Source organism: Dipodomys spectabilis, unplaced genomic scaffold (genome assembly GCF_019054845.1).
Source record: "Dipodomys spectabilis isolate Male_0828 unplaced genomic scaffold, ASM1905484v1 ptg000439l, whole genome shotgun sequence".
NCBI lineage: Eukaryota > Metazoa > Chordata > Mammalia > Rodentia > Heteromyidae > Dipodomys > Dipodomys spectabilis.
In genome coordinates this window covers 39,480-318,689 of record NW_024871116.1, presented here as the reverse complement: position 1 = coordinate 318,689, position 279,210 = coordinate 39,480, and the positions used below count along the sequence as shown (strand labels likewise).

Sequence of the window (279,210 nt, the reverse complement as noted above, 5' to 3'; positions counted from 1 at the left end):
CAGGGAGAGGATGTCATGCACAAGGTCACCGCCTGCACACCTCACACTGCAGCACCTGAGTGTGTGTGTGTGTAAATGAGTGTAAATGACAGTCCTGGAATTGAGCAGCGCGTAACCTTTGCCGCCTCACGTGGCAGATGTGGGGGGGTGGAAATGAACCCCGAAACTGCAGACCAACCTTCAGAGGAAGAGAGACAGAGTTCGGCCAGCATCTCCTTCCCTGACGCCCCTGCTCAGCCCTTCATCCCCCCCACCGCTCCCCTTTAAAGCAGGCTTGCCAAGTGGTAAAGCTAATTTGGGGCCAACTGCCTTGGAAATTAATGCAAAATATGTGGAATGGAGCCTCGTTTTTTTGAGGGCTTCAGGAAGGGAAATTTGCCTAATTTATGGCATAAATAAAAAAAAGAATGAGGTACTGAGACCAATTTGCATGCGTGTACTAAAACTAGGCTCACAAACAAAGTTTTTGTTTGTTTTTAATTTCTGTAGAGTTTTTTTTGTGGTTCTTGGGTTGCTGTTGTTACTGTTATTGTTATTGCAAGGAAACTACCGCCCTGTCTTGTCAATCCTTGAGTGTTAGCTGGAAGAGGCCACTTACACCCCCCCCCCACGCCCAACCCCCTCCCACCCCCATCGCCTGGATTTCCTAGGCTGTGAAATGAGACTGAGTGCCTGGTGAGGAGTCAGGAGTTTAAAAAACTCAGAGAAGAGAGGCTGGTATCCAAGTATAACCATGGTCATCAATCACCATCATGATGATGTTGATGATAATGATGATCATCATCATCAAGCAATGAATCTGGTCCAAGCCCTCACTGATCCAGGGAACTTTCAAGAACGCAACTGCCCTGTGTGAATAACCCTTAGGGCAGGGCCAGCAGGTGCTCAGGGCCCAGACACAATCATACAATTCCTGACTGTCAGGCCCAGGGCACATGGGCACACCGGGCCTTGCCCAAGCACCCCGCCAGCCCCCCCCCACACAGGCACATGTGCTGGGAAAGCTGTCCCCACTGCCCCACTGGGCAAGTTCCCCGAGGCAAAGATGATATGCAACTTTCCTCCATCCTGCTCTAGCTCCCAGAGGCTGGTGGCTCCAGTGTGTGGCAGGACAGAGCTGCGGGATGGCTTGTCATTATCGGAGATACAGAGCCCAGGGCACCCTGGACTGCATGGAGCCGGCAAGATGATTGAATGAATGGACCGGGAAAAAGAGCTTGGCCTGCCTGGCCGGGTATACACTGTGGAAGAGGAGTCGCGGTTTATGATCCCCCGTCCCCTCCACTAGATAAAAGGTTTTGTGGGAATTTGAAGAGAAGCGTCGGGTTTACGACAATCGCACCTGCACTTGGCTCTCAATTGGAGGTATTTTATTATCTCCCTTAATAAAATCGAGGCGCAGAAGGCAGCGGCCCAGGTGGGCACATCCATCACTCACTGCCCAGGCCTTTATGAGCTCCATTCGGCCTGCTCAGCACACATGGATCCCAGGCCCAGGTGGCTGTGGCCTGGGCCTGTAGGAGGCCTTCCAGGGGCAGGGTCCCCCCACTCCGTGGGAGCGGGGTGGGGGGCTCCTGAGTTCCAGAATGTGTAGACCCCTGGGAAGGCTGGGAAGGGGAGAGACTCCTCGACTTCACTCACATTCTGCCGTGGCTTTGTTCAGGAAACATTGGTTATTAGCCGAATCTTCAAAAGTGTCTGTCTGGGATAGCTGTTTTTGATTATAGTTGAGAAAACTGGCCCTGGGGAAGAGTGGTTCATGCCTGTAATCCCAGTTAAATGAGTGGGTGGGGAGCGTGGGGCGTGGGTAGGAGGATCATGATCCGAGGCAGGTCCTGGGTAAAAATGCAATTCTCTCTCTGAAAAATAGCCAGTGCCAAAGGGGCTGGAGATATGGCTCAATTGACATTGAGACCACCTAGACAGCAGGAGGCCTTGAGTTCAAATCTTAGTACTTCCAGGAGGAGGAAGAAGAAGAGAATAAAGAGAGAGAGAGAGGAAGGAAGAAAGGGAGGGAGAGAGGGAGAGTGAGAGGGAAAGGAGGGAAGAAGATAAAGCAGGAAAAGAAAGGAAAGACAAAAGAAAAGAAAGCGAAACCCATCTGGTGTCTCATACCTGTAATCCTCGCTACTCAGGAGGCTGAGATCTGAGGATCACAATTCGAGGCCATCGTGGTCCATGCCTGTAATTTCAGCTATACAGGAGGAGAAGGAGGGAGGGTCATGGTCTGAGACCAACCCGGGCAAAAGCTCAAGACTCTATCTGAAAACAAGCAGAGAGAGAAAGGGAGAGGGAGAAAAGGAGGGAGGGGGGGCTCTAAGAATGTCCAGAACTTAGAAGAACAGGAGCAGAGAGCCCCTGGTCACCCCTCCTCACACTGTTCTCTGAGTTACCTTCTCTGACCCACTATGGAAGTTTGCGTGGACCCGCAGGAATCCCACCTGCCTGAGAGGCTAAGACCTGAACCCCAGAGCTGATGTATCTGGGGAAAACATGCTGTGTGGCCAGGGCCTCCAGCCGTTCCTCTCTGGGGCTCAGTGTCTCCATCTCTAAGTAGGGTGGCCTGAGCCACACGAAAAGCTCCCAAGGGCCAAGCAGGCCAGAGTGTACCCTGCCTTGGTCTGCAGGTCGTGTGTGGTGACCCTTTTCCGCAAAGCCATTGTGATGGCATGTACACACCAAGCCCTTGCTGAGCCCGGTGCTCAGGCTACATGGGTTCTGGTCTCCTCTGGGACTTGGGGAGGCTGAGCGATTGGCTGAAGGTCTCACGGGCAAAGACAAGTCCGAGTCTGGTCCAGGGTACGAATGAGAGAGGAAGATTCTCCTCCCTCCTTCCCTTCCTCCCTCCACCTCCCTCCCAGAGGGAGCCCAGCATTCCTAGTTCCTCTCTTCCCTGAAAATCTAGTTAAGTCCTTTAATGAGCCAAATAAATGCGCCCTGTCAAGTGTGTGATTGATCGGACCCGGATCCCACACTCTTGTTTGCGGTGCGGGGAGACGCCAGGCCCAGCCCAGCCCACGGCCGCCATGGCCACCATCGGCCACCGGCTCCATCACCCCTGGGTCCGCAGGAAGCTGCCACGCCTGGGGTGGAAGTTCTGATGCTCAGATTTAACTCTTTGTGGCCAGGGATCAGGGTCTGGGGACGCGCCGCCATTCCTGCTGGTCCCCTCCACCTGCAGTGGCCGGAGCCTGGTACTCCAGGCATGCTAAGAAGTCCACAGAAGGGCTGGGAAAGTGGCAAAGTAGAGTGCTTGCCTCACATGCATGAGGCCCTGAGTTCGATGCCTCAGCACCACATGAGCTGAAAAAGCCGGAAGTGGCGCTGTGGCTCAAGTGGTAGAGCGCTAGCCTTGAGCTGAAGAGCTGAGGGACAGTGCCCAGGCCCAGAGTTCAGGCCCCACGACAGACAGACAGGCATGACAGACAGACAGACACACACACACACACACACACACACACACACAAAGTCCACAGGATTCTTTGCCTTTTGCCTACTCAGCCTCTGACCTCTAACCTCTGACCTCTCAGCTATATTTAAAACACCCAGTTCATCTTCGATCTGCCCTCCCACCTGCACAAGCACTTTTTTTTTTTAATCGGTTGTGGGACTTGAACTCCCTGAGTTTTTTCTACCAGGCCTAGCGCTCTTCTAGCACCACTTCCAGTTTTCTGGTGGTTAATTGGAGATAAGAGTCTCATAGACTTTCCTTCTCTAGGCTGGCTTTGAACCACAGTCCTTCAGATCTCAGCCTCCTGGGTAGCTAGGATTACAAAAGTGAAGCACTGGCATGCCCAGGCACTTTGAAAGCCTTTCTTTGTTCCTCCTCTTACTGTCGGAAGCACAGAAGAGCAGCAGAGAGGAAAAGAATATAACTTTAGGATTAAATTCATCTTGCTTCCCTATCCTAACCCTGATCAGATCATAAACGAATCATTTTATATATAGGATTGTATATAGTACATGTAAGATATAATAAGATAATCATATATATTCACTGACTCCTTTGTATACAGGCTTGACTTTACTGGATAAATTAAATAACATTTATAATATCGTTTAACAGGTAGAAATTAGATACACACTGAGCCCGTTCTGGCGAAAGACTATTTTTTTTAATTTTACCAATGCATGAGCACCTGAACCAATATGGAGGGCCTGTCATGTTGATTTAAGATCCGATGCCTAAAGGGAAGAACCCACGATCCATACCGAGAGAAGCGTTGAAAAACATATCCAGCCCCCGTCCCTCCCCTGCCTCTGCCTCCAAAGCTTGCAGAAGAGTGTTGAGTGAATATTGCTGTGTAAGCAAATGGACCCCAGAGCTCAGTGGTGTGGGCCTGCGAGCATCTATACAGCCTGTCAAATGAGTCCGTGGTAAGACCGGGTTCAGTGTGGTGGTCTTCCTGCTTCCCTTGGGGCTCAGTAGAGGCACGGGCGTCCGGAGGCTGAGTGGGGGCAGGAGAAAGGCTGTGGGGCTCATCCCTGCGTGGCAGCTTGGGTGCTGGCCACCTGAGCACCAAGGGCTCCTCTGGGATGGGGTCCCTCAGTGGGCTGGGGATTTTATAATCATTCCTATTCACAGGGTTCCTCTCTCTGCCTTTGTAATGTTCATGCGTGTGCTAGGGAGAGGTGGTCCATCTGCTTGTTTTTTGAACAAATTTCTGGGCCTAAAATATTACCCACTGGCCACTGCTGAGATCCCCAACGTATAGGTTGAAGTAGATGTTTAGTGCTTTCCAAAGGGCTCTGTCATCCCTCTCCTCAAAATAGCCCCAGGGATGTCCCAGGAGGAGCTTCTTAGGGTTTGTGCTAAGAATAAAATGACCGAGTGTAAATACCTCAGAGACCTTCGTCCTCGGTGGAGTTTACAAAGGGACTTGGGACAAAGTACATCATGAGACAGCGCTGACTTCAACCACACTGACCACCGCCTCAAACAGTAAGGGAATGGGCAGGGAGTCCCCGGGGTGCTGTGATGGAACCCTCCACCACGCCTATCACGTGCAGGATGCCTGACAGAGGCCTGAGCCCGCCTCCCTGAGGAGCAAACTCTTCATGAGAAGAGGAGGCGTGGCCACCAATCAGGTTCCTTCCTCTTCTGTGCCTGTTTATCTCTAAATGCACAGAGAGAATGAGACGCTCTCCTAGGACCCTCTGTCGATGGGCTCAAGGGATGTAAATAAATTTAAATGTCTTCCTGAAAAATTGAAAGTGAGAGGATCCAGGGATCGTCTCCTACTCACAGTGATATGGAGTCCCTTCATTCTTCCACCTGTCCATCCATCTACCCATCCACACATTCTTCCACCATTCCAAGTAGCCATCCATCCACTCATCCATCTACCCACCCATCCACCCACCAATCTATCTGTCCATTCATCCATCTACCCATCCATCCATCCACTAGCCATCTACCCACTTATCCATCCATCCACCCATCTATCCATCCATCCACCCACCCATTCATCCATCCATCCATCCACTCATCCACCCATCCATCCACTATCCATCTACCCACTTATCCATTCATCTACCCATCCACCCCCCCATCCATCCATCCATCCATCCATCCATCCATTACCCATCCACCCATCCATCCCCACTCATCCATCCATCCACTATCCATCTACCCACTGATCCATCCATTTACCCATCCACCCACCCATCCATCCATCCATCCATTCACCCATCCATCTACCCATCCACCTATCCATCCACCCACCATCCATTCACCCACCCACCATCCATCCACCATCTGCTATCCATTCACCCATCCATCCACTCACCTATTTATCCAACTTTACTTCCACCTAGCCATTAAACAACTATCTCTCTTTTCTTAATGTTTGATATTTTCTTTAAGTAATTGTACAAAAAAAAACCTTCTTTCTATTCATCTACCTAGTAATAAGCCCATCTAACCATCTGTCCACCCATCCTTCCTTGTCTTCATCTAGCCCTATCATGGAAGACCATTTTAAGACCTGACTTGGACCTCAACAGGCTTGTTTGGGGATCTCCTCATCTCTAACCACACACAAACCAAAGGCATTGCTAGTGCAGCATTCTAAAAGAAATGCTAAAGTTAGGGTTTTGAACTTACATTGTTGGTTACCTGTAACTTTCTTGATTTATATTTATCTTTAGTTTCTCAAAAGGCATCAAACGTACGCAGGAATTCCTACAAAATGCAACCCTAGCCCGTCAACTCTTTTCAAACATAATGAAACTTTTATGAACACTAAATTTAAGAAGTACTGAGGTTGACATACAACGGAACATTCCAGCAGGATTTAACGTCCGCCTTTATTAATTTTGCTTTTATAGTTTTCTTTTTACCGTGTTGGAGCCCATATATCGTTTTCGGCTCTTAGATACTGTCACGGGCTCTCTCAAAGCCGTAAACCCCGAGGCCTAATGGGGAGGCCGGCTCCCTTCTGCCTCCTGGGGCTCCTCGTGATGGGGGAGGGAGAGAGGAAAGCTGAAGAGCGCTGGCCACCCTGAGACTACAGGACAATCTCGGAGCGAACCCCACTGGAAACACGAGCTGCCCGCTCTCATATGCCACCCTGTTAGGCATTCGTGGCCCCCAATAGAAACGAAAGCGCAGCTCAGAGGAGGGAGCAAGTTCGAGGCATTCGCAAAAGCACCCGCCATAAATCGTCAGGGCTGCCTGCCCTGGTGGGGAGCGTTTTGATTACTTTTGGAAATGTGAAATGGCAGATTTATATCCCGTGGTCACATTGGGAACTTCTTTTTATTTTCATTTTTCCAGATAAAAAGACGTTTCGAGAGATGCTGAGAGGTTTAAGATAATGAAGGAAAATTGCTCTCACAACAGCAGGGAATTGTGGACAGGTTTGTGTTGTCTTTGAATGTGGAAACATGAGAGAATTCCCAAGAGAGGGAAGAAAAAAAAAATCAGTATGTCATCAAAACAACAACAACAACAACAACAAAAAAACCTCATTGGAATTGTAGCCCTGGATGAAAATTCTAGTCTGTCTCCCTTATTTAGCCAGGAGGGAAGGCCGGGCACAATGGCGCACACCCATAATCTCAGCTAGTTGGGAAGTAAGGATAGGAGGATCATGATCCAGGCTGGTCCAGGCAAAAACTCAAGACCTTAGCTCAAACATATCTAAAGCAGAACGAGACATGGCTGGGGACATGACCCAAGTAGTAGAACCCCTGCTTAACAAGCATAGGGATCTGCGTTGAAACCCCAAAGCACCAAAGATAATTAACTCATTGATTGAAAAAAAATAGGAAGGACATAGGACTCAGAGAAGGAAGAAACAAACCCAAGATTACAGAGCAAGTCTATGTCAAGGTCAAGACCAAGGTCAAGGTCAACCACTGAGCCTGGCCCGGTGCTTTTGTTTCTATCCTGTTTTGCCATGTTGTTCTAAAATAGCAGAACTGAGTGAAGGAAGAATGTAGTTTAAAATGGTAATAATAATAATTTGCTTCTCTGTACACATACCTTTTCCAGCATTTGGGAGACGTGTGGAGAAAGTTAATTATCCCTCCCCGGTCCATCACACTCAGGAAGCCTGTGCAGACAGCTTGTGCAAAATCTTTTCTTCTCTTTGTCACAAGTTTGAAAAGCAATTTTCCCATTGATGTTCCTGCGTCTCTCTTGGATTTAGAAGTTCCTATGGCATTTGGTTCTGCTAGGTGGCTGTTTGGGTCCATTTTTCTTTGGCATAATTACCATGCTGGGTTCAGGGGGTGCTGTGCCTACGCTGTTTCCTGTTGGGTAACTCCAAGATGCAAATGCTGCTGCTGGCCCCTGGGGTCAAGCAATTCATAAGGACAAAAATCCCTACTCCAAGTTGACTCAGAGGCTGGGGAAGAGGGGAGGGAGAGGCCGAGTGTGTGAGCAGACGATTCTAACTAAAGCTGGTGCACCCTTTAATATACCTAAGCCTCGCCCAAGATCCCAGAGGCACAGACTGGGAATCAAAGGCAACTTCCTGGAGGAGGTGATGTCTCAGTTGCATCCCCCAAAGGAAGAGTGGACAAAGAAAGATGAATGAGAAAAAGACATCACCAAGTGCCAAGGCACTGGGGCAAGAATGTTGAGGATGGAGATGCCCTTCTGCCTGAAGCTTGCCAGGCTCCCGCTCTTCCAGAGTTCAGGGGTGGGGAAATGAAGATCAGGTTGAGCCCGGGATGTTGTGTGGAGTGCAGCCTGGTTCGTTTCATGATCCTTCTCAACCTTTCCAAAACCAGTGGTATTGTCGAGGCTGCGAATGATGCCGAGGAGGTAGTAGCATATAAAATAATAGGCATGGTCATTATACTCTTGGACTCAACCTATTGGTGAGGACAGTAAGCGTGCACATGTGTACAATCACATAGGAGCAGGGAGCTACGGAGACATCAGTCCTCTGAGAGGGCTTCTATGAGAAGGTGACCTTTAAAACTCAAACCTAGTAGATAAACAGAGGCTCACGGGCCAAGAATGAAGAAAGCAGCACGTGCAAAGGCCCCAAGGCCTTGTCACGAGAGAAACGAGGCCACTGTGGCTGGAAGGGTGTGAACGAGAACCAATGTGGCCAGAAAGGGGGTACAGAAGTCATGGAGCTCCCAAACATACAGGCCTTTATGTTTAGTGCTGGGAAGCGAGCTAGGTTCAGGGGAAAGAGAGCCCCGTGCAGAGAGGTCCCTTACAGAGGAGGGAGCGGCAGAGCTGGTCAATTATTCAGGTTGGCTAAACCAAAGGGCAGAGGATCAGCATCTTCCTGGGAAGACAAGGCCCGGCCTGGACCAGAGAGGAGGCCGTGGAGACTGGAAGTGACGAGGCCCAGACCCATCTTGGAGTTCAGGTCAGCAGATTTCCTTAGGGATAAAAGACACTGCATCGAGGACCAAGGTCCCCCCGTGTGCGTGGCGATCCGCTGGCTGCGGTGGGGAGGACTTCATTCATGAAGCAAGTTCAGCTTGGAGAGCTTGCAGCATGGACCCTGTGGGGGCAAACCACCAGCAGCGGGTGGCCAGGGGAGGCGCTGCCCACGAGGAGGATGGACTTCATGTAGACACCCACACACATTCAGATACATTCCCTTCAACACTCAGAATGGTCTTGTTGACTTGTCATTTTCTCATTTCTTTCTTTTCTTCCTGACCACACCCCCTTGAGATTAGAAAATGCAGGAGGGAGGGACATTGACTGTCTCATTCACCATGGCCCTGGGGCATGATGGATGGTCATAAATCCCTGAAGAAATCATGAAGATATTGATGTTTTAAAAAGTTAACATCAAATCAAATTGTACATTAGTTGGAATATATGGCCTTAAGGACCTACTAAAGAATGTGCCACCAAACTTTGAGTGATAGTTGAAACATTCTTGTCTAAAAGAAAGAAACAAAAAAATCAATGTTGACCTAAAACACGTTTAACAACTGTCTTGATTTTTTTTAATACTTTCTTTTTCTTTTTTTCTTTCTTTAAAGAGGTCTGACCTTCCCTACTTACTGAGAAGTATTGACTTCATGGTACACATTCTAAAGCATTTCTGATTTGAATATTTTTGTACATTTTTATCAATTATTAAACCTTCTAGTGTGAAAAACAAAGAAATCATGAAGACAGATAGGCAGGTAGATAGATTGATAGAAGATAGATATAGTAGAGTGAGTGCATGATAGATAATAGATGGATGAATAGATAATGGATATCTAGAAAGATAGAGGGTGGATGGATAGCTAGATAGAAGATGGATGGATAGATAGATACATAGCTAGATAGGTATAGTTAGGTGGGTGGGTGAATAAATACATCATAGATGGATGAATAAATAATAGATGGATAGTTAGAAAAATAGATGATGGATGGATGGATGGATAGATAGATAAGTAGATACATAGATACATAAGTATAGTTGGGTGGGTAGGTGGCTAGCTAGATGATAGATGGATGAATAAATAATGACTGGATAGCTAGAAAGCTAGATGATGGATGGATATCTAGAAGCTTGAAAGATACAGAGATAGAAAGCTAGATGATGGATGAATCAATAGATGGGTGGATAGATGGCTGGGTGGATAGATGAATGGATAGATAATAGGAGGACAGACAGGATAGAAGGTAGAATAGATGACAGATAGATAGATAGATAGACAGACAGACAGACAGATAGATAGATGCACGCATGTGGAGAGCTTTTGAGCTCTCCTGCTCTCCCCTGGGCTGGGAAAGCCAAGGCTGGCCTTGTGCTCCGACTTTCACCCTCCACCCTGCTCTTAAGAGGAGGGGGCTGGAATTCTGGGGAGGGTAGAACTAGGAGGGTCCTGTTGTGGGGCTGGGGGTACATGAACAGTCTGTGTGGTGAGGGTATGGAAATGGGGCCTTCCTGGAAGATTCCCTGGCAATGTGGACAGAGGGTGGGGAGGGGTAATCACCCCTCAAGGCCCAGCCGGCTGGGCTGTTGCTAAGCAACTGCCCGGGGGTGGGTTGTGTAATAGGCGAGAGGAACACCGAGTCCCTCCCAGGAGCGGGGGCTCTCTGGTGGTGGAGGCGCTCTGCCTCGATGTGGCCCTGGCCTGCTGGGCTTGAGTGACACCCGGTGAGGGTGATCTGGCCAGCGTTCAAGTGCCCTGAGCACCAAGAATGCACCGCCCACGGGGGAAGAAGTGAGCGGGGCGCGTGTGGGCGCGTTCCCTCCACGCGCAAGAGGCTGCAGGGACACGCTGGCCCGGCCCTTCTCCCTGCCATGGATTGAGTGACATCTCCCAACTTCACAGTCAAGTGTGGACAAAGGGGAGAAGCTTCTGGGCCGCCTAGGCTTCCTTCCATTAGCTTCTGCCATCTTTCCCATTTCCTCATCCTTCCTAGCGATCACCACCATGCTTTGAACCAGGGACCCAATGACTCATCCAACAATCAAAGAGAGGGAGAGAGGCGGGGCCTCAGGGCGTCCGGGGTGAATCACAGGCTTTGAGATCTGACACCACCCGCTCTCATCTTGTCTCCCACTGGTGACTTCACACTCTGAACCGCTGAACCTCTGTTTCCCCTCCCGTGAGTCGGGGTGGGAGAGGGGGGAAGCGTCCATCACATCACCTCCTTACCTGATCCTCTAGATTCCAGAACACTTCTCTCACTTGCACACAATTCCATTGAATGTGTGTGGAGGGCATTACCCCACACCCGATACCCTCCGAGGGCTTTGGGTTCATTCTTCTCGGTGATCCTGGTAGGTGAACACAATCACCTCCGCTTCATCAAAGAAGCACATGGAGACACAGCAGCTGAGCAACTTGCGCCACACCACCCAGCAACTAGGAGGCTCAGTTCTATCTCCAAAATGCTATTCTTAGATCATGTGATGCACAGTCCACCAGGCACGCTGGAGATGAGGGCTCAAGCATGCTGGTTTCACTTACTCACCTGGGCCTAGAATCTTACCTAGTAAAGCCAGAACCATCTTTAAGCCTGCAGCTAGTGGCTCACGCCTATAATCCCAGCTTCCCGGGAGGCTGAGATCTGAGGATGGCAGTTCAAAGCCAGCCTGGGTAGGAAAGTTTGTGAGATTCTTATCTCTTATCTCTAACTAACCACCAGAAAATGGGGAGTGGTGCTGTGGTTCAAATGGTAGAGCACCGCCTTGAGCACAAAAGCTCAGGGACAGTGCCCAGGCCCTGAGTTAAAGTCCTAGAACAGACACACACAAAAAAAAAGAAAGAAAAAAAGTAAAGAAGGAAGGAAGGAAGTAAAGAAGGAAGGAAGGAAGGAAGGGAAGGAGGGAGGGAGGGAGGGAGGGAAGGAGGGAAGGAAGGAAGGAAGGAAGGAAGGAAGGAAGGAAGGAAGGAAGGAAGGAAGGAAGGAAGGAAGGAAGGGAAGGAAGGAAGGAAGGAGAGGAAAAAGAACTAGAGCAGCAAGAATTCAGGCTTGAGCATTGCAGTAATCAATCTGAGCTCAACTGAACAGAAAAACAAGATGATAACAACTTCATGAAAAGCTCTAAAGTGAAACAGCACTATGTAAGAATTACGATGAAAGAAACAACAGCAGCCTAGCGTGTACTTTTTTTAAATATGCCATTTCTATTAAAGGGTAATTAGTGACGATTAATGATCCATCCCATGCCAGTTGGGTAATACAGTGGAGAATGTTCTATATCACTGGAGGGCTGGCCAGTCTTCCATCTGCCCCTCCGCCCACATGATCATTACACTCTCCCTCTTCTCTGCCCCAACCTCATCAGGAAAAAAAAAAAGGAAGATGTAACGTTGATGGATGGTTTACTGAGAGGAGAAAATCGGGGTTGACTCCATCCCTTCCTGTCCCTCTGGCCGAGGATTCTTTCTGGTAGGGGCTTTCAGGGAGAGTTTGGGGCTGAGGCTTCAGGGTGTGTGTGTGTGTGTGTGTGTGTGTGTGTGTGTGTGTGTGTGTGTGTGTGTGTGTGTGTGTGTGTACAAGCACACATGCCCAGCATGAATGCTTACCCATCCATCAATCTCAACGCTTGGGTGCAGTGGGAAGGCAACCGGTCCTCCTCCTCCTCCTCCTCCTCTTCCTCCTCCTCCTCCTCCTCTTCTTCCTCCTCCTCCTTCTCCTCCTCCTCCTCCTCCTCCTCCTCCTCCTCCTCCTCCTCAGTGTCTGCTGAAGAATGAGCCATTGTGAATTTATGGAGACCCAGAGGACCTCTGTTCTTTAATGAGGGAGGTTGTAGAAAGTCATCTAGCCATTGTGGTGCTTTTTCTGTTTTGTTTCGTTTTTGTCGGTCATGGGGTTTGAACTCAAGAGGTCCTGGGTGCTGTCCCTGAGCTTTGTTTTGTTGTTGTTTTCGGTAGGTCGCAGGGCTTGAACTCAGGGCCTGGGCACTGTCCCTTAGCTCTTCAGTTCAAGGCCAGCGCTCTACCACTTGAGCCACAGGGCCACTTCCAGTTTTCTGGTGGTTTATTGGAGATAAGAGTTTCACAGACTTTCCTGACCAGGTTGGCTTTGAACCATAATCCTCAGATCTCAGCCTCCTGCGTAGCTAGGATGACAGGCCTGAGCCACTGGTGCCCAGTTGTCCCTGAGCTTTTTTCCCTCAAGGTTAGCACTCTACCATGTAGAGCCTCACCACAGCGCCACTTCCAGCTTTTTGCTGGTTAAAATGGAAGACAAGAATTTCACAGACTTTTTTTTGCCCTGGGCTGTTTTCGAATCACCATCCTCAGGGCTCAGCCTCCTAAGTAGCTGGGATTACAGGCATGAGCCATGAACCCCTGGCCAACTTCTTTAAGACAGCCCCATGTTTGGGGCTGTCAGCTGGGCATGCAGTCTCCCGAGCATGCCCTGTAGACACTTGCTGAAGGAGTCAATGGAGCTGGGGGGGTCTCATTTTGTCCATTGACACCCCCATGCTGTGCACTGTGCCTTCTTAGCCCTCCATCTGCCTGGAATCCTACAGATCTGGCATGGGGAGACCATTCTGCACCCCAAGTTCCAAACCTGTCCTTTCCCTCAGAGCAGCAACAAAGACACTTTGACTATTGCTTGCGTGTCTGCCTCCCACTAGTCTCTAAGTGCCCCAGGCCAGGCCCAGGGGTTCAAGTTCTTGACAAGCCATAGACCTAGGCCATGTCTGCCCGAGCTCCACAGTGGATGAGTACAGCCGCCTGCAGACTCCTGTCACAAGCCTTTAGGACCAGTGTCGCCGTGTCAGGCAGGGATGTGGAGTGTACGGCCTCCTGACCTCGCCCTCGAGCCCACCTAAGTCCCACACCGACTGGCTGCAGACAGGGCGCTAGCCTTGGGTGTGACAGGAAGGAAATGGGGAGGAGGGGGGGAGGGGGGAGGCCATGGGGGTGGGGTGACTGGACCGGGAGCCGCAGTGCCCCACAGAGCTAACTGCACCGTCACAGACCGCCCCAGGAGGGGTGGCTGGGGCGAATCTGCAGAGGTCTGGACCACATGGAGATGAAAAATCACAGAAAGACAGAGATAGAGAGACGGGGGGGAGGGGGCATCATGAAGCATCGCTAGAATAGCTCAGCTTCTGTTTCTAGCCATGTGCTCTGCACCTTTGCTGTCAGTATGGCTTTGAAGGGAAAAGAACGTTGTAATTCCAAAATGTCCCAAATCTCCGCACAACTTTGTTCTAAAACTCCTACAGTAACCCTAGCACCAGCCCACCCGCTGTGGCACTGGGCAAGCGCCCTTCCCTTCCTTCTCTCCCTCCCTTCCTCCCTCCTTCCCTTCCTTCCCTCCTTCCCTTCCTCACTCACTCCTTCCTTCTCTCTTTCCCTCCTTTCTTCCTTCCTTCCTTCTTTCCTCTCTTCCTATCTTTGTTGCAGTACCAGGATTTGAACTCAGGGCTCCACTTGCTCGGCAGGCATTCCACCCCTGAGCCTCATGTTCTTAGTTGGGAAAGCACTTCTCAGCTGCTCCTCCCTCTTCCCCCTGCACAGTTGAAGGAATGATTGCACACTTACCGCGTGTCAGGGACTGAGTCACAGCACAGTCAGCACACACCGGTACTGTACTTGGCACTACCCAGGTGATGGGACAGGCAGGTGCTGATGACCTAGGCGAGAATAACAGAGGTTGCCCTGGGTGCCGACCTCTGTCCAAATCGCTGAGCACGCATTAGCTCCGCCAAGGGTGACATCAAGTTACAAAGGAGGTGTTGTGAACATCTCCCCTTTTCCAGAGGGGAAAACCGAGGCTCAGAGAGATCAAGGACTTCTCCTGAGATCACACAGAGGCGGGAGGGGGCAGACCCTGGCTCCAGAGCTGAAGTTTTTGACAGCCAGGCTCTTTGTTCTGGGAAGTTTTCAATCCAGTTTCTTTTTTTTTTTTTTTTTGGGTCCGGTTGTGGGGCCTGAACTCTGGGCCTGGGCGCTGTCCCTCAGCTCTTCAGCTCAAGGCTAGCACTCTACCATTTGAGCCACAGCTCCACTTTCCAGCTTTTTTCTTTTTTGCTCATATGGTGCTGAGGAATCGAACCCAGGGCCTCAGGCTTGCAAGGCAAGCGCTCTACCACTGAGCCACCTTCCCAGCCCTCAATCCAGTTTCTTGCCAGGCTTGGGGCAGGAAACAGCTTCGTGGAGGGGGAGGTAGGGAGAAGCTGGCGTGCAGCCCTCGAGCTGCAGCATGGGTGGAGACAGAAGGACAAGAAACAAAGCCCCCAGAAGGTTGGAATTCAAGTTTGCCAAGGGCAGGAGCACGCATATTCTCATGGGCTGCACTTTCCGAGCACCGGAGAAAGAGCATCCGCGCTTGTTAGCAGACTGCATGTGCCCCCCTCCCCCTCCCTCTTCCTCCACCCTTCCCTTCCTCCCTCTCTCCTTTTGGCTCTCTCCTTTCCTCCTTCCCTCCCTCTCTCTGTCTCTCTCTGTGTTTCTGCAGGTGCCTCGTTCTGTGTTTCTCTCTCTGGCTCTATTTGTCTGTCTGTCTGTGTCTGTCTCTGTGTCTCTCTCTGTCTCTGTCTCTCTGTCTCTCCCTCCCTCTCTCTCCCCTACTGTGACAAATACCATCCAGTGACCTGCTAGACTGGCAAGTGCACAGACCCCTCCATGCTGCCAGGATGTGTCTGAACCCCTCATCACCCCTTCCCACAGATGGAATTGGCCAAGAAATCAATGTCAGCTACAAAGCCCACTCCCTCATCTTGGTGCCTCTTGTGGCCTCTCCTTCCAGCCCTTCATCCGGTGTGGCTGTAGCTCTTTGCCACATTTCTTCCATGAAAAGCCAGACAGCATCTTCCCTCTGTCTCCTCTCTTCCCCTTTATTTCCAGCACCTCACAGGGTGCAGGTGGTCTCTGGGCCATCTGTGAACAGGGCTGTGCCAGGTTGGCTGACTTCCTGTCCTGAAAGGGATTCGAACTTTTTCTCTGAGCTGCTTCATGATTCAGCCTGGTCCGGCTTCCTAACCCCACTCTACCCGCACCTCTTCTTCCCTTAAACCTCAGTTTCCTGTCTGGGTCTCCTGAGTACCCACTAGAGAAATAAAATAATGGTTTTTCTGTTCTCCATCTTTGCAGCCTCGTCCCTTATCCCAGAACAATGTGCTTTAAGCTCAGCACAGAAAATGGAGACCGACCCTGGACCCTGTGCCGTAGCATCGTCTCTGGGCTAATCTTTGACAACGTTCAGAGGCCGCAGTGATTTATTTTGAAAAGCCCCCAGGGGGGACACTTGATCCCTAGAGGAGAGGGCTGAAATCCACAGGGATTTGTTCTGAACCTTCATGCTTTTCTGAGCGCATCTAAAATTGTGTTGATAGCAAAAAAAAAAAAAAAACCTGTAAAAACTCAATTTTTAGCTTTGCTAGAGGTTGACCCTGGCGGGGCCTCACCCTTGTTAAAGGGACTCCTGGGGGCAGAGATGGTCCCCAGGGGACCCCTCTGTCTTATTTCTGCCAAGTTCTCAAGAAGGGAGGAAAAAGGGAAAGCCCTCCACCAACATCCTCTCTCACTCTGACACCAAACATGCTGGAGCAGGATAAGACAGAATGACTACAGACCTACATTCTTAGCTAGTCATCACCTTTGAAAGATGCTTTTAATCTCCGGACTCCCAATCCCTTTATCAATGAGATGGAATACATCTCTCCCCAGGCACCGATCTAGATTACATGCAGTGATTCAGAAAAGGAAGCCTGCACATAGTAGGTCCTCAGTAAAATACTACTCGCATTGCATATTAGCATCCCGTGCAGTTACTGATAGAGGTGGATTGAAGTCTTCCTTGGGTCTGAGTTTTTCTGTTATTTCTCTCTGTTTCTCTTTCCTCATTCTCCCTTTCCAACCCGCTTTCAAATTATCAGAAATTTGGGGTGGGTGAGCAAGGATTCACAACAAAGATCCTTAATTCTCCAGAACTGGCTCCACTTGACATCGATTTCCAAAACTACAGCCATTGCCCTTTGCCCCTTGACTCCTTCGATTCTTGTTCCTCCTCCTGCTACAGGCCTTGTGGGTGTGAGGTCACGATGCAGTCTAAGCCATTAGAAAATGACATCATCTTATGCAATAGTCATATGCATTGAAAGGAAATTGAGAGAAAAGTTAATTACTTCTACTTACTAAAATAATGACTGCTTCTAATGTGTTTGCGTGTGCGTGCGTGCGTGCTTGTGTGTGTGTGTGTGTGTGTGTGTGTGTGTGTGTGTGTAAAGAATGGAAATTCCATTTCCTTCAACCTCAGAACTTCTAGATTTCTTTTTGCTCAGTCTCAGGATTTGGACTCAGGGCCTCATGCTGGCTAGGCAAGAATCTTCTATCTGAGCCATGTCCCCAGTTCCTTTTGCCCTAGTTATTTTTCAGCAAGTGCTATGGCTGGGGTAGGGTATGCGTGACTTGCCCAAGCATTTGTGCGTTAGGAGTTAGATCTCTTTCTTGTAGCAACGTTGAAGGACACCATTAAGAGCTGTAGCCTACAAAGCCAGGTGCCAGTGACTCATGCCTACAATTCTAGCTCCAAAGGAGGCTGAGATCTGGAGGATCACAGTTCAAAGCCAACCCAGGCAGAAAAGCCATGGGGTCTCCCAATTAACCGGCCAGATGCCAAACTAGAGAGGCAGGGCTCCAAGAAGCATGGCAGAGTGCTAAGCATGAGCAAGAAAGCCAAGCAAAAGCATGAGGCCCTGAGTTCAAGCTCTAGTACCAGAACTACAACAACAACAACAACAAAGAGAGAGTTGGAGCCCCATAGCAAGTTGTGGACAGGCCCTCTCCAAACTTGGGCGTCTAATTCCACATGGCTTCCCCATGCCTCACTCCCTCCTCAACTTCCTTCTCCACTACGCGATGCAGGCAGGGCCTGCACAGCCAATGCCGAGCCATTCCAAACTCGGCCTTCCAAACTGGGATATAATTACACATCAGGATGCCGGTTATAGTAACAGAAAACACACTAGTACAGCTGCCATCTGTGGAAGGGCCGAGACCATCTGTCATCATCAGACGGTTTTTTTTTTCCCCCACATTCTTGGACATTTTCTAGTCTTTGATCTATGGAGGAAAATGTTCTTAGAACCCGAGTCTGGTTTGACGGGGATTTCTTTTTTCTTCCTGAGGTAGTAGAGCTTGAACTCCGGGCCTTGCACTTGTTAGACAAGTACTCTTGCCACTGCCGTCATGTCCCAGGCCTTTTGCCTTAATAGTCTGCTATTTCAGATAGGGTCTCATGCTTTTGCCTCTGGCTGTGATTTGCTATCCTCAGAGGGTGATTCTCCTATCTCCTCCATTTCTCTCATAGCTGGAATTAGGTATTGGTCACCAGGCCAATCTAACTTTTTTTTTAAAACCAGGATGGCCTGAAGCCATGGTTCTTCTCCCTCTGTTACCAAAGCAACTGGCAGTACAGATGTGCACCATGGTGTATAATGCATTTTTTAAAAACAACATTGTACGCCAAGCACAATAAGGTGGGCAGGGCACATGTGTATATGTGTGTGCGTGTATGCATGTGTTTCTACAACCTTTGGTGTTGGTTTTTATTTCTCTTTTCTCTTTATGGTGCTGGGAATTGACTCCGGAATTTGCTTGTGCATGCTAAGCACATCTTCTGTCTCTGAGCTACATCTCAATTCCTGTCTCTGTAAGATAAAAGTAAAACTGCCAGGTACTGGTGGCTCACGCCTGTAACCCTAGCTATTCAGAAGGCTGAGATCTGAAGATGGTCCCAGGCAGGAAGGTCTGTGAGACTCTGATCTCCAAGTAACTGCCAAAAAGCCAGCAGTGGAGCTGTGTGGTTCAAGTGGAAGAATATTAGCCTTGAGCAAAAAAGCCAGTACCCAGGCCCTGAGTTCAAGCCCCAGTACTAGGGTTGTGTGCATGTGCACACGCATGCACACACTCAGACAATAACATCATTTTGACTAAAAATGTTGATGACTGCAACCAGTCTGATCCAGGCATGACTGGGTAGATTTGAACTCTTCTTCTTCTTCTTCTTCTTTTTTTTTTTTTTTTTTTTTTTGTCGGTTGTGGGGCTTGAACTCTGGGCCTGGGCACTGTCCCTCAGCTCTTCAGCTCAAGGCTAGCACCCTACCACTTGAGCCATAGCACCACTTCTGGCTTTTTCTGCTTATGTGGTTCTGAGGAATCAAACCCAGGGCCTCATGCATACAAAGCAAGCACTCTATCACTGAGCCATCTTCTCAGTCCCAGATTTGAACTCTTAAACGTTCGTTCCTTGCTATCATCCCTTGGTTAGTGGAATCCAAGCCCCCTCCGTGTGGAGAAGTCATCTTCCATCCATAGTTGAGACTCTAAAGTCAGATCGTGAGGCACAAAACACATCTCAAGGAGCCACACTGCAAAACCACGTACATCCATTTTCCATTTGGTCTTGACGTAGGTAAACCTTTCTTCACCTGGAGAAAGACTTGATGCATGGGGGTGAGTAATGGTGCATGTGCTAGTGAATAAATAAATCTCAGTCTTTGATGGCCTGGAGCAGAAAACCTCAGTGCTTGCTCACAGCATGTCTGCTGCAGACATTTCAACTCAACAGAGGTCTTTCTCCTGGTCTTCCCAAACACTCTGTCCTGAGGCTTCACCATTTTTGGCTTTGGGAGTTTTTCATTAACCCTCAGTGACCATTGGAAGATGAGGGAGGAGAGAACATGGGGGAGCTGAGTAGGGCATTGTAGTGCCAACCATGTGTGTCCTTGATCCAGAGGACTCTCAGAGCCTAGCTGCAAGGGAGGCTGGGACATGACAGAAATCTCAGAGCCTAGCTGCAAGGGAGGCTGGGACATGACAGAAATCTCAGAGCCTAGCTGCAAGGGAGGCTGGGACATGACAGAAATCTCAGAGCCTAGCTGGGCGCTGGTGGCTCACGCCTGTAATCCTAGCTACTCAGGAAGCTGAGATCTGAGGATCGCGGTTCAAAGCCAGCCCGGGCAGGAGAGACTGTGAGACTCCTATCTCCAATAAACCACCAGAAAACCGGAAGTGGCGCTGTAGCTCAAGTGGTAGAGCGCTCGCCTTGAGCTGAAGAGCTGAGGGACAGCGCCCAGGCTCAGAGTTCATGCCCCACCACCGACCAAAAAAAAAAAAAGAAAAGAAAAGAAATCTCAGAGCCTGGCTGCAAGGGAGGCTGGGACATGGCAGAGAACTCTCAGAGCCTGGCTGCAAACGAGGCTGGGGTATACAGTCAGTCTGAGCTTATGCCCAGCAGAAAAGGAAACACAGAAGCCCCTAGGGTCCTATGTTGTCATCTGAAGTTACTCAATTGAGCAACAAGTCACACACTTTGAGCAATGTGGGGGAACACAGAGCTGGCACTCACCACTCATGGCTCACTGGCTCCAGGTCAGCAATCATCTTGTACAATGTTAAGCCAAACCATCCAGAATCTTCTCCTTTCTTCTCCTGAGCTAGGTTGATAGTGGGTGACCCACTATTTAAAACTGTTCCATGTGCAGGTTTCCACCTTTCCCATGGTTGTGTACCTACACAACCATTCTGATTTCCACTTCAGCAAGGTACCCAGTGAACTCCCAGACCCACTCCACACCATGTCATACGACAGGTTTTGGGGCTAATGGGTTCTCCCTGCCATGTGCTAATGTAAGTGTTCAGAGCATGTTTAAGACTAAGCTATAATGCCCAATGGGTTACATCTAATTACATGCATTTTCAACTAACAGTGAGGTTTGTTGGGATGTCATTCCATCATAAAACAGAAAATCTGTGAGCTTCAATAGGCACCCAAAATCTGGGGCTAGTGGCTCATACTTGTCATCCTAGTAATTCGTGAGACTGAGATCTGAGGATCACAGTTTGCAGCCAGCCTGGGCAGAAAAGTCCACAAGACTCTTACCTCTAATTAACCAGTAGAAAAACAAAAACAAAAAACTAGTCTGGAGACATGGTTCAAGTGATAGAGAGCTACCCATGAGTGAAAAAGCCAAGCAAGGGCTGGGAAGGTGGCTCAGTGGTAGAGCACTTGCCTTGCATGCTCAAGGCCCTGGGTTCGATTCCTCAGCACCACATAAGCAAAAAGAAAAAAGCCGGAAGTGGCGCTGTGGCTCAAGAGGTAGAGCACTAACCTTGAGCTGAAGAGCTGAGGAACAGCGCCCAGGCCCAGAGTTCAGGCCCCACGACTGGACCAAAAAAAAAAAAAAAAAGAAAAAGCCAAGCAAGGGCTCAAGGCCTCAAGTTCAAGCACCAGTGCATGCACACACACACACACACACACACACACACACACACATCCAAATTAACTCAATTTGGTAGATTTAGCATTTTCTGCCCAGCACAGTGTCTGCCGGATGACAGATACTCAGTAGATGGCTGTGAATAAAAGAATGGGGGGAGGGGGAAGAGAGGGAGGAGGAAGAGGAGGAAGAAGGAAAGGAAAGGAAGAGGAGAGGGGGAAAGGGAGGCAGGAGAATGAGGAGGGAACACGAAACGATCAACGAGAGGAGAAATGTGTCCGGTAAAGCTTCGAACACCACACACATATTTTAGCCACAGGTATAACTTATCTGTGAACCAAGGTGAGAAATTGGAAAACTACTCAATAAACATAACCCCTACCTGTCCCTCCCTGTTCCCTCCCCCTTTCCTTCAGTCCTCCTCCCTTCCCGTGTCCATCCAATGCACAAGTTATATCTTCCCACTCTCTGTTAGAAGAAAGACAAAGCACCAAAAGCAAAGAGAAAACTTCTTAGAGAATTCATCAAAGTCTTCATGAAGCCTCCTCTTCCCTGGGAGGGAAGGCTGGCACACACACACACACACACACACACACACACACACACACACACACACACACACACACAGAGCTCATTTTCTTGAGTGGGCACCGACAAAGGACAGAACATGAGGGTTGGAGTTTTTTCTCACTCCCTAAGAGAACATAGAGCTCCTTTCAGAATTCATTGGGACATTTTGGAACACAAACAACAGCGGAAGGCGATCGTGCAGTGGTAATTTACTGTAATTCTGATGCCGGTGACATGCCAACGTGGCCTCGCCCGCGTTCCCTGGTGACAGCTTCCTTTGTGCTCAGACTGAGAGAGTGGGCCTGGGTTCCTACGCCTGCCTGCCCAGTGCTCTGTGCGCAGGCACTTGCTCTTCCCCGCCTTCATTCTCAGGACCGTGGCGACCCAAAGACTCTCAGGGAGAAGAAACAAGTTGGATATTGCTCCAAATTTTCCATCAGAAGTGTCTTAGCACCCACAGACTTTGGTATCCGTAGGTATCTTGGAGCTAGTCCCTCAGTAACACCTCTACAGAGGTATTTACACCTATTCTGGGAGGTAAAGAGGTGGATGAAGTGTTGAGTTACCAGGAGACAGGCCGGGCTTTGTTCTGCTTAGTGGCCCCTAGTCATCCCCAGCTACACTCAGTGTTCTCACATACCAGGGGGCAAGTGCTAGCTGCCACAGGGAAAATCCTGGATGCAAGGCCTGGTAATGTCACTAAGTCTCTGGCATTCTCCTGAGACTGCTCCTTGACTGGCCAACTTGAGTAGCACCGCCATCCCCGTCAGATATTTTGGATAATGGAATGAATGTATGAGAAAAGAAAGAAGAAAGGAAGTGGGGAGGGAGAGGAGGAGGAGGGATGTCTGGATTTTCACACAGTAAACACTGGGAAGAAATTTCAGTGGATGGTGAATGGATGGATAGATGGATAGGTAGATGGATGAGTGGATGGATGATGGATGAATTGGTGGATGGATGGGTGTGAATAGATGGATGGATGAGCAGATGGAGGATGGATGAAATGGTGGAAGGATGGGTGGTGGATAGATGGGTGGAGGGATGATGGATGAGCATATGGGTAGGTGGGTGGATGGATGGATGGAGGGAGAGAGGGATGGTTACATGGATGGGTGGGTGGGTGAATGGATGGTTACATGGATGGGTGGATGGGTGTGAAGGTGGATGGGTAGGTGGATGGTTAGATGGATGAGTGGATGGGTAGGTGGGTATATGGATGGATGGATAGATGGATGGATGGATGGATGGATGGATGGATGGATGGATGGATGGATGGATGGATGGATGGGGTGGATGGGTGGATGGATGGATAGATGGAAGGGTGGATGGATGGATGGATGGATGGATGGATGGATGGATGGATGGATGGATGGATGGATGGATGGATGGATGGATGGATGGGTAGGTGGGTATATGGATAGATGGATGGGTAGATGGATGGGAGGATGGATGGATGGGGAGGTGGGTGGGTGGATGGATGGACGGATGGGTAGGTGGGTAGATGGATGGATGTATAAATCGGTGGATGGATGGGTGGTGGGTGGATGGATAGATGGATTGGTGGATGAGTGGGTGGTTAATGGATTGATGGATGGTTGGATGGATAGGTGGGTGGATGGATGGATGGATGGATGGGGATGGATGGGTGGATGGTGGATGGATGAATGGATTCATGGGAGATGGATGCATGGATAAATGGATGAAAGAAGGAAGAGGAAGGAGAAAGGAAGGGAGGGAAAGGGGGAGAAAAAGGGTGTGGATACAGGAATAAAGAGTAGAGGGAAGGAGAAAAGAGGGCAGGATGGAAGCAAGCGAGCAGCCTATGGGACGCAAGGGTTTTTGAGCTTGAATAACCCTCGTCTCCAGTCCTATCTCAGACATCTACAGCTCACCTGACGCCTTGCTCATCAGATTTTCCTGCAGCCTTTGAGGCCCAATTAGAGCTGACCTCTGAGGTCAGTTCCAGACTGCAGGGCCCGGTCTCTCCCCGGCCTTGCTGTTTCCTGCTGTGTAATTGCCACTTAGCATCGTGTTGTACACTCGCCCTGCGGAACGTTCCTGTCACACAGCGTGTTTGTCTCTCGGGCGTGGAGGATGGGCTGGGAGAAGGTGGAGGCCATTTCCACCCTGGGAGCCCCTGCGGTTCTACGTAGGACATGGAGTCATGGTGGCTGCTTTTCCAGGGGCGTTAGAAAAAAGAGCTTGCAGAAAGTGTGTGACGAAGGGGCTGGGAAAGTGGCTTAGCGGTAGAGTGCTTGCCTAGCATGCTTGAAGACCTGGGTTCGATTCCTCAGTGCCGCATACATGGAAAAAGCTGGAGTGGAGCTGTGGCTCAAGTGGTAGGGTGCTAGCCTTGAGCAAAAGAAGCTCAGGGACAGTGCCCTGAGTTCAAGCCCCAGGAATGGGCGTGCAAAGAGACTCATGCCTTGCCCGGCCAGCTACCACCGTGCCAAGGACTGCCACCTGCACCAGGGGGAGGTCCCAGAGACTGGGCACCTCGGCTCCTCCCAGCATGCTTTGCAAGCAGGCTGCACACTGCCAGTGTGAGCTCCTGCCCCAGTCCTGGAAGCTTCCCTTCCCCCGATCTAGGTCAGGGGAGATTCGACTCGCTACTGGCTTCATTCAGGCCACTGTTCCAGAAACATCCTGCAGGAAAGCAGGGCAGAGCAGCCTGGGGATACAGCTGTGTCCTCTTCAAGTCCCCAAGGGCTTCTCCAGGGCCTCGGGAGAGAGGACGTGGAGGCCAGAGGGTGGGCCCAGGGATGCCTCCCTCAGGATCATCCTGGGTAGCAGTGACCAGGGACATGTTGAGAGGAACAGCAGCTGAGATCCAAGCCAGGCCAAGACACAGGCCCTGGGCATGAGGAGCACAGGACGGGTCTCACCAGCCCCTCAGAGGCCCCTCCTGCGAGCCGAGTTGGAGCACCTTGCCCCTCTCGGCTGTAATAAACTTACAGCCCAACATTTGGGGTGGGGAGGAGTTCTACTTTCTCATCTTTGATCTTCTGGAGGACTAAGGCTCAGAGATGGCAAGCCTCTTAAACAGAGTCACACAGCAAGGCAGCTACAGGTCTGAGACCCAAACCAAAGGCCTCACTGTCCTGCTGGGCCTGACCCCGAGACACCACCCACCTAGTGGCTCTGGGAGGAGAACAGAGGGAGGCGGCCAGTGTTTTATCAGGCCCCGATTGCTGAGCACTTTGCACTGGGCCTGCTGGCCATCCTAAGGGTTAGCGGCTACCCTGCCCGAGACTCTGGAAGAGGACTCTGGGAGTCAGAGGGAAGAACTGGTGGCAGCGACCACAAGGGACCGGGGAGGTGTGGCAAGCTGACAGGAACGCTTTCCTCCGTGTTGCAAATGATTTTGAAATGCTTTAATATGTATACATATACATATTTATATTCTATTTATAAATAGATTATGCATTTATATTTATAAATATACATGGTTAATATAAAAGGACTATGAATAATATAAATAAATTTATAAATATATATCTATTTATTATAGATATATATATTTGTATTCCTGTGAACAGCCTAGAGCATCAGCTAGAGCTCAAGAGAGAAAGTCGTCCATGAGCCCATGATTTATTGAGGAGAGAGTTTTACCCCCAGAGCGACTGGGAGGTCACACCTGTGATCTTCCTCCGCTACCTCCAGCTGTGCCTGCCCTCATTTCTGCCCTGCCAGGCTGGGGACCAGGCCCTTCCCAGCCAAGACAGGCCCCAGGAGTCAGTGTCCCGAGCCTGTGTGTCCCGGTGTGATGGTTTCCAGCCACCTTCGCCCCTAGCGGGTGGCATCGGAGCCATTTATTGACATCGGGGCTCTTCCTGTGGGTCGTCTGCCTTCCATTGACAGAATGGGTTTGTTCTGCTGCTGCTGGACGGAGGGCACCGAGGAGAAGAGGCAAGGGGTTGTATGGGGATGAGATCTGCTGCTCTTGGTTCTCATTCGGAAGCCGATGATATTTCAAATTCTCTCTCTCTCCCCTCCTCTCTGTGTCTCTCTCCTGTCAGATGAAAACTATGTACTGAGGGTTTGTTAGATAAGCCACTAAGCTCCTATGCATTAAACACAATTTATTTCAATGGTTGTGGAGTAGATTTCGTTTCTCACTGAAGGCATTGGCTGTGCCTCTTTGCTTCTTCTGGGACAGAAAGAGGTGTATCTCTTAAGAGTTAAGGGTCCAGGGTTTTGTAGTTGTTGTTGTTTTGAATTTGTCTTTCTTTCTTTCTTTCTTCCTTCCTTCCTTCCTTCCTTCCTTTCTTTCTTCCTTTCTTTCTTTCTTTCTTTCATCAGTCCTGGGGCTTGAACTCAGTGCTGGGTGCTGTCTCTGAGCTTTTTTGCTCAAGGCTAGCACTCTACCACTTTGAGCCACAGGGTGGTTAACTGGAGATAAGAGTCTCACTGGGACTTTGCTGCCCCGGCTGGCTTTGAATGGCAATCCTCAGATCTCGTAGCTAGGATGACAGGCATGAGCCCCTGGTGCCTGGCTCAAGGGTCCAGGTTTATGCCCAGCCAGAATCTGAACCCTGGCTTTGCTGGTCATTGGTTGTGTGACCTTGGCAAAGTCTCCTCTCCCCTCTGGGCTGTCTCCTCATCTGTCACTTGAGGATAATGCCAGGAAAAGGATTGCTGTGTGGTTTAACTCCAACACGTGGTGTAGTGTCAATACGTGGGATTCTGAATGATTATCAACAATAATCATTATTACCAGCAGCAGTGTCATTCCTTCCCCCAGAACCGAGAGAAGGTAAGAGAAGGAGAAATGTGGGGAACTTTAGGTATTTTTAAGTCAACCCTGGGAGCTATCTGGATCTAATCGTTCATAACCCGCTAAATCAGACTTGTCATTTCTGCTTTGGAGAGGAAATAGCTTCAATATTGAAATTAATTACTAATAAAGCAGGCATTATAAGTATTAATAAAGCCAGCATCAAGGGACCTGTGGTGGATTCAGTGCCTTATTGTCATGGAGTAAAAACAAAAACAAAGAGTCTCCAGGAAAAGAAAAAGAAAAAAAGCTAAATTAATGCACCATCCTGGATCCAATTGAAAAGGAAATACCTTATAAGGCTGACTGCTGTTGACAGTGAGTCTGAGAGGGGGAGGGGGGCACTAGAAATGGTACGAGAACCATAGAGGCAGAAACTGGGGCAGAGGGGGAAATTAGGAGACTTCACCGAGCCTGGATCCCTGGGAAGTTTCCCAGAGGATGAGACACGCAGAGTTTTTATCACCACTGCTGCTGGGAGAAGAAGGTCCCCATGGCAGTGGAGGGGGACAGGGGTCCAAGTCCTCAGCACGACAGCAGCATTAAGTTAGGGGATGGAGGATAGGACCTAGGACAGGGGTCACGGCAATGGTGCAGGAAGGAGAAAGATGCAGAGTGCTCTCGTCCTTGCTCCGCTGCGATCGAAAGCCACAGGTTGAGTAGTCTACAGAGAACAGGGATTGCTGCACTACAGGAGTTCTGGAGGTTAGGAAGGTCAAGGTTCTGGTCCCACAGGAGGTGCTGGACTTCCAGGGAGAGCTGGACGGCACTTGCATTATAACCAAGTGTCTCCCTCAACCTACTGTGCGTTTTTCCATGAGTGCAGAGCTCTAATGCTCCATCCCTCAAGTATCATTCGCATAGGACGGGGGTCCCAACACAGGAAACTTGGGGTGACACATTCACACTGTCGTGCAGGGTGTGCTTTGGTAATAAAGTTAGAAAAGAGAGCTTTAGTCCATCAGGGATTCCCCCACCCCAACACCTCCCAGAGAAATGGAACCAATAAACAGACAGATAGATGGAACCAATAAATAGATAGATTGATGGATATACGAGGAAATTGACTCACAGGATCACACCATGGTCCAGGAAGGCAGGGTCTGAGGAGGGTTGTAACTTGCTCTTTTACAACCCACTCTCATAGAACTAACTGAGTCCTGGGAGACCCACCTTAGTCTCTTCCAAGGGTGATGCTTCCAGTGATCTCATTCCCTTCTTCTAGGCTCCACCCTTTAAAGGTCCTACTACCTCTCACCATCACCATACTGAGGACCAGGCTTACACCATGTGAGCCCTTGGGATGGAGGTGGGGGAGTCCAACTGAATTCCCGGTATAGCAGCTGCTATTGGCTTGGATGAGGAGAGCCAAGGAGAAATGAGATCATTAATGTGCTTCCCAGTATTACATCTGAAGCGGCCAGGTAGATGTTGATTGCCTGCATCCGTCAGCCACGGCTCTGATGCTGCTGCTTAACAAACAACCCCCCCTCCCCCAGCATCTGGAACTTAGAGCTACACAGAGAGTTTGTGCTCATCTGCAGCATGGGACTAGGTTCAAATTGGGAGACCTGTTCTAAATACATCATCAGCTATTGTCACAGAAAGTTCTGTTTGACTTGGATACGGTGGGGGGTGGGGCGAGGGAGAGGGTGTTAAAAAAAAAAAAAAGAAGAGAAGAAAAAAAAAGCCAGAAAAGTCACTGAAACAAACCATTCTGAACAAAGCAGAGAAGAATCGAGGGCTGGAGAAACGTGTGAGGATGTGATTCTGAAGCAACTTGGAAAAGATTTGTCCCAGCCATTCTACAACCTAGGGCATTGAGAGAGAAGATCAACTTCAATTTCTCCCCGGCTCAGGCAATTTCAGCTTTCTGATGAGCTTTCTCTAGCTTGCAGGGACTTTACCGGACAGATAGCTTGTCACGCCAAACACAGGACGGGCTTGTCACTGCTCAGGAAGCCACGTCCGCCGGAGAGATTGGTTCGCCTCCCCTAATCGATGCCATTCACACAGCCCTGAGAATCATGACCACTGCCCAGCCAGTTCCTGCTCCTCCGTCAAGACTGTCCAACAGCAGGATCAGCCGGCCTGTCAGGAGCCATTAGCCTCAAAGGCTGGTTGATTTCGAGACAGAGAATAAAGGTTATTTCCAAGGACACGCTGAACACATAGGAGAGAAAACCGACAATGGCCCAGATCCAGAAAGAAGAATGAAGTGATGGAAGGAGAATGGCATGCTACAAGCTAATGTCCTTAGCTGTGCATGGGAGAGAGAGAAAGAGAGAGATTCCGAGTATGTTTGGAGGGGAACTGTTGTAATCCCGATTTTCAATTCCTTTTCTCCATCGCCGGTACCAACGCTGCTCCGCTGTCATCCGCTCAACCGCAAAGGTCTATTGCTTGCAGAAGAAAGACCAAAATGACTCAAACGACCCGCTGTTCCCAGCGTGGCCCCGTGGCCTGCCACCTGTCACCGCCACACAAGCTGTTCCGCCACCCAGGAGCCCACATCCCGCCAACTCCCGCCAGGTTCACTTCCTCAGCCATCAGACGGCAGGCCTCCGCGCTGTAGAGCCCTCCTGTGCCCCCACCCCCATTACATTTATATTCCAACCTTAAATGCGCTCCAAGAATTAAATTCTATGCGCTCACAGCCCTGCTCTCAGCTGGTAATTGTACCTTCATCTTTCCTGTGATTATATGGTGGCAATCTGTCTGCCTGTGAACTCTTCAAGTTGGAGCTGTGGGTTGGTCTGCTGAATGAACATCATGTCCCCACCCCCCACCCTTTCTACCTTCCACTGCTGCGGCCACAAACGTTCTTGCACCTAAGAATGTCTATGCTGCAGCCTGTCCAATGAGATGGCGTTATGATGGCATCTCTCTCCAATGAGGTAGCCCCGTGATGGTATCTGGCCAATGAGATGTCCCCATGGTGGTGTCTGGCCAATGAGGTGGCCCCATGGTGGTGTCTGGACAGTTAGGAGGCCCCGTGGTGGTGTCTGGCCAATGAGGTGGCCCCGTGGTGGTATCTGACCAGTTAGGAGGCCCCGTGGTGGTGTCTGGCCAATGAGGTGGCCCCGTGGTGGTGTCTGGCCAATGAGGTGGCCCCGTGGTGGTGTCTGACCAGTTAGGAGGCCCCGTGGTGGTGTCTGGCCAATGAGGTGGCCCCGTGGTGGTGTCTGGCCAATGAGGTGGCCCCGTGGTGGTGTCTGGCCAATGAGGTGGCCCTGTGGTGGTGTCTGGCCAATGAGGTGGCCCCGTGGTGGTGTCTGACCAGTTAGGAGGCCCCGTGGTGGTGTCTGGCCAATGAGGTGGCCCCGTGGTGGTGTCTGGCCAATGAGGTGGCCCCGTGGTGGTGTCTGGCCAATGAGGTGGCCCCGTGGTGGTGTCTGGCCAATGAGGTGGCCCCGTGGTGGTGTTTGGCCAAGGAGATGGACATGTGATACTATAAGCTTTCATGGCCCCTACCATGTGGGGGTGTAGCAGTGGTCAGATGCACATACTGTGAGAAACGTGTGAGCAAATGGACTTGGGGGGAGAAATAAACTAGGAAATGAATGTGGGCATCCCTGGGGAAATTACTGTGCACTGAACAAGAAGCATGAAGGGCCAGGCAGTCCCGGTGCCTTCTCTCAGCCTGCCATAGGATAGCAGAGGTGATGGCAGATTTGAAGGGAAGGGCAGCCACTTTGAGCTAAGTGTTCTCCGGTCACAGTCCTTTAACAATCCCAAAACCTGCAGAGTCAAAGACCATCCATCCCAACCAGGCTCAGAGACACAAAGCCGCTTCCTCAGGGTCTGCACAGCTGGGAAGCTGCGAGCCACACACACACACACACACACACACACACACACACACACACACACACACACCACACACACACCACACACACACCACACAGCAGGTCAAAGCACAGCTCCTGCATACCTATGCTCATCTGTTCTCTTTTCCAGTGAAGCTCAAAGTTTGTGGTGGCTACAAGGACCTGGGGGAGGGGGAGGAGGAGGAGTTGTCCAATGACTCTGTCCACTGATGGCTTCCTGGGTGTATGCATGTCCAAATATCAAATCTACTCTATATGAGACCTTGATTGCGTGCCAATGACGATTCAATAAAGCAATCGAATGAGCTGTCAGACAGCCCAGTCACCAGATGCCAGTTAGATCAGGCTCTCAGATCCCTCCAATGGCCAGCGGGGATTTGGGTCAATAGGTGTGGGATGGAGACCCCGTCAAGTGAGGGGTGGAGCCTGTGTCAGGCACCCCTCCACACACACACCCCGCAAATCCTCTATCTCCACAAATTGCTCTGTAAGTGGGAAAGTGAGGCTGAGCCACGGCCCTAGCATCAGGGTCCCCAAAACACTGCCAGCCCCCAACCTCCGGAGTCAAGAAGGCATCATAGGAGAACCGCTGCTCCATAAACCCCAGCGTAAACCGCTTCCTCCGTCCATTTCCCACATGGCTGGGATGAAAGACCGGCACCGTTGCGCCCAGCTTTTTATTGGTTGAGATGGGGTTTCCTTGCGCTTTGGTTTCCCCAGGCCGGCCCGTAACTGTGATCCTCCTCATTTCAGCTTCCCAAGTAGCTGGGATTACAGGTGCGAGTCACCACACCCATCTTCACACAGGAAGCTTCCACTTCTTTTCTTTTCCGTGGAAAGCAAGGATCCCAGGGTCTTAAGCATGCGAGGAGACAGGGAAACTACGTCCCACGCCACACAGACACGTCAACCGCTGGAATTGCACCCCAGCCACCACCGTGTCCCCAGCGGCACCCCACTGGGGAAAGCAGCGGGGTGGGGAGGGAATCTCACTTCAGAACAGAAATGCAAATCTTCCATTCAACACACCCACAGACCATTTTGGCTGGGTAATAGATTTAAACAAGGTTTGCTCTCCCAGCATTCGTCCCTAATCTGCGCTTGTTCGAGTTGCAGAAAAAAGCAGTGTCCTTCAACCACGCTGAGAATACAAATGAGACATTGTCTGAGCCCCGCTGTCTGAGAGCCCTCTGCTGTGTCTGCTGTGCCCTGCCCCGAGCTGCCTCTCCCCTCCGCCACTGGGCCTTGCATGTGGCACGGGGTGCGGGGCTGGGGGGGGGGGGAGGGCAGAACAGGGAAACAGAGTCCCTGAAGGAGCTTCCTCCAAGCCCCTTCTCTTCTCCTTCACCTCAAGAAAGAGATCATAGCCAGGGATGAGGGACAACTGTGTATCCGCAGCCCTCCAGGCCTTCTTCCAATGCCACCACAACATTGTCCCGTTGATGCATGCAAAGTGGAGGCTCAGAGATATCAAGCGCTGGAACCAAGGTCACACAGTGGTTTTCCAGTCCCTCATTCTCCGAGTGGGGGGGGGGGGGGCGGTGAACTGTCAGATCAGACAGTGCCATGGGACCTTGGAGGGCACAGCTACTGACCGGCATGCCCTGGGCAACAGCCCCTCTTTGTTCACTGGTAACCCAGAGAGCAAGAAGGTACATGGTGGCTCACCTCAGGCTGAGGGACAGTGTGGGGTGGGCGTGGGGGTGCTCTGTGCAAATGCTCTGGGGTTGGGGGGACGGCTGTGAGGAGAACAGGAAGGCCGGGGATTGACTGCTGCTGTCCAGTGCCTCCTCCCTTCCCTCCTCTCTCCTGTCTCTCTTTCTCCAGCCCTCTGATCTCCTCTTGGCCTCTCTTCCTCCTCTTTTCTCCCTTTCCCTCTTCTTCTCTCCTTTTACTTCACCTTCTTTTCATCTCCCTCCTCCTCTTCTGTCATTACCCCTTCCCTCCTCCCTCTCTTCCCCCTCCAACACATAACAGTGGAGTCTGGGAATGTGGCTCTGTGGCAGAGTGCTTGCCTTGCATGCATAAAGCCCTGGGTTCGATTCCTCAGTACCACATACACAGAAAAAGCTGGAAGTGATGCTGTGGCTCAAATGGTAGAGTGCTAGCCTTGTGGTTCAAGTGGTAGAGTGTTAGCCTTGAGCAAAAAAAGCAGCTCAGGGACAGTGCCCAGGCCCAGAGTTCAAGCACTGGGACTGGAGAAAAACAAAATAAAAGATAACAATAGAACCTAGGGGCAAAGCACACCCATTTCCTGCTGGATTCAAACCCAGCTCTGCCCTTATTGACTGAACAGTCTGATGCAGCTGACATCACTTCTCTGGGCCTCTGGGCCTCTGGAAGTGAAAGCCGGGCGCTTGTGGCTCACGCCTGTCATCCTAGCTACTCAGGAGGCTGAGATCTGAGGATCGCAGTTCAAAGCCAGCCCGGGCAGGAAAGTCCATGAGACTCTTATCTCCAATAAAGCACTAGAAAACCCGAAGTGGCGCTGTGGCTCAAGCGGTAGAGCGCTCGCCTTGAGCTGAAGAGCGCAGGGACAGCGCCCAGGCTCAGAGTTTGAGTCTCACGACTGACCAAAAACCAAAAAAAAAAAAGGAAGTGAATGGGCTCACACTTTGCACCGCGGCGGAGTCTGAACGCCTTTTGTGCGGCTTTCCGTGATTCCTCGTCTCCTGGTCCGGGGAGTTGGGCAGAGGCTCCCCTGTCACTGGGCCTGGCAGTCCCCAGGGGCAGGCGGTGACACCAGGCTGTGAGCATTTCTTTGCCACCCCTCCCCCTTTGGGCGCTTGGTCTCTTTAACCATCCCATCCGAGGCTCTGCCTAACGATCGATCGATCGATCAATCGGTGCTTTCTGTTTGTGGGTGTGTGCTGTCCTTGCAGGACCTGTAGTGTCACCGTGGCTCTTTCTCCTTCTCTGGGCCTCAGAGAAGGCACAGAGCGGAGCGGCAAGAAGAAGCGAGCGGTAGTTGAAGGTGTCTGTCTGGACATGATCATATTCTTGAAAGGTGGGAAGGGAAGGGCTGGAGAGTCTGGGTTGGAACCCCCTTTCCAAGAACGAGAAGCCCCTTCCCTTTGGAACTAAGCAGCCTGCTGGGGGCGGGGAAACGCCAAGTCCCTTCCGCAGGGACCCGGATGGGGCTGGAGTACAGAGTGTGGGAGCACCACTCACCCCAAGGCCGCAGCGCTTTCCCCGCGCCCCTGCGTGTCTGGGGTGGGGACACTGGGGCTGAACAGAGCCAGGACTGGGACCAGCCAGGCCCGTGGGAGTCCCCCCAAAAAAGAAACCCACGTTCCCCTCCCCCAAGCTGGGCTCTGGGCCCGGAGGGAACGGGTGGAGAGCAGCAGCCCTGGCCAGGGACATGTTCCATTTCAAAGTCACAGTGTGCTTCCCTCCATGCAGCTGCCAGGAAAAAATAGAGTGGGTTGGAATTAGCACATCCTCTTCTCTTCCTTTTTAATTCGTCGCTCTCCGATCATCGGGGAGCTTTGGCTCCCTGGCTCCCCCACAGTGGCTACCTTCTTCTTCTTCCTCCTCCTCCTCCTCCTCCTCTGCTGTTGGAGGGCCTGGCAGGGCCAAGGTTGGGGGAGGGGGTCTTCATCCTGGCATCTCAGCCAGGGGCTCCTGAGCCCCCAGTTCCACTTGCCGCCTTAACTCATAACAGGCCTATTTCTAGTGTCCATGTTCCCCTCAGCACATAGGACACAGCCCCTGTCCTCAGGGTGGAAGGAGACAGTCCTGTGTACAAATAGTAACCAGACAATGCAACCAGGGCCGCAGGCAGAGGTGGGGCAGATGGAGCCTGGGAGGGGGCATCAGGGAAGGCTGCCTGGAAGTGGTGATGCTTACCATGGGTCTTGAAGGATGAGTAGGAGTTCAACAGGGTAACCATCCATCCTGATGTTTGATAGTAAGAAATATCTGGTAACTGTGAATTCCTCATTCTGTGTCCCCACCCCCACCCCGATGGCCCAACTTGGTGTGGTCCCCATCGTCCCCTCCTCCCGCCTCCTGGCTGTGCAGAAGCCTGCACCATAATGGTCCCCAAACTCACTAGCTTCTGTTGCTTCTAGAACCTTCTCCCAGACTCTTCTCTGCTCCCCTCTTCATCCCCTGCCTCGTGAAAACTCTTCCAGAAATTGCCTCCCTCCTTCCAGGCAGGCTGCTTGCCAAGGACAATGTCTGGGATCTTTTTAGTGGGTCCTGCACTTCCCTGAGCTGCCTCAGTTTCCCCTGTGTGAAACAAAGACAACCAAATCTCTCTGTCACAGTAAAGGCCTCTCCCCACCCCCGTTCCCCGCCCCATGAACCTTCACTTCCGCTTCCTGCTTCCGTAGGGGCAGGAGCAGGTTGAGTAAAGGCTCACACAAGAAGCAGCACATAGTGTGACTACTTGACCAGCAGAGCTGGGAGGTCAATGGGTTAAGACCCTGGCAGAGCCTTGTACCTGGATCTCTGGGCCCAGGCCCGTGGACGCTGACGAAGTGGGGTTTGTTTGACCCAGAAGAGCACCTGTGTGCTATTCCCCACGCCCAGTTTTGAGGGTACACCTTGCCACCGCTGGGGCTCCTTCCTCGCCCAACCTGGAAGCTGAAGAGCAGTCAGGGCTCTTCATCTCCTGGCATCAGGCCTGCAGCCTAGAAGTATTCTTGATGGAGGAACTGCTGGGCCCAGCTGGGAGCGTTGTATGTCAAGGTCATGTCCTAGACAGCGTTCAGCCTGCCCGGGCATGCTGCTGCTGCTGCTTTATAAAACACCTACTGTCCTCCCAGACACTCAGGAGGCTGAGATCTGAGGATCACGGTTCAAAGCCAGCCCAGGCAGGAAAGTGTGTGAGACTCTTCTGTCCAATCAATTGCCAAAAAAAAAAAAAAAAAAGCTGGGAAGTGGAGCCGTGGCTCAAGGGGTAGAGCTCTAGCCTTGAGCAAAAATGGTCAGGGACAGCACCCAGTCCCCGGTGCAAGGCCTGGAATCAGGGAAAAATCCTACTGTGTGCAGCGAAGGGGAGAAATCCTTGGGAGGGAACACCGAGGCTGGGTGGGAGGTAAGATACGGGCCCCCGGGCCATGTGGGGAGGATTGGGGAGATATGTTCACAAAGGCACTCTGTGACAATGTGGCACACAGCCTGCCACCCCTTCATGTACATCAAAACTGTGCATTAGCACCTGGGAAGCACCTGGCATGGCTCAACGGTGCCAAGTAGGGGAAAGACAGCGTTCCGGCCTCGCTCCCACGTGGCAGCCCCCGAGGTGGGATGGGGGGGTGGGGGGTTCTGCGAGCTGACAATGGCCAAGCACCATGGCGCGCTTCGCACAAGACCCTGAATCCTCACTGTCGCTTGACAGAGCCGGGTGCCTGTTTTTACCTGAGGTTGATGGGGATGGCCGGGGAGGGCGGTCAGGTGGGGAGTCTCATGACAGGGGCTCGTGAGGTTTGGAAAGAAACCTAGAATCGATCACCCAGGCTGGTGATCCTGCTCTCTGCAGGTGGGGAGGGAGGCCCGCTGCAAATGGGGCTCCCTCCACCAGCTAGGGGTACAGTAGGATGGCCCCATGGCAGCATCAGATTACCCAGACCCAGAGCAGACTTTAGTGTTAGTCACACACAGTAGGTGGTCAGCCCGCTTTAGTATTTACACACAGTAGGTGGTCGGCCTGCCTTAGTATTTGTACATAGTAGGTAGACAGCTCACCTTAGTGTCTGCACATAGTAGGTGGCCAACACACCTCAGTGTCTGCACATAGTAGGGGGCCAACACACCTCAGTGTCTGCATGTACATAGCAAGCACATAGTGTTAGCACGTAGTGGGTAACCAGAACATCCTAGTGTTTGCACACAGTAGGTGGTCAGCCTGCCTTAGTATTTTAGCATAGTAAGTGGTTGGCCACACCTCAAGGTTCATGCACAGTAGGTGGTCAGCCTCTCATAGCATTAGCACAGTAGGTGGTCAGCATGCCTTCCAGTCTGCACACAGTAGGTAGCCATCACACTTTAGTGTTTGCACACAGTAGGTGGTCAAGAGGAAGCTGCTGGTTGAATGACTGGCTCCTTTCCCAGGAGGCTTCTGCCCCTCCCACTTCATGTCATTCAGTGTCAGTCACAAAATGTTACCCCTGGAACCCGTCAAGGGGGAACGAACAGCCTCTGACTGCCAGGCCCTGCCCTAGCCTCTCGTATTCATGGAGTGCAGATCCGAAGTGGTCGCTCTCCTGCTGCTCCTCCATTCTAATGAGAGACACGACTGATAGAGCTCTTGAAAAAATCAGAAAGCCAGGGAGCGTATGAAAAAGCATCAGAGAGTCAGTCGCTGGTGGCTCACGCCTGTAAGCCCTGCTACTCAGGAGGCCGAGGCCTGAGGATCAAGGTTCAAAGCCAGCCTGGGCAGAAAAGCCGGAAGTGGAGGCTGTGGCTCACACGGTAGAGTGCTAGTGTTGAACACAAAAGCTCAGGGATGGCCCCCAGGCTCCGAATTCAAGCCATAGGGCCGATGCGTACGTGTGTGTGTATGTGTGTATGCACACACACACTTATATACACACAATAATAATAATAACAATAAGGTATCCAACACAATGGGAGAAACGTAAAGCATGTGAACGCAGAGGGAGGGGCGGCAGGGCAGCAGGGACAGCTCCTGAAGCCAATGGCCCTGACCTCCATGTCCGCACACCCTGACCCCAGGCAGACAGCGGAGGCCACCTGTGGCAGGTGTCCCCGCCCCTCGTGACAGCGGAGTGAGCTACGTGGACAGGTTAGCACAAAGGCTCCCGGCAGGGGCCGCTTGTAAGATGTGTAAGCCAGGCGCAGTGCTGTGGGGGGGAAGAGGAGGGGGAGTGGCTGAAAGTCCAAGCAAAATGTGAGATCGTGTGACAGTCCTGGGGGACAGACAGAAAAGACACATCCTGCCTCGGCCCCAGCCAGGATCCAAGACCTCCTGTGGGCTCTGCCGGCAGCCACCCCGGTGTTGGTGGAGTCTCCTGTGGCTTCTCCTTCCACCCCACAAGGGACCCAGCACTGGCCGAGGGCAGAAGGAGGGGACAATGCGTCACCTTGCATGGGGCTGGGTTCCATCTTGGAAAGTCAGTAGGCGAGCAGCCGTGCCACCAAACCCCCGCCATTGTAAACCCGGCATTGACATGCACGGTTGTCTCTTTCAATCCACAGCAATTAAGCAGTGTGTTTTGTTCATTAGCAGGAAATTGACACAGATGCAATCCGGCTTTGTAAATTACCTCGCCTCTGCCTCTCACTGCACCTGTTGGGGAAGGCGGCGGGAGGAAAGAAATAAAGTTAGTAATAACCATTTGCTGCTATTTGAGAAAAAAAAAAAGTGTCTAGGACTCCCTTAAAAATAGCTTCCAGGCTCTCTGGGCTCCCCAGCCAGTGGGGGACAGGAATGGGGGGGAGAGACAGCCCTTCCCTAGGTCACGAGTTCCAAGTCATGTGTCTCCAGGTGCCAGGGAGTCCAGAGGACCAGACCTGCTTCATCAAAAGCCAGCTGCCACACGTGATGGACACATGTGCTCATGGAAACCCCCCTCCGTCCCCAGCTCGTGACCCCTTGAGGAGACACAAGTGTGTCACAGGAGTCCCCAGAAGTCAGACATGGGTACTTAGAAAAATCCTCCCTCCCTACCCCCAGGAGACCCGCTGTCCAAGCTGGTCCCTGGGACCAGCCATATGCCTTGTACCCCCACACCTGTCTCAGAAAGCCATGCCCCCGCTGCCCAGCATAGCGGATCGATGTATACAGTAGGTGCTCAGCAAGCAGCTCAATGTTGCTACCCAGGGGCTCACTCCCAGGGCCCTCCTGTTTTTATTGTGGAAGTGGCAGGGGGCTCCGGCCCCCTCTGGCTGGGGGACTGTAGGCAAACTTGTACCCTTCTCTGCCTTATGTGGGAAATCGGATAATGTCAGGGTTTGACTTGAGTCTTTCTGTTGATTGGGCTAACCACCCTGGGACTGGACGCTGGGAGCCTGGATTGAGGAGCGTGGCTACAGCCCTGGTGTTGGAGGAGGGGGGCTGGCTGGCGGGGCTCCGCTTTGATGGAATATGGAACTTATCTGGGTACCTGGGAAAGACAAGAGCAGCCCCAGAACTTGGGTCCTCCTTTGGTGACGATTGACAAAATGAATCTTTTCACTCACCCAGAAAGATGACCTGGAGGCAAGACAGTCCGGGGCTCGCCCTGGTCATCCTTGCTCTTTGGGTTGTTGAGATCTGGAAGGCTGACATTCAGAGCCAGGTGGGGCAGAGAAGTCTACCAGGCTCCATCTGTAATGAACCAGCAAAAAGTTGGGCTGAAGGCATGGCTCAGATGGTGGAATGCCAAGCTTTGAGTGAGAAAGTTGAGCAAGAGCATGAGGCCCCAAACTACACAAGGAAGAAGGAAGGAAGGAAGGAAGGAAGGAAGGGAGGAAGGAAGGAAGGAAGGAAGGAAGGAAGGAAGGAAGGAAGGAAGGAAGGAAGGAAGGAAGGAAGGAAGGAAGGGAGGGAGGGAGGGAGGAAGGAAGGAAGGAAGGAAGGGAGGGAGGGAGGGAGGGAGGAAGGGAGGGAGGGAGGGAGGGAGGGAGGGAGGGAGGAAGGAAGAGAGGGAAGGAAGGAAGAGAGGGAAGGAAGGAAGAGAGGGAAGGTAGGAAGAGAGGAAAGTAAGAGAGGGAAAGAAGAGAGGGGGAGGAGAGGGAGGAAGGGGGAGGAAGGGGGATGAGGGAGGGGGAGAGAGGGAGGGAGGAAGAGTAGGTATTGTGGACTCTCCTCTGTTGGGAGTCACATGGTCTGGGGTCCCCATCCTGGAGCTAAACTAGGTGTTAGCATACCCAGGCTGCCTTCCCAAGGAACCCCACATAGACTGGTAGGATTTTAATTCTCCTGTGCGGCTGTGTTAAGGGAGGAGAAGGAGCAAAATACCAGCAGCTCGGGGCTCACGCGTGCGGCAGCTTCAGGAAGAGGAAAGGCAGGGAAGGTATTGAGGGGGGAGATGACATGATTTGAACCGGGCGAGAGACCAGCCTGTGTACGATGGATCTGAAGAAAGCCAGGGGCAAGGAGGCGCCCCTGCCTTTGTGAAGCTCTGGTCCTCATGCCCCCATGTGTGGTGGGGGGGGGGGGGCGTGGAGGGAGAGAGGAGGGAGACCGGGACTGCAGGTCTGGGAAGTGATGAGGGTTGCCATGGAAACCGTGGCCAGCCCAGGGAGCCAAGGTAGCTATGCAAATTCTCCAGGCACTGTTCCAGGGGGACCTTGAAGGCCACAGCCCAGGCAGCTCAGAGCCTGATTCCCAAAGATCTGGATACAGTAGGATTGGAGGAGACAGGGGGGGGAGGTACGGGAGGGAGGGAGGGAGAGTTTAGACAAAGCCGTGTTGTTCTGGAACGGAGGGGGATGGGGGTAGGTTTCCAGGCTGCTCAGGAAACCCTCTGCTCTCTTTCTCTGGTATCTTTCTTCCTCCTCCAAGCCCCCCTTCTTCCCCCACCCCCGTCATGGCAGGCTTCCAGAGGAGGGGGGCTTGGGGTACCTGAAAACTGGGCTGGCACGATGATGCCTCTATCCAACTAGGCAGCTCAAAATACCAGTGGAAGGTGTTGGTCCTCTCCCTTCCCCCCCCCCCCTCCTCCCTGCCTGGTTATTCAATAAATGCCACCTGGCGGTCAGGACACCTGGACTCTCCCCCTCTACCCCCCCATTGGAAGACCAGTTACAGCACTGGAGATCTCACCCCACCCTCATCCCCACCATGATGGGCAGTTGTGAATGGGCCTTTCCTGTGCCCTCCCCCCACCCGCCCCCCCTCAGCCATCCCCTGGCATAATCTGCTTAGCTGAGAACACTAACCTATCAGACCCTCTCCCTCCCCTCCCTGAGACACAGTCCTAGGAAGTTAATGGGAATTAAAAGCCGCAGGACACGAGTATCAAGACTTGGTGCGGGTTAATCCTCCAACGTGTCCACTTCCTGGCTGATCCTCACCTCACTAATTAGTCTGGATCAACTCCCTCCCGGATTGCCTGAGCACATTCACTTCTGCGCGCCGCCGCCGTGCAGATCCCAAATGCGATGGTGATTCCCCTCGGTGCCTCCGCCCCCTCCCCCAGCCTGGACGCTTGTAAGACACCGGCCCTCCTCCCTTCCGAGGGAGATCATTCATCCCGAGAGGCACCCCAGCTACTCCAGGGGTGGAAGTTGGGAGGATGGAAGTCTGAGGCCATCCCTGGCCAAGTATCATAAGAACCCTGTCTCAAAAACAGAGAAAAGGCAGAAAAGGGGACCAGGGCACAGCTTGAGTAGTAAAGCCCATGCCTAGCAAGCAGGAGACCCTGAATTTGGTCTCTAGAAAGGCTGGAGGAGAATGCTTTCACTAGAGTTGGCTTAGCTCACAACCAACGGCTCTCCTGACCCCGCTCCACCCCAGCCTCCCCTGGCATGGAAGGAGAGGAGGGAGGGAGGGAGGAGAAGAGAAAGAGGAAGGGAGAGAGGGAAGGAGGGAAGGATGGGGCAGAGGGAAGGAAGGAGGGATGGAGAGGTAGGATGGCGGGGGAGTTGATTGACCTCTGACCTCACACCCCCCAGCCATCTGTTGAAGACTCTGCTATGATGGCCATTATTGATTTACTGCGATTATTATTACTATTATTAGAAACCCTGCTCCCTAAAGGGAGAAGCAGCCTCCTCTCTCTCTCTCAGTGGCAAAGTTCAATTGTTTCCCTGCTCTGGGCTCAGAATCTCTCTGTCCTTTTACTCTTCAATGCTCATAGGAAATAAAAATAATAATTAATCCTCATAATCATAATATTTCTAAGGTACAAGAGCACCAGACAGCAATTCTAACCTCTTCCTTAACAATGCATTCTACTACTTTCCTCCTGGACTTCTGTCCTTTACTGAATTAAATGAGGCAATGTTTTCTGAGTTCCAGGCACCATGTCTGCAAAGGTTTCTTACCTAGAGGTGACCTTGTAATGGAGGAGTGACCCCAAATTCACATTCATATCTGCCTGGGACCTCGGAGTATAGCCACATTGAATTGTGGTACATGAGGGAAGGTCCAAAACCCAGTGATGGATGTCCTCATAAAAAGGCCTGTGCAAATGCCCTGTGGTGGGTATGGTGGGGGGGGAGGGAGGAAGGAAAAGGGCTCCCCCATGTGGGTGGAGGGACAGAGCCACCAGGCAAGGGCACCAGGATGGCTGGGAGCCACAGGAAGCTGGCCCATAGGGGGAAAGATGTCTGTCTTGCAGACTTCAGGAGGCCTTGCTCAGCGGAGGCCTTGACTTCCAGCCTCAAGAATTGCAAGAGGATAGATAACTGGAATTTCAAATTACCCCAGCTGAGGGTAACTTGGGGTGACAGCCCTGGGACCTGTGATCCTCCCTCCCCAGACCTGGGTTTCTTGTAGGATATGGACGATCCAGCAGGAACCTTGAAGGAGCCTGGGAAGACAAGTTAGGCGACCCCCAGGATGCTGTTGGGTCAGGCAGGACCCAGATGGACTTGAGTTTCTCCCACTGCTGTGGCTGCCTATGCTGACACCTCTGGGGAGTCTGGGCAGTCCACGGCCTCCCATCAGCGAGCCCAGAGCTCCGGCCGAGCCTCCATCACTGCCCCAAAGCTGGACAGAGCTCACGAGGAGGGTCAGGAGACAGGGAGACAGACAGAATGTGAACACCAGGATCCCAGGCGCTAATGACCCCCGCTGCTGCAGCACCTACTGGGTACCAGGCACTTGGTTCAACCAGCCAGAGGCCAGGAGCGTCCTCCAGCATCCACCACGCTGCACCACCTCCCTAAGCCACAGCGCCCTCACCTGGAAAGGAGGAGGAAGACGAATGTCCCGCACATAAGCAGGAAGGACCTGAGGCCTTTAGTAATTATGTTTTTCATCACAGAGAGACTGAGACACAGGGAGGTCAAGTAGCAGGCCCCAGGTTGCACAGCTGTGAGGCCCTCGATCCAAACCTGGGACCTGGGGCTCTGACTTGGACTCACATGCCCCAGAGTCCTCTCCGCAGGCAGCAGCCTCTGGCCTCCTGCTTCCATCAGGGAAAGGGGACAGCAGGGTGGGGGCCGCGTTTCCATCTCTAGCAAGTAGGTGGATGTTATATAAGACACTGACAACTGGGAAAGGAATCTGGTTTTGAGGCCAAGAATTCCACAGGGCAGGAGAATCTTAACTGCGGGCTCATCCTCAGCAGCACCGGGGCTGGAGAGGCTGACCAGATAGGTTTCCGGGGACCAGAGACCTCACCAAGGCTGTGTGCATTTCCCAAGAAGCCCTTGCAGCCAGGAAAACATGACCCCTCCCTCCCAGAGTGGGGCATGAAATTTCATTCCTGTGTGTGTATAAAGCTCAGGTTTTTTTATAAGGTGTGTTAATAGAAATATATCACAACTGCAATATTTAAACCTTAATTGAAAAACTAATCTTAAAAGAGCTCTTGAGATGGATTATCATGAAAAAAGAGATAAACGTTGATAAATCCAGACTTATGGTATCATTCATTTGAAGTTACCTTTTTTTTCCCCAGTCATGAGACTTGAACTCAGGACCTGGACGCTATCGCTCAGCTTCTTCACCCAAGGCTGGCACTCTACCACCTTGAAGCCACAGGGCCACTTTCAGTTTTCTGGTGGTTAATTGGACATGAGTCTCACGAGCTTTCCTGCCCAGGCTGGTTTTGAACAGCAATCCTCAGAGCTCAGCACCCCCAAGAATAGCTGGGATTACAGGTGTAAGCCACCAGTGGCTGGCTTCATTTTTTTTTAACTTTTTGCTGGTCCTGGGATTTGATCTCTGGACCTAGGCACTGAGATTTTTTATTGATTGATTACATAAATTTCACAAATTTCATAGTCTTGTGAGATAGTGATAAAGTCACAAACACATTCCAACCTTCATGGGGCAAATTGTCATTATCTTGGTTCTATAAAGTTTGTGAATTCTATGAGCTTTGACAATACAGCTATTTCTTTCCTTTTGCTTGGAGTTACCTGTTCCCTCTATCCCTCTCATTCCCTTCCTCCCGTCACTGCCCTTGAGTTGCTTAGTTCATTTTGATCAGTGTCCAGTGCAGCTTATGGGTCCCGCTGTATGTTTTCCCATTTCCCTCTGTTTCTTTGTCCTCCTCCTAGTTTCCCTCAGATGTGCACATATATACCATATATGAGGTCAGCAGCATGGGTCATTTAGTAATCATAGGCACTGAGCCTTTTTAAGGCTAGCACTCTACCACTTGAGACGCAGCTCTACCTCTGGCTTTTTTTTAGGAGTGAGGGGTGCTTAATTTGAGATATAAGAGTCTCATGGACTTTGCTGCCCAGGCTGGCTTCGAACCACAATCCTAAGATCTCAGCTTCTTGAGTATAGCTAGGATTACTGGTGCCCAGCCAAAGTTTTTAGTGTTTTTAAATTCCATACCACTGGCCACAAAGAGAATGCAGGGTTAAATAACGGGCCCAGGAGGCCAGGCAAAGGGAATCTCGAGGGAATTCTTTGTCTTCTGTAGAGGTCACAGAAAAGCAACCACAAGGACTACATTAGCTTCAAATGCTCACACCAATCACACCCGGTGCCAGCAAGGTTATCATCGCATTGTTGTGCTGGGTAATGTTGTCATCTGAAGAATCCCTAGGACAGCAACATCTAGCCCTGGTCAGCTAGAGTGACGGGGTGGGGGGGGGGGAGAAGAAATCTCCATTCCTTCAGAGCAGAGGGTCCCACTGCAGGGGATCTGAACTTAGAAATGGACTCCATGGTGGCAGAAGCTAGGGGAGTGAAGATGTCCATTCGCTAAAGGGTCAGCACTGAGCAGGGAGCAAAGAAGCCTGCTTTCTTGGTCATCCATCCCCTGCTCTCTCTCTCTCTCTCTCTCTCATACACACACACACACACACACACACACACACACACACACGATGGAAAATGCATGAGCACAGATAAAAATGCAAGAAATAAACAGGCAGAGGCACTGGGGAAAATGAGATGAGACCCTGATGAGAAGCGAAGGCAGGTGATGGAGGATGGCTAAGGGAGGCCCAGGAGATGCACACAGGGCAGAACAACCCTCCAAAGGGATGAGCTGACCAGACAACAAAGGGCAGAGGACAGAGGCCCTGGAATGAGAAGGCAGGCAAGGAATGAAAAAAAATGAGTTTCTCTCTTCCTGCATTTCCTGGGGCCAAAATGGCCCAAGAGCTCTTTGCATGAGCAGAACACAAACAAGCGCAGGCAGCCTGCGTCGGCGTGGCTCAGTCTGGGACTCAGGGTGAGCTCCTCTGGTGGACGGTGAGGTTGGAATTGGCCTGGAGAGATCACCTGGAAGGAAGAGCTGGGTGCCTCTGTTTCTCCCCAGAGAGGGTAGACGGGGTCTCGGTGACTCTCCTGGGAATGGCTGTCACTGGTCCAAGAGTCAGGTCCCAGGGCCTGCCCAAGAGCATCACCCAGCCTCTTATCTCATCGGACACAAAGAACTGGCATCTTGGTCCACCTTGACGCTGCTATAAAGAAACACCACATGAACAAGAGTGCATTCAGCTCATGACTCAGGGAGACGGAGACGGAAGTCCGAGACGGAAGTCCAAGACGGAAGGGCAGGAATCTGCCCGCTACCTCATCCACAACGGAAAGCCAAAGGCTGGCAGGATGCTTGTGAGGTAGCAGCCAGCCCAGCCCTGCCCCTGGCAGAGCACACTCCTGCAGTACCAGCCATCCTGTCAATCAGAAAGGCAGGGCCCTTGTGACCCAGCCCCATGGAACAGACTCCTCCTCCCAGCCACGTGGCCTTGGGGACTGGATCTCCAACACCCAAACTTCAGGGCACCTGCTCCAACCACAGCACCAACTAAACCAGGCACCCCTGGGGTCCCCCCCAGCTATGGGGGGTTCACAAGTCCCCCTCCCCCAAGGGGGTTCTGACACTCTAGCATCCACGGGCACTGTCATCCATTGGAACAAGGACTTTGGGGGTGCTGTGGGGACTTCTGAGGTGGCACTGGACATGGGGTGTATGCTGAGATCCAGGGCTGAGAAGGGGACTCCCCAGAGAGCAGAGAAGAGGGCCCTCGGCATGCCTGCCCTCCACCCCCGCCCCCGGCACTACAGCAGGAAAGCAGATCCTGCCCTCTGTCCCTGCCAGCAGCATCTGCTGCTCAGGATTCTGGAGGAAGAAAGCAGGAGCAGGAGAGGACACAGGCATTTCATTGCAGCCGGCATTCAGAGCCTTAGAGAAACCTGGAGAAGTTTATCACAGCTAAGATCTTGATACCATCTGTATTTAAAAAAAAGAAAAAACAAGAATCCTATCAGACTGCTAGAAGAAGATTAGCTTTCCTTCTTTCGGAGTATAAATGGCTTAGACCAACTCTGGCCTGCTTTATCTCCCGCCCCTGCCAGCCAGCTGCCCTTTCTTCCCATCAAGATGGCATGCTAGGGCTCCTGGAATGAGCCTGTCGTTTCCGACTCGCTCGTGCTAAGAAAGTCTTTTGTCGGATTCTGCTCTGCCCAACCTGGGTGGAGAGCTGCTGCCCAGAGGTGTGGGGTACGGGGTACAGGATGCAGAAGGAAGGCACGGCTTCTGCCTTTGAAATCCACACAGGTTCCTGCCATTCCGGCCACAGGTGCTACCTCAGTGTGGCAGCATGCCAGGTACTGGTGGTGTGGAAAGAAAGGTTCAGCCAGGCTCACCTGCCGCCTGGCAGCAGTGCCAACAGCAACAGATCAGCACGGAGCCCTTCACCCAGTGACCAAGAACCCAGAATCCAGCCCCAAGGACCCAAAGGGGCTTCCTGGAAGAGGCAATGCCCGAGTGGCCAGGAGGAATCACCCATGAACCAGGCGTGCAAGAGGAAGGTAGAAGAACCAGCAGGAACCTAACACGGCTGATACGGCATCTTTGGCGACCATTTTAAAGGCACAGTGGGAAGACCGTTGTGAGAAAAACCTCATTTCCACCTCTATAAGCTTCTGAGGGCACGGTGGTTTTCTTCTGCGTTTCAGCAAGGAGACTCAAAGATATTGTCATCTAAAACTGAGGACAAACTAAGGACAGGAAAGTCCTCTACTGAGATTTTATTTTATTTTATTTTTAACTCAGGGACTTGGCTTGCCAGGCAAGCTTGCTACCACTTGACCCACGCCCCCCAGAGAGGCCCCTCCCTCTTCAGTGATATCAGGTACCAAGTGAGGTCCTGCTCTTTTATGACATCACATGCAAGGGGCGGAGCCCACAAGCCCCACCCCTTGCAGGCACCTGCTTGGGCCTGGCCTCCTGGAGAGGGACTCAGAGCAGAGGAAGCAGATGCTGCCAGAGTGGTTTTCCTTATCCCAGCTTGCATTCCGGTCAAGCGGCCTTGAGTTGTCTTCACACAAGCTCTTCCGGCTTCCAGGAGACTAGAAAAGTCCTTCCCGTCGACCAGTGCGAGTACAGCCTCACTTGTGCCAATTCTGAGCTTTGGAAGAAAATGAAAGTCTCCACCAAATTAGGCAAGCAGTACCCAGTCTTCTCCAGAGGGAAATTATTTAAATAGCATCCAAATCAATTTCCGTGCCATTAAATATTCTAGTCTGTGTTTTAATTGAGATGATTACATAGTCCCCCAAAGAAGAGAAGAGCTATTTGAAGAATTGTGCCTTCTCTGTCTCTCTTTCTCTGTCTCCCCTCTCCCTACCCCCAATACCCCTGGAATAGACAAAGAAAACCCTTGGTAGGGAGGCAGGCCACCATCATTAGCTTGCTTCCTTTCCCACTCATCTTCGGAGCTAACCTGGTTTACTATTTTTCTTTCAGCAATAAAAATAGGGCTCTGAGAGGCACCCAGGGAGCTGGGAACTCTGAGTTCTTCAAATAGAATAAACCAGATCACTGTCTCTTCCCCTTAAGGACAAAGGCTGCAGTTGGATGCACAAGGTGGATGCCATCTTTTGTGACCCAGTCCCCAGTAGGTGTATTTGGCTAAGGGACAGAGAGCACGGCTCAGGCTACCAAGTCCTTGCTCAGTAAATGCTTCGGGCATCTTTCCATGCTCTTGCTGCAGCCTCCTGAAGGAGCTTCCAGACTGGCAGAAAAGGTATACCTGAAAGGAAGTCATTAAACTGCAGCATGGATGAGAGGATAGAAGCCAGGGCCCCAGGGAGCGTCCCCGGGCTCTGTGGCATCTCCAGCTAGAATCTGTGGCATGTCGTGGTTTCTGTCTGGCTTTCCTTCTAGGCTCAGAGCAAATACCAGGTCAGCTCTGCTGCTTCTGTGCCTAGAAGAATGGCAGGCACAGAGTGTGGCTAGATCAAAACTAAACAGAAGGCCAGGCACAGGTGCCTCACAACTGTAACCCTCAATAGTCAAGTGGCTGAGATCTTAAGGATTGTAGTTCAAAGCTTGCTCAGGCAGAACAGTCTAGGACCCTTTTATCTCCAAAAAGCAGGCATAAGCAAACAAGCTAAGAAAACTCAAGGCCCTGGAGTAGCCTCAGGAGATGGAGAAAAAGGAAGATCCTAAGTTTGAGCCTAACCCAGATTATATAACAAGTTCTAGGTCAGGATCGGCTGCATAGCAAAAGCTTATCATTACAAAACAGATTTTTAAGAACTAAAAGAAAAAAGCAATGGATGAATGGATGGTAGATGGATGGATAGGAGGGTGGATGGATGGATGGATGGTGGATGGGTGGTAGGTGGATGGATGGATGGATGATGGATAGGTGGGTGGATGGGTGGATGGATGGATAGTAGATGGATGGATGGTGGATGTATAGAAGGCAGATGAATGGATGGTGGATGGATGGATGGTAGATAGATGGATGGTGAATAGATGGATGGTGGATGGACGGATGGATAGATGATGGATAGGTGGGTGGATGGGTGGATGGATGGATGGTAGATGGATGGATGGTGGATGGATAGAAGGTAGATGGATGGATGGTGGATGGATGGATTATGGATGGATAGATAGATGGATGGATGGTAGATAGATGGTGGATGGGATGGATGGATGGATGGATGGATGGTGGATGGATGGATTATGGATAGATGGATAGATGGTGGCTGGCTGGATGGATGGATGGTAGATGGATGGTGGATGGATGGATGGATGGATGGATGCTAGATGGATGGATGGTAGATGGATGGTGGATGGATGGATGGATGGATAGATGGATGGTGGATGGGTGGTGGATGGATGGATGGATGATGGATAGGTGGGTGGATGGGTAGATGGATGGATGGTAGATGGATGGATGATGGATGGATAGAAGGTAGATGATGGATGGTGGATGGATGGATGGATGGATGGATGGATGGATGGTGGATGAATGGATGGATGGATAGGTGGGTGGATGGGTGGATGGATGGATGCAAGGCAAGGTGTACCAGAGCCCTAGGGAGGGTGCATGTCTCTCCCTGAAAGGATGTAGAGGTTCTGCACCCCAGGTGCCTTCACAGCTCAGACAGAGGAAATGACAGAGCCCTGCTACATGGCCAGGAAAAGCTCTGACCAGCAGAGGGAACTGTTTATACCAAGTCACCAGACATTGTTAAATCCAGAGCTAACAATTATTGAGCACTTCTGGTGCTCCAGGCTAGTGCCTGGCTCTGCTCACTGAATTCTCATGTCCACACCCCAGAGGAGCAGCCCAAAGCCAGGGAGGATGACCCTCTAAACTCCCACAGGGAGAAGATGAAAACAAGCAGTTTTCAGTGGAGGGGAGAGGGAAAAGGGTGAGGATTTGGTGCCTCTGGCCTGGCTAGGGAAATCCATAGGGATTTCCTACTAGCCCTCCTCCCAAGGCAGGGTGTTGGGAAAGCAGCAAGTATTTGACAGGCGGTTGGCAGTGTAGCAGAATGCCCTTCCCTTGGAGAACTTTCAAGTCCGTGTTTGCCAAATGGGAATTCTGGGGACAGTGGGAGGAGAATCCACATACAAATGACCTAAATGCATTTCCTTTGAGCTGCAAGACTTATCAGAACCTTGACCAGGAAGGCAAGCATTTGCAATTGCCTGAAGAAAGAAAAGGATCTGCTGACTTACTTTTCTGTGTGACGTTATTTTCCCAACCCCTACAGAATGGTATATTTTGGGATTGGAGGATGTAAGGCATGGGAGGGCATCATTGGAGGATTTCTCCACCTGTCAGCAGGTGGGCAGGGCAGGTGGCTGCAGAGTTAAAGGCAGGAACAGAGCTGGTCTGCTGACAAGACACCCCCACTCTCTTCCCGGACAGGATGAGCACAGAGGCTGGCCGTCGGTGGGACTGGCCTGCATCTGGTTCATTGGCATCAGAGACACACTTCTCCTCACAGCAGGTCCAGCGGGGGAGAAACTAAATCCATCCACACTGCATTATCCAAACAAAGCCATTCTGCTTCTGCAGGGAACAATGGGCCGGCTCTTCACGGCAATTTAATGGCTGTGGCATATCGCCCAGGCCATCAATTAAATTCCAATCCAATTTCCTTTCTAAGACTACTCTGCCTTTGGGAGTTCCTTTCTAATGGGGAGCCGAGCCGGCTGATGAGAGACGGGAAGAGGGCTTTGTCCAAAACACGGGAGGACATTGCTGGCGCCAGGGCCGGCCTCTCAGATCTTGTCCTCCTTTGCCAAAGAGGTCACGGGTAAGAACAGAATCGGACTGCACCACATAGCAGGTCAGCTTAAAAAAAAAAAAAACAGAGGCATTTGCTTCTTTTTCTACCCTTGTGTGACCAAGGTGGGAAATGGAGTCCCGGCAAAGCCAGGTCAGTGCTAGCCAAGGTCACGTAACTACTAATCGGGCCTCCTAAACTGTCTCCATTTTCTTTTTATCTGCTGTATTTGACTCTGCCCTCCTATGTTGGTGAAAGGAATCCACTACTACCTTAATCGGAGTTCATGGAGATTGGGGTTACAACAAGCCTGGAGGCACTGAGGGAGTCTGAGCAGGAAGGACCTGGGTATGTGAATGGCACTGGGGACTGTTCGTTTCTTGCTACGTGTGGTAGGCTAGGACAGGGTGACTCGGGCATTCCCAGATATTCAGTGGCATTCTTGGCTCCTCCCCTTCCATGCCAGCAGATCCCCCTAACCCCAGGAGTCAGAGTCCAAAAATGTGTCCAGGCTAACGCTGTTAAATGTCCTTAGGGGAGGGAAGGGTCGAGTCACCCCCCAGCTGCAAACCCCTGAGCTACAAGAACTGTGGGGAGGCGGCAGGACCAGAGGGGACCCTTGGCGGCTTTCAGCCTCAGTGTGCACGTCTGCAAGAATGGGAGAGCAGGTTTGCTATGGCAGAGGTTTTTGCTCTGGTGCCAAACCCAGGGAATGGATGGTTGGGGTCCTCTGGGAAAGAGCTGGGGTTATTCCATCACTCAAGGCTGCTGGACGCCTGGCTGGGGTACGATGAGATGTCGCGTTCAGACGACGAGTGTGCAAGGCCTCAACAGCACAGAGGAAGTGGAGGCGGCAGCGAGGAGGCTCGCGCTCGGAGCAGTCGGGGTTGAGGCCCCAGCTTCACCCGGCCCCCACCTCCTGGGGGGGGGGGGGTCGCCGTCTGTGACTCAGTTTCCTCATCTGCAGGATGCGGTTCCCAGGACAGGGGATGGGATGCGCCGTTCGGACACCACGCACCCCGGTTCCGCCATGCTTGGAGGGTGGGGGGCTGATGCCTGTCTGTCCCCACCGCCACCCCGCAGCTCCAGGGTGGCTGCGATGAACCCGGGCACGTCCTGCCCGCCCCAGCGCCACTGTCCGGGGGGCGCAGCCACGCCAGCCAGGCCCAGATGGGCCGCGGGCACCGGGGGCCTCTGTGCGGCCGGGCGAGCGGGCGCCGTGGGGGGGGGGCCCGCTCCCAGCATGCACCGGGGTGGAGCACTCCTGCTCACTCCCAGGGTGCAGCCGGGGCAGGACACGCTTGCCGGCTCCCAGCATCCACCGGGGCAGGGCACGTCTGCCGGCTCCCGGCATGCACCGGGACGGCCCCATGGCGGCCGGACGCTCGGAAGGGGGCGCGCAGAGTCCGGTTCGCCTCCGTCAGGTGGAAAGGAAGATGGCCGTCGTGGCTCCTCAGGAAAGTCCTTTAGGTTCCCAGGAAGCGCGGCCGCCGCTGCCGCTGCAGAGAGCCGGCGCGGACCTCCGCCGAGGACGAGGTAGGCCCCGAGCCCGCCTGCGGCCCGGCCCGCCGAGGACGAGGTAGGCCCCGAGCCCGCCTGCGGCCCGGCCCGCCGAGGACGAGGTAGGCCCCGAGCCCGCCTGCGGCCCGGCCCGCCGAGGACGAGGTAGGCCCCGAGCCCGCCTGCGGCCCGGCCCGCCAAGGGCGGCCATCGCCCCGGCCCGCCTGCGGCCATCGCCCCGGCCGCGCCCCGAGCTCGCCCCTCCGCGTTGAGGGGACCCTAGGAACCCGACAGGCGGGAGGCGGAGACACACCCACCCTCCCCCCCCCCCCCAGTGACTTGGAGCCGGGTCTCCCCACATCCGGGCATTTTCCATCTGTGAGCACCTCCCTGGGTGAGCGTTCTAGAACATTCTCTACCGTGAGTCATCACGGCGCGGTCACCATGAGGAGAAATGGTCCGCTTTTACTTCTTCTGCCTTCCAAAACCCACGCGCGCGCGCGCACACCGTCTGGATTCCTTCCCGTGTTTGATAGTTGTCTCCCGAGAACGTTGGTAATTGAATCTCGATAGATTTCCCGCCCTGGGCACTGTCTCTGAGCTTTCTCATGTATCTGTATCTGACGCGCCGGGTTTTATGCACACAGACAAGTGGCCTTGTATCCTCGCCTCCTCCGCTCTCCCTCCCCACCCCTTCAGCAGGTCAACACAGTCACCCCTGAAACAGGAATGGCGCAGGGACTGAATGGGGGTTGGGGAGAAGAGGCAGGAAGGGAAGGGGTGTTTAAAATGCAAATGGATTGGCTTTGATGTCAGTCCGGTTAATCAGATGGCTAGACCCAAGGCAGCACCAACAGCAGTCTGCTTTAGTCACAGGGAGGTTGGACTCTCCACCCCTCCTGTGCCCTTCATGAGAAGTAGCTGGACAGAAAAGAACCTTCCAAGCCTTCTGAGCCCAGTGTGAATCACAAAGAACTCTCCTGGGGGGAGGGGAGGGAGCAGCTAGCACAGAAGGCAATTATCAGAGAAATACTCTGGTAGCCAAAACCCTGAAACGGCCTTTTCTTGCCTGTCCAAGCCTGCCCACATACCACCTGCTGTGTGTCCCCCACCCCAGTTCTGCGCCCAGGGAGGAGGGGCCTGGGCTGTCACTTCACTATGCTGCTTTGTACCCAAATCTCCCCCACCCATGTAACCATGACATGTCCAGCAGCACTAGAAAAATGAAGATATCTAGCAAATTGGCCAGCTGGGCCTCTTGTTTGTCCTCTTGAAGTGACAGTGGACTGTGTAATATGTATGCATGGGCTGTGTCCCTGCTTTTTGCCTGTAAGCTGAATCCTGTGTTCTAGGATGAAGTTTGGCGACTTTAGGGCTGCTTAGTAAGCATGGAGTGTCCCTGGCCTGAAATGCTTGTGACTAGAATTGTTTCAGATTTCAGGTTTTGTGCTCCTTGCATGTACATGATGAGATATTTTGGTGATTAGACCCAAGTCAAAGCACAACATTAACTGGTGTTCAATATACACCATATGCATACAGCCTGGAGGTCATGTTGTATAGTATTTTTTAAAAATAATTCTGCACATGAAGCAAAGTTTCATGGAATAGAATTTTCTATTTTTTAGGGAGTTTTGTTGGTTTTTGTTTGTTTTGTTCCAGTACTGAGTCTTGAACTCAAGGCCTGAATGCTTTCAGTTGGCTTTCCTACTCAAGGTTCATGTTCTACCACTTGAGCCACAGCTCCACTTCTGGCTTTGTGTGCGTGCGCGCGCGTGCGCGTGTGTGTGTGTGTGTGTGTGTGTGTGTGTGTGTGTGTGTGTGTGTGTGTCAGTCGTAGGGCTTGAACTGAGTCTGGGCGCTGTCCCTCAGCTCTTCAGCTCAAGGCAAGCACTCTACCACTTGAGCCACAATGCCACTTCTGGTTTTCTGGTGGTTTGTTGGAGATGAGTCTCACCAGCTTTCCTTGCCCAGGCTTGAACAATGATGCTCAGGTCTCAGCCTCCTGCATAGCTAGGATTACAGGCATGAGCCACCATGCCTGGCTCACTTCTGGCTTTTTTTTATTAGAGATAAGAGTCTCATTGACTTCCCTACCTGGACTGGCTTTGAACTGCAGTCCTAGATCTCAGACTCCAGAGTAGCTAGGATTACAGGTATGAGCCACTGGTGCCCAGCTTCAGAATTTCTACTTGGAGCATCATACCTGTGCTCAAAATTTTTCAGACATTTTTGATTTTTCAGATTAGAAGTTTTCAACCTACAGTGCAAAGTCTTGTGTGAGCTCATAATATATCACTTAAAGAAGGGACTTTGTCTAACACGGGGAGTCATATGCCACACTGCAGGCATGTTTGTGACCCTAGGCTGCAAGTCCATGATATGGTTTAGGTTCTAAGCAGACAACATTGAACAGAGCAGACTGGTCCTGTGCTCAGGAAACTGACTCCCAGTAGGGAGGGCAGGAGGGAAGGCGGCAGTTAACAGTGTGACTCAGGCTTTGACTATTTCAGTAGTGTTGTTGCTGTGTGGTTCTGTAGTCCTCTGCAGAGTCCCCTGCAGACAGACAGGGTGGTGGTTCTCTGATCTCTGCTGCTACACACAGCACGTGGCGTTGTACACACATGACGCCCTCTGGGGGGTGTCAGTGACTGTGCACGTCTCTGCTTTGGGCCACAACCAGGCAGCACATTGGTGTACCAATCAGAGCACCCACCGTGTTCTCGGGACTCACAGCCACATGCATCTACCACACAGCCTCAGCCCAGCCTGCAACACAAACTCTGGCTGGTGCGAGAAGACCCTCAAAGGGCCCTAGAATGGACTCTTCTGGCTTCTTGGGAGCAGAGGTGTGTGAGACAGGTGGGAGTTTAGCCCCACCCCCATGACACAGCTTCTAGGCAGGAGAAGCTGCGAGAGAAACCAGAGAAGACCTGGAGCACACTGTGCCTGCAGCCCGCTTGCCAGGGGTCACACAGAGCGAAGTGAAGCATCACCACAAGCTGAATGATGGCCTTGCTGGTGCAGTTGATACTCACCCCATGAGATGGTGGTAGGGTCCCTCGGTGGAGAATTACTGGAAGGTGGTTTTTCTATGTCAATCTAAACTTGGAATGGGCAAATCTTTTGACTGGGTATCACAACCAAATAGATGAGTCTCCCAGAGAAATTACCTGGGCATGTTCACCGAAGGCTTGTTAACATTGTGCTGTTTGGAGGTCAAAGGTAACAGCACAAACATTCACAGATGACAGGTTCAGTAACGTAAATGTTAATATTTTATATAATGGAGCACATGTTCCCAAAGGGAAAGATACTTGTGATGGATTCTAAATGAGATGGTGGTGGTAGAAGATAAATGTGCTGGAATACTATATAGCTGCAAAAATAAATCAATGCTGACATTTATCAACATAGATGAAAAAGTGCTAAGAAAAAAAAGTCCAAAGGAAAAAAGGGGGGAAGCAGTTTGCAGGAAAATCCATAAGGTATGACAGTATTCATATAAAGTGTAGAAACATGCCACCAAGGGTCACATGTAATTCCGACAGCTTGATACTTGGGATAGATGGAAAAGCACAGTAAACAACACAACAGGCCGGGCATCGGTGGCTCACACCTGTAATCCTAGCTACTCAGGAGTTTGAGATCTGAGGATCATGGTTCAAAGCCAGCCCAGGCTGTGACACTTTTATCTCCAATAAACCACTAAGAAAACCAGAAGTAGTGCTGTGGCTCAAGAGGTAGAGCGCTCACCTTGAGCTGAAGAGCTGAGGGATAGTGCCCAGGCCCAGAGTTCAAGCCCCATGACCAACCAAAAAACTAAAAATAAAGAAATAACGCAACAGTAGTAAAACAACAAAGCGCATGTCAAATGAGAAGGCAAAGCACTGAAGCCAGGTATTAGATACTTGTGGAACGCGGGGAGGATCAGAGGTCCTGGCTCTACTGCTGACACAGTATTCCTAGGCAGAAGATAGGCGCACATGTGGGAAATTTTGCCACCTTAGGGGTTTTTTTTCTTCTTTTTGGATGACTGGAATGGTTTAAGATGCATGTCTTTGTAAGTGACAGAGCTGTCTCTGTCGTGTGATGGTTTGGTGACTGTTTGGAGAGACGGAACATGACAGCAGTGCTCTGAGTCACTGATGACTGCCATGTGCTCTGCGGCTCACGGGCGAGCACCGGCACGCTCTGAGCACTCTGAGCCGTACGGAAGGCTGCTGCAACCCCATCACATGGAGGAGAACGTTGAGGGCCTGGGAAGGGGATGGAATGTGTAGCCTGTCCCAGGCAGTGAGCATCGGGCTGGGCCTAGAGCAGAAACAGTCCCACAGCCCTCGCCACCATTCCATCTTCTAAGCTCAGTGCGCTTGAGTGCTTTCATTGCAGTGCATTTTACTTAGAGATGAAACTAGACCCCATTATGGCAGGAGGCCCCTCTGAAGGAGGCGACGGTTATGCTTTCAATTCCTATGTTTTGAGTGTCTTTGTAATTTCAGAAAGTTAATCAAAGATGAGGGGAAAGGGGACATGCACAGGAAGGGTCGAAACTCCCTAACTCTGCCCCGCTTTGCTGTGTAACCTTGCACCCATCACTTCCCCTCTCGGAGTCCTCCCTTCCTTCCTTTCACACCTACAAAGTGAGGAATTAAAATGGCACATCCCAGGAGCATTGGATCGTGGGGAGGCTGAGGTGAGAGCATGGGGGGAAATGCCCCCTGGGGAAGATGATTTGCCATCTGTGGACCACTGCTGCAGCCCCCTCAGCAGATGGCACCCACTCTCCTGATCCCACCCTTCATCCCAGAGTCTTCACAAGGTCCACAGGAGTAAGCACCAGCAACCTGACCTTACCCCCAGAGCCCTTGTTCCCACAAGACTGGAGAGGCAGGTGAGCAGGGCCATCACTGGCCATAACAAGCCAGAGCTGTGTCCATCTGTTTAATATCCCACACTGACTTCCTGGGGCTTGAACTCAGGGCCTGGACACTGTCCCTGAGCTTCTTTTGCTCAAGGCTAGCACACTACCACTTGAGCCACAGCGTAACTTCCAGCTTTTTCTGTTTACGTGATACTGGGAACCCAGGGCTTCATGAATGCTAGGCAAGCATTCTACCACTAAGCCACATTCCCAGCCCCGATCGGTGATTGTGAATGAGTGGATGAATGGCTGGCTGGATGGACTGACAGATTGACGGATGGATAGGTGGATGGATGAATTGATTGATATCAATAGATCAATGGATCTAGGGATTGATGGGCTGACAGGTTGATAGATGAATGGATGGATGAATCAATCTAGAGAGCAGTGGAGCTATGGATGGATAGATGGAATGATAATCTCATATGGGTGGGACTCCCACACTGAAAATTTCCCCTCACAAAACCAAGCTTCCTTTCCCATAAAATAATATTCACGCCAGGACTGTCTCCATTGTCTAGTGACACAAGTAAACCACCCTGACTGACACCAGGAAAGAGATGGCTCCATTTTGTTTCCTGTGTTAACCATGGGTCCTTAGCTGTGGGTGATTTTGTCAACTACTGCAAGACCTTTGGCCATGCCTGCAGTCACATCCAGTTACCATAATCAGGGAGTAGATGGAAATTTCCCACCCTCACCTAGCAGGTAGAAGCCAGTGAGGCCCTTGGCTTCCTACAGCACCCATTTTTGGCCCCAGCAAGAATAATCCAATTCAGACGTCGAAGGCATAGAATTCTCCTGCAGCCTGCAGGGTGGGCCAGAAGTGCCTGTTTTCACAAGGTGGGTTCTGGTGTGGGTGTCAAGTCCCCGGTGACCTTGTTTGGTTCCTGCTGTTCTCTGCAACCTTGGGCAGTCCTTCACCCTCTGAGACCGGACATCTCTTCTCTGGTAGTTTGTAACTGCAGTGTTGGGGGATCTTTGAGTCCTTGAGATACCGCTGTGTGCTTCTGGGGTTTATGGAGTCCAATCAGCCAACCAAGGCAGGCTTGAAAAGTCATTCCTGCAAAGTCAGAGAGGACCAGAAATAACTGCTTGATTGGAGGTTCCATAATGAGAGCCGTGGTAGTGATGGATTCGCCCAAAATACATCCATTGAGTCACCCAGCACTCAGCTTCCCAAAATTCACCACTGCTCTACAGAGAGGGGGTCAGCCCAGCCACAGAAAAGCCAGCACACAGACTTGCCCAGGCCCACACAGCCAGGGAAAGCAAAGTGCAGGACTGGAACCTAGACCCAACTCTGGAGTTCCCCATGCTCCACACCTTAGTCTGGGAAGCGAATGACCCCTCATCCTCCTACCACGTTTCCCCATCCCCCATGATGGCCTCTCCAGGTTACTGGCGGAGGTCCTGGCTGGAAATGAATGTCACACAATAGAGATTTGTTGACGCCACCAGCAAACTGTTGCAGTTGGCACAGATTAAACCTCTGCTAGCAACTCCAGGAAAGTAATAAGCCTTCCCAATGGCCGGCTCCTCAAATAAATTTAAATGACAGTGCTCGCTGCCCCGAGACTATGGCTGAGTAAGCATCCCTTTGCAGGAAATGGACAAGGACACCCAGCAGTCCAGGGTCTCTGGCCCCACGGTGGCTGTTTTCTGTGCTTGGAGCTGTCAGCAGGGTTGCTCTGACCACCCCCAGCCTCCCACAGAGGGGCCGTGATGACAAGAGCAGGGGTCAGCCATAGTGGTAGCTGGCCAGTGTCAGAGGCTCAGCATGAGGGACACGGCAGTTTGATCGCTCACACACTGCGTGACCACTGCCCTGAGTTGAGGCACAGAAGCCCCGCTTGGTGCAGATGAAACTGAGGCTCAGGAGGGAAAGCTCTTGGCCAGCGTTGGGAGAAATGGGTCTGAAAAATTACACGAAGCTGATCTCAAGCACAATCTAGGATGACAACTGCCCATCACCCATATTTTAAAGTAACTAAATGGTCTCTGACGCACCCCAGTTAAACCTAGTATTCTTTCTCTCTGACATGCATCAAAACCTTATCATACAAGAGAAATCATATTTGAACCAATGTGGTAGTGCACACCCATAATCCCAGCACTTAAGCTAAGAAAATAAATTGAGAGATTAAGACTTAGCCTGGGCTACATAGGAAGGCCTGTCTTTTAAAAGAAAAAAGAAGAAGGGAAGGAGGGAGGGAGGGAGGGAGCATACTTTGGCAGTACTGAGGTTTAAACTCAGGGCAGACTTTTTACATTTCACTCACCTCTGGCCAGGAAAAATACTTAAAATACAGATCTGTCAGCCAGGGCTATGTCGCACTATCCATCCTTTCTTGTGATGCCGACCAGGGCCGTGAGCCACAGCTCCAGTAGACCACACATCACAGAGGTTGGCAAGTGATGTTTGTGGTTGCTAGGTTACAGCTCGGTGGGCGTGGCCTATCTGATGCATTTTCAGTGTTCCAGTTTTTTTATTTTATATTTGTATTATCTTTAAGTAGCTATACAAAGCAGTTGCTATTCAACAAAGCCGTTTATGAATACAATGAGTTCTCATGCCTCTCTCCCAACCCACCCCTTTTGTCATCTTTCTTCATTTTGTAGCATATGAATTGAATTTTTGCTACACTCTCTGCCACCCTTCTCTGTTCGTCTACCCGCCTACCCTTAACCCCTACCCTACCTCTTATATCAAGTGACGTTCGTGTAGATTTTGTTGTTGTCTTGTTTTTTAACTTACTTTGTTACAGAGGTGACGTATAGAGGGATTACAGTTACATAAGTCAGGTAATGAGTACATTTCCTTTCGTACACTGTCTTCTTTCCCTCACTGTCTCCCTGTCCCTTCCTCCATCTGTACTTCTGAGTTGTACAGTTCACTTAGCACTCCATGTTTTTAAGTTGGGGTGGGTTTATCACCACATAATCCCCAAGTAACTCCAGGATTATCTGTAACTGGTTTTACTTTGCAAGCAAAACTGAGTCAGAAGGAATCCACAGAGCATTCAAGCCCTCCCCCCACCCGAGCCTGGCCGCAGCCCACACCTCCCCAGCCTTGACTCCGCTTTCCTCCACCCATACACCCTGCTCCCCTGAAAACCCTCATCTGTTCCAACTTCACCCAGGCCCCCTGGTCCCCGCTGCTTTCATGTCTCACCCTGAATCTACCTGGAGGCAATCATTGATCAAAATAGTTGTCTCATCTAAGCACTGGTGTCTCATGCCTGTAATCCTAGCTACTTAGGGGTCTGAGACCTGAGGATGGTGGTTTGAAGTCACCCTGGGCAAGAAAAACCGTGAGACTCCTATCTCCAATTAACCACCCAAAAACCTGACCTTTACCATAAAGCTGTAGCTTAAGTGGCACAGCAGCCATTAGGGACAGGGTCTAGGCTCTGAGTTCAAGCTCCAGAACCAACACACACACACACACAATTGTCTCCCACAAAGTTTGTTTTGTTTTACAGTGCTGGGGACCAGGGCTCTACCACGGAGCCAGTCTCTGCTCTAGTTTTCTCATTGAAAAAGTATCTATGACATCCAGAACCCTGAGCCAGAGCATAGAGCTTGACAAAGACAGCATAGCCTGGTCTGGGTCCTACAGCACAAGGCTTATCTGAGCCTTATGCTGTGGACAGCCTTCCCGACATGCCTGGCAGACTGCGGGGAGCCTGCTGCAGCCCTGCCACCACACAAGCTTCTCCTTCTGCATGTTTATCACACCAAATAACAAGTGTCCGCTTCCTGCCCTCCCCGCTCCTGGCCCTTATACAGCTGACTGAGCTCCAGGGTTCTCCAGTCCTCTAAAGCTGAGCGGCTCTCCCTGACATGGCTAGCCCTCACATTTAGGAGAAAGGAAGGGTGGAAAGGCAGGACTTAAAGGCAAGCCTGGTCCTCCCTCAGCTGGGCCATCATTGGAGTCTGACTGAAGGTAGACCTCCTACCCTTCAGCCCCACCTTAACTGCCATCTTTTCTCTTCTTCCCCAGGTGCTGGCCCTGAGGGAGTCACTGGTCTTTCTGACCCCTACCTCCTGCCCCCAGGAGCACTGGAAAGTGGCAGTTTGAGCCAAGAGAGTGGGGAAGCAGGATTGACCATGGCTGCTTCAAATCCTGCCCAGTCAGGGGAAGAACTGGAAGAGTTAGAGGTGGAAGGGGCCACAGCGGCCTCCGTGCACCACGAGGACCCTGAAACGGAGGCAGGCACGGAGGGCACCCTTGCTCCCAGGAAGAACCCGCCTTCTCTGAAGCAGGGGAACTCGGCCAGGAAGCAGCTGAGGCCTAAGGCCACATCCACAGTGGCCATGCCAAGGGCAGGGTCGCCCCCAGCGGTGGCTGCCAGCCTGGGGCCCCTCTCCCCCTCCACCGAGAAGCCCCACCCACCTGGGGACCCGGAGCCTGCAGTGGGCTCTGAGCTGACGTCCAAGCTGCCCCTGTGGCCGGGCAGGAAGGAAGATGCCATCCCCACAACGCCCGCCCCACTACAGATTGCCCCCTTCACCTCCCAGCCGCACGTAGCTCACACACTCCCACAGAGGCCCAGCCCGGCAGAGCCCCAGGAGACCCCTGAGGCACCCCCAGAAGATGTCAGCCCCCTGGCCCTGGGGGACAAGGACGAGAACAAGCTGACAGGGTCAGCCTCGGAGGAGAGCCAGGAGACCACCACGTCCACCATCATCACCACCACGGTCATCACCACCGAGCAGGCCCCAGGTACGAGGCCCACTGCTCCAGCACGGGGCACGGGAAGCCCGATCCCACCCCCTCTTCCACACCTGAGGCCAGCAGACACTGAGGTCCAGGCTCACAGGTCCACCTGTGTGGACCCGCTGGGCAAGCCCCTGCCCCTGAGCCCCGCAAGCCTCATGTCGGCTGCACAATCCGCCCGCTGTGTATGGGCCACTTACCTGTGAATGCAGACATCCAGGGAGTGTGCCGAGCATGGTGGTGCATGCCTGCAATCCAGCTGCTCAGGAAGTAGAGGCTGGGAGGACTGCAGTTCCAGGCCAACCAAGACAAAAGCTTACTGAGACCTCATCCCAGCATATAAGTGGAGAGTGGCGTTTCACACCAGGGGTTCCCGCCTACATGGGAAGCATGGGTTTAGGAAGATCTTGGTCCAGACTTGCCTTGGCAACACTTCAAGACCCTATCTGACAAATGGCCTAAGCAAGAAGAGCAGGGGTTGGGACTCGGTGGTGGAGTGTCTGCTTAGCAAGTGTGAGGTCCTGAGTTCACACCTCAGCACTAAACGAATGAGTGCGTGAATCCAGCAGCACCTGTGGCTGTTCTTAGCTGCAACACTTCTCCAGGCCCATTCACTCCCGAACACGCATGCATGCGTGCGTGTACACGTGTGCACACACACAGCCCCACAGGGTCTCCCATGTGAGCCTCCTTGCGTCCTAACGAGCCTGTCTCCACAGCTGTCTGCAGCGTGAGCTTCTCAGGCCCCGAGGGCTACATCGACTCCAGCGACCACCCGCCACTGCCCTCCAGCAACTTCCTCGAGTGCACGTACAACGTGACGGTCTATACTGGCTACGGGGTGGAGCTGCAGGTGAGGGGCCAGGCATCCACCTGTCCGCCTCCTCGGCGGGAACCCTCCCTCAGCCGTGCTGGCCACATCCCCGACCCATCCACGGCTCTGCCTCCTCTACCCAGGGCTATTTTGGGGTTTGAGTGGATGAGCAGGAATTCCCAACTCAGTGTTCCTTTGACATCCATTGGAATACATGGAGGATATATTGGAGGGAATTTTACTCTTTTCTTTCATTTCCAGAAGGAAGATACCTTAATACCCTGTGTATCACACACACACACACACACACACACACACACACACACACACACGCACACTGCGCCTGTCTGGCTTCCCTGTGACCCGACTACAGAGGCAGACGCACAGCCTTGGACGATGGGCCTCCATCTCTGTTGCCTCCACTGCAAACACGCAGGTCAATGTCCTTGAGTAGAAACACTTAGGAAGGAGGATGAGGCAAGCTGCTGACAGCTCCTCAGGAGAGAGAGACCCAAAAACCAGCCTTTGATTCCAGCTGCAAGATCCAACCACCAAATAACCAGCAAAAATCTGGGGTGGAGGTGTGGTTTCAACAGCAGAGTACCCGCTGAGCTGGTACAAGGCCCCGATTTTAAAAGCCAGGTAGCAGCAACACAGTTAATTTTTTTTAAAGGTGAGCCCTAGAAGCAAGCAGACCTGGGCAGCCTTTCGTTAGGGATGTATTGAGCCCTGGCTACACTCCCAGCTGTGGTCTGGGGGGGACCCCCTACCTCCCCCACCAGCTCCACAGCTGTCAGACTCTGGCCTGAGACAGCTTGGAGGATGGAAGATACCCCCCACCCCAGACACCTGCAGCCCCTCTGCCCTACATCAGGGCCTCTAGGCCTGAGGGTCTTACTGGCCTGGGGCTAGTGCAGGGACCAAGGAGGGGGCTGTTTAGGGGTGCATACTGGAGTCCCCACAGCCTCAAACACAGCCCTACACCCTCTGTCCTTCCTGCCCTGCCCATCCTAGGTGAAGAGCGTGAACCTGTCTGAGGGGGAGCTGTTGTCCATCCGCGGGGTGGACGGCCCCGCCCTCACCGTCCTGGCTAACCAGACGCTCCTGGTGGAGGGCCAGGTGGTCCGCAGCCCCACCAACACCATCTCCGTGTACTTCCGCACCTTCCAGGACGACGGCCTGGGCACCTTCCAGCTGCACTACCAGGGTAGGGCCGGGCCGGGTGGCCAGGTGGGCCCGTCCACCTCGGTTTCCCCTTCTGGCTTAACTGTTCTTATCCTCGTGCTGACAGGAACCCCACTATGATGTTGGTCAAAATCAACAGACCCTCCCCCTCCCCCGGCCCTCTTCTCAGAGGCATCCCACCCCCGCAGCCACACAGGGCCAGACCCACGGACTGTCCATGGCCACAACACGGCTGCAAGCTAGGGCATTACAGTCTAGAAGCTCCCTTCTCTGTGCATGAAAGCACAGTGCCTCCAACTTCCAGTAATGACTGGTGTTTACCGATAATTACTGAATACCCCAAGTCACACATTCTGGTGAGCAGTCGCCTCTGTGCTCTCAGGGGCAAAGCCCGGGGTTCTGTGGCCATGCTAGTTGGTTGCCAGCAGTTGCAATGGAAGGAGATGGCCGAGGCGAGGGGGGGGGGGGGCAAGGGGGGAGGTTAGTGGGACTGGGGAAGCTCCTGTGTCCGTTCAAGGTCTCAGCCCCTGAGCCACATCCTGGCTCCCCAGGGATCCGCAGACCTTTCCTCTGTAGTTTTTCTGACTCTTCTTCCTGAGTCTCCTCTCTTTTGCTTTCTTTTCCCTTCCTCCTTCCCCACTCCCCCCTTTTTATAGTAGTACTGTGGTTCCAACTCAGAACTTCCTGCTTGCTACGCAGAGCTTGGTTGATGAGCCCCATCTCCAGCTCTTTGTGCTTTAGTTATTTTTCAGACAGGATCTCCTGTAACTTCGTGCCCAAACTAGCCTTTTGAACTATGACTCTCCTACCTTTACCTCCTGACTGGCTGGGATCACAGAAATGTACCACCATGCCTGGTTTCCTCCATTGAGATGAGGTCTCTCTCACGAGCTTTTTGCTCCATCTGGCTTTGGATCATGATCCTTCTGCTCTATCTGTTGAATAGCTAGAATTATAGGCATGAGTCTCTGCCTGGCCCAGACAGGTTTCTTTTTTAATGTTTCCCTACCTTTTAAGTATCTTCCAAAGAGCTGACCCAAGGCCCTGTGTATGTACTATTTAAACAAATTCACTGACAGTGCAGCTGGCACATCTCCAGGATGATCTTGCCCCCAGAGAGAAAGAGAATGCTGCTCTGTGTCTATGTGGAGTGAGGCTCTGAGGTGGTCTGGGAACTCTTTTCACACAGTACCTCTGTCCCCTGGCTTAGGAAGGACACCCTGAGAAAAGGCCAATCTGGCAGCACCAGCACCAGCAGTCACAAAAAATACTGTCCTCACCTGTTCTCAGCACAAAGTGGCTGCCAAGGTGCGTGTTGCACACCTGCCCTCCCTCCCACATGCAGGGTGACTGTCTGCCTTTGTCTTTGCCGCAGCCTTCATGCTGAGCTGCAGTTTTCCCCGCCGGCCCGACGCGGGGGATGTGACGGTGATGGACCTGCACGCGGGTGGGCTAGCCCACTTCCACTGCCACCTGGGCTATGAGCTACAGGGCGCCAAGACACTGACCTGCATGAATGCCTCTAAACCCCACTGGAGCAGCCCGGAGCCTGTCTGCTCAGGTACGCACCCACCTCTGCTGGGCCCGCACACAGCCTGACTCTTGGTCCTGATGAGGACCGCTGTGTCCTCACCGGCACACGTTACTTACCTGGCATTCCAGTGTCAACTTGGATTTCGCTGGGAGCCCCACCATGTCGGGCATCTTGCTTCTTGTGGTTGGCTCTTAAGAGCGCTTTATATATGCTGGATACTAGGCCTTCATCATGTGCAAGATGTGCAAATAGTTCCTCCTCCTCCTCCAGCATTCTTTTCACTTCTGGTGGTGAGCTGTGATGGGAGGGAGGCATGAACTCCGATGACAGCCGGCTTAACCTCTTGCTGCTCTGGTGGCTTGGGCTTCAGCTGTGCAGCCACCATTGCTGGCAGTGCAGCGGGTATGCGCTGAGCACCCTGGAGGAGGGTGGGAATCCATGGCCCCACTCCACACATGAGGTGCTCACGGAGGTGATGTCACTAACCCACAGCCAGCAGAGAGGAGCTGGCATCACATGCCCTCTGGGGGACAGAAATGGCCTGGGAGCTGCAGGTGGCCTGGGCGACACTGTAAGACCCTGAGAGCATGTGGCTCAGGGTCACGCAGGGGCTTCTGGGATTCCAACCTGGGGAGGGGAAGGAAGAGGCCAGGAGAGGACCAAGAAGGTGAGGCTAGGGCAGGGGAGGGGCAGAAGCCGCCTGCGCACAGGTCCAGGGGTGGAGAGAGGCTGGGGAGCTTGAGGGAGCCACAGAGAACCAGTCTGGGGCTAGGGAGGAGGGCTCAAGTTGGCAGAGCACCTGAGGTAAGTGCAGCGCCTCGAGTTCAAATCCCAGTGCCACCACATAAAAAGAATACCATCTGGCTGACGCACAGCAAGGTGGCAGCACAGGAGGCCGCCCCGATCCTCCAGACGGGCTGCGCTGAGCAGGCGGCCGTGTCTGCAAAGAGCGGGGTGTAGAGCAGCCCCCCAGCCTCCTGGGCCAGCAGCTCATCAGAGGGGGACAGAGCTGAGCCATGGAAGCAGGATGACAGCTGCCATGTCGAGTGAGCAGGAGAGGAGGGACTGGCACGGTACAGGTGAAGCCAGGTGCTCCGAGAGGAGACAGGAAGTAGCATTGGGAGGCTCCTGAGCTGCATCTACCCCCTTCACTCTCAACGTGCCCCCCACAACGCAAGGTAACTAAAAATGTACATGCCAAGCCAGGTGTTGTGGCCCACACCTGTAATCCTAGCTACTCAGGAGGCTGAGATCTGGGGATCATGTTCAAGGACAACTGGAACCGAAAAGTCCGTGTGCCTCTATCGCCAAAAGAACCAGCAAAAAGCCAGGTTAGAGGTGTGACTCAGATGGTAGAGCACCAACTGAGTGATGCTGAAGGTCCTGAGTTCCAATCCAGGAAGGAAGGAAAGAAGGAAAAGGGGAAGAACAAATGTGTACCACAGGGCCCTAGGCAAAATGTGCTGGGTCTGCATATGTGTCTGAACACAGCCTTGGGCAGCACATACTCCACACGGGACATGGCCGTGCCTCCAGCTCCCCACACCACACCCACTGCTGGGCAGCAAAATCCTGTGTGGAATCACAGGGTCCTGTCAGGGTCTGCAGGAAGCTCCACGGTGAAGCACTCACCTAGCACAGCCCAGCCCACTACCAAAACATCCCGAGCTGGCCAGGCAAGTAGAGATGGCCTGTGTTAACTGAGGACCTACTGTGTGCCCTGCTGTAAGCTGCGTGTAGAGACGACGTGGGAGTGCCATGCCTTCCTGCCTTCCACCCCAGCGTGGAGTCCACTGGATTCCAGAAAACAAATGAGAGCGGATGGCAGCAAACAAGGTTGGATTGTTCCAGGACGAGCCCTGGGGGCCCTTCAGAATTTGTCTTTCTGTCTCTTTTAAACAAAGGGAAGAAATCCAATCCACGGGGCAGTGGGTCTCTCCTCCTCCCCGGTTTATTTTTTTCTCTGTGTGTGAATTAGAAAGGGATTAAGCCTCCGTTACGCTAAGAGAGATGGATGGAGTCTGGACTGGCAAATTGGAGCCAAACACAGCCATCAGCTGGCTTAACGAAGCCACAAAGGGAACCGATGAGCGTTGCCCAGAGAGGACAGACGGCCGCTGCACCCACGCGGGGCAGAGTCCTCCAGCTCCACTCCTCAGCCAGAGGGCGAAAGGCACTGGCTGCACCCTGAGCACCGGCCCTGCCAGGCAGGGCACCACACCCTTCTACCCCCTCCCCGCCCCATGATGCACCAGTTGCCAAGGAGGGAGGAGCTGTTCACCACTCTCCAGGGGTAAACGCAAGACAGCGTCCATGGCCGGCCCTAGATTCATAGCTTGAAGGGGACAATGAGGCTGGCTGACCAGAGAGGACAGTCTCCCCAGAAGGGGTGACCAGTGGTCTGGGGGTCCCCAGCATCCCTGTCATGGTCCAGGAGGACCTGCAGCACTTCCTGGCTCAGGCAGAGCACATAGCGAGCCTCCGTGGATGGCTCTTTCCTGGACAAGCACACTCCATCATTAAGTCACTCGATGAGCTCCAGACGTGGTGTGGGACCAGAGGAACGTGTTCTCATTCGATGAACATTTATGAAGGGTCCAGGCACTGCACGCATCTTCAGAGGCAATGGAATATGATGTGGTGATGATGATGGTGGGGATGATAATGGTGGTGATAACGTGTTGATGGTGGTGGCGGCGATGAGACTCAGAATGGAGCAATACATAAATGCATTCTCTTTGTAATTTTTTTTGGGTCCGGTCATGGGGCTTGAACGCTGGGCCTGGCGCTGTCCCTCAGCTCTTCAGCTCAAGGCGAGCGCTCTACCACTTGAGCCACAGCACTACTTCTGGCTTTTTTCTTTTTGCTTATGTGGTGCTGAGGAATCGAACCCAGGGCCTCAGGCATGCAAGGCAAGCGCTCTACCACTGAGCCACCTTCCCAGCCCCTCTCCTTGTAATTTTTGACAAGAGCCAGGAAAAAAGGTTGAGGCGGAAGGGTCTTGGTTCACATGGGCCCAGCCAAAAGCAGGCTGGAGTCATGGCTCAGCAGCAGAGCACTTTTGCTTCAGTGTAGACTTTTCCCTGCTCATGACCTTCATCTGTCCTTCACCTCCTTCCTCCCCGACTCTCCCTGAGAGACGCCTGCTGCCCACCACCTCTGTTCAGGCTGGGAAAATCCACCCCAGCTTTGCCTAGCCACACCTTTGCAACAGACCAGACTCCTGAGATGAAGCAGCAGCACGGGAATAGGAGACTGGACAAGGCACAAATCACTTTTTAATGTTCTTTATTAGATTTTCTTCTGTGATCCAAGCCATACAAGGTTGTAGCAAAATAAAGAAGAAGAAAGTTCCAGAGCTATGATGTGTCGACAATGAGCACAAATCACTTTTACAGCCCCCGTCTGGGCCGGTCTTTTTTAATGGCGGCATGAATGAGTATGTGGGCTGTTTTGCCCTCTGCTGCTCCGGCTCTGGCGATGGGGAGCTGTCCCTCGAACCCCGGGTGTTCGCTGGGAACCCGGTTCTCAGTGACTTGCTGGGCCCGGTGGCACCTTGTCTCAGCAGACTCTGATGCCTGGATCATCTTTCAGCCGCGACGCCCTCCTCCACAGAGCTGTGTGGGCAGCTCCAGAGCTTTCTGTGGGGCTCTCTGGGTTGGCGCTGGAGCCTGTTTTGCAAGCGTTTTGCCAGCTTGTCTCTGCAGAAGGCCATCAGCATCACATTCTGGCCGCAGCCTGCAGGGAGCGAGGCCATGGCCACGCTTTGTGGCGGTGGCCGTGATTTCATGGCCACCGAGTCCCCGTGTAAAAGCACGAACCCACTTGCTTTTCTTTTATCTTTCTTCTTTGATGAACTTCATTTGGGTACTCCCTGATAGCCATTTTATTTTTTTTCCCTTCTCATTATTGTTTGTTTTTGTCCACTCAACCCATTCCCTGCCCCTTTTTTGCTTTCACTGTTTTCTTGTAGGATAGGGGCTTGGGCATTTCCCTGCCTAGACTCTGGACCCTGCTCCTCCTACCTCCTGAGTAGCTGGGATTACAGGCATGCACAACCACACGGGCCCGTGGTGGTCATTTGATGATCAAAAGCCAAGGCAAGCAAGGCCAGGGTCATGGAACCCCCTCAACCGCAGTCAGGCCTACCACCATGCACAGAGCAGCGGGGTGTCCTGTGACCCCCCCCAAACTCTTCCCTCCCTCTCATCCCAGGTGCTGGGGTTCCCCTGGCTGAGGGGCGGAGTGGGGTCCACAGAAGAGCTGTCTCTCTGCTCTCCTCCCTCTCCCTCTCTCTCCTCACTGCCCACCGCTCTCTTTTCCACGCAGCCCCCTGTGGAGGAGCCGTGCGCAATGCCACCATCGGCCGCGTCCTCTCGCCCAGTGCCCAGGGGCACAATGGGACCCAGCTGTGCGTGTGGACCGTGGAGGCGCCCCAGGGCCAGAAGCTGCACCTGCACTTGGAGAAGCTCGCGCTGCACGGGAGGGACAGGTGACGCCCTTCTGGCAGTGAGAAGGTGGCTGGGGGTGGTGGCGTCTGGATGCAGCTGCCACTCGGGCTCCTGGAGCCCCAAAAACAGAGCTGGGGGTGGAGACGAGGCAGGCGGAGGGGCCGCGCTGGCCACACGGGAGGCCACGGGACCCAGCCTCCCCCCCCCCCCCCCCCCCCCGCCCACTGCACATGCATCCAGCACTGACCGAGCCCAACCATGAACTGACTCCAAGAAGAAGAGACAGACAGCAGGGGGCGTCAGGACCCCACCCACTGCTGCTGACGCCTCACAGCGGGCGCAGGGCTGGGCTGCCTCATGGAAAGGCTGGGCGGCTGGGCCGTGTCTGCATCTCCAGAGAACCACTTCTTCCACTCAAGAAGTGGGTCATTCCACAGAGGCCAGCCCCCATTTAGAGGCCCAGGCCTGCCCGGGAGGCTCCCAGCACCACTCCTCAGCAGCCTCAGAGTAACCCAGGGCAGGGGGTCAGGCCAGACAGCTCACGCCTGTGGTCCCAGCTACTCCGGAGTCTGAGATCTGAGGATCACAGTTTGAAACCAGGCTGGACAGAAAAGTCCAAGTGACTCTTATCTCTAGTGAACCACCAAAAAGCTGGAAGTGGCACTGTGGCTCAAGTGGTGGAGCACCAGCCTTGAATGAAAGAGCTCAGGGACAGCACCCAGGCCCTGGGATTAAATCCTCGGTGTACATACACACACAAGCGTGCACACACACACACACACACCCCATAACACAGTATTGAGTTGGGCAGGGCGGGAACTGAGACCTCCACCCTGTCCCCTCCAGGATGGCCGTGTACAGCGGGCTGAGCAACGCGTCTGCGCTCCTGTACGACTCCCTGCGTGCTCAGAGCGTGCCCTTCGAGGGCCTGCTGAGTGAGCAGAATGCCGTCCGCATCGAGTTCTCATCCCCCCAGGGCCCGGGTGCCTCTGCCTTCAACATCCGCTTCGAGGGTGAGTGGCCCAGGGGAACCCAGCCCCTGGGGGAGCCCTGGGAGGGGGGCTGGGGCTGCTAGGGACAAGAGACCCATGTCCAGGTTTGCAGATCCTGCTTTGGGGGAAGCAGGGAGCAGGGTTGACCGTCATGGGCAGAGATGAACCGGTTACACTCAGTGCTGTGCGCATGCGCCACCCTGAAACACCAGAGCTGCTCTACCCTTTGGGTTTAAGATGAGAAGACTGAGGCCTGGGGAACTTGAGGGGCTGGCCCATGGCCACCGCCGTGAGCCCTAGACTGCTAGGATCCACCAAATGTCTCCAGTTCCTCAGCCGCCTCCCCTCCAACACCCTGGCTCCTTTAATAAGCCTTGTCTGGGTGTTTGGAGGCCCAGGGGCTTTCTGGGCTGGTGTTCCCTTGGGCAGGAGACCCTGGCCACGGACTCACTCTCATGGTCCACGGCTGAAGCCTGGAGGGCTGGCTACACCTGGGATGTAGGAAGGAATGGAACACAACAGCTTTTCAGTTGGGCAGGGTAGTGCACGCCTATAATCCCAGCACCCCGGAAGCCAGGGCAGGAGGATCACAAATTTGAAGCCAGACTGGGCTACCTAGGGAGACCCTATCTCAAAAAATAACTAGAAGTAAAAACCACCTGAACACTTGGGTTCTGCAGGACCGTAGGCCAACTTTACCAGTGAAAACGCCCGAGCGCCCGCACTCCCGTGGCCGTGGAGGTGTGTCCGCAGGGATGTGGGAGGATGGGAGCCGGGCTCCTGTGGGGCCCGCTTTTCCTTGGGACTGAGCAGCCTCTGTCCCCCTCTGTGTCCACGCCCAGCCTTTGAGAAGGGCCACTGCTACGAGCCGTACATCCAGAACGGAAACTTCTCCACCTCCGACCCCACCTACAACGTGGGCGCCGTGGTGGAGTTCACCTGCGACCCCGGCCACTCGCTGGAGCAGGGCCCCGCTGTCATCGAGTGCGTGAACGTGCGGGACCCGTACTGGAACGACACAGAGCCCCTGTGCAGAGGTGAGCGCCCCGCCTCCGCCTCCACCCGCAGGGGAGATGGGGCAGCAGAGGCCCGGGCATGGGGAAATGACAGCTGGGAGCCTCCAAAAGTTGTCCCTGCAGCACGGGGTCCACAGTGCTCACAGCAGCCCCGCGCACCATCTTCATGGGACATGGCCCGGCCCACGGACACCATCCGATCTCACGCTGGTGCCCTCCCGGGAGTTTGCACAGCTTGCCCACGCAGCCCCCTGCGAGCAGGGCTTCCGTTCTCTCCGCTCTGCAGACCTGCGCCCGCCCCGCAGTCCCCGCTGGGCCCAGCTGGGGCCCCCTCGCTCCCACAGGCTCGCTTTTCCACCCAGTCCCGGGTTCAAGGCTCCGAGCCCTGCTTCCTCACCCGCAGCTGCCACAGGACGGTGGGTGGTAGGCGTGAAACGGTGATGGATTGATCCAGGAATTAAAGGCGCTGCTTTAGCAGAGTGGAATTTATTGGTGCGTTGGCCTGGGCCACATTGAGAATTTTCCAAAGCAGTGAACGCTGAGTGGATGGGAAAAGCACCGGCATGGCCTCAGCCTGGCTCCGCTCCCCTCACCTGAGTTCCAGGCATGGCATACGGTGGCAGGGGTCGGGGGGAGACCCACCAAGGCCTTGGAGAAACCAGGGCTCGGCCAAGCCCGTCACACCCCAGCCACTGTCCCGCCAAGACAAAGCTGGGCCCCGAGAAACCTCCCCTTGTCCACTCCACCCAAGTGTGGGTCCATGGGATTACCAGGGCTCCCCAAGCTCCACCCTTGGGGCCCTTGGAACCCAACTTCCATCAGTCCTTAGCCAAACAGGGAAGTCAGGCTGAGAATGGTGCCTCACTCCTACAACCTCAGCCAGAGACAGGATCATGGGGTGAGACAGGAAAAACTACTGGTGAGACCTCAACTCAACTAGTAAGCTAGGTACAGCAATGTGTACCTGTAATCTCAGCCACTTGGGAGGCAGAGATTGTGAGGCTTGAAGTATGAAGACAGCTCAGGCCAATGGTAAGACTCCATTTCTACCTATAGTTGAGATGCGGTAGTACCCCTGCCTTCCTCCCAAGCCCTGTCTGTCTGTCTGTCTGTCTCACAGCCATGTGTGGTGGGGAGCTCACAGCAGTGGCTGGAGTCGTGCTGTCCCCAAACTGGCCAGAGCCCTACGCGGAGGGCGAGGACTGCGTGTGGAGGATCCACGTGGGGGAGGAGAAGCGCATCTTCCTCGACGTGCAGTTGTGAGTGTGCAGCCCCACTCCCGCCGGGCACACCCAGCTTGCTTCCTCGGCCCCTGTTAACCAAGCACCTACTAGGGGCAAACCCCTATTAAGTAAGCACCTACTGTGTGCCAGGGACTACGTGCCTCTAAAGAAGCAGAATTTGCAAAGGCCCCATGGCAGGGCAGGGAGGAGACGGCATGGAGCACACTCTCCCTGTCCATCTCCCCTGGCTCATGCTCTCCAGCAGTCTGCCCGGAGTTCTTCTCATTCTCACTTGTATTGTTATTACAAAGGAACAGAGGGTTAGGATGGCATAAGCTAGGTAGAGTGCGTGTTTTTGGGCAGTGTCATCCATTCCCTTGTTCTTGCCCGGATTTTCCCTCCCGTCGCCGTCACAAGTTGTATAGTTCATTTCCACATCGTGTCAAACAGGTGTGGCCCAAGTTCTTTTTTTGGGGGCGGGGGGGGGGCAGTCATGGGGCCTGAACTCTGGGCCTTGGCGCTGTCCCTCAGCTCTTCAGCTCAAGGCTAGCCTAGCGCTCTACCACTTGAGCTTCAGTCCCACTTCCGGCTTTTTCTGCTTATGTGGTGCTGAGGAATCGAACCCAGGGCCTCATGCATGCAAGGCAAGCGCTCTACCACTGAGCCACCTTCCCAGCCCCCCGAGTTCTTTTCTTTTTCAGAGGCCAGCATAGCGCCTGCCATGTAGGTAGTAGGTGCTCCGGAAACGATTCTTGAATGAAAATTGGTGTGATGAGCAGACATCATCACACTGGGTCCATTTCCTGCCCTCTGTGGAGGTGACCATTAGATGTTTCACACACAAAAAAAAAAAAAAAAACACACACACACACACACACACACAACTGACCCAAACGTGAATAGTGCCTCAGGGAAGAAAGCAGGATGCATGCTGGGACTTCCCTGATGGAGACAAACCAGGCAAAGGTGGAGGGAAGTGTGTTTCCACCACAGGAGCAGCATGTGCTAAGGCCCGGAGGCAGGAAGGATGACCTTTCTTCTCTGTGATACTGAAAATATATTGAGCATGTTCTAGCCTGGGGGAAAAAGTTAGCAAGACCCCCATCTCAACCAATAACTTGAGTGTGGTGGTGTATACCTGTAATCCCAGCTACACAAGAGGCCATGCATAGAATTACAGTCTGAGCCCAGCCCTGGACACAAAGGAGAGGCCCTGTCTGAGGGCTGGAAGATGGTGGCTCACGCCTGTAATCTAGCCACTCCGGAGACTGAGATCTAGCGGACCAAAGTTCAAAAGTCAGCCCAAGCAGAAAAGCCTGTGAGACTTCATCTCCAAGTGACCACGAAACAGCTGAAGGTGGAGGCGTGGTTCAAGTGGTAAAGCGCCAGCTAAGCAAGCCCAAGGGTTCCAGCCACCTCAGATATAAGGCAGAGTTGACGTCATACTTTCTGAGCTGGGAAAAGGCGGCACAGAGGGTTGGGTGACCTCAGGGGTCCAGAGCCCTGTGCCTTGGCTGACTGCACCGGGCCCCACCTTGCTGCAGGAAAGAAAAGCAATGCAGCAGCTTCCTCGCCGTTTCTTGTCCCATGCTGGGATGGTACCTCCAGCTCCCAAGTGGCAGACCTGGCCTGCCTTCTCCCTCACCCGGGCTGTGTGCCTGGGGCCGCACTGCCCTCTGCTGGCGGCATGGAAAATTGCTCCGTGAAAGTGGGGAGACCTGTACCTATAAATCTGTGTCGCCGGATGGCAGACCCAGGGAGAGCCATGAGGATGGCTGCTCTCATCCCCTCGGGAGAGGTAAACAGGTCCACTGACTGGAAACCCAAAGCCACACGGGTCTCCTATAAACCCAAGCCGTCTGGCCAGCAGGGCCATCTGCAGCCCCTCCAGCAGCCCTCCGCTGTCTCTCCCCCGCTCTGCACCTTCCCAGCCTCGTGAGACCCCCTCACCAGAGCCAAGCCGCCCAGGCGATCACACCTGTCAGGAAGCCGCCCAGACGATCACACCTGTCAGGAAGCCGCCCAGACCATCACACCTGTCAGGAAGCCGCCCAGACCATCACACCTGTCAGGAAGCCGCCCAGACCATCACACCTGTCAAGCCGATGCTGCAGCGCATTCTGTTGCGTGTGATCGATGGCCGCAACAAACCAAGAATTCTGGCCAAGCAAGGGGAAACGTGAAGAGGCGTGGGGAGACACGTATCAAGGGGAAAGCAACGGGGCTGGAAACCGCAGGCTTTACCTGCGGTCCGACATGAGCCCCGGGTCCTTGGCAGGCCTGCGGGGACTGTGGTCTCGCCCCACAGGTGCCACCGCATTGTGTAGAATGGCAGCTCAAAGCTCAGGCTGTGGGAGGGAGCAGGGGCTTGTACCCCACCTGGTTCCCGTGTGGCTTTGGACCTCCCCTGTGAAATGGAGATGACTGAAGGGCCTTTAAATGCTTGATCCGCAGTCCACAGTGCTGTCAGCTGGGTCTGCTGTGCTAAGGTCCTGGGGCAGGGAGGGGTAGAACAAGGAGGTAGGAAGTGACCATGGCGGGGGGGGGGGGGGGTACAGGAGGGGGGGCATGGGACCTCCCCTGGACAAGGCCAAGTTGGGGAAGGGAGAATGCTGGGGAACTTGTCAGCTGGCGTGACTCGTCAGGTGTACAGGAATGACAGAAGTTCCCAGACTCAGATCCAAGAGTCTGAACCGGCATTATTCAGTGCCAGTGGGCAGCGACAGCAAGTCTAGCAAGTTCCTCGAGCACATTCTCCCAGCCCAGCCCTGATGGAGAAGTCTTGATCCTGAGAGGTTGGATGAGTGCTAGGCAGGTGAGGGAGAGACACATATACATACATGGATCGCGTGGTCGGGAGGCAGGCAGGTGGATGATAACTGACAGATAGGTAGATAGATTCACCTTGTCTAAATATCCAAGTAATAATTCATGGTGAAATGAGAACGTATCAACATGGCACTCAAATACGTGAACAGATTCACTCAGCATCAAACAAGAATGACACACCAGCCTGCAGCCTGGGCCACATCCTCTTCACAGAGCACCGGACGTCAAGACCGCGTCTCCACCTGTGCCACGCAGCGGGGACGGGGCCAGAGGTGGGCACACAGCATTCTTGAGTGTGTGTGCCAAAGCTAACCCTTCCACAAATCTGTGTGCCCAGTTTATGGGAAGGAGCTACATAGCCCAGTCACAGTTGCGATCTGTGCTACACACACACACACACACACACACACAGGAAAGCACCCACTGAGCATGCATGGCTCGTTTGAGGCCCTGTGGTGACTTACCCCCCACCTCCCCCCCCCAGCCTGAACCTGAGCCACAGCGACGTCCTCACGGTGTACGACGGCGACGAGGTCACCCCGCATATCCTGGGACAGAACCTGGGCAGCAGCGGCCCGCAGAGGCTCTACTCCTCCACGCCTGACCTCACCATCCACTTCCACTCCGACCCCGCCGGCCTCATCTTTGGGAAGGGCCAGGGCTTCATCATAAACTATGTGGGTAGGTGTTGGCTGGAGATTGGAAACCTCAGTTCCCTCCAGAAGCCACTGGAAGGTTCAGGAGGGCCCATGGAGGCCTCCAATGCATGGGTTTAGTTCATGCCTGCAGGAGCTGGGTGCTTGGGTTTGGGTTTGATTCTAGGCTGTGACTCATGGCTGTGGGGTTGAGGGCGAGTCACTGAACCGCCCTGGGCCCTGTTCAGTTATAAAGTGGGAATACTGGGGCTGGGAAGGTGGCTCGGTGGTAGAGTGCTTGCCTCGCATGCATGAAGCACCACATACACACAAAAAGCCAGAAGTGGCGCTGTGGCCCAAGTGGTAGAGTGTAGCCTCGAGCACAGAGAGGCTCAGGGACAGCATACAGGCCCTGAGTTCAAGCCCCAGGACCGGCTCCGCAAGGTGGGTGCCAGGATTGAGTACAGTGTGTGTGTGTGTGTGTGTGTGTGTGTGTGTGTGTGTGTGTGTGTGTGTGTGTGTGTGTGTGTGTGTGTGTGTGTGCGTGCGCACGCGCGTGCACAAGCACGCGCATGCGCTAGTGCAGGGGTCCTGGGTTTGAACTCACGGCCTGGGTGCTATCCCTGAGCTCTTTTGCTCAAGGCCAGCTCTCCACCCTTTGATCCACACGCCACTTTCAGCTTTTGGGGGTTCATTGTGGTCATCCTCACCGATCTCAGCCCCCCCCCCCCGCGGGAAGTGCATTGATGTCCCGTGTGCTGCGTACACGGTCCATGGGATTGGCTGACCAAGCAGCCCTCCCGTCCCCTGCCCCGTCCGCCGCTGCGGCCTCTACCCGGAGCCTGGCTGATGGGTTTTTGTTTTGTTTTTTTCTCAAAGCTCTAAAATTAGACATCCCAGTCCCGCACAGGCCCCGCAGCTGCGGGAAGCCTGGCCCGGCTCGCTGCCAAGGCAGCGGCTCCCGGAGCCCAGCGTGGCCCGCACACGGTCTGCATTGTGCAGAACCTTCCAGACCAGCTTTGGTCTCCGAGCGGCTCCACGCCCCACGCGCATGGGTGGACGCGGGGGGATTTCAGGGAGGGCCCGGGGTGACGGCAGCCCCACCGCCCGTGGGGGTGGAGAGGGCCAGGCCGCCGTCTCAGGCGCTGTCCCCCCTCTCCACAGAGGTGTCCCGGAACGACTCGTGCTCCGACCTGCCCGAGATCCAGAACGGCTGGAAGACCACGTCCCACGCGGAGCTGGTGCGCGGCGCGCGCGTCACCTACCAGTGCGACCCGGGCTACGACATCGTGGGCGGCGACACCCTGGCCTGCCAGTGGGACCTCAGCTGGAGCGGCGACCCCCCGTTCTGCGAGAAGAGTGAGCGCCGGCCGTGGGGGGGGGGCCGTCCCGGGTGGGCATCCCCCACGGTGGGACCCCTCCTCCCCCGCCCACCCATGATGGAGCCCGCAACCTCATTCGCAGCTTTCGGGGCACCTCAGGCTCTCAGGCCTTCAGGACCCTGGAAGATCATGGGATGTGAGGGGAAGGGCGGCAGCCGCCTGGAAACTGTCTCGTCTACGGGCACTTGAAAGCCCCCCTTTGAGTGCCAGGGGGAGACCACAAGGCCCTGGGTTCGAGCCCCAGGATCAGCACAGACAGTATTTTCTGTGAAGCCATCCATTGACACAAACTGTTCACACCTGCTTTTTTTTTTTTTTTTCTTTTTGCAAATCAGGTTTTGTCCGGTTGTTTCCTTTGGTTTTTGTTTTTTGGTGCTGAGGATTGACCCCATGGTGACCTTGCAGTGGCTGGGCAAGGCCTTGGCCGCTGAGGCTACCTCCCAGCCCAAATGCCAGGTTTTAACGCAGGGGCCCACACTCAACTCGGCTGACTTGGCTGGCACACTACCGCTTGAGCCACGCGTTCAGTTCCAGCATGTGGCTGGTTAATGGGAGAGAAGCGTCTTACAGACTTTGCTACCCCCGGCTATCTTCGAACGTTGATCCTCAGATCTCAGCCTCCGGAGTAGCTAGGGCTACAGGCATAAGCCACACACGCGGACCTGATGTATCTGTTTTTAATTCAGAGAGATGAATATCTTTGGGAATCACAAATGCTTTTTGATTGGCTTGTTTCTCTTTTCTCCGTGTGGCTGTTTTCACGTGAGCAGTAATGGGTGCTTTGCATGCTCAGCCTGCACAGGAGATGACTGTCGCCGCCCCTCGTGGGCGGCAGCTCGGGGGGGAGGCTCTTCCCCGGCTGAGCCTTCCACACTATTTCCTTCTCGCTGTTACAAACACTGGGGTGACTCACCCCCTAACACAGGCCTTTAGGAAACCCCCCCCCAAAAAAAGACTAAACTAAATGGAGGTCTCTTTCCTCCTGCTCTCTTCCAAATGGGTAAGTTAGGAAGCTTTCTAGATCATTCCGTGCCGATCTGACACCCTCGCGGTTTGGTTCTGTCTCCCCAGTCATGTACTGCACAGACCCCGGAGAGGTGGAGCACTCCACCCGCCTGATCTCCGACCCTGTGCTGTTGGTGGGTGCCACCATCCAGTACGCCTGCAATCCCGGCTTCGTGCTAGAGGGGAGCTCCCTGCTCACCTGCTACAGCCGCGAAACGGGGACCCCCATCTGGACGTCTCGGCTACCCCGATGTGTCTGTGAGTCATTCACTTGGGTTGAGCAAGGGTGTTCAGATCTGGCTTTGAGGGGGATCTTACCATCACCCCTTCTCCCCCATGGCTGACTCAGGCTGATCCTCTTATACTACAGTATTGAATGCCTTCGGCATCATACTAAGTCCTCTACTTAATTTCTCTCTCCTCATCCCTAAGGAGCCCTGGGAGCTTGGAGTTATTGGTGGGGGTGGGGGAGAAAGAGATAAAACCTGAGCATGGTGGTACACATCTGTAATCCCAGCTCTCAGGACCACTGGGGCAGCATCTAGAGAATTCTAGGACAGCCTGCGTGACACAAGGAAACTCTCAAAAGAACAGAAAAAAAAAAAGCAAAGAAAAAGAAACCTCCCCAAGAGAGACAGCCGGTGATCACCTCCACTCCTCACACAAGCTGCTGAGCATGGAGTGTGGATCTGAACCCAGAGCTTTTGTTGTGTCTGAGGGGTGTTGATGGGCAGCCAGCACTCACACCCGCAGCCTAAAGCAAGCGTGGAGCCTGAAAAGGAAAGCAGGCACCGTGACACACACCTGAGGCCCCGGCTAGTGAAGAGATTGAGGCCGGAGGAGCCCTTGATTCCAGGAGTTCAAAGCCAGCTCAGGCAACATAGCGAGGCCCCATCTCAAAAGAGAGAGGAGCGAGAGGAATCCAGACACAGAGGCTCAGGTCCTGAGTCAAATCACACTCTCACAGCCCTGACAGGAGGATGCAGGCACCGCAGATGGAGGCCGGCGGGGGCCATCTGACCAGCCTCTGCCAGAAGCCAGGTGAAGCCAAGGCTCCCCAAGAGGGAGACACCCTCAAGACTTAGGGTGAGCCCTAAGTTGGGGAACCCCCCGGGCACAGTGGGCCCTGTGTCTCACGCCTGTTAGCATGGGGCTGGCCTCCAGGCCTTGAGATTCCATAGAGATCAAACCCTGCTTCATCCACTCCGCCGCAGAGACCTGCAGATGAGAAGCCGAGGAGAACGCTTGTTGCCAAACCCCAATCGTGGAGATTGCATTTTTTAAAGAGAAAAGAAACGCTTTTTGCTCACAAGGGACCATCTTGAAAGACCCCTCCGGGCTGCACCAACTCCAAGAATTTCTGAGGTTTCTGAGCCACCTTTCCACAGGGCACTGTGCCCAGCATCTCAGCGACTGGCGTCTGAATGCCAGTGGAGCCGTGGGCAAGCGGGAGACGTGGGGCTCCAGGAAGCCCGGAGCACAGCAGGGGGCGGCGAGGCCACATCCTCGTCACAGAGCACCGGACGTCAAAGGCTGTTTCCACCTGTGCCACGCAGCGGGGACGGGGCCAGAGGAGGTGGCACACAGCATTCTTGAGTGTGTGTGTGCCAAAGCCAACCCTTCCACAAATCTGTGTGCCCAGTTTATGGGAAGGAGCTACATAGCCCAGTCACAGTTGCGATCTGTGCTACACACACACACACACACACACACACACACACACACACAGGAAAGCACCCACTGAGCATGCGTGGCCAAGGTGAGGAAGGGAGAATTCTGGCAGAGCTGGCACTTGGCTCCCACCCAGCAGCTACAGCCCACCCAGCCAGCACTTGTCCCCATTCTGACGGTGTATAAAAATGTGGGTTTCCCAGCGATTATTTGCTGAACAGGAATGGCAGACGCTTGCCCAGCCCCCTCCAGTATGCCAAGCCCTTCCCCGGCATCAGCACCCTTCACCCACACAGCTCTGCATGCGTGGTACCTGTGTCCAGTGGTAAAGAAAGCCCAGAGAGGATGAGTGGCTTTCCTGAGGCCACACAGCAGTAAAAGGGAGAACTCAGGTTCTCACAGAAGCCTGATGAAACCCCAAAGCATCTTTCTACTCATCCCCTCACAGCCCCGCCTGTGGGTAGAGCTTCTGCTTCACAGCCACCAGAACCTTCCACCCACCAGCCAGCGAGGCAGACAGGAAATCACAGCTCCAGGCAGCTGCCAAAAACCACACACTTTGACTCCCAGTCCATCCACCCCAGGCCATCTCAGGACAGACACGCCCTGTGCACAGACAGGAAGTCTGGGCCCTGCCTGTCGCCACCCCTTGCTGTGCTGGGCAGTCTTGAGCAAGCAGCTGGCTCACTCTGGGCCTCGGAGACGCCCGCAGTGCAAAGGAATAATCCCCTCTGACAAGTAGGGTGTGCCAGTCAGCCTTCTGCTACTGCGTCGCCCTGACCTGTGGCTAGACGCTCAGGGCGTTCTCGGGGGCTCCAGTCCACGCATGGTTGTCCATGGCTTTGGGCCAGTGCGTCATGGCAGTGGCAGGTGCTGCAGAAAAGCCACTGGCCTGGTCACAAGCAGCAAAGGGGAGGAAAGAAAGGACGGCTGCCCCCCCCCCAAGTCCTTCTGAGGCCACACCCCCACCGTCAGGCTGCGCCCCGCCCCTCTGATGGACCTCCTGAGGCCCCGCCCCTTAAAGGCTCCACCGCCTACTGGCACCTCCTTAAGGAACAACCTCAACACTTGGGCGCTTGAGAGAACATTCCAGATCCACACTCTAGCCCAGGGGGTCGGGAGCAACTCACTCATTGAATAAGTGCTCCCCCATGTTGGCCATTGAACCAGAAACACACACACCCCTGTTTGCTGGCTGACTTTTGCTAAGTTGCCTAACACTGAATGGGAAAGCTCGCTGCGTGTGGGAAAAGTACGTGGCAGCGTTTCTCTGTAACTGTTCTGGGATTGGACTCAGAGCCTTCCACTCGGGCATGCATCCCACCCGAACCACACCCCAGAGCTGTTAGCTTTAGTGATTTTTCAAATAGGGTCTTTTTTTTTTTTTGTCCAGGGCTCTTACATAACTGGGACTATAGGCATGCACCACTGTGCTCAGCCCCCTTTTTTTAACTCTTATTCTCCATTTCTGTATACTGCAACACTGATTGCACAGACCAGGGTCTCTATGCACAGGGACTTACCTCACCTTTAAATGAAATGAAGCTTACAGCAGTGAAGATGGCCGGCTCCAGTGGATCACAACTATAATCATAGTTACTCAAGAGGCTGAGATCCAGAGGGTCAGGATTCAAAACCAGACACCAAGAGACTTTATCTCCAAACGAAGCAGCGTGGTCCTTTCCATCCAGGTCTGAGCACCTGTTGCTCACTTTCTATCACCAGGGCTGGCTAGCACCAGCAGAGATATACAGTCTGCCCAGGAATGAGCTGTGGTCAGGTTACATGGAGGCAGGGACCAAACACGGTGCCAGCACACGGAAGGGCCTGGGAAATGCCGTCCTATTGCTCCATCTCCTTAATTGATAGAACACAGCTCCCAGGAACGGTTACCACTGCCCCCTGCTGGTTATTTCCCTATACTGCAGGTGCCACTGTGGATTTTGCCTCCCAGCAGGCACCATCGGACCAAGAGCCTCCTCAGGCCCAGGGAGGAGGAGGGGAAGAGAGAGGGAGGACTTCTCCTCTGTGACCCCCCCCCCCCCCCAGCTATCTGCAGGGTGGCTGCAATCACCTGATGATTGCTATGTCCCCACTACACTGAGTTCTGGGGGAATCGAAAACATGTTTTACCAGGCACTGGTAGCTCATGCCTGGAATCCTAGCTACTCAGGAGGCTGAGATCTGAGGATCGTAGTTCAAAACCAGGGAAGTTGGTGAGACTCTAATCTCCAATGAACCAACAGAAAACCGGAAGTGGCGCTGTAGCTCAAGTGATAGAGCACTTGCCTTGAGTTGAAGAGCTCAGAGACAGTGTCCTGGCCCAGAATTGACCAAGGGAGGGAAAAAAAGGCTGAGATCTGGAGGGTTGAAGTTCAAGGCCAGCCCAGGCAGAAAAGTTCACTGGGCTGTCTTGAGGCATGGTTCAAGTGGTATAGAGTGCCAGCCATGAGCAAGCGAACTAAGCAAGTGTAAAGCCCTGAGAGAGTGGGGGGAGAAGGAAAGAAGAAAGAAGGGACAAGTCAAAAGATTTATTAAAATAATGAACAGCAGGATAGTTGTCTTAGGAATATGGCAGCATTGACAGCAGTTATAAAAACAGCATTTATTGCTGGGCACTGGTGGTTCATGCCTGTAACTATTCATGAGGCTGAGATCTGAGGATCACAGTTCAAAGCCAGCCCGGGGAAGGAAAGCCTGTGAAACTCTTATCTCCAGTAAATCACCAGAAAACCGAAGTGGCCTGTGGCTCAAGTGGTAGAGTGCTCGTCTTGAGCTGAAGAGCTGAGGGACAGTGCCCAAGCCCAGAGTTAAAGCCCCACAACTGACAAAAACAAAAACAAAAAACAGCATTTATTGAGTGTTCACTGTATGCTGCTTTCCTTCGGTGCATGAACCACTTGATCTTCACAGTGGCTCAGAAAATGCCCATTTTACAGATGGGAAAACTGAGGCTTGGGGAGGCTACCTGGTGCTCACAGATGCAACCTGGGTCCCTGGGCCCTTGCCCCCTATTACCCTCCTTTGATTGAATTAACCCCGTGTTGTTCCAGAAGTATTTATGGAATGCCTGCTGTGCATCTGGGAGTTCGGGGCACAGCGATGCACTCACCTGGGCAGAAGGTCAGCAGTTTCCGCTGGAATCGTTCAGAAGAATCATTAGAACATGACCAAGTGCTGAGCCTGTGATTGACACCCGCTTACAAAACACCTTGGGAGCAGCGCTTTAGGATGCATGCCTGTAATCCCAGGAGTAGGCAAGGAGGGTCACAGGTTCAAGGCCTGTCTGGACCACATACTCCTAGAGAAAGAGCCCCCGGTTAGGTGTGTGCCTCCCGCATCCTGTCTCGTGGGCAGGGGTTACATCTGTTTAGACACCACTGACATAGGGGCTGGCGCATAATAGTTGCTCAATGAGTATTTGTAGGCTGAATAAAGATGCAAGTGTATACTCTGAAAGATGCTAGCTTTTAAACTGGCTGAGGTGGAAGATGCTCACGGCCTGAGCGTTTCCATTCTGGGAGGGAGGGGGAAGCAGTGACACCTGTGCAGCATGCAGGACGAAGTTCCCAGCACATTGGACACACTTGTGGGCAGATCCTAGGTATGGAGGGGATGGATGGATAGATAGATAGATAGATAGATAGATAGATAGATAGATAGATAGATAGATAGATAGATAGATAGATGTATTTCCCAGGACCAAGGATTGAACTTAGGGCCTCACACTTGATCAGCTTGCTTGTTCAGCTTGGTGCTCTACCACTAAAGCCATGCTTCCAGCTCTACTTTTTGCTAGTTAACTGGAAACAAAGACTTCCTGACTTTTCTGTCCAGGCTGGCTTCAAACCACAGTCCTGCCGATCTCAGCCTCCCTGAGGTGCTAGGATTACAGGTGTGAGCCACAGTACCTGTCAGCACTGAGAGCAAGGAACAGGTCTCACTCGGCCACAGGTCAGCGAGTCCCAGGAGGCGGCATGGCCAGGAGCAGCTCAGCACTGCCCACCATGCTCTGCTCCGGAGAACTTGGCGAGCCCAGAGGGAGGAGCCACAGGCCCTCCAGAGGGAAGCGCGGTCAGCAGGAGGCCGGGAGGGGCGGGAGGCAGTGGAGGCGGCCGCCAGGGCAGCCGAACCTGGACTGCAGTACCGAGGCCTCTGCACAGAGGGGTCCCCACCGGCGCAGCAGGAGCATGCAGTGACTCTGGGAGGCGGGCGTCCCCTGTGGTCACCACAGCGCCCACACAATCTCCTGAACCTGCCTAGGATCCCATGTGGAGCTGGAAGTCACCCGAAACACTGGTGGGAGCGCAGGATGGGAAGCCATACTGCCCCGCCTCAAACCGGAAGGACCAGCAGGTCAAGCAATGTGCAGCACACAACCGTGGGTGGAGAGCCCCAAAAAGCTGAAATTGGGGTAAGCAAGTGGATAGAAAACAATGTGTTTGGTGCACACAGCGGAATACCATGCAGCCCCCAAAAAGGAAGGGAATTCAAACACGTTTCACCCTCGCTGGAGCTTGTGTACGTTCTGCTTGGCGATGTTCGCCAGCCAATGAAGGACAGAGGTGTCTGAATCCATGGAAGCGGACAGGGGAGGAGAAGAAGAAATAGAGTTGTGCAGTGACTGTGGAGGTCCAGATTTTCCAGCTGGGAAGAGACCTGAGTGCAACTGCTCAGCTGTGCACATGTGGAGCAATAAGCTTCCAACGGCCAGGAGGCTAGTTTACATTTGGAGGGTTTTGTCACAAGGTAGAAGGGTTTTTTGTTTGTTTGTTGTTTCTTTTGTTGTTGTTGTTGTTATGGGGCTTGAACTCAGGGCCTGGGTGCTGTCCCTGAGCTGTTTTGCTAAAGGCTATTACTCTAATACGAGCCACAGCTCCACTTCCAGTTTTCTGGAGATCTATTGGAGAGAAGAATCTCATGGACTTTCCTTCCCCAGGTTAGCTTTGAACTGCCAGCCTCAGATCGCAGACTCCTGAGTAGCTAAGATGACAGGCGTGAGCCACCGCCACTGGTGCCCTGCTGAAAGGTTTTTTTAACCTGTTAGCATGTGCAGTCTGGGACCAGGTGGGTGCGATCAAGAGACTGGCCGCTAGATGGCAGTGTGAGCTCCCAGGTGCGTCCCAGCCCAGGGCTGCCCTCTATCCCAATAGGGCCTCCAGGAAAGAAAATGCGTTCTGTGCTGGAAGGAAAGGCTGATGGCAGCTGGCACCAAGGAGGGCTTCCAGGAGGAGGGGAATGGGAGAGGGAGAGGAGGACGAGGAGGAGGAAGTATTGGGTATTGAAGACAATACCTGGATGAGTAATGTAAACTGAGATGTAAGCTGAGAAGTGAGATTTCTAGTTCTTGATTTCACACCGTTAACTGAGCCCCTGGGGCCCACAGTGCTCCGGATTCCTATGAATTCCTGTTAGTATTCCCAAATGGACGATCTAAGAGGCTGTCACGCTTGCTAGCCGGTAAGCGGGGACACCTAGATCTGCAAAGACGCCCAGCCCCCTTCATTCCACCTTCCGTCGGGGAGAAAAGAGGCACAGATGGTGGGCATGAGTCCAGGTGGGAGGAGGGCATGCAGTTGGGGCGGGGGGAGCTGGACCCCATGATCCCCCCCCCCCCCCCCCGAGCTCACCAGGCTGCCTGTGGCTTGCGTTCCAGCGGAGGAGTCGCTGGCGTGCGACAACCCGGGGCTGCCTGAGAACGGGTACCAGATCCTGTACAAGCGGCTGTACCTGCCCGGCGAGTTCCTCACCTTCATGTGCTACGAGGGCTTCGAGCTCACCGGCGAGGTGACCATCCGCTGCATCCTGGGGCAGCCGTCCCACTGGAACGGACCCCTGCCCGTCTGCAAAGGTAAAGAGCCCGCGGGGGGCCCCGAGGGGCCGCCCCGGACCCGCTGGCTCCGGGAAGGTGGCCACCATGCTGCTGGAGACCGGAGCCCGTGTTCTGTGGCCTTCTGTGCTCACCGCTTAGAGCTCACTGTCCTTGCGGGCGAGGGTCTGTGCAGGGTTGACAGCCCAGATCTCTTCCTCTTTGGGTAAAGCCAGGGGGCCCCACCCACACGGCCTCCTCTCATCCTGATGTTCCCCAAAGGCTCGACCTCCAGACACCACCACATACGAATGTGGGCTGGGAGTAACTCAGTCAAGGCCCTGATTGCTCTCCACTGCCCCCCCTCCCCACTGTCGCGGTGGGGCAGCCTCACAAGGCCCAGCTGTCCTTGTTGGTGCATTTCGGGCTCAGCTTCCTCGAGAACTTTGAGGCCTGGGCAGGGGGAACCCACAACCATCATCTTCAATTGCCCGGGGTCAATGACAACAATCTAACATGCAGCGCAAACTCTCATCTGTAGATTTGGAGTGAAAACGAAATGAAGCTGTCCACAGTGGCTCACACTGGTAATCCCAGCTATTTGGGAGCCTGAGATCAAGGGGATTGCAGTTCAAGGGCAGCCCAGGGCAAAAAGTTTTCTTGACCCCCCCTCCCCTATCTCAATCAGTAAGCCAAGATAGCATAAATCCAAGCCCTCGGGCCCAAGCCAACTCAGTTGTTTTTTTTTAAATCAGCATCTATCTCAAAAATGAACAGGGCAAAACAGGCTTAGCGGTGGTGGGCGGAGCTCAGCAGTAGAGCACAGCTGTGTGGTAGGACAAGGCTCAGAGCCGGTGGGCATGGTTCTGTGGGGGTGTGGCTTTGTGGGGAGTGGCCAATGGGTGTGGTTTCATAAGGGTGTGGCTCCAGTGGTGGGTGTGGTTCTGTGTGGGGCGTGGTTCCGTGGTGTAACACCTGCCCAGCAGGCCTGACTTCAAACCCCAATACCTCAAAACTTGTGAAATTAGTTTTATGTAAATGTGGATTCAAAGCAGGAAAAGTTTCCCCTTGAGCTGGGTTTTGGCTGAGAGTCTTGAGCCTGCCCAGTGGTCAGTGCTCAGACCTGCATGAAGCCATAGAAGGCCGTAACCACAAGGTTAGCAGAAAAGAGGTGAGAGGCCCATCTCTGGCTTGTAAAGGCAGTGGGATGTCAGGGGTCGCTGCACCTCTGGAGGTCAGCTTGACCCCTGGACAGAGGCTCTGACAACTGTCTAATGGCATGGGCAGGGTGGGTGCTGGGTGCCAATGACCCTTGGCCAATACCTGGCAGATGGTCAGTGCTCAGGACCCATTGGTCTTGCAGCTCTGTTCCCTCTGCGTGGGGGCTTAGGAAGTCAGACTGTCCTGAAAAGTTATCTGGGATAAGTGACACCTGCCCAAAGCTGGTCACCATGCCTCATGCCTGTAATCCCAGCTACTGAGGAGGCTTGAAATCTGCAGAATCACAGTTCAAAGCCAGCCTAGGCAACAAAATGCCAGGCTGCAGGCATGTTCAAACGATAGAGCACCATCTTGAGATTCTGAGTTCAGGCTTCAATGCCAGCACCTGCACACACACACACACACACACACACACACACACACACACAGCCTCAATGCTGCAGAGCAAGGCAGCAGACATTTTCAGTGTGGCTTTGTGCAAATGGTGAACCTCCTTCACACTGACCAGTGCTTCTGTTTCTCTTTCAGTGAATCAAGATAGCTTTGAACATGCTTTAGAAGGTGAGTCCCATTCCATAATACGTTTAAAGCAATATGTTGAATTAGCAAAAATAAACAATGCCAAGGGTTTCAATATCTTTATCCAGATGGTGAAAATCATCATAAATTCTGCCTTCACACTAACCAAAAATAATTGCAAGACAAAACTGCAAGGAAACATAGTGGCCAGGTTTGCAGGCTGGAGCCCTACAGAGAATGGATGTTCTGTGGGGGTTTTTTTTTGGGGGGGGGGAGTTGTTTTTGTTTGTTTGTCTTCTTTTAGTCATGGGGCCTGAACTCTGGGCCTGGGCGCTGTCCCTCAGCTCTTCAGCTCAAGGCTAGCGCTCTACCACTTGAGCCACAGCACCACTTCCAGCTTATTCTGCTTATGCGGTGCTGAGGAATCGAACCCAAGGCCTCATGCATGCAAGGCAAGCACTCTACCACTGAGCCACCTTCCCAGCCCCAAGAATGGACCTTCTGAGGGTGCTAGTGTGGAGAGAGGAGGAGCTGGGAGCTCTGTTCAGCCACAGGGGAGCTATTCTTGGAAACTAAACCCAGGGCCAGGCCAGGTATGGTGGCTCACGCCTGTAATTCCAGCTACTCAGGAAGCAGAGGTTGGGAAGATCAAGGTACCGGGCCCACTGGGCAAAAATTAACAAGACCTCATCTCAACCACTCATCTGTGATGTGCTCATCTGTAATCCTGTTACATGGGTGCTATAGATAGGAAGAGTGTGGTCCAACGTTGGCCCTGGGCAAACATGCAAGACCCTACCTGAAAAATAACTGAATCAAAGAGGGCTGGGGGTGTGGCTCTGGGGGTAGAGCACCTGCCCAGCCAGCGAAAGCCCCGAGTTCAAACCCTGTACTCTCAACTAAAGGCAGAACCTCGCGCCACCTCCCCCTTTCTGCTGAGAGAAATGCCAGCCCTGGGCATACAATGCTTGGCCTTCCCCCCTCCTCTCCCCCCTCCTCCCCCCTCCTTTCCCCTCCTCCCCCCTCCTTTCCCCTCCTCCCCCCTCCTTCCCCCCTCCTCCCCCCTCCTGCTCTTCCCCTTCTCCTTTCCCCCCTCCTCTTCTCCTTCCTCTCTTCCCCCTCCTCCTCCCCCTCCTCCTCCCCCTCCTCCTGCTCCCCCCCTCCCCCTGCTCCTCTCCTCCCCCTCCTCCTGTTCTTCCTCCTCCTCCTCCCCCTCCTCCCTCCCCCCTCCTCCTCTCCTTCCTCCTCCCCCTCCTCCTGCTCCCCCCTCCCCCTGCCCCCCCTCCCCCTCCTCCCCTCCTCCCCCTCCTGCTCCCCCCCTCCCGCTCTTCCTCCTCCTCCCCCTCCTCCTGCTCCCCCTCCCCCTGCCCCCCCTCCCCCTCCTCCCCTCCTCCCCCTCCTGCTCCCCCACTCCCGCTCTTCCTCCTCCTCCCCCTCCTCCTGCTCCCCCCTCCCCCTGCCCCCCCTCCCCCTCCTCCCCCTCCTCCCCCCCTGCTCCCCCCCTCCCGCTCTTCCTCCTCCTCCCCCTCCTCCTGCTCCCCCTCCCCCTCCTCCCCCCTCCCCCTCCTCCCCCTCCTCCCCCCCTGCTCCCCCCCTCCCGCTCTTCCTCCTCCTCCCCTGCGGGGGGTTCTCCGGTTGGGGTGGCCGGCCGGTGACTGTCCAGAGCGCCGGCCCTGGGCCCTGACTGTGTGCGGGCGGGCGGGGCGGGGCGGGGCGCACAGGCCTGGCCTTGGCCCGGGAGAACGGCCGGCCGTTGCGGGATTCCCATAGCAGAAGGTTCTAGAGCGGGGTCCTCCGGGAGGGCGGGGAGCCCGGCGGACACGCGGGGGGTCAGCACCGCGGACAGCGCGGCGCCGGGGAGCCCGAGGCCGGGAGCCTCTCCCGCCGCTCCGGCAGAGGCCGCGCCGGGGCGGGGCGGCCCAGCCCGGAGGCGGATCCGGGCGGGCGGGGGTCGCGGTCCCCGGCCCCGCACGGGCACTCAGGGGTCGCTGTGTTCAGTAGCAGAAGCCGCAGCAGAGTCGTCGCTGGAAGGCGGGAACATGGCGCTGGCCATCTTCATCCCCGTGCTGGTCATCTCCCTGCTGCTGGGCGGGGCCTACGTCTACGTCACACGGTAGGAGCGCCCCGCGCTACGTCACACGGCGGGGTCTCCCCCACTTACCTGTCACGGTAGCCCCGCCCCCTGCATGCCCTCAACGGTAGCTCCGCCCGCCGCATTCCCTCACATGGTAGCTCCGCCCCCTGCATTCCCTCAACGGTAGCTCCGCCCGCCGCATTCCCTCACATGGTAGCTCCGCCCCCTGCATTCCCTCAACGGTAGCTCCGCCCGCCGCATTCCCTCACATGGTAGCTCCGCCCCCTGCATGCCGTCAACGGTAGCTCCGCCCACCGCATTCCCTCACATGGTAGCTCCGCCCCCTGCATTCCCTCAACGGTAGCTCCGCCCGCCGCATTCCCTCACATGGTAGCTCCGCCCCCTGCATTCCCTCAACGGTAGCTCTGCCTCCTGCCTTCCATCACATGGTAGCTCCGCTCTCTGCTTTCCATCACATGGTAGCTCCGCCCCCTGCTTTCCATCACATGGTAGCTCCGCCCCCCGCATTCCCTCAATGGTAACTCCGCCCTCTGCATTCCATCACATGGTAGCTCCGCTCTCTGCTTTCCATCACATGGTAGCTCCGCCCCCTGCATGCCCTCAAGGGTAGCTCCGCCCTCTGCATTCCATCACATGGTAGCTCCGCCCCCTGCATGCCCTCACACTAGCCCCCCTTCAGCCTGTCTCCATGCCTCAGGTGAAGGATCCTTCACATCTATCCCAGGGGACCACGCCGGAGGCAGGCAGGCACAGGAGAAAGATGATTACAAGGTTTATTAGAGGAGCCATATTTCCCCCGGAGAGGGAGCACATGGCACCCGTCCCTGTCCAGGTAGCAGGGGAGTCTGGGGGCAGGAAGTGAGGTAGGTGGGAGCTCAGGTGGGTCTGGGCGGAGAAGGAGGGCCCAGCTGTAGGACAGGAACTCTAGGGCCAGGAGGAGCTCGGGTCTGCATGGAGCTGATCACCAAAGGCGGGATCATACTAGCATCAGGCACCAGTAACAGCATTGGTCCTGGTTGAGGAGGCCCGCTCCGTCCCCCCCCCCACCTCCCTCTGGAGGCCCAGCACCGCTGGCAGGAGGGTGGGCACTGGTGCCCCAGGGGAAAGGAGTTCGGGTTCTGGGGGTGCAAACGTTAGACGCCACACTCACCCACTGAACAAATTCTGATTTCTCCGGCCCAGGCTGGCACTCAGACCTCACATTGTGAAACCCTGTGGGCACGGTCACCATCGTGGCCAGGCTCGCCCACGGCCTCCCATGGGTCCTGGGGTCTTCTGGGCTCTGGAAACCATCACCATAAAAGGGAGGCATGCCCTCGGGGGCCAGCTTGGTGGGTCACCAGCGAAGTAAGGAAAGCCTGCAGTCCAGGGAGGTGATCAGTGCAGGGAGAGGAAGGAAAAGGGGAAGGAAGAAAAGTCTGGAATAGCAGTGGTGGCTACCATGGCTAAGCAGAGTAAGAAGAGGAGTCCCCAGAGGGAGACGGCCATTGAGCAGTCTTGGAGATGATCTGAGTGACTGCAGATGGGTGAGAGAGCAGGGAAAGACTCGTGCAAAGGGCCTGAGGCCAGGGCTCCGATGCATTGCCCAGAGCTGTGCTGGAAGGAAGTGAGAGCAGGAAGACAAGTGGAAGAAACTACAAGACCCTGAACGCACAGTGACAGGCCAGCCCCAGAGGAGCCAGCGCTGACCTGGTGGCCCAGAGGAGTTCTCTAAGTTAGCAGCCTAGCATGCAATGGACATGCAATAAATACTCTGCAGTGACGGGAGACTGGAATCACCTGACAAGTAGAAACAAATCAGTCTGCCTTCCCCCAAGCGGGGGGGGGGGGGGGGGGGGTCTCGCCCTCCCCTCTTGAAGTCTCACCAGCCCATCCCCTCATCCCTCTTCCTGCCCGTCAGGTGCCGCTACTACTCCAGCCTCCGCCTGCCGCTCATGTATGCACACCCCTACAGCCAGATCACCGTGGAAACCGAGTTCGACAACCCCATCTATGAGACTGGGGTGAGTGGCATTGCATCCCCTCTCAGGGCATGGGGAGGGCAGGGATTCCATCTCACCCACCCACCCCCATGCCCCCACCATGCTGGCTGCTGGAGAAGGAGCCAGCGGTGACCCTAGCTCTATGCCACAAGCCATGCCAGGCACTGGTGCTCAAACCTGTAATCCTAGCAACTCAACTCCAGTTAACCAGCCATTTTCTTACAAGCAGGTTGGGGCGGAGCGGAATTGCTGTGCAGCAGGCAGGGCCCCGGGCAGGGACGCGGGGTGCAGCCCTGCCATGCAGAGCTGGACAGGTTGCCGTCTCTCCCTTACAGGAAACCAGGGAGTATGAGGTTTCTATCTAACGGGGGCTGTGCCCAAGCCGGACGCCCACCCGTGACAGCTCTCTGGAGACATCCACACCGGACCCGTGCCACCAGATCAACACCCAGAGCGTCTGCCGCCTTTGCTTTAGACTCTTGCGAAGAGCCACCATTTTCTTCACTGTATTTATTCTATTTAACACTGAAATGGGGTTGTCGTTGGGAGACGGTCAGGAGACAGACGACAGACTTACACGAAAAACAGAGGCTGCGAAACACCAACCACCAGCCGGCAGAGGGCGGCCGGCCGGAGCGCGCACCGCTTCAGCCTCTCAGCCCGTCCCTGACTCCGTGCAAACCTCCGGCCGCCCCAGGCTCCCGCAGACGCTTCGCTGGGCTGGAATGCAGCCAGGGCTTGGTTTTGCTCCAGAATAAACACTGCGCCCTCCTCTCCAATGTTACCAGCTTCTAGCGGGCCTCGCCCCCCTTTCCCCCGCCCCTGCCCTGCACCATGGCCCCCATGACACACCAGCATGGTCCCAGCCCGCCCGGCCTCCGCACGGCTGCAAGATGGAGACGGTGGGAGGCAAGGGGAAAAGAGCTGGGAATATGGGGGCCTTTCTGTGTGCGTGCGTGCCAGTCTTGGGGCCTGAACTCAGGGCTGCGCACTGTCCCCTGAGCTCTTTTGCTGAAGGTTAGTGCTTTACGACTTGAGCTGCAGCACCACTTCCAACTTGGAGTAGGTCATTGGAGATAAGTCTCACAGATTTTCCTGCCCCGGCTGGCTTTGAACTACGATCCTCAGATCTGAGCCTCCTGAGTCACTGAGATGACAGGTTGAGCCACCGAGGCGGCGGTGGAGGAAGATGTGGGAGGGAGCAGGGTTTAAAATGTTCTTTGTGGCCCTCCGAAGATGAGCCCGCAGAGAAGGCCAGCAGCCGGCCCTGCCCCAGGCCAGGACAGCGGATCTGTGCACAAGAGGGTGTCCAGCGTTGGGGGGGGGGATGGCTGGCTCTGAACCCCAGGCTCTGTTTCTTTGCCTGGGGTGTGTGACTTTTGAACCCGGGGGGATTTCCTGCTCTCTGGGGCCTGGGACATGGACGTGGATTTCCATGGGGAATTCACAGCGAAGCTCACTACAGACTGCACCACCTGTGGGGTGGGAAGTGGACGCGGAGGTCACCGACCCCACTGCACCCCATCACATCCTGCTATTTTGTGGGGACCCTTTTCTAAGCCCAAGTACCAAGAAAAGGCACCAGGAGACAGGGTCTGGCAGGCGTAGGGGCGGTACTGGGTAGGGTGGCTTAGATGGCCCCCAGCCATGCCCCCCCCATGGACAGCACGGGCCCACGGGCTCAATGGCACCCAGCGCCCTCTCCACGCCCTCCCGTGCTTCTAGGATTGCGTTCCACGTGCCATCAGACAAGCACAGGACCTCGCTGCCACCTTCAGTGAGGGGCAGGGGGAGTCTGTTTTGGCACTGGCTGTGGAAACTTCTAGAAGAAGATGGCAGGACATACCCCAGCTCCAGAGGAGCTGACCTGAACTCATCCACCGTGGCCTGGAAGATGAGCACCGGGGTGCGGGCTGGAGCCAGCCCCGCCGTGGGGAAAGGACCGGGACCGGGTCCGGGGCAGCCTGCCTTGGCAAGGAGAAGCCCTCCACGCGTGGCGCACAGGTCGGGGGAGAGCACCCCACTTGCTGTAAGGCCTGGCAAGACACCCAATCGCTCTTCCACGCCCGGGCCGCCGCCCGGCCCAGCCCTTGTTGGCTATGATGGATGGAAAGGGGGTGCTTTGTGGTTTGTCTTTCGGGATCCCCCCGCTCTCCTGTGGGGGGTCCGCGGTTTCTCTTGGCCCCGAGATGTACAGGGTGATTGCAAAGGCACGCTGCTGTGTTGGTTCTGCTTTTTGTCGTCTTTTCCCCTTTGAGGTCTGCGAACGCGGCCTTGTGGCGTGGAAACAGTCGCCGCGCCAGACAGGGTCGGCGGCGCTCACCGCGCAGGCGCCGGCCTCCGAGTCCACCGAGAGTCGCTGTCTTCCAGCAGGAGAACCCCAAGGCTGCCCTGGGCCTTCCCACGGCCTGGGCGGGGGGACCCCCGCAGCACACGCATCCGGAGTCACGCCGCGGCGGCCCTCCAGAGTCCACTGCGCCCGCCTCAGCTCGGAGCGCCGCCGCCTTTGGCTTTAAGTGTGTCTTTTCTCTTCTCCTTGCTGGAATCCCTCAGCCGACGCTGGCTCCCCGCAGCCCGGTTCCTGGGTTCCCACCGCGGCCTGTGCACGCGGCCCCGCTCCCCGGACAGCGCCCCCGCGCTCGGGCTGGGCTCTGCGAACTCAGCGCCGCCCGGAGGACGCCCAGCCTGCAGGCTTGGGGTGCTGGGATCGAGGAGGGGGACCGGCAGAGGACCGGGGAGCTGCAGGTGGAGCCCAGGTTGGTCGCCATGGGTGGCCCAGCACCCCCAAAAGTGGGACTGCTCCCAGGACATTTTCATTTTTCAATCATTGAACAGAATTTAGAAGAAAAAAAAAAACTCAACTTTCTAAGCTAGAGGAAGTCATTTCCACTTTGTGTACATTGATGCTAATAAAAGACGTGAAAATCAGGCGTGGACGGGTCCTTGCTACCCATCCCTGTGAGGGGGAGGGGAGGCCTGCCCGTGAAGAGGGGGGGCCCTCACCCCACTGTCAGACGGGGAAGGCGGGGCCACGGGCGTGTGGGCGGGGCCTCCACTTTGAAAAGGGTTCCCCTCCCCCAAAGAAGTACAGCTAGATAATCATTTGGGGGAAAATACATCCCCACGATGAGAAAACTTGCAGCTTTCTGGTGGTTTATTGGAGATCAGAGTCTCACGGACTTCCCTGCCCAGGCTGGCTTTGAACCGCGATCCTCAACTCTCAGCCTCCTGAGTAGCTAGGATGACAGGCGTGAACCACCAATGCCCAGCTCCAGTCTGGTTTTAAAGAGAAGCCGATCTTCCTCAACTAAGGAAACATCCGGATGGCCGGATGTGGCGTGGCCGGGCTTTGGGGGCAGAGGCCACGGCTTGGCCACAGTAGCAGGTGACTCATGCACTGGCTCCCAATGCTGAGAGCAGGCAGACTTGGCTGGTGGGACCACAAGATTCACAGCTTAAATGCTTTACAGAGGGAGATTTTCTTTCCTCCTGTCAGGTGAACCCCTGGGGTTCTGGGAAGGAGGTCCACCAGTGAGAGAAGGCCACGGCCCAGCCCTGAGGATCCATCAAGGTCTGCAAAGACATAATAAGGCACACGCAGGGCCCCAGGTGGGGGGGGGGGAAGGGGGACGGGGGGGGGAAGGGGACGGGCAAGGCCAATCAATGGTGAGGACACTGCACTAACCACCCCCCCCCCCCCCCCCCGGCACTTAGGAGCTAAAAGGAGGCTGTGTCTGCCTCAGACTTACCTTGATCTGATACCAGGTCTATTCCGCCATTCTTCCTGTTGCACTGGAGTTTCTTTTCGGGGAAAGAGTGGTTGTCAGTACTGGGGTTTGAACTCAGGTCCTTGTACTTCCACATGAGCCACACCCCTGGCCCTTTTTACTTTAGGTTGCTTCTTTATATTTTTTTGGGGGGGGGTCGTGAGGCTGGAACTCTGGGCCTGGGCGCTGTCCCTCAGCTCTTCAGCTCAAGGCTAGCGCTCTACCACTTGAGCCACAGCACCACTTTCAGGTTTCTGATGGTTTATTGGAGATAAGAGTCTCACGGACTTTCCTTCCCCGGGCTGGCTTTGAACCATGATCCTCAGATCTCAGCCTCCTGAATAGCTAGGATTACAGGCGTGAGCCACCAGCGCCCGGCTAGGTTGTTTCTTAAATAAGGATTTCTCCTTTTTTGTCTGGGCCTACCTGGAACCTGGATCCTCCCACCCACACCTCCCTTGTAGCTAAGATTACAGATGACATCACCATGCCTGGTTTATTTGCTGAGACGGGGTCTTGCTAATGTTTTACCTGGAAGGACCTAAAGCAGCCGCAGTTCTCTGTATCTCTGCCTCCTGAGTAACCGGGATTATAAGTGTGAGCCACTGTGCCTGGCTCTGGGAGCCTGCTTTGACATTATCAGTTGGTCCCGGAGATACTGACTCTGGTCTGGTTGCTAAATTTGGGTCTTGGTGACACAGATGTGACACCTTGTGTACCCCCATAAGCAAAGGATGGGGCTCGCCAGAGGGTCCCCCTGAAGCCAAGCATCCTTCCTGAATAGTTCTCTTCTTTGCCACCCCCCCCTTCTGTGACTGAAGGAGTCATTTTGAGGGAGGGTAAGGCTGAAAGCAAAGGATGATACTGATACTGTTTGTCTCTGAATCCCTGGAGTTCCTGAACCCCTGCCTCAGTTTCCTCAACCTGCCTCACCTCACAGCTCCAACATACACATTTACCCGCCTGAACTAACCCCCTACCACCCGGCGGGCAGCTCAGTAGCCCTGGGTTCAGTGCCCCGCGTCCTCCCTCCAGCTGTTCATGCTGTTGTGTGCGGGGCTGCTGCGGTGCCCGGCGGGCGGTGCGGGCATCTCTCACAGCAGGCGTTTTTAAATGTTGGTGGAAGAGATGCGTGGCAGCTGACAGATGGGCCGAGGAGGGTGGGTGTCGCCAGCCAGCAGGGCCGCTTTCGGCCAGCAGGTGGTGCCCTGCGCACGGCTCTCAGGGCCTGGCCAAGGCCATTTCCTTCCTGAGCCTCTCCAGGGTCCCTCACCTCCAGCCAACCATCCTGGCCGGAGCAGGAGCCAGAGCCCTCCCTGCCAGAGCCCTCCGCTGCACACTCGAGCTGGTGCTTTCGGGACTCTACCACCCCAGCTGCACTCACGGAAATAAAGACAAAGGACAAGCTGGGCACCAGCGGCTCACACCTTCAATCCTAGCTACTCTGGAGGCTGCGACCTGAGGATCGTGGTTCGAGGCCAGCCCCAGGCAGAAATGTTCCAAGAGACTCTGATCACTAATGAACTGGCAAAAAGCGGCCCTGGAGGTATAGTTTGAGTGGCAGAACACCAGCTATGAGTCAAACTAAATAAAAGCAGAACAGGTGCAAAGCTCTGCGTTTCGAGCCCAGGGAGCCATGCCAGGGTGCACTGCACCCACAGGAGAATGAGGCCGAAAGGGGTCTGTGGGTGACCTGCACTGGGTCCTGCAGGCCGGGCCGGGCTCAGGCCTCTCCACAGCCAATGCCAAAGGCAAGAGCAAGAGGCGTCACCTCTCCTTCCAGATCCTTCTCCCTGGCTGAACACTGGAGCAGCACGCCTGCTCCTCCCGAGTGGGGGTTTGGAGAGGGAGGGGTTCATCCTGGGGGGGGAGGCCGGGGGAGAGCAATGCTATTCTTCTGAAGGTCAAGCTGACCGTGTCCGAGAAAGCTCCAGAAGGAGGTGATGTTGCCATCTGCTGACATGCGGGGGAGGGGGGCGGCCCGCCCCCTCCAGCTCCCGGGAGCTGAAGCTGTCTCTGCCTCTTCAAAACACAGGCCGGTTTCCATGGCAACCCAAAGCCCTGGAGCTGCTGCAGATGCAGAGGCCCGGCCTCCCCTGCGGCCGCAGAGACCCCTCCCCCCCTCCACAGAGGGGCGCCGCCTGCAAAATGCACAGAGCAGACCCCGGGGCTGCGGGGTCCTCACTTCTGCCGTGATTGGGGTTCAGACCCCAAGGCAAGTTCCTGTTCTCAAACTCCCACGCACGACAAAGCCCTCACCCCACGGACCCCAGGCCCCCGCCTGTCAATCTGCCGCCTACTCTTGGGCTTAAAAAAAAAAAAAAAGTATCTCGGTGCATGTGATTTTATATCTATTTTTTTTATCTGCTCCGAGAGGCGGGAATGCGACTTGGGGAATAATCGCCTCTTCCAACGGCTGCCAGAAACGGAGCGCCTGGAGAGGAATTTTAAGTGACAGCTAAGGAGGACACTTAGGAAGAAAGAAAAGAAAAGAAGAGGAACTGCCAGGTGCCGTGGCTCAAGCCTGTAATCCATGCAACCCTGGGAAGCAGAGACCCGGAAATCCCCATCCAAGGCCAACCCTAGGCAGGAAAGTCTGTGGGACTCCATCTTGCTCCATGGCCCCGAGCAGCGGTGCACGCTTGCCATCCCTGCCACACTGGGAAACACACTGGGAGGAGGGGAGTCCAGGCTAGCCCAGGCACACGTGGAGATCCTGCCTGGAAAGCAGCCGAGGCGTGAGGCGACTGGAAGTGTGACTCTCATGGCAGAGCCGCCAAAGGCTGACGGCTGACGAGCTGGCTTACCTAACCCCAGGCAGACGCCCTTTCCGAGGGGGTGCGGCCAGCTGTGGAAACCAAGCTGCCCGGGCTTAGCCGCGATGTGTGGGATGATCAGGGATGCGGTGCAGGCTGAGGGGACTAGAGAGCTCAGCATGGTGGCACACGCTTGTAATCCCGGCATATGGCATCTCCTCCACCATCCTCAATCACCAGCACGCGTGTGGTGTGGCCTTGCTGATGCAGCAAACTCTGTCACCCCACAGAGCCCAACCCAGAGTCGGGGAGAGGGGTGCTGCAGCGCTACCCCTTTGGTTATTTTTGAGATAAGGGGGCGTTCATTATTCCTGCCCAGGCCGGGCAGAACTGCCATCCTCCTATTTACATTCCCCACCGGGGTGGGGGGGGGGGTGGCGCTGGGCTGACAGGCAAGCCCCGTGGTTTGTTGACGTTGAGATGGAGTCTCACCAGCCTTGAATTGTGATCCTCCTGATCTCTGCCTCCTGATTCACTGAGATTACAGGGGTGAGTCCCACCCAGCTAAGCTCCCCCACCTCGGGGAGGCTCGCTCAGGACAATTGTCTATTTGATTAGTTTTAGCCCTAGGTGAGTTCTTTTTACACCCCACCCCATCCCAATTCAGGAGAATTAGCTTTAGCAGAGGAGTTATTGTGGGGAAGGAGCTGGAAGCCCCGTGCATGCTTAATAAGCCTCCCCACTTTCTCTGCCTGACTTGTGCCCTCCTCCCCTCCCCCCGAAGGGCCACCTGCAGCCCCAAAGCCGAAACACTGCCAAAGCTGCTCTTGAGCCCCCCAAACAGCGCAGGTGGTGTGGAAGACTCACCGCGATTGCTTGCACTTTCCCCAGACCTGTTCCTGTCTCATACTCACGCCTGGCTGATCTTTCTGTCTCCGAGGGAGAAGCTGGGCTGGACGCGCTGCACCTGCTGCCACATCTTCACGCCTTCACAGCCACTGGGCTGGTTTGTCTTCAGGACTGGAGTTTGAACGCGGGCACTCCTGCGGCTTGAACTTGCTAGACAGGTGCTCTGCCGCTTGAACCATGGCCACAGCCTTTTCTGCTGTATTGTGTGTGTGTGTGTGTGTGTGTGTGTGTGTGTGTGTGTGTGTGTTGATCTCAGGGCCTAGGTGCTGTCCCTGAGCTACTTTTGCTCAAGGCGAGCGCTCTACTGCCTGAACCACAGCGCCACTTCTGGTTTTTTGAGTAGCGCATTGGAGATAAGAATCTCAGACTTTCCTGCCCAGGCTGGCTTCCAACTAGGATCCTCCAATCTCAGCCTCCCTCAGTAACTAGGATGACAAGTATGAGCCCCCCAGGGCCTGGGGAGCATTCTCTTCTTGATGGATGGAACATTCCTGAAAAACCTTGGTCTTCAGACCCACCCTGACACCACCAACTGCCATCAGAAAAGCATTTCATCAAGCTGGGCGCCGGTGGCTCACGCCTGTAATCCTAGCTACTCAGGAGGCTGAGATCTGAGGATCATGGTTCAAAGCCAGCCTGGGCAGAAAAGTCCGTGAAACTCTTATCTCCAATAAACCACCAGGAAACCAGAAGTGGCACTGTGGCTCAAGTGGTAGAGAGCTCGCATTGAGCTGAACACCCAGGCCCAGAGTTCAAGTCCCAAGACTGACAAAAAAAAAAAAAGAAAGAAAGAAAAGTACTTTATCCTGGTTCAGTGACTTAAAAGACATTTTTAAAAAATAAATAGGAAAAAAGCAGTTCTTGCTGTGACCTAAGGAAACACAACACACTCAACGGACTTAAATTACCTGTCTGCACATGTGCATGCACAACCTGCACCTGTGTGCAGACATTTGACCGCATACAGATGCCCACGGGTGCACACCATTGCACAAATACATGCACCCACACCCTTGCACACACAGCTCCACGCATGGTACACACTCTCAGAAGCACTCTCATAATTCCATAATAATCCTCTGCAGCAGGTTGGCATAATTCCTACTTTGCTGAGAATTCTTAATCATGAGGGAAGCCAAATCCTTTTTTTTTTTCTTGCATATTTAAGATAAACTTTAAAAAATCCTGCCAATATAGCTAGACTGGGGGCTGGGAAGGTGGCTCAGTGGTAGAGTGTACATGAGGCCCTGAGTTCAACTCCTCAGTACCACATACACAGAAAAGGCCAGATGTAGAGCTGTGTGGCTCAAGTGGTAGAGTGCTAGCCTTGAGCAAAAGCAGCTCAGGGACAGTCCTGAGTTCAAGCCCCAGGACTGGCAAAGAAACAGAAAAAGAGAAAGCTAGTTTACAACAACTAAGTTTCCTTTTTCTTTTCTTGTTGGTCTTTGACTGGTTAATTGGAGATAAGAGTCTCACGGGTACTTTCCTGCCTGGGCTGGCTTTGAACCGTGATCCTCAAATCTCAGCCTCCGGAGTAACTAGTATTACAGGTGTGAGCCACTGGTGCCCCACAACTGTTTGACTTTTATTAAATACTTTTTCTGGCCAGGTGTCGATGGCTCACACCTATAATCCTCGCTTCTCAGGAGGCTGAGATTTGAGGATCACAGTTCAAACCCAGCCCAGGCATAAAAGTTTATGAGACCCCATCTTGAGCCATGGCTGAACTTGGTGTCTGACACCTGTCATCCCAGAAGCAAAGGGAAACACACGGAGGAGCCAAGTCCAGGCCAGGCTGTGCATCAAGAGAGACTTTATCTGGAAAATACACAAAGAGGGCTGGTGGAGTGGCTCAAGAGGTAGAGTTTGTTTGTTTGCAGGGGGGGAGGGGTGTCAGCACTGGGGCTTGAACTCAGGTCTTTGCATTCTCCGTTGACCATTTTGCTCAAGCCTAGCGCTCTACCCCTTGAGCCACACCTCCACTTCTGTCTGTTTTGGGGTGCTTGTTGGAGATCGGAGTCTCACAGACTTTCCTGCCTAGGCGGGCTTCAAACTGTGATTGTCAGATCTCAGCTTCCTGAATAGCTAGGATTACAGGTGTGAGCCACCGGGCACCGTCGTGTGTGTGTGTGTGTGTGTGTGTGTGTGTGTGTGTAAGACAGCAGCTCCCTAAGTAGCTCACAGTCTGGCTTTGAACTTGAGCTGCTCCGGCCTCCACTTCCCCAGGGCAGGGCTTACAGGCGTGCGCCACCACGCCCAGCCCAAAGGTTGGTCCCGGGGCCTCGGGGTGCATTCGTGCTCCCAGACGTTCCAGGTGGCTCTGAGGGTGACGGCGGCAGCTGCTTCCCCGCACAGTCTCTGTGGATTGCGGTGACCTTGAGAGAGGCTGGCTGTCCCTCCAGGCCCCGCGTCTCCGTCGGCGGAGGGGGGAGCCGGGAGGCCCCGGGCGCGGGAGGATGGGGGCCTCCCCCCCCACCGCAGGGCCCCGCGGGAGTCCCGGGTCCCCCGGTCTCGGGTCCCCCCCCCCCCCCCCCGGCCAACGACAGAACGCAGCGCGATCGCGCGCGGGGGCGAGTCCGGTGGGCTGGGCAGCCTCGGTACCGAGCAAATCACAGCCCCGACGGCGCGGCCCGGCCGGACGCGGGCGCCCAGGCCCCCGCCGCTCCGCCCGCCCGGCCCCCGCCCCGCCCAGGCCCCGCCCCGCCCCATCGAGGCCCCGCCCCTCCTTTCATAGGCCCCGCCCCTCTCCCGCGCGCGCGGCACTGTGGGAGTTGTAGTCCTCGCGGCACCGCGGAGCGCGGCGCGGCGTCGGCACCGCGCGCGGGCACCGGCTCGGCTCGGCAAGGCTCGGGCAGCGCGGGCCGGGCAGTGGCGCGGGCAGGGGGCGTCCGCGCGTCCCGGCCACCGCGGTCGGCGCCGCCCGGGCCCCCGCAGCCTCGCCGCCGCCCGCGCGCCCCGGAGCAGGTAAGCCAGCCGCGTCGCCGGGGCGGGAGGGCGGCGCGGCCCGGGCCGGCGCTGGGCGCGCGCGGGCGAGGCCTGCGGGGCTCCGACCGCCCGGGACCGCGGGGTCCCCGCCGCGGCCAGCGCGGGCTGCGGGCTGAGCGCCGCCGCGGGACGGGATGCGGCCGGCGGCCTCGCCAGCGCCATCACCACCATCACCACCATCACCATCATCATCATCACCACCATCACCATCATCATCATCATCATCATCACCATCATCATCATCATCACCATCACCATCATCATCACCATCACCATCATCACCATCACCATCATCATCATCACCACGCTCCCCTCCCCTCCTCCCCCCACCTCCCCTCCTCCCTCTCCCTCCTCCCCCCTCCTCCCCGTTCTTGCCCCCTCCTCCAGCCTCTCGTCCTCCCCCCTCGCCGTCCCCCACCTCCACATGTCCCGTGGGTTACCCCCACACACACATCGTTACTTGCCCGCCCACTTTTCAGTGCGACTCTCACCTGCCCGGGCCTCATCCCCACGCACCCCAACCTCGCCCCCCCTCCCCACCAGGGGTCACCATCTGGTTTCCCAGGGGAGGAGGGCAGGGCCGGCTCCCCGCGGAGAGGGTGGCCTGTATTGTGCTGCGCTGGTCCTGGGGTGACTGGTGAGGGAACTGGCCTCCCCGTGTGGGGCTGAGCACCACTCTGGCCCTGAGCAGCTCCGGGCTGGTCATCGGAGCTGAGTGAAGCGCACAAGCTGAGGCCGCCCCCCCCCCCCAGGAGTCCATCCTGTGGGAAGCCATCCTAGATTGGCCTTGCATGTGAACCCTCTTTCCCGGAGCCAGCCCACCTTGCAGACCTGAGCTTGCATGCTCTGTCAGTGCAGCTCCGGGAGATGTCCCCTTCCGAGACAGGGACAAGAATAAAAGCTGCAAATGAGCCAGGAGGATGAAGGAAACCAGAAGTTACTGTGGCCCCCTGAGCACAGCTGGGGGCCCGGTGTCCCCTCCTTCCTTCTCTTCTTCTCCTCTTTTAAGGCTGGGAGTTGGGGTGAGGGGAGAGGGATGTGTGTTTGAAATTTCCCGGTCAATATAATGGCTAAGTTTTTGTAAACAAACCCCTGTCTGGAAGGAGAGCTTGCTACAAGTGACTGACAGGCAGGTAGAAGGCCTGGCCTAGTGCTGGCTGATGTTTCTGGGCTTCTGGCTGTGTTTGTCTCTGGCTGGGTGGGGTGGGGGGGATGGACGGCTGGGCCCCTCCTCCTCACCCACCCCATTGCTTTCTGTGCCTGCATTTCCTTGAACTTCAAATGGCCAGGGCGGCTGGCGGGAACTCGCTTCCTCTGTGTGTGAAGCTGGAGCCAGGCTGCAGCTGGAAAAACCCTTTTCCTAAAAGTGCCACGTGTGTTATCACGGCTGAGTTTCACACCTGAGTGTCAGGAATCCTGAAGCTCTGTGCAAAGCGAGAGGATTCTCTCCCCTTTCCTCCAGAGGAGACAGCCCCGCGGGGAGAGGGGCTGGGAGAGGCCGAGGGCCAGAGCCTCTCATCCCGGGCCCTGGCTCCCTCCGAGGGAGACCTGAAACCACAGGAGAAATGGGGCTCAGCCTCCCCACTCCTGTGTGCTTTCCTAGAAGCAGAAGAACCCCATGAATATTCAGCACGAGTGGTGTTGACTTTCTGAACACTGTAGTCAAGAGATTGTTCCTCTGACACTGGGAAGGAGCGGGAGGCAGTGGGTGAGCGCCCAGGCTTCTCTCTCCTTGGGAGCTTAGCAAGTCTGGATGATCGCTTGCATGTGCAGGGAGGGGTGTTCACCTTGAGCTGTTGGGGTCCAGGCCCTGGGATTCCTACCCCAATGCAGTCACCAGCATGCACTGAGCACATTTTATACCCCTCACCGGCATCCACCTGCTCCCGCCCATTGTTGTGTCTCAGGTGACCGCAGCAGAGCCCGGCTGATGGGTGGACATGACCCCACCCAGGCATGGAACCACAGGTGCCCTGCCCAAGGCTGGCATCACACTCGGCCCAGCCCTCCTCCACTTTGTCCCTAACTTACCTGCCATGTTATGGAAGACTTCCAGGCCAAGTTAGTCCTCAGGAAGAAGAGAGGGGGAGGATTTTCCTGTGCCCGAGGTGGAAGGGACGGGCTGTAAGTGGCACTGCCCCAGCCCTGGGAGCGCACAGACGTGCAGGAGGCGGGAGACAGGGAGAGCTGGGTGCTGGCATGGCCCTGAGAAAAGATGCCAGAGCTGGGGGGAGCTGCGCTTGGGGCTGGGCTGTGACGGCCCAGCGTCTGGGTAACTGGAGGGCTGGCCTCTGGTTCTGGCCCCAGCAAGGGGACTGGCAAAGCACTCCTGGCTGTTTGGGCAGGGCAGGGTCATGATCACAGGGGTAAACTGAGGCAGGGGCCTGGGAAGGCTTCCACTTTCCCTTCATCTCCATAATTTCACATCATACCCCTGGGGATGAGGCCACCCCATGGCGGCCGGGCTCTGAGTCCAGACTGTCCTGGAACAAGCAGATTAAGAACCATCAGGGACCCGAGGAGAGAAAGGGGAAGTAAAGAACATCATGTTTAAAGCCTTTGCTGTTTGGGGTGTGCGTGTGTACGTGCATGCACACGTGTGTGCGTGAGCCAATACTGGGGCCTGGGCACTGTCCCTTTGCTTTTTTTGGGGGGGGAGGGGGTCCGGTCATGAGGCCTGAACTCTGGGCCTGGGCGCTGTCCCTCAGCTCTTCAGCTCAAGGCTAATGCTCTACCACTTGAGCCACAGCTCCACTTCCGGCTTTTTTCTTTTTGCTTATGTGGTGCTGCGGAATCGAACCCAGGGCCTCAGCCATGCAAGGCAAGCACTCTACCACTGAGCCACCTTCCCAGCCCCTCCCTTTGCTTTTTTAAGGCTGGAGCTCTATCACAGGAGCTGCAGCCCCCCTTCCATCTTTTAGGTAGTTGTGAATGAGAGTCTCATGGACTTGCCTGCCTGGGCTGGCTTTGAACTGCAATCTTCAGATCTCAGCCTTCTAAAGTAGCTAGAACTCAGATCCTAGCACTGGCTGAGCAGGAACTCCATCAGTGCAGGCACAGCCTGCAGCTCTTTAGCTTCTGGTTATTTTTTGAGATGGTGTCTTGCTTTTTCTCCAGGGCCAGTCTGGACTTCAATCCTCCTATTTATGCTTGTCATATAGCTGGGATGACAGATGCACACCACCAGGCCCAGCTTTTTATTGATCACGGTGGGGTGGGGGGGAAGCCCTCACACACTTCTGTTGCCCGGGCTGGTCTCTAACTACGATCCTCCTGACTCAACCTCCCAAGAATGAGCCGGTTGCTCTGTGCCTGGCTCTTTGCCACCTATTAAGATACTTTGGACCCACATTTCTGTTCATCACAAAGCACTGTGTCTCAAGGTCAATCAGCCTATGAAGGAGTCATGGACGCTAGATACTGAGGCCGATGGGGGGGGGTTGTCCCTGTCCTGTGCGCCTTGGGTGACTTGTATAACCTCTCTGGGCCTCTGTGTTCTCATCTGTAAAGTGAGCCCACAGAGGATGGGCAACTGCTGTTGTCCGTCCCTAATGGAGAGGAGATGGGAGCGTGCATCTGACTGTTTGGGGGGGGGGGGGGGGGACTACCGGATGGCAGCGTGGCCCCAGACACCCGGAGGCTTTTCCAGGTTGCACACTGACCCGGTTTCCCTTCCTCCTTCTTTCCATGGCAGGTCTGCCATCTCCTGAGCGGCCTCGGCCTGGTCCTCGGCGCGGGCCCCCGCAGGCCGCGGGGGAGCCGGGCCGCCATGCCCCGCGCCTGCGCGCTGCCGACCCGCGCGGTGTGAGGCCCGGGCCGCCATGCCCCGCGCCTGCGCGCTGCCGACCCGCGCGGTGTGAGGCCCGGGCCGCCATGCGCCGCGCCTGCGCGGTGTGAGCCCCGCGCCCCCCCCCCCCCCCCCCCGCCCGGCCATGTCCCCCGCGGGGCCGGCCGGCTGGCCCTGGTCCCTGGACGGCCTGCGGGACTGCGTGGCCACGGGCATGCAGGCGGTGCGGGACTGGGACGCGGCGGCCGTGGGCGCCGTGGGCGGCCTGCTCGTGCTCTTCGTGTGGTACTGCTACCAGGTGGGCCGCGAGCCGCCGCGGCCGCACGCGCCGGGGGCCGCGCTGCTGCCGGGCGCCCCGGCCGCGGGGGCCGCGGGACGGCTGCGCGGCCTGCGGGGCCCCGGGCTGCGGCCGCGACCAGCGGCTCTACCGCAACCTGCAGGAGTACGCCAAGCGCTACTCGTGGGCCGGCATGGGCCGCATCCACAAGGGCATCCGCGAGCAGGGCCGCTACCGCGGCGGCCGGCCCTCCATCCAGAAGCCCGAGGTCTTCTTCCTGCCCGACCTCCCCACCGCGCCCTACTTCGCGCGCGACGCGCAGAAGCACGACGTGGAGCTGCTGGAGCGCAACTTCCAGACCATCCTGTGCGAGTTCGAGGCCCTGTACAAGGCCTTCTCCAACTGCAGCCTGCCGCAGGGCTGGAAGGCGCACGGCGCGGCGGGCGGCGAGTGGCTCACCTTCCACCTGCTCAGCCAGGGCGTGTGCGTCCCCAGGAACTGCAGGCGGTGCCCTCGGACGTCCCGCTTGCTGGGCAGCCTGCGCACCTGCATTGGGAACAATGTGTTTGGGAACGCCTGCATCTCCGTGCTGAGCCCCGGGACCGTGATCGCCGAGCATTACGGGCCCACCAACATCCGGGTCCGGTGCCACCTAGGTATGTTGCTCCTGGGGTGGGCAGGGGGTCCCCCACCCCGGGCGGCGCACCAGGCCCCTCTCTGGCCTGGATGTGGAGCCTTGCCAAAGGCCTAAGGTGCCTTGGGCAACATTTGGTGAGCTCCTCAGGAGGCTGAGACCCGAGGATCAAGGTTCAAAGCCACCCCGGGGCATTAGAGCGTGTGAGACCCTTACCCCTGATTAACCACCACCCCCCCAAGAAAAAAGAAAGAAGAGGAGCTGTGGTTCAAGTGGTAGAGGGCCAGCCCTTGATCAATAAAGCCGAGGGAAGCTGAGTGCTCACACCTGTCATCCTAGCCCCTCAGGAGACTGAGATCTGAGGATCACGGCTCAAAGCCAGCTCGGGCGCGAAAGTCCATGAGACTCTCATCTCCTATTAACCACCAGAAAACTCGGGCTGGGAAGGTGGCTCAGTGGTAGAGCGCTTGCCTCGCATGCATGAGGCCCTGGGTTCGATTCCTCAGCACCACATAAGCAAAAAAGAAAAAGGCTGGAAGTGGCGCTGTGGCTCAAAGTGGTAGAGCGCTAGCCTTGAGCTGAAGAGCTGAGGGACAGTGCGCAGGCTCAGAGTTTAGGCCCCACGACCAGACCCAAAAAAACAAACAAAAAAAAACTACCAAAAACTGGAAGTGGCGCTGTGGCTCAAGTGGTAGAGTGCCAGCTTTAAGCAAAACTGCTCATGGACAGTCCCATGCCCTGAGTTCAAGCCCTATGACCAACAAAAAAAAGAAAGAAAACAAGAAGAAGCTAAGGGATAGCACCCAGCCCTGAGTTCAAGCCTTCTTAGAACGAGCACGAAAGAAAAGAGGGCGGGGAGAAGGAGGGAGAGAGGGAGGCAGGGAAAGAGTACAGTTGTGACTGACATTGGGCCTTAAAGGAAACTGCTCTGTGTGAACCTAAACCTCTCCCCACACACCCTTTAGTGCCAGAAATCCAGCCCAGGGCCTCACTCACGCTCAGCCTCTGCTTGTCCTCAGAGCCACAGCCCCAAACCTGATTTTCAATGAAGTTTGGGAGCCAGGTGCAGTAGCTCACATCTGTAATCCCAGTTACAAGGTAGACAGAGATTGGGAGGATCATGGTTTGAGGCCAGCTGGGGCAAAAAAAAAAGTTAGCAAGACTCCATCTCAGCAAATAAACCAGGTTTGGGGACACGTGCCTGTGACCCAGCTAGGCAAAGACTCAGGAGGGTTGCAGTCCACGCTGGCTCCTGGCAAAAACACAAGACCCTGCCTGAAAAACGTCTATTAGCCTGACTGTCTACCAAGTACCAGGTCCTAGATTGCCACAAATCCCCACAAAACCCTCCCAGGGGTGGAAGGCGAGAATATTCTCCATCATCTGGTACAGTAGCCACCAGCTGCATGAGGCGGTGAGCACTTGCTGTCTTGTAAGGCACCCAAGGAACTCAAGTTCCAGATACTACCTCTGGCTGCCGGCTGCCGCCTTGGCCCAGGTGGCTAGGGACAGGAGCATCAGGGTTCAAGGCCTGCCAAATTCCAACTCCACCTAGGGAAGCTGGGCGTTGTGGTATGCATCTATAATCCCAGCCACTGTGGAAACCCAAAGTGGGTAGATTGTGCCTGGGCTGGAAGCCTGGGCTGGAAGTGAGATCTTATCTCAGAAAAAAAAAAAAACCCAGCAAGAAAAAAAGACAGGACTGGAGGCATGGCTCAAGGTGTAGAGCTCCAGGCTAGTAAGCATGAGGCTCTGAAGTCAGACTCCAGGACTGCCAAAACAGAAAAGGGAAACGCCTTTGCACTGTGAGACGGAGAGACCAGATCTCACCCAGCTCATCCTAAGGGCACAGGGCTGGGACACCCCCCCTCCTGCTGCCCCTCCAGCTTGGGGACAGCCCCCAGGCCACCTTCACCCACGTGACAAGACAGCGTCACCCTGCGCGTCCCGTCAGAGCCTGGCTGTGGGTTTCTGGGGGGATGGCGGGGCGGGGGGGGGGGTAGTTTCCTTTGCAGGTGCTTTGGTTTAGGGACCCCTGGCCTCACGCATCCAGAGCTACTCAGGTCTTCAGAAGCTTTCGGATGGCAGGCTGGGTTGGGGTCCCACATGTAGAGCAATTCTTGCTGCCAGACATCACCCACGCCGCGGGCCCGGTCTTGGGTGGTGTGCACCATGCACGTGTGCGCATGCGTGTTGGGTGAACCCATGGGGTCTGCATCGAGGCCCAACGCTTCAACCGTGGGCCCTCTGAGCTCCCAGCGCTGCTAGGAACCTTCTGGAAGAGGCCCAGCTGGGGTAGCGGCCTGTGCTGCTAGCCTGCGGCTGGGATTTCTCAGCATTTGCGAGTGTGCATTTACTGGGGATTGAACTCGCGGCCTGAGTGCTGGCTAGACCAGTGTTCTACCACTTCAGCTCTCCCCCCAGTCCCTTTTGCACTGGCTGTTTTCCAGGCTGGGTCTTGCACTGTGTCTGAGCTGTGGTCCCCTTTCTGTCACCGGGGACCACAATGCAGCCACTCGGTGAGATGGAGGCCTGAGGCCCTTCCTGTCCGGGCTGGCCTCGAACCCACAGCTTCCACATCTCCACCTCTCCAGGTGTGAGCCCCTCCCCACGCCCACTGGCATTCCCTGGGCAAGCCCCCCGCCCTGCATCTGCCTGCCGCAGGCAGCCCCTCAGCCACCCGGCCACACCCCTCCCTGGAGCCCCAGGACCATCCGCTGCCCCGCAGAGCGCAGTGCCAGTCTCCCAGAAAACCGCCTCAGCCCCCAAGCTTGCTGACGGAAGCCCGCGAGCGTGCGTGGCCGGTCCAGCCAGGTACACGCAATGTGGCGCTGTGAACCATCCAGAGGCTCGTGGCGGGTAGATGGGGGCAGAGCCCTTCCTCCTGCTTCCTAAAGGGGCCACGGACAACCAGAACAGCCAAGGCCACATGTAGGGCTGGTCTCTACCCCAGGAGCCCCCAAGGGCTGTGTTTGGGGAGCAGGGATCCTGTGTGCCCCCTATGCAGTTGGTGGTCATCGTGGGCAGGCGTGGCAGGCCGTGGGCAGGCATGGGGGGCCATGGTGAGGTCAGGGCTGTGGGCCGGGCAGGGGGAGGGCAGGAAGGAGGGCCTCGCAGCCAGCCCCGCCATTTCTGCACCGAGGTGCGGGGAGGGGCACCATTTGGTGGCGTAGAGGAAGGAGACTGTGTCCTGCCCCAGGGGTGAACCCAGGTCCCCACCCCACTCTCCCCAGGCAGAAGTCCGCCCAGGCTCACACAGGTGCAGCTGCCCGGCCAGCACCACGGCCCAGTGCGCGCCTGCTCCAGGCTCAGATGACTGCAGGAAAGCCCGGGCCAAGACCCGCAGGGAGAGCTTGAGCGCAGGGTTCTGTGAGGGCCGCCCTGCAGTTCCCAGCAGACCCCGAGCCCAGTCTGCTCGTTTGCTCTGTCTGCAACGTGCGTGTTGTTGGCCTGCCAGTCTGGCAGCCCTGGGCTTTGAACTCCGGGCCTTGTGCATGCTAAGCAGGTGCTCTACCACTTGCCCCTTTTCATTCAGTTAGGGTCTCATGCTTTTGCCCAGGCTGATCTCAGATCTCAGTCTTCCTGCCCCTAGCTCAGAGTAGCTGGGATTACAGGCGTGCACCACCATGCCGGCTCCTTGCAAAGTGTTGACGCAGCCTAAAAGCCTCATAGCATGCTTGACAGGTAGATAGACGAATGTCCCCCCTCCCTCACAGCTGGGTGGGGCCCAGAGAGGATGGGTGACTTCCCCCAAAGGCACACAGCACATAGGAGCAGGGCCATCAGCCTGCGTCCTCTGTCCCTCCCACTCCCCTGTGCAGCCATCCCTGGAGCCATTCATGGTTCACAGAGCATTCCGACACCGGGGCTGTTGGGGTCTTCCGGCCGGGGGAGGGGAGGACAGTGTCTAGTGCAGGGGTAGTGCACAAGCTGGAGGAGGAGCTGCAGACAGACAGACCAGGCCAGCACCTGCCCCCCCCCCCCGTCCAGAGCCCCCCCATGCGCCTTGCGTGGAGGTGGGCTGGGTGTCGCCATGGGCTGTAGGACCCCGAGGGGGCACACACTCTGCAGGGCCGGGCCCTGTGGGCTTCGGCGCTTGCATTTCAAACGTGTGGCTTGTTACACAGGCGCCAGACTGTCCTGTGCGTTCCCAGAATGAAGCCAGGGAGGCCAGGACCCAGCAAACCTCCGCGGATGGAGGATGGAGGCTGGAGGCTGGAGGTGCTCCATCCTCGCCGGAGCTCCACACCAGCCTGTGGCTTTGGTGACGGCTGACCTAGGCCGGAGCTGGCTGTGGAGAGCACCACCTAGGTCTGACCCTGGCCTCCCCCAAGTCCAAGGCCCTGCAGAACGGGAGGCCCAGGGCCGCGTGCCGGGCTGTGACTGGAGCAGCAGGAGCCCAGGGGCCTCCTCAGCCTCACCCGAGGCCCACGCTGGGCCTCCTCTCAGGCCGCTAGGATGCAGCCACCGCGGGCCGGGCCCTCAGAACAGCTCCAAGATGAGGCGTCCTTGGTCAGGACCACTGCAGCCGGTGTGCGCCTGGGTTCCAGCCTCCCTCCGCGGCCTCCACCCACAAAGGCCCGGCCTCCACCCGCAAAGGCCCGGCCTCCTAGCTCCATCGCCTTCCAACCCGGGAACGCTGGGGGATGCAGGCGCTGGGACCCGCGCAAGGGCTCCGGCCGAGAGCAGAGGCCCAAAGCAGCTTCTTCCCTGTGCCCTCTAACCTCCAGCCTCCCTCACTCTCCCTCTTTTCTGTACAAGGTCTGAAGACGCCGAGTGGCTGCGAGCTGGTGGTGGGGGGCGAGCCGCAGTGCTGGGCAGAAGGCCGCTGCCTTCTCTTCGACGACTCTTTCCTGCACACTGCCTTCCACCAAGGTGGGCACCCCCCCCCCAAGCAGTAAGCACCAAGGGTGTCCCTTCCTGTCAACCCCCTACACACACCTGTGTGCACGCATGCACACATGTACACGCTCACGTGTGCACCACGTTCCCACGACCAAGGAGCCAGCCTCAACTTGGTAGCTGCCATTAGCAGTCATTTGGGTTCCTGGGCTGGGCTAACTTAAAGACACTTTAAACGTCCAGCTGCAGCGAGGGAGCCGGTGCCCAGCCCTGCGCCCCTCCACCCTTGGATCCTGGCCTGGAGGCGGCATGGGCCGCCTGGAGCCCTGCACGCCCCAGCCCCGACCCTGCACCTCTCTGCCTCTCCACAGGTTCAGCAGAGGACGGGCCACGTGTGGTCTTCATGGTGGACTTGTGGCACCCGAATGTGGCAGCTGCCGAGCGGCAGGCCCTGGATTTCATCTTCGCCCCGGGACGATGAGGACGCCGCCTTTGCCGGAGCCAGTGAGATGGGCTGGCTGAGCCCAGCCCGAAGCGCAGGACCGCCGCGCCGCGCCGCGCCGGGTGCCATGCGCGGTGTGACACCGCCCCCGTCTCCTCGGAGCTGTCCCGGGACATCCCGCCGCTGGGGACCACATCCCGTGGCCGCCGCCGCCACACAGCGTCTCTGCTTCTATCTCCCTGGATTTGTTTTCCCCTCCAGTCACCTGCTCTGAGGTCCCTCCCTGGCCCAGCAGTGCACCCCCTCGGCCGCGAGTGGCTCGGACCCCGTCCACGTGCCCCCGCCACTCGGTTTCCTCCGTGTCCTAAGAGTCACCAAATGGTTGTCTGTCTGAACGTGATCCTGTGCAAGTTCCTTGTGGTCATCTGTAAAGCAAAACCAAACAAAACCAAGACAACAGCCGGGGATCTGGGCGTGGTGCTGGCGTGCGGGGCCCTCTCCATCTGCAGCCCTTGCACCCCGGCTTCTCGTGTGGGCTAGGGAGCCGTCACCCTTGCACCCGCCCCTCGGAGCCTGCCAGGGACCCCCTGGCGGTAGGAGCATTCCTCATCTACACAGCTGAGACCCAAGCGGGGCCCCCGCGGAGCCGCCTGGCCCTGTCCCCACTGCGCTGGTTCTGGGTGTGCGGTGGCGAGAGCCAGGCTGGCCACGGGGGCGCAGTGGGCCGGGCCCGCATCCAGTCATGCTCCAGGAAGCCTTTTCTGGCCCACAGAGCCCTGGATCTGCCCCTCGGTCTGTTCTGCTGTAGAGTTCTGTTGCTGATGACTTTCCACGTTCAAATGCGAGATTCAGACAGTGATCGGCTCACATCTGTCACCATACAAAAGTATGTGCCGAGTGGCAAGCCGTGTGTGCGCACGCACATGCACGCGCAGACGCGGGGAGACCGTCCCCAAGGACCTGGGCTCCCTGTGCGGTCCTCTCGGCCTCAGTGAAGATCACATCGTTCTCTTCCCAAAGGGAAGGGCGTGGACGCCCACTGGGGATGCTCATCTCGACAGCCTCCCGTGAGCGGCCGGCAGCAGCTGCACTCTCACGCTGTTTTGGGACTGGGTCCTGACAGCAGGGTCGTGTGCAGAGCTCAGGAACTGGACAGGTGCAGCCAGCCCCACCACGGGCCCGGCGTTCACGCAAGGACACACACCGCCTGCTGTGGGCTGGGCCTCTGGCGAGCAGGCAGAAGACACAGCACGTCCACCACCCGCCGTCTGTGCCGTGTCAGAGCCCCGACGTGCATGGTCCACGCACACTGCCCTACGTTTACAGCCTGCAGCCCATGGGGCCCGCCCACCCTCGGGGGATGTGCCAGGGCACAGGAATAAATAAAGATCTGAAACCAGACCCACTGTTCAAGTAGTGTTGGGGAGAAGGGGTGTGGGCTGGAGCCATGGGGGTGGGTGTCACTCTCCTCGGGGGATTGTGTTGGGGCCACATGCTGAGGCTGACGTGGCTGCACAGCTCTGTGTGCGCGTGTGCACACACACACGGCCCTGCATCCCACCCCATACAGCAAGGGAAAAAGCGGGGACAGGGCAGCAGGCGGCCTCTGGAATACCATCGATGTAAAAACCCAGGCTTCTGACAACGGGAAGGCTAATGGTCTGTCCGCTGGGACACGCCCCTCAGCCTTTTCTTACGTTAGCTCTTGACAGAGATGGTGCCTGGCACCCACTCAAGAGCCCAGTGCTTCGATCTGCTGGGCACCAGAAAAGGAGGCGTGGCAAGAGGGTGTGTTCCCCCTGGGCCTCAGCTGAGGGAGCCACAGCCGGGCTGCGGTGTGCTTCACCCCTCCACACTGTGGCTGGAGGTGTTCCTGTGTGAGGGGGGCCGGCCTCCTGCCTGCTGCAAACGCAGCCCTGTCTCCTACCCCAGGCAGCCGGCCCACCTCCCGCCACATCTGGCAGAGGCCCCGGCCCCTCCTACGGCCCAGCTCCCGCCCCCACCGTCCTGCCCACGGCCCAGCCGGCTTATCTGTTCAGCACTTATTTATCTCTGCACTGAGGGGGTGGAGCCCAGGGCCCCCCCCACCAGCTGCTGTACCCTCAGTGCCTCCGGACCCCAGTTTTGAGCCAGCTAGGCTAGAACAGCCCCTGCTAAGGCCTTGAGTTTGGGGGCCAGACCCATCGGCTCCTCCTGGGCCCCTGGGCTGCCTGACTGGGCAGAAACTGGACACATCACCCACCAAGTTCTTCAGCAGAACCAATGAGGAAAAAGTGGGGCTCCGTGCTGTAGGATGGGAATCTAGAGGAAGGACCTGAGGCTCAGAGGGGGCAAGCACGTTCCCTACCGCTCCCCTCTCCAGTTCCATAAAGCAAATACGGCGATTGGAACATGGGGCCTTCCCGTTGTTCCACCTGCACTCTACCCCTTGGGCTTGGCCTCCAGCCAGGCTTTTTGCTAATTAGAGATTAACCACTGATTTTCCTGCCCAGATTGGCTTTAAACTGTGACCCTCTGGATTTCAGCTTCCTGAGCTGGGAGGACTGTAGGTGTGAGCTACCAGCCTGGACAGCACAAGATGCCTGCCCCTGGCATCATCCAGACGACACAGAAGGTCAGAGCAACATGGTAACGGGTGCACGAGTCACCTCAACGGCCTAAGCACGCAAGTCCATGCCGACATTCTAAGCAGACACTCCAATGGCAGACTCGAGTGCCAGCCTGGGCCCCTGCAGTGCTGGAGGGCAGGTCTGGACGCAGCCCCCTCTGGGGCACAGGGAGTCGGGGGGGGGTGCACAGGGGCCCCAGGAGGCCTAGACCTTGCTTATGCCCTACGCTGTGAACAAGGCCACTGGCTGGGTGCTGTGGCTCACACCTGTAACCCTAGCTCCTCAGGCAGCTGAGACCTGTTGGATCACACACACACACACATGCACATGCACACATCACCAGGAATGCTAGGAACGATTCAGCCCTCTCCGGTGCTGCTTCCTTTATTCTTAGCCCTCCGCAACTTGTTTCAGGAAAACGACACCAGGCCGTAATGGAACACAGCTAGTAGGGTGCCTGGGGTGCCAGATGCCTGGCTAGATACCGCAGAGGCTGGGAAGTTCCCCCATGGGCCCCGAAACACGAGGCATGTAGCACGAGCTGCCGACCATGGAGGGCTTGGGGTCCCCCGTGGGACGGGGTGCTTGCCCAGCCCGCCCTCGCCCAAACCAGCACATCCTCAGGCCCTGCCTCAGGCCCTGCGCGCCCGCTCCCGGGCGCTGGGGAGCCCGAAGCTGGGGAGGCAGCTGGGGCTGACGGAGCTCGCACGGCCTGCGGGACAGGAGGCAGAGAGGTTCGAGCAGGCCCTGCAGGACCCGGGCACCACGTGCGACCCCCACACCCCACGGAACCCAGGCAGGGAGCTCTGCAGTGCACAGCGGCGGCGCCCTCTGGGCCGGGCCTTCCGGCGGGCCGGGGCCAGGGTGGGCGTCAGGGCCCCGTCAGAGCAGGTTCACTCCGTGCTTCAGCAGCTTCTGCCTGGCCTGGCCAGCGAGGCCAAAGGCGCCGTCCTGGGGGCTGGGGAAGCCCGAGCTGCGGGCCGGCGGCGCCAGCTGCTGGAAGTAGGTCTCCTGGGCAGGGCTGCAGCAGGCGTACACGGCCGTGGCGGCACTCCTGCGGGCAGGGTGACAAGGCCGGGAGGGACACCTGTTGTGTGCTGTGCCCAGCAGGGCACCGGCGCTGCCGCCGCGTTGGGGTTTCAGGACGCGGTGCCCACAGACACTGTCTTCAACACCCTGGGCCTAGGTGGCGTGTGGCGGGCCTGACCTGAAGCTGTCGGGGCTGGGTGGGGAGGGTCGTGGCCAGTCCCCCCTCCCCCTGGAGCAGCCCCATCCCCCACCACTCCGAGAGGTGCCACATCAGTCTCTGGAAAGCTGAGTCTGCTCCCCGCACAGGGTGATGGGGGGGGGGGGACCGGGGATGGACAATGACGACGTCTCCTGTGGACATGGAGGCTGAGGGAGGGAGGAGGGAGGGACGGCAGGGCACAGCGAAGCCCGGCCTCCTCGGGGAGCAGGGCGGGCTCGCTCCCTAACGACAGGAGGGCCGGTCCTGCTCCAGCTGCCGGGGACCCCTGGGGCCATGGCAAGGTCTGGAGGGCCTGACTCAGATCTGCCACTGGCTTGGGTGCCGACACAGCCCCGCCGCCGCCTGGCTGCACCTAGCACCGTGGGGGCAGGCACAGGCACCGCTTCCAGAGGACTAACCGCAGGAAGAATCCCGGAGCCGTCCAGCAACCTGGCACTGGTGTGCAGTGGACCCGTGTGTCATGCGGCGGCCACAGCCGGGCTTCGGCGGAGCTGGTGGCAAGGGGACTGCCGGCCTGCCAGGGCGCAGCTCCGCCCTGGGACCTGGGGTGACAGAGCGGGGGGGGGGGGGGGGGGGGCGCGGCTCACCTGGCAGTCATCTCGTACAGTGTGGGCAGCCAGGCAAAGTCAGAGTGCATCAGGCTGACGGCCTGCAGGAAGCGGCGGTCCACGGGGGTGGGCCCCAGCAGCAGGTTCGCTTCCAGGAGGAAACAGAGCCGGTGAGCAGCTGAGCCCAGCCGCCCTTCCCTCCCTTCCTAAGCCCAGCCCAGGTGCCTGGAAAGCAGGCAGAGCCGCCCTGGCCAGGAGCCCATAGGGCTCTGTGGGCATCTTAGAGTTCTGGGGCAGACCCCACAGGCATCTGAGCACGCGTGAATGCCTCTCGGACCACTAAGGAGACAGCCCACCAGCACCAGCCGGTCCATCTGACCCCGCCTGGGGCCAGAAAACCTGGGGCTCCCTCCACTGGCTTCTAGAAGGCACTCCTGGCGCTCTGCACTGGCCAGTGCCCGCTCCTCACCCATCAACACGCCCTGCACGCGGTCGTAGTGCACGAAGCTGTGCGTGCGGCTGGCGGGGCCCGCGTCCTCTCTGGGCAGTGTCTCCTGCAGGTGGACTTCCAGCCCGTTCAGGGACGCCAGGCTGCCATGGTACTGCAGAGGGCACAGCAGCGGGTCAGCAGGCTGCCTGCCGCTCGCCAGGGACCTACTTCACAGCTGAGCACCCAGACAACACCGCAGTGCGCCGGGGCACAGTTCTGTGCTGTTCCGCCCGTGGGGACAGAACACTAGCTTCAACCTACAGTTCCACCCAGGTGGACAGATGCTAGCTCACACCCCAGGTCCCGACACGTTTACGTCAACATCGCGTGGCAGAAAAGCAAAAGGAGGAAGCGGAGACGGCACGTGAGGCAGAGAAGCTAGCCGCCCACTGTGGGCGCGGACAGGAAAACCAGCTCCCACCAGGCACCTGAGGCCACACGCCTGTGCTTCCAGAACCTTCCCAGAGACAAGTGCAGATAAGCTGAGAACACGCTTGTGTCATTCGTACGTGACAGAGGTGGTGCAGGCCATCAGTAGGGATGGACACTCGCTTTTTACCCGCCTGGCAGGCTGGGCTGCTTTTCTGGTCCGTGAGCACCCCCAGCACGCCTCTCTAGAGCGGCATGGTACTCCCTGAGTTCTGCTGGGAGCCTTGCTGGGGACATGGCGCCATCTCTGCAGGTGGCTGCTCCGGGGGCTCCAGGTGAGGCCAGCCTGCCGGAGCTTCCTACACAGATGCCCAGGCAACCGCCTGGGTTAGCCAACGTGCTACCCAAGGCCGGCTTTCCAGTCAGGCAGTGGAAATGGTCATCCCTGCAGGTCATGTCAGGTGACGGCGCGCGGGAGCATGGCGCTGCAGCTGCTGTGGGGGTGGCGGCCGGAGGAAGCCACTGGGCTTGTGACCAGGCCCTGGAGGCACATTCCCCCCCTGTAAATACCTCAGAAACGGCAGCATTCCCTGGCTTACCGTTTTTTGTTAGGGTCAGGGTCAGACTGGCCTGCGGCTCAACAAGCATCTGCCTCAGCTCCCCACTGCGGGGACTGCCATGGAAAGGCACCCCCCTACCCCACGTCCTGCCAAGACTCTTTCTCAATGCCCGAGCCCTGCATGGGCGCAGGCCGGCCCTGGCTGCACCTCACGCTGCCCCCACCCGCACCCCTCGGCTCAGGAGCCTCCCGTGCGACCAGCTGTGTGTACGTGTGAGCTCACGTGTGCGTGCACAAGCATGCGGTGTGCACATGTGAACCCGCGTGTGCGTGCACAAGCACCACTGGAAGCCCGTGAATGGCACCCGCCCCGTCCGGCCTGCTGCAGAGGGAGAATGGACTCAGAGTAGGCCAGAATGAGCCCGTTCTCCCAGGCACCGAGCCTGGCCTCCAGAATCTTGGGTCTTAACTCGTACTCCAGACAAAACTGCTTAGCCGTGAAGAGGAATGGCCCTTGAGCACACAGTACTGAAAGCAAGTGCATTCGCAGACCACCTCCACGTGGCTGGGGAGAAGGAGTCTGTGAGCTTCTGTGGGTGCTTGTGGGGTGCTCCTGGGCCCAGCCACAGCCCCCCCAGCACAGTGGGCCACGGGGCAGAGCAGAAATACCACTTTCTGGGTCTCTGTGAGGAATGGGACCCCAGAACATCCCTAGAAAGGACAGCAACACAAGGACCCTGATCCTGACGTCTGGTCCACCCTCCCTGGCAAGGGCCCTGGGCGGTGCACAGCCCGCCAGATGGAGAAAGCAGGCCAAAGACCCGCCTTCCACATCACCTCCTGAGGCCTCTCCCCCACTGCCCGGTCAGCACATGTCCCAGGGCAGCAGCAGCCGACCTGCTGGCCAGGGTCAGAGGTCAGGGGATCCCCTGGGGCTCCGGCAGACCTTACAACAGCCACTGCGCTGATCCCAGCCAAGCCTCCCACTCCCTCAGCCCACTGGACCCTGACCATCCTGGCTGCTGCTCCGCATGACCTGGGGTGCTGGGCCCCTCCCAGGGCGTGCGCTCCAGAAGCCTGCAGCAGGGACGGCCTTAGAAAGCAGCAGGACTTCCAGGAAGCTGATCAAGGATGTGCTAGGCGGATGAAGGTGGAAAGGCAGGAGCATACCTCTCCCATGGCACCACAAGGTTTTGCGCTGCTGAACCGAGCAGTCCCTTCTCCTGCTCTTCAGACAGGGCAGCCGGCACCCATGTGCACTCCAGGCCCACGCCTGCTTCACACGAGCCTCCAGCCCCACACGCCCACACGCCACACCAGTCTCTGGCCCACATGCCCACTGCACATGGGAGCCCCTGGCGCCCATGCCCACTGCACACATGAGCTCACAGATGCTGTCACAGCAGCATGTGGGCCACACACTGAGTCCCGGGGGCCGGGCTGGCACAGGGGGACATGCACGTTGGGTCTGCGCCTGCCAGCTTCCACTACAGCCAGGCCGAGCTTTTGTACTGGGGACAGGTGCAGAGCTCCTCCCACAGCTGTCCCAGGGTAGGGGCCAGGTGACAGGCGCACAGCTGGATTTAAGCCATCTAGACGCTGGCCTTCAGCACACACTATGCCTAACAGGACCAGGGAAACTGAAGCCTGAGGCTGTAACCAGAACCCCAGAACCCCGCTGTCATCAGTCGGGTGGACAACCATCCCTTCTGACAGTGATTTCACCGAGAGCCAGAACAACGCAGCTGGGTGCTTGGGGCCTGTGGGAAGGGGACAGAGACCAGCGCCACTCCCTGCTTCCCTGCTTCCGGCACGGACAGGCCCTGCAGCCTCCCCTCCGCCCCCCACACTCCAAGGTGACCCGCTGGTCTATGGAAGCCACAGCCCTCCACGCCAATAAGACCGGCTTCAAATAACATGGATTAAGGAGAAAAACAAGCCAGCCCCAGGACAGCCTATGCCCTGCAGCAACTGCAACCCGCTGTTCCTGCGCGGCTCCTGCCAGTGAGGCAAGGCTGTTACCATAGCAACTCCATCCTCAGCGCGGCCCGGCCTGGAGAAGGTCAGTGTGCAGGGAAGGGCTGGAGAGGCTTCAGAGCCGTCTGGAGCCCATGGGGATGTTAGATGGCTCCAGGCCACAGCCCTGCGATGCTGGCCACAGAGGGGAGAGGGACTGCCACTGGGCTGTGGCACACTGCCACAGAGCACATTCCAGCAGAGACGGCAGCCAGCACTGCCCTGGCAGGGAACCGAGGCAGCCTAATGGCCGTGCGGCATCTGGAATGGGATCCCAGAGCCACCCTATTGACCAGGAAGCAGAGGCCTAGAGAGGCGTACTGCAGGCCAGGCCACTCAGCTGGAGAATGAAGCAAGACTCTGTCCCAGCATCTCCCTCCTTCCAGGCCCACGCCTCATAACCTGCAGGAGGCGGGAGAACAGAGACCAACACCTGGCTGCTTTGCACCAGCCCTGCAGAAACACGAGGCTCTAGCCAGGCTGTGCCACAGGTCCAAGGTTGAGCCAGCCTGTCCTCATGTCTAGGAGGCAAGAGAGGCTGCACAGAGGCCAGGAGAGGGGTTGGGGACACTCACCACCTCCTCGATGGCCACATCGTCTCTGAGCAGTGGCTCCTCGGCCAGCAGGGACAGCGCCAGCCCCTTGACGCTGTGAGTGTACAGGGCCATTGGCACGAGGCTCACGTGGGACCCTGCTGGGGTCAGGCTAGGGTCACCTGTGTCTGCAGAGGCTGAGCTGCATGGGGGACCAGGGGCTGCGGAAAGTTCATTTTCTGTCTGCCCTCCCCTGGGGGAAGGGTCTTGGCCATGGGCACCAGGAGGGCCTGGAGACTGCTCCCGGGCTCCGTTCTGGGTGAGTGGCTCAGGTGGTGTGGGACACAGATGGCAGGTGCCGGCAGTGTCCTCGGGAGGCTCGAGTGCAGGGCCGCCGCAGGTGTGCACGCAGTTCTCGCTGCACGGACCTCTGCCTGGGCTGCCCTCAGACGGAAGGGCACCGCAACCCGGAGCTTCTGCATCACACACTGCAGACAAGCCCCGCTCCCCCTGTAGGGATCCACGGCCAGGGTCCCGTTTCCAGGCAGTGCTGTGCAGCCCAGGGCCAGGCAAGCGGCCCTCCTCCTCCCCGCCATCTGGCCACGCTCCATGGGGGGATGCGGGCCCGGAGGTGGCGGTGGACGCCACATGCCTGATGGCGACTTCTCCAGAGGCAGAGGTGCTTCGGGGAGGATGTGGCTCTAAGCCCTCCTGGAGTCTGGCTGGCGAAGGAGAGCTGGCAAACAGACAAGGAAGGGAGGTCAGCCGCTGCAGGACGCTCCTCCGGGGAGAAAGGGAAGGCACAGTGCCGGGGATGAGCGCGCACAGTGCTGCCTCACTGGAGCGAAGGCCCCAGGGCTTTGCCTCCCACGGCAGCAGCCCTCCCAGCACACGCGCACTACTGCCATGTAGCAGAGGGAACTAGAGGGCCTGCTGGCAGCCTCTCGCCCGAGGAAGCAGAGGCCTAGGGAGAAGCCCCCTCAGCCCTGACGACCCCACAAGCTGCAGGTGCTGCCTTGCGGACAGGAAGCGAGGGGGGACTGAGGTCCAGGACTGAGGGCGCGCTGGCACAGCCCGGGCCTGCTCACCCACCCACCTACCTGGCTGTCCGCTGCACTGCAAACTCACGGAGGCTGGCAGCCTCCTTTTCGGTCAGGAAAACCGGGGTGATCCGGACGCCGGGGGGCAATGCTACTCCTGGAATTGCAAAGCAACATGGGCAGGGCTAGCCGCTGGGCCCCAGAGAACAGAGGGCCATGCTCAGCCCAGCGCTGGGAGGACGGGGAGACTCAGCGCCAGAACCTTGAATGGCACTCAGTAAAAAAGCCAGACCTGAGCTAGGAAAAAAGGGACCAGCCCACTCGGCCCCACCTGTGGACACGGCCACACCCTGCAGCATGTGGCTGCTCCCTGTTCTTCCCAGCCCAGCCCGGCCCCTGGAACTGCTCTGCACAGCGCCACGTTGGGGGATGTGAACGCAGGAGGCGGGAGGGTGTGGCAGCATCAAGTCTGGCAATTAGGAATCCAACGGGTGATGCCCTCCCAGGCAGGGGAGACACACCCGAGCCCTGCCAGCCATCAGCTGGCTCGGCCCTCGCCAGGCAGCATGACAGAGCCGCTCTCCAAGGCCACCCGCATCACGCACTCACCCGCCTCCTGCGGGGCGGCTCCGGCTGCAGGCGGGTTCTGCAAACAAGCACACACACACACACAGGCACCAGCTGGCACTGGGCACCATGATCTGAACTTGACCCAAACACCATGGTTCTGCTCACAGGACTCAGCCACAACCAGGGAGCTTGTCCCAACCCCAGGGAGCAATGCTCCCCAAGCTGCTGGCTCCTAGCGGCGGGAGAGGCAGAGCCTACCCACCTGGCCTGTCTTGAGCTTGGGTGCAGACCTGTGCGGCCTTCTCCCTTTGGGAAGCTCCAGTGGCCACACATACACCTGCCCCGGGATCCCCCGCTGGGGCACCGCCTGACTCCCACAGGACCAGGCCCCTCATGGCTGGACCCCATTTCTCACTCATTCTGCTTTATGGCCAAGGGAAAAAAGAAACTTTACCACCATTTGTAGGCTCCCAAGGGGCCTACCAGAACCAACCACAACACAGAAAACCACTCTCCCATTCCCAGGCCTTTTTTTCTCAACCATTTCAAGAAGCCACACTTTCGTTACTACTAGACATCTACTCCTCCAGGCCAAAGTTTTGTTTTGTCTGTGTATTAGTCCTAGAGCTTCAATTCTAGGCCTGGGTGCTGTCCCTGAGCTTCTTTTGTGCTCAAGGCTAGCACTCTACAACTTGCGCCACAGCTCTACTTACAGCTTTTTTGGTGTTTAATTAAAGACAAGCGTCTCACTGACTTTCCTGCCACGGCTGAATATGAACCAGCATCCTGAGACCTCAGCCTCCTGAGTAGCTAGGATAATAGGTGTAAGCCACCAGCATTCACCACTCCTTAAAAAAATTTTTTTTTTTTTTGTGGTCGTGGGGCTTGAACTCTGGGCCTGGGCGTTGTCCCTCAGCTCTTCAGCTCAAGGCGAGCGCTCTACCACTTGAGCTACAGCGCCACTTCCGGTTTTCTGATGGTTTATTGGAGATAGGAGTCTCACGGTCTCTCCTGCCCGGGCTGGCTTTGAACCGCGATCCTCAGATCTCAGCCTCCTGAGTAGCTAGGATTACAGGCGTGAGCCACCAGCGCCTGGCTTCCTTAAAATTTAAAAAAAAATAATATTCAACTGCAAACTATGATGTTGTTCATGTGAATGCTTTTCTCTTTTCTGTCTGCCTTTTTGTACTTTCGAAACATGTGAGTGGTAACACTTCTGCCCAAAGCAACAACGTGCAACAGACTCCCCAGAATATCCCTGGCTACTCTTTTGCCACTGAGCTATAGTGACAGCCCATCTGCAGAGGTTTTGGTGGTCCTGTGGTTTGAAGTCAAACATGTGAGCCATGTTCCCAGTCCTTTTGCACTGTTTTTATGTTGTTTTTTCTGAGATGGGGTATTGCCTTCTGCCCTAGGTGGCCTACAGTTTACACTTTCTGCCACAGCTGGAAAGAAGGGTGTGTACCACCTTGCCCAGCCCTTCGAAGGGGCCTTGCATACTTGCTGCCCAGGCTGGACTTGAACCACAATCCTGCACATCTCTGTCTCCCAAGTAGGTATATAATCTCAGTCTACCCAGCCCCTGGCCTTGGCCCCACACATGCTTATTAGCAGGTCCATGAAGTGTTCCCTGTGGGCAGCTGGCGCACAGTCCAGTGCTTGCCAAGCCTACCCTGCACAGCTGTTTATCTGACTTAGCAGGTTTGAAGCTACATCTTTTCCGGCAGTCAGTATTGTCTTAGTGGAGATTTCCAGTGAGAGGAAAGGGGACCCGAAAGGCCGTCCTGCCAGACCCCACCAGCAGGGGGCGAAGAGACTTCACCTGCAGGACAAAGCTGTGTGGCATGCAACCACACAGCCTCACAACGCTGCAGAGGCAAAGCAGTGGGTGAAACAGGTAGGGAGCCCTGTCTTCAAGCTCTGCCCTGCCCATGTGCCAGAAAAACATGACCTCTCAGGCCAGCATGTGGCTCACACCTGTACTTGCAACAACTCAGGCAGAGAGAATTGAAGCACAAGGTCAGCCTAGGCGAAAAGTTAGCATGACCTTATCTCAAAACACAAGCTGGGAAGTGGCATTGTGGCTCCAAGTGGTAGAGCGCTAGCCTTGAACAAAAGAGCTCAGGCACAGCACCCAGGCCCCGAGTTCAAGCCCCAGGACTGACAAAAAAAAAACACAACAAAGCAAACAAAAACAATAAACAAGCTGGGTACCGTGGCATTTACTGTAATCTCAGCTGCATGAGAAGCATGCATTCAAGGATCTGGAGAAGAATGTGCCACCCCATCTGAAACGTAAGGTAAAGCAAAAGGCCTGGGGGAGTGGCTGGGCAACGGTGCACCTGCCTAGCGAACGTGAGGCCCTGACGTCAACCCTTAGAGCCACCAAAGAAACCACGGCGTCCCAGGGTGGAAATGCACCCGGCCCGAAGCAGCAGTTACCCAGCCCAAGGAAATACGCTTCCATCTTGCCTGGGAGTGCAGTAAGACCCCGCGGGCAGATGAGGGTGCCGACAAGGTTTGGGAGACATGTTCCCACCATGCCCAGCACGTGCTCTGTGACTGGCGCGCGGGTACCTGGTTCCCAGGTGTGGACTGGCGAAGCAGGACCTTGGCGGTGAGGGAGGGTGGAAGCTGGGTGCTCACGGTCCTAGGGATCAGAAACAAGGACAACTCCATGAACAGGGGACCTCCAAGCTTAAAAGGAGGGGGGGGTGGCTATTTCTGCTATCAAGAGGCCCTGGCTGCTTCCAGTTCCAGCTGGCACAGGCTCATAGGAGGCCCTTGACAGTCCCTGTGGACAGTTCCCAGGCCCAAACCCCTTAGCCAGGCTGGACCAACAGGGGACTGCCTATGAATATCTTTCCAGGGACAACGCTGAGTGCACACACACACACACACACACACACACACACACACACACACACACACACACACACACACGGCGGAAACCCCAGCATCTTCAGGGCCTATCCTCGTGATGCCAAAGAGCTGCAGCAGCTCACTTTCACAGGGCAGTGGGAGGCCGACGGAAGGTGCCCCATGCAGGCTTGCTAGCCCTCTGCTCATGTGCTGCCGCTGGCATTTGTACATGGACGCTCTGAGAACTACAAGGTCCCTCTTCTACCCCAGCCCACTCCAATATGACAACTTCTGGTACCTTCTGTGCCCTAAGCCATGACTGTGGCCAAACAGCCTGCACGCACAGTAGCCAGTAGCCAGTACTGCACACAGTAGCCAGACACTGAACCCCAGCCCGGCCCCACCATCCCGGCATCTACAAGCAAGCAGCCAGAGGCTGAGCTGCAGCCCCCAAGTCCTGCCCCTCCCAGCCCCTGCGGCATGACTCACAGCCCCCGGTAGAGGACACAGCCGGCCAGGATGTGAGGTGCGCGCTGGCAGGTCTGCAGAATGAGTGTGGCCTTCAGTAACAGCAGGGGCTCTACCTGTGCAGGGAGAGTGCAGAGCCCCATGGGCACGCTCAGAAAAGGGGTGGTGGTCCTGCCCACAGGCAGCTCCCCACCCCAAACCTGGAGTGAGGAGAAGGCGTCCCACAGCACGACCATCAGGACATAGCCAAGTGCCAGATTCTTGGCACAAAGGCCTGTGAATGTGGCATCCGGCTACTCTCTGGGGACAAAGCAGATGGCCTAGAGCACCGGCTGTCAGCGCTGACAGGAGAGGGCAGCAGAGGGGGAGAGAACGCCCACACCAAGGCCCTGGGGGTGGGGGAACCACTGCCCTCTGCAGCCCAGTCCCCAGGGGCACAGCAGGTGGAACCAGCATGTACACAGGTCCCACAGCCCAGAAACGCCAGCCTGCTCCAGCCTTCCACTGGGTCTCATGAGGAGTCACAAGACTCTAAAGCTGAACACAAGCACCTGCACCCCATCGGGAGCTCTGCTGGGCCACCAGCGCTCAGTGTAGGAGGAACAGAGCCCCAGAGCGCCTGCCTGGTGCGAAGTTCCATTTACTCCCTTCTCCTGGCCTCGACAGAGTGCAGCCCCACCAGCCCCCCTCAACGGCCTCCGCTATAGTCACTGTCACCAGACTCTCCCAACAGGACAGGAGTGGAGAGTCCTTGGCTGGCCTAGCAGAGTTGTGCCCTGCACACCAGTCACACACTGCTTACGAGTGAGACGAGGAGTGTGTGCCCATGGCACACATGGCAGCCGCACGGGCAGCGTCACTGAGGGCCAGTGTGAGCACAACGCCTCAGACAAGCCCTTCCGGGCCCTCTTAGAGACTGCCAACCTGAGAGCCAGCTAGACAGATGGCGCCCCAGGAGGGCAGAGGACAGGAGTGGCGTAGCTCAACCTGCAGAGGCGGCCTAGTGGCCCCTTTCCTAAATGGTGGCTTGGTGGCGCTTGAGACGCAGCCTCCTGCTGCCCAGCAAAGCAGCTCTGGAGGCCATGCTTGCCTCGTCCTCAATCCCCAAGCTGCGGGGATGCCACGCTCGTACGCAGCTCCGCCCCGGCACAGCACGGGCGCAGAGGCAGGGGTCACCTTGGTCTGGTCGAGGTTCCAGAGAGAGTCAAATATCTTATGCAGCTCCGTGGTGTTGCTCAGGACTCGCTCAATGAAGGCGTCCCACTGCGCGGCCAGCTCCTCCCTCGATCGCGTCTGCAACACCAACAGCCCAGGGTGGCACCTGGCATCTGGGGGCACAGACTTTGGCAAAGGGGCTCCCGAAGGCATTCCTCACTTGGGAAGACAGCCCTGCAGGAAGCCTGTCCTTATCCCCACGCGGGTCACGCCCGGCTCCCACCGGTGTCCCACCTTTGCTGGGGAAAGGCCGCTGCCTCCCGGCCATGCCGGCTTGCTAAACAGGCCCACAGGACCCTGCACCACAGCACACATACCTTGTAAGCCAGGGCCACGGGGCCAGTGTAGAAATGAAAGAAGCCAATGAGCTGGTCCAAAAAACGCCTGCAGCTGCTGTCGGGAAGCTCCACGGCACAGCCCAGAGCCTGATGAGGGGACACGGGAGGACAGGTGCTTCTCTTGCTGAGAGCAGGCCCAGCACCCCAGCCTCTGCAGATGCCAGGAGCCCACCAAAACCCATCTGAGCCCGGGCCTCCTGCAGTCGCACTGCTGTCCCCAGAGAACAGGTTCTGTCTATCCCTCTACCCGGGCCAACCTGCTCATTCCCCAGGTCACCCTCTCCTGCAGGACTCCTCCATGATGCCTGGTCCACAGACCACGGCCAACACTGGCCTCTGTGTACCGTGTGGGCTGGATAATGCATGTGTAAGTGAGGTTTCATCAAACTGTGCACAGCCAGAGAAGGCACTGCGGGCAGCTGCTGAGTAAACCACCAGATCTAACCTCCCAGGGTAGAGCCTAGGGCCCTCATTACAAATGGCAAATACTTGCAGAGGTAGAGAGTGAGCTCTGGCAAACCCTCAGAATCTGCCCTAAGGGAACCAGCAGACATAACAAAAGCACACAGCCCTGCTGCCTGACCAGAGGACAGGACTGTGCTCACTGACACCAGCCACACAGGAAGCATCCCCTTCCCCCAGCCGGCCTGTGGCCGAAGACAGATCCAATCACCAACCCACCAGCTTGCAGGGGTGGGGAGCTTTTTTTCTGCCATTTGGATATTTATAACATCATCACCGACCATACAAAATTATCAGTACAGGCAGATGGCTGTGGGCAGAGAAGCAAACGGTCTGTCCTTGTCCCGTTATGTACAAATGATTTCCAAGGCCACACGCGGCGGCACACAGGCAGACGTGCCCCACCCCTGGCAGAAACCCACCGCTGAGTGCACAGAGCAAAGGCAAAGGAGGCAAAGGAGGGAGAGCTTTCCTGGAAACAACCAAGACCAGAGGACTTCTACTACTGGATTCAAGAAAATGGTAAGGCCACAAGAATGAAGGCACTGCAGAGCTCACACAGAGCCTTCCAGACCAGGGAGGAGCTCAGGCCCTAAACCCATCTGGCCAGTGACAAACAGCATCCACAGGCTGGGGATGCGGCTTAGTGGTAGAGTGCTCACCTAGCATGCATGAGACCCTGTGTTTGATTCCCTTGCACCACATAAAAAAACAAATGAAGTTGGGCTGGGAAGGTGGCTCAGTGGTAGAGCGCTTGCCTTGTATGCCTGAGGCCCTGGGTTCGATTCCTCAGCACCACATAATCAAAAAGAAAAAAGCCGGAAGTGGCGCTGTGGCTCAAGTGGTAGAGCGCTAGCCTTGAGCTGAAGAGCTGAGGGACAGCGCCCAGGCCCAGAGTTCAGGCCCCAGACCGGACCCAAAATAAATAAATAAATAAAGTTTTAAAAAGAAAATATTGTTAAAAAATAATAAACCGCATTAACAAGGCCAGGGGACGGTTATCCATATCAGTACTGGCAAAACCAGTGCACACTCATAAATATTAATCCAAATTTGATCTAGGACCTAGATTTATTTACCTATTTTTGGGGGGGGGGGGGGCGGGTAGGTTGCGGGGCTTAAACTCTGGGCCTGGGCGCTGTCCCTCAGCTCTTCAGCTCAAGGCGAGCATTCTACCTCTTGAGCCACAGAGCCACTTCCCGTTTTCTAGTGGTTTATTGGAGATCAGAGTCTCACGGACTTTCCTGCCCAGGCTGGCTTTGAATCGTGATCCTCAGATCTCAGCCTCCTAAGTAGCTAGGATTACAGGTGTGAGCCACCAGTGCCTGGCCATTTACCTATTTTTTTAATTAATTTATGGTGCAAGTGGTCCTGGGGCTTGACCTCAAGGTCTTGGCACTGTCCCTGAACTTTTGTGCTCAAGGCTAGTGCTCTACCACTTTGAGCCACAGCATCATTTCCATCTGTTTAGTAGTTCATTGGAGATAGTCTCTCATGGATTTTCCTTCCCAGACTAACTTTGGACCTTGATTCTCAGATCTCAGCCTCCTGAATAGCTAGGATTACAGGTGTGAGCCATTGACACTTGACCCTATGACTCAGACTGAAAACAAAAACTATACAAATGATAAAAGCAGTGACACTGATTAAGATGCATTGTGTCCATAAACTGCTTTGTTGCAATGGCAACTTCTTCATACAACTACTTAAAGATAATAAAGATATGTTTTTAAAAAAAAACTACACAACTTTTACTGAAACAACAACAAAAAGAAGAGCCAAGTGGTAGGCATGGTTCCTTAGGACACAGAGAGCACTGAACACAAAACACGGGTTACACAGCACTAATGTCAAAAATGTCTGCTCACCAAAGAAAAGCAAGCTGCTGAGTGTAGCTTGCTTACATGCTTGAGGCCCTACCACCGAATAAAGAAAAGAGATGTCCACAGGCGGAGCGGGGCATCCCATGACACCGCACCTGTACAGTGTCACAGCCCTGTGGGCAACAGTCCAAATGTGGGCCCACAGACCACCCCAACACCTGGCACCTGTCCTACCCGCTCACTCACCCACAGGTAATCTCCGTGAACCCTGATGGCAAACTTGAGCTTGCGCAGGTGGATGAGGGCGGGGGCGGAGCCGGAGATGTGGGAGACGCAGCGCACCACGCCCGCAATCTGGCCACACAGCAGCTCCTGCTGTTCCAGCAGTGTCTGCAGGGAGAGGGATGGTTTCCAGACACAGGTCCTGAACAAACAGAAGCCACAGGCCAAATCTAGCCTGTTGCTGTGTTTATAAGGCCCAGGAGGCAGGAATAAAAAAAATCCCAGTAAGAATACATAGTGGAGCCCACGCCTCAACCTCCCACCTCAGGCCTTCTGTGGGCTTGCCAAGCCTGGCGGGACCTCCACCATGAGCACCGGACATGACTGTACATGGCTCCGTGCTGCGACGGCGAGGGGCACATGCCTGGGCACCACAGGAGCCATGCACAGAGGGACCAGGCATCTGGGCTAATCCCAGCCATCACACGGGGGGGGGGGGGGGGGGGGGGGGGGGGGGGCAGAGAAGGAGGGCACCTAGATTCCTAACACATCCCAGCCTTCTTGGAGCCACTGAACAGCCAGCTGTGACGTAACGTGACGCCACAGCGAGGCCATGGGTCACCTTCCTGAAAGACTGCAACTGTAGCCCGGCCACAGCGCTGGCCCACAGCTAACTGCACGGGATCAGAAGATAGGAAATGATGCCACAACTCCATGGAACTGGAGGGGGGGGAGAGGGAAGGGGAGGGGATGGTGAGGACTGTTATAAAGGGATGTAAGTATAAAACAACCAAGTAGAAAATGTAGAGAATATTGTTTGGACTCAGATTAGAAAAGACAAAGAACAAGTAGGGGAAAGAAGGAGGGAGGGACCCAGAGATGGGAGCGGGCCAAGAGACCCAATTCATCTTAAGATAACAGGGCAAAATTAACACACAGTTCATGTGTGGCGGTCTTTACAGTCCTTTTCCATTACTGGATACACATTGATAAGATACCCCAAAGTTCTGAGTCTGTTTCAAATTACTCCAGAAGACAGCACAGGGGTGTGTGTGTGTGGAGGGGGTGTTTCCTGTCAAGTTGGTGACGTGCTGTAAGTGCTGAAGCTAGGTATGGCTTATTCTCCTCAGTACCTTAGTGTATGTTTCAAAGAACCCTTTTTAAAACAAGCTGATCAAAACTTCATATGGCAGGGGCTGGGAAGGTGGCTCAGTGGTAGAGAACTTGCCTTGCATGCCTGAGGCCCTGGGTTTGATTCCTCAGCACCACATAAGCAAAAAAGAATAAAAGCTGGAAGAGGCGCTGTGGCTCAAGTGGTAGAGTGCAAGTGCCCAGGCCCAGAGTTCAGGCCTCACGACCGGACCCAAAAAAAAAAAAAAGCTTCATGTGGCAGAAGAGCTGGACAAGGGGGAGGGGGCAGGACTTAAGAGGAAGCCAAGAAGCAAGCTCTGGCCTCAGCACAGCAAAGCAGGGTAGAGCACCTGGTACAGCTAAGTCCAGCTGCCCAGTGTAAATCTTAGCCTGCTGCAGCTTACCTGAGATGGATAAAAATAGCAAATACCAGCTCTGGTTGGGTCGCCTTCCTCCTTTACCTTGGAGCCATCATAAAGAAGAAAATAATTCCACCTGGCAAGAGAGCAGAATGGAGCCATGATCCCTGAGCCAAGGACAGCAGCCTCACCCCGCAGGGCTCCGGGTGCGAGCCTCCTGGAGGGCTGGGAGAGAAACCGGGAGCCACCACTAGACAACCCGGCTCCGTAGTGCAGGAGAGGCAGATGGAAAGCCCGCCTCTTCCGGCTGCAGGAGAAATGTCGGAACGTCAACTTCGCCTCGCAGCTGCGTGGCCTGGTGTGCGTCCCTCAGCTCTGATAAGGAGGGCGGCCACCCGTCAGCTGTGCTCCTCGCAGCTGCTGGCACTGGGGGTGCCGCACCTGCCATCCAGCAGGAACCCCTGCTCTCATGTGGCCCTTCATGGAGGGCAATGGGCTCTGCTGTCTGTCCAGGCACACTGGGGTTCAAACATGAGCCCCCAAAAGGCCCTGCCCCTGGAGCCCCACCTCCAGCCACACATGCGATGTCAATGAAGGGTACTGAGTCAATAGTGGGGAGGGGGGGAGATGGGTTTTTCAGAGTTTACAGGGAAACACCAAACTCTTCTCTGAACATCAAGACCTTTCTAGGCTCTAAGCATCACTCAGACAGGCTTCTCAGCGAGCCCTCGCTTCCCTTGGCCAGCACTGTGTTTCCTAGAGGAATCTTCCTCCTGACTTCCCTCCTTTGTTTCTCAAGACCTTTTCACCTTATTGTTTGAGACCGGGGCTCACTGTATTTCCAGGCTGCCTCAAATTCTCCATCCTGCTACCTCCACCTCCCAGGTGCTGGGACTGATTACAGGCATGCACCACTACATCTACCTTCCTAGACTTCTTACAGGCCACACTCCGGTACAATGATAATCACTAATACTCAGTTTCTCGTTAAATATATTCCATTTCACTCTCCAAAAGCATAAGGCTCAGGCAGCAGCATACAGTAGGGGTAGGGAGACAGCACTGGGACCACTCTGTCACTGGCATCATGTTCAAGTGGATTTGTGCCCTGCCCACCCCTCCCACCTCAGCTTCCTAGTGACAAGCACCACCTCCAGCAGGATCCACTTCCTCAAAGTCTAAGGCCAGAGGTGCAACTCATTGTACGGCCAGGCACATGTAAAGGGCTCCCCTCCCTTCCCTCTTCCCCCTTCCTAGTTCCTAGGGGAAGCCCCTGCGCCCTTCTAGGCAGGCAAAAGAAGACCGGCTGACTTGCATCTATAAAGTCAGTCACTAAGCCCTGCTGAGTCTAGTCTATGGCACCTTCTCTGGTGATGTAGAAGTTAACCAGGAGAAAGGATTGGCCCATGTGAGGATGAGCAGGGAGCAGAGTCTCAGGCAGCTCAGGCAGGCATTGCTAGACTGGCCTAACTTCTTCCTGCAGTGTAATCATCCCCTGAAAGAAGTCTGGGCAAAGGGGACCAAGCCCAGGCTTGCAAGGTTGCTGCACCGGCTCTGGAGTGGCGTAGTGCCCATACTCCGTGGGACTGCTCCAAGGAAAATGGCTGACCGGCTTTCTTTCTCTCTCCTTCCTTCCTCCCCTCCCACCTCCTCTTGATCTTTCTTACGCTGTACCAGTCCTGGGGCTTGAACTGAGGGCCTATGAGCTCTCCCTGAACTTTGGTGCTCAAGGCTGGCACTCTGTCATTTGAGCCACAGTTCCATTTCTGACTTTTTGGTAGTTAATTAGAAGTTAAGAGTCTCACAGACTTCCCTGTCCAGGCTAGCTTTAAACCAAGATCCTTTAATAAAATCATGACAACTTGCCTGAGGATTACTGTTATTTCCCAGTTCTGTTTTGAGACAAACTAGCCTCACACTTAAGATCTTCCTGCCTTTACCTTAGTGCAGAGATTACTGGCGTGCAGCCCCACGCGAATGACCCATCCAGCAGCCAGGGAGAGCTACCCACCAGGGGCCCTGCTACTCACCAAGAGGCCGACTTTGTCCCTGCAGAGGTGGAGGTGGCCATCTACCCTCAGGCCAGCTTCATCCTCTTCACCTCTTCTGCTTTCTCTTCCACCCAGCCGGATCCCCAAACCAGAGGATGTGGGCGTGGCAGCTTTGTTGTTTTCTGTTAACCACTGCCACTTGCAGGCTTTCCATTCAGCATGAAAGTGCTATTTCCCTTCTGTGCGAGCATATTAGAACTCAGGGAGGGAATGGACTAGACCCACTGGAGAAGTCAAATGCACCAGTTGAGATTTAGGAGTTTCAGCATGGCTGCCCACATGCTGATCCCAAGCTCCTCTCCCGGAGAACCCCACAGGAGAAAGGCAGACTAGGCAGAAGCGGCTTTCTGATAGGATTCTGAACTTGTCTAGTTCAAAGACATCTCCAAGGTTCTTTCAAAGGTTCTGACATTTCCAGTTCAAATATAAGTGCCTTGGCTCTGAAGTAAACACAAAGAACAGACTATTTCAGAAACCCACAAAATACCATGTGATCCCAGCAGGATTAAGTAAAGGCTATGTCTCAGAGGAGCTTTCTATAATGGTGTAAATTGTTCTAAAATTTTTAAAAGGGCAGCAGAAACTTCAAACTATGTTCCTTTGTTCCTTCAACAGTTATAGTAAGTACGTGACCAGAAAATGAAATTATTATGTGGAAAAGAACTGGGTAAAAAGGTCAGGTTCCAGTAAAGTGGCCAGTAAAGTAGCAACAATGGGACCCAAAGTAATTGTCGCTTGACGGCTCAAAAATAATCTGGAGGGGGCTGGGAAGGTGGCTTCATGGTAGAGTGCTTGCCTTGAAGGCATAAGGCCCTCGGTTCAATTCCTCAGCATCACATAAGCAGAAAAAGCTGGAAGTGGCGCTGTGGCTCAAGTGGTAGAGCACTAGCCTTGAGCTGAAGAGCTGAGGGACAGCACCCAGGCCCAGAGTTCAGGCCCCACAACAGGAAAAAAAAAAAATAATCTGGACACCCAGAACTTCAGAGCTGAGCAAATTTTCAAAAAGCAGAAACTTGGGTGCTGATGGATCATGCTAGTAGACTTAGCTCAAGAGGCTGAGGTCTGGGGGAAATCACAATTTAAAGCCAGCCAGTCTGTAAGACTCAATCTCCAATTAATCAACAACAAAAATCCAGGCTAGAAGTGCAGCTCTAGTGCCAGCAGAGCAAGTATAAGGTCTAGAGCTCTTATTATTTTTTGTTTTATTCTGGGATTGAGGCTTGAACTCAGGGCCTACGCACTGTCCCTCAACTTTTTTGCTCATGGGCTGGTGCTCCATTTGAGCTCCAGCTCTACTTCTGGCTTTTTCGTGGTTAATTGGAAGTAAGAGTCTCATAGACTTTACAGCCCCAGGCTGGCTCCCAGAATTTCGATCCTCACACCTGAGCCAAGAGCCAGGGGCACCCAGCCCTAAAGAAAGCTTTCAAAAACCACAAGAGGGACAACTCAGCGTTAGCATGGAATTTCGTGTCAGAAGGGGACTAATCCTCCTACGTGGAATTTTCCCAGTCAATAAAGATAGCTACCTTGACAGCCCTGGAAGGGAACTGCAGAGACAAGAGTTGCAGTTCCGGGCGGTAAGGCCATCCACCCGCTCGCCGAAAAGCCTCCCTGGGACCGCCACTCATTGGTCTGGATAAATCTGCAGGAAAACAAGGTTTAATCCTCCCTCGGGTGACAACCCGATCTGTATTCCTACTGCCATCCACTCCACAGGAGCGTCCTCAAGGGGCAGACGGTTCTGCTGCGGGGCAGGGAGGGCCTGGGTGCACTCTGAGGCTCCCCAACCCCTCGGTCTGTCCTCAGCTCTGGCTCCCGGGCGATGCCCCGCTCCCCGGCCACGCTCGCTGCACGCTGAGCAACGCGTCCGGGCACCCGTGGGGAAGGAGGCGTCTCAGGCCCCGGATGCCCAAGGCCCGCGGCCCCGTCCCGCCTGCCGGCCCCACCTTTAACTCGAGGGCCGGGAGGGGATCCGGGCGGGGCTAGGAGAGGCTCGGGCAGGCCAGGACGCGACAGCCACCCACCCGGGGGGCGGCCCAGGCAAAGGGGAGCGCGCGGGCCGGGGGCTGGGCGGCGGCGGCGGCGGGAAGGGGCGGGCGCGGCCCCCGGGCCTCCGCGTCCAGGCCCGGGGCAGGCGGGTCCCGCCCGCGGCGTCCCCGAGCCCCCCCCCGACACCCCCCGGAACAGCCTGGCAGCGACGACGGGCCTCCGGACCTGGAGCTCGGGCGGCGCCGCGACGCCCGCGCGGTCCGCGAGCGCGGGGCCGAAGCCGGAGGTCGGAGGTCACGCGCAGTCCCGCCCCCCTGGGGGGGGGGCCTCGGAGAGCCGGCGCAGGGCGATGACGCCAGGCCGCGCCGTTTCCCCGCCCCCCGCGACGGCGCGGCCTGGGGACGTCAGAGGCCGATGGCGGCGGCGGCCGAGCCGGACGCCTGGCGGGCGGTGGCTCCGCGGGGGCGGCCTCGCTCGGCGGCGCGGCGGCGGAGGGCCGCGGAAGCCGGAGGAGGCGCGGAGGCGGACTGCGGAGCCGTGCTTCGGCGCCTCGGGGAGGCCGAGTGAGTGCGGGCGGGGAGAGGGGCGGCGCCGAGCCTCGGGCCCCCGCGGGCGGCGGGGCCGGGCCGCAGGCCGGCTGTGCGGCTCCACGGAGGTGGCGAGCGCCTCGCGGGCCCGGGCTGCCGCTCCCCGCTGTGGCAGGGGGAGCTGGGGAGGGGAACACGAGCATCGCACGGTCCGCCGACGGAAACCGAGCCCTGGCGCCAGCGCGCTCGCTGCCGAGCCCCGAAGTCGGTTCATCGGGATCGTCCACCCCGAAGGGCCGTGTGAGCACGTGGCTACTGACCGCCGCCCGGGGCCTGGCTCACGCAAGCCAAAGGGATCCGACTACGGTAAAGTGTGGAACCGGATGTCAGACGCAGGCCCGGCTTCCCATTCTGGACTTTTCATCCATTCTCCACAAAGGAAGCACCCCGTCAGTGTTACCTAGACTGTCGTTATGTTGAATTCTTACCTTTATTTCCCTGCAGTTCGAGTCAAGCTCATTACATGAACAGCTTTAGCTGGGCACCTGTAGTTCACGCCTGTAATCCTAGCTACTTAAGAGGTGGAGATCTGAGAATCACTGTTGGAAGCCAGGACTAGAAAGCCAGTCAGAGTCTTATCACCACTGAATTACCAAATAAGCCAGAAGTGGAGCTGTGGCCTGAGTGGTTGATGCTAGCCTTGAGCAAAAGCAGCTCAGGGACAGCATCCAGGCCCTTAGTTCAAGCCCCAGGACACTAGTTGACATCAGATCAGATGTCTGCAGGACCTCCCCAAGGGGAAGGAATTAGCTTCTTTATGGGCTCCTCATCTCTGGAAGTAGAATCATGAGGCGGTGATGACCCAAGGGTCACCTGTAGAAAGGAATTCCTGGCTCACCCAGAAAAGGCAACTCTCCACATTCCCTTGACATTAGTATTTCCCACCCAGAGCTCCCATGGGCTGTAGTCACCACTGCACTGGACAAAGGATGCCCAGCACTTTGCTATGCAGACGTGAGTTTCCAGAGCCCTCCCATGGATATTGGACTCCTTTACCCCCTTAAGAATGTGGGCAGCCTCTGAGCCTCCTGGACACTGCCCGAGTTCAAATCCTGTTCGACTCAATTCGCTGCTGAGTTTGTTTTGCTCTGGACTTGTGGAAATCAGTCGACTTGAATAAAGAAAGCCCAAACCCTTCATTTTGTTTCTCGTTTTGCTTTTCTCTAGAATTGTTGTATTTTGTCTCAGGCCAGGATTCAGACTCTTGACACTCTACCACCTGAGCCATGCCTCCAGCCCCTCTTCGAATTATTTCTAACAACCAAAAGTCATTTTTAGTACCTGCTATGTGTGCCATATTAATCCACTTAACGTGCCCTGTCACTGCATGGTAGGTACAGTGCTTCCCTCATTCTGGTGAGGAAACTGAGGCTAGAAAGTCCGGATCCTAAACCACCCTTGACTCTGCGGGTTTTGTGCACTAGTGAGGCCCTGTTAAACCAGACCCATCCGTGGGAACCCAGGGCCTCCTGCAGAAGGCCCTTTCTGACTCCTCAAGAGTAGCCATGCTCATGTACTTCCTCCCGTCATGCAGGAAGGGCGAGCCCTGTGTCAGGTGGTACATCATGCCATTCTCAGGCTCTCAACTGGTGGTGGGCAGGGCAGCTGTGAAACGAGTGGGAGATGATCTTGCTATGTTTTTCTCCACAGGAATGAGCTGCTTGTCTCTGATTTCTGGAGTTCAGCAGTAGGTGGGTGCTGCCTGGCTGAGGGCATGGGAGGGAGGAGGGCCTGGATATATAGGTGGAGAAAGGAGTACTGTCTTCATCTAAGAACACCATGCTTCACTGCATGTGCTTTGGTTCTGAGGCTGATTCCTGGCCCTGAACTAAAGCTGACCCAATAGCCCACCTGTGGAGTGGGGGTCATGGCATGCATACACCCTAGTGTAATTTTGTGAATGAAATGAGGTTACATGCTTACAACAGTGTTTGCCTGCTACAGAGGCAAGAAATGCTGTCATTGTTTCTGCTAAAACTTTCCTCTGGCCACTTTTCCCTGAGTGGACTTTTCTTGTGTTTGTAGAGTATTTAGCATGCAGAGAACACACTTTAGTCCTCCTTTCTGTTGAAAAGGCATTTCCCTTTTAGTTATGAATAATTGCTGTGAGCTACCTTTTGCACAAAGCTTTTGCCAAGCTTAGTGTGATCTATCCGAATTTATTGCCACTGGTGAAAGGATTAAGTGAACGTTGGTGACTTTTCATCTATCATCTTACTGTCTTCCAAAAAGGATTCTCTGATCAGTAAGGAGCCATTTTCTTTTTGCTTTAATTTTGTAAGCCTATATCCGTCATACTAGGAAGAGAAATTTTGGAGATTGGGATAGAAGACAGATTGGCTACTTTGAGAAAATCCAAACCTCACCATTGGAATGTATGGGATTTTTTGTTTTTTATACAGATTTGTTCATCTAAATTTCAGAATCAGTACAATGAAAAGAGGAACAAGAGAACCTATGTGTGTATGAGATGATTTAGTGTTGTTTGTTCTTGAAGCACATATTTCTTGCGTGATTGAGTTCTCTATTCTTATCAAAGACATTTCAGAGCCTAGTCTACAAGTACTAGGAGTGTTATTAAATGACTTAACATCTAAGATTGGTTTTAAATGGAAACTGAGGCTGGGGCTGCACTCTGGGCCTGTGGCCCTCTTTGCTGGGTGATTGGCTCCTGGGGTTAGAATGCACCCTCTGAATGTCTCTGGGAACCTGCTTTTTCAGAACCCATTATCCAGTGTCTTACAAAGCAGCTGCAACAAAAGGCACCAGTGGGGAACCTTCCGGAAACCCTTGAAAGCCTGTGTCTTCACTCACCACCAGCCGACTCAGACAGGGCAGCTGGCTGCCACCCAGGAGGGAGCCTGGCCTCAGGTGCCTGCCTGGTGCAGTGTGTTTGCTATGGGCTGGGGAACTTCGCCTCCTGCATCACAGCCCGCACACAGCTGGTGTTTCTGCTCCTCCTGCTGGAACGGTGCCAGGTAAACCTGGCCTCCCCCTCTCCCCTCCTCCCCTGGACATGCAAACTGTGCAAGCATGGATGCTCGGGCAGAAGTTAACTCTTTTTTTCCCCCTCCAGATCCCTAGACATCACTGCTGGGTCTATGACCCTCTGTTCAGCCAGCTTGAAACTTCGGTTCTGACCACCCTCGGAGTAGCAGTTCTCAGTGAGAATGAGGTGTGTGGCTTTAAAAAAGCGGGGAGTGGAGGAGCTGCAGCAGATCAGGCTGATGATCCTGGGTCTGTGGGACAGGCCTGCCTGGAGCTGGGGCTGCTCCTCTCCCCTGCTCACCTACCCACCCATGCCCTGGCAGACCTGCCCAGTCCACCTACGTGACAGCATGTGCTGTCCCTGTCAGGAAGACACATTTGTACAGCTTGAAGCTGGGTGTATTGAGTGCACAGTCCGTGGGAGGAGACTTCAGAAATCCCGCTCTGTTGCACAGCCTGGGAGCCTGAATCAGGTCTTTGGGGTTGGGATGGGGCCTGGCCTAGGGCAGGTGTTACGGAGTGAAACAGGCCCAGGCATGGCTGTCTCAGCAGACACCTGGGAGCCGGGCCTCCGTCCTGGGCTCCTCACACCAAGGTCCCTAAGCTGGTCCTGTGACGTGAGTGACTCCACTGAGCTGTCACTCCTCACAAGTCTGCCATTCTGTTCATCCTGGCTCGTTTTAGACGTTGTTTAACCCAGGCTAGCCTCACACTTGCAAGCCCCCCTGCCTCAGCCTCCCAAGTGCTGGGATTACAGGCAGGCACCTCCATACCCAGTATACCATCAGATTCCTATCCCATGGGCACAGAGCTTAGGGTGATGAAATGAAGCCAGTAAGGCCATCAGGGAACACATTGTCACTGCAGAGCACGGGGCCCGTCACAGCAAGCCACGTTGACAGTGAGGGAGCCGGTGTGAGCCAAGGTGGGAGAGTTTGGGGGTCAGAGCAGAAGTCTGCCAGAGGGACAGCACCGCATGCCGACCTCAGGATGAGCGGAGAGTGGGGCAGGCCCTGCCAGGAGTGGGCCACTCAGGAAGGGTGGCACTGCCCCCCAGGGAGCTCCCGGAGGTGACCTGGCTGTGCCAGGGTTTGGCAGGAAGTGGCTACAAGGGGGCCACCACCACTGCCACCACAGTGCCCCCCCCATCCTTGCCCAAGAAGCTCTTGGGTCAGTGGGAGCGTGGTGCTCAGGACAGGCACTGACTGTTTTGGCCCTGTGTAACTGCACAGCTGTCACATGCATATGTGACTGATAAGGGCTCTTCCACAGCCCAGTTTTGACTTTGTCCCACCTGACATCCCCCATCTCAGCCCTGCCCCTGCTCTGCCCTTGCTGTGAGGAGCCAGGGGTGAGGCTCACAGCTGTTCCTGCTGCACCCAGGAAGGCAAGCGGAGCGTGCGTGGAGAGCCTACCATCTTCTACATGCCACACTGTGGGACAGCGCTGTACAACAACCTTTTATGGAGCAACTGGTCGGTAGACGCCCTTTCCAAGATGGTGGTCATTGGGAACAGCTTCACAGGCCTCGGGGAAAGGTGAGCTGGGTGTGCAGGCCCTATCCCCCAAGGGCCCAACTGCTGCCCACCCAGAAATGTGAAGGGTTCTACCTTGGGTTGCGAGATCTGTTCACAAGTCCTTTCTCCCTGCTCTTGGACAGGCTAAAGTTTGCAACAGCTGTTGCATTTCTTAGCATACAGGGCTTTAGTGTTGAACCACATTCTCTACCCTTTAGCCACCCTACAACTGTCCTCTCCCCCTCCTTCCCTCTCTCCCTCCTTCTCTCCACTCCCTCTCTTCCCCTCCCCCCCATCTCCCCAAACCCTGGCTAGATCAGGTCATCTACCTTTCACACCCTCACTCCTCCTGATGGTGTTTATTATTTCTAGGATGCTTACAAGGGTTCTGCAGAAGAGTTACCCGTATGTGGCAAAGGTAGGCACTGAAGGAAGGTTGGGAAAAGGGTGTGGGGGCGGGAAGCGAGACCACTCCCACAGGCCATCCCTGTGTTCCTGAAGCCAGGAAATCTCAGTGCCCTCTCCGTATCACGTGTACCACCCCATGGCCCTTAGAGCTTCCAATTCACAGCAGAAAAAGACCCTCATTCTTTCTGCTTGGACTTGTATACTCAGGTCCTGGAGGCCCTGGAGGAGCTGCAGCTTCCACACACCCCACGGTATGCAGATACCTTTAACGACACCTCTGTGCATTGGTTCCCTATGCCAAGGCTGGAGCAACTCCCTGGGCACCTGTGGGCCTCTCGGGAGGAGCCTGATTACCAGGACTGTGAGGACCTGGAGATCATCAGGAAGAAGCCTGTCTGTCCTGCGGCTGCCAGCCCAAACCCTGGTGCCACAACACAGGGGCCATGCTGAGAAGGGCTGTGCACAGGGCCACATGCCTGCACTGCCTGTGGGTAGCTGTCCTGTCTGGGGACGGTGAGGTCTTCTTAGGACATCTTGACGCTGCAACATGCCCCACGTCCCTCCCTGGTGGCGAGGTGGCGTGTCCTGAACAGAGACGCTACGTCCAAAGACAAGTTCAGACAGTGTATTCACAGGCTGTCCTCTCTCTGTGGGCCCTGGTGCAGCCGTGGCGCGCGGGCAGCCTACTTGGCCATGTCGATGAGGCTCTGCAGGGAGGTGGGCACCCAGGTCTTCTCACCCTGCACAAACACCACACCCCGGTCAATGTAGATGACGATCCGGCCGAAGGTGTACAGCTGCTTGCCTTCGTGCCGCTTGCCGATGACCGGCATGAAGACGATATTGTGCTCCTCCGCCTTAGTCTCAATGAGGTCCTTGAAGTTCATGGGCACTGAGCTGGCGGCCACACCGATGCCCCTCTGCGCCATGTTCTCGGCCTCACGCCGCTCCTGCATGGCCTCGTACTGAAAGTCCTTCCTGCGCTCCGTGTGCGTGAGGTACGCAATGTTCTCCCGTGCTCCTGGCTGCATGTAGGCCCCTGCAACAGTAGGCAGGACAAGGTGGTGGGAGAGGAAAAGCCTCAGGAGACCCAGAGCCTGGCCCTAGGCCCAGCCAGCGCGGCCATAAGGGTATCAGGCGCTGACACAGATCATCTGACGCCTCTGAGGGTTAAGACACCAGCCAGGCTCACAGGGATGAGTGCGGAGACTGGCTAACGAGGAGGAATCAGAACTGGGGCCCTCGACCTCCAGTCACTGGCTGTCTCTGCCCTGTCACAGGCAGCTCTTGAGTACTTGTGTTCCTGCCCAGGTGGAAGGAGGAGCCGCTGTTTCAAGGGGCACCGGGGAAGGCAGGACTGGGACCCCGTGGCCTGGGGTGGCCGAGGGAGTCTGGTGGGGAGCAGCACAGACGTTTCCCTGCCTCATTAAACTGTCTGGTGACACCGACCCCGTGTTGTGTTCATGGGGGAGTGGGAGGGAGGGGAAGAAACTGTCCCAGAGCTCAGACATGGTTAGCAATGTCAGGGCGGTGACTTGGCTCTGTGGTGACAAGAGCCTAATGCTTAGCTCCCAACACGGGGCTAAGCACATGCCCCCCCACGCTGTCACTCAGGAGCCAAGCGGAAAGACAGAAGAGGGTATCGGCACAGAGGGAGGGGTGAACTGCCTGCTCACAGCCACCAAGAGCCTCAGTCCGTCCATCCCCAGGACACAGGCACTGTGGCTGTGCACACGCAGGAGAGGCTCTTCTGTGAGCAGCTCAGCCACACGGCATGGTGTGCGGGAAGGGGCCCAGACAGCTAGAGGGTCACCAGAACCAAGCTCCAGCTGGGAACTAAGTCCCCAGTCAGCTGGATCTGGGAGTGGGGTGAGCTGATAAGTTGACACAGCAGGGACAGGTGAGGGAGCAGGCGGTCTGCAGGGAGGGACCAAGTCTACTCACCAACATTGGAGGACACCGCCCTGTTCATGATGTCCAGTGCTTCATTGAACTTGTCCTTGACCGCTGGGTGGGCCAGCACCTGGTCTGAGAACACAGACTTCCATCCCAGGTACCACTTGGTAATCTCCTCGTAATTGGGGCTGTTACTGAGCCAGGAGCACAGCACCTGCCAGACAGCAAAGGAGAGGTGGAACTCGCCCCGGGCGGGTGCATCGGGGGCCCCTTGCTGGACAGTGACCCTTCTGCGAGCCCAGGGGAGCCCAGAGCCTGGCCCTGAGGTGAGGGAGGTGGAGGCAGCTTGGCAGCTGGCAGCCTTGCTCCTGAACCCACCAAAGCGAGCCTCCGCCCTGCACTGGGTGGGAAGGGCTGGACAGCTGCTGGCACAGAACAGATGTGCCACACACAGACATCGTCGGGCCTGTCCAGGGCCACTGCCTGGAGCCACTTACGCCGCCACAACATGCAGCAAGTCCCCGTCTCCCCACACAGCGATGCAGACGTGAGGCTTACCTGAAGCCACTTGGGGAAGAAGTGCTTCTCCAGGAGCCCCACCAGGCTGGACACGGAGATCACCCCTTCCCAGTCCATCACCCAGTAGAAAGCGTCCATGTGCTGCTGGTGGGGGTTGATGACCAGCTCACCCAGACACATGCCTGCAACACAGCACCTGGGCTCAGCCACACTTGCAGAGCCACCATCGCCCCGCCCCACAGGCTCTGACCGCCTTAAAGGTCAGAGAATCAGGTTTTCTCCTACCCAGAAATGACTTGTTAATAATTTAGGATCAAATACCATAGCCATTTCAGGACACAAATGGCCGCCTTAATGCCAGAAGCCCCAAGGGGCCAATCAGGACACCATGGGTGGTGAGCCCTCACTGCACAAGCTAGAGGCTGCCATAAGCGGAAAGCATCTTTACCAGCCTATCCTGTCTATCCAGCCTCCACAGCCTCGGCCCAGCCACCCTGGGAAATCCCCATTTCCTGAGCTGTGGCTCCTTGCCACTGGGATCCATGCACATCCCTGCTTCCTTACCCAGCTTGGGCACAATGTTCTTCACCATGAAGGCCTCCCAGGAGCCCGGGGTGAAGACGTCCTTCCAGGGTTGCAGGATGAGCTTGGCCGAGGCATCGCTGGGGTGCCACTTCTGCAGGGCACTGGACAGCTTGCTGCGGATGGGTGAGTAGAGTGGCTCCAGCCGCGCCTGCATGAGGGGCAGCCATGGGTGGATCCATGAGTGGATGGGCACCGTGTCCGTCAGTGGGTTCCAGCTGTCCACCTGCAGGGGGGAGGGCAGACAGTGTAGTTACAAGCCACCCTGCCCCTGCAGGATGCGGAGGCCGCAGTGTGTATAGAGAACCGCCCAGGCACAGGAGCAGCATCTTGCATGCATGCCACTTCCCCTGAACAGAGACCACCATCCACATGTGAAAGCACACACGCATACTTCTGATTTCACTGATGAAACGTCAAGAAACTATGAACTGGAGTTGGGAGAGACGGGAAATTTGACAAAAGCAGCAACATCCACAGGATACCCTAAACTGACAGGTTGACCGGGAACTCCTTGTACAACTAAAGACAATAACATTATAGTTCAAAATTTAAAAACAAAAAAGAAACTGCTAACTCAAAAGCAATGTAAAAGAGCTGGGCACTAGTGGCTCACGCCTGTCAACCTAGCTACTCAGGCGGATGAGATCTGAGAATCGCAGTTCGAAGCCAGTCCAGACAGGGAAGTCCAGGAAATCCTTATCTCCAATTGCTCACCAGAAAACCAGAAACAGCGCTGTAGCTCAATGGTAGAGTTAGCCTTGAGCACAAAGAGGCTCAGGGACAGCACCCTGGCCAAAACAAAAAAAGTAAAAGGATGAGGGAAAAAGATGAGGTCCACCTGGGGCAGGTTTGGGAGCAGTGGGAAAGGAAGGTAGTAAGGCGACAGTGGAGCTGACAGGCGCCGGCAGTCAAGCCACACTCGGCACAGAGGTGAGGAGAGGAGGGGAGAGGACGGCCAAGGGTGCGAGGACCAACAGCAGCCCCGGACACACCTCCTTCTGCAGCTTGGGGAAGACCAGCTGGTCCAGTATGTTTTCCAAGACCCACACAGGGATGATGTGTGCCCAGCTATCCAGGAAGTCCACCATTGGCTCACAGTTCCTTGGCTGCCACTGGGTGACGATATTTCGAACAAAAGGCATCCAGACTTCCCATATGAGCCTGCAGGTGGGCAGAGGGGCGCAGGGTGGCAAGTGAGCCCGCTGCCCTTTCTCTAGGCTGAGGACCTAGCTGAGCTGGCCACAGCAGGTGACCTGAAATCCTCAGAGCAGGGCCGGCAATGAGCAGGGGGTGCGGGGAGCAGGAGAGCCTCTCCCACCTGGTGTTTGCCTCATACCTGTGAAAGGCATCAGCTGAGAGATCCTGGCCACCGTGGGACAGGATCTGATCATTCTCCAGCAGGCTCTTCCACTTGGAGAGGATCTCAGTTCCATAGGTGCAGTCCTGCAGAGATGGGGCAGGTCAGCGGCCCTCGGCCTCCACACCGCCCTGTCTGCTGAGGCGGCGCCCCCGCCCCGTCCCGCTCACCTTGAGGGGATCCCACTCCTTGAAGTAGTCTTTCATGAGCGGGTAGACAATGGCCACGGCCAGGTCCACACGGTCCGACATGCGGTACTCCTCGTAGTACTTGTCCTGCAGGGTCTGGAAGATGCGGGCACACTCGTCCAGCGTGAGGGGGTCAGGGCAGTGCGGCTGCAGGCGCCGCTCACACTCCTCCACCATCTCCAGCACCTTGCTGAGGTTGGAGATGACGCGCTCCTCGTGCTCCAGCACCTCAGACATCTTCTCCAGCTCGTGCGAGAGGTTGACCACCATGTCGCGCTCGTACTGCAGCTGCCGGTCACTCTGGATGATCTCCTGCTCCGTGAGCTCGATGAGCAGCTGCAGGTTGTGCTCCAGCTCGGGCAGTGCAAAGCCTGGCACCTTAGTCTCCTTGCCCGGCAGTGGCAGTGGCTGGGCGGCCGGGGGCAGCCCATCATCGGGCACACCGTGCTTGTGGCTGATCTGGCTGTAGCTGTAGTAGACCTTCTGCTCCCGGCCTGTCATGTCGATGACCTGGAGGAGGCGGGGCGATGAGTGTGGCTGCTGCCCATGGAAGCTTCTAGAGAGACCAGTGTTTTTCAGTGTGGGCCTGCACTGGGCTAGAACAGCACAGCCGGCCGTTCTGGCCTGGGTCCTGCTCACCAAGCCAGGATAACTGGTGAAATGTCAACAGAGAATTGGGGACAGTACGGGAGAAGCTGTGCTGATGAGCGCAGGTGCCCCGCCCATACAACCAAAACATGGCACAGAGCTGCAGGGCGCGTGCACGCGCAGAGGCAAGGAAGAGCCAGCAGCAACGCACTAAGGCCTTGAAATTGGGCAAACTATGTTTCCTATTTTACCTTCCATTTCTTTCTTTTTTTCTCTGTGGCTGGGAAGGGAGATTTCTGGGGGCTAAAAGCAGAGCCTGGCTGGGCGCCAGTGGCTCACACCTGTAATCCTAGCTACTTAGGAGGCTGAGATCTGAGGATCGAGGTTCAAAGCCAGCCTGGGCAGGAAAGACCAGGAGACTCCTATCTCCAATAAACCACCAGAAAACTGGAAGTGGCTCTGTAGCTCAAGTGGTAGAGCACTCGCCTTGAGCTGAAGAGCGCAGGGAAAGCACCCAGGCCCAGAGTTCAAGCCCCATGACTGACAAAAAAAAAAGCAGAGCCTTCCATTTACTAGGCAGGTACTCTACCACTGAGCCACCTTCCCAGCCCTTTTTGTGTGTTAGGTCTCACATTTTTGCTTGGGTGGGTGTGAACCACTATCCTGTTTATGCCGTCAGCACAGCTGGGAAGGCAGGCAAGCATGGGCCCCCGAGTCCAAGGCCATCTCCTGAGGAGCTGGGATGACAGGTGTGAGTGAGCCTTGACACTCACAGAAAGGCACCGGTTGCTTGTGCCTGTAATCCCTTGCTACTCAGGAGACTTGAGACCGGGAGCAATGTGGTTTGAAGCCAGCCTAGCTGAGACTTCATCCCAAATTAACCAGAGGAAAAAACTGCCACACTGGAGGCTTGACTTAAGTGGTAGACAAGGCCCTGAATTCAAGCCCTGGTACTGGGTCATGTGCGCACACATGCACGTTTGTGTACAAACACAAACGTGCGCACATGCACACAGACAACCCGTTTAGAAGACTCACAGCCAGGTATCAAAGGCCCCGTACCTTGACCTGAGAAAGCTCTTTCTGGGGGGCGGTGAGCTTCTTGCTGATCCTGCCCTTGGCCTTCAGCTCCTCCACCGTCTTGTAAGAGTACTTGGGTTTCTTCTTGCCTCCGCCGGGGTCTTTCCTCCACTGGCTCAGCTCCTTCTGGAACTCCTGGGCACAGGGATGTCATCAGTCCCCACACACCACGTTGCTGCACAGCAGCGGGACCGAGACCCAGCCCACCTCACAAAGCTTCCTCACGGTCTCTCAATACAGAGCTCAGAGCTCCCCACGCGGTGCCCACTGGCCCTCCTCTGAGCTGCCACCCCAAACTCCCTATTCTAGGTGTTGTACCCAGGTGCTTTCTAGCTCCCAGTGCCATTTCTCAGCACACCACAGCTGCCGGGGTTCCGTGAGTCCACACCTGGGGCCTACACCCACCCACTCGGGCACAGCCCCCTGCAGCCCAGAACCTGACCTATAAGCAGGGTGTACATGCATGGTCCAAGAATAGCACCTGCCCCACCCCCACCCCCAGTCCCAGCCAGGTCACCTCCTCAGCCTCCTCCTCCGAGTCTACCACAGGGAAGTCTTGCAGGGACTGCGTGGCCCGCTCCGAGCCATAGGCCCCCACTGCGCCTTTCCCCTTCCTCTGCTTGGCCTCAATTGGGTTGATGATACCTGACAGAAGCAGAAAGAGAAGAGGGGCTTCAGGCTCAGTGGCTCAAGGGTGTGGATCACACTGGGCAAATTCGAAGCCTGACTCTCCGCTGGCACAGTGCCTCTGCTCACTCGGGTCATTTGTGTTCCTACCTGGGGTCACTGCTTTTGTGGACAGGATGGGAAGAGAACAAGTCATCTACGATGGGAAATCTCACATCTCAGCATGAGCACATCTGCCATGGCAAGCAGGGAAAACCACCTAAAATACTGATCCTCACTGCAGAAAAGCTGCCAGTGGCCTTGCTGAGGGGAAGGGGGGCAGGGGAGACTTTTATACCCTGAGCCCTGCAAGAAACTTAAGCTTTCTCCTGACAGCAGTTACAGACAGGACCACAGGGTCAACGACTCCTACTCCGCTCCTTGCACTCAGTGCTGCACAACTCCAGTTACAGGATGCACCTTCTCGTTCCCCTTCCAGATGCTGATCTAGAACACTTGCCATGGTGCCAGGAGGGCGCTGGCTCATGGGAAAGTTTGATCCTGCAGGCGAGGGACTATGACCGGCTGGGGCTATGTGAGGGTGAGAGGCTAAGAGGGAAGCAAGGCAGGATCGGCTTGGCTCTGCTCAGCCACTGCTGGCTATACATCTTGGCTGGTAATAAAGCTATGTACATGTCTCATCTCACTGATATTTCCAAAGGATGAAAGTCCTGTGGGTAGGGATTACAATCTCAGATCCCTTTGGGCCTAGGAAAGCTCATGTAAATGAACAAATGGGTGGGATGACCATCAACAGTAAATAGAAGAGACTGCTTCCAGCTGAAGGCCACTGGGCAGTCGGGATTGCTTCTGGGTGAAGGGTATGGGCAGCAGTGGCAGAGACAGCTATACACAGCTAAACCACTACAAGGAGAACCCAGAGTTTTAGGTGATGTCTTATTTTTAAATGCTGGCAGCAAGTTCAGTTTTTAACAAACACTGGCCAGGCCATAAAAGCCACCACTGTGCTGGGCTCATGCCTGTCATCCTAGCTACTCAGGAGTCTGAGATCTGAGGATCACGGTTCAAAGCCAGCCCAGGCAGGAAAGTCTGTGAGATTCTTATCTCCAATAAACCACCAGAAAACCAGAAGTGGCGCTATGGCTCAGTGGTAGAGAGCTAGTCTTGAGCTGAATTGCTGAGGGACAGTGCCCAGGGCCAGAGTTCAACCCATGACCAACAAAAATAAAAAAGCATTTTTTTTGTTGTTTTTTAAAGCAGCCATTGTATAGCCTGTCATAGACTGAAACATTCCTCCTCCCACTCAGGCAAGTGTTTTATGTGACCTGTGTGTGAGAAAGCAAGGCTGCAGAGGAGCATGACTCTGGACGACAAAGCAGCACAGCTACAGCACTTTCCAGAGGGGAGGAGACCCCACCAAACCAGGGCACGCAGGGCTCTGGCCTGGCCTCACCTTGGGCATTCTTCCCGAGGCCCCGGCCGGGGACGTAGCCCATCTTCTGCAAAAGCTTCTGCCCAATCCCTTTTGTGTGTCTCTCCCAACTGCCAAAGTCCATGAAGGACTTGCTTCCTCCTGCGAAGCCTTTCTGGCTGGGCTTAAAGTTGCCTCCCTGCAAAGAAGAAAAGCATTAATGGAAGAAGAGAAAGACGAAAAATCTAGCCTGACAGTCAGTGACTGATGTAGAAACTGGCTGGTCTGAGGAGAAACCCACACCCAGTGCCTCCTAGTCTTCCCACATACAGCCAGGAGGCGTCTGGACCACAGAGCCTCGGAAGAACACCCAGGAAGCGTCCCCCAAAAGAATGCTACCGTTTTCAGCTTCTTTGGTCCAAAATCCTTAGGGAAGTCTTCCTGTCTCACAGGTTTCTCCTCTTCATCAGAATCTTCCAGCTCCACTTCCTCAGCTGCCCCTTTCTTGAGCCCAGCGCTGATGAAGTTCACAGGTGCGGAGTAGTCACGGGCCCTATAGGCAGACACCCAGCCCCCGGGTCCATGAGGAAAACTCTGCAGCATCCCCTCCTGCACACAGCTCACTAGAAAATTCTTAAGACTCAGAGCACCTCACAGGAAAAGAGTAGCATTTGTATGTCAGAAAATCAAAAGGGTGGGCTGGGAAGGTGGCTCAGTGGTAGAGCGCTTGCCTTGCATGCCTGAGGCCCTGGGTTTGATTCCTCAGCACCACATAAGCAAAAAGAAAAAAGCCGGAAGGGGCGCTGTGGCTCAAGTGGTAGAGCGCTAGCCTTGAGCTTAAGAGCTGAAGGATAGTGCCTAGGCCCAGAGTTCAGGCCCCACGACCGGACCCAAAAAAACACAAAATAAAACAAAAAAAAAAAACATATAAGTAAAATTCATTACATTATATGAACCTATAATAACAATTAAAAATATTCTAAGAGCAGGACCCCAGTGGCTCACACCTCTAATCCTAGCTACTCAGAAGGCTGAGATCTGAGGATTATAGTTCAAAGCCAGCCCAGGCAGAAAATCTGTAAGATTCTTATCTCCAATGAACCACACAGAAAAAGCCAGAAGTGGTGCAATGGTGGAACTCAGGCTGTGAGTTCAAGCCCCATGACTGGCAACAAAAAAAAACAAACACAAAAACAAAAAAACTCCAAGAAACTAACTCTGAATTTTATTGAATATAATCCCAAGGGCATTAAAAACAGCATTTATAAGCCATAAAAATGCATAAAGCAAAACCACAAAAAAAGAAATCTCATCTAATCTAATGTTGAAAATAATGATTTATAAAAACAAGCAGAAAGCCAGGCACCGGTGGCTCATGCCTGTAATCCTAGCTACTCAGGAGGCTGAAATCTGAGGATCATAGTTCAAAGCCAGCCTGGGCAGAAAAGTCCATGAGACTCCAATAAACCACTAGAAAACCGGAAGTGACGCTGTGGCTCAAGAGGAAGAGCACTCACCTTGAGCTGAAGAGGGCAAGGGACAGTGCCCAGGCCCAGAGTTCAAGCCCCACGACCAACAAAACAAAACAAAACAAAAAAGCCAAGTCAGGTGCTGTTGGCTCACGCCTGTAATCCTAGCTACTCAGAAGGCTGACATCTGAGGATCATAGTTCAAAGCCTGCCCAGGCAGGAAAAGCTGTGAAACTCTTATCTCCAATAAACCACCAGAAAACTGGAAGTGGCACTGTGGCTCAAGTGGTAGAGCAGTAGCCTTGAGCTGAAGAGCACTGGGACAGTGCCCAGGCCCAGAGTTCAAGCCCCATAACCAACAAAAAAAGAAAGAAAGAAAGAAAGAAAGAAACTGGACAGACAGACACACAGACACAGACATGCACATCCTCCCTGATAGTTGATGGGATAGCTAGGACTCACTAAAACCCAGAGAGGATCCTACAGGGATGTTTCCCTCACTCTGCCTCCCACTTCCCTAGAGCAAGGGCAAACAACTCAGGACAAGCAGTAGTACCGTTTGCCTCCGAAGCTGGGCCTCTCCTCATCCGAATCGCGCTCAGCCCACACCCCATAGGTGGCCTCTTCCTTGGTCTGCCAGTGGCGCTGCCGGTTGGGGTTGAACTCATTCTGGAGATCCCAGTCAGTGATCTCGAAGTTCTCCCGCTCGTCATCGTCATCATCCATTAGGCCTTCCCCGTCCCGGTACAAGTGGGACAGTGACATCACAAGTCACTAAACAAAGGGACAAAAAGGGCACCATCTATATCAAGTCCCAGAGAGGTACAGGAGGATCCCCTGGGAGGCTCCAGAACTTTCTCCAAATCCAAAACCCATTATCATCATTTTTCAAGAGTGGACATTAAAATCCTATTTCAGAAAATAATCAGTACTTAGGCAGAAGGTTGCAATAACTGTGGCTTGGAATAAGCACCCCTTCAGAGCCAGGCAATGAGTTCTGTCTATGTCTTAAACGGAACTGATGACTAAACTCAACATTACAGAATGTTCATTAGAGTTATAAACCACTGAGCTCACAAGTACTCTACAAATGATACTGGATGAAGCCCATTAGATTCCTTGCCGTTTTCGAGTGTTGTGAGAACAGGTGAACCAAACTCAGCTCAAGTCCTAACTCTTCCTAAATACTTTGGTGTATGAGCATCAACTGCACAGAAAAGCCAACCTTGCATTGGCACAGTCACACACAAATCCATGACAGCCTCTAGGTTTTGATCTACCAGTCCCTACATGCAGCCTTCACTAACAAGGAATTCCCCATTTCTTCAGGCTGCGTGCGTTAAGCTCTGCACAGCTGTCACCAAGATCTCCCCAAGGGCACTAGTTGGATGCAGCCTCCCCCAGGGCTGCACAGAAGGAGGGAGATGTCCTAAAGGAGATAGGGAGTCCCAGAGAAATGAGATTCAACAGTAGGACATGGTTTTAAAAAAAAAATCCCAAAAGTAGGGGCTGGGAAGGTGGCTCAGTGGTAGAGCGCTTGCCTGGCATGCCTGAGACCCTGGGTTCGATTCCTCAGCACCACATAAGCAAAAAGAAAAAAGCCGGAAGTGGCGCTGTGGCTCAAGTGGTAGAGCACTAGCCTTGAGCTGAAGAGCTGAGGGACAGCGCCCAGGCCCAGAGTTCAGGCCCCATGACCGGACCAAAAATAAAACAATCCCAAAAGTAGTCACGAAGGATAGAGCCCTTAGTGGATGCCAAGTACAGGCTGGGTGCTTGAGACCGATTTTTTTTTTTTAACTAATTGTAGGGGAGAGCTCATTTCCACAGTGCATCCTGACCAGCCTCGGCCCCTCCGCTGGCCTCCCTTACCCCACCCTTTCCCTTTTAAAACCCGCTCCAATGCCTTCGCTGCTCCTCTTCATCTGCACCCTCTCCCCTCCGCCGCGGCGGAGCCCGCTCCACCGTCCCGCGGAGGCGCGCGCGCCCACGGGGTGTTAGAGGTGTTAGACCGCCGACGTGAGGTGGCGCGCTCCGCCGCGCGGATGCGCAGGCGCCGAGCGCCCGCCGGGCTGGGGCGCGAGCTCGGGCTGGGGGCCCGGGGCGCCTCGCTCCCGCCGCTGCGCTGCCTGAACCCCACCACAGAGACGATCGCGGCCAGCGGGGGAGCCGCCCTGCAAGCCCTTCCGGGCGCCGAGAGCCCGAGACAAGCAGACCGAGGCCCCGCGGGGCTCACCGGCCGGCCCGGGGCCCTGCCGGCGGGGCTGGCGCAGCGTCGCCGCCCGGCCCGGCTGTCCGGGCTCCGGCCCGGCAGAAGCGGGAGCTCCACGGGCGGGCCTGGCGCAGCGTCGCCGCCGCCGGCTTCTCCCCGGCCCCGCTCACCTCTCTCCGAGCCGGCCTCCACCGCTCCCAACAACGTCTCGCGTCCCGAGCCTGAAGACTTCCGCCCCAGCGGCCGGGAACCCGGATGTGCCGGGCCGGCGCGCCGGAAGTGGCGCCTCAGACCACGGAAGCGGCGCGCCCGTTGCCATGGCAGCCGCAGAACGCTCGGCCCGGGGGGGGGGGGGCGGGGGCTCCCTGGGGGCGGCCGCGGCCCGGCGTGGACCCGGCGGCTCGCGTGGCGGCTGCGAACGACGAGTCTTCGGCAAGACTCTGACCTCTTCCCCGCCTCTCCCGCGCTTCGGACGGCCACGCGCAGCCTGGGAAGAAGGCGTTGAGCCGCCTGGGCCCGGAGGAGGCGCCCGTGCCGGACTGTGAGGCGGTGCCGTGGGGGTGTAGGCCTGGCCGGCGGGGTGAGGGGGATAGCCTCAGAGGAGACCCCCGGGTGCGGCGCGATCCCGGCCTGGGAGCCGCGGGCAGGGCGTGACCGTGCCGAGCCGGACTAACCGTGCAAGCTCCCTCCAGGAAATCTCATCACCACTTTCCAGCGGATCCAACAAATCCATGCTTTCACCGATCCAAATAAAGCTAGACTCGAAAGATGCACTCTTCAAACGAGGGACCTAGGAGAACAAGGCCTTAGGGTGTGTGTGTGTGTGTGTGTGTGTGTGTGTGTGTGTGTGTGTGTGTGTGTGTGTGTGTGTGTGTGTGTGTGTGTGTGTGTGCGTGCGCTCTCACTTCTGGGTTTTGGTGGTTAATTGGAGATAAAACATGGACTTCCCTTCCTGGGCTGGCTTTGAACCCAAATCCTCAGATTTCAGCCTCCTTAGTAGCTAGGATTACAAGAGTGAGCCACCAGCCCTGGAGTCCTGGGACTCTTAATATAAACACTTTCAAAAGCAAACCGGCAGCTGGGCATGGAGGTGCGTGGCTGTAATCCCAACATCCTATCAAGGATGCAGATTCCAATCAAGTGATTATAGGTGCATTGTCAAGGGGGGGGGGGGGTAAGGAGAAGCAGAGTGAAGTCACCGCCACCGTTCCACTTGAAAGGCCACTGAGAAGCCTACAGGACACTTACAAGGTATTCCTATCAAGGAAGCATAACTGGAACCAGGATCTTGAGCCCTGCAAACATGAACAGAGGTGCAGCTACACAGCAGCTAGCTTGTCATCCTCAAAAGTGCCCCAAAAAATATTTACCAGCAGTGTATCAGACAAGGGATTAATATCCAGTATATACAGGGAACTCAAGAAACTAATCCCTCCCAAACCTAACAAACCAATTACTAAATGGGCAAGGGAACTAAACAGGGACTTCTCAAATGAAGAAATAAAAATGGCAAAGAAACACATGAGTAAATGTTCACCATCCCTGGTGGTGAAGGAAATGCAAATAAAGACAACCCTGAGATACCACCTTACCCCAGTCAGAATGTCCCACATCCACAAATCAGCCAACGACAAATGCTGGAGGGGATGTGGAGAAAGAGGAACCCTATTACACTGCTAGTGGGAATGTACACTTATACAACCACTTTGGAAAGCAGTCTGGAGGGTCCTCAGAAAGCCAAATATTGACCTCCCTTATGACCCAGTCATACCACTTCTAGGCATCTATCCTGAACAACAGGAACCAGTATACAAGGACACGTGCACCTCCATGTTTATTGCAGCACTATTCACAATAGCCAGGATATGGAAACAACCCAGATGCCCCACCACAGATGAATGGATCCAAAAATTGTGGTATCTATACACAATGGAATATTATGCAGCCATTAGAAATGACAAAATAATGGCATTTGCAGGGAAATGGATGGAGCTAGAAGGAATCACGTTGAGTGAGGTAAGCCAAGAGCAAAGAGACAAACTATCGCAAAGCTCGTAGAACTCATAAATGTTATAGACCGTGAGAGACAATTTGCTCCAGGAAAGTTAGAATGTGTTTGTGACTTTAACTGAGCATCACTATCCCACACTACTGTGAAATTTGGGAAATTATGTAACCACTTAATCACAATAAAAAATTTGAAGGAAAAAAAAAAGCACACACAAAAAAAAGTGCCCAAGCCCAAAGAGATGTTTAGACTGAGAGAGTGGAAAGAAGTGACAACTAAAGTCAGTGCCTGATGCTGGCATTCATCTTCAAACAGGACATGCTTCACCTTTTTAATATTCATTTTTGCTAAAGTGTACCCTAATTGTTCAAAGGGAAGATACTGTGGCATTTCACACATGAGTGTAGAGGACTTGAGTTGGATCAACCCTCCACCTACTCCCCCTCTCCGTCTCCACTGCCCCACAATGTAACAGCTTCCAGTGAGTTTCCTTTGGCCATTTTCATTTATAGGTGTCCTGTGTTTTGGTACCATTCACCCTGTAATGTTTGCCCCTGCCCTTCTATTCCCTCCAAACATTCTTTGTTAGTGTGTTGGCACAGGGCTTGCACTCAAGAGTCTTGTGCTCTTCCTGGGCTGTTTGCTCATGGCTGACACTCTACCACTTGAGCCACAGTGGAGGTAATTGTTTCATGGATTTTCCTGCCGTGAGCTGGTTTCCTCAGATCCTCAGATCTCAGCTTCCTGAGTAGCTATGCCCAGCTCAGGATTTTTTTTTTAAATGAAGCCTCTGGAGTAAAGATTTCAATGAAGCAAATTACCACATTGCTGCTTTCTAGATAGGGGATCTGGGGCAGGTTACTTCACCTTTCTGGGCCTGAGCTTTCCCACCGGTATATGGGGGAGCTTGGCAGTGCTGCTCCAAGGGGTAGTTTTCAAAACAGGAAATAAAAAACCACCAAGTGTCATTTAATGCACAAAAAGCTCCTGCAAAGTAGAGCTTAGTACCTATGACTATTTTTAAAAGGGTTGTACTATCTGAGACCTCCCAGCATCAATGATCAGTGACCCTGACTCCTTCCAGGATTTCTGGGTTCCAATGCTCAGCCTTTTGCAAAACAAGAAGGGAAAACTACCAGCGGTTTCAATTTAGGGCCATGGGGATCCATCCTTCATGTCCTGCTTCTTTTTTTTCTTTTTTCTGCCAGTCATGGGGCTTGAACTCTGGGCCTGGGCACTGTCCCTCAGCTCTTCAGCACAAGGCTAGTGCTCTACCACTTGAGCCACAGCACCACTTCTAGCTTTTTCTGTCTATGTGGTGCTGAAGAATTGAACTCAGGGCTGGGGACATGTGGACCCAGGTCTAGATTCCCCATGAGGTCCTCAGATGTGCAACCAGTCTCCTTGGCAGGCAGGAGGGTGGCAGGGTCCTCTGATTCTCACTGGTCCCCACCACTCCTTTGAGAGGTGAGGGAGGCCAGGGCAAAGGGGCGGGGGCAATGCCAGCACTACGGGACAGAGCCAGGCCTGGAACCCAGGCAGGCCTCCAGCTCCATGCTCTCTGTACCCAGAAGCCTGGGTGGCATATGAGTACCACTCACTTCTCGGAGGTAACAGATTTCTATGAATTCAAGACCACAATGCACACGTCTCTCGCTGAAGCAACCTTTGAAGACCATCTCCATCACCTTTTCCTGTTCACACTCCTGAACACTCCTTGATAAAGAAATCTACTCCGTACAGCAGTTTCTACATTGTTCCAAAGAGCTGGGGGACGCTCACTCTGTTCCCACTTTAAATAGGATTGGTACCATAGAAACAAACCTTAAATGGCATTTCAAAATGGATATATTTAAAGTCTAGCACATGTAGTTTTTCTAGGACAGTGACATGATGCAGTGGCACATGGCTTGTTCTCATTCTGAAGTTCGTTACAAAAATACCGTTGGGTGTCCTGAACTTGGCAGAAGTGAAAACCCAGATCGACTGAGATAATCAAGTTTGATTTCCCTCTATCCATTTCTGACCGAAGGTTTCTACTTCTCTACGAGGGGCTTGGGAAGGCTGTCCATATTTAGGAAGTTGGGATGTGAGGTTCTGCAGGCCTCTGGCGCTGTCAGTGAGGCAGGCATTCTCAAAAACACTGAGACATGCTGGGTGCTGGTGGCCCATGCCTGTAACACTAGCTACTTTAGAGGTTGAAAAAGGGAGGATCAAGGTTTGAGGTCAGACCAGGTAAATGTTAGTGAGACAAACCCCACCCCCTTTCAATCTTAGTTGTGTGCAGTGGTCTATGCCTGTCACCCCAAGCTTTGTGAGAGGCTGACACCAGCAAGCTGAAAGCAGGCCAGTCTGCGGGGAGCAGCCCTGGAGACTCCACCTCCATGGAGGGGAGCTAGGTATGGTAATGTGCTCCGAGTCACTATAAGCTTAAAACTAGGTGAACCAAGACTTGGGCACCCTCCTGGCCGGAATTGTGTGTCTGTGTGTCTATGTGCTGGTTCTGGACCTTGAACTCAGGCCTGGTCACTGTCTTGTTTTTTTTTTTTTCCCTTGGGTGTGGGGCTTTGAACTCAGGGCCTGGTTTGTTGTCCCTGAGCCTCTTTGTGCTCAAGGCTAGCCCTCTACCATTTGAGCCACAGCACCACTTCCTGCTTTTGAGTGGTTAATTGGAGGCAAGAGTCTCATGGACTTCAAACCACGATCCCCAGATCTCAGCCTCCTGAGTAGTTAGGATTGCAGCTGTGATTCACCAGCACCCAGCCATCCCTGAGGTTTTGTGTTCAATACTAGCACTCTACCCATTAAACCACAGCTCTTTTTCTGGCCTTTCAGTGGTTAATTGGAGATAAGAAACTCACAGGCTTTCCTGCCTGGGCTGGCTCTGAAGTATGTTCCTCAGGTCTCAGCCTCATTAGCTAGGATTGCAGGAGAGAGTCACCAGTGCCTGGCTTGTCACCAAATTCTTAAAGGGACAGTGGCAAACTAAGATTGGTAATTACTGACTCATGGGTAAAAGAGAGCCTCACAGTATCAAAATCCAAGTCACCATGTCAGAAAAGAGAGACAGTTCCCAGGCTGAGGGAGTGCTTGCCACCTGCCAGGCACCAGTGCAAAGCACCTGCTGGCCGGTCCCAATACACCTGTGAATTTTACTTTTTCCAATCATGGGGCTTGAACTTTGGGTCTGGACACTGTCCCTGAGCTCTTTTTGCTCCAGGCTAGTTTCCTACCACTTTGGGCCAAAGCACCAATTCTGGTTTGCTGGTGGTACAGCAGATAAGTCTCACAGACTTTCCTGCCCAGGCTGGCTTTGAACTGTGGTCTTCTTGAGTAGCTAGATGACAGGCACGCGGCTCCACCTGTGAGATTTTAATGTCTTTGTTGTTCACGTGTAAAGATGGGGTCTCAGATCTCCAGTCACAAGCAGGCCAGCCTGACTCCAAAGCTCATGCGTGCCCAAGCTACCAGAAGTAACCGAGTTCCCCAAAGGCCACATCTTAGCTCCAGGAAAGAGGGTGCAACCAGTCTCAGCCCTTCCAGATCCAAGGCATGGTGGGACCCTACAGGAATGTCCATGCAGCAATCCCAGGGGGTCCAAACCCCACATGGCCTTTGATGGGTTCCAGGGAGGCGGCCTCACACCTACTGCGATGTCTTCCCAAGTAGCAGGGACTTAGAGCCACTGCCTGGAGTCTCCCAGGCCAGACAGCTGGTGACAATGTGACATGGGGGTGCCCCGGGCCACACGGATGTCTAGCAGGGTGGGTGACTGAGGTCAGCCCTGTGCTTGTCAGCATGACCCACCTCCAGCCAAGTGGACATGGAGGCCCAGTGCGCCTCCTAGCACTTCTTCCTTGCTGTCACACACCCTCCAAGGACACGGAAGCCAGTGGACCCCGAGCCCGTTTCTTCAGCTTTTTCACTCCATCTCTCCCTCTACTGCAGTCTGGAGACTTGTACCCAGCAGCCCCTGCGGGTCACCTCGGGGACAGCCCCACAGGAGCTCAGTGTTTTCCAGGCTCTGCCTGGAACGTGACAATATTCAATGTGGAAAAACAACACACCAAAACCCTGTGCGCAGGAAGACACAGGAAAGTGAGCCTCACTTTACTTTATTCAAATAATTTCTTTCTTTCTGTGAAATAAAACAGAATTGGGCAGCAATCAAAGGAACAGAGAAAGCCTCTTATATTAAATTCTGATAAGACTCTTTAAGTTCCAAGCCAGGATGATCAGGCCCAGGGTTCAGGCCTGAGCCCAGCACACAAAGCCACCGAGGAGGTCTTTAAGTTAAGGAGGAAGGCAAATCCCTTTCTGAAAAACAAGTTCCTGAGGGGGGAAAATAGAAAACTTGTAAGTTTCAAAAGCCAGATGTCCTCCACCCCCCTGTGGAGGGTCCGAGAGAAAGGTGGCCAGGAAAGTTTTCAATGATTCCACTTTTGCAAACATATGCAAATACATTCCTCATTATCAGTCCTGTTTTGGCAATTAATAGCAAGCAATATGCTTGGATTAGAGGTCCGAGTCGTGCTCGAAGGGGGCTGGGGAGGGGGGCTGCTTCTCTTCCAGGCCACAAAGCGGTCTGCGGAGATCTGAAAGGAGGAAGGCTGTATTAGGCCCAGAGACGCGATTCAGAAATAGAGCTCTGCTATTTCCATGCACGGTGGCAGAACGCGCCGTCTTTATCCACCCCTAGAAACATGCATCTGTGCCTTATATGCACACCCCAGATGGCTGCAGAGGCTTTTAGCTTAAAAATATTCCTTAGGTTTTTAACGCTTATCTCAACCTGCATCTACCCAACCTCAAAAATCCACTTTTCTTACTGAAGACCCATAGGCAGTGATTCTGTGAGACAAACTGGTGAGCCGCCAGGAACCTTGGTTCTAGGCCAGTTCTGTGCCAGGCTCGGCTGATGCACCCTCTGTGGGGTGCATTTAAATAGTCCCGCCAGGAAACAAGCAGGCGCTGTCGACAGCAAGGCCCTGGATGGATCTTCAGGAATTGGCAAGGGAGGGAGAGAGGACCGAGGTGGGAGAAACACGCAGAAAGGGTGTTTCTAGGTTGAGGGTTCATTTTGTTGTTTTATGCCAGTCCTGAAACTTGAACTCGGGGCCTGGATGCTTAAGGCTAGCACTCTACCACTTGTACTACAGCTCCACTTCAGGCTTTTTGGTGATTAAGTGGAAATAGGAGTCTTAGGGATTTTTCTACCCTGGCTGGCTTCGAACTACAATCCTCAGATCTCAACCCCCTCAGTAACTAAGCTATGAGCCACCAGCACCTGGCTAAACCTGGAGTTCGGGCTGGGAATGTGGCTTAGAGGTAGAGTGCTTGCCTAGCATGCATGATGCCCAGGGTTCGATTCCTCAGTACCACATAAACAGGAAAAGCCGGAAGTGGTGCTGTGGCTCAAGTGGCAGAGTGCTAGCCTTGAGCAAAAGAAACTCAGGGACAGTGCCAGGCCCTGAGTTCAAGCCCCAGGACTGGCAAAAATTAAACCTGGAGCTCTTCTATTTTGGAATTTACAGGTTGAAAATCTCTTTCCCTATGCCTGAGCCAAACATGGAGGGGGATAAACGCACTTCAAATTATTTGCTGGGGTGATGTCTGGGAGATGCAGTGAGGGGACTTGTGGATCCTGGCTGTGTGATCTTGGACAGTGTAAGGCCTTCTCTGTGCTTTAGCTTTCTCCTCTGTAAGTAACAGGACAATGTCCCCTGCCTCTCAGGTTAAGTGAGTGACACTGAGTACCTGTCTTGAGGCCTTGGCTGCTACTCTCATAACAGAAAAGCTGTGGCTATTATTAGAACACGAACTGACTTGAACCAAAACTGCTGCTGTCTGTGGAGTGGACCAGCAGGCAGCATGCTTGACCCTAGAACCTCCTGGCATCCCCTGGCCCCTGCCATCCCTGGGGTCTTGCCTTGCCTAAAACCATGGCTGGACAAAGCTCTTGGCCGGCTGGGCCTCTGTTCCTGCCCACCTCCCCCTCCCCGAGATGTAGAGCTGGGACAGGGAGCCTCCAGCTCCCTAAGCAGCATCCCCAGCCAGCCACCATGGAAACAAACCTCCAAGGGCAGGTCAGCCCACCTGGTGGACACCTCCCCAGGGACAGCAAAGGACCAGCAGGTTGGGAAGGGAGATCTCAGCCCCCGGGCTTGGGACCAGAGGGAACCCCAAGGCAGGGGGGGCTTACCTGGAAATCATGAGCTTCCAAGGGGGGTTGAGGTGCTATTTTGGTTCACCTGAAGGGAGACACAGACAGAGGAAGGGGTAAGGCCAGGTGCCGGGTGCCAGGGTCTTAGGGAGGCCGAGTCAGGCCATCCCTATTGCAGCACGGTGGGCAGGTGGCCAGAGCTTAGCACAATGCCCCCTGCCTGTGCTCAAGGACCTGACCTTGCTGATAAGGACACAGAAGCTGAACCAGGGCCACCTGGTCCCTGTCCCACAGAACCTATCATCTCCAGATCTCTGAAGTCATTAAGAATGTCGTGTGTGTGTGTGTGTGTGTGTGTGTGTGTGTGTGTACTGAGGGAAGAGAGGGGACGAAGAGAGAATGCCGTGTGTGTGTGTGTGTGTGTGTGTGTGTGTGTGTGTGTGTGTGTGTGTGTACTGAGGGAAGAGAGGGGATGAAGAGAGAATGCCCAGGCAGCTATGGGCTGCGGTGGGCATCAGGAAGAACAGGGCAGGGGGAGGATGAACAGAAGGGTCTATGGGGGCGAACAGGATCTGACTACTTCATTGGCATATACAAAAATGGAATGAGAGGCTGGGAATGTGACTCAGTGGGAGAGTGCTTACCTAGCATGCATGAAGCCCTGGGTTCAATACCTCAGCACCACATACACAGATAAAGAGCTGTGGCTCAAGTGATAAAGTGCTAGCCTTGAGCAAACAAAGAAGTTCAGGGGCAGTGCCTAGGCCCTGAGTGCAAGCCCCAGGACTGGAGAAAAAATGGAATAATGAGACCCATTAGAAACAGTTTGATAAAGGGGTGGGGGGAAGTGAGAGTAACAGAGGGGAAATTTGATCAAAGTACTTTCTATGCATGAGCCCTCTTTGTATACACTGAGAAAGGGGAAGAAAGGGAGAGGAAGATGGAGAGGGGGCCGGACAGACAGAGATGAAGACAGGTAGAACTCAAGGGTAGAGAGGCTTCATGGCGCTCAAACAGCACATGGAGGATCAGGCAGAGGGTGGCTAGACCTCCACGGATGACACCCTGCGAGGCACTCTGGCCTGACACCCCCCCCCCCCCCCCCCCCCGCCCATGCTCATAACGGAAATCGGCCAGCCCCATCTGACTTGAGCCGCAAAGAGTCCCACACACAGACAGTGAGCTAGCAGCCCAGCCAGGAAAACCATACTGCAGAAGGGCCCTGGGCTTCAAACCTGAAAAGTTCCTTTCAAATTGGCTGGTGTCTTATAATCTCCTTTCAAGACCTAGAAGAGAAAGAAATATCACCACGTGCAAATAACCAAAAGTTGAACTTTAATCCATCACTGATGACACAGCTACCCATCCACCCACCTATCCCATGCACTAATCCTTCCTCCTTCCCTCCCTCCCTCCCTCCCTCCCTTCTTGTGTTTATTAAGTTCTTCTTATTCCACTGAGTTGCCACATTAACCAGATCAGTGAATTCTTGTTCTCAAGCACAACAAACACAAAAGGGAGATGGCGGAACAAAGGGTATGATCGGGGTGTTCAGAAATGGCCAGGAAAGGCCACCTGGATGGCAAGGGACAGCAGCCAGGCTGAGGAAACAGGAAGAGCAAAGGCCCTGAGGCCCTGAGCCACATTTAATGTACTTTTTATTCTTTTTTTTGTCGGTTGTGGGTCTTGAACTCTGGGCCTGGGCGCTGTCCCTCAGCTCTTCAGCTCAAGGCGAGCGCTCTACCACTTGAGCCACAGGGCCACTTCTCCTGAGCCACATTTAAAAACTAACGAAACAGGGGAGATTAATGCCTAAGATGCCAAAAATATGGGCAAGTTCAACTGATGACGACAAATCTCACTTTTTTTTTGTCCTAAAATGTCCAGATCCAGTGTGTAATTCCACTCACAGAGAGTGGAACCACCAAAAACATGGAATTGGAGCTGTGCTCTACCACTTGAGCCACAGCTCAAACTCAAGTGGTAAAGCACTAACTCTTTGTGTGTGTGTGTGTGTGTGTGTGTGTGTGTGTGTGTGTGTGTGTGCCTGTGTGCGCGTGCACGTGCGCGCGCGCACACCCCCATCTTGGGGCTTGAACTCAGGGCCAGAGCACTGTCCCTGAGCTTTTATGCTCAAGGTTAGTGCTCTACCACTTGAGCCACAGCCCCACTTCCATGTTTTTGGTGGTTCACTGGAGATAAAGTTTCATGGACTAGCTGGGCCAGCTTTGAACTGAGCTCCTCACGTCTCAATCTCCAGAGCAGCTAGGGTTCCAGGCATAAGCCACAGCACCCAGCTTTCTTCGTTTTTGTCTGGGGGGCCCTGGGTGCATTGTGCAAGTTCCCTGGGCCCTTAAATCACTTGAGGTCCATCCTTTACATGCATGAGCCACCGGCTCCCAGCTCTTAAGAATCATCCTACCAGCTCCAGCCACATGTTTGAAAAGTGACTGTTAAACCTTATATAGTAAGAAGGGGACCCAACCCACATTTATCTATGCCCCTCATCATCAAAGACTTCCCCAGCTCTGAAAACAGGATAGAAGGGGTGTGCTCAACTGCAGGCCAAAGGAAGAATTAAAGAGTGGATGAAAGATACATGTGTGCATAAACAGACCTGCCTCAGCCATCAGAGTATAAGAGAGGCAGGTCACCATGAGCTTTGAGCTTCCTAGTAGCCCGAGCAAAAATGGAAATACAAGCAGCTCTTCCATTCACACGTCGGTCACCTAGGCACCAGTCAGATCCTCAGGGACGCCGGCGCCCATCCCACCAGCACCGAGAGAGCACTGCTGTCCACGCCTAAGGCGGCTCACCCGGTGGGTGTTGTTGATGACAATGGGGTCCGGGTTGCCGTAGTTGGGAGGATTCGCATATGGGTCATAGCCGAGCCGGGCCAGCATGGGGGCGATCTGAGCCATATCCCTCACCACGTCCCCGGGGATGTGGCCAGTCCACTTAGACAGGGCTTCCAGATTCACAGGCTTGATCACCTGGTCTGTGGACCTCTCGATCCTGGGGAGACAGAACTGTGGTCAGCACTCGGGGGTGACAGGCCATGGGGGGGGGCTGACCTCAGCCTGCCCTGCCCTGCGGTGGGACCACACGGCACCTCTGTGCGGTGCAGTGAGTAGCCCGACGGGGCCGGGGCAAAGCGAAGCATGAGCCACGCATGCCGTGGTAACTCGATTCCCCCTGCTCCATGTCTCTGAATCTTTCAAAATAACCCTTTATGCTTATGGCTAATGGAGATTTTTGTCCTTGGGCAATAATGTGGAAGTGAGTGGTAAAGTGACCGCTCTGGGTGCTCATCTGCCTTCCGCACACCTGGTCCTGGTGACCGGGACGCACCCTTCAGTCCCTTCTCCCAGCTTTCCAGCGCCACAGCGGTTGAGGGCTGACTCCCGAGACCAGACACCTGGGTTCAAATGCAGCCGTGCCCAGTCTGGCTGGGAGGCCTTCGCAGACCTAACTTGCCTCTTAACTCACCCTTGAGCAGAGAAAATAACAGTAAAGAAAACCACAAGCCTGCTCCCAGGAGTAAATGAGTTACTGCAAAGGAAGTGCTTGGTAGAGTGCGTGGTCCTCGCTAAGCGTTAGCTCTGTCCCTGACTCACACACGTGCACACACAGACAAAATTTTTGATTGGGGATGGGGAGCAGGTATGGTAGCACACACCTGTAGTTTCAGCCACACAGGAAGCATAGGTAGGAGGGCCAAGGTTTGAGGCTGGCCCAGAACAAAAGCACGAGACCCTCTCTGAAATATAAACTAAAGTTAAAATAAAGGGGAGGGGGCTGGGACATGACTAAAGTGGTAGAGTCCCTAGCAAGTACAAGATTCTAAGTTCAAACCTCAGGACCACCAAAAGGAAACCAAAGAAAATCTGTTTCTGTTTGTTTGTTTGTTTGTTTTTGGGTCCGGTCATGGGGCCTGAACTCTGGGCCTGGGCGCTGTCCCTCAGCTCTTCAGCTCAAGACTAGCGCTCTACCACTTGAGCCACAGCTCCACTTCCGGCTTTTTTCTTTTTGCTTATGTGGTGCTGAGGAATCAAACCCAGGGCCTCAGGCATGCAAGGCAAGCGCTCTACTACTGAGCCACCTTCCCAGCCCCTCTGTTTCTGTTTTTAAAACAAATAGTACACTAAATGTATTGACCTACGACTTTCCCCCCATCCTACTCGATGCTTGGTTCTTTGTATGAGCTGAGTAGCATTGCATAGCACAATGAAGTTTACTTTTCTGTGTGGTTGGGAGATGAAGGCTTATGTTGTTTTCAGTGTTCCACAACCATCACTCTCCGGGCTACTGGCACACCACGCCATCGGAACCATGAGGATCCCACCACTGGTACCCGAGGGTGGGAGCCCAGGATCAGGAGCAGATTTCTAGATGCTTCCATCATTACTAAGAAATGACATGGGAAGCAAAGTACAAAGGGGCCACACACAAAGTAAAAAGAGGCCATACACTGCCCCTCTCTTTGCAGGTCCAACAACACCCCAGTGTTATCAACAGACCCTGAGAAGGACTAGCGGGGGACAGCAGAGATTGGGGGAGAGGGAGGATTAAAGGCTGTCTCTCAGTTCCTGTTTACTGTGTTTCCCCAACTGTCTACAATAAAGACATAGTTTTTTGGGAACCTGATGGGGTTTTGTTTGTTTTTGTCCTAATCCTATATAATATCCCAGCTCCAAATGCCAGGACTGGTGGCTCATACCTGTAATTCTGACTACTTGGGAGGTAGAAGCGGAAGGATTGAAGATTGAGACCAGTCTGGGCAAAATATTAGTGAAACCCTATCTGGAAGCACAAGGCCTGGGGCGTGGCTGGGCAGTAGGGGGCGTGGCTTAAGCACGGAGCAAAGCACTTGTCTAGCAAGTGCAAGGTCCTGAGTTCAGTGGGCAGAGCTGCCAGGGGCCTCCCCTGTGCTCAAACGTCTACAGTTGAGGGGGCTCTGCCTGGCAGGGTCTGGCTGAGGAGAGGGAGTGGGAGAGGTCATGTTTCTGGTCCCCTGGGTCTCAGGAGAGAAAGGACGTGGGAGGAGGGCAGCAAGGAGATGGCTGTCTAATATTCCACCACAGAGATGACAGGACCTCACTGAGGTCCCGAGGACCTGGGATCAAATCCTAACAACTCATTTGTCAGCTGTGTGGCCTTAGGGATGACTTTCTTCATCTCTAAGAGGAGGACTGGAGAGGCTCCCAGGCCCCTCGCAGACAGCCATGGGGAATCGAGGAGGGGCTGTCTGTCAAGGGCGTGACCCCAAGCCGGCCACGGGACAGCACCTGAGTTCTTTTGGTGCACTTAGCGCTTACTGCTGAGGACGGCAATGACTACGCCTAACGCTGGGGCGAGCTGTAGCTTCCAGCTGCAGCCTCACAAACCGAAGCACAGAGAGGCTGATGATTTGCTATAGGCCGCCAGCTAGGAGATGGCACAACCCAGACAGCCTGGCCCTGGAATCTGTGCGCTGCAGTTAACCATCGCCCCCTCCTGCCCTCCAGCAAAGCATGTCCCAAGTCCACTGGTTCTCTGAGAAAGCAGAGGCGGTGCTGTTATTGTGTATGGAGAATGGTACTGCCCGCTCCCTACTCAGTACCCAGGTCAGGTGGCAAACACCAACTCTGCAAGGCTTTGCTCCTAACCACACCCCCGGTCCCTGAGCGTCTGCATTTGGACGAAGTACACCCAAGCTCAGAGTGGTACAGAAACTGGCCCAAGCCTACACAGCCCATCTTCAGCTGTGGGTGGGAGGTGGGCTGAGGCGTGTGCACGCGCACAGGGCGATGCTCCCCTTCCGGGATGCATGCGTGCGTGTGTACACGAACGTCCCACACTCACCTGGACAGGAAAATGGGAAGGAGAAACGCGCGCGTGCATGCACGGACACGCGCAAGAGGCCAGGGCACGGATGCGTACAGAAGCCCGCACTCACTTCAACAGGAAGAGGGGGGGGGTGGAGAGAAGGCACACACGCATGCGCATACACACCCATCTGCACCGACTTGGTGGGAGGGGGCAGGACCCACACACGCATGCGCACACACTCCCACCGGCACCCACTTGGACGGGGGTGGCAGGACGCAGGCACGCATGCGCACCCCGCCCGCGCGCCCCGCGCGCCCGCACGCATGCGCACCCCGCCCGCGCGCACTCACTTGGACAGGGAGATGCCCCCGGGCTTGCCGATGAGCTCCTCGTGGTGCAGGACGGCGTCGCTCCAGGCGATGCCCAGGAAGTCGAGGATGCGCTGCAGGGAGCGGCGCGGGTGCAGCACCAGCTGCTCGTAGTAGACGGGCAGGCACTTGTCCCGGCCCACCTCCAGGCACTGCGCGTACATCACCTCGATGGCGCGGTTCCACTTGGTGAGGCAGTCGCGGTAGCTGCTGAGGTCGAAGCCCGCGATGGTGACCTTGCGCGTGATCATGGAGTGCACGGAGGCGCGGCCGTCCCGCACCATCAGCAGGAACTTGGCGTTGGGGAAGAGGCGCGCCAGGTAGACGGAGGACTTGAGCGTGAAGGGGTCCTTGTTGCACAGCACGCGCGCCGGCTCGCCGTGCTTGGCGATCACCTCCAGCAGGAAGGCCTGCATGGCGGCGTCCAGCACCTCGTCCGTCACGCCCGCCTCGTCCAGCCGCAGCTTCTCGCGGCCGGACTTGGCCCAGGCCTGGCGCATGGCCAGCAGGCGCGGGATGATGCGGGTCTCCTCCCCGCAGCGCACGGCCGGGTGCGCGTCCAGCATCACGCGCATCAGCGTGGTCCCGCTGCGGGGCACACCGCCCACGAAGACCAGCGGCGTGGACCGGCTGTAGCGGTACTCGGCGCGGTCGGCGCCCAGCACCACCAGCTCCTCCTGCTCCGGCCGCATGGCCCGCCGCGGGCCGCCCGGCGCCCCGCACAGCAGCGCCCGCGGCCCGAGGAGCCGCGCCGCCAGCACCAGGGCCAGCGCGCAGCCCGCCAGCAGCAGCGCCCGGCGCACCGACAGGCGCATGCCGGGCCGGGGGCGGCGCGGGCCCGGCCGGGGGCCCCGCTTCAGCGGCAGGGGCTCGCGTCTGGGGAGAGAGGTGGACACGGAGGGGGGGGCCTGGGTCAGGGAGGACCGGCTGCCTGCGACCTCGGTGCCAGGCCCCTGGCACCTGCTGGCCTGCCTTTGCCCACTGTGGGGGCCCAGCTGTCTGCCCTCCCCGGACAACTCAGGCCTGGCAGTCTGGGTCCAGCCCAGTTAACTGTGTGGCCACCCCCGATGGGCTGCTGGACCATAGCCAGATCCTCAGCCCCCAGCGAGGCCTCCACCATCTCCTGCCATCAATGACCTAACGTTTACTCTAACATTCACAGTCCAAGGGTGGGAAATGGAGCCGGGTGCCAGTGGCTCAGGAATCCTAGCTACTCAGGAAGCTGAGTTCGGTTCAAAGCCAGTGGGGAGAGGGAGGGGGTTAAGTCCGTGAGACCCTTATCTCCAATGAACTATTCAGAAAAAGCCTTACGTGACGCTGTGGCTCAAGTGGGAGAGCGCTAGCCTTGAGCACACAGAGGCTCAGGGACAGCATTCAGGCTAAGTTTAAGCTCCAGGACCAGCAAAATAATAAAGAAAGAAAAAGTGGGAAGCTGCACTGGGTAAGGAGCCCCCGGTGAACCTCAGCAGGAGGCTGACTCCAGAGCATCACAGTACCAGATGGACCCGGGCAGGAAGTCCATGAGACCTCCCTTCTCAGTGATAGGTGGGCATGGTGGTGTATGCCTATCACCCCAGCCACCTGGAAACTGTACATAAAGGACTGAGGTCCAACCTGGCTAGAGCATAAAGCAAGGTCCTAACCTCAAATATAACTAAAGCAGAAAAAAAAAAGTGTGTGTGTGTGTGTATGTGTGTGTGTGTGTGTGTGTCTCTATCCAAAGGCCCCGAGTTCAATTCCTGTACAGCCACACTCCAAAAAAATGGGCTGTAATCCTGGGGAAGATGAGTGCGGCCACTGCACAGGACAGGGGTGTTTGCTGCCCTCACCGGCGCTCAGTACATGGTTGCAGATGCATGAATGAGCAGGGGCTGACTCCAAGAGCTGGGAAATCATCCCTGGGGGTGGGGGGGACTGAGACAGGCTGAAGCCCAGTCAAGGCCAAGAAGGAAGCCCAGGCCAGTGCCCTAGGGTCAGAGGGTTCTGGGAGGGGCAGGAAGCTGGGCTGTATCTCACCCTGGGGTCAGTGGCCAGTCCAAGCATCAGAGCGAGCCAGGGGTCTCTGGAAAACGCACCTGGGCAGTTGTGCTGTCAGTACTTGGGGCTTACGGACACCCCCGACCCCAGGTCTGTGACAGGGAAGGCCCACTCCAGGACACTTTGGGAAGGGAGGCAGGACACAAAGCCACACAGCCTGAGCTTCTTTAAGTGCTGCCTGAAACTCCTCACTTTGGACTCAAGATTGAAATTGTGCCAGTTACTATGAGCTGAGTTTGAAGTCCCCTGTGGAGCTACCAATCACACTAGCTAGAATTAGAATAATCACCCTTTTGGGTGAACAGATGGAGATGAGGAATAATTTCGAAATGAAGAGTTGCTTCCAGAAAGTGTGTGTGTGTGTGTGTGTGTGTGTGTGTGTATGTATGCGCACGGGGAGGTGGGGGGAGGGGTAATGGGGTACATGCCAGGGTGTGTGAGGGCAGTGTGTGTGTGTGTGTGTGTGTGTGTGTGTGTGTGTGTATGTATGCGCACGGGGAGGTGGGGGGAGGGGTAATGGGGTACATGCCAGGGTGTGTGAGGGCAGTGTGTGTGTGTGTGTGTATACTCATGAGTCTGCTTGTGGCTGGTGCAGGGGTTGGGCAGATGAGGACATATGGCGGGGGGTCAGTCACTGGGCTTCGGTGGGTCCTGAGTTCTGCATTTTCACACTTGCAGAGCACTCACTCTGCCGAAGCGTTTCCATATATTATCCGAGCAACTTGCCCAAGGTTGCACAGCCCGAAGGGCAGGCCTTGATGGGCCACGGTCATCATTCACCCTCCATTCCCAAGGCCCAAGGAGGAGCAGAGGCCTCAGTGCCCCGTGGTGGGGGCAGCCGCGGCTTTCCAACCGGCTGGCTGCACAGAGCAAGGTGCAGCCAGGGAGCCGGGCAGCCATGCTAGAAGCCAGGGGCCTCCATCCAGGGGCCAGGAGGTGCCTTACCTTCCCTGGGCACTCTCATGTCGGGCCTCCAGCTGCCGGGCTTGCTCAGAGAGGGCTGCTGCTGCTGCCACCACCCTGCGGAAGGAAGGAGGCCTTGTGTGAGGGAGGAGCGCTGGGGAGGGCGGCTGTCCTCACAGGCAGAAGGGCTTCGGCTGCAGTAAGCGCCTTCACCATCACCACCTGGGCTTGCTGGGCCCAGCCCAGGCTGTGCCCTGGTGCCAGGAACTGGGGCGACAGTGTGTATGGCGCTCCTTGGAACTGGACAGAGCTCTGCCCCCGAGGGAGATGCCAGGGAGGAGGAGCCCTGGGTCCAGACTCTCACAGACCCACCTCCCCACCCCACCCAGGACATGCAACGCCCGTTCCTCCCCCTGGGGTTACAGGACAGGGCTGGCCTGTAGCTAGGACCTGGCCAAGATGGCAGCAAGGGGTGCTGGTGGATGGAAGGCCGGGCAGACTCACTCAGTGGGGGTGGCCTCCCACTCACTGTTGAGGGGAAATCAGGGCAGGGAACAGAGCTGAGCGTGCAGCTGGACTTCCTCCCCTGTCCTGCTGGAGGCGCCCTGGGCATGGGCAGCTCCCTTCAGACAGAGTTGTGCTCCTGGGAGCCTCAGTTTCTCCATTCTGAAGGGCTGTGAGGCATTTGCTGGCATCACGGGGAATGACACAGCGACCACTGTCCTCGGCCTCCCTTCGCTCACTCCTTACCTTGGTGTTTGCCTACTCCTAAAACTCCAGGCTCCATCCCATACCCAGACACCCAAGGGTATCCACAGCAACCAGCCCCGTCCCCCAGCAGGTGTAACCTTAGCAACATCCCCCACCCACCCCTCACCCAAACTCCAGAATCCTCAGGTATGGCTGTGAACCTGCCCAGGTCTACCCGCCGGGAACAACCAGGCCAGGGCACTGGCAGCGCTCCCCAGAACAGGCTGGCTCAGGCCCAGGTGACCTCAGGCAGCCCTTGAAATGCCAGTGAGCGCAGAGCCTGCCAGCCCGGCAGCTCCCACGGTCACAGTGAGGGCCAGGCCCCTCCAGGGAACAGCGGCCCTTTGAGAGGCGTGGGAAGGAGCCTTGAGGGCCCTGGTCTCTTGGCTTAGGGAAATGCGAAGCTCAAAGAGAACAAAATGTAAGACTCTTCCGTCCATACCGGCGGCTGCTACATGGGGCTGGGCTGACCACAGGGAGGAAAGAGGCTGGATACAACGATGGCACACGACTGTCCTGCTTGTGCAGGGCCTCTCCTGCCTGCCTTCCCTGGACACCAGTGGACAGCTCGCTCCAGCTGGCCTTAGGGCTCTCAGTCACCTAGAGGTTGTGCAGAGTGCAGGTTCCAGGCCACACCACGTGTTTCCACATGCAAGGCCTGGGCAGCCGTGGCAGAGGTGGGGCGTCCAGGAGACCCCTCCCCGTGCAGTCCCAGGGACAGCCGTCCGTGTCGTCGAGGGGAGGGGACAGCGAGGAGAAAGGAGGAGGGCAGTACAGCAGGGACAACAGAGACGGAGGCCTGCCAGCATCCTTGGGACGGTCGCCATGGCGACAAGCTCGCAGACCTCCGCCCAGGAACGTTCCATCGCTGCCTAACTCGGCCGAGAGGAGCGTCAGCAACGTGGCAGCTGTCGAGCCCCACTGTGTGCCCTGCCCGGCACCCAAGGCTGTGGGTGCCCTGCCTCCCCGTGTCCACACACCCGCCGGGGGCGGCAGCACCTCATCCAGCCCCTGCTCTCGGCAGTAGAAGGAAGAATGCTGCTCTATTCGAGAAAGCTGCTTACATGCAGACTGTGAAGCCTGAGACGCTACCTGCACACCTACTACGTGCCAGGACCGCGCCAGCTGGCAGATCAAAGGGTTCCCAGGAAAACTGGCTGGGGAGTGGTGGCCGGCGGCCACCGTACTTGCTTACAAAGTAGACCTGGACACGAGCCCAGTGGTTTGTGCCCAAGCTCAGGGCAGCCCTGGGACCCCTCACACCACACCGGGGCACACAGATGTCACCCCCTCTTCCCCGGTGTCACCAGGATGACTGACACATGCAACTGCAGCCAGCAGCCGGCTGAGAAGGGGACCCATTAACTTCCTTTTGTCCCAGTTGGCCCCTTGTAATGAAAGGCCTCAACTACAGGTCCCTGTAAGGGACACAAAGGTCCACCCTGAGAATGCACAGCAGGTGAGCTCCCTCCATTGAGACTGACCTCTCTAAAAGCTCAGTGACCCCTCCAGAGGACAGAGTCACTTCCTCTGGGGGGGGTGTCCATGGCTCAGGGTGGTCACTCAGCTTCTGGTACCCCAGATACTCCAAAGACACAGAAGCTACAGAACCCAGCATCCTCCAAACACTGAGCAAGGGGTCGGGGCTGTCCACACTCCAGGATCAGAAAGCACGCAGCTCAGCTGGTCTCAGCCACCCAGGCGGCTCTGCCAGTACCCAGAGCTGGGCACAAGCTGTGCCCGGCAGGATGCCCACTTTTCTTTGGCCAGTGCTGCACAGCGGGCCACCAAAGGCTACTCTGACCTCTTCTAACTGCTCCTACTTCCAGCCAGCCAGTCCTGCTCCATCCCTCACTATGGGGGACTCAGCATCATTGCAAGAGACACCGGAGTGAGACCACCACTTGGTGGGCCGGGGCTAAGCAGTTGAAGGAGGGGCTGTGGGCCACAGTTGGCTGTGTGTATGGGGGGGGGAGGTCAAGTACAGCAGCCTCAGTTTCCCTGAGGGTCCTCAGGCTGAGCCACCTGGCTTGCAGTGCAGCTCTGTGGTGGTGACTCAGAGTCAGATGCTGGGAAGGACTGGCAAGAGGAGGGCAGGACCTGAGGTTACAAGTCTCTGGTCTCTAATTAGGGACGAATTAAGTGCTCCACAGGGCAGCCATGAGGAAGTACATGTAAGGATTCATCATACCCTAAGCCACTGGGAGATCTCTGATGATTAAAAAAAAGAAGTTATCTGATCCCACCAAGGCACTGCATGGACCAGGGAGCAGGTGCCATGTTCTCACTGGGCGTCAGAGGAAAACCCAGCATGTGTGGATTTCTAGGTTTACTGTGTCGCTCTGGAAGCCGGGAGCCTGCTGTGCTTTGGTGGCTGAGGCCAGCCCTGAGGGGAAGGGGGAGGAGCAACAGAGCAGGGAGGGGCCAGAGGCTGGAGGTGCCGTGGCCTCGCCCTGGGACCCTCACTCGCAGACCTGGCCGGAGCTCCACCCATTCAGTCTCTACAAACATGCCCACGTCTGCAAATACTAAAACAAACATCAGAGGAGGGTGCTGGGACTCACTGTCAGACTGGAGCTGGACGTCACCTACCCCAAGCCGACCCCACGGTAGTTCCTACAACGCCAACCCGGCTGGCACAGGAGGAGCGGCTGGGCTGGGTACCCGTGAGCACGGCAGCGCTGGAGTTCAAGGGGCCCAGGAGGACGGGGAAGCTGCCAGGGCTGACAGCCCGCCCCCACCAGCAGGGGCCACCCCGCCAACATCCTCTCAGTAGATGGGCAAAACCACAGCACCACCCCACCCCACCCCTGCCAGCCTGCCGCCAGTGTGCCAGCCACGCCAGTCAACGCCAGGCACCCAACAAGAAGTTGGGGGAGCTTGGGCAGCACCCCTTCCCCCCACCATGGCCTCAGTTCTCTGTTACTTTTCAGGTTAGGTCTCAGGGTTTTCGCAGCCAGGATTACATACACAAGCCACCGCACCTGGCTTGTGATTTGAGACGGGCCCTCGCTAAATTTTTGTTGCTCAGGCTAGCTGCGATCAGGGTAGCACCCAATCTTTGTCTCCCAAGAGGCTGGGATTACAGGCATGAGCCACTGCACCTGACCTGAGGCTTCGAAGTCTCTTTGGAGCTAACTCTGCAGTCCTGTTCTCATTCCCTCTTTCCCGGGAGCACTGTGGGTGAGTGTGTGAGGATGCCCCACGCCAGCTCTTCTAGGACGTCACACACTCAGATCTGAGGGCCATTACACGTGCCCTGCCGTGCTCAGAGGCCCTGCATTCTCCACAGTCTGTGGACACTTGCCTGGTCTTGTCCATGTCAGCTCTGTCCTACCCAGAACTGGAGGACAGACGAGCAAAGCCACCCAGCCCGGAGGGCTTGGGCACCGGGTAGAGACAATGCAGACTGCTCCGGCCAGCTGCCAGTGCTGCGTCCACGCGCACCAGGAAGCCAAGGCCGACTGATGGGCACCCATGGCCCTCTCCTCTCGGCTTTAACACAAGGACACAGGCACCCACCCCGGGAACACGTCCTGCGTGCCAGGTGACAGTCCCAGGGACCTGGGTAGAGACCGGCAAGCGGCAGGATCACCTGGGACCTCACCATCCAGCCCATCCCAGGGCCCTGGGTGTGCGGGTCGGCGCCCCCAGACCCCCCGTGCCCGGGTACGCCGCATGCCCACCCACAGCTCCCTCTTGTACCAACTTGGCCAAGCTGATGGTCCCTCCCATTTTCCAGAGGTGGGGACTGAGGCTCCTCTTGGCTCCGGCTTGCAAGCTCTGGTCTCTGCAACGGCATCTGCCGTGTCCCCTGCCTGCTCAGCCACTCTGCAGGTCCCAGGTGCTTGGAGCGAGGAGGGGACGGACAGGCCCAGTGGGCTGGCATCCAAGTGCTGCCAGCCAAGGCTCTGTGCCCACTAATGTGCACTCAGGCAGGGCAGAGGGCAGGCCTGCCCACGGCGCATGGACAGGTGCCACTGGGAAGTGTGCAGGCAGTGGAGGCTTGGGACTGGGGGAGAGGGGTCTGTATACGCCAGCCTCAGTTTCCTCCCCTGGAAAACGGCTCCCACCACCTGCTGCTGAGGGGGACTATGAGTACCAAGGGGCAGGGCAGTCCCCAGACAACAGCGCCCCCAACCGGGCCTTCCTCAGGCCGGGGCTGCGGGACCACAGCTGGCCCTCTGCGTGCGCCCCACCTTTCCCTCCCGGCACTCAGGGCCTCCCAGGTCCTCTGAGGTGGGACTCCTTGCGTGCTCATGATACCCACAACTTCCTGCCTCCGCCCACTCCCAGAGCCCACATTCCCAGGCAGTGCCAATGTGCAGTGGGGTGTGATGGGCCCTCTGGAGGCACACCAGTTCCCCCAAGGGAAGGGGGGGTCATCACCCGGGTATCACTTGGTGCTTGCTGCACAAACACACGCAAGCCTGAGCCTGACAGTACAGGTGGCCTCCACGGACAGCCTCCTCTTCCAGGAAGCCTTCCGAGATTGTGCAGCCTGATTGGGGCCTGCCCTGGGCTCCCACAGCCTCCCGTCCCCACTGAGCTCCTTCAAGGGAAGGAACCACGGTGTATTCCCGGTGCCAGGCCTGAGACTGGTATTACAGCAGGCAATTAATAGGGACTTCTAGAACTGTCTGGAGGGAGGAAAAGTGACGTGGGCTGAGAAGTCCCACTGAGCCAATTTGTCCATCTTAGTCCATGGCTTCTTCATCCAAGAAAAAGGGGGGTCACCACTCTGTTTATATACCAGGCGACAGGGAACACTTGCTATGTTTAGAGAGGGAAACTGAGGGCTTACCCACAAATTAACAACTTCCACGCTCAAAACTCCAGTCTCTCCCCTGGATGAGCAAATCAAACACCACATGATATTTACAATACACCTTAAACCAGCTGCGTGTGTCTGTCAGAATATGTAAAGAACTCGGTGAAATCAACATGCAAAGGCCAGGAATTGCAACCGTTCAATGGGCTATCTTTTTTTTTTTTTTTGTCGGTCGTGGGGCTTGAACTCTGGGCCTGGGTGCTGTCCCTCAGCTCTTCAGCTCAAGGCGAGTGCGCTACCACTTGAGCTACAGCGCCACTTCCGGTTTTTTGGTGGTTTATTGGAGTTAGGAGTCTCACGGTCTCTCCTGCCCGGGCTGGCTTTGAACCGCGATCCTCAGATCTCAGCCTACTGAGTAGCTAGGATTACAGGCGTGAGCCACCAATGCCCGGCTTCAATGGGCTATCTTGAAGAGCTAACTGGTAAAAGAAGTTCATCTCATTATCTACCCCAATGGGAAGAACACATGGGATCCGCAAACCCTGAGAGCTACACTGAGACCAGAGTGAGTGTCAGCAAGGACAGGATGCGGGCAGACGCCTCCTGCTCTTCCGGGGAGGGTAAACCCAGCGTCCCGGGGAAACCGGCTCAGACCACAGCTCAACACGGCCCTGGGCAGGGCCCGCCAGTCCAGGGCAAGCGTGCACCAGGACACACGCGGTGTGCCCGTCAGATCTGCTGACAGCAGAACCCACTGCAAAACTGCCCCGTTGCCGGGGCAATAACCAGGACCCGTCGGGAAGGAGCCTGGCAGGCTGTCCAGATGCCAGTGCAAGCAAAAGGGGTGCTTCCTGGCTATGGGGGTCCCTGGAGGGGTGGGAGAGTGCTAGGCCCCTCTGAGGATCAGGGTTCCAATTACATGTCCACACCTTATTCAGAAAACCTGCCAGGCGCCCACTTGGCCACACTGCGAGGAGGAGGGGGCTGCTGCCTAAATCAGGGCCCCATCTCTAGCCCCCCCTTTCCCAACCACCCCTTTGTGTTGGTCAGGTCTCCACTCAGTGTCGGGTGCCAGGAGTCTTGGCCTTCCATGCTGCCACCCACACCCCAGATCTCGACACAGACAGCCCCAGGCTCATCCTCTGCACCTGTAGCCATGGCCGTGGCCGGCACCCAGGTCTGGCTGGCTTCCTCCCGTCTTCCCACAGCAGGGGACAGAATGCCCGGCTACCTGGCACAGGGGGCCTCCGCCTGTGGTGCGCTCAGCTCTCCGCACAGGCCGCCGCTCCAGGTCTGTCTGTGCTCCGGCCAAAAACCTTCAGGGCAACTTTGTCTCTGTTCCCACCCCACGCAGGTCAACGCAACTGCAGATCGGACTTGGCCTTTAAACCGGGTCAGATCTGCCGCTGCTGGGCTGCAGCCCTGGCCCCAGGGGCCTTGTGTGTTTTCCGGGTGTCAGAGCCCAGCCTGGTCCCCGCGGGCCTGGCTCTGGCTGCAGGAGGCCAAGCTGGCCAGCTGAGTCAGGCCTGTCTCCATCTCCCTCTGGTGACCTCCTGAAGACCCAGTCCAGCCACCATCCTCGTCTGCGCTGAACCTTCCAGAGCCCGCCGCTGTCCCCTTCTGCCCTGCTTCTGTTGCCTGCGGCCACTCAGGCTTCTCATTGTCCTCAAACGCACAGGCAAGCGCATCCTTCCCGCCGGTGTCCTGGGTCCCAGCCACCTGCGGGCCCAGCCCCCACATCGGCCCGCCTTGCCTGCCACTCTCCTGTCCTGCTCTGTCCTGGTGGCCACTGAGCCATAAGCCCACAGGCCAGCCCCAGCCCTAGGCTGTGCCTCCTTAGCACTTCCTTATAATTGGGGTTGTTTGGGGCAGGGCTGGGATTTGAACCCAGCGGCTCCAAGCTTGCTGAGCCTCATCTCCAGTGTGCATGGTGGCATGAACACTGGCGTTCATTCCATAGTCACCACCACCCTCGGGCAGGGCACGGGGCTCAGCAGGTCTCCCCTGCACCCCTCCTTCCCTGGAGCTACCCGCGCTACCAGCCCTCAGCCGCCACCATTAAATACCAACTCACCAGCCACCGGTGGCTCACACCTGTCATCCTAGCTACTCAGGAGGCTGAGATCTGAAGATCGCAGCTGAGAACCAGCCCCGGCAGGAAAGGCCGTGAGACTCTTATCTCCAATAAATCACCAGAAAACCAGAAGTGGCGCTGTGGCTCAAAGTGGTAGAGCGCTCGCCTTGAGCTGAAGAGCGCAGGGACAGAGCCCAGGCCCCGCGTTCAAGTCCCATGTCGGACAAAAATAAAAATAAATACCAACTCACCATGTCACACACCCCCCCCCGTAGTCTCAGCCCCCAGACAGCAGCCCTCACCATGTTGAGCCAGCTCCCAAGATGTTCCCCAGCCAGAACACCCCAGAACACCTCCCCCCTTGCTGCCCAGGGTGGCCTCCACCTCACGAGCCCCACCACCCTGTCCCACCTCTCAGCCTATCCGGCCCTGCCGCTCTCGCCACACAAGTCAGAGGCTAAAGGCACCTCGGGCCCCTGCCGCCCGGCCTCGAAGGCAACGCGCACACCAGACTCCCCTGACCTCCTTCTCTGCCCACTTTGCACAGTATGGACGCACAGCCCAGGCCTAGCCAATCACAGCGCTCGACCTCAGGCCTCAGTGTAGACACCTGAGCCCATATAGGTCAACAAAGGCAGGCTGGAATTTTTCCAGCCCCTCCCCCCCCCACCAGGAGTCTAAACCAGGGAACAGGGCAAGGAATGGGGGGGGGGGGGGATCGCTAGCTAGCACCAGCACAGTCTGCTTGAGAACAAAGCCAGTCCAGGAAGACAGAGGCAAGAGATGGAAATCCCTGTTGTTAGAGCCCTGGAGCCAGCCATGCCTGAAGGCATCTCTACCACGCAGGTACTGGTGACTTCTGCCGAAGCTGGCTGTCTGTTAACCAGGAGCCCTAACTAATATTAGTAACACCCTCTTTCCCAGGACTTACCCAACTCCAGCATCAGCTTTTCAAGAAGGTTTTGCTGAACACCCCGAGGAGGTTAACATCCTGCTGGGGTCACAGCCCGCCCCCAGGCTCCCTCTGGCACTCTGCACTTTGACCTCCCTTTCTCACCCTAGAAAGTAGGCCTCCAGGCGGAGGGAGCTGGGTGGCTGCCTGGCTTGGCTTTATTCTTGATTTTTTAGCATCTCTTGACTTGGCAGGCAGCCTGCTGCGCCCCAGGGTGCTCCTTCCCGTCCCCCAGGCCACCTTCACTGGTTCCCAAGTCCCCTTAGATAACTGGAGAGAGAGAACAGTTCCTGCAGGAAAACAGACTAGAGCTGGAAATCAGACTGCTGTGTCACCTTAGGCAAAATTACTCAACCTCTCTGACCAAACAGCACCCTGGGAGCCTGGAAGACTCTCTAGCTCCTCCTCCCACTCTCCCTCCAGGGGGGAATCCAGAAGGGCCCACGTGTCAGCCGTGCAGGAGCCAGAACTCAGGCACTTCTCTTCTTAGATGATAGGTCCTTGTGTCCAGAAAGCAGACAGACCGGAGGTCTGTCTGGTAAGAGGGCTCCAAAGCCCATAGAGAAAGACTCCAAGTGGATTCTGAGGTTTTCAGGAATGACAGGGGAAGGGGCTCTCTCCCTGCTGAGATGGCTAAGCATGCAGCTGGTGAGCCCAGGCTCCCCAGCTGGAGCTGTCCTCTGGGTGAGCATGCCTGGAATGACACCACCACAGTACAATGCCCGTGTTAGCCCAGTGAGCTCCCTTCCCAGAGCTTAGCACACTCCTCCCCTTCCACAGCTTCGCATGCTCCCTTCCTAGGCAACACTAGGCCCATGTAGTAAAGGCAGTAAATAATCAGCCTCCAGCCCCCTCTACCTTGGGATGGCACTGCTCTGGGGCAGCTACCCCCATCTAAGGCAACAAGAGCCCCTTAGAGTGACCTTCAGGTCTGGGCAGCTGCAGGGCTCCTTATCTACTATTTGGATAGCAGCCATAAATCCTAGTCCGCCATGATGAAGCCCCTGGCCTGCAGTCCACACGAGGGTCTCTGCCTCCTAGCCCCTTCTAGGTCGTTCTAAGCCTCCTAGGTTATATAGGTCACCCCAGACAATAGCCGGCGCTTCTTCTCACTTCTCCCTTGTGAGAAGGGGTCTTGCCGGCCCCTTTCCCAGCTATAAACCTTTCTTTGTTCTCTGTACCTGGGGTCTGCGTGGTTTCCTGGCAAATAATCTAACATCCCAGCCAACACAGGGACAGTAAAAGACACAGTGTGCTGTGGAGCACCTGGATACAGTGGCATCCGAAGGGGACCATGCCTTGCATCTACCTGAGTCAGTAACTTGGCTTATCTTCTACCTGGTTATTTTGGATTGGAGCACTTCTCCCACGGCCTGACAGGCACATAGCAGGCCCTTCTACACCTTGGCATATTTACCTCTAGGTTGTCCCCAAGTTCCTAACAGACTTTTGTTTTGTTTTGTTTTTGTGTGCCAGTTCTAGGTCTTGAACTCAGGGCCTGGGCACTAACCCTGAGCTTTTGTGCTTACTACTAGCAAGCTCTACCACTTGAGCCACACCTCATTTCCCACTTTTTGGTGGTTCACTGGAGATAAGCACCAGGATCCTCAGAGCTCAGTCTCCTGAGTTGCGAGGATTACAGGTGTAAGCCGCTGGCGGCCGGCTGGCTTCCTGCCTTATTCTGACTCAGTCATATCGAGGGCTGTGGGTGAGGCTGGAGTCAGCTCAGCGGTCTTACTTCCTCTCAGAGTCCGACAGCTGTTTCCACACCGGAAGCCACCTGGAGAGTGGGTTCACAGAAAGCTAGACGGGTACCTGGTATTTTTTGCTTAGAAAGTCTTTGCCTAACTTCCCCTTCCTGCCGGCCCCACCCCGCCCCCACCCCCACCCCCACCATCAGTTCTTCATAGTGGACGCCCTCTGCCAGGGCATGGGAGGAAGAGGGGGAGGGAAAAGGAGGAGGCTTGACCTAGAACTAAGCAAGTGAGGGTCAACACCGGCCGTGGATATGCTTCCCAGGAAGATGGCCTTCACCCTTAAGGTCTTCACAGTGTGTCTGCAAGGCATTAGGCTTGGTTCTGTGATAGCTGGGCATGCTACTGCAGGCTGGGAGGGGCTTGGGAGAGGCCCCAGTTCTGAGGCTGCAAGAACTGGGACTACACATCTCCCCCACCCACCCTTAGCCTGTGACTCTGCCTCCAGGAAGCAGGAAGAGCGGACAGGAAGTGTAAACCGGTAGAGACTCCAGCAAGCTCCAGAAGGAGGCAGCCTAGGAGCCTGGACCTTCTCCCAGGGAAGTCTCTGAGCAGCCCTGTACATTTGCCCAGAGCCCCAGTGCCATCCGGAGAGTCCATGGTAGCCCCAAGCCTCAGTTTCCCCGCCTGCAACAACAGTCTCATGGCTGAGAATTGATTACGAGGGAAGCCTGCTGCAGGAGGCTGAGGCCCGGAGGGAGGGGGGGCTCTTGGGCATCTGGCTTGAGAGTGCCACAATCCCAATGGCGCCAAGTCCACCCTCAAGGTGAGCCAGCTGGGGGTGGCGCGATGTCTGGAAGCAGCTCACGTCGCCAAGTCCTCCCTGGCCTTCTCCTGGCCCCGTTCTAAGAGGACAGGTTCCCCAGGAGCAGACAGGGCAAAAGCGGCAGCAAGAAACAGCCTGGTGCTCACGCCCTCCACAACATGGGCTCCAACCAGGCCCCACGCTGTGTGCCTACCTTCCTGCTCACCTCCTCCCCAGGAAATGGCCACCACTACCCTGGGCTGGAAGGGACCCGGGAGGTGGCCCCACCCATGCCCACTGGGAATGACCTTCTGCGGGTAGATCTCCCACACGCACCCCCTCCCCCCAGTGCACGGGACTACCCGAGATGCCAAGGCCTGACGTCTGCGCCCTCCCTGTATGCCAGGCCTTCACTCTGCCCCAGGAGTCTGACCTCAAGGAAGAGAGGATCTGTGTTCACTGCTGGCACCAGCAGTGTTAGTTGCTTCAATGAGATCTCATGAGCCATGACAAAACCGCACCCATGTTCGTGGGGCTGGGGTCCTTTTCCAGTGCAGGCACAAAGCAGCCCAAGGCCGCACCACCCTAGACAAGATCTGCCCAGGGCCACAGGATGCAGCACCCCAGCTTTCACTGGGGTCTCACGGGACCACGCCTGCTTCCCTGGCCTCTGCCTGCCACACATCATAGCAGGAACTGTGAGGCACCATCCTGGAAACCTGGGTCTTGGCTGGCGCCCACTTGAGTCAAACAGAAGAGTGGGAGAGGGAAGGCACACCCGGAGCGGGGTCCCGGAACGGGGAGGGAGGAGCCAGGGATGTGGCAGGTGCAAATGCAGCAGGATAGGCGGCCTCGGAGCCGGTCTGAGGGCAGCAGTGGCGTTGGCGGGTGCCGGAGGGCAGCCGGCAAGCAGGGAGGTATGGGCAGAGAGTGAGTCACGAGAGCAAGGAGCGCATCCAAGGCTCCACAGCTCACCACTACTCCAAGATGGCCCCAGAGAGGCTCCCATTCCATTCCACAGATGAGCCCAGAGGCAGAGCCCTGCCTGGAGGGAGCTGCCGGGCGGGGTAAGGGTGACAGCCGGAGCAGAATCCATCTGGAACATAAGCTTTCCCACCACACCCCTTAGGCTGGGTAAACTGAGGTTCCAGCGGTGGTGAGTGGCCGGCCCCGGCCTGATGACCTAAGGTCAGAGGTCTCCCTGAACCCCATCTGCACTCTCACCTGGAAGACGCTGAAGGCACTGAGGTCAGCTGCCCGGCTCCCCTGCTTATCCCAGGGGGATGAGCCAGGCCTCAGGGGGGAACTTCCATCTCCCGAGGGGCTTCACAGGACACCCCGAGGCCACCGCCCTGCCCACCCCCAGCTGACCACCCCCGTGCAGCTCCAGCTCCTGGGCTATGCCCTCCCAGACTCCATCCTCACGTCCACACGTGGACAGGACGCTGCATATGCCGTGCCAACACTGGGAGAGGAGAGGGCTGGGCTCATTGTTAAACCTCAGTCATCCCCCCCCCCACACACACCCAGAACCCTGCAGCAAGCAGGCACTGCTGGCCTACTATGTGCTCACGCTGCTGTGGTGCCACTCCGTGCCAGGGTTCCAGCTGGCAGTCCCAAGCCTATCCAGAGCCATGGCAGCTCCCGCCTCCTGCTGACACCAGCTTCCTGTTCCTCCCACAGCCCTGCCCTCCCTAACCCGGGCAGGTGGGGGGGGCGTGGCACCTGACCTCCAGGGCCTCCCGTGGCCTGAGAGGGGCTTCTTCACCCTTGGCCATGCTACCAGGTGCCTGTGTGTGTGTGTGTGTGTGTGTGTGTGTGTGTGCATAGGCACGAGGCGGGAAGGGGGAAGTGTGGCGGGCTGAGACAGGGCACAGGGCTGAAGGGATCAGGAGAGAGCCTGCAGGCATGGAGAGAAGCAGGGAAGGGGCAGAGATCAGCAGGGGAGCAGGATGGGAGACATAAATGGGGGGCAGAGGCACAAAGCAGAGGTGATAGGGGAGGGGGAAAAGCCCAAACACAGACACACTGAGCCCTTGGGCGCCATTGGGCCTTGGTTCCAGACAATGTCCTCAGCTTTAAGGCCTGAGCCTCAAGGGGCAAGGCCTCCCCCACGCCAAGCTCCCGGGGTCCAGGGGAGGCCTGTCCCGGGAGCTCCCCAACGCATATCTACAGGGGGCAGCCTCTCTGACCCCGGCTAGTCCCAGAACCCCCTGGCTCATTCGTTTGTTGTTTTTTTTTTTGTTAAGCGCGGTCAAAGTCTATTTTCAAAGGAAGCCGGGTTCTATGGCTGCAGTACAACTACATCTTGTTAAAAGGTCCGAGTCAGGGTGAAACCTGTACCTCAGGAGTGGGTTGGAGGCTGCTGCCCAGGCAAGGCCCCTAAGACACAGGGGAGTACGTGGAGAGAAGAGCAGCGGGTAGGGGACGCTCCTCCTGGAAGCCCCCCCTCCCCCCCTGCAATGGGACGGGGGAGGGGAGGGGGATCTATTCATTTTGTGATCTCTAGGCAAAGCCAGGTCCTCTGCTCAGCACCTGCAGCTCTGCTCTACAGTAACTTCATCCAGTTTTAACGCTCTTCCCCGCTACCCGCCCAACCAACTGCAGACACCAACGTGGCTGTGCCCTGAACACCAAACCCACCAGGCCACGCAGCATCTCTCCACACCTTGGGGCCTGTGGATCTCCCCCCTTCACCCCCCTCCCTTGCCAGGAAGCCTGCAGGGCCCTCCCCAGCCCAGCTAACTCCTCCTGGATTCACACTTCCTCCTCCAGGAAGCCTTGTCTGACCCCCCCCCCCCCCCCAGCAGCACCACACTGCATCCTCCAAGGTGCAGGGCGACTCCTCTGGTAGCTTCTGTGCCCATGGCGACCCTGACTCCTGGCAACAAGACATCCCCCCCCCCCAGTGTGGTCTGCCCACTGACTGGGAGAGGGGATGAATGGAGAAGGAAGGGGTGGATGCCCTCAGAGAGATGAAACCCAAACAGAAGACCTGTGGCTCTGTCACTGGCAGGCTCCTGCCCCTGTGAACGACAGGCCCTCCAGGGACGCTGCTCAGGGCCACCTCTGTGACGCGACAGCACTGCCCATGACACAGCCGACCAGAGCGAGGCTCCCAGGGTGAGCACAAGTGTTCCCTGCAAGAGTTACGGCTTTCATTAACCATGGGGAAACTCACCACACCACAAAACCCTGCAAGCTGCGGGAACCCAAGCGGGGTTGGTGGGTTTTCGGTAAAAGACCAGACCAGGAGTCAGCTTTGTGGACCCCTGGTCTCTTCTGTAGTTAGGCACCACCCCCTTACCCACAGAGGAGGGGCTGCATTCCCAGATCCCCGGAAGACCCCCCAAACCAAAGTCAGTCAGAATCCTCACACACCTTATTCTCTACGCTTGCTAAATAGTTCAATGGATAAATCTGGCCCTGAGTAACTAGCGATTAAACACAGCAACACACTGTCACATTGTTAATGCGCTTTGAGCATTATTAAGGACAATGAAGGGCTGGGAAGGTGGCTCAGTGGTAGAGTGCATGCCTTGCATCCTGAGGCCCTGGGTTCGATTCCACAGCACCAGATACGCAGAAAAAGCCGGAAGTGGCGCTGTGGCTCAAGTGGTAGAGCACTAGCCTTGAACTGAAGAGCTGAGGGGCAGTGCCCAGGCCCAGAGTTCAGGCCCCATGACCAACCAAAAAAAAAAAAAAAAAGACAAGAGTCGCTTCAACCCAAGCACTGACACAGCAGCAACCCCCCAAGAGACAGCTGCTGTGTAACACTGCAGACACAGGAAGCCATGGGTTGGTGGAGGGCACTACTGCACTCAGTGGTGCTATTACTGGTTGCCATTGAGAAGAGCATGGCTGTGTTCCCATAAAACTTTATTTGTAAGGACAAGCAGTGGGCTGGACTTGACCCAGGGGTCACCCCGTAACCAGACTCCCAGTGCGCATGCGCAGGATGGGCTGAGAGGCTTCCAGACCTGACTTCCTGGGTCGACATCACTGGTCATAGATGGGGTACCCTCTTTTTCCCTTCTTGTATCATGTCACCCCAGAACTCTGGGCCTGCTGCTCCTCAGGCCCTGTCCCCCTCCTCTGGCCGAGCAGCTGCTGCCTGCCCTCACCCCACCAGCAGGCCGAGGGCCACCGATGGCACTGCCATGCACCCAGCTCCCGGCAGCCTCCACAACCTCAGCTGAGAGAGTTCAAATCCCAGTGCCACCACCTCAGGCCTGTGTGACAATTGGAAGGTGACCCCACTGTCCCCCAACCTCAGCTTTTGGGGAAACAGGGAAGCTGGTCACAAAGTCTTCCTTGGTAGCTTATGGGGACAAAGAAAGATAGAGGAGAGTGTGGTGATCACAGACTCCCGCCCCCCGGGGCATGGCCCAGGGGCCTCTGCTGCTCCCAGGCCTCTCCCTGCAGGTGAGGAGGGGACCTGGACCAGGGTTCTGAAGTGGGCAAGGAAGCATTCTATTGGAGGAGCTTCCCACGGTGAACAAGGGGGCGGGAGGCCCTAGCCAGCCTCCTGTGTTCATCCTGGAAAAGCAGAGCTGGAAGGTACTTTGGAAAACATCAGAAGCAGTAGTTAGAAGGAAAAAAAAAGTCTTAAAAGCCAAAGAACTGCTTGTTCAGGTGACATCAGCAGGCCCAGGGCGTGTGTGTGTGTGTGTGTGTGTGTGTGTGTGTGTGTGTGTGTGCGTGTGTGTGTGTGTGTGTGTGCGCGCGCGCGCATGCGCACGTGCAAACACATATGTGGGGGGGTGGGAGGACGGGCAGTCGGGTCCCTCAAGTGACCACGGGCAGTGCCAGGCATCCTGGTGGCCAGGAGAGCCACCTCTAAGGGAAGCTTTCAGGCTGCTCAGTTTGGCCCAAGCTCCTGAGTTTCCAAGAAAAGTGAGAAATGGGAATTTTTCCTCTAGAAATGTTGGAACACTGGCTCAATTAAAACCACAGAGAAGCCACACAGCCTGGGAACTAAACCATAACCACATTGCAGGCTAAGCCCATCTGTGTAAGCAGGTAGAGAAACAACTTCAGAGAGGGGAAGCACTCTGCCAAGGGTCACACAGCAATTTGGAGGAAGAGTCGGATCTCAGTCACCTCAAGGTCTTATCTACTGCTCAGCAGAGGGGAATGTGGGGGGGGGGGGTGGAGGGGAAGAGTCCTGCTTGTCTATCCATTCACAAGGAAGTGTAGACAGACAGAATGGGTGAGCATTAATGAGGATTTATAATGACTAGCAATGGTGGGTGGTTTTGTGTGCTAAGCCTTAGGATGAACAATTGCGTTGGTCTCAGGTTGAGAAATGAAGAAGACAGACAGGCTTGGGATTCAAAGCCAATCTCTGCTCATTGCTGGCTGGGTGGCATGGGGCTCCTCTGTCATAGGACTGTTGGAAGAATTTGCTGTGCTCAGGTGCAGGAAGCAACTACACGGGGCCTGGCAGCCGGCCAGCCCTGGGTGACATTAGCTGTGAATGTCCCTGTCTGGCAGCTGGGGAAGTGCAGGCCCCCAGGGGTTACACTGGCTGTGTCAGAGAATTCATCTCACACTAGGGCCAGGCTTTTGCCCGGGACCCAGTTCAGTACTTTACCACTACCCCCTTCCCACTCATAGCCCAGGGGGCCATGCTCACCAGTGGGTACCCCTATCTGACACCCAGAGCAGAGCAGCGACAGCTCCAGCGCCCAGACCTGCCTCTGGCGCAGGCCGAGCATGCCACCACCCGGCCTAATTCTGGCTGCCGGCCTGTTTTTCTGGCTGCAGCAACAGCCTGGGTCAGAAAGTCTGGTGGATGCGAGAATTCAGCTGGCAGACAGGCTGGCAGTGGCCACGGGAGCATAGGGAGCTAGACGCAGCTCCTCCCAGGCCAGACGCTCCCCAGGGCCTGCGGGCACCGGCCTCGGGGCCTCCCCTGCAATTTCTGGGGCTTGGTCCATCTCTTTGGAATGACTCATTCCCACAAACCCACCACAGGCCATAGTTGGGGGTGGGGAGACCTGACAGGGGGCAGGGGAGGAGCAGGTACCCAAGCTTCATCTGCTGTGGCCTCAGGTGGGTGAACGTCTCTGTGGGCAGCCTGAGACCTTTGGCAGCAGACACAGGTGGCAATCGGGGAGACCACAGGCTGTGGTTACCTAGGGCAGCCTCCATGATGCCCTAGGGCAAATCAGAACCTCTCTAGCTAGGCACTGGGGGCTTATATCTACATCCTCATGACTCAAGAGGCTGAGATCTGAGGATCACAACTACCCCAAGCTTCCCTTGCTTGTCCAGGGACTCCTCACTCTGTCCCCATTTCCCTGCTGCTGTTCTGATGGATGGGAATGCAGGATTTTCAAAGCACAAGGAAGGGTAAGCAAGCAACATGAGTAAACATGCAAGGAGACCCATACAGTGCGTAGACGGCAGAGGCCCAGCCGGTCTCAGATGACAGCTGCCCAGGTGACCCCCAGGCAATTCCCTGGGGCCCTGGAACATGCACACAGATCCTGAGTTAAGTTCTCAAACCAGTTGACTGACTACAAGTCTGATCTCCTGAGAACTGACTGCCTGCAGGAACTTTCTCTGTAAAAACACAGCATCTGACCCCGGCTCTTCCACGCAGTCTCCCCTCTCTGACCAGCTGGGAAAAGGTGGGGGGGCTCCATGTCGGGGGTGATGTCCAAGAGGACAGCAGTGGGATGATCTATGTGTCAAGAGCACCTGGAACTCAGGACAGCTCATCTCAGTCCTGGGGGGTGACACCAATGGTGGCCCTCCCACTCTCGCCCGGGGAAAGTCACTTGAGCGTGAGCAGGAAGGTCCATGAGGGTACAGGCAAGCTCAGGATGATCCTGGACCAGGGAGACAGACCTGGAGCTGTAATCTAGGAAACAAGATGGGGCGGGGGGCGGGGGGGTGCGTCCCTGGCTTCAGATATGGAAGGGCCCTGCTAACCTAGTCCTTCCACCTACCACTGTCAGTGCCATCTTGCCAGGCACTAGGTGCACACTGCTGTGAGCATGAATGCCTGGACGAACCACACACCAGGCCTGAGCTCTGCTCCCCTTCGTGATGCTCACGAGAACAGAGAGACCTCCCTGGGGACATGCAGGACCACCATTCCCCTAACATGGCACTCGGTTTACTGAGAAATGGACAATCATTTCCAACTAACACACCAAAGCCACTCATTTTTAGCCATGGGGGGGGGAGGAGGGGGGTGTCCGGTTCATGCCTGTCATCCTAGCAACTCAGGAGGCTAAGATCTGGAGGATCACAGTTCAGAACCAGCCCAGGCACGAAAAGTCCAGTCAATGAGTAAAAATGTTGGAACTGGAGGCATGGTCCAAGTGGTAGAGCTTCAGGCATGAGTAGAAAAAGCTGAGCAAGAGCGCAAGGCCCCGAGTTCAACCCCAATACCAGCACAAAAGAAACCAAAAGAGAAAGCAAAAAAACAGGTGAACTGTGCCATATGTGGGTATTATCCCAGCAAAGCTGATATAAAAAATTGAAAGTAGACTTCTTAGAAATAAGGTGAAACAAAGACATACACAAATAGAATTGGGATTCAGAGGGGATACTCGCTCAGAAAGACTGCATAATTTCTGCAGGAGAATGCCACAAACCCAATTCTGTAGTCATGGAAACTAATGGGGGGAGGGAGGATGATCCAGACTGCACCCCTATCACCCCGGGACGGGACCCTCAGGCCTAGATTCTGGTGGAACCCAGAATACCAGCACCAGCCATGCAGGTAGGGAGCAAGAAGTATATCAGAAAGGGAAAGTTTCTTATACTTGGCGGGGAGGGATGCAGTCTACCCTGCCTGGGCAGGGTGTCTTTCAGGACCAGAGAAGGTTCCAGAAGTTTAAGTAGGAGTCCGCCCGATCCACCTCTCCAACATCCCCCACAGGACACGAAGTCAGGAGGCCTCAAGATGAACTTTAGTTCAGCCTGTCACTAGCTTTGCGACTTCTAGAACAACAGTTGGGTGACACCGCCCCTCCCCCGCAGCCTCAGTTTCCCCAACCTCCGTAAAAGGGGAAGAGATGACAAGCGTCCTAGGAGGGGGTGCGCCGAAGTCTGCACCCCTCCCGGCCCCAGAGAAGGCCAGACCCTGACCCCCGGCCCCCCCCCCGCCCCACTCCGCGGGCGGGAAGCGGGGTGTCCTCGGCCCCTCCTCCTCCTCGTGGCGGTGACCTCCGAGCTCCGCCGCCCGCCGGGCTCCGCGGCCCGCGATTTCCGCCCCTTCGCCGCCCCCCCCCCCGCCGCCACCGAGCCCCGCCCCGGCGCCCCAAGTTAACTTCCCCGCGCCCCGCGGCCGGCGGGCGGGGACACGCGGCGCCCCGCACGTGAGCAGGCCCCGGGCGCGCGCGGTCCCCGGCGGGATGGGGGGACGCGGGGCGCGGGGGAGCCGAGGCCCGGGGTCGGCCGCTCCGCACGCGGGAAGCACGCGGGCCCCGGCGATGCGGAGCCTCAGACCGCGCCGCCCGCGCCGCCCGCGCCGCCCGCGCCCAGCCCCGGAGTCCCCGGAGCAACGCGCAGGGCCAGCGGACGCACGGAGGACGCCGAGGATCCCGAGCCCGGAGGCCGCCCCGCCCCGCCGCCGCCGCCACCCAGGCCCCGCGCGGCCCCGCATCACCTACCGAGCCCAGGCGCGACGCCGCGGCCCGCGCCACCGCGACTCCCCGCTCGCCGCCCGTCCGCCCGGAGGGAGGCGCCGCGCGGGGCGGGGCGGGGCGCCGTGGCGTCACGGAAGGGGCGTGGTATATATAAGCCACGCCCTCTCGGGGGCGGTGCTGGGCGCGGGGGAGGACCTGGAGCTGACGTCAGAGCTCCCAGGGCCACGCCTACCGGTCCGCTGGCTGTTCAGCACCCAGGCTGGGCTCCTGGCTTATTACTCGCTGCCCCTCTAAGCGGTGGGGTGGAGGGAAAGTCCAAACCCAGACTGACGGGGGTAAGAACAGAATTAGCGGAGGGAGAAGGCGAGATCGATTAGAACACATTGTACACGTGTGTGGAAATGTCGCAAGACCTCCACACACTTTGTGTAACTAATACAGGCTAATAAGAACAAAGGTAAGCAGCGCGATTCATCAGGAGAGATCTGCTGTCAGTCCTTATTAAAGATGTGGACCCAAAGGTGAACAAACGCAGCAGGGGGCCTCGATGTGGAAAATGAACTATGCAACCTGTGGACCAGGACAGGAGGGAAAATCTGGGAGAGAGCGACGGAAACACAGCACCAGGTGACCTCTCCAAAAGTAAACGCACTCTACCTGACTCAGGTCACTGTAACCCTTCTGTACAGCACTTTTATGATAACAATAACTTAAAAAAAAAAGATGTTTATCCGTGAAGGGAAATGCAGAGTAATCAAATTCCGCTGTATAGCAGCTTCAGATACAAACCAAAAGGACAAAAAAAGAAAATTCCAGTAACTAGGCAGGGTCAAATCATACTTGATCATTCAGGAGCTAGTTGTGAGAACGCGTTCTACTTGCTCTGTTTTGTTAAGGATATGTGTACATTATTTCAGCACGTTCCCATAAAAATTGTTTTTCATTCTGTCAAACCATGACAACTTACTCTTCTCGTTTTATTCTGTTTGTTTGTTTCTTTTCTTTTCTTTTCTTTTTGTCAGTCATGGGGCTTGAACTCTGGGCCTGGACACTGTCCCTCAGCTCTTCAGCTCAAGGCCAGCGCTCTACCACTTGAGCCACAGCACCACTTCCAGGTTTTTCTGCTTATGTGGTGCTGAGGAATCGAACCCAGGGCCTCATGCATGCAAGGCAAGCGCTCTACCACTGAGCCACCTTCCCAGCCCTCTGTTTGTTTCATAAGGAAAAACTGGAGCAAATTTGGGAATTGTTCAGTTTCTTACTAAAGATGCCCAAAGCTAATAGAAAGAAAAGAAAAGAAACAGAAAGAGAAGAAGAAAGAAAAGAAGGCCTAGCATGGGTGTCTCATGCCTGTAATCCTAGCTATTCAAAAGGATCACAGTTCAAGACCCACTCAAGCAGAAAAGTCTGTGAGACTCTTATCTCCAATTAACCACCAAAAAGCTAAAGTGGAGGTGTGACTCAAGTGGTAGAGCACTAGCCTTGAGCACAAAAAGCTCAGGGACAATGCCCAAGACTGAGTTCAAGCCCCAGGGCCAGAACAAAAAGAGAGAGTGAGACAGCAGGGTGGCGGAAACAAAATTAGAGTATACTTGTGGTACTCTACAAAACAAAGGAAAGGAAGAAGGGCTCAGAGGTGTTCTCCTATATCACTAAAATCTTGGATGTACACGGATGAAAGCAACTCCACGATGGTAAGTTTTAGCTCATCCCAGGGATAGTACCTGCCTGTCCCTCTGTTTCTTCTTGTGCAAAAGAAAAACTAGCAGATCTGTGTCTGTGTCATACCTTGAGTAGCTGAGAGAAGTCTGGGAAAGGGGAAAAGCTGGGCTTACGTCTCGCTTTGAACCTGTGTTCTCTTTAGTCTTCTTTTATATACACACACACATTATATATATATATATATATATATATATATATGTATATATAACATGCTGAAAATAAATGTACTAATTATAATGATTGCAGCAAGCTTTGCACATACACATCTGTGAAACACACAGAGCTATTAGATCATCTGTCTATGTCAGCCATATGCTTATAATTCTTCCCTCCCTCCTTTCCCCTCTCCCTCTCTTTCCTTCCTTCCTTCTTTCCCATAGACATATCCCATAGACATGTCTGGCTGCCATGTGGAAGATACTAGACTGAGAAAATAAAGTCCACTCCCTCTGTGAAGCTGGTTATTAACAATAAAACAGTTTTATATAGTGTTTATGAAGTGTATCTTAGAGAATTCATGTGACTAATCAAGCTTGAGATGCAAGCTTGAACAGATGTTTAAATTTATTGATTTTGTGTGTGTGTGTGTGTGTGTGTGTGTACTGGTACGGGGGCCTGGGCACTGTTCCTGAACTTTTTTTGCTCAAGGCTAGCGCTCTACCACTTGGACCGCAGCTCCACTTCTGGTTTTTTGGTGGTTAATTGGAGATGAGTCTCATGGGCTTTCTTAGCCTTGCTGGTTTTGAATCTCAGTCCTCAGATGTCAGCCTCTGGAGTAGCTAGGATTACCAGGCGTGAGCTGAGCCTGGTGTTTTATAATGTCAGTGTGGGTGGAGAAATGAAGATCAAAGAATGAGAGAGGCCAGAAGGAGGCCCGTGTTTAATGACGTACAAACAACTGAATTTGCTGAGCCCTCTGCCCAGTGCTAGTATTCTAGCGGCTAATGGGAAGTCTCAGTGCTTGCATTCAAATGGGAGAGAGGGAAAACCTGGACCCTCCAACAAGCTTTTGAGGGTACAATGGGTACTCATAACTAGCCACACAGGAGCAAGAGGTTAGCCTAGTCCAGGGAGGGAGAGAGATGGGGTGCTGATGCTCAAGTAGGGGTGTGTGTGACATGAGTCACCAAGATGATGTTGGTCACCAGGAGCAGCTGGTGCACCGGCCGGCAGGAAGGAGCTGAGCACAGGAACTCACTCAAAGCACTGAATGGAGAGGAGATCAGAAGGATTTGCATGGCGGATGCTGCCAGGCTCCCAGGCCTTGGGAAGGAGTCAGGGCTGACTGTGTGTTGCAGCAACACAAACGCAGGACAGGTTCTCAGCTGAGGGAGGGCGTGGCTCACTTTGCTTTCAGGAGAGATCCTTCTAGTTGCTGTGTGAAGGATCAAAGCAGGGGGTTGGGTTGGGAGGCGACTGGAATAATCCAGTTAGGCCACCTGGGGGTGGGGGGAATGGAGGGGACGAGGGCCTCGAGAATGGGCCCTGATCCTGGTTCCTGAGGTATTAGGAAAGCAGAACTGGCAGATGGCAGCGGCGGGGTTTGCTTAGACCTTTCTCCCTCCTGGTCCCTTAGCTCAGCAAGCTACCGAATGTCTCAATGTGGCCGTCACCTCTGAGGGGAAGCCTGATTGTTGTCACCATCCCCTGGGGGATTGGACCCTGGACTCCATACCATCAGGAGTGTGATGTGACTTTGAAGGCCTGTGGGTGAATTCCCAGTCTGGGAAGCCCCAGGGTGGGGCCCCTGGGTTTTATTTCCACCCTCCCTCTCCTCCCTGGCATCTACGCAGAGCCTGGCACTCAGGAGGTCATCGATCAATATTTGCCGAAAGCAGAGAGAGTTAATGTAACATAAAACACATTGATCCTGAAAGTCCTTCCACCTCCGACGTCCAAAAGGGATCTGGGGCTAGAGGAAGGGGTCTGCTGTTAGAGCACCTGTCTAGCAAGCATAAGAGCCTGAATTCAAACCCCAGGGACCACCACCAAAACACAAACAAAACCCCCCTATGATCCTAGCTGTTAGCTGCTCAGGAGTCTGAGATCTGGAGATCAAGGTTTGAAGCTAGCCCAAGCAGACAAATTTAAGAGACTCTTGCCTCCAATTTTAACCAGCCCCCCCCCCGCCAAAAAAATGCCAGCAGTGGGAATTTGGCTTAAGTGGTAGAACATCAGCCTTGAGCAAAAAAGCTAAGCAAGAGTATGAAAGCCCTAGGTTTGAGTCCCAGTACGAGCACACCCACCCTCCCCCACCCAATAATAACCAGATGTGTGCTGGACCCCACACTCCTCAGAGGTGCACACACAGCCTGGTCATTTCCTCTTTCTGACAACCTCTGAGCTTTCTACATCACTCTTGTGGCACAGAGGAGAGCATAGAGGTAGTTTGATTTGACCATCAGCCCTGGGACACAAACTCAGGTCCTTTCTGTTCTGGCCCCTGCTGGCAGGAGGTGACATAACAGTGAACTGGACCCAGGGTGGATGAGCAGGATTCTGCCTCGCAAGTAGCCTCCCAGGATAGTCAGGCTTGTTAGAGAGTGCTTTTTGATCTTGGAGATCTGACTGGATTACTGGTTACCATGGCAACGTAGCTCTCCCCGAGATGCCCAGGAGACCCTGCGATCAGATCTTACTTATCCCCTAAACTCAAATGGTTGTGTGCCAGTGTCTACAGAAAAATCTTCACAGAGCCAAAACTGCCATATTGGAGAAAGGGGGAGAGAGGAATACCTTCACCACATGCGCTCTTTGCTCCAATATCATCCCCAACACCATTTTTTTTTTTAAACTATTTTTTTTTTCTCCTCCCTCCTGTTGGTACTGGACTTTGAACTCAGGGCTTTGCATTTACTCGACCTGCTGGTTCACTGGTGCTCTGCCACTTAAACCATGCCTCCAGCCCAGCTTTTTGCTGGTTGTTTTGAAGATGGAGTCTTGTAGACTTTTATGGCTGGGCTGCCTTTGAGCCATGATCTTCTGGATCTCAGCCTCTTGAGGAACTAGGATGACAGGCGTGGGCCACTGGCACCTGGCTCCCAAGATAATTGTTGGTGGTGGTGGCGGTTGTGGCGGTCGTGGGGCTTGAACTCAGGGCCTGGTAGCTGTCCCTGAGCCTCTTTGTGCTCAAGGCGAGCATTCTATCACAATACCACTTCCAGTTTTTTGTTGTTGGTAGTGGTGGTTATGGGACTTGAACTCTGGGCGGGGTGCTGTCCCTCAGCTCTTCAGCTCAAGGTGAGTGCTCTATTACTTGAGCCACAGAGCCACTTCTGATTTTCTGAGTGGGTTATTGGAGATAAGAGTCTCACAGACTTTCCTGCCCAGGCTGGCTTTGAACCGTGATCCTCAGATCTCAGCCTCCTCAGTAGCTAGGATTAGAGGTAGGAACCATTGGTGCCAGGCACACTTCCAGTTTTTGAATGGTTAATCGGAGATAAGAGTCTCACAGGGACTTTTCTCCCCAGATTCTCAGATCTCAGCCTTCTTAGCTAAGATTTCAGTGTGAACCACCAGCGCTGGTTAAGGTTTATTTTTTTAAATAAGGTTTTTGAACAACAGGAACCAATATACAAGGGCATGTGCACCTCCATGTTTATTGCAGCACTGTTCACAATAGCTAGGATATGGAAACAACCCAGATGCCCCACCACAGATGAATGGATCCAAAAATTGTGGTATCTATACACAATGGAATATTATGCAGCCATTAGAAATGACAAAATAATGGCATTTGCAGGGAAATGGATGGAGCTAGAAGGAATCATGTTGAGCGAGGTAAGCCAAGAACGAAGAGACAAACGGTACATGGTCTCCCTGATAAGTGGATGCTAAATCCAAAAGGTTAGGTGATACGACAAAACTAACAGGACTTAAGAAACAAAGAACTCCCGCTCATCTGGTTGAACCACTACTAAATATCCCCATGCTGCTGATCACAAATATGGTATATAACATGTGAACACTGTTATATATTACAGACTGTGGTAGACAATTTGCTCCAGGGAAGTTAGAATGAACTTGTGACTTTGAAATTATGTAATCATTTAATCACAATCAAAAAAAAAAAAAAAAGAACCTCGGGGAAGGGAGGGAGGGAGGGGATGGTAGGGGGAAAACAATGGAGGGGGTAACAATGTTCAAGAGGAAGTGTACTCATTACCTCACTCATGTAACTGTAATCCTCTGTATAGTAGCTTTACAATAAAAAAAAAAATTGTGGTATCTATACACAATGGAATACTATGCAGCCATTAGAAATGACAAAATAATGGCATTTGCAGGGAAATGGATGGAGCTAGAAGGAATCATGTTGAGCGAGGTAAGCCAAGAGCAAAGAGACAAACGGTACATGGTCTCCCCGATAAGTGGATGCTAAATCCAAAATGTTAGGTGATACGACAAAACTAACAGGACTTAAGAAACAAAGAACTCCCATTCATCTGGTCAAACCACTACTAAATATCCCCATGCTGCTGATCACATGTATGGTGTATAACATGTGTACACCAATATATGTTATAGACTGTGATAGACAATTTGCTCCAGGAAAGTTAGAATGAACTGGTGACTTTAAATGAGCATCATTATTCCACAATACTGTGAAATTCGGGAAATTATGTAATCATTTAATCACAATCAAAAAAAAAAAAAAAGAACCTGGGGAAGGTAGGGAGGGAAGGGATGGTAGGGGGAAAACAATGGAGGGGGTAACAATGCTCAATAGGAAGTGTACTCGTTACCTTACTCATGTAACTGTAACCCTCTGTATAGTATCTTTACAATAAAAAAAAATGTCTTATGAAAAAAATAAGGTTTTTTTATTGTGAGAAATACTGCACAGAGGAGTGTTACAATTACATGAGCAAGGTAATGAGTGTATTTCTTTTTTTGTGTGTATGAGAATACTGTACAGAGATGAGTATATTTCTTATCAAGCATTGTTGCCTCCTCCTTTGTTTTTCCCCTGCCATCCCTGCCCTCCCATCTCCACAACTACACTCCCCCCAAGATTTTTTGAGTTTTGAGCACCTGATAAATTGAAATTAGAAGTTTCAGTTTCAAGATTTAAAAAGAGAGAGACTTATGTTTAAATTCTGAAAATCTTTTCTCTCCCTCCCTCCCTTCTTCCCTCCCTCCTTCCCTCTCTCCTTCCCTTCCCTTCCCTTCCCTTCCCTTTCCCTTCCTTCCTTCCTTCCTTCCTTCCTTCCTTCCTTCCTTCCTTCCTTCCTTCCTTCCTTCCTTCTTTCCTTCCTCCTCTCCTTCCTTCCTCCTTTCCTTCCTTCTTCTTTCCTTTCTGTTGTACTGGGGTTTAACCTCAGAGTCTCAAGCTCACCCAGCAGCTGCTCTAGCATTTTTGGTGTTGTTGTTGTTGGTGGTGGTGGTGGTCATGGGGCTTGAACTCTGGGCCTGGGCACTGTCCTTCAGCTCTTCAGCTCAAGGCTAGCGCTCTACCACTTGAGCCACAGCGACACTTCTGGTTTTCTGAGTGGTTTATTGGAGATAAGAATCTCATGGAGGGTGCTGGGAAGGTGGCTCAGTGGTAGAGCGCTTGCCTTGCATGCCTGAGGCCCTGGGTTCCATTCCTCAGCACCACATAAGCAAAAAGAAAAAGGCCAGAAGTGGCGCTGTGGCTCAAGTGGTAGAGTGCTAGCCTTGAGCTGAAAAGCTGAGGGACAGCACCCAGGCCCAGAGTTCAGGCCCCACAAATGGACCCCCTCCCCCCAAAAAAAGAAAGAGTCTCTCGGACTTTTCTGCCTGGGCTGGCTTTGAACCGTGATCCTCAGATCTCAGCCTCCTGAGTAGCTAGGGTTACAGGTGTGAGCCACTGGCACCCGGCCTGCTCTAGCATTTAAGCCATGCCTGCAGCGTATTTTTAATTTTTTTTCCACATTGTACTGACTGGGGCCTCAAGCTATCGTCTTCTTAACCCACTTCCATGTAGCAAGGTTCCCAGGCCGCTTGCCACACACCCACTGCTTCTTTTCATCTTTATTGTTTATTTTTACTTATAATTTGTATGTGTTCTGTTTTTATTACAACATGTTTCATGTGTTCATAAGTTTGTTCGCAAAACAACAAGTTAAGTGAAACACAGTGACTTTGTTATTTCCGTCTGGTTTTTGTTTGCTTGTCTTGGCAGGTGTCCAGGCTCTGTTTCAACAGAGTTAATTTGCTCCATTGTTTTTTGTTTTATTTTTAATTCCATACGTTAGCACCTGTGAGAAAATGCAGCTTTCTTTGAGTTGAAGGCAATGTAGAAGATCCAGAATTGTGACTCCAAGAAGTTTTAGGACTCAACTAATTGGTCAATATATCGTACATTTTCCTTATTATTTTATTATTATTAATATTATTATTTTAGTAGCACTGGGCAATGAGCTTCAGGGTCTTGTGCTTGCTAGACAGTTGCTCTACCCTTTGAGCCAGCCCATCAGACCTTTTGCTTTTAGGAGTTTCTTTTGTTTTTGTTTTTTGATCAGGTTTCTTGCTGTTGCTAGATGAAGGCTTAGATAGCAATCCGCCTACCTCTGCTTCCCGAGTAGCTGGGATTACAGGTGTGCATCTGCTACATTTTCTCTTTATGGGACTCATCAGGGCGGGAATGTGTTACAACTAAGTCTGAAATGGTTCTTTCCATAAGTATAAAATACAAATTCTAGCTGCTGACTGAAGGAGGCTGGTACCTGGAGGATCACAGTTCGATGCTAGCCTAGACTGAAAAGGCTGGGGAACTCCGTCTCTAATGAACCACTCAGAAGCCAGAAGTGGGGCTGTGGCTCAAGTGGTAGGGACCAGTCTTGAGCAAAAAAGCTCAGAGATAGTGCCCAGAACAAATGTAAGCCCTGGTACTGGCACACGCACACACACACACACACACACACATCAGAATTGTAGGGCCAGGCAAACATCAGAGAGGTCATTTTGCAGAAGAGATGATGAAGATAAGCAGAAGGAATCAGTGCGTAGGACACGTCCCAGTAAAGAACAGAAAGACACACACACACACACACACACACACACACACACACACGGATCACCAGAAGTCCTGGAGCACCGACAACCCTGTCATCTTCTAGTTGCAGATGGAAGCATCCAAGAGGCCAGGCAAGATGGCACCTCAGCTTGGAAGGTGAGAAAAGACAAAGTGGGGGTGTCTAGCTTCCTCTCCCGCCATAGGCTTCCCAACCCCCACTTCCCCAACCCAACCCACCATGCGGCCGCCCCCACCTCTGTCCCCTTCTCCCAGGTCAACACAAGCTTTCTCTTAACCCCTGTGCCTGTCACTCACGGTACCACAGCCCTGCCAGGCACAGCTGTCCAAGTTGGGCACTGCATAAGGCTGCCACATGGATGTGGTAGACATCACAGATCTATACCCATAATTTCTGACAGATGGCAGTGAACTATCTTGGGAGAATTGACATCATTTTTTTTAATCATCTGTACAAAGCCGCCATACGGTGTGTCAGGGCGCCTGCCGTCACCACTGCCTGGAATACCGTCCTCCTAATTCTTCAAGCCAGCTCCAGTTCCACCTTTCAAGCTAAGATAGATAGATAGATAGAGATCTAGGGAGAGAGAATATTTGTAGTTGTGGGACTAATTGAAGGAATTAGTAGGAAAGGGAAGGAAAAGAGAATGTTAGAAGGGTGAACAGTACTGAAATATGTTATACCAATGAAGATGGAAAAACAAAACTTGCTAGGAGCTGTTGACTAATAAGAAGTGGCAGCATGGGGACAGGGAGAGGGAGCGAGGGTGGAGCAGATCAAACAATGTCTGTGGACACATGCAGGTGTCAAACACTGCCTGGAAAACCCCTTTAAACAATTAATGTGCTTAATGAATGACAGGCAGGGTGCAGGTGGCTCACCTCTGTAATCCTAGCTACTCCGGAGGCTGAGATCTGAGGATCTTGGCTAGAGGCCAGACTGGTCAGATAAAACTGAAAGACTCTTATCTCCAGTGAACCAGTAAAGAGCCCAAAGTGGACACACACACACACACACACACACACACACACACACACACACACACACACACGGGAGCTGGAAAATACTTTCTTCTCCAGTCCAGAAAGACATTCTCAGCCACGCCCTTTAGCCAGGCTAGTCTGCCAGGATTAAAGGTTACTATCAATGCTCACAGTGGGGTTGAGTCTGTAACGTCTGGAGGAATAGGAAACCTGGAAGGGAGGCACTGAATTGGCTACACAAAAGCAGTGCTCTTTTCCACGTTTTTTCCAGAAATCAGGGCCTGGAGGAGACGCTCCGCTGGAGTCCGGTCGGCTAGGTAAAACACTCATCACCTTAATGCCAGCAGCAGCTCTGGCCAGCCTGAAATTGTGTTTGATCTATTCCTAGGATTTCTTCCTGCCTGTGGCCACTGAGGCTGAATTTCTACTTCCTGGACAGTTGTGAAGCGTGATTCACAAATCAATGCACTCGAGCGCAACCTAGTAAATCCACGTCAATAGAATTATTAAGTCCCTACCAGACAAGGTGTTGTGTGTCATAAGCAAACAAACCCAGGATGGTGTTATGCCCAGATGAGTGGAAACAGAGGAGCTGCAAGTGAAGAAATTGAAGGTCCTTTATTACAGCCAGCGATGGCAGAGAGTCGCTATTGCCCAACAAAGATCGCTCAGCCCTGAGGGGGAGTTAAGTGGGGTTTTTAAAGGCAGACAATGAAAAATTTACATATGTTTAGTTAGTACCAGGGAGATTAGCCGCTGGGGACCGAGGCCTGTATCTCTTAATTTAAACAAAAGTGGCAGGTGAGGGGTTCAAGACCTAGGTGAGTGGTAGAAAGGACTTTAACAATTAGCCCTGGGAAGTGGGAGGGAGGGGCTGGTATGTTTACTCTTTAACTCCAGATTTCCCTTTCTCCTGAAACTCTGCCTCACCCTTTGCTGAAGACCTGGCTGGGAAGAGGTGCACGCTAGGAACTTCATTAGGGCTGGGGGAGGCATTTCAGTGGCACACAAGGTGACGGGTGAGATGTGGAAAACCCCATTTGGTGACCGTGAAGACTCCAGGGTCAGATCCCCTGGCTCCTGGGCTCCACTTGCCCGCTGTGTCACCTCGGGTCACGTCCCCCCTCTCTGAGCCTCAAGTTAAATAAGAATCCGAAAGACATGCTAAGACAGTGTGGATACAGATCTTTGCTGTATTTATCTGTTGATACATGCATCTATCTGTACATAAATATATAGATATAGATATCTATATTAATATCTATCTGTCTGTCTGTCTGTGTGTTACTGGGATTTTAAATTTAGGACCTGGTATTTGCTAGGCAAGCCACTGGAGTCCCGCCCTCACCACTGACCACGCCCCCACCGCGCGAACCACGCCTTTCACACCTGGCCACGCCCCCACCTGCAGCCAAGCTCCTGCCGGCTTCGCCACGCCCCCACCACGAGGGCCCTGCCATTCAAGCCACGCCCCCTACACCTTGAGCCACGCCCCCACCTTGATTGCTCCTTGTTACCTTTCAGGTAGAGGCTGGCGCTCCTGCCTGTCCTGTCCTCAGACTTCAGTCCTCCCATCTCTGCCTCCCCTGAACCGTTGGGGTGACAGGTTGGCATCACACCAGGCACGTCTGCAAGATGGAGTCTCCAGTAGCTAGGCATGCTCTCTTATCATGAAGACTGAGGACACCCCACCGAAGGGATTGCAGCACACACACACACACACACACACACACACACATATACACACAATTCACAGACCCTGGACACTTTTATTTTTGGCTTTAGGAACTTTTATTTGCATAGGTAAGACAAGGGCCTGGGGCCTGGGGAAGGTCTGGGGCAGGGGAGCAGGGCACATGAGGGTTGGGGGGGGCTCACTTCGGGGGTTCAGCAGCCAGCACGGGGAAGCAGCCTTCACGGTGCCACTGCCGGTCCCGCAGGCGACGCACGGCCTGCATCTGCGGCTGGAAGGCGCCCCACTCGTTCCAGTGCCGGAAGTCCCCGGGCTCTAGCAGGTACTGGTATCCACGGTAACCCGGGTACTGGTAGCCCACCCAGCTGCAGGGAGAGGAAGGACAGTGTGGAGGCAGCCAACCCCACTTCACCACCCCAGAGACCCTGGGCCTTTAGTCCCTGGGCCTGGGTCCCACAGAGCTGGATGGCTTAGGGACCTGAACCCACATTCCCAACCAACATAGAGCTGCTGAGCTCAGGGAGAAAGATGGGAGGAGGGAGCCTGTGTCCCAGCCCATTTCCTGTGTACTCAAGGGAAGCTGTGTGGCCCCTGGTGAGCTCCCATCTAGTGTCAGATCTGCCTGAGCTCTGCCACTGATGAGCTATGGTGGTGCAGGTAGCAGCAGATGCAGGGACATGAGGAGGTGTGTTACTTCATTGGTTTCCTTCAAATGGTTAATACTATATTGTGTGTGACCATCAAAGATTCATTGGAAAGATCTTTCCAGGTCCTTCTCAGACTCCCTGGTTAGCTTTCAAAACCTGGGTTACATTTTGGCCTCCTAGGGGAAGTCTCTGTTTGTATCCCAGCCACCACACACAGGTCAGGAAGCAGGGCCCCAAATTTCAGAGAAGAGCACAGAGCGAGAAAAAGACCAAGGCCCTGAGAGTTTTACAGAACCTCGCACAGAATCTGCAGGTGTAACTAGGAACCTAACTCTTGTCCAGACACCAGGGAGTCTCTGGACTGGGTGTTTGGAGGCAGGAGGTAGGTAAAAGTAGCTTCCTTTGGCACCTGTCTGGCCCCTGATCCTGGGGCCTCTGCATGGGAAGTCTGAACTCCTAGGAGTTGAATGGCTGCTTTTTAGAAGAATCTCATCTGCCCATTGTTCTGCCAGCAATACTGAGGCCCAGAGAGGTGGATGTGCAGGTCACCCAGGCTCCCTCCCCAGCCTATCAGTAGCAGAGTGGAGGACCCTCTCCCGACCACAGAATCAGTCACAGAAGTCCCTACGTTCATCCTACCTGCATTCACACATCTGCTCTACCGTGACTTGATGATCACTTCCATCCCATTCTGGCTGAGCAGTAATCTACCGACTTTGTTAGAACAACCAACAGCTGGATTTGCTGATGCGACGTTTGTCAGAGTCTGACTACAGCCCAGAAGCTTGAGGCTTTCTTGAAACAAACCTTAGGAGCCGGAGCCAACTGGCCCTGGGGGCTTTGGCGAGCAGCCTTGGCATCCCATCGGGAGGGGGAGGGTACTTACGTTCCGCTGGAGACCCGCACGCTGCCCACACGGTCACAGAAGCCGTACACCCAGAGGCTGGGCACATCGTCCTCGTGGACTTCCATGGTGTTGCCCTTGAAGTTGTCACGCTCAAACAGGCAGATCCGGTGCTCATGGGCATCCTGGGGAGGCACCGGAAGGTCAGGCTCAGGGAACACAGGGAGAAGCAGGGAGGAGGGATGCAGAGGGATCTCTGGGAACCAAGGGAGGGGGGAATCTGAACCTGCACCGACCACTAGGGGGCTCTTCCCGGATGGATGATAGCAACCTCGTCATCATGGGGGTATTCTGCAGGTAGACTGAGTCAGGCGGTACTGTCACTGAGCTGGATGTCAGCTATGCACCAAGCGTTCAGATGCATTCTTATGACCGTTGTGATGGTGATAGCCAGGGCCACAGAGGCACAGAGAATGTCAGACTAGTTTGTCGACAGCACACAGCTGGCAAAAGGCAGAAACTTTCACAGACAGGTCATTCCTAGGTCCAATCAACGTTTCTGAGTCTAAGACTGCTTATTCTGGGGTGTGTGTGTGTGTGTGTGTGTGTGTGTGTGTGTGTGTGTGTGTGTGTGTGTGTGTGTGTGTGTGTGTGTATAGCAGCACACATGCTGCTACTAGGGCTTAAACTCAGGGCCTGGAGCTTTTTCACTCAAGGCTAGGGCTCCAGCCTTTGGAATAAGAGTTGCACAGACTTCTCAAAACTGGAATGGTTTTAAGCCATGATCTTCAGATCCCAGCCTCCTGAGTAGCTGAGATTACAAGTGTGAACCACCAGAATCTGGCAATATTTCCCATTCCTTAAAATCTATTTTTTTTTTTTTTTTGCTTCAACAGTCTTATAAATAAAGCTATAAGAGTTACAAATGGGCCCTGCAGTAATGGAAGGGTCCTGGTGGAACACAGATCTGACTTCGTGTCCAGCTTCTGACCTGTATGCACTGACCCTCCCCCTCCACACCTCCCTCTGCTCCCCTAGGGAATGGGGTTACGGCTACCTCTGCCTCTTGCACAGGATCATGGGTAGTAAGTACCCAAGCTGTGGTTCAGCCAAAGCAAGGGGAAAGGCCCACCCGGGCACCTGGGCACTGGATTCAAGTCTGGCTTGCACTGAGTTTTGTTACCCTTAGTATTAGTTTTTCTTTTGTTTGTCTGTCTGTTTTGCAGAGGACTCTGGAGAGTGGAATCAGGCCCTCAGGCATTCAGGCGACCACTCTACCCTGGAGCCAGTCCCAGCTCAGCCCCGCACGTGTTTTTATTAAAGTGCCACAAAGAGGAACAGGTGAGCAGAGACAGAGTAATGCCAATGCCAACCTCCAGTCTCTGTGTCCCACAGGGCTGGGTTTGAATGCCAGGTCGCCAATGTGTGACGTGGCCTTACGCCCTTCACCCACTATTTGGAGCCTCAATTTCCCTGTTTTTAACACGAATGTTGCAACAGCCTTCTCTGACTGTGGTCAGGATTCCGTGAAAGAAAGGGAAATCGCCCGGCACAGAGCAGGCACACTATAAATGCACACGCATCATGTGACAGTCATTCACCAGCAGCAGGAGGAAGCAGGCAGAACAGGCCAACTTCCCCCTATGAAATACTCCAACAGAAGAAGGTTGACAAAGCAAGTCAGTGAGTTCTTCCAGAGAGAAGGAGGTGGGATATTTCAGTGGGGCCTTAGAAGTTGAGTAGGAGTGTGAAAGATGGAAAAGGGAGTGTATCTGTATGAATGGGCGGGGTGGGGGGGAAGGGGTGCAGGAAAGAGATTGAATAGAAAAGAAGACACAGAGGCAAAGACTGGGAGAGGGGTGTGAGGTGGGGACTAGGGGTGTGGCGAACTTTGAGCCAGGCAGTATAAAATGCTCCTGATGAGCTTGGCAGCTCCCTGGTAACCATGATAACAATACACTTACCACTGGGACGGTCTCAAGGGCCTCGTGAGGCTTAAGCCATGGTCCCGCACTGCCGGTGGGGTGGAGAGTGGAGACCAGACTCCTCATTGTGTTCTAGGAGGCCCTGCACAGGCTGGCCTCTATGGATAGACATCGACTCCCTTCCTCCTTCTTCTGTCCCTCCTTCCTCTGCTCCCTCCGCTACAGACCTGATGGCTTTTCTTCTAGCTCATCTCCAGGCCTTCTGGGTTTTCCGTCTTCAAAAACTGGGGGGGAGGCCCTGCCCCTTCCCCAGGTCAGAGCCCCAGTTCACCTCTTCTACCGCCCTAGTGAGAAGGCCCAGCCCCTCCAAGGCTGTGTGGTTCGAGATTGATTTCTGAGGTTAGGATCTGAATAGATTTATACCGTGAACCTGTGGGTGGGCAGGGGTTTCGTCTGGCCCAACAGCTGCCGCTGTCCCTCAGGCATTTAAATTCAAGGCCATCTCTCTACCACTTGAGCCACAGATCCACTCCCGGTGTTTTTTTTTTTTTGGGGGGGGGGTGTGATTCATTGGGGAAAAGAATCTCAAGGACTTCCCTGCCCCAGGCTGGCTTTGAACTGTGAGGTTCAGATCTCAACCTCCTGAGTTGCTAGGATGACAGGTATGAGCCACAGGTGCCCAGCTCAAGCCAGGCTTTTTCCCTGGAAAGATTTCCCCGCCCCCCCCCCCCAATCCTCTATACCTGGAGATGGGGCTGGAACCTAGCAGGGAGAGGGAAGGGGCTGCTCAGAAAGGATATGGGTGGCTGGGAATGTGGCTTAGTGGTAGAGTGCTTGTCTAGCATGCACAAAGCCCTGGGTTCGATGTCTCAGTACCACATACACAGAAAAAAGTCAGAAGTGGCGCTGTGGCTCAAGTGGTAGAGTGCTAGCCTTGAGCAAAAGAAGCTCAGGGACAGTGTCCAGGCCCTGAGTTCAAGCCCCAGGACTGGCAAGGAGCAAGAGGATGGACAGAGGCACCAGAACACGGGACCAGCCCTGGCTGTATGGAGACTAGCTGGAGTGGAGCTTGTACGGCAAAGATAGGGACTCTCGCCCAGCCCCAGAGGTGATGTGATCTGGGAAAAGGTTGTCCTCCCAGAATATTCCATCACATTAGAGGAGAAATAGGTACCACACAGGCTGGCACTGGCAAGTAAGATGGAGTTGCTGGTGACTTATCACCGCTTGGAACTGTGGGAAAACCATGAATGAAGTGGAGGGGGATGTCTCCACTTCTTCTGCTTGAGTCTTCTGTTTGCCCACTTAGTTAAAGATTATCGGCTGATTTACTTTGTCGGCTAGTAGCAGGACATGCCAACTGCCTTGCACCGTGTCCGCTGTCCCTGTTTTGAAATTGAGGCTGGACAAGCTTGGCGGCTCACACCTGTAATCCTAGCTGCTCAGGAGGCTGAGATCTGAGGATTGAGATTCGAAGCCAGCCCAGGCGGGAAAGGCTGTGATAATGCTAACTGTCGACGAGCCAGCAAAGCAAAGCAAAACAAAAAGAGCTGGATGTGGAGCTGTGGCCCAAGTGGTACAGTGCTAGCCTTGAAGAAAAAAAAAAAAAAAGCCCAGGGACAGCATCCAGGCCCCAAGTTCAAGTCCCAGGACTGGCTGTCTTTATTGCTGGCTCTAATAACAGAGAAGTGTAATGCCAGTCTCCCCGAGTCTCTGTGTTTCTCTTTGTCCTGGGTTCACAGTCCTGGGTGGATGACAGAGACCTCAGCGCCCCGCCCACCAGCCCCGCCCACCACAGACCACGCCCACTCACCATCCTGACTGGACGGAAGGACATGAGCCGGTCACTGCGGTAGCTGCTGGACCACGTGTCCCAGCGCGGGTACTCGCCCTTCTCCAGGACGAACATCTCCCCGCGGAAGTTGGACTGCTCGAAGGCCACCCAGCTGCAAGGACAAGGGCCAGGGGAAAGGCTGTTAGCTGATCCCCAACCCCTCCACCTTCCTGAGGCCCTGAGGACATCCGGAGAGGCCTCAGGGCGCCCCACGCTGTCTAGGTTTGACTCTGTGCTGTGTGACCACTGAGCAGTGGCTGCAACCTTTCTGAAGCTGCCGCCCCCAATTCCTCTACCTTCTGAAGTCAGTGGAGGCCTAAATGAGATAAGATGCAGACTGTGTTCACACACATTTCTGAAGTCCTATAAGGATGGTGGTAGGGCTGGGATTTGAACTCAGAACCTCAAGCCTGCTAGACTTGGTGCTCTATCACCTCCAGGCTTATTTTTGAGACTAGAGTTTCCCTTCCTGCTTAAGTACACGCCTGGATCACTGTCTGTCTAGTTCAATGGTCCCCATGTAGCTGGGGTGCCAGCCGCCAGTCACCGCATCCAGCCTCCCTTAGGAGGACTAATTAGAAATCTGAAGTCTGATGAGGGACTATGGATGCTTTTCCAGTGCCACCTGGCTAAGGCGGGGCAGTGAGTTTGTGTTTGGGGGTCCTGGGAATCTAGGGGGAGAAAGTAACTTTCACTCCATAAAGAAGAAGGCCAATGAAGGGAGCAAGAGAGGAGTCTCATCTCCCCGAGGGCTTCTGGGACCATGTTCCCCCTGAGACAGTTGGGAGAGGAGACATGTCCGCATCCCAGGAGACCTAGGTCTGGGAATGAGCCAGCCTCATTGGGTGACTCCAGAGCGGAGTCAAGTTAGCCTCGCTCTACCTGGCCTGCAGTAGAAGAGAAAAGACCACAGCAAGGCTGAGAATGTGGCTTAGTGGTAGTGCGCTTGCCTGGCATGCAGGAAGCCCTGGGTTCGATTCCTCAGTGCCACATACACAGAAAAGGCCAGAAGTGGTGCTGTGGCTCAAGTGGTAGAGTGCTAGCCTTGAGCCAAAGAAGCTCAGGGACAGTGCCCAGGCCCTGAGTTCAAGCCCCAGGACTGGCAAAAAGAAGAAAGAAAAAGAATACAACAAAGAACAGAGGAATGGATGGGTTGGCAGGTTGGATGGATGGTTAGATTGGTGGGTTGATGGGTTGATGGGGGATGGATGACGGATGGATAGGTAGCTGGGTACATTTGTGGGTAGACAGGTGGATGGGTGGTTGGATATACAGATGGCTTCTTCTGAGTCTCCTGGGAGCCGAGTCACAGTGGGCCTGGTCCTCTCTGGACATCCAACTGTGACAGGTGCCTTGATTGACACTGCCCCCTGAACTCCCCTGGGAGTTTGGCCAGATCACTGGGGCCCCATGGCCAGCTCCACAGCTGTATCCCCCCCCCCTTGTCCCCCTTCCATGCCTGGTACAAGCCGACAGGGGCCCAGCTGTGCCCCTCCCCCAAGCCCTGTTGGGAAAAGAAACAGCCGGATGTGGGCAGCGTGGGGCTGCAGGCTTGGTTTAGACGTGGGTGACTCAAACCCGGAGTATTTGTCCTCCAGCAGAAATGCAGATGGGCTCTGCCTGAGGCTAGGCCTCTCCACACCCCCCACCCCCTGCCCAGCCAGCTTAGGGGAAAGAAAGAAATGGCCTGGAGTTCCAGGGACTGGGGCCGGGGGAGAGCTGGGGGGGGGGGAGGGGGGCATAAAAGATGGTGAGGAGGTAGACAGAGGAGGCAGGGGAGAGGCTGCCTGTCTGAGACCTGACACCACCCAGGGACCTTGGCCTGAGGGCACAGGCCCTGTGGAGGTGCTGGAGGGGAAGGCCTGGGGGGTAGAGGCCGGGCTGGGGCTGTGCACTGTCTGTCTTCCCATAAGCTCAGACCCACAGCCTGGACAGCCCTCTCTCGGCATACATCATGGTACTTACCAGGTTTCCTCTATGCTAACCTTCCCCACCCCACCCCACTCCTGGTGCAGAGACTGCAGGAGCTACTTCCAGGGACTGATCTGGGATCCAAGCTTGTCTGATGACCTTTGCCCTCTGCAGAGCAGACAACCCTGGGATGGCCAGAACCCAGGCTGACCAGCCCCTAGGGGTTTGGGGTGGAGAATCAGAAGCCAAGGGGCCGGCATGGGTCCAGCCCTGGGGCAGACCGAGTACCTTGACCTCAGCTGGACAGCTTCTATGGGTGGAGGATGGAGATTCCCTCCTTCCATGGAGCCCAAGTTGGGAAGAGTCAGGGCTGCGTGAGGCCAGTGCTTGAGGCTTGCCCCTCGAAGCCTCAGTTTCCCTCTCTTTCTCTCTCTGTCAGTGCCAATTCTTGAACTCAGGGCTTAGGCACTTGTCCCTAAGCTTTTTTTTGGGGGGGGGGGGCTGGTGTTCTACCACTTGAAGCACAGCTCTACCTCGGACTTTTTTTTTGCTGGTTCATTGGAGATCAGAGTCTCACCAGGGACTTTCCTTCCCAGGGCTGGCTTCAAACCTTGGTCCTCAGATCTCAGCCTCCTGGGTAGCTGGGATGACAGGTGTGAGCTGTGGTGGCCAGCTCCTGTGTCCTACCTTCCGGCAGGACAGCTCTCCCTTGTGCCCACACAGGGCAGCACAGCAGAGCGCAGGCACGCACCTGCTGCATGCCGGGGGTGTGGGTGCTGCTGGTGATGCTGATGCTGCTGGTGCTGTCTGAGGAGTGAAGCCCCCCTCCCCACACTCACGGTCCTGAGATGACGATGAGACTCCGAACTCGGTCAAAGCCACGGTCCCCCAGATTCAGGCACTCCCCGGAAAATTCCACCCGGCGGCCCTGGAAGTTCTCTTGCTCGAAGATCACCAGCTGTGGGAGAGAAGCCCCCATATCCCAGGGAGGGGCGGGGGGAATACAGACTGAGGGAAAGGACCCAACCTGTACAACCTGACCCCCCCATCCCAAAACCAAACCAAGCAGGTCCCAAGGGTCAGTGAGGCCTGAGGGTCTCTGTCGGGTGACTTAAGATCTGCTCCGCCCTCCCTCATTAGGAATGGTGGGGGGAGGGGCATGGGCCTTTCAGATCCTGCTCTGCGTTGGTTCTTCCCGCTGAAAGCATTCTCTTCGCGGTTGCCCTCCCCCACCCCAATCTTGGAGCACCGGCCATGAAGTTATGCTCTAGGCCGTGTCAGCTTCGCCTCATATGTTACCTCCTCCTGGAAGCCTTCCAAGATTGCTCCTCCTCTACCTCTTGTGTGGAGGCTTGACTGAGTCTTTCCCTATGCCAAGTCAGCCAGAGGACAACACTCTGTGGTCACTGCAGCTGGGCTTCTGTACCCTCCCCCATGCCCGGCCCCATCATTCTCCCCTTGACCCTCCCCCCCCCAAGACTCCTCCTGTGCAGACCCTGAGCTTTGCCGCTCAGTGAACGCAGACACCCGTCTCCCTTCCAGAAGCCTCTGGTTTCTGAGCTGGGAGGAGGAGGCTCCTGAAGCCTCCACACTACATTCCCACTCCCCACAGGCCCACCGGAGAGAATCTCCTGCCGGGAGCCCCCCAGCATCAGGGAGAAGACCATCCCAGCCAAGCCCGGGCATGGTGGCACACACTCGCAGTCCCAGCTGCTCAAGCAGGAAGTGCAAGCAGGAGGATTACTGGAACCCAGAAGCTGGAGGCCAGGCGGGCCCCCTGAGCAAGACCCCATCTCAAAAAAGATGCACATAAACCAACAGAAAGACAACGAACCAACAATAAAAAGCTGGAGTTTTGAGTAGGCTGCCTAGCAAGGATAAAGCTCTGAGTTCAAACCCCAGGACCATCCAAAAGAGAAGGAAATAAAGGCCAGGTGCCTGTGGCTCAATCCTGCAAGTCTAGCTACTCAGGAGGCTGAGACATGAAGATCACAGTTCAAAGACTGCGAGGGTAGGAAAGTCCCCGTGAGACCCTCATCTCCAATTAACCACTCAAAAACCAGAAGTGGCACTGTGGCTCCAAGTGGTAGAGTGATAGCCTTGAGCACAAATTGCTCAGGGACAGTGCCCAGGCCCTGGGTTCAAGGCCCAAGGCAGACAAAAAAAGGAAAGGAAGGAAGGGAACGGGGTGGGGGGAAGGATAAAAGGAGAGAGAAGGAGGCGCCGGTGACTCACGCCTGTAATCCTAGCTACTCAGGAGGCTGCGATTCAAAGCCAGTCCAGGCAGGAAAGTCCGTGAGACTCTTATCTCCAACAAGCCACTCAGAAAACTGGAAGTGGTGCTGTGGCTCAAGTGGTAAAGCGCTAGCCTTGAGCTGAATTGCTGAGGGACAGCTCCCAGGCCCAGAGTTCAAGCCCCATGACTGACAAAAAATAAAAATCCTAGCACCAGTGGCTCACGCCTGTAATCCTAGCTACTCAGGAGGCTGAGATCTAAGGATTGCAGTTCAAAGCCAGCCTGGGCAGGAAAGTCTGTGAAACTCTGATCTCCAATAAACCACCAGAAAACCGGAAGTGGCTCAAGTGGTAGAGCACTTGCCTTGAGCTGAAGAGCTGAGGGACAGCGCTCAGGCCTAGAGTTTAAGCCCGACGACCGACAAAAAAAAAAAAAAAAAACACAAAACAGAACAAAAGAAAGGAGGGAGGGGGTGGAAGAAAGAGGGGCTGTGATTGTAGCTCAGTGGTAGAGCATTTGTCTAGCATGGTTCAAGGCATTAATCCAATTTTCGGGTATCTCCAATCAAAGCCGTCCTATCAGCTCCATCGGAAAGATCAGCGCCACATCACCGCCTTATCACTCAGATAAGGGGTGCGGTCAGCCGGACAGTGGCAGTCCATACTCGGAACTGTCACAGGAGCCCAGACCAAGGTCTCACCAAGGAGCCATTGTGGGGGCTGCTAGCTCCCAGGAGGGATGCCAGGGATCATCCAGCAAGTGACCAGAGAAAAAAGAAACGCAGAATAACCACCTACGGTATAGTCCAGTAAGTTTTTTTTTTTTTTTTTTTAAAGGATGATTTTACTGGAATGATTGGTAGAAATTAAGTCGGGCGGATCCCGAACTTGGAGGGGTGGGGGAGGGGGAGATGGCGGAAGTCTAGAACTGGGAAGGAGGAGGAGTTGAGGCCCCAGGGGAAGCTAAGAGAGTGCTTAGCCAAGCCTTGGCTTTCCTATAGACAGTGGGTTTGTGGCTGTGGATGGCCTTGTTAAAAAGTGAGTTGAGATGAACGGTTAACTACAACAATATAAATAAAAAGCTAGCTGTGCACCGGCCAGTGGGGTGAGTGAGCGTGTCATGAACCTAAGATGCCAGGTTCTTGCATCTGAACTTGCATCCTGACAGCCAAACCCCAGGGGCGATGCCAGGCTCTTCCTGGGCCTTTCTGACTTTTTTGTTGTTGGTGGTGGTTGTGGGACTTGAACTCAGGGCCTGGGCGCTGTCCCTGAGCTATTTGCTTAAGGCTAACACTCTACCACTTTGAGCCAGAATTTTTTCCGTCTGGCTTTTGAATCGTTAATTGGAGATATGAGTCACACGGGGACTTGTCTGCCTGGGCTGGATCCTGAGATCTCAGCCTCCTGAGTAGCTAGGATGACAGGCGTGAGCCACCAGAGCCTGGTGTCCTCTCAGACTTTCTTAACAGATTTTCAGAAAGGTCTGGACCCTGCTCCTTTTTTTTTATTTTCTTTTTAAGTAGTGTATGTGTGTGTGCGTGCACACATGTGCACATACAGGCACATGCACTAGTACTGGGGCTTGAATTCAGGCCCTAAAAGCAGTCCCTGAGCTTTAAAAAAAAACCAAAAACCTCAAAGCTGATGCTCTACTTCTTGAGCCACAGCTCCGCATCTGGCTTCTTGATGGTTAATTAGAGATAAGAGTTTCACAAAGCCAGGCGCCAGTGACTCACACCTGTAATCCAAACTACTCAGGAGGTTGAGATCCAAAGGATCATGGTTTGGGCAAAAAAAATAAATAAGTAAAATAGTGAGAGCTCATTGTCCATCAACAAATCTGGGATGATGGTCCAGTGTTTATTGCACACTAATGCAATGTCTGGCGAGCAGTCCCAGCTCTCTATTTAGTTCTGAGAACTGGCCCTACTTCCTCTCTGGCTGCCCTCTGATGCCCTACCATCAGTTAGAAAGCTGCAGGTAAGTGGAGAAGGTGTACATAATCTTTCCTGCCCGGCCTTATGCATCTTTTATAGAGAGGGAGCTGGGTCACTCAGAGGAGGGGGAGGACTTAGGGGGCAGACATGGGGGAGGAAGCAGAGGGCGTACCCCCCCCAGCAGCCCACGTCCTTACCCGGTAGCTCCCAGGAGGCAGGTCGCCCACTTTGGCGCTGGGCATTGGCACGGATGCTGGCACGAGGGCAGGGCCGGGGCCGGGGGCTGGTCCAGTGGGCGGGGCTCCCTTCCCCTTGGCCTCGGGCCCTGGGTTCACCGCCGCCGTGGTAGCCGAGGCCTTGGCAGGCTGAGACATGGCTCCTGCTGCAGTGGAGGTGGGTGAGGAAGCCTGAGGCCTGGGCGATTTCCGGGGTGGCCACTTCCCGCTCTTACCTGCTCCCCCTTACACACCTGCGTGCTGAGTCCCACGTCCTCCTTCACAAGCACAAGTCTTGAAATATTATGTCTCATCCCTGCCTCCTATCCGGGGTCCACCCCCCCCCAGTTCTGATGAACTCTCCTCTAGGCCTTTGCTGATGCTGTTTCCCCCCACCCCACCCCTTCCCTTTCCCCCTGGCTCTGAACTACCTCCCTTAGCTGGTCTGGGTTGGTTTGTTTGTTTCAGATGGGATCCTGACCCTTGGGGTAGCTGGGATCATGACCCGACCCTCCCTGAGGCTCAGAATGAGAGAGAGAGAGAATGGGGGGGGGGAACACCCTGCGTACAGCTGTGTACAGATGTGCAGCTGCGGGGTCCAATCTCAGCTCAGCCCCGGAAGCTGGGCTATTCACCACCCTGCTGGGTACTTAGGTTTAGGGCCCAGACAGAAAGGCACCCCAGGCCGCAGCCCCGTGGGGCGGGCGCGTGGGTGCTGAGCTGAGCCGGGCTGGGCCCAGAGGAACACAGGGCAGGGTGGCTTTGTGCCCATGGGAGGCATCTAAAAAGCAAGGGCTGTGGCCGTGGGGACCCCGGGGAGAGAGGACGTTGGTCAGCACCCGCGATTCCCAAGGGCTTGGGCACATGGGCTATTTGGGGGGGGGAGGTTCAGGGGCAGAAAATGCTCCTCTGAACCTTGCCGACATTGGAGGATCCCCCCACTGCACCCCAACAGCCTAAGCCCCGCAGATTCCCAAATCTCTAGTCAGAGCAAGCCCACGGCCATTACCCGCCCCTGCTTTTCCCTGTGGGGTGCTCTGCCACCTGGGTCGCAGCCGGGCCTCCCACAACCTCCCTGCCCCCACTCCAGAACCCCTGGGGGGCGCTTGCCTTCCTGAATGTTCTCATCCCCTCCCTGGCCCATACCTCCTTCTTGCTGTCCACCGTTTATTGATTCTGTTTCCGTCTTCTGATTGCTGTGCCTCCCCCACTGGTTTATCTTTTCTGTGTTTTCTGGCCTCCCCTACCCGTCTTCTGTCTGTCTGTCTGTCTGTCTGTCTGTGCCTCTCTCCTCCTTCCCCTCAGCTCTCAGCAGTATAGCAGCCCCCACCCCCTTACCTGTGGACGTGGGGTTTCCTACTGGAGGACAGGCGCGTGCTGTGGGTGCCTAGGGGCCGACCCCCCATTTTATAAGCTGGCAGGCTCCGGGCCCTCTCATCTGTAGCACAAAGGGGCAGCTGGCTCAGCAGCCCGCACAGGGGCCCTGGGCCTGGCCCCGCTCGGCTACTGCACAGAGCAGCGATTTCCATTGTGAGCCTGAGAGCTTGCCTCAAAGCTCTGGCCCGCAGCCCTTCACCTCCCGACCTGCAAACCCCTCTCTCCATCACCTCGGCTGCCCAGGACAGGGCCGGGTCCAGGCCCAGGTCCCTGCGGGCAGCTGGGTAGGGGAGGGGGGGGGGTGTGGGCAGGGAGAAGAGGCCCTGGAGAAAGGAAGGCCGGGCACCTGGGTTGGAATCCTGGCCGGGGCACCTTGAGTTGTGTGGCTTTGAGAGGCGGCACCGTATGTGCAGCGGAGCCGGGGAGAGGCTGGGGAAGGCCTGTTGGGGTCCCTGTCCTCCGCACTTCCTGTCTGCTTGGTGTCCGCAGTGCTCTTTCTGTGGCATCTCTGCTCCCCGACACACACACACACCTGGCCCCAGGACAAGCTGCTTTGCTTTGTATCTTGTGTGTACCCATTTCACGGATGAGGAGGGCGAGGGCTGGTGCAGGCCGGCGGGCAGGAGGGGCCTGTGTGCTGCATTCTCACCATGCCTGACCTTCGCCTGGACCCAAGACCCAGGGAGAAGGCCGCGGGCCGGGCTAGCATGCGCTCAGAGGGCTTGAACAGTCAGGACTCTGGGGCAGGCACCCCGTCCTTTCCTGATCTGTCTGTCCCCTGCCTCCAGTCCTGTTATCTCAGAGCTGCCCTTGGCCAAGGCCACACTCAGTGTCCCCATCGCCCCTGACCCCCACAGCTGGCCCAGGACTCTGGCCCGAGCGGGCTCCTCCTGTCTGCCCACTGGATCATACCAGAGGGGGTGGGCAGGGAGAGATGGGGGAGGCGAAGAGCAAGAGAAAGGAAGGGGACAGAAGGCCGCGAAGGAGACGGACAAGAAGACAGAGAGAGGTTGAGGCAGGATGAGGAAGATCAGAATGATGGAGAGACACCAGATGGTCCAAAATGGGGAAACTGAGGCCCGGTGGAGTGGCCGGAGGTTGCCTAGGGGCACGTGCAATGTCCCATGGCTCCTGTCACTCCCTTTGTGTGTGTGTGTGGGGGGGGTGACAGGCTCTGCCTTGTGGTCACCCTGGCCTGGGGCCAGCGCTGCCCCCTCCCCCCTGCCCCCAGCCCTCCTCCTCCTTCCCCGGCCTCCCCTCTGCCTTTCATCCCCAGCCAACACCAGGGAAGGCAAAGCGGCAGCCACAGAATGGAGGCGCCCACTGGAACCCTGGGCCCAGAGCCGTGGTGCAGCCATCTACAGATCTCAGCTTCCAGGCCAGGAGTCGGGGGGGGGGGGGGCTGTTCCACGGCCCCCTGGGGCACTGCGCTGGCTGCCCAAAGGTGGGAGCAGAGGATGGAGAGAGGGGTCTGGACGGGTCCTCTCTTCCCACCCTCTGAGGTTCTACCTCCCCACCCCCACTCACCTCATTCACAGGTGAGAGGCTGAGGTTGCTCCTCTTGGCCCCTCCCAGCTTCATTAACCACCTGCCTATGGAATCAGGGCTCAGGGCATTGTACTACCTGCATCCAAGCTCTCAAAAGCCAAGTTCCCTCATTCTTGATGTGTACTTAATTTAGCTTGCTGGTGCTAGGATTGGAATTCAGGGCCTCAAGCTCACTGAGGTTTTCTTGCTCACAGCTGCGGGTGCTCGACCACTTGAACCAGGCCTCCAGCCTGACTTTTATTTTTTGCCGGTCATTTTGGAGATAAAGAGTCCCGAGAACTTTTCTTCCCCGTGCTGGCTTTGAATCATGATCCTCTCGAGCTCAGCCTCTTGAGTAGCTAGGACTGCAGGCATGAGCCACTGGCGCCCAGTTCACGCCTTTAAAGGTTCTGAGTCACCTGTCCCATGGAGCACAAGCCCGCCCCGGAAGGACCCCGTGCTCCCAGCTGGGCCCGGGGCAGGCTGGCCTGAGCCTCACCCCCAGGGACCCGACTCTCACATCTCGGATGCAAGATGCACACGCTCCCCTTCACAAAGCACCTGCTCAGCCCACAGCCCCAGAGCGGCCGGGATACATCTTCAGCTTCTGTGAACTCCCTAGTCCACTTTTCCTGCAGGACCCCCAACTCCAGCCCAGTTAGATGACTAGCTCTGCCTTTTGTACTTGTACCTTCAGTTCCTCGCTCTGAACTTTGCTTTGCACGGCCCCTCCTTCCACCCCTTTCTATACCCTTCCCTCCATTGGGGGTGGGGTGGGGGGAGGTCTAGTTGAACCAGGCCTCCACCAGGTAGCCCGCCCTGATTGCTTCTGTCTTGGAAGATTTTTGAAGGGCGGAGGAACAGACAATTGTTCAATGTTGATTCTGTGCAGGGACCAGATAGCCTGTGATGTGGCTTCTCCTTTGGGGGATGCTAAGAGGGACTTCCTCTTTTGCTTGGGTTGAGTGTCTTGGAGCACCCAGGAAGTCCATCTTCCATCTGCTACTTTGCTGGGGCTGGTCCTGGGCAGGTGACCAGCACCGCTGTCCCTCCCAGCTCCAGCCAGGGACTGCTGCTGACAAGTTGGCCCTGGGGCTGGGCCAGTGCTGGGCTTTGCATCTGCCCTCACTTGCTGAATCGGGGCTTTGTCTTAGGGGCCCCTGTCCCCTCCGTGCCTATAAAAGCTCGGCCTTCGCTGGTTCCGGGTCTGACATGTTCCCGGGGCTCAGTTCGGTAAGTCTGGCTGCACATGGGGCGGGAGCAGGAGTTCTCAGTAAACTTCCCTGGTCGGTGGGGTGCCCAGCGCCCCCAGACCCCCAAAGCCTGAGGAATCTCAACCTTATCCTAACCAAACACCCAGCATGGCCCCCCAAGACCCTCACCCAAATGCAGATTCACGTCTGTCGTTGTGCGGCTGGGTGAGCGGGGAGGGGGGGCGGCTGGGGGCTAGAAGGACTGGCACATCCACCCAGTGATGCCCCCATACTGAACAGCGCCACAAACACGCACCACAGACAGGTCAAAGCACACAGAGCCAGGCTCTGCCGTTATGGGGAGCCAGGATGGGTAGAGGTGGAGACGGAGCCAAGGTGGCCGGGATCGCAGGTAGAGAGGACGGGACAGGGACAGCCCCACGGCTCTGGGACCCCCCCCCCCAAGATGGATCTTGAACCCTGCCCAAAGCAGCTTGAGAAGGAAGTGGAAGAGGCAGGCAGGGAATGACAGCGAGCTCTCCTCCTGTGCAGGACTCCCACAGCATGGCCCTGCAGTGCACCAAGTCCGCGGGACACTGGAAGGTAGGAGGGGAGGCGGGAAGGAGGGACGTGGGGGAGGGTGCAGGTCACGCTGAGTCCTGAGGACTGCCCCCCCTCCGCTTCTCAGCTCCATCCCATCGTGCGCTCACCTCACCCCTGGGGGGAGGGCCACCAAGGCACAGGCTGGGGAAGGCAACCGGACGCACACACACCGAGCCTGGATTTGAACTTGGGTCTTCAAGTTCCCACACTGGAACGATTATGCTCTCTAGCAGAGACAGTGGCAGTCTTTTGGTCTCGTTTCCATACCTATGTCTTTAAGTAAAGTAATAATAATAAAATAATAGAAAACAAATTAGAATTTGTCAACGGCCTTCCAAAACCTAGAGGAACCACATGGAAGTCAGTGCAGGGCCTGGCGCCAAGGGCTCACACCTGTCATCATAGCTTCTCAAGAGGCTGAGATCTGGGGATCCAAGTTCAAAGCCAGCCCAGGCAGAAAAGTCCATCTTATCTCCAGAAACTTGGGGGTGGCACTGTGACTCAAGTAGTAGAGCCCTAGCCTTGAGCTGAAGAGCTCAGACGCAGCAGCGCCCAGGCCCTGAGTTCAAGCCCAAAGTGTGGGGATATCAAGATTGGGGAGCTGTTCCACTGGGCAAGGCTCGCCTCCGGCCCTTCCCCCCGGCCTGCCTCCCTCGCCACACAGGGCTCTGATGTGGGGCCCCGCCTTTCTCCCCGCAGATGGTGGTGTGGGATGAGGAGGGCTTCCAGGGCCGGCGCCATGACTTCACCAGCGAGTGTCCCAGCGTGCTGGAGCTGGGCTTTGAGACCGTGCGCTCCTTGAAAGTCCTGAGCGGAGCGTGAGTCTGGGTTGGGGCGGTGGGGGGAGGGGGCGAGGCACGGAGTCAGGTGGGCGTTGGGAAGGACAAGACGAGACCTGGAGGGAGGCTGGGAGGGTTAGATGTCCTCAGCCTTATCTTCCCAGGCTCTAACGGGACCCCAGAGTCCTCCAGAAGCATGGAGGACTGCGCAGGATCACCCTGGAAGGCTGCTCAGGTGGTTCACTGCACACCGTAAGGAGTGCTCCTCGCACAGTCCTGGCCCAGTGGACCAGGCAGCCTGTGGAGGGAGGGGAGGTCCCAAGGACCTTCATAGAGACTGCCTGAAAGCCAACATCACTTGCCAAAAGGAGAAGGGGAGTATAAGGAAGTAGTAAAAATGTGATTCATGTTTAGTATATTCATGATCTCTTACATGTGTGTGTACGTGTGTGTGTGTGTGTGTGTGTGTGTGTGTGGAGAGAAAGAGTGGGAAAGGGAAAAAGAGGAAGAAGAGGATAAAGGAGGAGACATCTGTTGGTAACTAGATGGATGGTAAGTGATAGAAAGATGGATGGTTATGGATTGATAGGTGAATGGATGGGTAGGTAGGAAAACAAAGAAAGATAAATAGGGGGATGATAGATGGTTAGACAGGAAATCCATAGATAGATGATCGATAGGTAGACAGGTTAAAAAAAGAAAGACAGAAAGAAGGATGGATAGGTGGATAGGTGGGTAGGTAGATAAATGATTGATGGATGGTGGATAGATGGACAGATAAGTAGGTAGATAGATAGATGATACATACATACATACATAGGTAGATAAGAGATAGGGGGTAGATAGCAAGTGATGGGTGGGTAATGGTAATAGGTAGAAGGATGGACGGGTGGGTGGATGGATGGACTGGTGGGTAGGTGGATGGATGGGTGGATATATGGTGGATGGATGGGTGGATGGATATGGGTATATGGATGGTGTATGGATGGTGTATGGATGGATGGGTGGATAGATGGATGGTGTATGGATGGTGGATGGATGGGTGGATAGATGGATGGATGGTGGATGGATGGATGGTGGATGGATGGTGGATGGATGGGTGGATGAATGATGGAGGGATGGTCGATGGTTGGTGGATGGATGACGGATAGATGGATGGTGGATGGATGGTGGATGGATGACGGATAGATGGATGGTGGATGGATGGTGGATGGATGACGGATAGATAGATGATGGATGGATGGTGGATGGATGACGGATAGATGGATGGTGGATGGATGGATAGTGGATGGGTGGTAGATGGATGGTGGATGGATGGATGGATGAGTGAATGGATGGTGGATGGATGATGGATAGATGGATGGATGGATAGTGGATGGGTGGTAGATGGACAGTGGATGGATAGATGGATGGTGGATGGATGGTGGATGGATGGATGGTGGATGGATGAGTGGATGGATGGTGGATGGATAATGGATAGATGGATAGTGGATGGATGGATAGTGGATGGGTAGCAGATGGATGGTGGATGGATAGATGGATGGTGGATGGATGGATAGTGGATGGGTGGTAGATGGATGGTGGATGGATGGATGGATGAGTGGATGGATAATGGATAGATGGATAGTGGATGGATGGATAGTGGATGGGTAGTAGATGGATGGTGGATGGATAGATGGATGGTGGATGGATGGATAGTGGATGGGTGGTAGATGGATGGTGGATGGATGGATGGATGAGTGGATGGATAATGGATAGATGGATAGTGGATGGATGGATAGTGGATGGGTAGCAGATGGATAGTGGATGGATAGATGGATGGTGGATGGATGGATAGTGGATGGATGGTAGATGGATGGTGGATGGATGGATGGATGAGTGGATGGATGGTGGATGGATGAGTGGATGAATGGATGGATGGATGGTGGATGGGTAGATGGATGGATGGTGGATGGATGGATGAGTGGATGGATGGATGGTGGATGGACGGTGGATGGATGGTGGATGGGTAGGTAGATGGATGGTGGATGGATGGGTGGATGGATGGTGGATGGATGGATGGATGGTGGGTGGATGATTGACTGACTGAGAGCTATCAGGCGACAGTGGCAGGGCACAGGGATTGGGGACCAGTGCTGGCCAGCAGAATGCAGCAGAGGGGCTGGTCACCCTTTCCTTGGTAACGGAACATCTGTTTCATGCATCTCAGTCACCGGCCACTTACGGCCCTGCAGGATGTGAAGTGTGGACAGGATGGTTAACAAGAGTGAAGTAGTGACGGCAGATAATCTTAGTTTATTTAAGTTCCAATTACATCGGTGGCCTGCAGCCAGTGGTTATCCTATTGCACTGAAAGTTCCAGAAGGTTAGAAGAAAATCACCAGAAGAGCAATGCTGACCAGACGCATTGCAGAGTCCATGGCACCCCCCCCCACACCCAGGACCCCAAAGGGCCAAGGACTCAGGTGAGGTCTTTCTCCCCCTCCCCCCTCCCCGTGTACAGGTGGGTGGGCTTCGAGCACGCAGGCTTCCAGGGTCAGCAGTATGTTCTGGAGCGTGGCGAGTACCCGTGCTGGGATGCCTGGAGCGGCAACACGGCCTACCCCAGCGACAGGCTCTCCTCCTTCCGGCCCGTGGCCTGCGCCGTGAGTCCCCGCCCACCTGACCCTCCCCTCCCTACCCAGCTGTGTGTCCCTCTCCCAGGGACTTGGAGGGGGGGCGCAGGGGGAGGGGCTAGGGAGGGGACAGGAGACATCTTGAGGGAGGTGGGCGTTCCCACCCCCTCTTGCAGGTCCAAGGCTGAGGCTCACAAAGGCAGATTCCTTTTCATTTTCTTTCTGCATTTCTCACGCGCCATTCCAGGGGAGATACTCTGATAGGACAGAGCAGAAAATACAAGTCCATAGTAAGGGCACCTCCAAGATGAAACCCCTGCGCCCCTCTCTAGTAACCCTGGAAAAGCGCCCAGGCCTTGAGTTCAAGGCCCAGGATGACAGCAACAACAACAGGAAATGGAATCAGAGGAGCAGGAATGGAGCTGAGCAGGGGGGCACTTGCTTAGCAAGTGTGAGGCCTTAGGTTCAAACCACAACATCTCTGTCTCTCTCTTTCTCTCTGTCTCTCTATCTCTTGTCTCTCTGTCTGTCTCTGTCTCTGTCTCTCTCTCTCTCTCTCTCTCACACACACACACACACACACATACACAATCATAATAAACCCAAGGCTTGGAACTCAGCTTCTGTCACTGGGAAAGCACCCTGCCATCATCCTTCCAGATGCTGACATCACATACATCTACTTTATTCATAGCTCCCTAGTATTCCACAGAGGCAGATAAACCTGTTTGTTTGCTCCATAAATGGCCAGGACATTTCTCTTTGTTCCTGTGATGTCACAAGAGCATGCTTCTAGCCTGTTTCTCCCACGATTATTTTCTGCGTGGCTGTTGTGGAAGGCAGGTTGTCACAGGTTGTAGCGCCTGCCACAAAGGGTTTTCAGACTGCTGAGGCTTGGGGGTGGCTCGGGGCAAGGCACCGGACAGCCTGAGTCTTTTCTCTTGGACACAGAACCACCGTGACTCCAGGCTGACCATCTTTGAGCAGGAGAACTTCCTGGGCAGGAAAGGCGAGCTGAGCGATGATTACCCCTCCCTGCAGGCCATGGGATGGGACGGCAACGAAGTGGGCTCCTTCCACGTCCACTCTGGGGCGTAAGTGGACAGGGCTTTGCCTGGCAGGGCAAAGGGAGGGTTGAGAGGGGCAGGGCGTTTGTCCTGGGGGGGAGGGGAGGACTGGTGGGGGATTTAGAGCCACCAGGCAGAGCGTATGTGATTGCCATTAATCAGACCAAGCCAGTTTAAGGCCAGAGGAAATGGATCGATCCCTGTAATCAGCTGCAGGTACAGCTGGGTCCAGGTGCTGTATTGGGATCTGCCTCTCTCCTCTTTCTGTGGGGTGGCAAACACGGCAGCTTCCTCTTTACATTCCTGCCCCATAAAGAAGATTTTACCAACAAGATGCCGGTGACCCTGCCATTTTAGCTGCTCAGGAGGCTGAGATGAGAGGATTGGGGTTGGAAGCCAGCCGGGGCAGGAGAGTCCACAAGACTTCATCTCCAATGATCCACCAAAGGCCTGAAGGAGAGCTGTGGCTCAAATGGTAGAGCACCAGCCTTGAGCTCCAGCCTGAGGGCCGGTGTGTACATGTGTGCGTGCACACTCACAACCCCCCCCCCCCCCACACACACACAGCCTTTTGATTGGGCCAAGCTCGGTTGCATGCTCTATTCTGAGCCAATCACCAACACCCACAGGAACACAGCGCTGTGATTGGCTAGGCCTGGCCACTCACTCACTGCCAGTCAGCTTGTGTAAGAGAGCGTGTGCTGCTCCCCACACCTTCCCAGGTGGCCTTGGGCTCCTGGAGGTCAGAGGTGAAGATGGGAGGTAAGGTTTTCGCTTGAGTTCTCTCCATTTCAGAGTACCACGGTCCTCAGGACTGCTGAGTCCAGCTTTCCCTGTTTTTTTTTTTTGGCTCAAGGCTGGCGCTTGACCGCTTGAGCCAGTTGAGCTCCATGGATATAGCTTCTTCAGGTTAATTTGGAGATGAGACTCTCCTGCTCAGGCTGGCTCTGAACTGGATCCTCCACTCTCAGCCTCCTGAGCTGCTAGGATGGCAGGCGTGAGCCACCCGTGCCCGGCCAGCCTTTCTCTTCTACAGAAGAGGAAATAGAGGCTCAGTAAAAACCTAGAGGCCACCGACAGGAAGCCTCGGATGGGAGGGAGGGACAGGTGCAACACACACCGGCCCAAGGAATGGCACGAGCAAAGGCACTGTGGCAGGGAATCAGGAGGCGAGGCCCAGCTGGCCTGTGTGTCTGTCTGTCCATCCGTCGCTTCCCCTTCCTTTTCCAGCTGGGTCTGCTCCCAGTTCCCGGGCTACCGGGGTTTCCAGTACGTGCTGGAGAGCGACCACCACTCGGGTGACTACAAGCACTTCCGGGAGTGGGGCACCCACGCCCAGAGCTTCCAGGTGCAGAGCGTCCGCAGGATCCAGCAGTGAGCATGCGCGGGGGGGGGGGGGGGGCGAAGGAGCGCATGCGCAGCGCGGGTCTGGAGCCTGCGGTGGCTCTCCCTGCCCCCCCCCCTGCCAGCCCCGGGAGCCCAGCGCCCTGCCAGCCAGCCCGCGCATGCGCAGTCAGCTCAGCAGCCCAGAGCCCTCCCCCTCCTACTACCACTAATGATAGTAATAAGAATAATAAAAGCAGGCCCACTATTAACTGTGCCTTTCCTTTCTTTAAAAAACAAACGAACAAGGTAAAGAGCTTTATTCATCTTTATTTCAAACTGTATGCCTGGGCTTCTCAACCGGGTCAGCTGCCCAGAGTGAACTAACTGTACATGAATGAGCACGAAGTGACAAGGCGGTGGGCATGGGGGCTGAGACCTGAGAAAGACAAAACAAAACCTAGGCAACGCTGATCTCCAGTAAGACGGCCAAAAGCTGGACGTGGCGTGTGGCTCCAGGGGTAGAGCACCAGCCTTTGAGTGGAAAAGCCCCAGTCCCTGAAGGGTTCAGAAAGTAGGCCCTCACACTTTAGTATGAGTAAGCATGTCCATTCCGATTTACCACAGGAAAGCCTCAGATCCCTGGAGGCAAAGTCAGGAGGATTTTGAGGAAGGAAGGAAGGAAGGAAAGAAGGAAGGAAAGAAGGAAGGAAGGAAGGAAGGAAGGCAGGCAGGCAGGCAGGCAGGCAAAGAGAGAGGGAGGGAAGGAGGGTCTCCTTAATTTGATGGTGACTTCTGTGAGGAGCCAGCCCATCCGGAGCCAAGGGCTAGGCTGGCAAGCGTGACAGACAGACAGACAGGGCCCCAGAGGTGACAGGCTGCTAGAATGACGGGTAATAAGGAGACAATTTGTCGGGGTGATCTTGGGATAGAAGGAAGGTGAGTGAGATTATTTTTCCTACCTTGCGAGGAGACCTTTTTCCCTAGGTTATCAAGGAAAGGCGTGTAAGTGTCTTGGTGGCATTCCGTCCACTTGTTGGCAAGCCTGGCGCTTCATCAAGGGGAACTGACCCCCCCCCCAAGGCTCAGGACAGGGGACCCAAACCAGTAAAGAGGGGGAAGCAATTCCCTGGAGACCACACAGCCAGCGCGGCCCACACTGAAGTTCCCTTCCTGTGCCCACCAGAGGGGAGCCTCTGCCCCCTGGCCTCCCTCTCCCCTCCCATAAGGGGGGAACACCCCCCCATCTTGCTTCTTCCTCTCGCCCCCCCATGCACACCATCATCGCTAGATTGGCTTTTCTTCCTGTGTAGTGTCTACAGCATTCCCCAGGCACCAAGGAGCAAAGACATGGGCCCAAGACTATGGTGGGAGCAATCAGAGAGAAAGGAAGGAGAGCGGGGAGAAAGGAAAGGTGAAGATCTCACACAGCTCTGGGGTGTAGGAGACAGAGGGAGAGGAGGAGGAGGAAGAGGAGAAGGAGACAGAGAGAGACACACACAGAGACAGAGAGGAGAAAAAGGAGGGAGAAAGAGAGAAGGAGGAAGAAAAATAGGAAGAAGGAGAGGAGGGGGAGGAGAAGGGAAGGGGAGGGAGGAGAGGAAGAGGACAGGAGCCAGCCTCTCTTGCACGTCGCCCAGAGCAGGGAGGCTGGTCTTTCCTGGCTGGGAGCACGGTGATCATGGAGGGCAGGGGGCAAGGCGCTGGGCCAGGCTCGTGGGCATCCTTATCTTGAGAAACCAGCAGCATGGTGTGTGTGTGTAGGGGGGAGCTGCCCCCCAGGACAAGGCCGGAGGAAGGGAGGAGGGTCCCCACTCCTCCTTGAGGCTCCGGATGGAGACTCCACCCCTAACCTCCTTCCTGGGGCCTCCATTTGCCCAGCTGTGATGAGCAGATGAGTGGAGGCCCAGAGGCCTCCCTTCCTGCTGCCAGCTGAGGGTTTGGGTGGGGTGTGTGTGGGGTGGCTATAGGTGAGGAGGCCCAGAGCTGTTTTGATCTCTATCACCTCCAGCAGCTTGGGGAGGGGAGCCATGCCTTTCCCAGCATGCCCTGCCTCCCTCTGTGTGAAGTGTAGAACTTAAGACCCTGGGCTGCCCAGAAAAGGCCACCGTGAGCAGGGGTGAGCACTGGACAGCCATGGGCCAGGCAGAGACTCTTCTGGAATGCAGCTTGGCCCAAGGGGCCCCTTGCTGGGGCTCCCTGTTTACCCCAAAACCAGCTTGTCAAATCAAACTCCTGTAGGGACAGCAGAGGACAGACAGAGAGAGACAGAGAAAGAAACAGACAGACACACAAACACACAGACACACACACACAGATTCTTTTTTTTTTTTTTTTTTTGGGTCCGGTCGTGGGGCCTGAACTCTGGGCCTGGGCGCTGTCCCTCAGCTCTTCAGCTCAAGGCTAGTGCTCTACCACTTGAGCCACAGTGCCACTTCCAGCTTTTTTCTTTTTGCTTATGTGGTGCTGAGGAATCAAACCCAGGGCCTCAGGCATGCAAGGCAAGCGCTCTACCACTGAGCCACCTTCCCAGCCCCCACACACAGATTCTTAACACATGAGCCCAAACACCCATCCTGGCCTTTTGTTTTTCTCTTGACATTTAAAGCCAGAAGCAGGCTGGACTCCCCTAAACCCACTGTAAGAAACAATACAAGGAGTTGGCAGCCGGGCTTGGAGGTGCATGCATGTAATCACAGCCCATTCATGGACGTGCTGTCTATGCTCAGGGCGGGTCTTCCTGTCATTTGCTCTCCCACACGTCAATCATCTGTGGACCCTTTCAGGCATACCCACATGGGTGCTTTGCTAATTTCCCTAGAAGTCTCTCAATCCAGTCCTGTTCACCATAAAAATCAATCATCACCACCTGATGGCCCTGGGTCTGAGTCTCCACTGTCCTTCTCCAACTGGCCTCTGTTTTCTTCCATAGTGACGCTCTCTTAGCTCAGATGAGGAGACTGAGGCTGGATGATTAGGGACCATAAACTCAATTAATTCTACAAGACATCCGATGCTCCCGAGACCTGCCCTGCACTGACCCCTAGTGGCCAGAAGCAAGCACACACCCACCCTGGCCAGGCAGAAGATTGCAGTCTTGGCCTCCGGCCTTGGGTGCTAGGAGATGGGGTATAGTGCAGACTGCAGGCAGAGTTGGCACTTGGAATCTGGAGTGAGCCGAGTCCTGCTCTGCTTCTGTATCGGCTACATCCCAGGCTCTAGGCACCTAGCTGTTTTCCCTCGGCTGACTAGCGACACCGGAGACAAACCACATTCCCTCTTTGCTGTGGTTGCCAGGATGCTCAGAACCAGCAGGCTCTCCAGCAACTGTGTAGAATGGACAGGGGTTAGGAAAAGGATCTCATCTTGGAATGTCTAATTCTGTGTTCTTTTCTCTGGGTCTCATTATCTGTCTTGTGTTTTCTTTACTGGCTATATTGAAAAGAAAAAAAAGTTCCAGTGCTGGGGATTGAACCGAGAGCTTCATTGAGGGCTTTGGACCAGAGTCCTACCACAGAGCTACCTCTTCAGCCCCAGAGCATCTTTGTAGTGCCTTAAGTCTCTTTTTTTGGAGGGGGTGTGGAGGGCGTGGAGGGAGAGAGTGGGGAGGGTCTTGCTTTCCTCCCTCAGGAACAAACTCAGGAGGAAGGAGAAGAGTTTTGTAGCAGAGTTCTTGCAGAGTTTCGTAGCCTTCCGTTGCTTCTAGTGTCCACCCTCCTCCTGCCTCCTTGTCCTCCTGGGCTCTCTGCAGTCTGCCTGGGGCAGGCCAGCATGCACAGGGCACCAGGAAGCCCACGACTGTCCCTAACCTCTGTCCTGCAGGCCCAGTCCCCCTCCCCCACTCCCCCGCTCTGGGCACCGCTGTCAACATACAATGTGCTCCTGCTGCTGGGCTGGGACAGCCAAGGAGGGACAGGGGGCAGGAACTGCTGGGCCATGGGGGGAGGTCAGGTGGGAGGGGCCGGAGCTCTGGGAGGCCAGGATCAAGCCGGGACCCATCCAGCTGCATCTTGGCTTTAGATCCCTGCTAACAAGGGACAGGTAGGGTTGACCCAGGTTGACAAGAGCAGGTGTGTGGAGCGAGACTACAAAAAATAGGCATCATCATGGTGCACAAGCCAGACCCATGGGTGTGTGTGGGGTGTGAGAATGTATTTCTGTGGAGGCCTGAAGTATTCCTTTGGCTTCTGAAGGAGAGAGTGGCATGGTAGGGCATGCCTGTAATCCCATCTACATGGGAAGCACAGATTGGCGGGATCATGGTTCCAGGACAGCCTGGGTAGGGAAAGTTAACAAGTCTTCCATCTCAATCAAGAGGCTAGGCATGGGGAGACACCCTGGTAATTCCAACTACGCAAGCAGCAGAGGTATGAGGATTTGGGTGGGAGGCTGGGCTGGACATACACGCAAGACTTTATCTGTAAAGTAAATAAATAAGTAAAGAAACTAAGGCAAAAAAAGAGCTGATGGCATGGACCACCGGCAGAGCGCCTGCCTAGCACAGGGCATTGAGCTCGAATCCCAGTACTACCGGAGAGAGAAAAGGGAGACGTCTCCCAGGGTTAGGACTTCAAGACGTTGTAAACCTCAAGGCTGGTCACTGTCTTGACTAGCATCCACGAGGCCTCTCCTGTGGCAGAGGGCCTTGTGCTACACGGGGGTGTGTGTGGGACTCAGGTAGGTGTGTGCACGTGTTTGTGTGTCTACACATGCACACACACACACTCAGGCATGCACACACACACACACACACAGCAGGTGAGCATCGACATCAGCCAGGATGGGCAGAGCCTGCCCACCCCAGAGGTGTGTGCCCAGGGGAGCCACTTCCTCCGGACCCCTGGCCCCAGACACCAGATGATCCTGGGCCAGTGTAGCTGGGCAAGGGACTGAGCAGAGGCCTGATGGGGGAGGGTAAAGCTCTGAGGCTGGTGGGACTGGGGACCGGAGGTGGGGTGGGTAGCTGTGTGTGTGGAGCTACAATGAGGTCAGCCTTGTGTTTCTAGAACCTTCTAGAACCTTCTGGCTTTACAAGGGAAACACATTAGGGGATGCACACAGGGGTGTTGGGAGGAGCTGGTGGGGGTGCACACTGGGGGGCCGGGAGGGAGGATGGTGGGGGTGGAGGAGACAGGGGAGGCTCTATGGTAAGGCTCTACAGAAGGGGGGTGTCTCTGTAAGTCTTCTATGGGGCTGCCTCCTCCCCCGTAATCCCTGCAGGCCTCAGGTCTGGCTCTGTCAGCAGAAGAAATAAGACTCAGCAAGAGAGGGCTGGGAAAGGGAGGGGAGGGCAGGGGAGGGCAGAGGAGGGCGGGCAGGCAGCTGCCAGGGCGGTCCTCTGGCTTCCCCCCCCCCCCCCACAGCAGACAGGCCTGGCGCCCTGCAGCTGCCCGGCCCGGGGGCTGGGAGTCGGGAAGCAGGTGTGGGGCACAGAGTGCAGCCGCAGATGGTGAGTGGGAGGCCTCTTCCCCCGCCTCACACAAAGGCCCAGACAAAGAAGCAGGGCCCAGGAAGCAGACCTGCTCATGGGCAGGGAACAGAGGCCAGGGATCCCCAGCCAGCCGGCAGATGGGAGGCTGGGGGGGCGGGGGTGGGGGGTGGGGAGGGAAAGGCCTCCTGGCCTCTGAGCCTTGTGCTGGACCCATTAAAGGAAGAGGCTGGGGGAGCCCATGGTCGCTCAGCTTTGCCAGTCTGACCTTTCCCCAAAAGGATGGAGGTCCACCAAGGGGGGACATGAATGTGGCACAGGTGACCTGATCCCCGCGTTACACGCTGTGGGTCACACCTACTTGCTCTGGCCAAGGACACAGGCTTGGTGTGACCCCAGGGTAGCCTGGCCTTAGCAAGCTAGGGCCAGGGCTCCAGAGTGGGGGGGGAAGGGGAGGGCGGGGCGCCCACTCTCAGCTGGCCGGCAGCATGAAGAAACCAGGTTCTCTGCGTGGTTTTGGGGTTACCTTTCGGGGGGCTGGGGGGCTGACTTTGGACAGATCAGATTCAGCTCTGTCTGGGAAGTTTCCGGAAAGTCACGTGGGCCAGGCACTCAGAGTGGAGATCTGTGGGTCCGTCGGTCAGGGGTCAAGTCCATTGCCGTTGGAGGTGATGGGTCATTGCTGCTGGACTTGGGGCCAGGGTCAATCCCTTGAGACACCTCTGCAGGGCTGAAGGGAGGAGGGTCTTGGGTGCCCTCTCTCTCTCTCTCTCTCTCCCTTTTTCCCTCTCTCTCTTCTTTCCTGGGCATTTGTGCCAGGGTCTGAAATCTCTTGCAAATCTCGGGGCTGGTAGGGCAAGATGTCGTTTGTGGGGATGAAGAGGGGGGGTAGGGAGGGAATGGGTTCAGACACCAGGTTTAAATGTGACCCTGAGCTCTGTCATCCCTTGGGTCTGATGGCTGCGGCTGCCTGTTGCTATGGCAACTAGCTCTCCTTAGGTCTAGGCTCTGGTCCTCTTGGAGGACAGCAAAAGGGGGAACGAGTGCTTTGCGGGGGCCGGGGGGGGGCGGCTCCTTCCTGGACAGCAGCTACAATAGTGGACCCACCCTTGTGAGCGGTGGCCAGGGTGGCACTGGCCATCTGGGGGACGGTGGTCTATCATGCCCCGGCTGACTCACACTGTAAGGCCAGGGTTCAAAGGACATGAATGGGGAGACAAGTGGGGTCCTAGCTGTCACCAGATGTGAATCCCAAGGGAGGCTCTGCCCCTGACACGGACAGAGGCTAAAGGACCAAGGGGTGTCCCCCCGGGCCCAGGTACCCTCTGCACCACGATGAAGAAATGCTCTGTATTTGAGGACCAGGGACAGAGGAGCCAGGCAGGCCCTGACTGGACACGGGGTCTGCCCTGCCTGGCACTGCTCGGTCCTGGGCTTCCAGGATTCAGCCATGGCCATCTCTGTGATCACAGATGCTCCAACATGGACGCACAGACGCACCACAATTCACCTGCACTGAGCCCCAAGAACAGCAGAAGGAAGTGGGGAGGGGGAGTGTCTTGATTTCTGTATCCCCTTGACTGTTTAGAGAAATTGGGGACACGTTCCCAACTCCCCCTGTGTGTGCGGAGACTGGGTCACCCCAAGTTCCAACCAGGCTTGCTTGGGTTCCAGATGGAGGAGGGGAAGAGCTACAGGCCTGGGACAGACTCCGGGAAGGCTGGGGCCTCTGAGTGGTCCCCCCTTCCCGGCAGGGCTGTCGGCTGTGCCGGGAAAGGGGCTGTGTCTGAGCTCCCCAGGGTGCTCTTACTTCCCGCACAGGCTGTGGGCCTGGTGCATTGGAAATGTGCTTCTAGTTGTTGAATGGGGCTTGGATGTAATGATGACCAGGCTGGAGAAACGGGTTCAAATCCCACCCCAGTCCCTTATAGTGGCCATGAGGGACTGCCACTGACTCTTATAGCTCCTTCCTTCCTTCCTTCCTTCCTTCCTTCCTTCCTTCCTTCCTTCCTTCCTTCCTTCCTTCCCTCCCTCCCATCTTCCTTCCTTTCTTCCTTTCTTCCTTTCTTTCTTTTTCTCACTGTGATTGGACTCAGGATTCCCCTCTTATTGGGCAGGTGCTCTACCACTTGAGCCACACCCCAGTCCTTTCTTGTATGGCTTATTTTCCAGGTAGAGTCTCGATTTGTGCGTAGGCCATTCTGAGCTGCTACTATCCGGACTTGTGCTCCTCCCTCGACCTGGGATGGCAGGTGCATGCCACTGCGCAGGGCTCTTGGTTGAGACCGGGAGGTCTCAAGATGGAATCTTCTGGCAAAGCAATTCTACTGCCTTGAAGGAGCCTCGGAGTTCCCTAGTTAAAATACGTCTCTTTCTCTCTGTTTCCATCATGGAGGTTTTGACTGAATGGTGCTTGGCTAGGGTCTGGAGATTGGCCTTTATAATACGTTCCTAAGGGAGGTGATGCTTCCTGCTGTCCCTGTACCATGCTTGTTCTAGAAATACACTAGGTACCAGCCAGAAGCTGGTGGCTCACGCCTGTAATCCTGGCTACTCAGGAGGCTGAGCTCTGGAGGATTGAAGTTGGAGGCCAGAGACCCTCCCCCATCTCCAATTAACCAGGTAAATGTGGGCCTAGAGGCATGGCTCAAGTGGTACAGTGCTGGCCCTGAGTTCAAGTCCCCATCTCCCCCTTGGGGAGAGAAACAAAAGGGGAGTACTAAGCAGACAGAGAGCAATTAGGACAAAAGGCCAAGCCCATGCACACTGGGACTTAATATGCGCAGCGGCGCTCGGCTGGGCGCCACCTCGCAGGCGCGGGTTCGAATCCTGACCCTCGCTGCGGAGCGCTTGGCAGAGCCCGGTCTCTCCCGCGCTCTGCGGCCGGGGTTCAGGCGGCGGCTCCCCAGGGGTCGGGCCCCGCACCCCGCCGCCCAGCTCCCCGCGCGCTGGCACCGCCGCGGGCCGGCCCGGCCAGCGTTGCCCGGGTAACGCGGCGGGCGGGCGGGCGGGGATGCGGAGGCCGCGGGCCCCCCCCCCTCCAGGCCCAGCTGCCCTCCCGGCTCCCCGGGCGCGGGGGGGGGGGGGTGTCTGGGGCAGGTGTGGGGTCCGGGGGAGGGCAGGTCGGGTGGGGAGGGCGCGGCCCGCTCGCCGCTCCCGCATTAAAATTTCATGGGCGCTGCGGCAGCTGCAGCGACGCCGCGGGCCGCGCGGGGGGGCGGGGCCTGCGGCGCTGGGCGTGGCCTGCGGAGGGCGTGGCTGCGGCGCGGGGGCGGGGCCTGCGGAGGGCGGGGCCTGCGGAGGGCGGCGCTGCGCCGGCTCCCGGACCCGCACCGAGCGCCCGGCACAAAGAGCCCTGGGCGCCGCCCGCCGCGCACGCGGAGCCAGGTGAGCCGGCGCCCTCCCCGCGCCCCGCCCGGGGACCCCCCCCCCGGTCCCGGACGAGGCTCCCGGGGGCCCCGCAGTGTGGTGGGCGCCGAGGGTCCCCGGTGCCCCGGGCTGGGGGGGGCTGTGCGGGGAGGAGAAGGGGAGGGGGCGCCCCGTCCCATTGTTGGGGGGAGGCCCCGCGCCGAGGTAGGGGTGGGGTGCGGACCCCCGGGGCGCCCGGGCGGGGATGGCGGCGTGGGCTGGGGGCCCCGTCCCTCTCCGTTGCGGGGTCGGACGGCACCGGGCTGGGCACGGGGCGGGGACCCATTGCAGAGATGGGGAAGATGGAGGCCCAGCGGCGGCCCGGCCAAGGTCACCGCGGCCACGGCGCCCCCCCCGCCCCGGGCCGGCCAGGGCTCTCCCGGGAGGATCGGGGTGACCGGCGGGGGACCCCGCCCGGCCCGGCCCCGCCGGAGCCCACCGCAGTGCCGCGGCGGCGAGAACCGCCCCGCCCGCGGGGGGCGGCGGGGGGCGGCGAGAACTTGCTAGAAGCGGTGCTGGGGCTCTGGGGCCAGCCTGGGACGGGGCCAGCCTGGGACGGGCGCTCTGCGCATCCCCCCCCTTTCTGGAGAACCCCCAGATCCCAGCGAGGGCGGGTGGGGTTGGGGGAGGACGCCGGGTAGGGATGAGTAGTTTGACTAGGCAGCCGGGGAAGGGGGGGAGGGAGGAGGGAGGAGGGGGGAGGGAGGAGGGGGGGAGGGGGGGAGGGAGGAGGGAGGAGGGAGGAGGGGGGAGGGGGGAGGAGGAGGAGGAGGAGGGAGGAGGGAGGAGGAGGAGGGGGGAGGGAGGAGGGGGGAGGGAGGGGAACCCTCCCCGTCCCCCTCCCCCGTGGGGCCCAGGCCGGGGGGGGGGGGGGGCGGCGCTTCCAGCACACAGACGTCGGGGCCACGCGGCCAGGGCGCTGCGGCCTTGGGGTGGGGCTGGGTATCTGGGAGCCCACAGGGCCGGCTGAGCTCCCCCCTCCCACCCCATCCCACCTTTGCCCCCATCTCTTTCCCTGGGTGGATTTGTGTGGGGGGGCACCTCCACCTTCATGCCCACCTAACTGGATGGCTTCATGGCCCCTGACCACCGTCCGTCTCTCTTGCTTCCATGTTTAGCCGTCTCCTGGCTCCTTAACGGGAGGTGTAGAGTCTTCGGGTCTCCAAGATGGACACCCCCCCTCCCCCCCCAGCTTGACCTTCAGCTTCTACCCCCTTCTGTGCACCTGCCTTTGAAAGGAGACTTGAAACGTTTGGGTGGTGGCGGGGTGGAGGCGTGGCTCAGGCGGTAGGGCGCCCACCAGGGATTAGAGAGGTCCTGTCCTGGACCTAAAGAGAGGCGATGTTTGCAGGTATTGGAGGTGCGGCCTAGGCGGCCAAGCCCCGCCAGTGAGTGAGAGCCTCCATTATAGGGAATTTGAGTCCTGTTCTCAGACAAAAGAGAATCATTTTGGAGCCTTCCCCCCCCCCCCACAAATGTAATAAATGACATAAGATTGATGATCATTGTGGGGGGTGTGGAAAAGAGAACACAATCACAAAAGGAAAGTCCGTTTTGATGCGTCTCCCTCCGATATTGTTGCTACTGAAAATTGTGATTAAAATGACACTGTCTGCATGCTGCTTTCCTCCATTGTTTCCATCTTTTATTTTTTATGTTTTTGGTCCCGGGGCTTGAACTCAGGGCCTGGGCACTGTCCCCGAGCTCTTCTGCTCAAGGCTAGTGCTTTGCTACTTGGAGCCACGGCACCACTTCTGGTTTTCCGGTGGTTTGTCGGAGATAAGAGTCTCATGGACTTTCCTGCCTGGGCTGGCTTTGAACTTCCATCCTCAGGTCTCAGCTTCCTGAGTAGCTAGGATGACAGGTGTGAACCACCCGTGCCCAGCTCTCTCTCTCTCTCTCTCCTCCCTCCCTCCCTTCCTCCCTTCCCCCCCTTTCTTTGCTTCTCTCTTTTTCTTTCTTTCCTTCCTTTCTCCCCTTTCGTGTTTGGGCTCAGGGGCCCACACTTCCTAGGCAGGCCCTCTACCATTTTGGCTACACTCCCAGTCATTACTGCTTTGAAAATTTACCTGCAGTCCCAACTCTGCAGGAGGCAGAGGTCGGAGGATCAGGGCAGGAGGCCAACCCCAGACAAAGATAGCAGACTCCAAAACAAAAAAACCCCAAAAAACTGAAACACAAAAGCTGGAGGTGTGGCTCAGCAGTTGAACACCTGCCTAGCAAATAGGAGGCCCTGAGTTCAAATCCCCGTACTGACAAGAGCAAAAAAGAAGAGAGTAGGAGCTGTGGTGCAGGGACGGAGGTGGTGGAGTCTGAGGTGCCCACACCCCTAGGTGACCCTGATGCCACTGCGCAGCTGTCCCTAGCCTGCCACCCTCCCCCCCCCCCCGTCTCCCCCCCCCCCCCCCCCGCTGTTTGCGTTTGTTTTTATTGTATATTCAGCACCTTCCTGGGGATGCTGGCGGTTTGATTCCCTCCCTCCCCTCCCCTCCCCTCCCCTCCCCTCCCCTCCCCTCTCCTTCCCCCTCCCCCTCCCCTTCCTCTTCCTTCCTTCCTTCCTTCCTTCCTTCTTCGTGTGGTACTGGGACTGGAACTCAGGCCTGGGCTTTTTCACGCTAGCGCTCTACCACGTGAGCCAGCAGCTCCACCCCTCCAGCTTTTCTGGGGGTTCATTGGACACAAGAGTCTGGTGGACTTTTTTCCTGCTGGGGCTGGCTTTGAACCTGGATCCTCAGATCTCAGCCTCCTGAGGATCTAGGATGACAGGCGTGAGCCGCCTGGCTTTGTTTGATGTTTTGGTTTGAGGGGTCTGTGGGGCTTTGTGCACGTTTCCCTGAGCCCTTGAATGACTCCAGGTCCACCCTTGGCTCGAGCGCCCCCTTCTGGCTCACTGGGCTCTGGGAAACAATAATCAAAGCCCCTGAGGCAGAGGCGGAGTCTGGCTGAGGGTGACATCTGTTTTCCTGCGGTAGGAGGTGCCAGGTGGCTGAGCTGAAAGCCATTATTCCAGCCCTGGAAGGGAGAGAGGGAGGGAGGGAGGGAGGGGCTGGGTAGTGGAGGCCCCGAGGTATGGAGGAGGAGAGGAGAGAGAACTGACCTCAGACCTTAGCCAGGGACTGAGGCTCCTGGTGGAAAGGCTGGCACTTAATCAGGCATTACAAAGGAGAAGCAGAGGCTCAGAGAGGTCCAGTGACTAGTTGAGGGTCACACAGCATCTAGTAGTGGAATCCAAATTGGCGTCTGGGCCAGTCTGACTCGGCACACGCTGGCATTGACCACCCTAGCTGGCATTGACCACCCTACGCCGCCGTGTGTCTCCTCACCAGTGCGTGGGGGGAGGGGAGCTGCCATAGCAGCAGGAAGTGGACCCTGGGGGGTGTGGTGGTCCTGAGGCGGGGGATCATGGCTTACTTACTGTGGGTGGTGTTTTCTGGGGCCCACCAGGCAGGCCTGCTTAGAGTCTCCCTGTGCTGGTTTCAAGCTGGGTGACCACAGGGTAGAGCACTTTCCTCAAGCCTCAATTTCTTCACCTCTAAAATGGGAACAATAAGCCAAGTGCCGCTGGCTCACGCCTGTCATCCTAGGAGGCTGAGATCTGAGGATCCTGGTTCGAAGCCAGCCTGGGCAGGAAAGAAGTCTGTGACACTCTTATCTCCAGGGAACCACCAAGAAGCTGCAAGTGGAGCTGTGGCTCAAGTGGAAGAGTATTATCCTTGAGTGGAAAAGCTCAGGGACAGCACCCAGGCCCTGAGTTCAAGTCCTAGTAGTGGAAGAAAAAAAAAAAAAAACCCAACCCAACAACAACAAAAAGAGCAAAACCTCAGAGTTCCTGCCTGTGTCTCCCTGGAAGGGTTGGTTATCCGGAATGGCACACTTGCCCTAGGGGGCCAGGAAAACAGGGGCATTCTGCTCAGCCCTCATCTCAGGGCTGCCTGGCTGGGGGCGCTGTGAACCCCCATTTGTGGGAGGGAAGAGGGGCCCAGGGCGGATGGCTGGTTCAAAAGTCACGTTCTCAGCCATGATACCTCCATCTGCAGGACATAGGGAGATTTTGATGTGGTGGTTGGTGGTACTGAGACTTGGACTCAGTGTCTCAGGCTTGCCAGACAGGTGTTCTACCATGAAAGAAAGGCCCCTAGCCCTTTAATGACTTTTGCTTTACTTATTATTTATTCATTTATTTATTGTCGGGCCTGGGGCTTGAACACAGGGCCTGGGTGATGTCCCTAGCTCAAGGCTCGTGCTCTGTTGCTTCCAGCAACAGCGCCACTTAATTGGAGGCCAGACTTTCACATACTTTCCTGTCCAGACTGGCTTCGGAGGGGGCTTGATCCTCAATTTGAGCCTCCTAAATAGCTAAGATCACAGCATGGACTACTGGCACTTGGCTTATTTATTTATTTATATTGTGAAAATACAGTACAGAGGGGTTACAATTACATGGGCAAGATAATGAGAGCATTTCTTATCAAGCATTGTAGCCTCCTTTGTTTCCCCTTCCCATCCCTTCCCATCCTCCCCAAAGTTGTAAAGTTCGTTTTTCGACATAACGACTTGTACATCTCATTGTTGCAATGGGTCCACCTGTATCCCTATTTAAACGATTTGTTTTCTCCCTTCCTCTCCACAAATTATACCGACATCAAATACAGTGAAAGCAGGGGTTATACCGTGGGGGAGGGACATACAAAGCAACAAAGAAATAATCTTATAAATGTGTTAGAAACAATCGCATGAAAGAAAAAAAAAACATTTGAATACATATCTTAGGGTTCATTTCCCTAGAGTCTTGTATTTAGTTCTGCTATTAGACCAGAATTCTGCCAATTCTCCCCTGTAGTTGGGATTCCAGGCAGGTGCCACGAGGCCCGGCTAACATGTTAGGAGGTTTGGGTTGATGGCGGTCTGAGGAGATGCAGTGCTATTTGAGTTCACGTGCGCCACAGTGTCCCTCAGTCTTACCTCCTCTCTCGGTGACAGCTGCACGGGGTCCCCACTCACAGGATGGCTCCAGGGGAGGAGAAGTGGCTGTCGTGCGCCCCTCCCCCTGTGGCCCCTGAGGAGACCACGAGGAGCGTGATGGAGATCCGCTGTTCCTACATTATGCCTGTCCTGACACCCTGCCTGGAGCCCGGGAGGGAAGGTAGGAGAGACCTCGCGGAGCCCCGGGCTGCCCTCCACCCGTCCACCAACCACAGGGGCCCAGCTGGGTTCTGGACTTCGGCTTGAGCGTGGGATGGGGAGGGCCTGGAGGGGGCAGAGCTGATAAGTCCCCTGGGCCCCGTCCAACATGGGGCGGTCGCTGCCATCTCAGCCCCAGCTGCGTCCCTTCCCTGGGGACAGGTTTGGAGGAGAGATGCCTTCGTGGATGTGTGATTCACACCCAGTTCACACGCTAGAGAACGCGCCTAGCCCGGTGCGTTTCCAAGATGGAGATGCCCGAGTGGCCATCCTCACACAGCCAGAAATGTGCCCCGTCCCTCCCCTGTCCTCCTCCAGGCCCAGCGCCCCCAACGCTGCCCCGAGACTATCTGTCTCTTCAGACCATCATTGGGCTTTTTCTCCCTGCCCCCCCCCCCACTCCCACCTGGTACTGGGATTTGAACTCAGGACCTTGAGTTTGCTTTAAGCCACGCCTCCAACCCTAGCTGCTTCTTTGTGACATTTTTCTTCTTGATACATCTCTCTGTCAGCGATTCAATGTGGAGATACACAGGGCCTGAAGCTCTCATTTAACTGGTGTGTTTCACCACTTGAGCTAGGCCTGCAGCCTGGCTTGAGCTAATTGGAGATGGAGTCTTGGAAACTTTGCTGCTTGGGTTGGTCTTGAACTGGAATCCTGGGTGCACATCACAGCTTCCTGAGTAGCTAGGATGATAGGTGGGTGTGATTGGCTCAATCTAGCATGATGGAGACTCCGTCTGAGCGTCTCATGGTGAACTTGTTCCAGGCGTGGTTTCCTGATCTTTAGTAAATATACTAAGTTGTGCCATGATCACATAAATGAGTTTAGGAGCATTTCAGCAGTCCTAGTAACCAAGTCTCCTCCCTACCCCATGTGCACTGTTGAGCCCACGTGCCCTGAGCAGGCTCCGTTCATTCACCCAGCTCTGTGCTTTTGAAAGCTCTCATTGTTGAGTGGGCCCCGTACTGGGAATGGTTCTCAACTGGGGACCCAAGAGAATATGTCCTTCCTTCCTTCCTTCCTTCCTTCCTTCCTTCCTTCCTTCCTTCCTTCCTTCCTTCCTTCCTTCCTTCTTTCCTCCCTCCCTCCCTCCTTCCCTCCCTCCCTTCTTCCCTCCCTTCCTTCCTTTGTCATGGGGCTTGAACTCAGAGCCTGGATGCTGTCCCTGAGCTGCTTTTCGCACAAGGCTAGTGCTCTGCCACTTTAAGCCACAGCCCTACTTCTGGGTTTCTGGTGGTTCATTGGAGATAAGGCTGGTGGCTCATGCCTGTAATCCTAGCTACTAAGGAGGCTGAGATCTGAGGATTGAGGTTCAAAGCCAGCCTGGACAGGAAAGTCTGTGAAACTCTTATCTCCAATGAAAACCAGAAGTGTCGCTGTGGCTCAAGTGGTAGAGCTTTAGCCTTGAACTGAAGAGCTTGGGGACAGCGCCCAGGCACAGAGTTCAAGTCCCATAACCAGAGTTCAAGTCCCATAACCAACCAAAAAAAAAAAAAAAATGAGTCTTATGGGAACTTTTCTTCCTGGGGTGGATTTGAGCCACCATGCTCAAGAGCTCAGCCTCCTGAGTAGCTAGGATTAGAGGTGAGAGCCACTGGTGTCTGGGTATGGTTTTTCTTATTTCTACGATGGAGGGTCAAGCAAAATCACTCTACATTTAAATCACCCATTGGTTAAAAAATGAAAATAAAAAACAAAAAAAGTTCCAGTAGTGCCCCCGCCCCCTCCAAGCACCTACTATGTGCCAGGCGCTGGTGATACTTCCAGATTGTTGGCCTTTGAGTCACACAGAGTACGTAGATCTGGGGCGCCACAGCCAGACCCCAAACTCCATGCCTTCCTCTATACTCTTTTTCCCTCCCAGTCCTGGGGCTTGAACTCAGGGGCTGGGCACTGTGCCTCAGCTTCTTCTTGCTCTCGGCCAGCACTCTACCGCTTGAGCCACAGCCCCACGTCTGGCTTTTTCTGTGTATGTGGTGCTGAGGCATCGAACCCAGGGCTTCGTGCCTGTTAGGCAAGCATTCTACCACCGAGACACGTTCCTAGCCCCCTTTCTCCTCTTAAAACAGTGATGTCAGTGCTACCCAGGAGGTACAGTTCTCTAGAAACTTCCACTGCCTTAATGGTACTTGGGGTGCTGGGCCTGGGGATCTCTGAGGGCTACGCAGGGCTTCTCTGAGCAGCCTGGGAATCCCTTCACAGAGCTCCACCGGTTCCTGCAACAGAGGGGTGACATCCGGGCGACCCCCGGGATCTTCCGGATGGTCCCAGGCTGGCCGCGAAGACCTCTGGCAGATAAGTATTGGAGCATGTCAGTCCTGGGCCCACCAGGCTGCCCCCTGCAGGCCTGTCGGGGAAGCACCACCCTCGAATCCCAGCCCCAGGGTCTCTGGGGACTCCGGGAACGGTGGCCCTTACACCCCGTCCTGGTGTCAGTGCTGTCACCATGTACATTCCACCACAGCGAGTGAGACAGTGGTGGCCCGTGTCCCTGGAGGCTCTTCTCTGGGCTTCTCCAGACTAGGCACAGAGACCGGCTTCCAAAGAGCCCTGCGGGCCAGTGCTAGTGGCGCACACCGATCATCCCAGCTATCAAGGAGAGTGAGATCAGAGGGCCACGCTTCTGAGCCAGGCCAGGCAGAAAAGCTCAAGAGATGCTACCTCCAGTTAACCAGCAAAATGCACGGCTGGAGGCATGACTCAAGTGGTAGAGCACCAGCCGTAGACAAGGAAATAGTGAGGCCCTGAGTTCAAGCCCTGGTATCAGGACATACACATGCGTGCTCATGCATGCACATGCATGCACACGCACACACGACCCTTGACCTCTGCGTGTTTCCCCCGAGTATCCTCTGGATCTCTGGACCTGGGGAAAGGGCTGGAGAGAGCAAGCTGGACAGAAGGACCCATTGGCGAAGACCAGGGCTGGAGGCCACCCAGAGCCACACAACACGGTGGGGCGCAGCGCTGGGTTCTGAGTTCCAGAATCCAGGGCTCCCCCCAGCTTCCGTCTAGCTCCCAAGTTCACCCCACTTTCTCCTGCTCACCGTCCACTGCTGTTGGGGAGCTGGGAGCTGGAAGAGTCAGGCACTGGAAGTCCCTGACTCTTGCTCACAGAAGACATGGAGGGGTGGGGTGGGGGAGGGGAGCTAGCGTGTGGTGGCTCCTGAGCAGTGAGTTCTGTGCAGGCCTGGCTCTTTTTTGAGGGGTGGGGGGCAGATGCTGGGAGGGTCTTGGGTGTGTTTCTCTCCTGCGGCGTGCTGGGCTCTTCTGTCTTACAGGACAGTCCTGCCGGGGGTGTGCCTGGGGATGGAGCCCTCTGGAGGTGGAGTGACCCAGTGCCCTGGGGCCACTGCTAGGTAAGACGGGGCAGGGGCCCCAGCCTCCTTCCATGGAGTATAGGGTCCTGGGTCCTGTGTCCTCCCCCTCCTGCCCCACCCCAAACTCCAGCCTGGCCAGGTGCAGGGGGGCCAAGTGGTGGGGGCCTGGCTCTGTGTGGTCCTGCAGGGTTGTGGGGGAAGCATTTCCCTGCTGCACACCCGGCCCAGGCCTTCACAGCTTCCTGTATCCTGCAGATGTGGATGAGAACTCAGTTCCAGGCAGATGCTGAAGATCGGGAGGTGGACGGTCCGGCCTGTGTTAGAGCTGGGAAGGGTGAGCTCCCTGTCCTGGGGTGGAGGAGTCTACTGGGCAGGGGCAGAGGGCCCCCAGGGAAAATGACGGAAAGGGAATTCAAGTCACGTGGGGATGTGTAGTTCACCCATCCAGACCCGTGCCCGCCTCCACATTTGCCAGCTTGCTGGGCTCCCAGAGTTAACAGCTCTTTTAGGTCTCTACTCCTAAGCTGCTTTTTCTTTTTGGTACTGAGCCTTAAGCTCTGGCCTCCACTCTTGCTAGGCAGGTGCTTTACCTCCCGAGCCATGCCTCCAGCCTTTTTTGCTTTAATTTTTTTTTTCAGGTAAGGTCTCACCTTTTTTTTTTTTCCCAGTTCTGGTCGTGGGGCCTGAACTCTGGGCCTGGGCGCTGTCCCTCAGCTCTTCAGCTCAAGGCTAGCACTCTACCACTGGAGCCACAGTGCCACTTCCGGCTTTTTCTGTTTATGTGGTGCTGAGCAATCGAACCCAGGGCCTCATGCATGCAAGGCAAGCGCTCTACCACTGAGCCACCTTCCCAGCCCAGGTCTTACCTTTTTTGTTTTGTTTTGTTTTGTTTGGTCATGAGGCTTGAACTCTGGGCCTGGATGCTGTCCCTGAGCTCTTCAGCTCAAGGCTAGTGCTCTACCACTTGAGCTACAGCACTACTTCTGGTTTTCTGGTGGTTAATTGGAGAAAAGAGTCTCATGGACTTTCCTGCCCGGATTGGCTTCGAACCTCAATCCTCAGGTCTCAGCCTCCTGAGTAGCTAGGATTACAGGCGTGAGCCATGGATGCCTGGCTCACTTTTTTTTTTTGGGTCTGGTTGTGGGGCCTGAACTCTGGGCCTGGGTGCTGTCCCTCAGCTCTTCAGCTCAAGGCTAGTGCTCTACCACTTGAGCCACAGCGCCACTTCCAGCTTTTTTCTTTTTGCTTATGTAGTGCTGAGGAATCAAACCCAGGGCCTCAGGCATGCAAGGCAAGCGCTCTACCACTGAGCCACCTTCCCAGCTGGCTCACTTTTTTTGTTTTGTTTTTTTTTTTTGGTCCAGACACATACTGTCACACTTGGCTTGTTGGTTGAGCCAAGTTATTGCTAACTTTTTGTCCAGGCTGGCCTTGAATGTCTTACCAATCTTTACCTCTTGAGTAGCTGGGATTACATGCCTGCACCACAAGGCTCAGCCTTGAGTTTTCTCTTAAAAAGATTTTACACTCCAAAACTCTCCCTTTGAGAAGCGGGTACTGGGGGGGTGGGGCGGTGGGAAATGTCTCCTGGTGAGCCTCTCAGATGGGGTTAGACTCGAGGGGAGAGCATGTGGGGGCCGAGATGGAGGCTGTGTGCTCTGTACCACTGGGGACTTCATCCCAGAGCGTGTCCAGGGCCCCGGCTTTGTGTCTATGGCGCTCTGATGACTGTAGGTTCTAACCTCAGGCCCCTGGGAGCGGCCTTCGGTGGCTCATCACCTGAAGACCTCATCTTTCTGGTGAAGATCCCTTTCCAGCGGATGCTCGCTCGGCGGCGGGGGACTCCATCCTGGTTCAGGCAGACGGCTTGGGGGTGTGAGAGAGGCTACAGCCCACCGCCCACCTCCGTCTCCCTGCAGGGCCTAATCCTCCCCTGCGGACAGACTTCAGTCCTGCCGTCCCCGCCATGTCCCGAGCCCGTGCTGGGCCAAGGCCCAGCGCACGTCCTTCCCAGCCCCACATCCTCCCGCCGCTGGGCTCTGGCTTCCAAGCCTGACACAGGCGTGATGGTGTGTGACAGACGGGGGGATTCTTCCACTGTGGCCCCATGAGTGACATCCAGTGGCTGTCACGTGGGGGGTGTCCTGGAGAGGCTTCTCCGACTCACCAGGCTTTCCTAGCTCTGGGAGGGGCAAAAAGGGTAGGGTGATCCTGAAAAGAAGGATGCTTCTCAGAGCCAGAGGCCTACGGGGACCAGGCAGACCGCTCCGCCCTCTCCTCTGCCCTCTCTGCCGCCGCCGCCCGGCCTCCAAGGCCGGTGGGTCACTTCTTGTTGCCCGACTCCCGCAGGCTATCCTTGGTGAGACAGGACCCCCCCCCCCCCCATGCAGTATCCCCGTGGGCCCCCTTACTGTTCCTGTTACCCATCTATGACTGCAGGCCCCCTTCACAGGGCACAGTCCCAGTGCTGGGCCTGCCTGGGTCCCGCCCCCCCCCCTCCCCCCCCCCCCCCCCCCCCCCCCCGTCTAGAAACCACAAGTCCTTCCAGGGGGTCCGTTTGCTTGGGCAGCTGAGGCAGCGGGCGTGGACAGTGGACGGTCATCTCCCAGGCTAAGATGGCGGTCTGGGTGGCTTCCACGTGACACCTTTTCCTGTGTCCTCCCTGGCCCTTCTCTGTGGAGAGAGCGCGCCAGCTCTGATTTCTCTTCTCCCTTGTTTGGGGGCCCCATGCTTAGGACTGCATTTGATCTTCATCACCCCCTTCAAGGGTCGGCCTGCAAGCAGTCACTTGGGTGATCAGGGACTGGGCCCTGTGTTTTGGGGGAACAATGCAGTCCCCACTAATAGGGATGGTCTTCCATTCAAGTCCCCACCTCCCCATTGGGCAGGGTGGACAGGTAAAGGGGACACTTAAAACCTAGGGTTGCCAAGATGGTGCAGGGGGCTTAGGGACAGGGGCTTGTGGCCCAGTGGGAAGTGGCCCCGGAAGAGCCATTCTGTTGACCTTGGGAAGCCATCTCCCTTCCATGGGGGAGTGGGGGCCGTGGGCCCTGCTGGCTGCAGCAGGGGGGCGTTCTCCGACACCTGTTACATAGGGTGCTGGGCTCTCAGGAGGTGATCCAGAAATGCCCCCAGCCAGCTGGCAGTTTAGACTTCAGGTGGGAAAGACTTGGCATGCAGAACTGTAAAACATGGCACCTGGCCGCATGGCCTTGATATTTCATGACCTCCAGCACTAGCTCAGCTCTAGTTTCTGGGGTTTTTAACTGCCCATCAGAACCGAGCACTACTTTGGGCTCTTATCTGAGGCATGTGGGGGAAGACAGGTTAGAGATCTAGCCATGGCTGAGAGCTTTATGATGCATATCCATCATACCAGGTGGAAGAGAACCAGCCCTCCCTTGCTCACGCACTCCTCCAGAAGTGGAGAATGAGCAAGGTTGTAAAAACCCAAAGGAGGCCCAGGCTCTGGGGACCTGGCAGTGGAGTGTAAATGAGACCCCAGAGGATTCTAGAAAGGTTGAACCCACCAGGTCCCTGGAGGGTGTGGAAGGCAAGGCTTAGTTGAAAGCTTCTAGGGAGCAATTAGAGAAAAACTAAACAAAGAAAAGTAAGGGCTACGTGTCATTGTAGTGCGGGATTCATCAGAGCCTTTAAAATGATGCTGAGGCTGGATTTCAGCGGGAACCATTGATCACTGATGAATGATAGACACCATCCTTAAGGCCCTATCAGGTGGTGGGAGCTTTGTTTGGAAGGGAAGCAGAAGGGGAGTCTATTTAGTTGCAGGGGCCAGGCTAGCTGGGAGGAGTTTTTGTGGGGTGGAGGGAGGGAGGGAGGTGAGGGCAGGCCAGTGGTAGCAGCAGCTCAAACCCCTTACCTGGCAGTGGCCGATAGGAGAGCTGTCCATCAAGCCTGCCTGAAGGCTGAGGGAGAGCACGTTTGGTGGGAGGATGCTGGGAGAGGTGTGTCTGTGTGTCTGAGTGTGTCTGAGTGTGATTCAGCCCTCTTAGAAGGGGCTGACCGGAACCAGGCAGGGGGTTTCCTCCTGGGACAAGCAGGACAAGGGAACCAAAGTGTTCACAGAGGGTAAGGCTCTGAGACCCATGCCCAGGCGTGGAAAACCACAGAGCTTCCCCCCCCAGGGGCTCGATTCTGGGTGAAGTGGGGGGGGCAGTAAGGGCGAGGGAAGAGGCAGACCCCCTGTCCTGGTCAGGCCCCCATGGCTTGGGCTGGTGGGGCAGGAAACCCCTGGAGCTGCAGCTGGTGATCGGGGAGGTGGGGAGGAGGGTTGTTGGGCAGTGGTTGCATGGTGCGATTAACATACTAACCAACCCAGGGCTCGGCTGGGGCGCTGTGGCGTGTGAAAAGGTGCTGGCCTTCTGCCAACCGACTAACCCACTAACCAGCCCCAAGCATGCCCTACTAACTCCGCACAGCCAAACCCTACTAACCTAAAGCAGTCCCCCGGACCTTGCCAGGGGCTGGGAGACGTGAGGGGCAGGCGAGCCTCAGGAAGGCCCTGCCCCGTGAGCTGGGGATCTTTGTGCAGACACACACCTCAGGACAGGGCTTACAAACGAGAACCCCCTTTACCACCCTCCTCCGCCCCCAACTCTGCCACTTCCTGCTGAATGACTTTGGGACCAATGACTTTGTCCGTGGTGGGTGGGAACACAGCCATCCTCCAGGGTTCTTACGCATCTAAAGGTCTGGCCATATGCAGATGCTTTCAAAGGGCAAAAGGCTGAGGGTGGCGTCCAGTGACTCATGTCCCCTGCCCCGGCCCTGGTCTCTGGGTGCTCTGCACACAGACCCTGCCTGCCTGGGAAGGACTCTCGCTTTGAACCCCTCACCATCTCTTCCCCACATTCTTCCTCCTCCTCGGCTTTCTTTTCTGTAGGCAGCACCTCTGTTGGATTACTAACTCGTCTAACCCGGAGGTGGGATGCGTGCCTCACCTGCGCCCACCATCTTTAACCAACTAGTGCGCCCTGAGTGCATTCCTCCTCTCCTCCCAGCGACCCCGTGTGGGTCTGCGGAGGGGCCCCTGTCTGCCGGTGCTGTGCTCTGACTTACTAACTAACCCAGCCCTACTAACCTGGTTTTCTCTTCGTACTAACCCAGCCCTGCCGAGCTCTGGGCCCCCACCCGTGGTGGGGGTGGGGGGCTGGTCCCCCTTCCTCTTGGCAAGCAGATGTCCCCAGGATGGCCTGGCAGACAGAGTCCCACATGGGCTGCCTGTGCCATCAGGGCCCCCGGGGCCAGCTGCACAGAGGCCCAGGGAGGACGAGGGGGTCCAGCGGCTGTGGGAAGGCTGGACTTCGTGCATGACCTTCTCCTCTGTGCAGAAGTCTGGTTGCCACCAGGAGAGGCGGGACCAGGGGACCCTCTGGGTGGGGGAGGCCTGTGCGTCCAGTGTGGAGTTCTGGGCCTTCCCCCCTCCCCCCCTCCAGAGGGAGAGTGAGAGAGGACAGCCATTGTGGACAGGAGGCCAGGGGGCGTGGCCCACAGAACCACCAGAGGGGCGTGGCCCACAGAACCACCAGAGGGGCGTGGTCTAGGTAGGAAGTTGCCAGGGGGCGTGGCCCACAGAACCACCAGAGGGGGTGTGGCCCACAGAACCACCAGAGGGGCGTGGTCTAGGTAGGAAGTTGCCAGGGGGCGTGGCCCACAGAACCACCAGAGGGGGCGTGGCCCATAGAACCACCAGAGGGGGCGTGGCCCACAGAGCCACCAGAGGGGTGTGGCCCATAGAGCCACCAGAGGGGTGTGGCCCATAGAACCACCAGAGGGGCGTGGTCTAGGTAGGAAGTTGCCAGGGGGCGTGGCCCACAGAACCACCAGAGGGGGCGTGGCCCACAGAACCACCAGAGGGGCGTGCCCCACAGAGCCACCAGAGGGGTGTGGCCCATAGAACCACCAGAGGGGTGTGGCCCATAGAACCACCAGAGGGGGCGTGGCCCATAGAACCACCAGAGGGGGCGTGGCCCACAGAGCCACCAGAGGGGTGTGGCCCATAGAGCCACCAGAGGGGTGTGGCCCATAGAACCACCAGAGGGGTGTGGCCCACAGAACCACCAGAGGGGCGTGGTCTAGGTAGGAAGTTGCCAGGGGGCGTGGCCCACAGAACCACCAGAGGGGGCGTGGCCCACAGAACCACCAGAGGGGCGTGCCCCACAGAGCCACCAGAGGGGTGTGGCCCATAGAACCACCAGAGGGGTGTGGCCCATAGAACCACCAGAGGGGGCGTGGCCCATAGAACCACCAGAGGGGGCGTGGCCCACAGAACCACCAGAGGGGGCGTGGCCCACAGAGCCACCAGAGGGGCGTGGCCCACAGAGCCACCAGGGGCGTGGTCTAGGTAGGAAGTTGCCAGGGGGTGTGGCCCATAGAACCACCAGAGGGGACGTGGCCCATAGAACCACCAGAGGGGGCGTGGCCCACAGAACCACCAGAGGGGGCGTGGCGCACAGAGCCACCAGAGGGGCGTGGCCCACAGAGCCACCAGGGGCGTGGTCTAGGTAGGAAGTTGCCAGGGGGCGTGGCCTACGCCGGAAGTGAGTGAGCAGGGGGCGTTTTAGGCAGTGCAGTGGCCTTTCTCATAGTACCAAGTCTCTGAGGGGGACTTTCAGGGCCCAGGAAGTCAGTCAGAGGCACTCCCCCTGTCTGAAAGCTGAGAAAAGGGACACGGTGGCGCCGGAAGTCAGAGCCAGAGGGGCTTCCCTTGAGAAAAATGCGGCCAACAACCAGTGAGTGGACACCGGAAGCCAGGTAGAGGGGCCCCTTGCTCTGTGGGCCCGCTCGCCGGAAGTGGGGCTGGGACTACTTTCGCGCCGGAAGTAGGTTCCACACTGGCAGCCGCAGGGGCTGCTGCCCCTCCCGCGCCTAGAAATGGCCTCGGGCTCGGCAGGAGGAGGACGCGGGGCGCAAGATCGGAATCCCAGGGCCCCGTGCTGTTCATGCCTAAGCCCAGCCTCCCCCAGAGCCCGCCAGCTGCTCAGCCGGGGCCACACCTGGGGGTGACTCCATGCCTCACCCCCAGTAGGCACCTTGGTCTCTTCGGGCTCCTTGTGGCTCTCTTGCACTAACTCTTGCTGTCCCCCAGCTAATCCCTGCCTCGCCCTGGCTGTCTGAGAGCTGACCACACTAACAGCCAACCCTGCCCACCTGCGGGCTCCAGGCTCCCAAGCCTGGCTTTGGCCGGCTCGGAATTAACCTCTCTTCCCTCTTGACTAACTAATGGCTTCCTGGTCTGTTCCCTTCAGCAGAAACTAATGGCTTGTGGATTTCTTTCTGACTAACCTCAGATCTCTAGCGCTGCTCGGTACCATGACAATTAACAGCTTGGATGTCCGCATGGCTGGGGCGGGGCTGCCTCACGGTTGGAACCTGACGCACAGGGAGGCTATAGCTGGGGGTGCGGGACTTGGTGACTGCTTTGGGCCAGAGTTCTCCAAAGGAGGGTCAGAGGTAGAGTCAGCCTTCCAAACGTTTGGACCCCTGGACATAAACTGAAACTCCTCCCAGGGTGCATTTGGTTTCAGACCACGAGAAGAAAGAGCACTTGCCAACCTCAGGGCACCTGTCCATTTTGTCCGGGAGGCATGTGATGTCCGGAGTCTTTAGCCATTCGGAGCCAGCAGCCATTTACATGTTAGCGTGCCTTAGCTCCGTTTCTAGCACTTCTCACGTGACTTATGCCATATAGTCATGGATCCGATGGCAGGGAGTTGAGATTTCTTTAGGGCTGGGAGGAAGGTTTGTTGAGAACAGATGGGGGGGAGCCTGGAGGCCAAAGGCCCGTGGATAGATAGGGCAGGAGATGGGCGCCCTGTTGAAGTTAGAATGAGTGGAGAAAGACACATTTTGCTGGTCATGAATTGTGGTCCTGGGACAGGGTTTCAGATTCTGGTGTGGAGGCCTCAGGGACAGATTGCTTTGATCTGTGGGATCCCCTCTGCCACAGCCGAGGGCTGGGGGCTGACTGTGTGTGGGCTGGCAGGGGCCCCTGAGCTGCATAGGAGATCTAGGGGAAGGGGCCATGGCAGAGCTGGGCAGATGGGGAAGGGGGCAGCGACTGCTACCGCCCTCTAGTGGCCCCTTTGCTCCACTTCATGAAGTGTGAGGCTTAGGGACACCTGATAATAAAGGCTTCTCACTCCAAGAGTTCTGGCTATTCAAGTGCAGAGACTGGAGGCTGTGGAAGACCTCCTATGCACCACGCACCTTCCTGGGTGCTGTGGCTGTCCTGCTCCTCCCACAGCCTGGCAGGTACTGCACATGGGGCTGTGGCTGTGCGGGTCTCTGCTGCATAGTGGGTGGTGCAGGGGCAGGAAGGGGTCCGGAGACCCCTCCCAGGAAGGCAGAAGCTGCTTTCTGAAGTGGGGAGACGGGGCAAGCTGGACTCTGGCTGATGCAGGGTGAACGGGCATGGGGGCTCCCGGCAGCGGGCAGGGCAGATGTGAGGTTAGAGATCAGAGAGGTCTTAGAAGGTTCTTGGGGGAAATAGAGCAGGAGATGGCTGAGGGCGAAGAGGACACACATGTGGCGTTGTCACCTGGGAGCTTGGACGTGGGGAGCCAGAGGTGTGGGACGGGAAGATCAGGGGGTTTGAGTGGCAGATTCTGAGGACTCTGGGTCCATGTGGTGAGGTTCCTGGGAATCTGGGAGCACTGGGGACAGCGAGGACTTGGAAGGGAGGAATCTCAGCAAGGGGACTGGCTGGTGGTAATCGGTCCCCAGAGAAAATGGATCTGAGGTCTCAGGCTGCAAATCCACAGGGGATCTCACTGTGTGTGTGTGGGGAGGGTGTCTTGTCTGTCTGGGGGTGGGAGGTGGGCGCAGGGGGCTGCTTTGCTTTCCTGGGTCAGGAAAGGGGTTCCTTCATGTCCTAGCTCTGGGGGGTGCTGAGGTGGCCCCAGACACTCTGCTGTACATTAAAAGTCATGATTTTTTTTTTAAAACATGGGTCCAGCAATGGTCTTCCACTTGGTGTCCAGTTCTCATGCATGATGTAGCTGCTTCTGTGTAAAATACCCTTTTATATTAAACTCATTTCACAACCAGAGCATGGTGTGGTTTATGAGGCAGTAGAGATGTGTGTCTGGGGAGAAAGGGCTAACAGGGGCAGGGGGCCCGCTGGCCTTGGAGATTCTTCCCTCCTTCCTTCCTTTTTTCCTTCCTCCCTCACTCCTCTATCTCCCTTCCTCCTTTCTTCCTCTCTGACAGGCTTTTGCTATGTACTCAACACTGACTTTGAACTTCTGATTGATCTGCTTCAGCCTCTCGAGTGTTGAAATTACAGGTGTATATCACAGCACCTGGCTTATTAATTGTGGTGAAATTCATAAGTATTGTGGCCATTTTAAGTGAACCACTTGGTGGTATGAAGTGTGGTTGTACACCACCTGTAGTTTAAAGAAACAGCCAGGTGCCAGTGGCTCACACCTGTAATCCTAGCTACTCAGGAGGCTGAGATCTGGACTGTGGTTCAAAGCCAGCCCCAGCAGGAAAGCTATCTCCAGTAAATTACTCAGAAAAAAATCCAAAGTGGCACTGTGGCTCAAGTGGTAGAGTGCTAGCCTTGAGTACTGAGAGCCTCAGGGACAGTGCTCAGGCCTGAGTTCAAGCCACAGGACTGGCAAAAATAGAAAAAAAAAGAAAGAAAAGAAAGAAAAAAGATCTCTGTGCCTAGGGCGGGGCTCCAGAGAACACCCTGCTCTTATCGATGGGGAGATTATTTACCGCCCAGACTGCAAAGCAAAAGGTGGCAGACAGAAAGGTAGCATTGAGTACCTGGCTGCGAAGGGCCTGGGAAGATCTGCACAGACACCAACCCCCTCACTGTCAGCATCAGAGGCAGGCATTGCTAGTTGATCACCTCCTTCACTTTGGGATCCACGGCACACATTACTAGTTGATCACTCATTCACTTTGGGATCCATGGCAGACATTGCTAGTTGATTACCGCTTTCACTTGGAGATCACCAGCTTTCTTTCGGATTTTAATTTTCTGTACCAGGGCTTGACTTCAGGGCCTTGCATTGCTTGGCTCTTTTGTTCTGTTTCTGCAGCAGGAGGCAGTGGAGACTGCTGTCGGGGAGGAAGTGTGGAAAGGAAGGGCACAGAAAGAGGGCTTTCTGGAAAAGGAGAGACTGGAGGGATGCCTTGAGGAAGAACAGAACGGAGGGGCGGCTCCTCCAGGAGGGGCCTGGCCAGTTCTGGAAGCTGGAGGACAATGGAGGAACAGTCCTCCAGGGGCAGGGGCGCCCCTGGGCTGAAGGCTGCTTCAGGCACATAAATCAAGGAGTTGGAGAGGGGAGGGGAGCAGATGGCTTTGGGGAGTCTCTGGACGCTGGCCTGGGGACAAATCAGAGCAGGGGCCTCCAGGGTGGCTCTGGGGGACACAGGCCTGCTGCGTTCCCTCGCCTCGCCCCGCGAAGTCGGGGATGCAGTTCATAGGAGTGACCAGCAGATGGCGGTGTTGCACTAAGCCCGTTGTTGCTTCAGGGGTGGGGGTGGGAGGGGGCAGGGTTGTCTTAGTCACCAGATTCTACTCCAGAAACATTTGGGGAGCCTCTCTAGGGGGCAGTTGTGAGTTGTGAGACCCCCCCCCCCCCCAGCACCCTTGAGGACAGAAACTCCAGAACAGCCCAAGGCCAAGTCACTTCTCAGCGCCTGGGTGTTCTCTTCTAGACACTGACCTCTGGCCTTCATGCAGCCCCGCCCTCTCCCTGGGAGGTGGTGGCGGCCTGGGGCTGGGCACCCAGCTGGCGGGTGGGCACACAGCTTATTTGCTGTGTGTCAGCCACCTCTTCCTCTACCCAGCTTAGGTGACTGGGGGGGGGGTCAGACTTGGAGGGGAAGGGTCCACAAGATTGCGTGGCCTGCAAGAAAGAGAATCAGTGAGGCCTTGTGAATGTAGGGTATCAGGAAAAGCCACACCTCTTACTGGCTGTGGCCTTGCTGACTGAGCCTCGGTTTCCTCATCTGTCAAACAGGCAGTAGGGAATATGCCTCCCCTGCCCCCCCTCCCCCCCTCCTCGGCCCCCCAACAGGCTGCCAGAACTCCGCCAGGAGGCCTGTGCGGTGTTTCCCTCCTTTCATGGCTTCTCTCAGCCTTGGGCATCTGGCCTCTGGGAATCTAGGAGCAGGTAGAACGGCCTGAGGGTCAAACAGGAGTTCACATGGGCCACATCAATGCAAAAGGTGGTTCTGGCGGGCAGGCCCTGTGTCTCCTGAACTTAAAGTTGAGCCATCCGTGAAACTGCGTGGCTCAGGATCCCAGCAGACAGACTGTCCTGGGCAAAGCCAAGTAGCCTTGGTCAGCCAGGGGCTGTCCACGGGGCTGTCCAGCCAGGGCCTCCACCAGCTTCCTTCAGAACAGAGACCTTATCGGTGGGAGAGCCCCCTCCGCCCACAGGGAAACCTTGGAATGCAGGGAATGCGCAGAGCCTGCCAGCCGGGGCCCAGCGTGGAGCAGGCTTTGGAAGGACCCAGAGTCTGCTGATATTTTCCCAGAAACTCAGGCTGCTCAGCCAAGGGGAGCAAATAGCAGACAGCACCTTCTGGGCCTTGGGGGGATGGGGGGTGAGTGTCAGGCCTCGCTGGATGGAAGCTTTCCCAGGATCTCAGGCAGTGTGGGCTTGAGCCCCCACTCCCCCCACTGGCCTCTTATGGTCTGAGATTTCTGGCTTTCTTCTTGCACATCCTGGGCTGGGGTCCTGGTTGGTGGCTCCTTCCCCGCCCCCCCTGCTGGGCACTGACAGGAAAGTGTCCCTTCCACCCTGGAGAGAAGGATGCACTGTCAAACCTGAGCTCAGTTTTCTGTGTCCTTTTAGAAATTACTTCCCCTCCCCCCCACCGCCCACTGAGCCTCTGTGACCTCAGGCAGGAGATTGGGGTGATCCTGGAGGCTCAAAGGACAGGTATGAAGGGAAAGGCCTCAGGAAATGTGTGTGTGTGCATGTGAACCAGTAGCTTCTAAGATGACCTTGGCTCTCTTCCCCTAGAGTCTAGGCAGGTGTGGTTATAACTAATAAGTTATAACTAATAACAACCACAAGGCATTCACTTAGAGAAAGCAGCCACCATGCTGGAAGGAAGCACAAGTAGGTGTGAGGAGGCCCCACGGATTGGCCCCAAGGCCCTCAGCCCCCATCCCACTGAGTTCCCAGCCAGAAGGTAACTACAACTTGGCACTGATGAGAGCAAAACCATCCTCAAGGCTGGTCCCTCAGCTCTCCTTGAGCCTTCTCAGATGGGGCTTCTTGGAATAGAGACATACTCTTCACCTGAGCCCTGTAGGTTCATGAGAAAAAGATGATTGTCAAGTCTAGCTCTGAGGTCTTGACCTCAAACTCACAATCCCCCTGTCTGTATCTCCCACGTGCTGGGACTGCAGGCATGCACCACCACACTCAGTAGAGTAACCACACTCTTCCCACTTCTTGGTGGTCGACTCACCTCAGCACACCAAGGCTCAGCATGCCGAGGTTCTTCTGGAAGCTGAGCCCTGCTGCCTGAGTGCCTCGGTAGTGCCCACCACCATCTTCAAAGCTGTGATTCAGACGTTAGCCACAGCTCCACCCTCCATCCGTCCCAGCCTCCTCCCTGCCTCCGCCCTGCCTTACCCTCTGAAGGCTATGTTCCTGGATTTGGAGGCTGCAGCCTTGTAGCACATGAACGCTGGGCTTGTGTTCTTGTTTGGCCAGTGCTTTCCTCTCTTTGAGCTCCAGTTTCCCCTTCTGTGCCATCTTTCTGGGGACGGCCATGTTGGTTTCACAGGGTGAAGGCCAGTGCAGCATTTCTGCAGAGGAGACCAGTTGCTTATTCCTTGGACCTGTGGTCTCCCCTGGTGGGGACAGGATCATGGCCATACATGCTGGGTCAGGTGGCTCATACCTGTAGTCTCAGATACTTGGGAGGCAGATTGGGAGGTTCGAGGTTTGAGGCCACTATGGGAAAAATGAGATGCTCATGTTAGTAAAAAATGATGATGATGATGATGATGATACTAGCAATGATGATACAGCTGGTTGTACAAATTTGGCCAACATTGTGAATTCAAACCAATAAATGTTGGCAGAGATGGGAGGAAAAAGGAACCCTACTTCAGTGTGGTGGGAATGTGAACTATTACAACCTTCTGGACAGTAGTCTGGAGCTTCCTCATAAAAACTAAACATAGACCTTCCCTACAACTCAGCCATACCACGCCTGGGTGTCTACCCTGAACATCACAAGCCAGGATACTGTAAAGACACATCTCCATATCCATGTTCACTGCTGCACTATTCACAATAGCCCAGTTGTGGGAACAACCCAGGTAGACAAGTGGTTCAAAATATGTGGTACCTATGCGCAATGGAATTTTACGGAGCCATTAGAAAGAATAACATTATGAAATTTGCAGGGAAATGGATGGACCTAGAACAAATCATGTTAAGTGAGGTAGGCCAAGCTCAGAGACAAATGGAATATATTGTCTCTCCTATGCAGAAGCTAGATCTACAATACATGGGGACCTGATAAATTATACAGGTCTCTAGGTATTCACAGTGAGACCAAAGGAGGACACTCTTAGGAGAGGAACAGAAAGGCTGAATGCCTAAGTGCATCTGATCTTACAAAATATTTATTGAAATGGATGCTAAGAAATGAAAACAAGAGCTTTTTTTTCTTTTTCCTCTTGTTTCCTTTTTGTTGTGTTTGTTCATTTATCTGTCTTTGGGAGGGTGAGGGGAGGTACAGAAATGGAAGGTCAGCAGTGGTACTCAGTGGACACTACGCTGAAAATGAACTATACAACTTGTGGGTGGGTTAAGAGGCAAAAACTGGGAGAGAGCAAGGGAAGGGGTGACATTGTCTGAAAAGAAATGTTCTCATTGCCTGACTTATGTAACTGTAGCCCCTCTGTACATCACCTCTATGATAACAGTAGGAAAAAAAATGTAAAAGAAGCAGACTGTGGTGAGTGGTGTTGTGTGCCTGTCACCCCAGCGATGTGGAAAACATAATAAATAGGAAGACTGTGGTCTAGGCATACACGTGAGACCCTATCCAATAGATACAGCAGAAAGGATTGGGGGTATACTTCAAGTTACAGAGCGCCTGAGTAGCAAGCCTGAGGCCCTGAGTTCACGCCTCAATACTTCCCTCGGCCCCTCCCCTGCCCACACCTGTAACCTCAGTCACTCTGCAAGTGTTGATAGAAGGATGGAAGTTCAAGGCCAGCCTGAGTGGAGGTTAATGAAACCCGATCTCAAAATGAACAGACTAAGGCAAACAATCTGGTCTAGGGAATCGCAGCCACTCTAAAGACAGAGATACAAGACTGGCTAGTCAAAGCCAGCCCTAGCAAAAGCAGGAAACCCTATCTAAAAAGAAAGCTTACAGCAAACAGTCTGGGAGTGTAGCCTGATGCTGGCCCAGAAATCAAGGTGCCCTGACTTCAATCCCCAGTACTGCCCCAAAATGCAAATGACCTTGGGAGAAAACCACCCAGTGTCAAAATCCCTCAGTCCCGACTGCAGTATCTGCTCATGAAAACACAGTATTGCCAAAGAGATCTACAATGAGATGCTAACTGAGTTTGCCGTGGAATTGTGTGGGGGCGGTCCAGGTCAGCAAGGTAAACCAGGAGGGAGCCAGCTGACTTATGATGGATGGATCAATAACCTATTTATTTTCCAGCACTTCTATTAACCTCTGCCGGCCCATCACAGCTCCCGTTTGAGCGGCTGAGGCCCGCCATGCTGACTGGATGGGTCTGATTGAAAGCAGGGCCCTGCACGACCCCAGGACAGAATCCAATTACAATAATTTTCACTTGTAGATTCCGAATTTGTAGCACGTGGTCTGTCCTGGACTCCATCACTCTAGGCCATAACTAATGCCCTGTGACACAAGCAGGTGGACGGGCTCTGGCTTCCACTGTGATTGTGATCACGAGCATCAATCATGCTCGTACCTGGTGGATCGACCCCGATTGTGGATCTGGTGGATCGGCTTCGGCATCGATGGTCATGGCCATCATCGGCCCATGGGTTCCTGGGACGGCTCTGCGCGCCACCGGCTCCACATCCGGGAACTGCAAAGGCTGCTGGGTGGTCTCAGCCCCTCGGGCCGAGAGGGGATTCGATACTGTCGCCATCCAAACCCCTCCCGAAGCAGGAGCTCGCTGGGCACAGGGATCGAAGTCACCGCGCACGCGGAGCTTCTTCCCCGGCCACGCCGTCTCATCCAGGGCACCACGGGGCGGCCACATGGGTGCAACATGGTCCCGTCCCTGGACGCTGCTGATTGGGTCAGGGAAAGGGGGCCAAACCAAGCTGGGCCAATGAGGGCCTCGTGGCCACGCCCCTGGACGGTGCTGATTGGGCCAGGGAAAGGGGGCCAAACCAAGCTGGGCCAATGAGGGCCTCGTGGCCACGCCCCTGGGCGCTGCTGATTAAGCCACGGAAAGGGAACCAAGCTGGGCCAATGAGGGCCTCGTGGCCACGCCCCTGGATGCTGCTGATTGGACAAGGGGCGGGGCCAACCCAGGTTGGACCAATGAAGGCCTTATGACTTTAGGAGGGTGGCGAACCATCCCTGGGCTACCCAGAAACAGCCCAGCACCCTTGGTGGTTGTTATCAGGGTCGTTCTTGGGCCACCTGCACCCTGCGCATAGGGGAGGGCGGGGTGGCGGGGTCCAAGAGGTCTCTGAGGCATCCAGTCCTGTCCGTCCACTGTGACCCCCCCAGGCCCCCGTTAGCTGTTGTTCCTGCTCAACTGTCGTGGATGTTAATTACATCCCACGCACCCCACTAAAGGCTCCGGAACGAGCGTTCTGCACAGGTCTACCACCTAGACCCGCTCGTCAAACCCCAATTAGCCTAAGGGGGCGTGTCCTGAGACCCACGCCCTGGAGAATAAATCGGGGAGCTCGCCAGCCCCCCCTCGTTCCCCACAACGGCCCCGCTCTGGACAGCGGAACCCACTTCGGATCAGCCCTGCGCCCTGCAATGCTCCCTCACATCTTGGATGGAGACTTCAGACCAGAGCCTGCCCAGGTGCAGGCCCTCCAGCAACAGCCCCCTCCACCCCGAACTCTGGGTAAGCAATGCCTAGGCCTCTGAACCCCGCCCCCCATCTCAGCAGTAGGGCGTGGCTTAGCGCTGACACTAAGGGCCAGGGGCGGGGCTCAGTGGTAGGGGGTGTGGCTCGGCGGTGGGGGCGTGGTGTAGCAGTGGGGGCGTGGCTCAGCACCAGGGTGTGTCTCAATGACAAGGGGAGTGGCTCTGCCTCAGGGGCGTGGCTCAGGTATCATGAGGCTCGGCAGTGGGGCGTGGTTTATCCGTAGGGGGCGTGGCTCGGCAGTACCCAGCCTACCTAAAGGCAAGGTCCTGAGTTCAAACTCTAGCATTGCCAACATAAAACTAAACGGACTCGCTGGGTGCTGGTGGCTCACGCCTGTAATCCCAGCTACTCAGGAGGCTGAGGTCTGAGGACCCAGCCCTGCAGAAAAGTCCCCGTGAGACTATAATCTCCAATTAACCACTCAAAACCCAGATGTAGAGCTGTGGCTCATAGTGGTGGAGTGCTAGCCTTGAGCAAAAGAGCTCAGGGACAGTGCCCAGGCCGAGTTCAAGACCCAGGACCAAAACCAACCAATCAAACGAACAAACAAAAAACCAGGCCAGCAATAAAGAGCAGAGGAACTACAGAGGCTCCAGCAGGTGCAAAGATCCTGGGGTAGGAGCTCACTCACTGCCTCTTTGCCACCCAGGGGCCCAGGTAGGGGATGGCGTGCCCGCTTGCCACCGCCCCCAGGCCAGAGCAGTGGGAGTTGGTATCTAAAAGCCTGCCCAGACTCCCCTCCTGCGGGATGAGGGTTGTGAGGTGCTCCACCACCCCCTGAAAACCAGCTGCTAAGGTGACTTCTGTGCTTGTATTCTGGAATTCCTCATAAACCAAGTCACCTGTCCTGTCCGGCTGGCCATCTGTCTGGCTCCTCCTCCATCATGAGGCCTGGGGGACATGTGTCAGTTCAGCTTCTGTTGCTGAGACTGAGCTGCAGCTCCTGTGACTTTTCCCACCCCACTCAAGTCCTTCCAGGCTTTGCCAGTCCTGCACAAAGCTGTATGAATGTTTCTGCACCGGCTTGTTTGTTTTGCTGTTGTTTTTGGTTGTACTGGGATTTGAACCTGGGGTCTCAAGCTTCCTTGAGCCACTCCAGCCCTATGTTTTGTTAAATTTAATTTCATTTTTTTGCTTTAGTTTTCAGGTATGATCTCTTGCTTTTTGCCCAGAGCTGCTTTTGGACCGACATTCTTCTCCTTATTCCTTCTGCATAACTGGGATTCTAGGAATGCATCCCTTCACCTGGCTTATTCGTTGAGATGGGGGACTCAATAACTTTTTGCCCACGTTGATCCTTCTGATCACCTCCTGAGTGGCTGGGATTACAGGCATGAGCCACCATGCCCTCCCCCCCACTCCCACTGCCCCATTCGGTTGACACTTTGTACATTTGGCTGAATAGGTGGAGATGGGGTGGATGTGGAGGGAGGGGGAGGGATGCAGAGGCCTGGAGTGTCAGACAAGTCCGGGGAAGATCTTACTGCCATGGAGGGCAGAGTTCTTTGATGGTTTGGAGCACACAGGAAGCACCCCCTGTGGAGAGCTAACTCTGATGTGTCCGCCTCATTTCACCCGGGCTGCCAGCAGACGGCTCCTGGCTGTCCACCATTCAGGCTCAGGCTGGGAAGCCCAGCTGTGCCCGCCAACTCTCGCAGGTGTAAGCAGAGACGGTTTTGTTTTGTTTTTTTCTTGACAATTCTTTTCTTTTTTTTTTTCTCCTTCTGTCAGACCAGGGCAAATCAGATTCTTTCCGGCGTGCGGAGGGGAAATGGATGAGGAGTCTGAAAGCCGACGTTGGTCGTGCGGGTGAATCAGAGCCTCAACGCCTCCCCTCCAGGAAACCGTGGGATCCGAGGTGGCCTCCAACCCTGACATCTTGTCTTTCCATCCAGATAGGCCCGGACTTAAAAAGCTCCTGAACCTCCCCAGAGGCCTTGGTGGACTCCCAAGAATAAGATGCACCCGCCACACAGCCTCTGGCTCCCAGCACGGTGCTTCACCCCTGGGTGGCCCGGAGGTAGCGTGCTCACTCTGCGTCAGGGCTTTGTACATGCAGGTCCTTCTGTACTTCCTCCTGCTCCCCCCCCCCCCCCATAGTCCTTGAATATTGATTGGGCTCAGGCGCGATCGCTGAGCTTTTGTGCTCCAGACTGTTGCTCTACCACTTGAGCCACAACTCCACTTCTGGCTTTTTATGGTTAAAGGAAGATAGGAATCTCACAGACTTTCCTGCCCAGGCTGGCTTCACACTGGGATCCTCAGATCTCAGGCTCCTGAGTAGCTAGGGTGACAGGTGTGAGTCACTGGCAGCCGCCTTCTTCCTGCTCTTTATTGCTGACTTTCCCCCCACTCTGGCGCTACAGGGATTTAAACTGAAGGCCTCACCCTTGCTCAGTTGGTGTTTTGCCACTTGAATCATACCTCTGGGCTGGCATTTTGCTTGTTAGTTGGAGATAGAATCTTCTGGGACTGGCCTGAACTCAAACCTCCATCTTCCAGATCTCAGTTTTGTAAGCAGCTAAGATGACAGGCATGAGCCATGGAGATCTTTTCTCTCTCTCTCTCTCTTTGGAGGTCATGGGGTTTGAACTCTGGGCTTGGGCGCTGTCCCTGCACTCTTCAGCTCAAGGGAAGTGCTCTACCACTTGAGCCACAGCACCATTTCCAGTTTTTGAATGGTTCATTGGAGATAAGAGTTTCACAGACTTTTCTGCCCGGGCTGGCTTTGAACTGAGATCCTCAGATCTCAGCCTCCTGAGTAGCTAGGATTACAGGCATGAGCCACTGGTGCCCAGCATTGCTAGATTTCTAAACCTTGGGTCTTGGCTTTTTCAGCATTTGTACACACACACACACACACACACACACACACACACACACACCCCATTTCCTGTTCTCCTGTATCTTTTCTTCAGCTCTGGCACACTGTGGGCTGGGGTGACAGTTCCCCCCCCCGTCCCCCTCCCCCACTTCCATTAAGAACCCCTCCGCTGCCGTGTCCTGGAGCTGGGGTGCTCACCGCTGTGCTGTGTTTGGGAAAGGCTCATATGATCCTCAGCTCTCAGCTTCCTGAGTAGCTAAGATTACAGGTGTGAGATACCAGCTCCTGGCTTTGACTTGTTCTTTTTTGGACTGTTGTATAATCCTCGTGACTTGGGAGGCAGGAATCTGGAGGATCATAGTTAGAGGCCAGACCAGTCATGGGTGAGCCTGTTGTCTGCACAGCCATGGGGTGGGCTCCAGGGTGCGTGGCCTGGGCCATGGCCTCCCTCGGGCATCCATTGATGTCCACAGACGCGGGGTGTGAGGCTGGGGAGTCTCAGGTCCAGCTTGGGCTGGGGTTCTGGCAGGCTGGTGTGTGTGTGTGTGAGTGAGTGTGCATGCATGTGGGTCTAGAACCTCTATGAGCCTCAGGATCACCATCTGAACCATGGGGCCAGCGAGGCTGTTGTGTCTGGGGAGAAGAGGAAAGGGCTGCTGTGGGCACCCCAAGCTGGAGCACCCCAAAATCCTCAGGAAGCTGAGAGCCAAAGCGGGAGGGGGTTGGAGCCCCACCAGATGGATGGGGGTTGGTGAAGGTGGCCACGTGCCCGGCTCAGGACGGGGAGTGGGGTCCCCTCCTTCCGGCCATTCTGTCCCCCAGAACTCCCCCAATCCCTGCTGGGCATGGCTCTTATCCCTCTCCATGCCCATGCCTTGATTTACACCCCCTTGTCTGCCTGCTCCCAGCCCGAGTCCCTCCCGCCGGAGCTCTCCTCGTTTATCTCCTTCCCAGACCCCCTGATCGAAGCCCACTGGCGGGGGTGAGCCCCCCTAAGTCGGGACCAGTATTTCTTGCTCAGCTTCTGGCTGGCCAGGCTTGGATTCTCATTAAGTCTCAGCTCAGGCGTGGTTGTATTTCTTCCCCGGGCCGCACAGCCTGGAGAGGCCCAGTAATTCTTCACCTGCCTGGGCGCGCCCCACCCCAGGCCACGGCTGGAGGAGGGGGGCCAAGGGGTGCGCACCCCACAGGCAGGGCCTGGGCCTGGGGCTGGATGTGGAACCAGGCTCAGATCCGGGTCCCTGGGGCCGGCGTGGTGCCAGCTCTGGCGCTGGAGAGGCTGGGAGGAGACCCAGGCACGACCCTGACTCAGTTTCCTCATTTGTGCAAGAGAGCCTCCTTCTTCCTCTCTCTCCCCTTTGTTCTTTACCTGTCAGGTGGTGGTGTGAACACATCACAAACACAAACACATGGAAGTTCTAGCTGTATTGTAAACAAAGATGAGGAGTCATGTCTCAGAGAGGGTGAGTCACATGCCCAAGGATGCCCAGCAAGGAAGAGGACGGGTGAGGATCAGAACCCAGCCAGCTCCGCACCAGCTGTCCTATTAGCCAGGTGTTCCGCTCCCTTGGCTAGGTCTGTCTGTCTGTCTCTCCCCTCCGTAGTCCTTCTGCCTTAAGGATGCAGATGGATACGCAGGCCGGATCTAAGGGCTGCGGGTCGTGGTCCAGGCCTCCTCTTCTCAGCGCCTGGCTCCGTGGAGGTCGAGTTTGCACAGGTCCAGCCAGCTTGGGGGCCGCAGGGAGCAGTGTGGGGCTCACACCATCCTGGGACGGGTCTAGGGCTGGTCTCAGCTCCTGCGGGGCTCTGGGTGCCCACAGGGGGCCGTGGCATACAACTGGGGCTCCGTGGGTGCTCTGGGCCCTGGCCACCCACTTGGGGTGGTCAGAAAACCACGTGAGCACTGGAGTGGGGGTGCAGTGGTGAGGCACGGTCAGCCACTCATGACGTCCAGTCAGGAAATTCACCATTGCCCTGTTACTAGATCACACGAATAAAAAATGGGGTGTGTGTGTATCACAATGCAACCCCCATCTCCCCGCTTTCTTCTATATTTGGAAACAGAGTCTTGCTAAGTAGCCCAGACTGGTCACGCATTGTCCTTCGGTTCAGTTTCCCAAGGGCTGGGATTGCAGGCAGGCACCACCGCGCCTGGCTCAATGTTGTGTGTTAAGACATGGAGATGACATTCACAGCCGGGCGCCGGTGGCTCACACCTGACATCCTAGCTACTCAGGAGGCTGAGATCTGAGGATCTCAGTTCAAATCCAGCCTGGGCAGGAAAGTCCATGAGATTCTTATCTCCAGTTAACTACCAAAAAGCTGGAAGTGGCGCTGTGGCTCAAAAGGGACAGTGCCCACGCGGAGGAGAAGGAGGAGGAGGAGACTGATGATGATGATGATGATAATGATGATAATGAGGAGGAGGAATTTACAAAATTCACTAGAAAAATCCAGGAGACAGAAATGTGGGGGGAAGGTCATGCTTTGAGGCCAATCTAGGGAAAAAATCTTACCCAGACCCCATCTCTATCCATAGGCCCAGTGCAGTGGTGCATACTTGTCGTCTGAGCCATGGTGGGAAGGTGTTGGTAGCAAGGGCACAAAGCAAGATGATGTGTGAAAAACAAAGTCTCTCACAGTTGGGGGTGTCTGTGTCCAGTGAGGAGCTCCCTCCCTTCTTGTCTGAGCATCCCAGGAAGGGGAGGACCCTGCCAGGGGACTGCTGGCCGGCTGGTCACCCCTGGGACTGCGGAGGCCTCTGAGTGGAGGAGCGTAGAGGGAGGCTGGGGCCTGGAGAGGATGTGGCGTTCACTGTAAACTGTCCCTCAATCGCGGGGCTGACAGAGATGGACGCCTCCCCTAGGGCACAGTCAGGCGTGCGGGGCAGGGGGTGTGCGGGCCACAGGGCTGTGAGTTCAAGAGACAATGCTGGGGGGGGGTGTGATTTCCTAGCGTCCTCTCCCCTCCCCGAGGCCCCCACTCCAACCCCTCTCATCTGTAATCCTAATGATCCGCCGTTATGTCCTGTTTTATTAAAGCGCCATTGAACTATACCCTATTGATTTAGATTTCACAGACAATTGAAATTTAAATTGACTCCAAATTGAATGACTCCGTGTAATCTCCACTCCGCAATAAAGATAGATAAAATGCTTCTAGTTTTCGATAATACGTCCTACCGGAGGCACATTTTAATTTTGGGATGAGAGAAAAAAAGAAAAAAAAAAAAAAAAGGACCGGTCTCTACTTCCTTTGAAAAGTTGGCTGATGGCTGGGGGCCTGTGAAGTTGGGGTTGTTGTTTTCTTGTTTTTAATTTACTCTCTTCTTCTATTTTTAACATTTATTCCCCCAACCAGGGCATGGTGCTGGAGGTATGGAATTCAGCCTCGTCCGAGTCAGGGCCCATTCATTCATTCATTCATTCATTCATTCACTCATTCGTGAATTGTCCTTTTGTCCACCCAGCTGTGGTCCCTGGGGTGGGGTAGGGGGGCAGAGCAAGGGGTGGGAAGAGGGTAAACTCACCTCCCCCCCGTGTTTGTGACATCTTCAGCCTTTGCCACCTGAGGCCTCAGTCCCCAGAATGAGCCTCTGTCTACCCTCCTCTCTGCTCTACTGATGGACACTGCGAGCTGGTCCTAGGTGGCCACGGGTGACCTCATCACGGGTGATCTCATGACATTGACTGGTCTGGGGAGGGAGCTTCGACCTGGGACACTTCTGTGATCTCAGCTTCTGAGTTCACTGGAATCCCTGTGTAAAACCCGGGAGCAAGGTGGTGTGGTGGAGGACGGAAGTGAGCCTTGAGCCGCAGGAACTGGAGGACTCAGCCAGGAGAAAGGGAAGGGGTGGAGGAGGGAGCCGCAGGAACTGGAGGACTCAGCCAGGAGAAAGGGAAGGAGTGGAGGAGGGAGCCGCAGGAACTGGAGGACTCAGCCAGGAGAAAGGGAAGGGGTGGAGGAGGGAGCCGCAGGAACTGGAGGACTCAGCCAGGAGAAAGGGAAGGAGTGGAGGAGGGAGATGCAGGAACTGGAGGACTCAGCCAGGAGAAAGGGAAGGGGTGGAGGAGGGAGCCGCAGGAACTGGAGGACTCAGCCAGGAGAAAGGGAAGGGGTGGAGGAGGGAGACGCAGGAACTGGAGGACTCAGCCAGGAGAAAGGGAAGGGGTGGAGGAGGGAGATGCAGGAACTGGAGGACTCAGCCAGGAGAAAGGGAAGGGGTGGAGGAGGGAGATGCAGGAACTGGAGGACTCAGCCAGGAGAAAGGGAAGGGGTGGAGGAGGGAGATGCAGGAACTGGAGGACTCAGCCAGGAGAAAGGGAAGGGGTGGAGGAGGGAGATGCAGGAACTGGAGGACTCAGCCAGGAGAAAGGGAAGGAGTGGAGGAGGGAGACGCTGGTGGAGACGCAAAAGGAAGCACAAAGGCTCTGTGGTCAGGAAAGAGAGGAAGAGAATTTTGCTGGTTTGGAGAGTGGAAGGAAGCCCAGTCTCCTTGGGGTGTGAGTCTGAGATGCAGGCGGCTGGGAACAAGGCTCAGCGGTCTCCTGTTTGTTGTCCTTAGAACTTTGTGCCACTGGAAGCTTATGGGCGACATTTTTCGGCGTCTGCTTCCTCCACCAATGATAACTCTGTAAGACCAACCCAAGGGAGCTCTTGTGCACACGTCACAGGCGTAATCAAGACTGTGGCTGGAGAGACAGATGGACACCCAAGGTCTGCCGTCCAGCTTCTGTCCAGGGTGGCAGGGCTGGACCTCGAGCTGGACTGGGGTTGGTTTCAGGCACTAGAGGATCTGGGAGGTGTTTGAGGACAGGAGAAAAGTTCCGTGGTAAAGACGCCTTGGCCAGGCGATGGCCTGTGTCTACGTCTTCAGGGCCAAGTGTGGTGGCTCACACCTGCAATCCCAGCTGCTGAGGAGACAAGAGGTTGGGAAGAATAGTGTTCTGAGGCCAGCAAGACTCCATCTCAGCAAACAATCTGGGTGCAGTGGTGTTCACCAGTGGTGTCTCAGCCATGTCGGAAGTACGGACAGCAGGATCGAAGTCTGAGACTGGTTTTTGGCCATAAACGCAAAAATCTTACCTAAAAGGTAACAAAAGTGAAGTGGGGCCGTGGCTTCAGAGCATCTACCACTCAAGTGCAAAGCCCTTAAGTTTGGACCCTAGTACTGAACTGCCCCCCCCCCCAAATAAATTAGGGGCAAATCTGATCCAGGTACATCATGTGTATACATCTTACAAGGAAACCTTTCTGTATCATTAATTTACACCAATAAAAAAATCAGAGTTTGTAGTGTTGTAATGGGGATGGAGACCTTTCCCCTCCCCTCCCCCTTTCCTGCAGGACCTCCACCCAGGGCTGACCCCTGACCTCCACCCAGGGCTGACCCCTGACCCGGGCAGCGCCATAGCTGGCTCCAGTCTTGCTCCTCACAGGCTGGGTGATGGTCTAACCTGTCACTAAGTTCCCAGGATGCCCACCACCTGGTGCTTTGGCCCCCCCCAAGGGTACCCCAGCTCCCCAAGTGGTGGCTGCCCTGTGCTTCTCTGTGACACCCTCCCCCATCCCCAGGCCGTGTCCCCCTCGCCCTTGTGTCTCCCTGGAGAGAGGGACCTGGCAGATAATTGCTACTTAATGACCAATCAATCCCCATTAGTGCACGCGTGCGGGTCATTAGTGGATGAAAGTGTCCTGAGCGCGGACGCAGAGGCAGCGCGGGGGGACGGGACGGGGACGGGACGGGGACACATGGCAGTGTACCCAGACTGCTCCTGGAGGGCTGGGAAGCCAGGACGCCTAGAGCTGAGCTGCGCGATCCCAAGCTCCCAGAGCCTCCTGACTGCGCCCTTCCGCTGGCTTTCCTACCCAGCCCAGGGTGGTGACTTCTGCTCTGGCCCCTCCAGCGGGGGCCGGGTCCCAGCTGCCATGCAGGCCGGCGATGGCACCGATGCCAGCCTGGAGATCACAGTCCGGGCCTGGAGGGGCGCACGTGCCTTACGTCCAGCCAGCCAGGGTCCCCACGCTCAGGACTGTCCGCTCCTCCTTCCCTCCATTCCTCCCTCCTCTCCTTTCCTGTCTCCTTCCTCTCCTTCCCTTTCTATCTTTGCAGCTACTGAGGTTTGAACTCAGGGCCCTCGCGCTGGCTAGGCAGGTGCTCTGCCCCTGGCGCTGTACCCTTAACCTCCTCTTATCTTGGTTATTGTCCAGGTTAGAATCTTCCGTTGCGCCAGGCGGGCCCGGGCTGCGATCGTCCCATTTGTGCTTCCCTGTGCCACCGGGGATGGGAACCATGTCTTCTGCACCCTGACTGTGTGCTTCCCTCAGAGCTGGGAGGACAGGCATGCACTCCCACGCCCAGATACTGGTTGAGATGGCGCTTTATGACCTTTCCCACCTTAGCTGGCCTTGAACTTCAGGTCTCTAGATCTCTGCCTCCCAGTATCTGGGATGCCAGGCCTGAACCACCATAACTGACTGGCTCTCTCAGTCGATTCCTAAACTCTCATTTCGTGGCAGTGTGGGCTTGTTAATATACATATACATATTTTTTCTAACACACACACATGCGCACACACACATGCACACACAATAGGTGCGTCCGGTGTGGTGTGCGTCCTGGGCCCTGGCTGCATGCGTCCTGCGTGGTGTGCGTCCTGCGCCCTGGCTGCATGCGTCCTGCATGGCGTGCATCCTGCGCCCTGGCTGCATGCGTCCTGCGTGGTGTGTGTCCTGCGCCCTGGCTGCATGCGTCCTGCATGGCGTGCATCCTGCGCCCTGGCTGCATGCGTCCTGCGTGGCGTGCGTCCTGCGCCCTGGCTGCATGCGTCCTGCGTGGTGTGCGTCCTGCGCCCTGGCTGCATGCGTCCTGCATGGCGTGCATCCTGCGCCCTGGCTGCATGTGTCCTGCGTGGCGTGCATCCTGCGCCCTGGCTGCATGCGTCCTGCGTGGCGTGCGTCCTGTGCCCTGGCGGCGTGCGTCCTGCGCGGTGTGCGTCCTGCGCCCTGGCTGCATGCGTCCTGCGTGGTGTGCGTCCTGTGCCCTGGCTGCATGCGTCCTGCGTGGCGTGCGTCCTGCGCCCTGGCTGCATGCGTCCTGCGTGGTGTGCGTCCTGCGCCCTGGCTGCATGCGTCCTGCGTGGTGTGCGTCCTGTGCCCTGGCGGCGTGCGTCCTGCGCGGTATGCATCCTGCGTGGCATGCGTCCTGTGCCCTGGCGGCGTGCGTCCTGCGCGGTATGCGTCCTGCGTGGCATGCGTCCTGTGCCCTGGCGGCGTGCGTCCTGCGCGGCGTGCGTCCTGCGTGGCATGCGTCCTGTGCCCTGGCGGCGTGCGTCCTGCGCGGTATGCGTCCTGCGTGGCATGCGTCCTGTGCCCTGGCGGCGTGCGTCCTGCGCGGTATGCGTCCTGCGTGGCATGCGTCCTGTGCCCTGGCGGCGTGCGTCCTGCGCGGCGTGCGTCCTGCGTGGCATGCGTCCTGGGCGTCCTGGGCATCCTGCGTCGTGTCCTGCGCCCCCCAGCGTGCAGCCATGGAAACCGCGCGGTCAGACAAGTTCTCGCCTCGAGGGTTAGTGTGAGGGTTAGTGTGTCGGGAGGAGCTGAGAGCCGAGCCCGCCTCGGAGCCACAGCTCTGCGGGAAAACCCACAGGCGAGCAGAGCCCACGCGGGGTGGGGAGACCCAGCGGCCCACGGGGCCCTCAGCTGGCCCTGGGCCCGGGGGCGCCTCCCCACACTGCGCTCAGCAAGCCGCGGTACCAACGTGTTTATCCAGCATCAGTGTGAACATGGCCTGGGTGTGACCAGGTGTGTGCTTCACGATAGATGTTTCCTGCTATCTGCTTAGCATGTTACTTATGATTTATATTTATAATTGTTGCACATTAACTTGTCAACGCTGTTACAGATATGCTCGGATACATGGTGTATATGTATATGTCTGTACACACACACATTTGGTGCCAGGGCTGGGGCCTGAACTCTGGGCCTGGGCGCTGTCCCTCAGCTCTTCAGCTCAAGGTGAGCCCTCTACCACTTGAGCCGCAGCGCCACTTCCGGTTTTCTGGTGGTTTACTGGAGATAGGAGTCTCACGGACTTTGCTGCCCAGGCTGGCTTTGAACCGCGATCCTCAGAGCTCAGCCTCCTGAGTTGCGGGGGTGACAGGCGTGAGCCCTTGCTGTTTTATCAGTGAATTTTATGGCAGGCATGTGATGTTATAAATGCATATGCTCTTACGCATAAACTGCAGGTCGACTTCTATAGCTCGTGGTAGACATTGAATATTGAGCATTACGTGATGGATAAAAGTCATACGTAAGTTATAGCGATAAAGTATTAGAATGAAAGGATGTATGGTAGGATCTACTCATCGTAGTAGATTATACCGTACTTATTTGGCACGGTTGGTGGTCTCGAAAAGGCCCTTCCCCTTCCCTCTGCCTAACCATTTCCCCCAATTTTCTCCTTCAGCGAGCGCGGGCTCCTTTCCCAGGTGGACGCGGTGGGGGCGAGGAGGGGCGGGGCCGCCCACATCCCAGGCCTCCCGCTCCCCTCCTCCCCCTCTCCTCCCTCCTCCCCCTTCCCTCCCCCTCCCCCCCTCTCCTCCCTCCTCCCCCTTCCCTCCCCCTCCTCCCCGTCCCCCTCCCCTCCTCCCCCTCCCCCTCCTCCCCCTTCCCTCCCTCTCCTCCCCCTCCTCCCCCTCCCCCTCCTCCCCCTTCCCTTCCCCTCTCCCCTTCCCTCCCCCTCCTCCCTTCCTCCCCTCCTCCCCCTCCTCCCCCTCCCCCTCCTCCCCCTCCCCCTCCTCCCCCTTCCCTTCCCCTCCTCCCCGTCCCCCTCCCCTCCTCCCCCTCCCCCTCCTCCCCCTTCCCTTCCCCTCTCCCCTTCCCTCCCCCTCCTCCCCCTCCTCCCTCCTCCCCCTCCCCCTCCTCCCCCTTCCCTTCCCCTCTCCCCTTCCCTCCCCCTCCTCCCTTCCTCCCCTCCTCCCCCTCCCCCCTCCCCTCCTCCCCGTCCTCCCCTCCCCCCCGCTGAGCTCGGGCTCGGGCCGCACCCCGCTCCGCTCCCTCTGGCTATGGAGAATGATGGACAGTAATTAAAACTAAGCTGATCACCTCTCCATTCCTGACATTTCTGTGGGGTTTTCTGGGCGTTATCTATAGAGATTAAACAGTGACGCGGGGCCGGGTTAGGAGAGCGGCGCTGCGCCCTCTCCGCGTCCCCGCCGTCCCCGCGCCCCCGCCGTCCCCGCGTCCCCGCCGTCCCCGCGTCCCCGCGTCCCCGCCGTCCCCGCAGCCGTCCCCGCGTCCCCGCCGTCCCCGCAGCCGTCCCCGCGTCCCCGCGTCCCCGCCGTCCCCGCAGCCGTCCCCGCAGCTGTCCCCGCCGTCCCCGCAGCCGTCCCCGCAGCCGTCCCCGCAGCCGTCCCCGCAGCCGTCCCCGCAGCCGTCCCCGCAGCCGTCCCCGCGTCCCCGCGTCCCCGCGTCCCCGCGTCCCCGCCGTCCCCGCAGCCGTCCCCGCAGCCGTCCCCGCGTCCCCGCGTCCCCGCGTCCCCGCCGTCCCCGCAGCCGTCCCCGCAGCCGTCCCCGCGTCCCCGCGTCCCCGCGTCCCCGCAGCCGTCCCCGCCGTCCCCGCGTCCCCGCCGTCCCCGCGTCCCCGCGTCCCCGCAGCCGTCCCCGCGTCCCCGCCGTCCCCGCGTCCCCGCGTCCCCGCAGCCGTCCCCGCGTCCCCGCGTCCCCGCCGTCCCCGCGTCCCCGCGTCCCCGCAGCCGTCCCCGCCGTCCCCGCGTCCCCGCGTCCCCGCCGTCCCCGCAGCCGTCCCCGCCGTCCCCGCGTCCCCGCCGTCCCCGCGTCCCCGCCGTCCCCGCAGCCGTCCCCGCCGTCCCCGCGTCCCCGCCGTCCCCGCGTCCCCGCCGTCCCCGCAGCCGTCCCCGCCGTCCCCGCGTCCCCGCCGTCCCCGCGTCCCCGCGTCCCCGCAGCCGTCCCCGCGTCCCCGCCGTCCCCGCGTCCCCGCGTCCCCGCCGTCCCCGCGTCCCCGCGTCCCCGCAGCCGTCCCCGCGTCCCCGCGTCCCCGCAGCCGTCCCCGCGTCCCCGCGTCCCCGCAGCCGTCCCCGCGTCCCCGCGTCCCCGCAGCCGTCCCCGCCGTCCCCGCGTCCCCGCGTCCCCGCCGTCCCCGCGTCCCCGCGTCCCCGCAGCCGTCCCCGCGTCCCCGCGTCCCCGCAGCCGTCCCCGCGTCCCCGCGTCCCCGCAGCCGTCCCCGCCGTCCCCGCGTCCCCGCAGCCGTCCCCGCGTCCCCGCCGTCCCCGCGTCCCCGCGTCCCCGCAGCCGTCCCCGCCGTCCCCGCGTCCCCGCCGTCCCCGCCGTCCCCGCGTCCCCGCGTCCCCGCAGCCGTCCCCGCCGTCCCCGCGTCCCCGCCGTCCCCGCGTCCCCGCGTCCCCGCAGCCGTCCCCGCGTCCCCGCCGTCCCCGCGTCCCCGCGTCCCCGCAGCCGTCCCCGCGTCCCCGCGTCCCCGCGTCCCCGCAGCCGTCCCCGCCGTCCCCGCGTCCCCGCCGTCCCCGCGTCCCCGCGTCCCCGCAGCCGTCCCCGCCGTCCCCGCGTCCCCGCCGTCCCCGCGTCCCCGCGTCCCCGCAGCCGTCCCCGCGTCCCCGCCGTCCCCGCGTCCCCGCGTCCCCGCAGCCGTCCCCGCGTCCCCGCGTCCCCGCCGTCCCCGCGTCCCCGCGTCCCCGCAGCCGTCCCCGCCGTCCCCGCGTCCCCGCGTCCCCGCCGTCCCCGCAGCCGTCCCCGCCGTCCCCGCGTCCCCGCCGTCCCCGCGTCCCCGCCGTCCCCGCAGCCGTCCCCGCCGTCCCCGCGTCCCCGCCGTCCCCGCGTCCCCGCGTCCCCGCAGCCGTCCCCGCGTCCCCGCCGTCCCCGCGTCCCCGCGTCCCCGCAGCCGTCCCCGCGTCCCCGCGTCCCCGCCGTCCCCGCGTCCCCGCGTCCCCGCAGCCGTCCCCGCGTCCCCGCGTCCCCGCAGCCGTCCCCGCGTCCCCGCGTCCCCGCAGCCGTCCCCGCGTCCCCGCGTCCCCGCAGCCGTCCCCGCGTCCCCGCGTCCCCGCAGCCGTCCCCGCCGTCCCCGCGTCCCCGCGTCCCCGCAGCCGTCCCCGCGTCCCCGCCGTCCCCGCGTCCCCGCGTCCCCGCAGCCGTCCCCGCCGTCCCCGCGTCCCCGCCGTCCCCGCGTCCCCGCGTCCCCGCCGGTCCGAGCCAAGCCGCCGGCCCTGCCAAGTTCGGAAGTCCCCTTTCCTCAGAGGCAGTGGCGCGCTCTGGCCCCGGGGCCGGTGCGTGCTCGTGCGCTTGCGTGTGTGTGCGTGTGTGCGTGCACGTGCGCGCGCGTGCGCGTGGGGTGCGGGCAGGGCCGCTCAGCAGCAGCCTGCGGTCATCCCCAGCCCGGGACCCGCAGCGTGGCCGCCCTGGCCCCGACGCTTCGCTCTGGGCCTTGCTGGCCGCCCACGGAGTGACCACTGCAGGGCCTCCTGTCCGTCCGTCCGTCCGGCCTGGCCTTGCTCCCACTGTTTTGTCTTCGCCCGCTCTCCCGTCACCCTCACAAAGGCCTCAAGTCGCTGGTGGGTGGGCGCTGCTGCTGCGGGTCTGTGATGCGGAGGCTGTGGAGGACCAGACCACTCACCGGAGCCAGGAAGGCTCAGGGAGGAAGAAGGGGTCGTGGGCCCCAGTGGGCCACGCCCCCAAGACCTAAAGTCTCACCAGGCCACGCCCCAAGGCTAAAGTCTCCCACCAGGCCACGCCCCCACCAACAAACCCTCCCACCAGGCCACGCCCCACCAATAAACCCTCCCGTCAGACCACGCCCCCAAGACCTACAGTCTCTCACCAGGCCACGCCCCCACCAATAAACCCTCCCACCAGGCCACGCCCCACCAACAAACCCTCCCACCAGGCCACGCCCCTACAAGTAAACTCCTACCAGGCCACGCCCCCACCAATAAACCCTCCCACCAGACCACGCCCCCAAGACCTAAAGTCTCACCAGGCCACGCCCCCACCAATAAACCCTCCCACCAGGCCACGCCCCCAAGGCCCCAAAGCCTCTTACTAGACTATGCCCCTTAAAGGTTGTACTATCAAGAGCTCAAAGCTCCCCCCTTCCCTCCCTCCCTCCCATCCCTCCCTCCCTCCCTCCCTCCTGCCCTCCCTCCCTCCCTCCTTTCCTTCCTTCCCTCCCTCCTGCCCTCCCTCCCTCCTTTCCTTCCTTCCTGCCTGCCTGCCTGTCCATGTACCTGGGACTGGGTGTGTTATCAAGGAAGTTTTATGTAGCTCACGGCTCTGGAGGCCTGGGAGCGTGGAGATGGGGTGCTTACACCTGAGGGTGTCACACATCACCGGTGTCCTGGCATGTGTGTGTGTGTGTGTGTGTGTTTGTGTGTGGTTGCCGGCATGTGTGGCAAGGAGAGATGGCTCAGCCTGAGAGGGATGGGAAGGGACACGCTCCACTCCGTGCTGCGCCAGCCGGTCCCCGGCCAACCCTCCCGGGGAGAGGCCCGATGCCCACGGAGGTCAGGACAGCCAACTCTGCCCCAGCCCAATACCAGAAGTGGGGGCCACAGGCACGTGTCCATCCGCAGACGGACAGGATGAGCAGGAGTCCACTGCCAACGGCCACCAGACGGGAGAGAGAAAGGAATCTCGCCGTCCCAGCGACCCAGGAGGCTGAGATCCGAGGCTCGTGGTTCAAAGCCAGTCCTGGCAGGCAGGTGTGAGACTCCCATCTCCAATTAACCACCAGCAGCTGGGCTGGTAGAGCAGCAGCCTTGAGAGAAAGAGCTGCAGGGCAGGGCTCAGGCCCTGAGTTCAAGCCTTAGTCCTGGCATGTGCGCACACGCGAACACACACACACACACACACACACACACACACACACACACGGTGGAGTTGGGGTATGATTACTTATGGGGTGTACCCCCTCATAACATGGCATGCACAGCCACCTGCCACCTCCTCCCCCTGCCCGTGAAGTGGTGTTGGGAGCACCACTAACAAATATAGAAATCGAGGATCAGAGAGGTTACGCCACTTGTCCAAGGACACACAGAATAAACCGGAAGATATCTGTGCAGCCCGGCCTCCCAACGGCTCTCCCCTTGTCTTCATGTTATTTAGGCTGAATCCTGGACACGGTTGGTGCAGGATGGTGGGCTGACAGGGTTTCCCTCATTTCCCTCCTGGGGTCACCTTCCAGCCACAACCCCCCCCCCCCCCCCCCCGCACCTCTCCCAGCTTGGCCAACGGGCTCTGAGACTGAGTTGTCAAGCAGGAGATAGGAAGGAAGAGAAAGCAATTTCCTCTGTTTCTTGGCCCGGGTCTAGGCAGTCAATACAGTTAACAGTAAATCAAATATCAAGACTGCATTGACCCGGGAAAAGGCCAAGGAGAGAAAAAAAAAAATCCACAGTAGAATCCAAAAAAGTAAAAAAATAAAGTTCAGCCCAATGCGTAAATCACACCTGGGGAACTGAGTCTGCTCCACAGGCAGCAGCAGAGCCCCAGGCGCCTGGAACCAGCCGGGCTCCCCACACAACGGCCTCCGGCTGTTCCTTCGGGCGAACCTGGGGGAGAAAGCGTGGAGAGGAAGGGCTGGAGGTGTCTGGTTTGAGTTCCTCTGTCAACCTACGGCCCTCGGCTGAGCTGGCTCCTGAGCAAAAAGCTCAGGGATGGGCAGGGTAGTGCATGCCTGCAATCCCAGCTCTTGGGAAGCCAAGGTAGGAGTATTATGAGTTCTTAGTAAGACACACACACACACACACACACACACACACACACACACACACACACACACACACACACACACACAGAGCAACCCCTCAGCCACAGTCCAATGGTAGCACCATTCATCATTGTCTTTATTCAACGAACATTAGGTACCACTGTGTTCCAGGCACTGTGTGGAGGCCCTGGGGATACAGCTGGGAATAAGCTTGGTCCCGACTTAACTGAAAGCCCCCTGAACTGAGTTTTGGGGGTGATGAAAGTTGCACGGTCAGAAGACAGAGGGGTGTGGGACGCTGGGGGAGGGCTGAGTTCACTTCAGGAGACTTAGGGTGGATGAGGACAGGCACCCAGGGGACAGCGGGGAGGAGAGGATTCCCAGGCAGAGGGGAAAGCAGAGCAGGTGCAAAGGCCCTGTGGCAGCTGTGCCTGGGGCGCTCAGGCTGGATGTAGCATAGCGAGAGGAGGGTGGTAAAGGTGGGGTTGGGTTTGTATTGGTACTCAAGGCCTGGGACAAGGCAGGGAGTGTGTGTGTGTGTGTGTGTGTGTGTGTGCGTGCTTGCTCACGTGCACACGCATTCGCCCTGGTCCTGGGGCTTGAACTCAGGGCCTGGGCGTGCTGTCCCTAAGCTTTTTTTTTTGCTTAAACTAGCCACAGCTCCATTTCCAGTTTTTTTTTTTTCTGGTTCACTGGAGATAAGTATCGTGGAGTTTCCTATCTGGGCTGGCTTCGAACCGGGATCCACAGATCTCAGCTTCCAGAGTAGCTAGGGTGACCGGAGCCAGCGGGCTGTGCTAAGTGAGGCAGCTTTCCCGCCCTCTGCTCCCGGCAGTCCCGCAACTGACCACGAGGTGTCGCCGTCGGACCACGGTACCCGGACCGCCCTGCGCGCACGCGCGAAGGATGCAGATGGGTTTCCCACCCGGGGGCCCGTGCCCGCCCGCGCGGCTTTGGGTACGTGTACCACGAGGACTCCTCCCGTCCGCCTCTTCCCGGGCCCGCGCGCTCCCAGCCCAAAGGTGGCTGAACACTATGTCAGGGGCTGTGAGCGCCCTACTGCGTGCTGTGAGCGCCCTACTGCGTGCTGTGAGCGCCCTACTGCGTGCTGTGAGCGCCCTACTGCGTGCAGGGGCCCCAGCCACTCAGTCTCCAGCCAGGGCATCTTGGGGCGAGGTGGTGTGACTTCTCAGCCCATTTTGTACCAGGGGGAAACTGAGGCTCGGCGCTGGGAAACCTTTCTTCCCCATGGCTGTGGGATTTGCCCGAAGCCGGCTTGGTCTTTCTCCCAGGTTTATTGGGATGATAAGTTCTTGGGGTGCACAGATCTGAGGTCGGCTTTCTGCTGGCTGGTGGCGTTCTCAAAGTCTGTGTGGCCGGCACCATACCCCTCCCAGGGGCACCCCAAGACTTGCAACAGTTGCTCCTAATTCTTCCATTCTAATCCCCTTGTCCCCCATCTTCAGCTTGTCATAACCCAGCGTCTGTTCTTTAGTTTTGTCCTCTTGCCTGTGCTGGGCCCTTCATCTACACGGAGCCCCGGAGAAGGTGGCTTTTCTCCATCATGTTCATCAGCGTGGTGGAGTGAATCAGGGAGCCATTCCCTTTTCACTGCCGCATAATATTCCACTGAATGGGCATACCGCAGTTGTGTTTGCTTGCCTGCTGCAGGGCCCGCTCTGGCGATCGTGAACAAGGGCCCGGGAAGCTCTGGTGAGCTCCTAGGCGTTGGATTCCTTTGGGCACACTCCTGGGAGTGGAATTCCCGAGTCTTGTAGCAATGTCACATTTGATGGTTTGAGGTGCGGCGGGCTGCTTCTGGGATGGCTACACTCCTTTTAATATCTCCTGCCGGCTGTGTGAGGCGGCGGGCTGGGTTTTTCCCCCTTCATCATCCTTGCCAATGGTTGTTACTCTCTGAGGTTTTTTTTTTTTTTTTTTGGTTGGTCATGGGACTTGAACTCTGGGCCTGGGCGCTGTCCCTCAGCTCTTCAGCTCGAGGCAAGCGCTCTACCACTGGAGCCACAGCGCCACTTCTGGTTGGGGATAAGAGTCTCATGGACTTTCCTGCCCAGGCTGGCCTTGAACCGTGATCCTCAGATCTCAGCCTCCTGAGTAGCTAGGGTGACAGGCGTGAGCCACTGGCGCCCAGCTCTCTCTGAGATTTTGATTCTGGCTCTCAAGGGGTGTGCAGCATATCTTGTTGTGGTTTAGATTTCTCAGACGACCAGTGGTATCAAAACATCAGTTCAAGGGAGGATGGGCCGTTTGTGTGTCTTCTTTGGAGAAACATGGACTCGTATACCACATGCCTTTTTCTTTTATTGCGAAAGTTGGGTTTTCTCCTTGTTGTTGGATTGTAAGAACTCTTTATATGTTGTGCACACCGCTCCCTTATTTGAGAGAGAGGCAGATACGGTCTCCCGTCCTGCGGAGTGCGGTCTTTATGCTCCGTGCTGAGCCGTGGCGTCCTCTGAGCGGGGCTGCTGGGGCCGTGGGCACCGTCCAGCTGTCCTGGGTGGGTGAGGAGGAGGGATCTGGACAGGACTCAGAGGTGCGCTGGGCTGATTGGGGTGCAGAGCGGGGGGGGGGGGAACTGTGGCCTTGGAATTGAGTGCGTGTGGTTCTAGCCCTGGGCAGGAGGTGGCCAGGTCCTGGGTGGCGTGCGTGCATGCATGTGCATGCATGTGTGTGTGCGCGCACGCGCGCGCACTCGGTTGATGCCATCCAGCCTCAGTTTCCCCACCTGTACCACATGGAGGTTGCTGTGGATCACGCGAGGCGGGCAGGCGTGTGGAGCGAGGTCTCTCCCTCGTCTGCTCCTGCCCTGGGGTGCGGCCCGTGGCTGGGGGAGCCCCAGCGCTTGCAGGAGGAACACAGAGGGGGTGGCCTGGCGCCCATCATCTCCTCCGGGACTCCCGGGCTCCCAGATTCCCAGGGAGGGGGGGTGCCCAAGGGGGGGCACCAAGATCCCAGGGCAGGGCAGGACACCTGGACGGCTCAGAGAGGGCGGCCAGGGCGTGGGGTCACACAGTGCCAGGCTGGGACCCCTGGGATCATGACCCGGGGAGCCGAGGCCCGGGCTCCGCTGTGCGGGGATCTGGCTACTCTCTGGGACAAGGCGATGTGCCCAGGCCCAGGCCCAGGGCTCCAGGCTGAGCCTTGGAGCCGATGCTTTTTAGGGCCCTGGAGAGCCGGGGCGCTGGCTGGGGGGGGGGTAGGGGGAGGGGAGGAGATTGATTCCAGCTCCCAGGGCCGCAGGTGGCCAGGCAGCGATTGCAGAGCCCAGCAGCGGGAGATGAGAAGCCCCCGGGTCAGGGCTGGGCTGACCCTGGGCCCAGAGCCTGGGTTGGGCGTCTGGAGGGGGAATGGGGGGGAGGGGGTTGCAGCCAGCCAGGTCTGCCATCCTGGGCTGGGGGAGGAGGGGAGAGCTTCACACATGGCTCAGGGCCCTTCCAGAAGTTTCTTTCCCTGGGTGCTGCTTTTGCTTGTGTTCTGTGCAGGGCGCTGGGCTTCTAGCAGGCAGGGTGTGGAATTCCTTCGGGACGTGGCCAGGGTTGAAGGTGACAGCTGTGGCTCCCCTGGGGGGGTGGAGGGGCGAGCCCAGAGTCCAGGGCTGGGCCCCGAACCCCCTTTTCTGCTCCTGGACTTTCCTGCCCGGGCTGGCTTTGAACCAGGATCCTCAGATCTCAGCCTCCTGAGTCGCTAGGATGACAGGCCTGAGCCACTGGTGCCAGCCATTGCCTGGTTTTGTACACGGGGACAGGGAGGCCCAGACCGGGGAGGGCTGGGCTGGACCAGAGCCCAGTCGGTTAGTGCAAGGCCAGGCCTGGACCTGGGGGGGGGTCTCTTCCTTCCCTCCACGGCTGCTGGGTCCACCCCGTGCGGGTATGGGGGGCAGCGCGGGGTGGGGGGCTCGGGTAGATCTGGATCTCGGGGTTAAAGTAAGTGATCTTGACCAGGCACTGGTGCTCACGCCTGCAGTCCCAGATGACTCAGGAGGCTGAGATCTGAGGATCACAGTTCGAAGCCAGCTGGGGCAGGAACGTCCCCATGAGACCCTTGATCTCCCAGGAACCACCACCAAGCTGGAGGTGGAGCTGTGGCTGGAGCGGCAGAGCGCCGGCCTTGGGTGAAGAAGCTGAGGGACAGCGCAGAGGCTCTGAGCTCAAGCCCCAGGGCTGCACGGAGCTTGCGTGGCTCCCTGAGCCATGTGGCGTGGCCCCTCAGTGCTCAGTGCTCACGTGGCATCCGGTCCCCGGGTGGAGAGTGGTGGGGCATGCTGGGAATTCTGCAACCTGACAGGGCCTCCTCCTCCAGGAAGCCCTACTGACTGCTCAGAAACTTCCCGTAGCCCTGGGGCTCACCTGCACCGACCCCCACCCCACAGAGTCTCACCAGCCAAGACAACCAGAATACCTGTGGAGTTCAAGGGGGGCTTTCCCTCCCTCCCCTCCCTCCCTCCCTCCCTCCCTCCTTCCTTCCATCCTTCCTTCCTTCCTTCCTCTTTCTAGCAGTATAGGTGTTTGAACTCAGGGCCTTACACTTGCTAAGCGGGTGCTCTACCACTTGAGCCACACCTCCAACCCTTTCTACTATACTTATATTTTTTCAAATAGACTCTTGCTTCATGCCTGGATTTCCATCCTTCTAATCCCCACCTCCAGGGCAGCCAAGGTTACAGGCATGAGCCACGGTGCTTGGCTGGGATACTCTTTTCTATTCTTTCCCTGAATCCAGGGCCTGGGCGCTGTCCCTGAGCCTCTCTCTGTGCTCAAGGTGAGCACTCTACCACTTGAGTCACAGCGTCGTTTCTGGCTTTTTCTGAGTGGTTTGTTGGAGATCAAGAGTTTCATGGACTTTCCTACCCTGGCTGGCTTCAATTCTCATCCTCAGGTCTGGGGATGACAGGCGTGAGCCACGGCGCCTGGCCGTGTTTTAGATTGCAGCAGGCGGAGTCAATGCGCGGAAAGCCTGCGGGTGCCAGGAGCCGACCCCGTGACCCCATCCCTGCGCGCAGGGCCACAGCCCGCAGATCGGTTCTCGCCGTACGTAGCTCGGCGCCACGTAGACCACCGTCTTCCTAAGATACTGGTGGTCTGGACAGAAGATGCACACCTGGTCTTTCCAAGTCTGGGTGTGGGTTATCCTGAAGAAAACTCTCAACCACAGACGCTGGCGAGGACGTGGGGGACGGGGAGGGCACCCCGGTGCCGTGGCCACCAGCGTCCACTCCGGAGGCCACTGTGGGGTCGGCAAGTGGACAGCATCCCCAGGACCTGCTGTGGTGCCCCTGGGCCCAGGTCTGAAGGCCGGCCCCTCCTCCCATTGGTCAGGACAAGTCACGTGACCCCCATCTGGGATGGGTGGGGATGGCATGGTGGAGGGAGGGCCCTCCTCTGCCCTGGAGGGGTGGGAGGGGCGCCAGGATCTCAGGGTGGGGACGGGGGGGGGGGGTGGCCCTGCCAGGGCCCCCTCACCCCTCTTCAGCGCCCTGCCGGGAGAAGGATGCCCATCTGATCAGTGGCCTCTGACTCCGACGAGGTCGAGAGATGAGCCCCGTTTTTCCCGTGGCGCGATTTACAGTGGGCTAGCCTGGGACCCCGGCCCGGCCTCCATGCCAGAGCATCGCCTTGTACACTGTCTAATAAAGCAATAAAGACAAGGACGTGCCTGAATGATGTGCCTATTAACCGTGCTAATGGGATTTTTCTTTCTTCGCTTTTCTTTGGGGGGGGGGGGTAACATTGTTTTCTGTTAGAATGCAAAAAAACCCCCAAAAACACGCATAAGGAGACTCGTTTCCATTCCAGTCTCTGCCAGGCCCCTGACACGTTCGGCGACTCACGCCGCGTCCAGCAAGTCAGCTCGGAAAAGCTCATCAGATACAATTTCAAAATACAGTCATTTTTGGGGTGGTGCCGTGGAGACTGAGAGCCTGCATGGCTTCGGAGGGAGGAGAAGGTGGAAAAGAGGGACAGATGTGGGGGGGGGGGTGTCAGAAATGACTGGCCGTGGGTCAGCTTCGGAGGTGAGGGGCTTGAACCCAGGCCCTGTCCTTGAACTTTGTATTGTTTTCTTTCTCAAGGTTCGTGCTCTACCACTCAAGCCGCAGCTCCACTTGTGGCTTTTTGGTGGTGAGCTAGAGATCAGAGTCTCACAGACTTTCTTGCCTGGGCTGGCTTTGAACTGCGATCCTCACAGCTCAGCCTCCTGAGTAGCTGGGATTATAGGCGTGACCAGTGGAGCTGTTAATTACCCCTGCCCTGCATCCTCCCAGCTCCGTTCCTGTACCTCTCTCTCTTTCTCTCTCTCGTCAGTCCTGGGACTTGAACTCAGGGCCTGGGTGCTGTCCCTGAGCTCTTTTTCTCAAGGTTAGCACTCTACCACTTGGAGCCACAGCTCCACTTCCAGTTTTCAGGTGGCTCATCGGAGATAAGATCTCATGGACTTTCCTGCCCAGGCTGGCTTTGAACCACCATCCTCAGATCTCAGCCTCCTGAGTAGCTGGGATTTCAGCCAGTGAGCCACCGGCTCACTTCTTAATGTTTAATTCTAAGCAGAAGCCAGTACACTGACATGATCGGAAGGTTGCCAGGAGTTCAGGGGGCTGGGGCGGGTTCTCGAGCCCACGGGAAGATGATTGAGCAGTTCACACCTTCCTCGTTCAGGTTGGTGTCCCTGGGGCTGCGTAACACAGCGTC

At 56.0% G+C, this 279,210-nt stretch overlaps 8 protein-coding genes and 1 long non-coding RNA gene across 9 annotated transcripts; 4 read left to right on the top strand and 5 right to left on the bottom strand.

The window, feature by feature from the left end:
- Positions 1-60,403: 60,403 nt before the first annotated feature.
- On the top strand, positions 60,404-91,755 carry Sez6l (seizure related 6 homolog like). The gene is made up of 16 exons (XM_042668490.1): positions 60,404-61,019; positions 61,733-61,866; positions 62,842-63,034; positions 64,388-64,573; positions 68,876-69,038; positions 69,844-70,010; positions 70,832-71,026; positions 72,126-72,264; positions 75,542-75,738; positions 76,857-77,051; positions 78,146-78,337; positions 85,407-85,601; positions 87,309-87,341; positions 89,301-89,412; positions 91,295-91,397; positions 91,712-91,755. Exons 1-16 carry the CDS (start codon positions 60,404-60,406, stop codon positions 91,739-91,741), a joined length of 2,850 nt encoding a protein of 949 aa, XP_042524424.1. The 3' UTR covers positions 91,742-91,755.
- A 13,970-nt stretch (positions 91,756-105,725) lies between these two features.
- Positions 105,726-111,855, top strand: Asphd2 (aspartate beta-hydroxylase domain containing 2). The gene is given in 4 exon segments (XM_042668489.1): positions 105,726-105,941; positions 105,943-106,513; positions 111,253-111,366; positions 111,705-111,855. Coding segments are annotated over 4 exon segments (1,011 nt in total). The 3' UTR covers positions 111,815-111,855.
- A 2,897-nt stretch (positions 111,856-114,752) lies between these two features.
- On the bottom strand, positions 114,753-134,988 carry Hps4 (HPS4 biogenesis of lysosomal organelles complex 3 subunit 2). The gene is made up of 15 exons (XM_042668499.1): positions 134,904-134,988; positions 134,216-134,331; positions 132,669-133,129; positions 130,684-130,774; positions 129,173-129,316; positions 126,621-126,728; positions 126,265-126,381; positions 125,110-125,204; positions 124,336-124,408; positions 121,798-121,834; positions 121,249-121,345; positions 120,191-120,884; positions 116,651-116,783; positions 116,221-116,329; positions 114,753-115,438 (listed from the first exon to the last, which is right to left on the bottom strand). Exons 3-15 carry the CDS (start codon positions 132,707-132,709, stop codon positions 115,267-115,269), a joined length of 1,911 nt encoding a protein of 636 aa, XP_042524433.1. The 5' UTR covers positions 132,710-133,129; positions 134,216-134,331; positions 134,904-134,988; the 3' UTR covers positions 114,753-115,266.
- A 104-nt stretch (positions 134,989-135,092) lies between these two features.
- Positions 135,093-140,643, top strand: Srrd (SRR1 domain containing). Its single transcript, XM_042668494.1, has 7 exons — positions 135,093-135,241; positions 136,916-136,956; positions 137,987-138,243; positions 138,342-138,440; positions 139,637-139,791; positions 140,143-140,188; positions 140,386-140,643. The coding sequence occupies exons 1-7, from the start codon at positions 135,093-135,095 to the stop codon at positions 140,626-140,628; spliced, it is 990 nt and encodes a 329-aa protein (XP_042524428.1). The 3' UTR covers positions 140,629-140,643.
- Positions 140,644-140,662: 19 nt separating this feature from the next.
- Tfip11 (tuftelin interacting protein 11) lies at positions 140,663-152,352 on the bottom strand. Its single transcript, XM_042668493.1, has 13 exons — positions 152,278-152,352; positions 150,455-150,672; positions 148,829-148,982; positions 148,472-148,628; positions 146,909-147,036; positions 146,374-146,526; positions 144,706-145,233; positions 144,515-144,621; positions 144,171-144,339; positions 143,158-143,401; positions 142,633-142,775; positions 142,123-142,288; positions 140,663-141,217 (listed from the first exon to the last, which is right to left on the bottom strand). Exons 2-13 carry the CDS (start codon positions 150,661-150,663, stop codon positions 140,862-140,864), a joined length of 2,514 nt encoding a protein of 837 aa, XP_042524427.1. The 5' UTR covers positions 150,664-150,672; positions 152,278-152,352; the 3' UTR covers positions 140,663-140,861.
- Positions 152,353-158,214: 5,862 nt separating this feature from the next.
- On the bottom strand, positions 158,215-189,131 carry Tpst2 (tyrosylprotein sulfotransferase 2). The gene is made up of 7 exons (XM_042668502.1): positions 189,077-189,131; positions 169,440-169,514; positions 166,440-167,333; positions 163,095-163,293; positions 161,514-161,564; positions 160,318-160,366; positions 158,215-158,710 (listed from the first exon to the last, which is right to left on the bottom strand). The coding sequence occupies exons 3-6, from the start codon at positions 167,270-167,272 to the stop codon at positions 160,325-160,327; spliced, it is 1,125 nt and encodes a 374-aa protein (XP_042524436.1). The 5' UTR covers positions 167,273-167,333; positions 169,440-169,514; positions 189,077-189,131; the 3' UTR covers positions 158,215-158,710; positions 160,318-160,324.
- An 11,497-nt stretch (positions 189,132-200,628) lies between these two features.
- On the bottom strand, positions 200,629-212,155 carry Crybb1 (crystallin beta B1). Its single transcript, XM_042668501.1, has 5 exons — positions 211,979-212,155; positions 208,449-208,567; positions 205,678-205,810; positions 201,982-202,124; positions 200,629-200,813 (listed from the first exon to the last, which is right to left on the bottom strand). The coding sequence occupies exons 1-5, from the start codon at positions 212,153-212,155 to the stop codon at positions 200,630-200,632; spliced, it is 756 nt and encodes a 251-aa protein (XP_042524435.1). The 3' UTR covers position 200,629.
- Positions 212,156-216,657: 4,502 nt separating this feature from the next.
- On the top strand, positions 216,658-222,535 carry Cryba4 (crystallin beta A4). The gene is made up of 5 exons (XM_042668500.1): positions 216,658-216,696; positions 217,396-217,514; positions 219,979-220,120; positions 221,042-221,184; positions 222,388-222,535. Exons 1-5 carry the CDS (start codon positions 216,658-216,660, stop codon positions 222,533-222,535), a joined length of 591 nt encoding a protein of 196 aa, XP_042524434.1.
- Positions 222,536-249,873: 27,338 nt separating this feature from the next.
- LOC122097911 lies at positions 249,874-276,651 on the bottom strand. The gene is made up of 3 exons (XR_006145612.1): positions 276,466-276,651; positions 258,431-258,436; positions 249,874-249,885 (listed from the first exon to the last, which is right to left on the bottom strand). It is a non-coding gene; the product is annotated as an uncharacterized LOC122097911 (long non-coding RNA).
- Between the last annotated feature and the right edge of the window lie 2,559 nt (positions 276,652-279,210).

Excerpts from the sequence above, each read along its gene's own strand:
- Tfip11 (XM_042668493.1), bottom strand. The coding sequence starts at position 150,663 with ATGTCACTGTCCCACTTGTACCGGGACGGGGAAGGCCTAATGGATGAT. Across the intron at positions 145,234-146,373 it reads AAGAGCTTTCTCAGGTCAAG|GTCATCGACATGACAGGCCG; the intron begins GTACGGGGCCTT and ends CGCCTCCTCCAG. Across the intron at positions 144,622-144,705 it reads AGGAGTGGGATCCCCTCAAG|GACTGCACCTATGGAACTGA; the intron begins GTGAGCGGGACG and ends CCATCTCTGCAG.
- Crybb1 (XM_042668501.1), bottom strand. The coding sequence starts at position 212,155 with ATGTCTCAGCCTGCCAAGGCCTCGGCTACCACGGCGGCGGTGAACCCA. Across the intron at positions 202,125-205,677 it reads CCTTCCGTCCAGTCAGGATG|GATGCCCATGAGCACCGGAT; the intron begins GTGAGTGGGCGT and ends GTGCCTCCCCAG. Across the intron at positions 200,814-201,981 it reads GTGCGGGTCTCCAGCGGAAC|CTGGGTGGGCTACCAGTACC; the intron begins GTAAGTACCCTC and ends CTCTCCCTGCAG.
- Tpst2 (XM_042668502.1), bottom strand. The coding sequence starts at position 167,272 with ATGCGCCTGTCGGTGCGCCGGGCGCTGCTGCTGGCGGGCTGCGCGCTG. Across the intron at positions 161,565-163,094 it reads TCATCAACAACACCCACCGG|GTCTTGAAAGGAGATTATAA; the intron begins GTGAGCCGCCTT and ends TTTCTCTTCTAG. Across the intron at positions 160,367-161,513 it reads ATTTGAAAGGAACTTTTCAG|GTGAACCAAAATAGCACCTC; the intron begins GTTTGAAGCCCA and ends GTCTCCCTTCAG.
- Hps4 (XM_042668499.1), bottom strand. The coding sequence starts at position 132,709 with ATGGCCACCTCCACCTCTGCAGGGACAAAGTCGGCCTCTTG. Across the intron at positions 126,729-129,172 it reads TTCACGGAGATTACCTGTGG|GCTCTGGGCTGTGCCGTGGA; the intron begins GTGAGTGAGCGG and ends TCCCCTCATCAG. Across the intron at positions 126,382-126,620 it reads CCGTGGCCCTGGCTTACAAG|ACGCGATCGAGGGAGGAGCT; the intron begins GTATGTGTGCTG and ends TTGGTGTTGCAG.
- Srrd (XM_042668494.1), top strand. The coding sequence starts at position 135,093 with ATGGCGGCGGCGGCCGAGCCGGACGCCTGGCGGGCGGTGGCTCCGCGG. Across the intron at positions 136,957-137,986 it reads TTTCTGGAGTTCAGCAGTAG|AACCCATTATCCAGTGTCTT; the intron begins GTGGGTGCTGCC and ends CTGCTTTTTCAG. Across the intron at positions 139,792-140,142 it reads TTCACAGGCCTCGGGGAAAG|GATGCTTACAAGGGTTCTGC; the intron begins GTGAGCTGGGTG and ends TATTATTTCTAG.
- Cryba4 (XM_042668500.1), top strand. The coding sequence starts at position 216,658 with ATGGCCCTGCAGTGCACCAAGTCCGCGGGACACTGGAAG. Across the intron at positions 216,697-217,395 it reads AGTCCGCGGGACACTGGAAG|ATGGTGGTGTGGGATGAGGA; the intron begins GTAGGAGGGGAG and ends TTCTCCCCGCAG. Across the intron at positions 217,515-219,978 it reads TTGAAAGTCCTGAGCGGAGC|GTGGGTGGGCTTCGAGCACG; the intron begins GTGAGTCTGGGT and ends CCCCGTGTACAG.
- Sez6l (XM_042668490.1), top strand. The coding sequence starts at position 60,404 with ATGGCTGCTTCAAATCCTGCCCAGTCAGGGGAAGAACTGGAAGAGTTA. Across the intron at positions 61,020-61,732 it reads CACCACCGAGCAGGCCCCAG|CTGTCTGCAGCGTGAGCTTC; the intron begins GTACGAGGCCCA and ends CTGTCTCCACAG. Across the intron at positions 85,602-87,308 it reads ACCCCTGCCCGTCTGCAAAG|TGAATCAAGATAGCTTTGAA; the intron begins GTAAAGAGCCCG and ends TTTCTCTTTCAG.